Source organism: Pongo abelii, chromosome 3 (assembly GCF_028885655.2).
Source record: "Pongo abelii isolate AG06213 chromosome 3, NHGRI_mPonAbe1-v2.0_pri, whole genome shotgun sequence".
NCBI lineage: Eukaryota > Metazoa > Chordata > Mammalia > Primates > Hominidae > Pongo > Pongo abelii.
Window position 1 is genome coordinate 8767566 of NC_071988.2, and position 281080 is coordinate 9048645.

The following is a 281080-nucleotide window of genomic DNA, read 5'->3' on the forward strand; positions in this document are numbered from 1 at the left end:
GACTGAGTGTCCTCTTTAGTCCAGGCAAGGTGTAGATGCTGCCTACTTTCTCTCATTTGTTCTTCCCAACAAATGGCTGATGTAGGGATTGTCATTTCCCTATGAGGAAACAGAGGTTCAGTAGGGCTATGGAGGCGGGAGAAAGAGCACCCATGCTTCCCCGGGGGGCAGCCAAGGCCAGATGACCCTTGAAATGAGACTTGGAGGATATCTTGAAGTCTTCCAGGGTAAAAGAGATGGAAAGACATTCAAGACAAAGGGAACAGCATATGAAAAATCTTGGAGGTAAAGGAAGGAGGCATAGCCAGAAATGGCAAGTATGGCTGGAGCGAAGACTCAAGAAAGGCAGTACGGGGGAGTGGGTGGAGTGGGTACAGGCCACAGTGTGGACCACCATCACAGCAGCTTGAGCAAGACCAGCTGCGGAGCTATGGCAGCGATGCAGCTATGCAGACAGGCAACATCGATGCCCAGACAGGGGGAGCAGTGCTGGAGGGTGAGAGGAAAGGGAAGCATGCTCTCAGGGAGTGGCATCAGGACTTGGACGCTGACTGCAAGTGCTGGGGAAGAGGACAGCTGGGTCCATGCGGCCCTCTGGTTTCTAGCCTGGACAGGTGGATGGCAGCAGCTGTTCTCTGAGGCAGGGTGCACAGAAGAAGAAATAGATTTCAGCACAGGTGAGTTCTGGTTTGGATGTACTGACGAGCAGTGCCTGCGGGTGTTCAGGTGGAGATGTCTAGTGGGTATTTGAACACAGGTCTGCTGCTCGAAAGGGACATCTGGCCTGGAGATACCATCGGGTAGCCTTCAGCATGTTGGGTTGTTGAAATCATGGAGATGGGAGACATTGTCCAGGGATGGCATTTGGATGTGAGAGGGATGAAGGCTGATGATGGAGCCTCTGTAAGTGTAGGAAGAGCAGCAAAGGAAGCCAAGCAGGAATGCTTAGAGGGGAAGGAGTGTCTAAGGCCCGTGGTGTCACCATTCACTGGGCTACAAGTCACCCTGGGCACTGAGTATGGGCCATCCTACCTCTCTGGTGGGTCAGGGAGGGCTTCTGGAGGAGGCAATATCTGAACTGAGCCTTGAAAAATGGCTCTGAAGCTGGTGAGGAAGGAGGGATGCCAGGAGGATGGAGAAGCTGGGCGCACTAAGGAGTAACCTGTTACAATAATCGTAATTGGTGATATTTCTGGAGAAACGTGGAAGCAGACTAATAAAGGGGCAGTTGCTTCACTCTGAACAGCTCTCCAGTACACCAAGCTGACCAGGTTATTCTTGGGCTTAAAAAAAGCATTTGAAGTCTCCCCAGAGGCTCTGGCAGATTTCCCAGAGTGTTGTGTGGGGTGGTAATAGATATTCCATTTTTCCTGGTTCAGTAGGCTTAGGAAGGGAGGGGTGACATGGTTTGGCTGTGTCCCCACCCAAATCTCATCTTGAATTGTAGCTCCCATAATCCCACGTGTCATAGGAGGAACCCGGTGGGAGGTAATTGAATCATGGGGGAGGGTTTTCCCGTGCTGTTCTCCTGAGAGTGAATAAGTCTCACGAGATCTGATGCTTTTATAAAGAGGAGTTCCCCTGCACATGCCCTCTTGCCTGCCGCCATGTAAGATGTGACTTTGCTTCTCTTTTGCCTTCCACCATGATTGTGAGGCCTCTCCAGCCATGTGGAACTGTGAGTCCGTTAAATCTCTTTTTCTTTATAAATTACCCAGTCTCGGGTATTTCTTCATAGCAGTATGAAAATGGATAATGGGGTTAGACAAAATTAAACAGGTTTTTGCTGTAGGGCCTCTCAGGACTTTTATTATGTGAATGCACTCTGTGACTCTCCAAGGGAGCTGGATAGTGTGAGGGTTTCCCAAACTCATTTGACCTTGGAACTTGTCTTTCCCAGGGGTCCGAGGGCTCTACAATTTCAGGAAGAACACTTTGGGAACAGCTTGCCTTCAGCACAAAGGCCTTATTCCTTAAAATAGATGCAAGATCCTGTCTGCTTCTTGAGTCTAGAAACTTATTACATCTTTCCACTTCCTAAAACACCCTGAAGGCCAGTTGTACCAGCCCTATGCATGTTCCCTATGTGCCGCATTGTCATGTGTCTAGGGCCTCTGAGCAGTGGCTCTTTCTCTTTTGCTGGACAGGCCCTTTTCCTTATCTATGGCTCCCTCCAGTGAGAGCCTACCTCCTCCAGGAAGCCTTCTCTGACTCTCTCAGTCAGGTTGGGTGCCCTGCTTTAATCCCACAGTGCCCCATGTTCCCTACATGCCAGCATTCCTCTCATCACCCTGAGACTGTGCACCTGACTGTCTTTCCCTATCAGGGGATATGATGGATTCACCTCCATATCGTCAGTTCTGGGCACACACTGGGTGTTCCTCATCATAGTTTTTGAGTTAATGGAAAGATGGAAAGAAGCAGATACTGAGCTTGCCAGTAACATTTCTTACAGAACAATGTTCTTTGATGTAGCTGCTATCAACCCACTGGCAATTCCTTATATCCCAGAGCCCTGTCTGGCTTACAAGTCACGTTCTATACACTTCCTCAGTCCCTGGAATTATCAGTAATAATAATTATTATATTTATAGTAATAATAGTAGTAATAACTATCACTGGGACCTGCCTTCTTCCAGCCTCTCGGGATAAATTATTTAACCTGTTATTAGTATGGTTCCACATTTAAAAGAGAGACTTTGGAATTCTTCCACCAGCATCTTGCACCCACAGATAAAGATTGCCCACATGCAGGATGAAGCCTCATAGATCCAGTCTTTGAGAAATGTTGTCTCTCCCTTTTGCAACATGCTTCCAAAGTGAGCAGCAGTGTGAACCAGAGAGAACACTGTCTTTTGGCTTAGAAATCTCTCTCCTCTGTTCTATGTGGACTTGGGGTCACAGCTGCCCTGCACAACTCCAGGGGCACCATTCACACAAAAGAAGGTACAAAAGAAGGTGCAACACAATGGCTCTGCCTTGGACTGTACCTGGGAGGCATCATTTCTTTCTTGAATCAGACATCAGGATTTTCGCTGCAGCCCTGGAAATGGGCAACATTTGTGTTTGAGTCAACTGGCCTTTCTTGGGAGCCCCCTAATGCAATGGAAAAGAATGATTCTAATTTACCCTAGTTGGGAAAATCTGTTCATTTTCTCGACATGATGTGACTTGGTAGAATGTACATTAAACTAAGGTTTAGAGTAGGTGGGCTCTAGGAAATCTTGAGCAGGTCACAGATGTCAGACTCAATTTTTAATTATACAAATGGACAAAAGTGGACAGATAATCCCAGCCTGGAAGTTTCCTGGTGGGAGCAGAGTGTGTGGATCAGATGTCCTTGGGTATCATATCCTGCTCTCTCCAGCCCAGCTGTCTTGGTTGCTGGGGGTCATGGGAATGTTAGTGTTGCTCTGAAGCCCCGAAAGCACCTAGTTAGTGAGGACTGGAACGAACAGGGTTGGGCGTGGGTAGCCCACTGTCTTTTCCATTCAAACAGAAATACTCTGTGGACCACAGGGCGCCTGACTCTAGTCTCTTGTGTGTACTAGGGTGGAGAGAAGGGAGCAGAATGGCCCGGGCACAAGAGGAAGAATCGTGGAAAGGCTGGAGAGAGGAAGCAAACAGCTGAGCACATTCCAGACGACCCTTCAGCCTGGCCTGCAGGGCCCACCATGACATACCTTCTCCCAGCCTCTCTTGGGATAAGTTATTTAACCTCAGCGAATCCAGTTTCCTCACTGGTTAAATAGTGAGACCAATACCTGCACTGGCAGGGATGTTGTGAGAATTAAGAGATAATTCATTTTAGGCACTTAGCAGAGTCCTGAATAAATTCTGGATATTGCTATTACTATCAATGGTTTTAACTTATTCCAACCCATACAACCCTAATCTAGCTGCCATCAACAAGTTTTCTTTTTCTTTTTCTTTTTTTTAAATTCATGTGATATATTGTTAAGTTAGGTCTCCGGTCTAGACATATGCATGCAAAGATCATTTTGTCCAGGCAGCCTATTTTATAGGTGGGCACCTGAAGCCCACGAGTAACATTTTGATGCTATTCTTATATTATTCTTCTCTGGCCATCCAATCTAAAGTCACAATCCAGACACTTTCTAGCACATCACCATGTTCTAATTGTTGGCATTGCACTGATCACCATTTGACCTATCTGGTGGTCTATTTATTTATTTGATTATTTCCCATGTTTCTCCACTTGAATGTCAGCCTCATAGAAGGCTGGGCATTTTCTGGCTTCTTTACCACCATATGTCCAACACCGAGAACATTACCAAGTGCACAGTAGAGCCGCAGTTAAGTGTTTTGTGATGAATGGATTGTATTGAATGAGTGGTGAAGAGCCTGTTTCTGCTTTATGGTTGCCAGCTGTGACTGTGGGCAAGTCATTTTTCTCATCCTTAGTTTCTTCTGATGAAGTGGGGACAATACCTAGAGGCAGGTGCAGCATGAGCTCAGGCATCTCCAGCCAGGCCTCAGGGAGACCCTTTAAGGGATGAGATTTTGGTAAATTCACCATGGTGTGTCTTTTAGCCTTCAAGATGAAATCCTCCTTAGTATCTGAGAATTTGTTGGACTGGGAAATGAATCACACCTACTAGTCTCATGAGAGACTGATATATGAGCCAGGCATGAGCATTTACTAATTTTTGCTGCAAAAATAGTATTATTAAGAAAAGTCAGTGTTCAAATTGGCCTAACCAGTTTGCTGGAAGCCAAGTTATAATCAGAAAGCTGCTGAGGGATTATGGAATGAGAAAAAGGCACATGGGTTAACTGACGTAAGTATTTGCCATTTCTGGCGGTTGGCTTGGAGAGTTACGCATTCATTTCCAAAGGAAGGAGAGATTGGACAGGTCGAGTCTGTAAGCTGGGGCATTTTCATCCTGGAAGGGCCAGTGGGCAATGCCCTTTGACACCCTGAACTTTATCTTTAGGCTGTCACCGCTGATCATCATCCCCTTATGATGAACAGAGCCTGCTCTGAACCGCACTAGCAATAATTTTGTCTTCCAAACACACTTTTCCAACCTTTTCTGGTTTGTGGGAGATTCCCTCCCTGATTCTAGGTGGCTCTGAAAGAGTTGTCCACGAGATTATTCTACTTCTTGCCGTCTCCCCTGTCCACCACTTCTGGGCTGAGCACATGACCAAGCTGGCCAGAGTAACTAACCCTCCTGGGCCACTGGGATGGACTCAGGGATACACAAATGTCCAGAATAGGGCCAATACAAATCTTCATGAGATTGAAGTCTGGACATTGGGGGTGGTAGATAGTTTGCAAAGCTGGCCGTAGTAACTCCTCATCCTGCATGCCCCTTTGGGATGTGACTTTGGGGGCCTCTCATCAGGAGCTGAAGTCTACTTTCCCTCTCCTTGAATTCGGGCTGGTCCCATGACTTGGTTTGATCAGTTGAAGAGATGTTGTATGAGTTCTGAGTTCTCAGCCTTGAGAGGCCTTGCAGGTTCTATTCCTGCTCTCCTTTCTAACACTGCTGCTTTGTCAGAAAGTCAGGCTGGGGCCTTTTGGAGATGGTAACACTTGGTCTAGGGACCATATTGAGAGAACAGAAAGAGGGAGAGACATCCCAGCCATTCTAGCCATCCCAGTTGAGTCCCCTGACATGTGAATAAAGCCATTTCAGACCAATCACCTCCCGTTGACACCACCTGGCCACAAATGCCTGATTAAATTCAGGAGACACCACAGGGATCCACAGGACTGCCCGGCTGAGCCCGAATTGCTGATGCACAGAATTGTAAGGAAAGAAAAGGTTGTTTTTTCAAGCCACTAAGTTTTGGGGATATTTTTTTCCTCAGAAATAGATAACTGATACACTGGGAGGCAGAAGTTTTTTCCTCACTGAGGTGGCCAAGCTGAGAAGACACAAGGCTGAGGCTATGGAGGCTGCCATCTTGAGAAACTGAAGAATAAAACCAAGCAGAGAAAAGCAGAAGCAAAAAATAAAGGAGGCAGAGTTGAAATTTTGAAAGATGTTATTTGAGTCCCTGAATCCAGACAAGACACGAACCTGCTGTACATCAGCCTTACAAGGCTTCCTAGTTAAGCAAATAAGAAACTTCCTTCTTTTATGTTAAAGCCACTGTGAGTCCGGATTATGTCACTGGTAACTGAAAGAGTCCTAAGTAATAAACATTCATTTGCTGAGTGTGTTATTACATGCAACTCGGTTTCAGCCAAATTTTATTGGCCTGGTGATTTTCAGCACTTTTAAAGTTGGTTCCTATATCTCTCAACAATCCCGATTTCTAAAAATTATCTTATTCTTGAATTAGTTTATTCATTCAGCTGCACTTTATTTAGCACTTACTATGTGTAGAAACTGAGGCAACTCCTGGAGATTTAGCCGGAAATGACATATCCAGTGTTCCCAACTTCCACTTAAAGTTATTTAATTAGAATTGTGTTAAATTCCAAGAAGAAAAAGAAATGGGCATTACGAGAGTGTGAATATCCTATCCTGCAGTCCTGTTGTGAAAACCAAAGAGGATTATATGTGTGAAAATACTTAACATAGTTCCAGCATAAACATGTTTTTTTTTTTTTTTCTCATGGTTTGAAACTATAAGCCCTTTCTAACATACCTGCTCTCATCACTAAAAATATCTGTCTTTAGATGTCCTTTCTGCATCTAGGTCTTGCATTTAGATGCAACATTCTCAATTTGCCAAATGCGTAGGTAGCTGAGAAGTGCCACATTTTAAAGACTGCTCTAAATTCAAGAGACACATAGTCATGGAACTGCTGGAGGTTTGGGCTTCCAACACACTCTGAAATACTGCCTCTCTCACCACCCACACTTCCTGCTGAGAACCCAAGTTTTTTTTCTTTGCCTTTATTACTTCCAAGCTCTAGCTCTTGGCTGAGACAAACTGCAGTCCCCAAATGCTGTGATTTAATGAGAGGAAATTTACTCGACTTAATGTACAAATTTGCCAGGGGAAGTGATTTTGATAAGGATAATTACATTCACATCTTAGTGTAAATTATAGCAAATATCTTAGACTGGGAGCAGCTGCTGACTCCCTGTCACTCGGTGTGATCTCTGTCCTTTGGGATTCATAACCAGCTAATGAATGTTTAGTGAAAGCAAAATGAGAAGGCTGATTATAATGATCTGAACTCCCAGAGCCTCAGCACTTATTCAAGTAAGAGGCAGTATCAGAATTGAGTGTTTTCTGCATAGACCTATGTTCAGCCATATATGGAAAATGTGGGGCAGGCGGGTTGCAGAAATATTTAGGAAGTGGTGTTGGTGTGATACGCATGGCTTTTCAGAGTCTAGACCAAAACCATCAACCAGTTTCATCTCTCATTCTTACTCTCATAGCCACCACACTTGTCCGTACCAACAGTTTGCTGTTCTCTGAATATTCCATTTACTTGTTCACTCCCATGTCTTCAGCCCTTGGTCTTGTATTTCTTTTTTCCCTCTTCGCAGTTTGATGAAATCCTAGTCCTCACTGGAGATGCAGCTCACATCTGCATCTGCACCTGCCCTGGTCACCTGGAGCCACATTCATTCCCTTCACAAGACACCCATCACATTCTCTTTATATATTTATGATGGTATTCATTTGTTCAGTAAACATGTAAGGGGCACTTACTAGGTGCCAGAAAAGTGGAGCCCTAAGAAAAACCCAACGTAGTTAAGGATCCCAGAGTCTATCATGGGAGATGTGCAAGTGAAAAATAATCACAACAATCCTAAAGCAGTGATAAATCCATCAATAAAAGTGAACACAGGCTTCTATGGAAGTCAAAAGGAAAGAATCTAGCACAGACTGGGAAGTCAGAGAAAGAGTTCTAGAGGCAAGGGTGCCTCAGCATAGTCATTAAGAATGAATGGGTCAGGTGATGTGGCTCACACCTGTAATCCCAGCACTTTGGAAGGCTGAGGCAGGCGGATCACTTGAAGCCAGGAATTCAAGACCAGCCTGGCCAACAAGGTGAAACCCCGTCTCTACTAAAAATACAAAAAAAGTAAAAATAAAAATAAAAAAGTAAAAAACAAAAATATAAAAAAGAGCCAGGCGTGGTGGCGCATGCCTGTAATCTCAACTACTTGGGAGGCTGAGGCAGGAGAATCGCTTGAACCTGAGAGGCAAAGGTTGCAGTGAGCCAAGATTGTGCCACTGCACTGCAGCCTGGGTGACAGAGTGAGACTCCATCGCAAAAAAGAAAAAGAAATGAATAGAAGTTATCCAAGTAAAGAGGAGAAGGACATTCTACACAGAGGAAACACTAGACTCATTCTGGCTATCAGTGGTTTGTCTTCCCTACCATTTTCTCAACTTCTTGAAGGTAGGTATTTGTTTCAGCTATTTTTATATTCCAATTACCTAGCACAAGCATAAAGTAAATGCTCAGAAAATGTCTGGTAGATGACTGAATTAACCATTAATCCAGAGAATATTAATTCTGGTCTTGTTTGGGAATCCAAGAAGTGCTAGAGAACTCACTGAATGGTGAGAAAAACGTGGCCAGAAACAGTGGGTCTGTAGTAGCCATCTATTGCTGTTTAACAAACCATGCCAAAAGTTGGTGGCTTAAAGCAACAATAATTTATTATTTGTCATGATTCTGTGAATCAATCGTGTTCTTCTCTTCTTCTGTTACTTCCTCCTGGGCTCACTTGTATTTAACTGGAGGGTCACTTGGATCTGAGCTTAGCTGGGACAGTGGAGACAGCTGGGCTGTCCCTTTATGTGGTCTTTCATGCTCAAGAAGGCTAGATTGGGCTTCGTCATGTGATGACATCAGCATTCTGAGAGAAAGTGCTAGAGCAAAGGTGTTTATCAACTTCGGCTTGTATCACATTTTCTGATGTCTCAGTGGTAAAAGAAAGCTGCATGGCTAAGTCAAGAGACAATGCAGTAGAGGATTACACATAGGCATGTACTGGGGGGCATGGTCCACCAAAACCACAAGGTTACTAGATGTCAAAGTGCCATGGTGAAAGGGATTAACAAATGGATGTGGTACATGCAGGTAGGGAAACAGATCAGAGACATCACTCTGGAGACAGAGAGGTCCTGCAGTGTAGTGATAGGAACACTAAACTTGACTGGATTGGAAGCTGGAAGAAGAGGGTTTGAATCATAGAAAATAACCCAATGATATTTACTTCACAGGTTGTCTCCAGCATCATACACAATAGTGTGAAAGTATTTATGCAAACTTGAAGAGAAATTAGCACTGCTGGGTGGAAAGCCCATGCCAGCACCACGGATAGCAGCAGAACTCCATCAAAGCTGCTGTAACTAGAGAATCCAGGACTAGGAATCCATGCTCCTTTAACCTGAAGGCACCTGTGCCCCACAGAAACAACTTGTCAAGTGTCTAAAGAATTGGGCTGGCTTCACATATTCTCATTTGCCTTGTGCCCTTTCCTGTCATAACCTGTATGGATTGAGTTTAGGTTTTATTCATGAGTAAGAGAAACCCAAGTAAGAGTAGCTTAAACTAGGCAGAAGTTTTGACTGTCACAAGCACAAGGCAAAGGTAGGCAGATCACAGCTGTTACAGAAGCTCTGCTCCATGAAGTCCAGACCCAAGATCCTTAAAGCTCCCCGGCCTGTGCCCTTAGGGTGTGGCCCTCAGTTTCATGGATTAAGGAGGGTGGCTGGTGAGCCTGTCACTATATCTGCATGCTTCATTTGTTCCTCCCTCCAACAAAGGCAACTTTTCTGGTTCCTACTACGGACTAGAAAGAAAGTAAAAGGTGTTACTTGTGTGGGATTAAAAGTCAGCCCTCTTGGGATTCTGAAGGAAGGTGGAAAAGAGAAGTCCTTCAAAATGTCTGCAAAAAGCAGCAGCCAAGGTGTCTAAGTAAGGTAATGGCTAGTCTGGGTTAGGACAGTGTTTGAATCATGTAAAATAAAATCCAAAAATATTTACTTTAAAATAAAAAATGAGGCTGGGCATGGTAGTTCACGCCTGTAATCCCAGCACTTTGGGAGGCCGAGGCAGGTGGATCACTTGAGGTCAGGAGTTTGAGACCAGCCTGGCCAATATGGTGAAACCCCATCTAAACTAAAAATACAAAAATTAGCCGGGCATGGTGGCACATGCCTGTAATCCCAGCTACTCAGGAGGCTGAGGCAGGAGGATCACTTGAGCCTGGAAGACAGAGGCTGCAGTGAGCTGAAATTGCACCACTGCACTCCAAGGCAGAGGCTGCAGTGAGCTGAAATTGCACCACTGCACTCCAGCCTGGGTGACAGAGCGAGACCCTGTCTCAAAAAATAAATAAATAAATAAATAGAATAGAATTTCTAACATTTTCTTCTCACATCACAATAAAGCATCTTGTGCTCTGCTCACTCATTACCTGCTCTGGAGACAACTGCTCCAGGCTGTCTGTAATAGTTTTCTGCTGCTGCTGTAACTAATTTCTAAAAACTTATGGCTGGACAGAGAGGAGATTGGTGGTTTCCAGGAGATGAGGGAAGGGGAGAAATGGAAAGATGATAGTCAAAGGGTACAAAGTTTTAGTTACGCAGCATGAATAAGTTCTGGAGATCTCATGAACAGCATGGTGACTACAGTTTCAGGTACTGTATACCTGAAATTTGCCAAGAGGGTAGATTTTAAGTGTTCTCACCACGCATAAAAAGAAAGGAAAATGGTAAATATATGAGGTGATGATATGTTAATTAGTTTGATTGTGGTGATGGTTTCATAATGTATACTTATATCAAAACATTGAGTTCTACATCTTAGATGTATGCAATTTCAGATATACGAGTTCTACATCTTAAATGTCTAGCCCTTGTGAGTCAGTTGATTATACTTCAATGTAGCTGAAAAAATGGAAATCTGGGTGATTTTCTCTTTTCATAAGTTTTCTGTAAGTGTGAAAGTATTTCAACACAAAAAGTTAAAAATTAAAAAAAAGATGACACGCACATACACCTTCTTAGTGGCTTAAAACAACACAAATTTATTATCTTACAGTTTTGGAGATCAAAAATCCTAAAATCAAAGTGTTCATAGAGACGCAACACCTTGGAATCTTTAGGGGAGAATACATTTCTTTTCCTTTTCCAGCTTCTACAAGCTGCCTGCCATCCTTGGCTCATGACCCCTTCCTCCATCTTCAAGGCCAGCAGTGCAGCATCTTCAAATCTTTTTCTCTCTCATCTCTTCTTCTAGTATCACTTCCTTTCTGACTCTGACTCTACCACCTCCCTTTTATAAGGACCTTTGTGTCCTTATGAGGACATTGGGTTTACCCAGTCATCCATGTTAATGACTCAAACTCAAGATCCTTACTTTAATCACATCAGCCAAGCCCCATTTCCCTGTAAGTTAACATACTCGAAGGTTCTTAGGATTAGGCCCTGGACATCTTTGAAGGGGCCATGATGCTGCCTGACATACTACCCATTCATTAATGCATTCATTCAATCAATGTTTGTCAGGCACCTTCTATGTATGTGCCAGGTACTATGTTGGCTGAATACAGTGGAGAATCAAACAGACAAGACTCCTGCCCTCCTGAAGCAGTTCTTCATTTTTCTAGATAAGCACCACTGATCCATCCCACAGTGGGTCAACATATGTAATAATAGAAGAGGAATGTTTCATATGCTTAACATACATGCACAAACACATCCACTCACATAGTCACATTTGTATGAGTGTCCTGGTTACTGTAAATGTTTAAAACATGTTTTAGAAACTTTTTTTGTTTCTGTAATGTCCACTCTGAGTCCTTTTGCTAAATGAATGGGACTTCATTATGAGGGAACACTCCCAACTCTCAGTGCAACTCTCCTAATTCTCAGTATTATTAAATAAAAAGCAGGGAGATTTTTTGCCCCACCAAACCTGAGTCTTCATAATCTCAGCCCCCTAATCTCTCTGGAAGCCATGGGTGACTCCATCCTGTTCTGCAAGAGAAGCAGACAATCCCTGCTGCCAGAGGCCAAGCTCGACCAATCACTGGCTTTGTCTCTCTCTCCTGTTTGCTGGTGTTTAGCAGGGCAATTGTGTCACATTCTTGGATTGACCAGTGAGTATGTGGCTAGGCACTATTTTGAGTGACTGCCTTCCAGTGATACATTACTTATAGTTTCCCAAACTGTAAGACAAATTGGGGTTGAGGATTATAGGTTCACTAGTCACCTCCTTGTCAGAGGCCCAGCATCTTCAGTTCCCTTTATTGTCTGCACTCCAGAGATGGATGCTGGATCGTGGATGACCCTAGCCATGCTGAGCGGGTGTCCTTTGCAAGACTTTCATCTCCATCTGACACTGTGTATGGGGCCAACCATTATGTCCTTCTCTTATTTCTTCCTGGATCTGTTAAACAGGAACTTCTGCCCTTTTTACTCACTCCTGCCCCAAGCAAGGAGGACTGATCTTCTGGCTCAAGTTTTTGTCTGGATAAAGTATAGAGCTGTGAGTATTGTCGAAGAAAAATTTCACTGGACAGACTGAAACAGGTAAGGGGAACTTTTTTTTTTTTTCTTTTATTATTATTATTATTATTATTATTATTATTATACTTTAGGTTTTATGGTACATGTGCGCAATGTGCAGGTAAGTTACATATGTATACATGTGCCATGCTGGTGCGCTGCACCCACCAACTCGTCATCTAGCATTAGGTATATCTCCCAATGCTATCCCTCCCCCCTCCCCCCACCCCACAACAGTCCCCAGAGTGTGATGTTCCCCTTCCTGTGTCCATGTGTTCTCATTGTTCAATTTCCACCTATGAGTGAGAATATGCGGTGTTTGGTTTTTTGTTCTTGCGATAGTTTACTGAGAATGATGATTTCCAATTTCATCCATGTCCCTACAAAGGACGTGAACTCATCATTTTTTATGGCTGCATAGTATTCCATGGTGTATATGTGCCACATTTTCTTAATCCAGTCTATCATTGTTGGACATTTGGGTTGGTTCCAAGTCTTTGCTATTGTGAATAATGCCGCAATAAACATACGTGTGCATGTGTCTTTATAGCAGCATGATTTATAGTCCTTTGGGTATATACCCAGTAATGGGATGGCTGGGTCAAATGGAATTTCTAGTTCTAGATCCCTGAGGAATCGCCACACTGACTTCCACAAGGGTTGAACTAGTTTACAGTCCCACCAACAGTGTAAAAGTGTTCCTATTTCTCCACATCCTCTCCAGCACCTGTTGTTTCCTGACTTTTTAATGATTGCCATTCTAACTGGTGTGAGATGGTATCTCATTGTGGTTTTGATTTGCATTTCTCTGATGGCCAGTGATGGTGAGCATTTTTTCATGTGTTTTTTGGCTGCATAAATGTCTTCTTTTGAGAAGGGAACTTTATTCAAAACTATTGCAGTAGGTGTCAAGACTATTGCAACAGGGGAGACAGCTTGAATTCAACTACTCAACTCTGATTACAACATGGCCAGCTGGGGATTTATAGTAAGGAGCAGGGTGAGGGAGTCAGTGAATGGAAAATTACTGAGAGAGCCTTGGTTAGGATTCAGGGGCAGGGGGTTTTCACTAAACTGGCTTAGCAGGATTCTTGCTAACACTGGGGCTGCAGGCCAAGGCTAAGGCCTAGTGGAGAAGAGTGCTCAGAGGAGCTGGACTAGAGTTTGGTCAAGGAGGAAGTCCCTGTCACGATTATTATTTTCTCTGTTCTGGGAATTGCTTGCCACAGGATTGACACAGTCTCTGTTCCTCCATCCAGGGATGGGCTAGCCCTTGTGAGTGTGTGTGGGATGGGGGCAGGTGAAAAGTATACAGGTCTTGGGCTGGGCAAGGTGGCTCATGCCTGTAATCCCAGCACTTTGGGAAGCTGAGGTGGGCGGATCATAAGGTCAGGAGATCGAGACCATCCTGGCTAACATGGTGAAACCCCTTCTCTACTAAAAATACAAAAAGTTAGCCAGGCGTGATGGTGGGGGCCTGTAGTCCCAGCTACTCTGGAGGCTGAGGCAGGAGAATGGCATGAACCCAGGAGGCGGAGCTGGCAGTGAGCCGAGATCGCACCACTGCACTCCAGCCTGGGTGACAGAGTGAGACTTCATCTCCAAAAAAAAAAAAAAAAAAAAAAAAAAGGTATACAGGTCTTGGTGGGTACAGTCAGCTCAGGGGTTCAATATTAGGAAATATGCCTAAGATGTTTTCTCCAGTACAGCTTCAGTCAGTAATAGAGACAATATTTTGATCACCACTCCACTAGCTGTTTCTGTTTTTCATTCCCACCAGCCATCTATGGGAGTTAGTTCCCACTGCTCCACATTCTTGCCGACACTTGGTACTATGAGGATTTTTTATTTTAGCCATTGTAATAGGTTTGGGGTATCTCATTGTGATTTTAATTTTGGTTTCCCAAATAACTAACCATGAACCACTTTCTTCATGCTTATTTGCCATTTGTATATCTTGTGCCTGTTCATAGCTTTTGCCCAGCTTTTGAGTTGTTTTCTCATTGTTGAGTTTTGAATGCTCTTCATGTATTTTTGATACAAGTTCTTTGGTGGATATGTGTGTGAGAAAAATATGTGAACACATTTTTATTCCAGCCTGTAGCTTGTCTTTTCGTTCTTTTAACAGTATCTTTTGGCCCAGCGTGGTGGCTCATGCTTGTAATCCCAGCACTTTGGGAGGCTGAGGCGTGTGGACCACCTGAGGTCAGGCATTCAAGACCAGCCTGGCCAACATGGTGAAACCCCATTTCCACTAAAAATACAAAAATTAGCTGGGTGCAGTGATGCGCGCCTGTAATCCTAGCTACTCGGGAGGCTGTGGCAGGAGAATCACTTGAACCCGGGAGGTGGAGGTTGTGGTGAGCCGAGATCATGCCACTGCACTCCAGCCTGGGTGACAGAGCCAGACTCCGTCTCAAAACAAACAACAACAACAACAAACAACGACAACAAAAATCCCCAGTATCTTTCAAAGAACAAGGTTTTAAATTTCAATGAAGTGTAATTTACCAAATTTTCTTTTATGGATTGTGTTTTGGTGTTACATCCTAAAGCCTTTGCTTAAATTTAACAAGAATTTCTCCTAAGTTTTTTTTCTAAACTTTTTCTAATTTTATGTATTATATTTAGGTTTATGATTCATTTTGAATTCATTTTTAAGGAGTGAGATATAGCTTGGAGTTTATTTTCTTGCACTATTTCAGAACCATTTTAAAAAAGATAATGCTTTTGCACTTTTGTCAAAATTCTATTGATCATTTTTGTGTGGGTCCATTTCTGGATGCTCCATTTTATTCCACTGATCTTTGTGTCTATACTTTCACCAATATTGTAGTGTCTTGACTGCTGTAGAATTATAATAAATCTTAAAATCAGGTAGTATGAGTCCTCTAACTTCATTCTTTGTTTAAGAAACTGTTTTGCCATTCGTATACATTTTAGAATAAGCTTGTTAATTTCTACAAAATTTCTTTTCGGATTTTGATTGAGATTGTGGTAAATCTATAGATAAATTTAAGAAGATTGATCTTTTAACTTTAGTAAAGTCATTCATTCAATGAACACAGTATACCTTCCCATTTATTGGTTCTTTGACTTATTTCATCAGTGTTTTGTAGTTTTCGGCAGAAAACTAAAGAACATAAATATGTTTTGTTAGATATTTAACCAAGTATTTCTTGTTTTTGGAACTATTATGAATAGCAACATTTTTTATGTTTTAGTTTTTAGTTGTTCATTGGTAGTACAGAGAAATACAATGAATATTTGTGTGTTGAACTTCTATTCTGTAACCTTGTTAACTTTTTAGTTCAGGTAGATTCTTTGAGATTTAATATGTAGACAATAATGTAGGTGAATAGAAGGAGTTTTATTTTTAATGTTTTGCTTTTCAATCTGTACACCTTTTATTTATTTTTCTCACCTTGTTACATTGACTTGAACTTCCAGTATGATGGTGAATAGAGGTAGTGATGGAAAATATCTTTACTTTGTTCCTGATCTTAGGGGAAAAGCATTTAGTTTTGCACCACTAAATATGATGCTAGCTGTATGTTTTTTGTAGATACTCTTTTTCAGGCTAAGGCAGCTTTTTTCAATTCCTGGTTTGGGAAGTGTTTTGAACACAGAGGGATGTTGAATTTCGTCAAATGTTTCCCCTGTATCTATTGATATAATCATATGTTCTTTTCCCCTCAGTCAGTTAATATGGGGGATTAAATTGACTGATTTTGGAATATTGAAACAGTTTTGCATTTCTCCACTTTGTTGTGGTGTATTATCCTTCTTATATTGTTGATTTAACTTGTTAATATTTGATAAGAAATTGTGTGCCTTTGGATGGATTGATGGAAACCATCAATCTCAGCAAACTAACACAGGAACAGAAAACCAAACACTGCATGTTCTTACTCATAAGGGGGAGTTGAACAATGAGAACACGTGGACACAGGGAGGGGAACATCACACACTGGGGCCTGTCAGGGGTTGGGGGGCAAGAGAAGGGAGAGCATTGGGAGAAATATCTAATGTAGATGACAGGTTGATGGGTGCAGCAAGACACCATGGCACATGTATACCTATGTAACAAACCTGCACGCTCTGCACATGTACCCCAGAACTTAAAGTGTATCTAAAAAAAGATATTTTGTGCCTTTGTTTATGACAAATGTTGGTCTGCAGTTTTATTTTCTTGTACTGTTTCTTGTATTATTTTGGTATCAGGCTTGTGTTAGTTTCATAAAATGAGTTAGGAAGCATTTCTCCCTTTTGAATTTTCTGGGATAAATTGTGCCGATATTTTCCCTCAGTATTTGGTAGAATTTTCCACTGAAACCATCTGGACCTGGAATTTCCTTTGTTGGAAAGTTTTAGCTAAGAATTCTGTTTATTTAAGTGAATATGGGACTATTCAGGTTATCTATTTTTTCTTGAGTGACTTTTGATAGCATCTTTTGAAAATTTATCTATTTCATTTAAAGTTGTTGGATTTACAGGCAGGGTTAGTAATAGTATTTCCTTATTACCCTTCTAATATCTGTAGGGTCTGTAGGGATATTGTCTCTTTCATTACTGCTCTTGGCAAGTTGTGTCCTATCTTACTTATCCTCTCTGTTTCTCCCTCCATCTCCCTCCCTCTCTCCAACATCACTTCTTCCATACTCCCTCTTTTGGTTAGCCTGGATAGAGATTTATCAATTGTATTGATCTTTCCAAAGAACCAATTTTTGGTTTCATTGATTTTCTTATCTTGTCCTGTTTTTGATATATTTCCATTTTTGATTTTATATATTTTATTATTATCTTTATTATTTTCTTCCCTGTGTTTGCTTTTTGAATAGTTTGCTTTTATTTTTCTAGTTTCTTAAGGTGAAATTTTAGATTAATTACTTGAGAGCTTTCTAGCTCAACTGACCCATTTATAACTACATAATTTCCTCTTTATCGTGGGTAATTCCTCTTGTTTCAAAGTCTACTTTTTCTACTACTAATACGCCAGCTTTCTTTTGATTTGCATTTGCATACTATATCTTTTCTCACTCTTTTACTTTTAACCTATCTACATTATTATGTTTAATGTGGGCTTCTTGTAAATAGCATATAGATCGGCCTTCAAAAAATTCAAACTGGATTGACAGTTCTTTCAGTATTTAAAAAAATACTGAGATATTGTTCTAGTCTCTTCTGGCTTATTTGGTTTCTGATGAGAAATCTAAAGTCATGCAAATAATTTTCCACTCTATGTAATGTTTTGATTTTTCTAAGGTGCCTTTCAAGATTTTTTCCTTTATATTTGATTTTCATCAGTTTGATCACATTTTTTCCCCCAAGGCCATCCCTTTCCTGTCACTCTGGGAAGGGATCGAGGCAGGAGATGTCTCCTGCAGCATTTTCAGTCCATGTCCATTGCACAGTTTCCAAAACTGCCCTATCTTGGAGTATAAGCCAGGAGATACTCACTGCCATATTAACCATCCTTTGGGTTTTGATTTCTCTCTTCAATTTGCCTGATATAATTTATTTTTCTGAGTCCTTACATGTTTGCATTATGATTCTGTCCAGGGTTGCTAGTTATGATCAGTGGGAGAAATAGGGTGGAGTGCGCTTACTTAGCCAGAACTAGCAGCTGGAAGAGTTACTTTTAGTGAACCTGAAAAGAAGAAATATAAACCTCCATGGCTTGGAGGTGAGAGAATATGTAAAATAGTAAGACAAGGGCCTAATCCCCAACTACTGGTCAGGAATTAGGAAAGGAGACTTGTTAATTTGACTAGAGATTCTTTTAGGGTCTGTGAATGGATACAGGGTGCTGTAAGCGGCTAGTACCTTTCAGCCAAGAACCAGAGCCTGTGAAGCAAAGCTTACGAAAATGTCTGTCTCTCTGACTCGGCACTCCCCATTACATTTGGGTATCTGGAAAACAACTTTTTTTTATGTCACATGTATTTTATTTCATTGAATATCATATGAAAATCGGGAAAAATGTGAGACAACAAATCCTAGATTATCAACATAGGTAACAGAGAGGAGAAAGGCCCAAGCAAACATAAGAAAAAAGTTCTGTACTGAAACACAGCTATTCCAGTCTACTCATTTGTAAAGTTAAAGTGTGAATATTAGAAAGTAATACAATATTAAGGACACTAAAAGAAAGAATACCCCCTAGATTTGTGGTACAAGTGTGTGGCTGTGAAAAACAACTTTATACATGAAGAATTCACTGGAGTGAATATCAGAGTATAAACAAAAGGGTTTGGAATTGAGATGATGCATTTGATTTAATATAAAGTGGAAAAAATAGAAGATAAGAGACAAGATGATTGTAATTGTGTTTCATGTATTCTGTGATTCCAACTGGATGAATAATAAGCAAGAAATGGACAGAACTGTCTAAAAATTAAATTGCTTATGTTGGGGGAGTAAAGGATATGAGATTGTGGGTGTCTTATTCTTTCATTTTTCAAAAATTTCCTTAATGTGGCTGCTATGGTTTGAATGTCCCCTCTAAAAGTCATGTTGAAACTTAATCCCCAATGTGGCAGTATTGAGATGCAGAGTCTTTAAAAGGTAGTCAGGTCATGAGAGCCCTCATGAACTAATGGATTAATGAGTGAATGAATGAACGGGTCATCATGGGAGTGGGACTGGTGGTTTTATAAAGAGAAGAGAGACCCCAGTGAATACACTTAGCCACCTCACCATGTGATTCCCTGTGCTGCCTCAGGACTGCAAGAGTCCCCACCAGTAAGAAGGCACTCGTCAGATGTCCCTCTGACATTGAACTCTACAGCCTCGAGAACTGTAAAAAAAATAAGTTTATTTGTCTATAAATTACCCAGTTTCAGGTATTCTGTTATAAGCAGTAGAAAATGGAGTAAGAAATGGCTCTATGAGCTTTTCAAATAAAATAACATGTAAGAATAATTCCTGGCCTATTGCCTGACGGTCATAGTGTTCCCCATTCTATTTCTGTCACTTATTTGGGAAGGTTTTCCTGATTCTCACCTCTCACCCCAGTCATCCCTGTGGCATGTTTCTATATCACTGTATTGATGATAATTTACTGTACTGTAAAGTACAGTACTGATGACAACTTTACAGTTAATGCTTTGATTTTCTACCTTCTCTGGTAGACATGGGCTTTTGCAGGTGAGGGCAGTATATTTTCTTGCTTGCTGACACATCTTTAGCATGTAGCTAGTGCCTTGTCTATGATAGGTACCTAGTAAATATTTATTGCCTAAATTCTCAAGTCTCCAAATAAAATAGAATACCAAAAAGCTAAGACTTTTATTTTACACTGTCTTTGGCTCTTTTGGTCTCAGGCACTTTTGGAACCCACACCTCACTTTCTCTTCATCTTGACAAACACTGTCCAAATTTTTCAGCAAACCCAAAGCTGGATGGCATGGTGCATTGAGTTGGCAATTAACCAAAGGAGTGGCCCAGTGATGAAAGAATAGTCCACAGAAAAGGAAAACAGAACTCAAGTTTTGGCTAAGGCTGCCATCGTCAAGAATGATCTGAGGAAACCCAAGGGATTATGGCCGAAAGGATTCTAGTGGTATTGTTAAGTCAAGTCCTCTCTGGCCCCACTCCTATGAGATACCAAATTCAAACACACTGGTGCTAATTCAAGTGCACTTTACTTTACTTTAGGACACGTTGTTTCATTTTAGAAGCAAGTATAGGAAATCGCCCAAACCACAAGCCACACATTACGATGGCAGGCTGTAAGTAGATCTTACTCAAACAACCCTAGCATGTAAGAGTTAGAAGTGCCCTTCAACATATCTATTCCAAACACCTTCCTCCAAAGTTGACACAGATTTTCTTGGCAACAGTCAAGATGAGTAATCACCCAGTCTTCCCTTGAGCACTTTGAGTGATGGTGAACTCCCCATCTTTCAAGACAGCTCATTACCTTTTCAGAGAAATCTCTTGTAGACTTGGTAAACATGAGGTACATGTGCTGACACTCTGAGCCCCACACTTGTGGCAGAGATCACCAATTAATCACAATGTTTTTTTTTCCCCCACTAAGCCTAGGTTTAGCTTTAGAATCATCCTCAACATTGTTTTTCATTTGGATAGAGGTCAATTTTCAGTCCCTGCTGCAGTTACGAGAAAGTTAAGTCTTCCACACATTGCTCTTCTTCATGTTCTCTGTGAGCACACAGGACTCTAATAGTCTGGGGTGAGGACAGCGTCAGCCCTGAAGTTTTGAGCCCATTCCTGGAACACGGTTTGGGAAAGACAAAATCTGCAGGCTGGTGGGTTGGCATTAGGATCTCCAAAACCTGAGATCCACAAGGTCAAATATTGGAAACAGGCATTTCTTAGGCACTATGAATAATCTTTCCACTGACTTCTGAAAGCCTATATCAGGGATGGAAGCCTAGGGTCATTGAGGCACTGGGACCCAGGTTGAGGGCAGGTCAAGGCTGCTTGTGGTAAAGCTGGGACTAGAACCTCAGTCTGTGATCTCTAATCCATTGAGTCCCCTATCAGACCAAATTTATTTTTCTTTGATAAAGCATTAACATACTATTTCCCCAATTTCATTTTGAAATCATGGGTTGAGTCATGAAGAAGGCAGGTCATCAACCTATATGGAAGAACGGTGGGTCTACTGAAACACAGAGTGATTCCTTGCAGCTTCCAGAAGAGTTTGGGAGATTCAGTTGTGAATAATGCTAACATAGTTGCAATGTTAGATTAGTACAGGTTTACTTTTAAATATTTAATAATATAAAAGACTTGCATAGCTTCAATTTATTTAAGCCTCCCAATAATGGGTAAATTTTAAGTTTCCTGAAAAGTGAGATCATCCATGTAGACAATCCTGTTTTTGACATAATTGTCCAACGTGGAGGAGGAAACTTGTTCAGGCCTTCCTTTTGTCTTACCATCAGTGACAGCTGAGTCAATTTTCTCTTCTGGTGGGTATGCTTTGTTCCTTTTGGAAAATGCCTGGCTGATTTCTGCATAGGTTCTGTTTTTGGTCTCAGGCAGCACAAAATATAGGTAGATAGCACCTGTGATACAAATTGTAGCAAAGACTAGGAAACAGTAGGTGTCCAGACTTTTCTGTGGAAAGGCAGAGACAAAAACCATCAAATAGATAATCAGTAAACTTGCTGTTAAACCATCTCTACACAGATTTTTAAAATAGCTCCACATTCATATACCAATACTCCTAGACAAAACACCATGTGTGATGTTGGCTCTATAAGGCAAGTGTGCCCTACATGAAGTGTTATCACATAAGGCTTGAATAAATCAGCTTCAAACTCTCGGAAAGATGAGAAAATGGCACTTTTTTGTTGTTGTTGTTGCAAATTTGGCATTTAAAAATTAATCATCATAAAAGCAAAATGGAATGCTTGCTGAATATTAGCTTAAGCTTATATTTACAATTAACCACATTGTCTCCATGCTTCTACTATACACATGAGACAAGAATGACATCAAAAGGGAAGAGAAATGCCTTAGTTCATAGGAAGAATGTGGAGCATAGAATAGGCCAAGGTAATGCCAGTTTTTCTAATATGCAAATGATCTAACTCACTAATTGATACTCTGAGACGGCCTTGCACAAATAAGAGAGATGAGAAAAAATAGAAATGTTCAATGCAATCACTCTGTTTTATGTATCCTGATTAGTGCTTGGACTAGAATAACCCTGCCAACTGCACTAGACCTTGAGCTTCTCAGTGACTCAGTCACCTCTGTAGCTCCTGTGCCTTATAGGAGGTACTCAGGACATGTTTGTGGAATAAAAGGCTTGAAATTCTAGCCTGAATCGATCTGCTTGCTTTGGTCTCCCAGGTACTGGGATTATAGGCATGAGCCACCATTCCAGAAATAAAAGACTTTCTGGGTCCCAGCTGTCAGGATTGTGACTATTATATGCAACAAACATCTACTGATCCAAAGATAAGGTGACACTGTCTTTGAATAATATTTCCCAAGAAGCAATATCCAGATTTTAGTCAATTCCATTCTATTCTTTGATTTGACAAACATTTATTTTTGGAGAATGGCAGAGTGCTTAAGCTTGATCCCTGGATCACATCCTAGATCTACCATTTACTAAATCTGAGACTCTTTGTCCCTCAGTTTCCATGATTGAAAAAGAGGATAATCATGGTACATGTAGGGTTGTTGTATGAATTAAATGAGACATTCCCTTTAAAGTGCCACATGCAGTAAATGTTCCACACCTGGGGGTGCTTAGCTCTTGAGACTGTGCCTTCTGCTCGTACAAAGACTTCAAGAGTAGTGTGGAGAAGGGGGAGAGTATGGGCTCTGAAGCCAGTTGAGTGGGATTCAAATCCTGATCCCATTACTCACATGTTGTTCTAACACTTATGATGTGCCATTTAAGATAGAATTTCAATCCACTGAGCATCTGTTTCCTCATTTGCAACATGGTGATATATACCCACATATTGTTTTGAAGATGAAATGAGACATATCAATTTTTGCATTCAACATCCTCCACACCCCCATCTGCAGGCGGAATGGACATCTGACTTATCAAGTCCAAAGTGGAGCCTCTAAAACTGCCTGCTCTAGCCGTCCTCATCTCTGATGATGGCACCTCCATCCTTCTGATTGATTATGCCAACAAAAACACTTGGAGGCAGGCTGAGCTTCTCTCTCTCTCTCCCACCCACATCTGCTCCATCAGGAAATCATGTTGCTCCACCTTGAAATGTATTCCAAATCTGAGGGTTTGTCATCACTTCTATTGTAACCTAATTTTGGTGCAAGCCACCATCATGTTTTGCTTGGATTTTTGCAATAGCTTGTCAACTGATTTCCCTGCTTTTCACTTTAAGCATAATCTTAAGATTATTCTTAACAGACAAGCCAGAGTGATCCTGTTAAACAAAGGACAAAACTTGTCACTCCTCTGCTCAAAACCCACCATGACTTCCTAAGTCACCTGCAGGAAAGCCAAAGTCCTCACCATGGCCTCCAAGGCCACCGACCATGTGTCCCTCTTATTTCTCTGATCTTACTCTCCTCACTTTCTTTGCCCCAACTCCACTGCCTTTATGATTTCCCTCCAGTATTAGGCCTCAGAATCTTTGCACATGCTGTTCTCTCTTGCTGGAATAATCTTTGTTTAGGCCTCTGTGTATCCTGCTTTCTTTCTCCTCTTCATCCGACTTAAAGGTCATTTTCTCAGAGAGGTTTTCTTTGACTCTCATTTCGAAATAGCCCCTCCCAGCCCTGCTTCATTGCCTTCAAAAACACTCATCACTATGCAGCATTATAGTGTGCAACTGCCTGTTTATTAACCTTCTCCCTACCAAGAGGTAACTATCTGAAGGCAGGAGTCATCATTTTTCTTGTATTCCCAGAGCCCGGAGAATGTCTGATATACAGTAGATGCTCTGAGTATCTTAGTGAGTGGATGGATGGACTGAGGCTCAGAGAGGCTTCCTGCCCTATCCCAGGCCACACACAGGGCTTCCTAGGACCTCTCTGACACCCACACAGCTGCCTCTTGCTTGGCTTTCTTTTCCCAAGGGACCTGATGGGTGTCGTGAGGATTATTCTCACAGCTTCACAAAATTCAGTCAAGAACACGTGGCTCAGCCAAGCACAGTAGCTCACGCCTGTAATCTCAGCACTTTGGGAGGCTGAGGTGGGTGGATCACTTGAGGTCAGAAGTTCAGGACCAGCCTGGCCAACATTGTGAAAACCCATCTCTACTAAAATTACAAAAATTAGCTCGGCATGGCGGCAGCCGCCTGTTATCCCAGCTACTTGAGAGGCTGAGGCAAAGATTAAAACTGGATCCCCTCCTTACACCTTATACAAAAATTAACTCAAGATGGCTTAAAGACTTAAATGTAAAACCCAAAACTATAAAAACCCTAGAAGAAAATCTAGGCAATACCATTCAGGACATAGTCACGGGCAAAGATTTCATGACAAAAATGTCAAAAAAAAAAAAAAAAAGAGCAACAGAAGCAAAAATTGACGAATGGGATCTAATTAAACTAAAGAGCTTCTCCACTGCAAAAAAAAACTATCATCATAGTGAACATACAACCTACACAACGAGAGAAAGTTTTTGCAATCTACCCATCTGACAGAGTTCTAATATCGAGTCCACAAGGAACTTAAACAAATTTACAAGAAAAAACAACCTCATTAAAAAGTGGGCAAAGGACACAAACAGATGCTTCTCAAAAGAAGACATTCATATGGCCAAAAAACATATGAAAAAAAGCTCAACATCACTGATCATTAGAGAAAGGCAAATCAAAACCACAATGAGATACCATCTCATGCCAGTCAAAATGGCAATTATTAAAAAGTCAAGAAACAACAGATGCTGGCGAGCTTGTGGAGAAAAAGGAATGCTTCTACATTGTTGATGAGAGTTTAAATTAGTTCAATCATTGTGAAAGACAGCATGGTGATTCCTCAAAGACCTAGAGGCAGAAATGCCATTTGTCCCAGCAATCCCATTACTGGGTATCTACCCAAAGGAATGTAAATCATGGTATTATAAAGATACATGCATGCGTATATTCATTGCAGCACTATTCACAATAGCAAAGATATGGAATCAACCCAAATGCCCATCAATGATAGACTGGATAAAGAAAATGTGACATATATACACCATGGAATACTATGTAGCCATAAAAAGGAATGAGATCATGTCCTTTGCAGTGACATGGATGGAGCTGGAAGCTGTTACCCTCAGAAAACTAACACAGGAACAGAAAACCAAACACTGCATGTTCTCACTTATAAGTGGGAGCTGAACAATGGAACACATGGCCACATTGAGGGGAACAATACTGGGGCCTATCGGGGGGTTGCAGTGGAGGGAGAGTGTTAGGAAGAATAGCTAATGGACTCTGGGCTTAATATTAACACCTAGGTGATTGGTTGATCTGTGTAGCAAACCACCACGGCATGTGTTTACCTGTGTAACAAACCTGCACATCCTGCACATGTACCCCCAACTTAGAATAAAAGTTGAAGAAAAACAAAAAGCTCAGAAAAAGTTTGACTAGCCCTGCCCGTCTCACTCTGCTGAGGCACTCAGGATATGACCCAATATTCTTCAGGTTGAAAAGAATAATTTGCTCTTTTCCAGAATTTATTGAACTCAAACTGCATTTTACAACTCGAGTAGAATCAAAGAGGCACACATTTGCATGCAATTTTCTCTGAATCGGAAAATATTGGCACTCCACACTGGAGACCGTTTTTCGCAGGCTTTATAACAAATGGCCCAAGCAACACTGATGCTGACCACAGCAAATGCTGCCAACAGGATCCCAGCGCCAGAGTGTGGAGGTGAGCATGAAGGGATGTGGGCTCCTCCCCACAACCACAGTGGCCTCCTTTCTCTATTGGTGATGAGAGGGCTAAGGATTTTCCCTGTTTTACAGGTGAGGAAACTCAGGCTTGGAGAGGAAACCCATGCTTGAGGAGCATGCCCAGGGCCCTCCGCTAATACATGGGCTTCAATACAGGCGTGATTCGTGCCGTTGTCTGTGGCTCTACTGGTTCAGACATTTTATTCTGAGGAAGAAGTCCAGGCTTCTTAGGGGTCTGTTTGGGGGCTGGAATACATTTGCCACTGACACTTATTGGAATAAGTGAAACAATCAAGATGTGTGAGTAGTTTCTCTTGGTGGCTGCTGTGGGCTGAACTGCGTCCCTCCTGAAATTCATCCATTGTGTCCTAAGCCCTAGCACCTCAGGATGTGATTAAGTTGAAATGAGGTCATTAGGGTGGGCCCTAATCCAATATCCTGCTGTTCTTATAAGAGACGAGATGAGGACACAGATCGACACAGAAAGGAGACCATGTGAGGACACAGGGAGAAGACAGCTGTAAGGAACATGTTTGTGCTTTGGTCAAGGGTAGGCTGAGTTAAACATCCAGAGTGACTTAGTGAGTTTAGAGGGCAGGCGTATAACTCCACCTGTTATCACAGCCATGTAGCCATAACATGGGAAGGGCATCCCTTGGCCCTACACCACTGTTGTCTGTAAAAGGTATAACTGCCCTGCTGACACTGTACCAGCACTCTCGCGCTGGCGCCCAGAGAAAGAGAGAGAAAACAAGAGCTGTCCATCTGCAAAATGGAAACAGGGGAGCTAGGACATAGCTCGAGTTCCGGTGCCCAGAGAAAGAGTTAAGCTGATGACCTTGAAGGGCAAGCTGGCAGTGCAGCCACATGTGGGAGCTGCTGGACTAAGCAGCCAAGACAAGGTGGACAGTGTGAGAGAACTAGTGTGAGTGAGCTGCTGAGAGACTACATTGCAGCTGCCTGCAGCCCCCTGAGTGTTCTTCCAGCTGTCTGCTCATCCACCCACTGCCTTCAGACCTCAGCATGAGCTGGAACCTGACCCTGGGAATAGCAATTGGTGTAGTTGTGAACTTGACAACAGCCATTTACAAGCCAAGGAGAGGGGCCTCAGAAGAAATTAACCCTGCTAAGCCCTTGAGCTCAGACTTCTACTTTCTAGAATTGTGCAAAAATAAATTTCTGTTGTTGAAGCTCCCTAGTCTGTGCTATTTGGTCATGGCGGCCCAAGGCCCAAGTAGATGAACATAGTAGCTCTTGATTGTGGCTCAGCTGGTTTTCAGAAGGGAGGTAGGTCAGAAATGGTTCATGTATGGCATCTACAACACATACATGTTGCTCCCGTGGGCGGGTATGGGTGGGGCTGTGGTGGGCTGGGGTTGGGGGATGTGACTTAGAACTTGTTAGCCCTGTATTTCTCTAATGCATTGATCATTGCTCATAGCAGCCCCCTAAGCCCAGCTCTCTAACTTGCTAAGCTCCTCTCTAGAAAGGAAATTAAGCGTGGCTGCCTTCTTAGGCTTGGGTCAGGAAGCTGACATTTCACAAAATACTAAACGTAGCTACCTGCCCAGCGTCTCCATCTGTATGTCCAGCCTGGCTCTTCCTGCTCCGATGAAGGTTCATCAACAGTCACACCTGCAATGTTTCCCGAATGACCCCTGAAAACCCAGACACCCTGGACATACCCAGCTGCTCAGGAACTGTTTCCAGAGGGGATTTGTTTCGAAAATGCCCACAGGCATAAGAAAAGGCTCATAAATGACAGGCAAGAGAAGCAAGAATAAAGCAAAGAATTGATTCTAGTTTTTAGAAATACAAAAAAATCTAGGTTTGGAAGTGCAGTGACCTTGGAAGTTACTACATCTCTCTGAGCTCATCCCCTTGCCTGTCAAAGGGCGTGATACAGGCACTACCTCCTAGCACAGGCAGTGGTAGAGTGCTCTGGGCACACAGCAAGCGTTCAGTGAACACTATGCTAAAGTGGCACGTTGGTGCTGTTAACGCTCAAACTGTGGCAGGCAAGCAAGGTCTTTCACACCCCACACCCCCGAGTGGCTCAGAAGATAGTGGCCTGCTTCTCGGACATACAAATCTCAATACTGGGCCATGTGAAGGTGCTGGAGCTTCTCTACTTAATTTATAAATGTGATGGGGGAACCGTGTTGACAGAAGCAGCTTGAAGTTAACTTTTGCCACAATGACGACTTTACTGACACCTGGCTCTGCTGGCTTTGAGCCAAACTGTAAAAAGCCACTTGAGGTTTAAAGTCAATTGAAAAGATAACTTGTTATGTTCTGACTGCAGCCACGTGAAGGTGTCCCAGGATGGGAGTAAATGGGTGTGGGATCTTGAGTAACTCCATGGCTCATGGAGCCCCCAACAGCACTTATGTTTCAGAAATAGAGTGGTTGTTGCTAAAACACAAAGATGCCTTGAAAGTTCTGGGTGTGGCAACCTTCTAACCCTCCTCCGAGACGAGGAGGCTGTAGCAAGTGATGGATGGAGAGGGAAGTTGAGCACGAGGTGGTGAAGTGGAGAAACTGGGTTTGATGCTGATTGTGGGAACTGGGCCGACCATGTCTGCTTCCTGGACCTCCTTGCCTGTACAGTGGCAAGGATCAGAAACTCCACCTCAGGACTGTGTGAGGGTGATGTGGGCACAGAAAGACATGCATGGGGGAGGGGGGTGGCACAGAGCAACTGCTCCGTAACTGTGAATGTGGGAACAGCCACCATGCAGGCTTGGAGCTGGGGTGGCTGGTGCCTGGAGTGCCCCATACTGGGAGTTGGGTATTGGAGTGCAAATACTGACCTTCGGCTCACCTAAGCTGGCAGCAGAATCTCTGGGATGTGTCGGGCTTGGCACTAGTAAATTAGCAGGCAGACTTAGAACTGAGTGTCCAGAACAGTTGGTGAGGGGAGGAAGACAGGTTTGAAATAGCTCCTGAGAATGGATGGTGATGTATCTGACGGATTCTCACCTCCTCCAGGTGGTACCACCCAGCACTGAGGGCAGCAGGGAGCCCTGGTGGGCATTTGAGCAGGGACGCTTCATCCTCCTTCTGCAAATGCTTCCGGGCCCCTTGCTCTGTGCAGAAGGCTTGCAAAGCCTTTTGTGTTCCTGCTCCCAGATAACCCTCTGATCTGATCCTCTATCTTGCCCATCTTTCTTGCTCACTCTGTTTCAGTCATATAGGCCTCTGGGTGGTTTCTTACACAGGCCAAATATAGCCCTGCCTAAGGGCCCTTGCACTTGCTGTTTTTCTAGCCAGGACTTCACCATTCCCAGACAGCTCTGCTCCCTCACTTCACTCAGGCCTCTGCGCAACTGTCACCTCCTTCCAGAGCCCTTCACGACTGCCCCATTTAAAATAGCACTTCTGCCTCTTTTGTTTCCCCGTTCAGCTCCAGGACCAGGAAACACAGGCTTTGTTACCACTGTATCCTCATTGCCTAGAATAGTGCCTGGCACACAGCTGGGACTCAACATATATATGTGTTGAATTAGTGAATCCAATGAATAGATTCTTTCCCTACCCAAAAAGACTTGTATCTGATTCTTGAGTATGTGGGCATTTTCCTACTGATCACTGTCACCCTTGGGACAATGATCCCATTAGCTGTGGTTATGATGATGACAATGAGCATGCTAAATGGGTGGTGGTTTGCAGTGTGCACTGGAACTATTAGATGGAATTTGTTTTACACAGTGATGAGCACATTGCAAAAATGATAAGTAGGCTGTAGGTTTGAGTTGCTAACCTAGGAGTCCTTGCATACCGTCAGCAATGGGTAGTCCATGCGCTCTGAAGCAGCCCACAGCATTTAGGGAAGCTCTAGGAAGGCATAGGAAACAGAAAGGGATGAAAGGTTTTGCCCGAAACATAGTTTCTTCCTTCCTTAGGAAAATAGCATGAGTTTCCAGTTGAGAGGACAGAGATCAACCTCTGCTCTATGAATCACCCCTCAAGGGCTGCAGAATCAAAGGGAACCCCATGGGCAAAAGACTCCTTGTCAGTCATACCTGAATGAATGGGAAGAGGAGCCCAACAGCAAAGTTGGAGAGCCAGTTGACGGTGCCTGCGATGATGAAGGCAGCCGGCCGCTGAGATTGCTGGAAGAACTCACCAGTCAAGATGAACGGAATGCCACCTGCAATGTGTGAGCCAGGACACGGAATTAATCACTCTGAGGAGGTCATGCCTCCAGCATCCATCTCCATCTGCCACACTTTAGAGCCCCCCGCTGCCCCTTTACTGGATGTGTAGTGGGCCCCAGTTCCTGAGTCGCCCTTGTGGCTTAGTGTTACTCAGTGGAGATATCATTGATATTGGGGTGGGACAAGTCTTTGCTTTGAGAGACTGTCCTGTGCAATTGCAGGGCATTTATTACCCTTTACTTTCTGATGCCAGGAGAGCCTCCAGTCACCACCACAACCCAAGCTACCTCCTCACATTTCCAAACTCACATGTGGTCTGAGGTCTATACCCTTCCATTCCTCCATATCCTGTACAGTGAGACCGGTGATCGCGCCCTGTGCCCAGACTGGGACCTAGGACTCAGCATGATTGCTGGGATCCCACTTGAACCTCCTCATCTCCAGCTGGAGTCACCACTCTGCCAATAAGATCTACACCTGGGTGTTTCTCAGACAAGACAGAGTGTGTACTGGATGGGAAATCCCTCAGGGACTTTTACTAAACTCTAGAGAGACACTGAACACAATTTGGAAATTACTAGGCTGGAGCCATTCATTGTGTCAACATCCAACAATTATTTATGTGCTGGGGCTGTTCCTACAGTGAGGTCAAAAGCAACATGTCTTTGCTTTCATGGGGAACCCTTGTCTGCTGGGATGACTTGTTCATTAAAATGGGAGTGAGTCCAGGAATGGAAAACCAAACATCGTATGTTCTCACTCATAAGTGAGAGCTAAGCTACAAGGATGCAAAGGCATAAGAATGATACAACTGGGGCCAGGAGCAGTGGCTCATGTCTGTAATCCCAGCACTTTGGGAGGCAGAGGCCGGTGGATTACCTGAGGTCAGGAGTTTGAGACCAGCCTGACTAACATGGTGAAACCCCATCTCTACTAAAAATACAAAAATTGGCTGGGTGTGGTGGTGCATGCTTGTTATCCCGGCTACTCGGGAGGCTGAGGCAGGAGAATCGTTTGAACCTGGAAGGTGGAGGTTGCAGTGAGCCGAGATCAAGCATATTGCACACCAGTCTGGGCAACAAGAGTGAAACTCCCTCTCAAAAAAAAAAAAAAAAAAAAAAAAGATAAAGAATGATACAACAGACTTTGGGAACTCGGGGGAAAGGGTGAGAGGGGGGTGAGGTATAAAACACTACAAATTGGGTGAATGTATACTGCTTGGGTGATGGGTGCATCAAAATCTTGGAAATCACCACTAAAAAACTTATTCATGTAACCAAACACCACCTGTTCCCAAAAAAACCTACGGAAATGAAAAAATTTAAAAAGGGGAGTGAGCAAATGAATAAATAAATATAAATACAAAATGTGATAAGCATTCTGGAGGAGATGCACTGTCTATTTTGGCAGTGGGTGGAGAACGATGCTCTGGGGAGGAGATGGTGGAGATGTGGATTGAAGAAGGAAAGGTGGCTCCTGAAGATCTGGGGAAGATCATGCCGGGTGGAGGGAGGGGCCAGCACAGGTCCTACAGGTGAAAAGATTGGGCCAAGGTCTACAACAGGGGCCAATCTGTCCAGACACCTGAAGGAGGCAGAGATGCATGGGGTGAGGTAGCAAATGAGAGCAGGGCCAGTGAAGCAGCCTCTTGTAGATCAGAGGGGTTTGCAGTTGAAGAAAATCACTTTGGGCTGCTATGCAGCAGTTGAGGTGATCAATTTGCATTTCACAGAGGTCACTCTGTTTGGAGAAAAGCCTGGAGGGTGTAGCAGTGGATGCAGTGGGCTGTTGGAGCAGTCCAGGGAGGAGGCAATAGTTGTTTAGGGGGGCTCAGATCACGGCAGGTGAGATGAAAGGAAGGGGCTGAATTTGGAGACAATTGTTTCATTGAGGTAAAGCTTTCAAGGTAAAGCATTGCACATACACAATCACTTAGCAAGCTGACCCAACCAAGCAGCCCAGGGTGACAAAGCCACAAAGCCAGGGCCAACTCAAGTCTGAATCTCTCCAGACCTTTCACTGTTATCACCCCACTATGTTGCCAGCAAGGCTTGCACTCCAACAAATCAAAAACGACTTGGAATGGACCGTCCCCTCACCTCCCACTACGCTGTGAGCCCCACTGAGCAGGCACTATTTCCATTTGCCTGGCATTTCCCACAGAGTAGATACTCCATCAATATTTACCTACATAAATTAAATGCTCAGAAGTTGATTTTGATAAGATTTGATATGCTGTTCACTACAAAAATACTAGACTCTGTATCTTAAAGTTATCTATTGAACTGTGTGAAACAATGGTTACATGCTGAAAAGTAATGAAACCAGCCTTTGGGTCTGCAGAATATTTCATTGTCAGAAAGTGTTTGTGTCACACACTCAGTTGGTCCTGCAGCTAACACCACTGGGAATCAGTTCACAGCAATTCCGAAGCCTGAACAGGGTTAGGTGATGATGTTTCACTTTCTGTGTCTTTCCTGGGTGTGTTTTTGGAAGCACCTGTGGATAACTCAGTACTTCTGATGCTGGTACAATGGAATGCGGTACAACAACGTACAATGCAGTAGAACACTGACAAATTGCCTCCTGGTACATCTCTTTGTTTCTTCAGAGCTTGAGGCCATGACTTGTTTATTGGTTAAGGCTCCTGATCCTAGCACAGTGATGAACACATACCAGGTGCTCTGTAAGTGTTTGCAGGATTGATGAAAGAATAAATGATTAGGATGCCAGGGAATTCGTGGTACATTGATATCAGATCCTCTCTTTCACTAGGCCTTCAGACCAAGCCCTAAGCAACCATGAGGAGCCTGCACAACGCCATTGTACACAGGTGTTTTCATTCCTGTTATCTCCTTTGATCTTCACAATCAGAGAAGGTGGTAAAGCACAGTGGACTGGAGCTTGGGCTTTGGTGTTAGTAAGATCAGGTTTAAGTCCTATCTCAGCTAAATCTTTCCAGAAAGGAATTCTCTCACCTGTAAAGTGATGATAGTAGGAGCTTACTACTGGGGGTATTTGTGAGCATGAAATGAACTACTACTAAATGCAAACACTTAGTATAAGTCTTGCACACGAAGGGCACTCAATAGGTGTTAGATACTATAATAATAATCATCAAGACTCCTCTGTATTATATCCCCCATTTTATGATTAGTTAGCTGAAGCTTAGAGAAGGGGAGTGATATATGCAAGGTTTCTTAGCAAGAAGTGATGGTGATGAAGAAGATGATGATGGTAATGATGATGATGATGGTGCTTCTGTAGCTGCTGGTGAAGATGATGATGGTAACTGTGACAGGCATTATGAAAAGCACTTTACCAGGTCTCTAGAAGGAGAACTACAAACCACTGCTTAAAGAAATCATAGATGGCACAAACAAATGGAAAAACATTCTATGCTCATTGATAAAAAGAATTAATATTGTTAAAATTACCCACAGCAATTTATGAATTCAATGTTATTCCCATTACACTACAATTGACATTCTTCACAGAGCCATAAAAAACCATTTTAAATTCATATGGGAACCAAAAAAGAGCCTGAATAGCCAAGGCCATGCTAAGCAAAAAGAACAAAGCTGGGGGCATCATACTACCTGACTTAAAACTATACTACAGAATTATAGTAACCAAAACAGCATGGTACTGGTACAAGAACAGATACATAGATCAATGGAACAAAATAGAGAACCCAGAAATAAGACTGTGCAACTACAACTATCTGATCTTTGACACACCTGACAAAAACAAGCAATGGGGAAAGGACTGTATTCAATAAATGTTGTTGGGATAAATGGCTAGCCATTTGCAGAAGATTGAAACTGGACTCCTTCCTTACACCATATAGAAAAATACACTCAAGATGGATTAAATACTTAAATGTAAAACCCAAAACTATAAAAACCCCGGAAGACAACTTAGGCAATACCATTCGGCAAATAGGCAGAGGCAAAGATTTCATGACAAGAACACCAAAAGCAATTGCAACAAAAGCAAAAATTGACAAATGGGATCTACTTAAACTAAAGGGCTTTTGCACAACAAAAGAAACTATCAACAGAGTAAACAGACAACCTATAGAATGGGAGAAATTTTTGCAAACTATGCATCTGACAAAAATCCAGCATCTATATGAAACTTAAACAAATTTACAAGAATAAAATCCATTAAAAAGCAGGCAAAGGACATGAACACTTTTCAAAAGAAGACGTACATGTGGTCAAAAATCATATGAAGAAAAGCTCAATATCACTGATCATTAGAGAAATGTAAATCAAAACCACAATGAGATACCATCTCACAACAGTCATAATGCCTATTATTAAAAACTCAAAAAATAACAGATACTGGCTAGGTTGTGGAGAAAAACGAACATTTATACACTGTTGGTGGGAGTGTAAATTAGTTCAACCATTATGGAAGACAGTGTGGCCATTCCTCAAAGATCTAAAGACAGAACTACTATTTGACCCAGCAATCTCATTACTGGATATATACCCAAAAGAATACAAATACAAAGATACATGCATGTGTATGTTCATTGCGGCATTATTCACAATAGGAAAGACATGGAATCATCCTAGATGCCCATCAACGATAGACTGGATAAAGAAAATGTGGTATATATACACCATGGAATACTATGCAGCCATAAAAAAGAATGAGATCATGTCCTTTGCAGGGACATGGATGGAGCTGGAGGCCATTATCCTTAGCAAACTAAACGCAGGAACAGAAAACCAAATATTACATTTTCTCACTTATAAATGGGAGCTAAATGACGAGAACAAATGGACACACGGAGTGGAACAACACACATTGGGGCCTACTGGAGGGTGGGAGAACAGAGAGGATCAGGAAAAATATTAATAACAAATAGGTACTAGGCTTGGTACCTGGATGATGAAATAATCTGCATGGCAAACCCTTATGAAACACATTTACCTATGTAACAAACCTGCACATGTACCCCTGAACTTAAAAATAAAAGTTAAAAAACGCACTTTATATATATATTATTTTATTTAATTATCACTATGATATGATAGTTACTGCTATTATTTTTCCATTTAATATATAAAGAAACTGAGGCTTGTGGAAGGTAAGTAATTTTTTCAAGAGCACATCACCAGTAGGCTGCAAACTCAGTGACTCTGGGTAACTCCACAGCATGAGTTTTAACTACTCCCGTGGGCCCCAAGCAAGTCTAAGATACTAACAAAACTTAAAATACTTGAAAAGAACTTAGCTATCTTCATAGTTTTATCTGAATGCTCTCCCAAACCCTGCAATTCATTTGTCTCTTTTACTGAAGGCATTGGCGGCCTGATTTCCTAAGAATCTCTCAAGGTCTCTTTCTTCCAATCCAAGGTAAAATGAGAAAGAATGGGGTTTGATAAAGAAACAGAATGAATTTCAGTCAGGCCTTCTTTTATTTTTATTTTATTTTTCAGAATGGAAATAGTTTTATTGTTTTTTTCTGACTTTCATAAATAATATTTGCTCATGTAAAAAAATTTTTAAAAGCATGCAACTTGACAAAGTATAAAAAGGAAACAAAAATTACCTCTAAGCCTTCCACCTAGAGATGATCTCCATTTGTATTTTGGTATTTAGCTTTGAGGTTAAATGTTCTGTGAAGAAGATTGGGGCTACATGGGATATTTGTCTTTTAGGTGTTTGCCTTTTTCTACCCAGAGCCCTGAGGAAATTGTTCTTTATCTTTGAAATTCATTAACTTAACTATGATGTTTTTGATTGTATTAGTCCATTTTCACACTGCTATAAAGATATGCCTGACACTGAGTAATTTACAAAGAATAAAGATTTAATTGACTCAGAGTTCCAAATGGCTGTAGAGGCCTCAGGAAACTTACAATCGTGGAGGAAGGCAAAGGGGAAGCAAGACACATCTTACCACATCAAAGGAGGACAAAGAGAGAGAGCAGGGGAAACTTCCACTTTGAAACCATCAGATCTTGTGAGAACTCCCTCTCTATCACAAGAACAGCATGGGGGAACCACTCCCATGATTCAATCACCTCCTACCAAATCCCTCCCCTGACATGTGGGGATTACAATTCAAGATGAGATTTGGATAGGGACAGAGAACCAAATCATATTCTGGTGTTGATTTTCCTATAACGACTTTTTGTAGAACATAGCATATCCCTTTGAGCTGCAGATCCACTCTTTATTTACTTCTTATGTTATACCTTTGAAAATGTCTTATATTCTACATGTTGGATTCTTTGCTTTAGCGACACCAATTATCCTTGTGTTGGATCAGCTTTGTTTCCCTTTCCTATTGGTCATCTCGTGAGTGACTTTGTTCTCTTGTTTTCTGCATAGATATTGTATGCTCTGGGAAATCTCTCTCTTCCTTCTTCTCTCCCTTTCTTTCCTTTCTTCTTTGTTCTAGTTTCCCAGGTTGGCTCTTTCCCTGTGCATTTTCCCCCATTTCTCTTATCCTTATTGGAGTGAGCTACTTTGTCCAGATTTCCACCTGCTGTGATATGGTGGAAGACCCATCTTTGACACCTTTTCTTTTTATTATCTTCTAGTTTATCTTGGCTTTCACATCACAGTTTGAGATCTGACTACTATCTTTCAGTAAGTTTTCAATGAATTGAGGGAAAATGTGGCAGGGGTGGGTTGGGTAGAAAAATTGGTTAGGGCTGTCAGCAGCCCTTTATGGAGGATCTGGGTTCTTCTCTCTCTCTCTTCTTAGATTTTGTAAAGTGACATGCACCAGAACCCATTCCATGTGGTCAGGGGCATATTCTACTCCAGTGGCCTTTAACTGGTTTCCTCAAATTAGGACATAGTCTTAGGAAGTGGCAATCCCCAGGACCCTTTGAGAGGGCTGCTTGGGGGGAAGGTATCTTCTTGATCTTTCTCTGCAATGGCTGACGCACCTGCTCATTCTGTCTCCCCCATAAAATCAAGGTGGTAGCGAGAGTTTTTAGGGTTCATAAAATCTCCTTCTCTGGTCAGTGATGTTTTCTTTTTTTTATTATTATACTTTAAGTTCTAGGTTACATGTGCACAACATGCAGGTTTGTTACATATATATACATGTGCCATGTTGGTGTGCTGCACCCATTCACTCATCATTTAACATTAGGTATATCTCCTAATGCTATCCCTCCCCCCTCCCCCCACCCCACAACAGGCCCCGGTGTGTGATGTTCCCTTTCCTGTGTCCATGTGTTCTCATTGTTCAATTCCCACCTATGAGTGAGAATATGCGGTGTTTGGTTTTTTGTCCTTGCGATAGTTTGCTGAGAATGATGGTTTCCAGCTTCATCCATCTCCCTACAAAGGACATGAACTCATCATTTTTTATGGCTGCATAGTATTCCATGGTGTATATGTGCCACATTTTCTTAATCCAGTCTATCACTGTTGGACATTTGGCTTGGTTCCAAGTCTTTGCTATTGTGAATAGTGCCGCAATAAATATACATGTGTATGTGTCTTTATAGCAGCATGATTTATAATACTTTGGGTATATACCCAGTAATGGGATGGCTGGGTCAAATGGTATTTCTAGTTCTAGATCCCTGAGGAATCGCCACACTGACTTCCACAATGGTTGAACTAGTTTACAGTCTCACCAACAGTGTAAAAGTGTTCCTATTTCTCCACATCCTCTCCAGCACCTGTTGTTTCCTGACTTTTTAATGATAGCCATTCTAACTGGTATGAGATGGTATCTCACTGTGGTTTTGATTTGCATTTCTCCAACGGCCAGTGATGATGAGCATTTTTTCATGTGTCTTTTGGCTGCATAAATGTCTTCTTTTGAGAAGTGTCTGTTCATATTCTTCACCCAATTTTTGATGGGGTTGTTTGTTTTTTTCTTGTAAATTTGTTTGAGTTCATTGTAGATTCTGGATGTTAGCCCTTTGTCAGATGACTAGATTGCAAAAATTTTCTCCCATTTTGTAGGTTGCCTGTTCACTCTGATGGTAGTTTCTTCTGCTGTGCAGAAGCTCTTTAGTTTAATTAGATCCCATTTGTCAATTTTGGCTTTTGTTGCCATTGCTTTTGGTGTTTTAGACGTGAAGTCCTTGCCCATGCCTATGTCCTGAATGGTATTGCCTAGGTTTTCTTCTAGGGTTTTTATGGTTTTAGGTCTAACATTTAAATCTTTAATCCATCTTGAATTAATTTTAGTACAAGGTGTAAGGAAGGGATCCAGTTTCAGCTTTCTACATATGGCTAGCCAGTTTTCCCAGCACCATTTATTAAATAGAGAATCCTTTTCCCATTTCTTGTTTTTGTCAGGTTTGTCAAAGATCAGATAGTTGTAGATATGTGGCATTATTTCTGAGGGATCAGTGCTGTTTTCTAAAGATTGGAGACAGAATCTCCTATGCTAGAATTATCCTTTATTAGCTGCTAGTTTTCTAGGTATGTGATATATTTCCTTGTTTAATTACTGCTGGCCATTTTTTTTTTTCAATCTGTGTAAAGGTTTGCTTTGTTGGTATTGTTACTGTTTTTTAATGACTCTTTTCCTGCTCATTTTCTTAGGTATTTGCAGGAGGAAGGTTCTGTAACAAGTCTATGCATGACCACATTTACCTAAAATCACTTGATTATTAGCTTTTCAAAGGTAAGTTATTGGTATTTCTTGTGGTAGGTGTGTAGGTGCTGCTCATCTGAAAATTATATCCTTCAAAATTGAAGAGCAGGAGAAAACAATCCCTTCTTATAAAGGATTTTGCCAAGAGAGTGCCTTCTTTAAAATTCTGTGGTTTGAGACCTTTACTTTTGTGGACTTTTTTATTCATAAAAATACTTGGCACACCTTATCTCATCAAATCTTTCTTCATGATCAAACTATGAATTATGAATTGTAATTACAGATTAGGAAACTGAAATTTCAGGAAATAGAGGGCCTTGCGCAATTACTAGTCCTTCTTGTGACTGGAAGAGATAGGACATGAAGTTGGGTCTTCTGACCATGTCCTTTTGACGGCACCTCTCATTTCAAAAGAACAGAAAGATAGGGAAGGTGTCATGTCTGTATCCAATGTATCTTGCACAGGGTCCTCTCCATATCACAGTTCTCAATATATGTTGCCCAACAGTCCAATATAGCTTAAACTTTGAAAATTAGCCCCAAATAATTATGTATGTGGGTCCACTCATCTTGTTATCTTATTAGAGTCTTCTTTGCTATCTTGTTTGAGTATCCTATTCTGGATTGCCTCAGAAGCAGACCCTGAGAAGCAGTTTATGTGCCAGTTGATCCCAGGAAATGCAGGAAAGAGTGCAGGAAAGTGAAGGAGGTGGACAAGGGGTATGTTATTAGCAACACCACCATGGGCAGCCACATCTTAATCCAACTGGGATCCTCGGGAAACTGTGGAAAACACATCTCAGACTTAGCCAATCTGAGGGGCAGGAGGGCTGGGTTATTTATCCACCATGTCTCATCAGTCACTCACTGAGTGTTACACTTTGAGCAGTGCTTTTGGCCTGCCACGGTGTAGGCTGAGAAGGCTGGGGAAGTCCTCAGGCAAAAAGCCACATACAGGAGCAGTTGCAGGTCTGTCCAGGAATCACAAAAGGGTGTGGACAAGGGGATTTGGGGAAGGTAACAAGAATCTTTGCTACTGCCATCTATTCCTTAAGTGTTTAACTTCTCAGTGACTATTGCAATAATCAGGTAGCCATTGCTAATAACAACAGTGAAGAAAATCTTTATATCATATACACCTAAGTACTAGTTTCAGGAGTTGGGGTATAACACTAGGGTTAAGAACATGGGGTGGAGGTCCCACACCCTAATTAGGAGGGTGGAGTGGGGGTCTTACCCTAAAGTTAGGGGCCTGGGGTGAGGGTGTAACACTATAGTTAGGGGCCTGGGTGGGGGTCTGATACTATAGTTTGGAGCATGCTGCTTGAATCAGACCATCTGGGTTAGAGTCTTGGCTCTGCCACTTGCAGGCTCTGTGTGACCTTGGGCACATTAGTTCACCTTTCTGGCTCGACTTTCGTCCTCTGTAAAGCAAGGACACTGGAATTGATTTTATGGGGTTATTGCAAAGCTTAAAGGACCTAATGCAGATAATACACATTGAACTGTGTCAGAGGTGTGACGAACACTCAATAGCTTTTAATGATGATGATGATTATTCAGAAGAAGCATGTTCCAGGAGAATATTAATCCTGTGATCTGAGTAAGCTTCCTGGCTCCTGGATCCCATGGACACTGAGCCACACTGGTTGACTAACTGTTTTTCCTGAGTGGGTGGTTTGCCCGCCAATTGGCTTTGGCAGAAAAGGGCTTCCCCAATAACATATAGTTGCTCTTGCCTTAGTAGCACATGCACTGTAGAGAAGGAAACCAGATTTGAATCCATGCATTTGAGGCACAGAATCCTAGGATACTGCCTAGGACTCTAGGTGAAATAAAAACTCTTATTTTACAGGTTAGGAAAATGAAGCTCAGAGGGGGAAATGTATTTGCTCAAGATCATGAAACTTGGTGGAAGAGCCAGATTTAGTTAAAAAAAAAAAAAAGTCCCTCTGACTCCTTTCTTTACAGAAGATCAAGAGGTGATATGGATTGAGGTATATGTCCCTCACCTTGAAATTATTTTATTCCCCTCTTTCTTTCTCCCCATCTCTCCTTCCCCCATTCATTTTTCTCCCTTCTTGCCAGGAAAATAGAAAATATGTGCTGATTAATTGAGTATTCTATGTAAAAACTTGCCAAGTAATTTAAAAAATTCTGTAGATATCCTAAAAATATTCCTAATAATTTTGAGACATTTATCTACTTCATTAATAATGCCATTATTTTTCCTTCAGAAATGTTCATAAGCAAAGAAATATTCTTCCACCTCATTGGTAAATTCCTAATAGTTATATTTAGTTATGTTCAAGTGAAAAGGAATTGAATTATGCACATTCTTCATATAAAAATTACTTTTTGAAAATTGCCTTTTCCTCCAAATCTCTGTTTTCTGTGAATCTGTGCTCAAGCTCCGCTTCTTCATATAAGAACTACTTTTCGAAAATTGTCTTTTCCTCCAGATCTCTGTTCTCTGTGAATCTGTGCTCCAGCTCAGCTGGTCTAACAACCAAGCCGTCTTGTGGCAACAGCTCCTTGGTGTCTATAGTGAGGAACAATCTGCTACCTTTCTTTCTCCAGAGATGAACCTGATATAAATTCCCATCACTTTACCTACTAGCTATGTGACCACATGTATCTATGGTTCTCAGTTTTCTCATCTATGAAATGAAGATAACAATAGTTCCTACTTAGTTTTGTTTTGTGCATTAAATGAGACTGTGCTTAGCAACGCGCACCTGTGGTATTTCTCTAAAGCCAGCTTTGTTATTTCTGCTTCCAGCAATGTTTCCTACATATTATCTTTAGGCCCTTTCTCCCTCCTCTCTATTTCCTAACTCTTTCCCACATACCCTAGAAAAGTTCAATTTTAATTTTATTTTTGAATAAAAGAAATAAAGGGCAGCTGCCCAAACTTTTCATTAATTCACATTTATTAAAGTGCTTCCAATGGAACCACGATCATCAATTTCTGAAGCCCTTCAAAATATCTATAAACCCCCTTAGAAATTTCCTTAAGTGTGTCCATATGTCACTTAATCCTTTAAATAAATTTTCTGTTAAGCACCAGGTTTAAAAATAGCTCTCTTCTTTTATTGAAATATAATCATTTTGAAAACTCTTCATGGCCATTCTACTTTGTTTATGTCAATAGACTTAATCTTGTTCATCCATTCATTCATCCATTTCCATCCGACATTTACATGTCAAGTCCTGTGCTAGGCATTTGCAGACTCTACTAGTTGATGTAAGAACTATCTTGGGAGGCAGTTATTCTAACTGCATTTAACTGGTGAGGAATTTGCGACCCAGGGTAGAGAGTGACTTGCTCAAGGTGGCACAAACAGTAAATGATAGACTTGGCTCCGAAACCAAGAGATCCAGAGTCAGGTAAGAGACTGTCTCCTCTGCCCTTTCTCTAGGAGAGACATTTGAGAATTTGAAAATGCACAGGATCCCAAACAGATGTGTTCCATGACAACAGCCAAGATATATCAGCAATTAGAACTCATGCCCTGCAGTCTGTTGGAAGGGGTGGCACTGGAGTGCACACAGGAAGCTCTTCCCCTCACAGGATGTATGCAAGGTCTGTCCTGTCATTTCTGAGAGGGGCTTAGACACCCACCTCCTCAGGCATGTGCTTCCTAGGTAGGGAGGCAGGGGAGGCTGCTAAGCAACCAGGGATGAGGAGGTATGGCAGATGCTTTCTGGGGGCTCCTTGCAGAGCCTTGACTCACCCTGACTCTCAGTGGGCTCCTGTGGCTCTGCTGACCACCAGGTGGGAGGCTTTGGTCCTTCTCTAGACCTCAGTTTCCTTGCCTATAATCTCACTTAATGAGCTATTTAAAATCTCTGTAAAGTCGAAACCTTGATAGTGCTTACTTGGCACATGGCAAATTATTACCATGTGGAGGTGACCAGGCTAGTAGCTAAGACCACTGGCACTAACTCTTGCCCAAGTAACCAAGAGAAAGCTCAATTGTAATTTCATTTTTACATAAAAGAAATAAAGGGCACAGCCCAAACTTTTCCTTAATTCTTATTTATTAAAATTATTCTAATGGAACCACTATCATCAATTTCTAAAGCCCCCCCAATCTCCTTAAAAATCTCCACAAGTGTGTCCATATGTCACTTAATCCTAGAGATCTCCTTAAAAATCTCCACAAGTGTGTCCATATGTCACTTAATCCTTTAGATATATTTTCTCTTAGTCACAAGGTTTAACCCAGTTTAAATTCCCACCTCTCCACTTCCAAGTTGTGTGACCACAGGTAAGTCGTATCTCTGGCTCTTCATTTTCTTGTATATAAAATGAGGATAGAACAGGAGTTCCTGCCTCTTAGGTCTGTACTGGGGATTAAATGAGATAATGTTTAGCAATGTATTTAATGTGTGGCTGTATTAGTCCATTTTCACACTGCTGTAAAGAACTACCTGAGACTGGGTAATTTATGAAGAAAAGAGGCTTAACTGACTTACAGTTCTGCATGGCTGGAAAAGCCTGAGGAAACTTATGCTCATGGTGGAAAGGGAAGGGGAAGCAAGTATATCTTATTGTGGCGGAGCAGGGGAGAGAAAGTGAAGGCAGAGATGTCATACACTTTTAAACCATCAGATCTCATGAGAACTCACTCACTATCATGAGAACAGCATAAAAGAAACCACCTCCATATCCAATCACCTCCAACCAGGTCCCTCCCCTGACACATGGGGATTACAATTTGACATGAGGTTTGGGTGGGCACACAGAGCCAAACCATATTGGCAAAGGCCCAATCAATATCAATGATTACAGCGATTCCTCTTCTGCTTGTCATTAATCCCCTCAGTGTTTGCTGGGAACGGACTACGTGCCAGGAACCTATGCTGGGGCATCAATGGTGGCAGAAAGCTGATTCAACTTCTGTCTTCAAGGAGCCATCAGCATCTGAGGTCCACTGAGTCAAGAAAACCAGCCCTGAGCACAAGATTAACGTTCTCCTTCATTGGGCAGTAATAATAAAAATAGTTAAAATTTATTGTGCACTTTCTATGTGTTCTTGAAAGGTTTTCCCTTTGTAGGGTTTCTGATTATTTTAGAAAAGGAGTGATAAAATGTCATCAGATATGGCATCGGACATTGTTGATCTTGGGCAAGGAAGATCAAATTATCAGGAATCATTGGTCTGAACTGAAAGAGCAAAGGAATTTTCCTCCTGTTGTATCCAGAGACACTGCAAAAGTTAGAGGCAGAAAATATCTTAGGGACCCCCTAGGCCAGCCCCAACCCAATATTTCAGGTGGGGAAACAGAGGCCAGAGAGGTGGAGTGAGACTCCCAATGTTTCAGCGGAGCAGGATCCAGGACTTCCAAACTAGCCTGACTGACTGCTCTACTGTGTCCTCCCTGGGAATTCCTGGTGCCCACCCATGCTTAGACTGTTCCCACTGCTGGAAATGCCCCTGAGCTTTGGAAAGATTTCAAGGCACACAAGGATATGGGTAATTTGCTTCACATGAGCTTGGCTCCCAGTATAGGATAAAGAAGCAATGGTGCCTTTCTCCCCTTCTACACAGCCCAACCAGGTAGGCAGCATAAGTATCTATGTAAGCCTGTAGTCTCACCACATGGGATGTGTTTTCTAAAAAAAAAAAAATTGAAAAGAGACTTCTCCAGGAATGGGCATGAGACATGAGCATGTATTTAATTAGGCAAAAGGGCGGGGGGGTCCCTCCACCACTATCTTATTCTCGATCACAGCCTCATGTTTATTTATTTCCATGGATTGCATCGTCATCTTTGCATTTATCTTTTGCTTGTTCATTGTGCTCCTTGAGGGCAGGCATTTTGTCTCTTTTTCTCACTGTTGCTTCCGCCATAGCAAATCATGTCTGTCTCTTGGGTGTTTGACAGATGTTTGCCGAATGTGTAGATGAAGGGAAAATGATGATAGTTAAACAGATCTTTTAAGGATGAGTGGAAATTCTTTTTTTTTTTTTGGAGACCGAGTCTCGCTCTGTCGCCCAGGCTGGAGTGGAGTGCAGTGGCGCGATCTCGGCTCACTGCAAGCTCCGCCTCCCGGGTTCACGCCATTCTCCTGCCTCAGCCTCCCGAGTAGCTGGGACTACAGGTGCCCGCCACCACGCCCGACTAATTTTGTATTTTTAGTAAAGCCGGGGTTTCTGCATGTTGGTCAGGCTGGTCTCAATCTCCTGACCTCGTGATCCGCCCGCCTCGGCCTCCCGAAGGGCTGGTATTATAGGCGTGAGCCATCGCGTCTGGCCGGAAATTCTTTATGCAGTTGAGGAGATGGAGGGCTAACCAGGGTGCAGGTTCGGTGAGAGCCCCGGCTGCGATGGGAAGGTGGGACAGCAGAGGCGTCTTGTGAGGGGCCAGCAGGGGTGGATTCTAGGGTGTCTAGGAGGCCATGCTTGGGGCAGGAGTTTGCAGGCAGAAGCTGTAGGCCCGTTGAAGGGTTTTAGGAGGAGAGAGACAGGATCAGATTTGTGATTTGAAAAGTGTCCCTGATGCAGAGTGGGATATGGGTCAGCAGAGGGACGATGTGGAGGCAGAGGGGGACACTGGTTAGGAAACAGTAGTCCAGAACTCCAGAAACAAAAGGGAGGATGTTTGTGAAAAGAAGTTCCTGCCTCTCAGCATCGTTAACAACCGTACACGGTGATTCTAACTTGAATTGTGTAGGATCAGTCATAAGACTTAGATTGTTTGCTGAACTCTGCTCTAGGGAAATGTAAAGTGGTTCTTCCTCTTGACTATCAATTAGCATGTTTTGACATAGACTTTCTTCCAGTGGGATTTAAAATCTGTGTTCTTTAGTTGAATCAATAGGCTTGAACATTACCATCCTGGACTGTCTGAGGGAGAGGATGTTTTTGAAGAGTCTCAGGAGCAAACAGGCCATGTAAGGCCAAACTGACTGTTAATTCTAATTAAAAAGAGGAAGCTGCTACAGCATAATAATGAGTGCGGACAGTTAATTAGCAGGTAGGAAAACACAATTAAAGTCTATCAGAACAAACCCACAGTGATTCTAACTGGTGGTGAGTTAAGCACACTCAGATGACCTGTTTCTAAGCTTGGTGAGGAGTTTCTGTTTCAATAAAGACGGAGGTCAGCAGTCTTGCTGGTAGGTTCTCGTGGGCACATTTTAACATTCTTCCTTTTTGGATGAGCACGGGCTGGTGGGGTTGTTGAATAGAAAAGCAAGGGTGACTAGATAAAAGAGGGTCGAGCTAGAAGGAACATCTCCCACCGAGAGACCGGGACATCAGGAAGACTGGCACACTCAAGCCACATCCTCAGAGAGAAGGCATTGAGAGTGGATAGAGGGAGGATGTAGATGCTGGGCTGAAGCGGAGAAGTCTGGGAACCCTGCACAGGGCTGCTGAGCAATGGGACTTGTTTCCTGGCCCCCAGTGACTCCTGGGGAAGGGATGAGTTGAACAGGTGAGGAATGACCTGCTCTCACCATGGACCTCCAGAATCCTAGCAACAGGAGACTCCACAACCCCCACAGACACTTGAGATGACAGGGAGAACTGCTTAGACAGGTGGCAGGGGCAGGACTCCAGCCTGTATGTTGCCCAGAGTGTTTGGTGTGGGAACATCTGCAGTGAAGCATGGCCAGTAATGTCCATTCCCCAAGGCTTGCCATGCTCCTCTAGGAGCATGACTGTCAGACCTGGACAGAGCAGGGTGGCCTTGCCTGTGGGATGAGGCCAGTACATTCTGAGTGCCCCCCATCTGCTGGACTCTCTTGGGGCCCCAGCCTGGCTGTGCCCATGTGTAGTGCAGTGTCAGATGCCCAACCAGGGTGCTTCCCCGGGGCCCTAATCATGGCTCCTTTGCCAGCAGACCATGTCAGACCATTGGAGAACTCTAGCAGACTGGCTCCCACTGGTGTGCACCAGTCCACCCACAGCCTCCCCCTCACCACAGCCTCCCTTCACTGGCACACACTCGTTCATGCCCCACTCCCCCACCACCCCACCATCGCTTTGCCGGTGCACTGTGAGTGGACCTTGCCTCCCCCTCTTCCAGCACATGTGTGTGCATGCACCACATAATGCCACCACTGCTGGCATGTGCGTACCCTACTGTGCCCCCTACTGATACATGGGTACCCTGCCATGCTGCCACTGCCAGCATGAATGCACAAATGGACACTGGCAACCCTGCCCCTGCCAGTGCCCCACCCCCACTGGTGCAAGGGCTAGCACAGGCGCTGGCAACCCCACCCCCACCAGTGTCCCACCCCTGCTGTGCTGCTGCCATCACTGGCACAGCTACGTGCAGGAACACCACCACCCAACTCCTGCTGGTGCCCCACCCCAGGCAACGCACGTGCACCCCACTGCACTGTTGCAGCTGCTGGCACACGTGAGCGAGCATAGATCCCACTGCCGAAGTGCTTTGGCTGGCACACCCATCGGAGTGTTGTGGCCAATGGGCTGGGAACACCTCGGCCCGTTCAGCGTAGCAGGTTCCTAACCTTGAGGGGTCAGAGAACAAATCTAGGGGCCCAATGTCAGTCCCCCAGAGCCAGAGCATGCAACCCAGGAGTGCTGAGCTGAGCGTTGGCTCCCTAAAATCTTCCTGAAATGAAGACAGTCAACTGAACCCACCTCAAGCTGCAATCAAACCCCCAAAGGCATCAAAGAAAATAAAAGCAAAAAACCCTATCTAAAGGTCAGCAGCCTCAAAGATTGCAGGACCATCAGTCAACACAGATGAGAAAGAACCAGTGCAAGAACTCTGGCAATTCAAAAAGCCAGAGCATCTTTTTATCTCCAAATGACCACACTAATTCCCTAGCAATGATTCTTAACCATAGTGAAATGGCTGAAATGACAGACATAGAATTCAGAATATGGATAGGAATGAAGATAACCGAGATTTGGGAGAGTCAAAACCCCCAAGGAATCTAAGGAATTCAATAAAACAATACAGGAGGTGAAAGACGAAATAGCCATTTTAAGAAAAAACCAAACTTATCTGATAGAGCTGAAAAACTCACTTCAAGAATGCATAATATAATCACAAGTACTAGCAGCAGAATAGCCTAGGGTGAAGAAAGAATCTCAGAGCTTGAAGACTGGTTCTCAGAAATAATTCAGTCAACAAAAATAAAGAAAAAAGAATAAAAAGAATGAACAAAATCTCTGCGCAATATGGGATTATGTAAAGAGACCAAATCTATGACTCACTGGTGTCTCTGAAAGTGAGGGAGAGAAAGCAAGCAACTTGGAAAACATATTCGAGGATATTGTCCATGAAAATTTCCTTCAGGAAATGCAGGGAACCCCTGCGAGACACTATATAAGATGAACATCCCCTAGATACATAGTCCATCAGATTCTCCAAGGTCAAAATGAAAGAAAAAATGTTAAAGGCAGCTAGAGAGAAGAGGCAGGTCACCAACAAAGTGAACCCCATCAGGCTAACAGTGGATGTTTCAGCAGAAACCCTATAAGCCAGAAGATACTGGGGGCCTATATCCAGTATTCTTAAAGAAAAGAAATTCCAGTCAAGAATTTTGTAGCCAGTCAAACTAAGCTTCACAAACAAAGGAGAAATAAGATGCTTTTCAGATAAGCAAGTGCTAAGGGAATTCATTACCACCAGATCAGCCATATAAAAGTTCCTGAAGGGAGTGCTAAATTTGGAAAGGAAAGACCATTACTGGCCACTACAAAAACACACTTAAGTACACAGACCAGTGACACTATAAAACAACTACACAATCAAGTCTGCATAATAACCAGTTAACAATATGATGACAGAATCAAATCTGCACATACCAGTATTGACCTTGAATGTAAATGGACAAAATGCCCCAATTAAAAGGCACAGAGGCCAGGTGTGGTGGCTCATGCTTGTAATCCCAGCACTTTGGGAGGCCAAGGTGTGCGGATCACTTAAGGTCAGCCTGGCCAACATGGTGATACCCCATCTCTACTAAAATACAAAAATTAGCTGGATGTGGTGGTGTGCACCTGTAATCCCAGCTACTCAGGAGGCTGAGGCAGGACAATCACTTGAACCTGGGAGGCAGAGATTGCAGTGAGCCGAGATTGTGCCACTGCACTCCAGCCTGGGTGACAGAGTGAAACTCCCTCTCAAAAAAAAAAAAAAAAAAAAAAAGGCACAGAGTGACTAGCTTGATAAGCCAGACCCAACTATATCCTGTCTTCAAGACACCCATCTCACCTTCAGTGACACCCGTAGACTCAAAGTAAAAGGATAGAGAAAAATTTACCAAGCAAATGGAAAACAAAAAATCAGGGGGTTGCTATTCTAATTTCAGACAAAACAGATTTTAAACCAACAAAAATAAATAACACAAAGAAGTGCATTACATAATGATAAATGACTCAATTCAACAAGAATGCCTAACTATGCTAGATATATATGTACCCAACATGGAGTACCCAGATTCATAAAACAAGTTCTTAGAGACCTACAAGGAGACATATGTAACCACACAATAATAGCAGGAGATGTCAACACCCCACTGACAGTATCAGACAGATGATCAGGGCAGAAAACCAGCAAAGATATTTGGGACCTGAACTTAACACTGACCAAATGAACCTGACAGACATCTACTAAATTCTCTATCCAAAAACAACAGAATAGACATTCTTCTCATTTGCACATACTCCAAAATTGACCACACAATTGGCCATAAAACAATATTCAGCAAATTGAAAAAATAATAAAATTATACCAACCACACCCTTGGAACACAGTGCAATAAAAATAGAAATCTTTACTAAGAAGATCACTAAAAACCATACAATTACATGAAAATTAAACAACATGCTCCTGAATGACTTTCGGGTGAATGATGAAATTAAGGCAAAAATAAAGAAATTGTTTGAAATTAACGAGAACAAATATATAACATACCAGAATCTCTGGGACACAGCTAAAACAGTTTTAAAAAAAAAGTTCACAGTGCTAAATGCCCACATCAAAAAGTTAGAAAGATCTCAAATTAACAACCTAACATCACACCTGGAGGAATTAGCAAACCAATCCCAAAGCTAGCAGAAGATAAGAAATAACCAAAATCAGAGCTGAACTGAAAGAAATTGAGACACACACACAAAAAATACAAAATATCAATGAATTCAAGAGTTGATTTTTTTTAAAGAATAAATAAGACTGATAGGCCACTATCTAAACTAATTAAAAAAGAGAGAAAATTCAAATACACAATCAAAAGTGACAAAGAGACATTATCACTGACCCCACAGAAATACAAAAAGCCCTCAGAGACGATTATGAACACTGAGAAGAAACTGATAAATTCCTGGAAATATACAACCTCCCAAGATTGAACAAGGAAGAAACTAAAACTCTGAACAGACCAATAACAAGTTCTGAAATTGAATTGGTAGTTAAAAGCCTACCAACCAGAAAAAGCTCAGGAACAGATGGATTCACAACTGAATTCTACCAGATGCATAAAGAAGAGCTGGTACTATTCCTACCAAAACTATTCCAAAAAATTGAGGAGGATGGAATCCTCTTCAACTCATGCTATGAGGCCAGCATGATCCTGATACCAAAACCTGGCAGAGACACATACATACACAAAATAAAACTTCAGGCCAATACCCTTGATGAATATAGATGCAAAAATCCTCAACAAAATCCTAGCAAACCAAATCCAGCAGCACATCCAATAGCTTATCCACTATGATGAAGTAGGCTTTATCCCTGGGATGTAAGATTCCTTTGACATATACAAATCAATAAATGTGACTCATCACATAAACAAAAGTAAAAACAGAAACTACATGATCATCTCAATAGATGCAGAAATGGCTTCTGATAAAAGTAATATCCCTTCATGTTAAAAACCCTCCACAACTTGGCATTGAAGGAACATATCCCAAAATAATAACAGCCATCTATGACAGACCCAGAGCCAACATCAATCATACTGAGTGGGCAAAAGCTGGAAACATCCCCCTCGAGAACTAGAACCAGATAAGGCTGCCCACTCTTACCACTCCTATTCAACATAGTACTGGAAGTCCCAACTGGAACAATCAGGCAAGAGAAAGAAATAAAAGGCATCCAAATAGGAAGAGAAAAAGTCAAACTATCTCTGTTTGCAGACAATATAATTTTATACTTAGAAAACCCCATAGTCTCTGCCAAAAAGCTTCTTGATCTGATAAACAACTTTAACAAAGTTTCAAGATACAAAATCTTGAAATGCACTAAATGCACTAAATGCACTAAAACCAGTAGTATTTCTGTACACCAACAACATCCAAGCTGAGCACAAGATCAAGAATTCAGTCCCATTCACAATAACCACACAAGCACACAAAATAAAATTCCTAGGAATACAGCTAACCAGGGAGGTGAAAGATTCCTACAGTGAAAATTACAAAACGCTGCTGAAAGAAAAGATGACACAAACAAATAGAAAAACATTCCATGCTCATGATATGAAAAATCAGTATTGTTAAAATGGTCATAGTGCCCAAAGCAATTTACAGATTCAATGCAATTCATGTCAAACTATCAATGACATCCTTCACAGAATTAGAAAAAACTATTATAAAATTAATATGAAACCAAAAAAAAGCCCAAATAGCCCAGATCCTAAGCAAAAAGAACAAAGCGGGAGACAACATGGTACCTGACTTCAAACTATACTACAAGGCTATAGTAACCAAAACAACATGGTAGTGGTACAAAAACAGACACATAGACCAATGGAACAGAAAAGAGAGTCCAGAAAAAAGGCCACCTACCTACAACCATCTGATCTTCAACAAGCTGACAAAAACAAGCAATGGGGAAAGGACTTCCTGTGCAATAAATGGTGCTGGGATAATTGGTGAACTATACGCAGAAGACTGAAACTGGACCCCTTCCTTACACCACATACAAAAATCAACTCAATATGGATCAAAGACTTAAATGTAAAAACCTAAATCTATAAAAACCCCGGATGAAAACTTAGGAAATATCCATTCTGGACAGAGGCCCTGGCACAGATTTTATGACAAAGAGGCCAAAAGCCATTGCAACAAAAACAAAAATTGACAAATGGAACCTAATTAAACTAAAGCGCTTCTGCACAGCAAAAGAAACTATAAACAGAGCAAACATACAACCCAGAGTATGGGAGAAAATACTTGCAAACTATGCATCTCACAAAGGTCTAATATCCAGAACCTGTAAGGAACTTAAGCAAATCAACAAGCAAAAAGCAAATAACCCCATTTAAAAATGGGCAAAGGACATGAACAGACACTTTTTAAAAGAAGACATACACGCAACCAACAATAGTAATAAAAAATGCTCAATATCAGTAATCATTAGAGAAATGCAAATCAAAACCACAATGAGATATCATCTCACATCAGTCAGAATGGCTATTCTTAAAAAGTAAAAAAATAACAGATGCTGGCAAGGTTGCAGAGAAAAGAGAAAGCTTATATACTGTTGGTGGGAATGTGTTAGTTCAGCCACTGTGGAAGCAGTTTGCCAATTTCTCGAAGAACTTAAAACAGAACTACCATTTGATCCAGCAGTCCCATTATTGGGTACACACTCAAAGGAATATAAATTGTTCTGCCATAAAGACAGATGCATGTGTATGTTCATTGCAGCAACTATTCACAATAGCAAAGACATGGAATCAACATAAATGCCCATTAACACTAGACTGGATAAAGAAAATGTGGTACATATACACCATTGAATACTATGCAGCCATAAAAAAGAAAAAGATCATGTCTTTTGCAGCAACATGGATGGAGCTGGAGGCCATTATCCTAAGTCAACTAACATAGGAACAGAAAACCAAATACCACATGTTCTCAATTATAAGTGGGAGCTAAACATGGAGCACACATGGACACAAGGGAACAATAGACACTGTGGCCTACTTGAGGGTGCGGGATGGGAGGAGGGTGAGGACGGAAAAAGCAGGTACTATACTATGCTTATTACCTGGGTGATGAAATAATCTGTATATCAAACTCCTGTAACATGCAATTTACCTATATATCAAACCTGCACATGTACCCCTGAAACGAAAATAAAAGTTAAAAAAAGAAAAAAGTGTTCTCTGTATGGGTGCTGGAGTTATAAGGCTGCCTGAAATAGGGTCAAAGGATCCAGGGGACATAGCTCAGAACCTGGGTTCCCACTCATTCCTGTGATTTGAGGCCATCGCACCCTCAGCCTAGGTCTTGGTTTCCCCAGCTGCAGAGCATTTGTTTGTTCATTCAGTGAACAAAAAGTACTGAGTTCCTGCTTGGAGGTGGCGCAGGGTTGGAGACTGAAGATAGAGCCCGGAAGGAGCCACAGTCCCTGGGCCAGACAGTGTCTTAAATCCTGTGCAGTTCTGTTGTTCTCCAGCTCAGATCCTGGAATGCTGGGGCAAATGTGGATGACTGGTTCTTTACTCCATCTTCCCTCACCATCTCAGGCTGTCCCACATCCACCTGCCTGCTGGCATCCCTGGCAGAGGCTTTTGTTGGCTTTTCACGAGCCAGAAGGGCTGTGGAGCTGACAGAGCTTCTCTCCAGGATGGACTGAAGAGAGCTGGTGCCCTAATGCTTCCTGTGAGATGATGCAGTTGTCTTCCCCCACAGTCTCCCAGAACTCCCCAGAGGATCGCACTGCAGGTGCCCACAGCAGGAACTTGCCCTGAAATGCACTCCATGGCTGCCTGCCTGGCCCTGCCCTGACTCAGTGCCCACTCCCTCCTGATGTCTCCTGGGATCACCCCCCAAACAGACTGCCTTCACTGGAATCTGTGTCTTAGGGTCTCTTGGAGAAACACTTCCCAGCTTTTCAAAGTCCTGCTATCCCCTCCACTGAAGCCTACTCTGACATGCCCTTTACTGAACTCCTATTGGTTTCTAATCTACACTGCCACAGTACCTAGGGGAACAAACTTATTGTCCCAGCTTTAAAAATAGAATGTCCCATGTCTCAGAAACCCCTTCAGAGTCAGCAAATCAGAGCAGTTGGTCACTCTAATAGTATCACATTTAATTATTTCTTGATTACCTAAAAGGGTTTATTGTATTACGATATGGGGAGAAAGAACATACTGAGTTGTAAATGGTTCTGAGACACTAAATTGATCTGCATAGGGAAGCACTGAGTAGAAAGAGGGGAGGTGAGAGATGGAAAGGTACAGAGGTTCGAATATGAAGTAGACCTGGGGGCATGGAGTGGGCAGGAGCTGGACTTTGGCGGTAGCTTGATACTTTAGCAATGCTGAGGTTAATTGATGCTGTGAATGCATTTCCACATTAGTGTCTTTGTAACTGTCTCGGGTAGAATATAAATTTCTGCTTCTCTTTGTTAATGGACTGATGTTTCCATGCATGCACTTTATCAAGGCTGCTATGGTGGAAAGCAGTGGTATTTCCATGTTTATCAGGGTTTTTCCTTTGCATTCCCTTCATTCTCCCTCATAAAAGTCCTTGAGTGTGGCACTGTCCATTTTATTGATGAGTAGAGACACTATGCTGTTTACTTTCCAAAATCAGACATTTTGAGAGTGTAAGGGGGGGTGGTATTAATAATCACGTCAGGATGTCAGGCATAATCTGAGAGTGTCCCTGGCAAACTACTGATGAGGGCACAAGGTAAAAACTCTTAGCTAAGGTCCCACAGCTAGTAAGGCAGAGGCAGAGGTGGAATGATGGTTAATATTGAGTGTCAACTTGATTGGATTGAAGGATGCAAAGTATCGTTCCTGGGTGTGTCTGTGAGGGTGTTGCCAAAGGAGATTAACATTTGAGTCAGTGGACTGCGAGAGGCAGACCCACCCTCCATCTGGGTGGGTGCCATCTAATCAGCTGCCAGTGCTGCTAGAATAAAGCAGGCAGGAGAAGATGGAAGCACTGACTTGCTGAGTCTTCCAGTCTTCATCTTTCTCCTGGGCTGGATGCTTCCTGCCCTTGAACATCAGACTTCAAGCTCTTCAGCTTTTGGACTCTTGGACTTATACCAGTGGTTTGCCAGGGGCTCTCGGGTCTTTGGCCACTGACTGAAGGCTGCACTGTCGGCTTCCCTACTTTTGAGGTTTTGGACTTGAACTGATCCACCACTGGCTTCCTTGTGCCTCAACTTGCAAATGGTCTATCATGGGACTTTACTTTGTGATCATGTGAGTCAATTCTCCTTAATAAACTTGCTTTCATCTATACATCTATCCTATTAGCTCTGTCCCTCTAAAGAACCCTGACTATTACAGGTGGGATTTGAAGCCAGGTCTATTGGGCTGTCCACGGGGTCCTCTCCGTCAAGGTGAACACCTTAAACAAACATATCTACCATGTGCTGACCACCTACAGTGTGGCCTTCCATGCAGAGCTATATTGATTGGTAAGACTCTTTCCAGGTAGGTGGTATTATCTCCAATTTACAGATGAGGAAACTAAGGCACAGAAAGATGGATTGCCTAAAGTCATTCACCTAATTTGTGGTAGAGATAGAAATTGATGAATGGTTTTTCTCCTATACCAGCCATGAGGCCAAGTGAGGGAGCATAGAGACTGAAGCCGTTGTTCAGATTAAAACAGGAGATCCTGAGGGTGATGGAATAGGTGAAGCGAGGCCTGCTTTAAGCACTCTGCGCACATGTGACCTCATCAGACTTTGCTACTGTTTCTGACTTCTCTTGGAAGTTTCTTCCAGCGAAAAGTGAGCTTATTTTTCTTTTCCAGGTGTCTTCCTCCAACTTGCACAGCCTGCAGCTCCTATTGCTGCCACATATATTAATGCTGATATCAAAGCCCCTGCTGGAAGTCAGGGAGCACCTGCTCTCTTTGCAGAACCGGCAGTCCCAGGTGTGCTATCTTTCCCCAGTTGGCTGTGACAAGCAGCCTCTGCAAGGCCAAACCATTTCCAGATCCAAAAGCTGAATGCCCCTTGGCTGCACTCAGCCCCCAGCTCCTGAGGGTGTGGAGAGCAAAAACCTTCCTGCTGAGCCCTGACCGCTGCTCAGTCTGGGCCCCTTTCCACAGCCTGGCTTCTTCCTGCCAGGAGAAATTCATTTTTCACAGCAGAGGGAGTGAGGACAGCCTGCAGTTCCTGTTGGATGGCACCTGCTATCTCTCTGCCCCCTAGGTAGTACCAGGTGTTCTCCTCTGTGGGAAATGCCCTTCCTCCTCCTTCTCCTCCCTCCCTGTCTGCCTGAAAAATGACTCAACTTTTACAATTCACGCACATCACTACCTCTTCCCCGCCTTCGAGGCTGTTGGGGTCTTCCTCTGTTCCCACAGCCCCTGCCCAGCCATCTGGCACAGCCTCCTGCACACAGAAGGACACTACCTGTCATCCTTATAGATTCATGAGTGATGAAGCAACAGACCTGGCACAGATGAGGTACTTGGTGAGGGTGTTGAATGAAGATGGGGAGATGAATGGATGGGTGTGTGAACAGATGAACAGGAGTATTTAGAAATGAATTAACGACTGACACAGTAAACAAACAAACAGGTGAAGGAACAAGAACTGATGAGCTGAAACCCTGCCTTCCCCAGGACAGGACTGAATTTGAACTTGGCTTCAAGACTCATTCATTTCGTCCCTTTAGGAGTGACGCTGTCCCCTTCAGGGCCCCACCTTTCCCATCTAGGGCTGGACTCCAGGCCAGCCTGGCTCCCTTGTACACCTCAATTGATGGGCAACTCACTCCTTTTTGACAGAAAGAGTCCAGTTTTCCGATGGAGCCCAAATCTGAGTCTCGATTGTCTCCCAGGCCCCTGATCAGATATCACAACCCTGGGAAGTCCTCCCTGAAGCCTGAGGCTGATGCATGCACCTTCGGAGCTGCGATCATGAATGCTGAATGACACACGGGGCCTTTGCACCAGCTGCTCCTCTGCCTGGATTGCTCATGTGCAGATGTGTGCGTGGCTGCCTCCTTCTTGTCTCCCGATCTCTGCTCCATGATCAACTCTGTGGAGAGGCCTTCCCTGGCTACCCTAAGATAGCATCTTCTCCAACATTCTCCTCCTCATTTTGCATGACTTCTCTTCAGAGCACTTATTGCTACATGTATTACTCTGTTCTCCCATTGCTATAAAGAAATACTGGAGACTGGTAATTTATATAAAAAAAGAGGTTTAATTGGCTCATGGTTCCAACAGGCTGTACAGGAAGCATGATGCTGGCATCTACTCAGCTTCTGCGGAGGCCTCAGGAATCTTCCAATCATGGTGGAAGGCAAAGGAGAAGTGAGGTGTCTCACGTAATGGGAGCAGGAACAAAAGAGAAGGTGGGGAGGTGCCACACACTTTTAAATGATGGGATCTCATAAGAACTCACTATCACAAGGACAGTACAGGGGGGATGGTGCTAAACCATTCATGAGAAATCCATCCCCATGATCCAATCACCTCCCACCATGCCCTACCTCCAACACTGTGGATTACAATTCAACATGAGATCTGGTGGGGGCACAACTCCAAACCATATAATTACAGTATATTTTCATGTGTTTACAATAAGCCTCCCTCAACAGAATGTCCATTACTTGAGGGCAGGGATTTTTGTTTGTTTTGTTCCATGCACTGCTCCAATTTCTACAACATTATCTGCCATATAGGGGCTCCTCTTGGCATATTGGGCCTCTGTACCAACAGTTTCTGGTATAGGGGCTCAATAAATATGGATAAGTGAATGAATGAATGAATGAATGAATGAATCTGGCTGTGTCCTCATCAGGAGAGTCTTATTCATCTTTGCATCCCCTGGGTCTAGTATGGAACCAAGCATGTCATAGGTGCTTAAAAACTACTTGCTGAATTAATGATTAAAGTATAGACACATCTTTCACATTTTGATCAAATCCTTCCTCTGCTTCAAATCTCCAATGGCTTCCCGTGGTATTGAAAGTAAAATTCCTGATTCCTTACCACGGAGTTATGAGATCTTCTATCCTCCGGCCCCTACTATCCTTCCAACTTCATCTCTTTCCTTTGCTAATATGGAACATCATAATATTCCACCCCAAAACACGAAGGACTGTTGAGCTGAAGGCATTTAAAAAGAAGTAGATGCAGGAAGGCTCTCTGCCTTCCCTCTATTTGCCTAAAAGCAGGACATAGATTTACAAAGACAAGAGATATTCTGCCCCCACCCTCTTCTGCCAGGGAGAACAAAGGGTAACCACTGAAGACAACTTTGGATGCTTATAGGTCTGGAGCTTACACCAGAGGAACCTACATGAACCAGTTTCCCTAACCCACCTTGATCTGCTATTTATTTGTTTTCCCCCAAGTTACTGTCACTAGAGACTCAATGTTCTTTTCCTTTGTCTTGTTGCTTCTTTCAACATTTACTGTTCTTTCTCAAAGCTGGAATTTAAAGCCACTTCTTTGAGCACTACTCATTCCCTGGGTGTCTCCCATGTATATGTGAAACATACATGTTAATAAGCTTCTGTATTTTTTTCTCGTGTTAGTCTGTCTTTTGTTACGGGGTCTGTTTCAACTAAGGACCTGCGAGGGTTGAAGAAAATATGTTTTTTATCCCCTATGCTAACAACACTGCAGCCTTTCCTGAGCCTTCCAAGCGAGTTCTGCCTCAGGACCTCTGCACATTCTTCCCCTACATCCTCACAGGGCGGTTTCCTTCTTAGACCCAAGTCCTGCCTGCAGTGCTAGCTTCTCATGGAGGCCCTTCCTGTCCACATCACAAAAGCAGTCCTCTCCTCCCATCACCCTAGTCCCTTACCCTGTTTATTCCTTCCTAGTACTGGTCAGTAATCCTCAATATTTATTAGCTTACCAGTAACGGTTCTATAAATATACATTCGCAGTGGCCTGTGTCATGTAGTGGGGTATCTCCTGTGCCTGGATCAACATAAGAAGTGCTTGATTAATACTTTTAATTAACAAATGTTCTTGCCTATCAACCTTGCTTTTCCAGCTCCTCTCTATTGCACTGGACAATAAAGCACAATGAATGTGCCCCGCCCAGGAAGGCCTACTGTTATCAGTGGATATGTCTTCTTAATTGGATTATGAGCTTGACAGGGACTGGGAAATGTCTCTGACTCTATTTCTGTGTCAGAGTATAGTACCTGGTCCATAGTATGTGTTCAAAAAATTTTTTTGTTGTGAGACAGGGCCTTACTCTGTCACCCAGGCTGGAGTGCAGTGGCATGAACATGGCTCACTATAGCCTCGACCTCCTGGGCTCAAGCCATCCTCCCACCTCAGCCTCCCAAGTAGCTGGGACTACAGGCATGTGCCATCATGCCTGGCTAATTTTTAAATTTTTTGTAGAGATGAGGTCTTGCTATGTTGCCTAGGCTGGTCTTGAACTCATGAGCTCAAGAAATCCTTCTGCTTCAGCCTCCCAAAGTATCGGCGCCACTGTGCCCAGCTAAAATCTTTTGTTGAATGAATTAATTTGCGGCATGACTGAGAATATATAAAAGAGGAAAAATGACTGTGAATGATCAGCATATATTTCAGAAAATCCTGCACTAAAGCACATGCATTAGTTTCCTCATTAAGACAGCCTCCCCATAGGCCCTCTTAAGGCATAATTCTGACAAGCTTGATTTTATATTTTAATCTATATTTTGTTTCAAGAGAGAAGTTGGGCATGTAAAGGGAAGCACCTAAGGGGTGAGAGAATGTATGTCCGCTGATCACTCTTTTGCTCACTAGACCTGACGAATGAGACTTCACAGTGGGGTGAGAATTTCCATCAGAGGCTACGTGGGAACAAGAGTGACTTTATTTTAAATGCTAATCCACCACATAACTTCTGACTAACCCCAGGTCCAGGAATGCCTCCAAGAAGTCGAGTTGATGTATTGCTCTTTATGTAGAAACATCTATTCACCGCAAGTTTCCTCCAAAACAACTCTTGATGCTGTTGCAGAAATCGAAGACTGTGATGCCTGCAGCCGCCTACACATTCCTCCCAGAGTGCATACACCTTTTCCCCAGATCTAGGCCCTGGGACTGGGGGGTTGCCATACAGAGATCTACCTGTCTTGTGGCTGCCCAAGAGCATGCTTCAGTCTGCAAATCCCCCTAACAAAGCACCCTATACCATCAAACTGGACTTGTCTGCCCCTTTCTTTGGTTTCTTGGCTTCTTCTTTGCCATTTGGGGATTGCTTTGTGTACACAGCCGTTTCAAGAAACAGGCTGCCACTGTCTTAGAAAAACAACCCCTGGCACATCCGGTGTGATGCCCTCTCAGAACCAGTTTTCTTCTGGAAGGCTGGTTTGGTTTAGCCAAGACACTCATGTCCCCAAAGCTTGTTGACAGCAGAAGTGACCTCCTGCAAGTGCCCAGAGCTGTAGAGCTGGAGGGTAGCTGCCCCAAACAGCCTTCTGCTCTCCAAGGGTGACTCCATCAGGGTTAGTTTCCCTAAGACAGAAGGCAGAACCACAGCTTAGGGAAATTCTTATCATTGTCGCCATTTCTTGAGTGCTTTCTATGAGTTGGAAGTTTATTGTCCACCTTACAGAGATTTGTTTTAAACTCAGACCCTGCAAACTGTGCATCATCTTCATACTATAGATGGGACCTGCTTTAAGGTCACACAGCTGTTAAGCAGGGTCCCAGCTCTCCAAACCCAAGCCTGGAAGAGTACAAATTCTGCAGCTTCTCTACAAGCTATCCATCTGGGAAGCATAAAAGAGAGAAAATGCCATTTCATATTTCCATTTTCTTCCTCTCCTTGTATACTTAGAGCATAAAGGATGCTGTGCTAGACAGAATAATGTAACCCCAAATCCTGTGCGTGTGTTGTCTCTCATGGCAAAAGGGGTTTTGCAGATGTGGTTAAGTCAAGGATCTTCAGATAGGAAGCTTATCCTTGATTATTCTGGTGCCTTGGACATGGTGCCTTGGCCAGGTCTTGGCTGGAAGCCAGGAGAAAGGTTGGAGTATCAACTGCTTCCACCTCTTCTTAGCTGTGAGCATAGACACTTGAGTACCCCCCTTTTTGAGTCACAACCCACAAGGTTTGAGACCAACTTGCCCAAAATCACAGTAAGTAGGAGGTGGAGCCAGATTGGTCTGAGTCCCAAGCCTATGCTTCTTCCAAAACACCAGGTTAGAACAGCAGTTCACAGCCAGGAGCGATTTTGCCCCCAGGGAACATTTGGCAATTCTGGAGACATTTTTGGCTATTACAGCTAAAGGTGGGTGCACCTATCAGCTAATGTGTAGAAGCCAAGAATGCTGCTCAGCATCAGACCATGCTCAGGACAGCCCCCAACAACAAAATACTTTTCAGTTCCAAATGCCAGAAGTGCTGAGGTCGAGAGACCCTGTCATAGAATTTTCTCTAGTAAGTCACGTAATGGCATCATTAAATTATCACATGCTCATCCTTTTGGTGGGTTTGTGAACAAAACAAATTTGTATGAGACCATTTATCATTTATTTCTAGAACTCTGAATTTATAATTTATATTGTTACAGAGTATATTTAAATCTGCCTTAATAAAGGCAAGGAGGCAAAGAAGGAAATTCAAACTCACTAAGCACCTTCTGTGTACCAGGCACCATACATATCGCTTAGCAGTCTTTAAATAGTTCTTCTTGCATAATAGCTCTCAAGGTGGAGGCTTAGGGAGGCTGGTGACTTTCCAAAGACATCACACATGGCTGGAGGTGTAGCCTGTGTCTGACCCAAGCTCATGCCTTTCTCTCGATGCCACATGGCAGGGCTGGGTTTCCTACTCTTTCCAGGACATAAAGGAAGGGAGTGGGCAGGAGCTGGTTTTGTTTGACGGTCTTTGAAGATTTGCCACAATTGGATTGATGAGACAGCCCAAGGTCCCTGCAGTAACACTGGTTTGCAGGAATCTGGCCCTGGGGCCCATGATTTGCCATTTTGGCAAACAGAGCATTTCAAAGCACATGGCTCCCAGACGCAAGGATGTGTTACAGAGAAGTGAGGCACAGCCGAGCACTTCACCCAGGACCCCTCCACCTCCAGGTAGTGGTTTCATCCCTCAAGCGATTCAGGAGGGCAAGGAGGGACTTGTGGTATGGGGGAAAGGGCCCCAGTCCTTGCTTTGATACTAACTGCAATATGCAGGGCCTGTTACTTATTACCCAGCTTTCTCATCTGTAAAATGGGTGATCCAACAGAATGATGGATATGAACATGGATGCTAATTACTATTGTATTATCATTATTATACTATCATTATTATTATTATTATTATTATTATTGAAAGATCTGCCCCAGGGCAGCTCCCCTCTGTTGAGAACACTCTGGGCACACCTCCTCCAATATGTTAATCCACACAACAGCCCATGTGATCATTTGAAATAGAATTGAGATGAGGTCTGTCCTCTGATGCAAACACGCCAAACGTTTCCCATTGCACTTGGAATCCAGCTGCTGAACTGACCAAGCTCTGTGGCCATGGAGTTTGCTTCCTTCCTGCTCTCTGACTTGGTTTTCCTTCACTTTGACCCTGTTGATTCCATTCCAGTCACACGTGCCTCCTCGTTCTTTCTAGAACTGCCCAGTCTTCATGCTCAGGTCAGCGACAACCTGAGAACTGGGGAAGGAAGATGGGGCTGAGACCTGGGATCCCAGGCAAAATGGCACATCCATGGATACAGGGACGATGCTGCCATTACTCCTCCTCAGGCAGGAGCTGTGAGGAAGGCAGTGGCAGCCAGCACCTTGGACATACTCCGCATCCACGCGCGTCGGCTGCATCTAACTCGCTTCATGTATGTTGTCTCCTCACAGCACCTAGCGCCCATTTTACATGTGGGTAAACTGATGCACGAGGGTGGGAACAGGCCAGCACCACTCTACTGGTTGCATGGGGAATTCCAACCACGGTGGGTGGACTCTGAGCTCACAGTCCTCCCCACTTCATGTTGGCTCTCCGGGAAAATCATCTTTTGTTCTTTACACATCCACTTTTGGAGCCTAGAATCTCCTGAATGCTAGTCACACTGCTCCCAATATGGGGAGACGAACAGTAGTCCTTCAAGAACTTTTTGTCAGCGTGAATCTTGCCTTTCCTCAGTTTAACAGAAAAACAATAGGCAGCGTGTGAATGCAATGGGCACGTTTCCATCCTAGCAGTTTATTTTTGACACCTCACAGAAGTGAATCATTGTCATGTAACCACATCCCATTTGCAAAAGTACAAATTAAAACAGAGTTAATGCCAATTCCCTCAGCTTCCACAAGAGCTTGGTAATTAAAGCTGCTAAAGAAGAAAGAAAGTGGAAGCAGTGTTTCCTTCAAGGCCTGGTTCCACCCCCCAACCCAGCCTGCACTCTCTGCAGCCACGTGGGTTTCTCATGTCAGCTGAGGTGGCTGGAGTGGAATGCCTCCCTTTCTTTCTCAACCAACTCTTGAGTTTCTTGTGAAAGGAGATAATGCAGGTAAAGTACTTAATTCCATGCTTGGCCTATAATAAGTACTCAATAAATAGTATTGGTGATAATGATGATAATGATGAAGAAGATGATAATGATGATTATTTTGACATTAGGAATGGAAGAGAAAGTGGGGAAGCAGAGAAGATTTCTGTAGAGATAGAGGGGCGGCTATTGCTAAGCCATAAGCCCCTTTCCCTCGCCCCATCATGGAGAGTGCAGGGGAGCCTCACTCAACCCAAGCCTGGGAAAAGGGACTCACACTACCCCCTGAGAGCTGGGGACACCGAGGATGGAGGTCTGACTGCCTGACTGCCTGGGAGAGAGATGGGCTAATGATCAACTGCTTAAAAGGATGTAGGGGTTGAAATAATATTCCTGATATCTCATGGACTGTCCCCCTACGCAGGGGACTAAACATTAAGCCTCTGCATGCTGATTGATCCCATTCTGTGAACCGGTGGAGTGAATTCACACATGCAACTCACATGCGTGGCCCCCCTACCCGAGGCCCTGGAATGCACTGCCCAGACACACTCAATTACAGGCCTCTGAGAATGTGCCTTGCACAGTCACACCTCGGCAATTCCGCCCATGCTGACTTCTCCACCAGGCATGTCTTTCTCTTCTGTCAGCCTTGGAGCTGAAAGATCCCCAAGTGGTGGATTTGCGCCTGACCCGGGATAGTCCCATGCCCTCCTCTGTTGTCCTCCAAGCCCTCTGCTATGTTCCTGCTGGGGAAAGTGGTCTGTTCTGGTGGGCATTAGTCAAGTTCTGTCTGTCTCCCTAACCAGAGCGCCACTCCTCTATGATGGGGCCATGCCCAGAGCAGGGGCTCAGGAGTGTTCTGACCTCAGAGCTGCCCGGCAGTGCAACCTGGTGCCTTCACTAGTCCACTGTGGCAGGGCAGGCAGCTGTTCCCGTAAACTCCCTTGGGCAGGTGGCCCATCATGTAATTAGAAGCCAGGTGACCTGATAATAATCAACTCCTGCCTGGCTGGAAAGCCCTTGACTTTAAAGCATCCAGCTAACCAGGGCTTCTTCCCCAGAATTGTTTACTACCCTGAAGGGGAAATGCTATCCACCCATTTATTTCAACTGGGTACCTGCACTTTCATAAAATGGTATAAACTAAACAAGAAAATCCCTAGAGTCCTCTGCACCCCAGTTGTCACCTGTTGAGGAGCTCGTATATAGGGGATATGAGAAGTCAATTGTTTGTGGAGCTGACAGCCAGCTTGAAGCTCTCCCCCTGTCACCCAGGAACCCCCATACCTATGGGATTAACTGAGCGCTTCATAAGCCCAGAGCAGAACTTCTCCCCTCAGCAATTTTGTGACTAATGCTGAAGATTTTGGAACAGAATGTTTATATTTTTTCAAGTTTGAACATTGAGATAACTAAGTCAGCTCATGCTTGCATCACATTTTGAGCAGTGATGAGGTTCCCAGGGGGAGAACAGCTCTGTGTCTGCAGGAACACCCCCCAAAGGCATGGGTTCTGATTCCCTCTAGGGTCAAAGTTGCTGACATATAAAGGGGAATGTTTTCCTTCCTCCAAGAGGTTATTCCCTGCTCAGCCAGGCTCCCTGATGGTTTTTATTTTAGTGTTTATTTAACCCACAAGTGAAGACAATGAAAATGGTCAACTAAATTCTATGTATTGACAGAGCCTATTGGCAATAATGATCTCATTTGACTCTCACACTAATCCATAAGAGAGAGACAGTGTAAGTTGGGATCTGGACTTTTCCACAGAGAAAATGGAGGCTGAGAAGTGGATGGAATGGGGGAGTGGTCTCCAGCCTCAGGTCTCAGCATCAACCTCCGTCTCCACCCAGCTTCTAGAACCAATTCTCACATGCAAACCTGGTCAGTCCATGCCTCTTGCTTAAAACCCAACAGTAGCTTCCCACTGGCTTCAGGGCAGTTCTACACATTAAGGCCTTCTGTGTTGTAACTTCTGCCTACCTTTGCACTTTCACCAGCTGCTGGTTCCCATTTCCAGGCACAGTGTCAGTCTCCTGCCTCTGGCTCTGGGCTCCTATGCTCCTCCTTCCTCTTACAATGCCCCCTCCTCACATTTGCCCAGTGAACTCCTCCCTGCTCACCTTGCTAGACCATGGCCAACCATTTCCTGCTCTGGGACTCTTATCTGACACACCAGGCAGATGGGATGGCTTGGCAATACGTCAACTATCACTCTTATTTGATTTTACGCCAATCTTTCTCCCAAGGGTCTGGTGGCTGTCCTCTGCTCATCTCTGTAGCTTAGACCTAGCACAGTGACTGGCAGACAGTAAGTAGGTGTCCAATAGACTAGGATCTAACTTGAATGAACTGTTTTTGGTAGAGGAGGCCAAAGTGTTTACCAAAGCATATGAGAAAACAGATGCTTATCTCTAGTCCACTGCAGTGGGCTGAGTGGCGGTCCCACAAATGTAAGTCCATGTCCTCATCCTGGAGTGTGCAAATATTACTCAAATGGCAAAAATATGATTAGGTTAGGGATGTTGAGAGGAGGAGCCTGGGTCCTAAATGCAATCACACATGTCCTTGTAAGAGTGTGGAAGAGGGAGTTTTGGGATGCACACATAGGGGAAGGCCTGTGAAGGTGGAGGCAGAGACTGGAGTGATGCGGCCACAAGCCAAGGAGCACTGGTAGCTGCCAGAGGTAGCTCCTTAACTAAGTACATCTGCAAAGACCTTATTTCTAACCAAGGTCACATTCTGAGTTTCTGAGAGAACAAGAATCTTTGGGGGATACTACTCAACCCATTACAGTAGCTAAGAGCACAAACACTGCCAACCCACTGACTTCAGGGGCACCTGCCCCATAAAATCTATGAGTTATGACCTCTCAGAAACTCAGCCCTTCATGTGCAAAGTGGGAATAAGATGGTCTGTCTCCTGGGCTGCCATGAGGATTGAATGAGGTGGATTGCACAGCCACAGGGTTGGTAGATCTGGCCACCAATTCTGGAGGCTTCCATGCTCAGGAAAGTGGCTTGGGCTGGGATGGCTGCTGAGGAATCATTCAGGAAATATGTGGAAATGCTGTCCCTAGGCCTCCTCAGCAGAACCTGGATGAGGTCCCTCCCCATCCAGGGACCTGAGTGGGGGGTGTTTCCCCAGGGAAGGGGGTTCTGAAGTGCAGCCATGTAGTTAGAAAGCCCTTAATCTGCTTCATCCCCTCATTTCACTGATGGGGAAACTGAGGCGAGAGAGGGACAGGGACTTGCCGAACTTACTGTAGATTTTGGGAAAGTCACAGCAAGATTCCAAGAGCATCCCAGACCATCTCTCCTGTGAGGTGGGGCAGGTGCAGTGGGATGTGGTACCTCTGTGTCCTGGCCAGGAATGAGGGCTCAGAAATGCCACGAATGAAAGTCACATTGTCACCTCAAGGTCAATTCATCAAAAAGTAAAGACTGGTAAATGCATTTTTGAATAAAAATATGTTAACAAAAGAAACCCAATCTGTGAATGTGCAGGAATCCCTCTCATTATCTGAACCTTTGCTATCCAGACTCTTGTTTTCCAAATGCAGGAATGAATACATTAGATAAATGTGTTGCTATATCACTTGCTATCCAAATCCTATTTCCTGTTGTATGTATAAATTTCTGGAATAAAATGGATTTGGAAAGGGAAAGATATATATATTCTTATTGTGGATAAAAGTATATTTTATGCCACTTGGCTGAGGCTTCTCTCTGTTTACTAACCTCCAGCTATAACAACAGGGAACTGAAGCACAAAGAACAACAACAAAAAAAACATTCTACAGAATTCACTACGCAGACACGATGAAGAACTTAGAAACTGATCAAAGCTGTTAGAACCATTCCATTCTATGCACAAAAATGTACAAAATTGTGTTTCTCTATGATTTGACTTTCAGCAATGTGACCTCTCAGTGCATTGACTTTTGATGAATTAACTTTCATTAAGTTGCTTTGTTTTCTTCACAGCTAATAGCTGGAGGGGTGGACCCTTGGAAATGACCATAATATATTGAGACTGCTGGAATGGTCAAGGTCTTCAACATCCCCCTATAGCCTTCTTGCACCATAGCAATTTGTGTCCTTATTGAACATGCCTCAGAATACTCCAGTTTGAGTGTACCATATGTTCCCAGTGGGGACCCTGACCCATGACTGTTATTGAAGATAAGATCCGTAAGGACAGAGACTCTATGTGTGTGCACATGCATGTGAGTGTGTGTGTTTGTGTGTTTGCTCCTCCATTGCATCTCCAGGCCTAGAAAGAGGCCCACTTTCTAGTAGGCTCTCAGTGATTATTTGTGGAATGGGGGTAAGTGAAGGAAAGCCCATAATTCTCATCTCTTGCCTATTCTACAGTTACTGCCTCCGGGCAATTGTGGAATAGCCACAGTTCTTTGCAGCCCCTCCACTGGGAGGGAAAGTCTTTCCCCATCCCTTGAATCTGGGCTGGCTTTGTGACTTCCTTTGGCTGATAGAATGCAGCAGAAATAGTGTGGAGTTACAAGCCCAGGCCTCAGGCAGTTTTGCACACTTCCCCTTCTTCTCTTGCAACTTTGCTACCATCATATAAACAAACCTGGTCTAGTCTGTGGGATAGTGATGGACATGTGGTCAAGTTACCCTTCGCAGTGCCAGACCAATGAGTGAGGCTACTTTGGACTAGCTGGTGCCCAGATGACCTGCCAGCTGGATGTAGATAGGAGGAAATCATCTAGCAGAGATCAAAGAAGCCTGGGCCAGAAGAGCAAAACTGCCACACTGACTAAGTCTTGTGAGCAATAATAACTGGTTGTTGTTTAATCCATGAGACTTGGGTGTTATTTGTTACACAGTGATAGCTAACCGATACAAATTCCTTAGTGATCTTTCTGAATTCACTCTTCCCAAGCCTCTCCCATATTCCACATTTTACCTCTGGTTTATTCCCTCCTCTGCAGACTTTTTAAACACCAGTGTGATAATGCTATGTCCCAGCTCAAAATTTTTTGGTGGCTACCCACTTCCACAAGGACAAAGTTTAATTATTTCAGCCTGTGAGGCCCACAATGATCTGGCAACCACTTTCCCTGCACCCTGATGTCCCCTGAGGCCCCTTTACTCCAGAGCGCCTCTCCAGTTTTACACGTGTCCTAGGCTTCCATTAGCATCCTCTCTGATGTCTGTCCTCTACTCAGACGTTCCTCCTTTTCCCTTTAGCTGGCTACCTCCAGGACCACTTCTAGCTCAAATGGCACTTTTGCTGTTAAAAAAAATGTGCCCCTTTCTCAAATAAAATATTTTACAAGTTAGTGCATTACTGAATAAACAGAATGATCACACCCTGTGGCCTGGCCAAGCCTTGCCAGGGAAGTTCTCCAGACGCCCTCTCTGATGGCAGCAGCCATGCAGATGTACATGTGTACCCCCACAGCTGTCTGCTTACCCCACCCGTGAGCCAGTGTACACCTAGGCTCTGTCCCCTTCCCACAAAGTGGAGCACCAAGCCAGTTTTGGAACCGCGCAGAGGATGAGAATCAGGCCTCTAAGAGTGGGCTAGAAAGGAAGCTCAGAGGCCATCTGGAGAATGGAGTGCACATGTGTGTATGCGCATGTGTGTGAATCAGTATATGTGGACGTTGTGTAATCCCAGCTGTGTGTATGACTGTTCTGCTTGTGGGCTGATGTAGGAGATGGTGCAGTCCTGTTGTGTCAGAACCTGGCTGGGAGACCTCATATCCCCACATCGACACCCATGTTCTCATAGGTTAGTGTCTGTCTAAGATGGGATGCTGTGTCTTTAGAAATGGCCATAGGTTAGTGTCTGTCTAAGGTGGGATGCTGTGTCTTTAGAAATGGCCATAGGTTAGTGTCTGTCTAAGGTGGGATGCTGTGTCTTTAGAAATGGCCATAGGTTAGTGTCTGTCTAAGATGGGATGCTGTGTCTTTAGAAATGGCCATAGGTTAGTGTCTGTCCAAGATGGGATGCTGTGCCTTTAGAAATGGCTTCTTGCGCAGTGCACACCCTGAGAACCCAAGATGCAGTATGAGCTGACTTTTTGAAGATGAGAAGCCACACCTCAAATGGATGAATAAGGGTGGTTGTTGCAAGTGGGGAAATAGCACATGCAAAGGCTGAGACCATGAAGTGTGTGTGGGGGGGGGGGCGGGGGGGGGCAAGGGGGCAGCTGCCTGTGGCTCCAGATGGCTGCAGCGCAGGGAGAATGTGGGATAGAGAGGGAGGGCAGGCAGGGCAGGCAGAGCCGACCACGTAGGTCCCGTCAAATGCTGATACGCCCCTGCAGTCTTTCCAGGTGAAAACGATGTGATAAACAGAGGGGTCCTTTTTCCAAGCAAGGTATGTGCTGAGTAAGGCATCTTCCATCAGGACCGCTCCATCCTCTGGGGTGCTCAGACCTTAATTCGCACCTTGATAATGGCAGTGGCCTTACCGCTCCATCTTGTTTGCATCTGTCCACTCCACTTAAACACAAACTCCCCATAGAGGACTTAACTTGGTGCCAGGCACAGAGTCAGGGCATCATGTGATTTTTAAAACTAGAATTGACACATTTTGGCAATGATCTTCTTTTTTTAAAAGGTGAAGCTCTTTTATTTTGCCTCATTTATTAGACTTCCCTGCCACTGCCTTGCGGTTATGCACACAAATAAAATATGCGGCAGGAAACTGCCTCTCTTGTTTTCTTTCTTTTCTTTCACCTAATTTCAACTCCTTGTCAAGTCTTCTTACATCAACCTGTTCCTCACAGAGGCTGCCTCAGGCGGCCTCCTGGCCCTCTCCTGGGAGATCCATCCCTCTTCTTTAATCATGGAGAGCAGGCCAGTGAGTCTCTCCGCCATTCAGCTCTGAGCATCTTCCTGCCACACTTTCCCGGGTGGCTCCCCTGGGGACTCGCTCTTCCCTGTCCACTTAGGAAGATGCAAGATGGTCTCATAGTCTAAGTGGCAGCTTTCCTTAGACAGGTAAGTTCCCTGAGGCTTTAAACCGTACACTGTCAATGTGAGTTTAAATGAAGCTTCTAAACCCTGGCCAATCTTGTGGCTAAAGTCATTGCTAGCCAGCGAGGCCCAGGTGCTGGGTCAACACAGGAGGTTGAAGATGAATTGGGGAAGCGGAGGGCAGGAGCTGACAGGTGATCTGGGATTGGGAGGTGCAGGTGGCCTTCCCTCCAGGGAGTTCCATAGACACTGAGGGGGAACCCAGCATTTAAAGCCCTGGAAATGCAGCATTTCTATAGTCAAAAGAAAGCCACAGTTGCAAACACTTGGAACAGAATCAGGATCATTGCAAAAAGGCTTGGGAGGGCTTAGGGAAAAAAAAAACAAAACAGAGAAGGCTAAGCTTGGTGATTTTGGTTAGCAAAGAACTTCAGGCAGATTTGCGGATGAGTCCAATCTGGCTTATTTGTGTGCATGGGTGGGGAAGAAGGTCAACTTTTCACTCAGATACAATGCTGACATTTACTGTTTCTTCCGGGAAAACAGCTGTTATGGAAAAAGATAACTCGAGAAGCACTGAATCACACCATGAAACGTACAGCTTTCTTGCCCTCATGACCTGCACTTATCATAGTGGCAACGCCCACGAGACCCTTTGCAGGGGCGGCACTGTCCCAGATAACTGCCCTGGGCTGTCTACTCCAGGCCCCTGGCTGGTGTCTCTGCCTCCAGTTTCTTCTCACTGCAGATCTGCCCTGTGAAATTCATGTACACAGATTCCCCAACAGACCTCTAGGGAGTTCCATAAAACTGCAAATCCTTAGTGCAACCTCCAAGACACTCTGAGATTTGCTTCTAGCTTATCTCCTGACTCTTCCTCTGTGTCTCACCCTGCACTCTGGGGAGTGGTTCCTGACGAGCACTTAGCTGTCATCGGATGAGGCCTGAATATCAGTGTTTGCTTTGGTTTTCTTGAACTTGGCTGCACCTTGGAATCATGCGATGTTAGAAAATGCCAAGCCTGGGTCCTACCCCTCCAAGATTATGGCTTGGTTGGCCTTCAGTGCAGCCTGAGCACCAGGGCTTTAAAAGCTTCCCAGGTGACTGAGCAATGTTTGAGCACCACTGCTCTGGCTCTGGCGGTTTATTTAAGGTTTGTTTAACACGAACTTCTTCCTATATTCTGGCAGTGGCTGCTCTCACTGCCTGGAAATTCCTCCTTCCCTACCTCACAAGCTAGCCCACTCTCCCAAGTTCCAAATTTCAGAGCTGATGAACTATAGCAGGGGTTGACAAATGTTTAAAATAAAAAGTTAGAAAGAAAATACATTAGGCTTTTCAGGCCACATGTAGTCCCTGGCATGCATTCTTTCTTTCCCCCTTTTAAAATGCAAAAGCCATTCTTTGCTTGTGAGTCATAAAATGGGCCAGGGACCAAATCTGACCTGTGGATGATTGAATTGCCTGTTTTGTGAGGCAGTGAGTTCCCTGTCAATAGATGCAATCAAGCCATGGCTGAAGGAATTCCTGGTAGGGAAACCATGACTAGGACTTAAGCTTCTGATAAATGACTGAACTAGAAAATCTTCACGGTTTTTTCCAAACTTGGGATGCCTTAATTCTAATGCATCTTAGCCCCTGGAAGATTTCCTTATCTGCCAGATGACCTCCCTCCAGCTCTGAAGTCATTCCCATGTCGTGTTCCGCCTCAGTTAATTGTGAAGGTCTGCATGTGTCAGCACAGACTTCATTTCAACACCAAGTGCCATGATTTAGGTGTCTTTGAATTTAAGAGACAAAGGCCAAAGATTGTTCTTGACCTCTGCATTGAGATAATACCTGAAGCAGGAATGGCTGGAACCATGAAAATCAACATGGTTTTAATTCACCCTCAGCCAAGCTGATCTGACAACTAGAAACAAATGACAAAATTATTTCTTTCCATGTAGACACAAACAGGACTGATTTATGAGGATCAAGAGTAACCCCATCCTGGGAAGATAAAAACAGAAGCCTCCTCCCCTTATCCTCAATTCTCTGTGTAGGCCATTTCTCCTTGGAATAGTTTTTAATCTTGCAAGTAAATTTCAAAATGGGCATAATTCCACTCAATCTTTAGCAAAGAGCTGAGGTTCTAGGACAAGATGGTGAAGATTTAAATCTAGCATTTGCCTCTTAGCTATGTGATTTGGGAAAAATTATTGGATCATTCTGAATATTGTTTTTTTCATCTATAAGAGGCCAAGGCAGGCGGATCAGGAGGTCAGGAGATCGTGACCATCCTGGCTAACACAGTGAAACCCCATCTCTACTAAAAATACAAAAAAATTAGCCAGGCATGGTGGTGGAAACCTGCAGTCCCAGCTTCTCGGGAGGCTGAGGCAGGAGAATGGTGTGAACCCAGGAGGCGGAGCTTGCAGTGAGCCGAGATTGCACCACTGCACTCCAGCATGGGCAACAGAGCAAGACTCTGTCTCAAAAACAAAAATAAAATAAAAAAAAAAGGATTAGTTTGGGAAGGAAGGATTTAGCAGCTGATCTATAAACCATCTTCTATCCTCTAAGACAGACAGACAGAAACCAGGGAAATAAATGGCATTGTCCACATAAACTTCCTACCCCAACCTCAAGATGGTATTTATTAGCAGAACGATAAGGGAGAGTCCTTATATACCCAATGCTTTTAGTGGGCCATACCTGGTCTACTTAGATTGTAAGGTTTAGCTATGGGGCTAGCTTGCTGGGAAATATCAGTGTTAGCTGAAAAATTATCTGAGTATAAAATGCAGAAAATAGCTTCTTTCATGGAAGTGATGCATGCATGTCCTTTTTAGAGCTCTCATATGTTAAATCTGGACAACTATGCATCCAAATGTGGCAAAGAAGAACTATCTTTGCAAAGGGAAGCTATCTACACACACACACACACACACACACACACACACAGAGAGATTTGAAAATCTGACTCTATTATCTTATATTCACCTAGTATTTTTGTGAAAACTAAAGCACTTAGAACAGGGCCTGGAATAGAGTAAGTGCTCAGTAAAAGTTATTACCAGAGACTGGATTTGGGGACAGATGTGAATGTGCTATGGAAAGTCCAGGGTAGTGTGTAGAGGTGAATTTCTTATGTTTGTCGTGGAATGAAAAGAGCATAGATTTTTAACACTTGGGTTCACATCCTAGCTCCAACACTCACTAGCTGTTTCTTATCAGGGGAGCCCGTAATCCCTCTGGACTTCAGTTTCTTCATTTGTAGATGGGAGTGGTAATCCTAATTTGCAAGCCCATCTTGCACACTAGGGGTGATGTATGTAAGGCAGCTGGCGCAGTGTCTAAGTTAAAGTTGATGCTAAAGAAAGGCTAGTGGCTGAATGCCATTATGAGTGGAAACTGAGCAAGTGTGACAAGGACTGGGCAAAGAACAGGACAGAGGCTGGGAAGCCCTAAGCCACTGCTTCTGGGTTTAACCAATCACTTTAAGGGTGCCCTGTGGGTTCAGCACCTCCCAGTCCACATCTTAAAGCTTAGTGCCTACTCGGCCCCTTCTATCTGAGTTCCCTGGTCATGATTAAACCACCTGCAAATATGTCCTGAGAACCCTCTAGATCTCAGGCCAGGACTGGGCACTTTAGGGGAGGCTGGTGTGAAAGTGCCAACTCTGCATCCAGGGCTGGCCATGGGACTTGTCATCACCACTGGAATACGAGTGGAGAAGAGGGTGTTACCCCAGGTCAGGGCTCTTAAGAAGCTTTCTGCACAGTCTTTCTCCTTTTCGCCTACTGGATGCAGTAGACCAGAGACACTCGGGGTTGGCAGAGCCACAGCGCAGGAGGAAACTGGGTGCATGTGCTCATCTACCTGGGACAGTAGCCATGGCTGGTTCTATGAGTGAGACATGAATTTCTATTGTGTGAGGCTTCTGTCATTCAGAGACATATTTGTTAGGCAGCTAGCATTACACTGACCGATACATGCTGTTAGTGACTAAGAATTCAGACTGCACATGTAAAACATTCGAGGTGCTTGCTCAGGAGCATGTTACCTTTTTAAACAATTTTTTAAAAAAGAGATGGGCTTTTTTCTCTAGCACCCTGGCTAGAGTGCAGTGCTGCCATCACAGCTCATTGTAACCTAAAAATTCTGAGCTCGAGTGAGCCTTCTGCCTCAGTCTCCTAAATAGCTGGGATTACAGGTACATTCCACTACTACACCTGGCTAGAAATTTTTTTTTTTAATTAGTACAGTTGGGCTTGAAGATACAAGACCATTTTTTGGGGGGTTAGCAATTAAGAAGCCGTTGGCCATCTGTGCAACAGTGTATTTGTTTGATGGAGGAAAGTGTGGGAGAATGTACGTGATAATAGACAAACCCTTCAGTTTTGACTTTAAGGTATTAAAAACCTGGTTCTGAGAAATACCATTTGACCCAGAAATCCCATTACTCAGTATATACCCAAAGGAATATAAATCATTCTATTATAAAGACACATGCATGCATATAGTCATTGCAGCGCTATTCACAATAGCAAAGACATGGAATCAACCCAAATGCTCATCAATGATAGACTGGATAAAGAAAATGTGGTACATACATATCACGGAATACTATGCAGCCATGAGAAGGAACAAGATCATGTCCTTTGCAGGGACGTGGATGGAGCTGGAAGCCATTATCCTCAGCAAACTAACACAGGAACAGAAAACCAAACACCACATGTTCTCACTCATAAGTGGGAGCTGAATAATGAGAACACATGGACACAGGAAGGGGAACAACACACACTGGGGCCTGTCTGGGGTGGGAGTGGAGGGAGGGAAAGCATCAAGAAAAATAGCTAATGCAGGCTGGGCTTAATACCTTAATTGTTGTTGACAAGTACAGCAAATCACCATGGCACACGTTTACCTATGTAACAAACCTGTGAGTCCTGCACATGTATCCCGGAACTTAAAATAAAAAAGCAACATGTATCCCATGAAAAAAAATCTGGTTCTATTTTATCTTCCTCCTGCCTCCGCCTGCTCTCCTCTCCCTCCAGCTTGGGACACAACAGGTGCTCAATAAAGGCTTGAGAAATTGAGCTGAATGGAATTCAACCTTATACTTGTTCTTTCTCTGAAAAGAATCTTGGTATTAGCTTGACTAATCCTTTTGCTCCATGCAATTGGCTAGTGCCACCTTCATATTTTTCTGATATCATTAAGCCCCAGCTGCCTCTTCCCTGGAGCTCAGGGATGCCGCAGGACAAGGGGTCTGCTCTCTCCACTTCTCTCCTCCAAGGTTTGTTTTGAAAAACCCTGCTGCCAGGGCAGGCTCCCCTGTTATGCTGCTCACAAAAGCACACATCTTCCCTGCCAGCCTCTGCTCAGTTATTTTATTCCCTCTCTAAAAAGTACTTGTGGAGCCTTACTATGTCTTCAGCATAGTTCTAGGTTATCAGGATAAGATTGTGAACCACACACCAGGCCCTTTCATGGAGCTTATTTTCTAGCCTGGAGGAGATATGCATTAAAGACAGACTGCAGCACACAGGTCGCATGCAGCCCACTGCCTGCTTTTGTAAATAAAGTTTTATTGGAACACAACCATGCAGTCCATTAATTTACTCGTTATCTATGGCTGTGTCCACACTACCATGGCAGAGGTGGGTAGTTGTGATAGAGAATGCATGGTCTGTGAAACAAAAGTATTTACACCTGGCCCTTTGCAGAAAAAATCTTCCCATGTCTGCGTTAAACAAATAAGTATGCAGGAAACCAACATGCCCGTGAACAATGCTATGATGGGTGATGAGATAGAGGGTAGGTGTGCGTGTGTGTGAGTGTATATAGTAAATGTGTGTGTGCTGGTTTTAGAATAAGTGGCCAGGAGAGGCCTCACTGAGCAGCTGACATCTCAGAGGGGACTTCCACACCAGAGGCAAGCCCCTCTGGGAGCAGAGACTGCTCCTGTCTGGTTTGCTCACCCATGTCCCCAGACTAGCATAGGGCCGCAGGCTGGACACCTCCAGAGCACTGATGTGAAGATGTGGATGTGAGGTTGTGATGCAGATGCCCTGGAGGACTAACACATTTACTCCTCGCGTCCACTGTAAACTACATGTGCTGTGTGTTCATCCTCTAATTCGCTGCCCTGCCTGGAGGTGCTTTCTTTTTCCTGCAGCTGTTCTGACCACCCTCATAGCATTGTGTGTGTGTGTGTGTGTGTGTGTGCTGTGTGCATGTATGTGCACCTGATGCCCTCCCCGACCATTCCATGGCCCACCTTGCCATCTTATTATAACATCCCTATGTCCTGAATGGACACTTTCCATCCACCATGAATGCGATAGAACCTAGAATGTAATGGCTCATGAGAATCAGCAACACAAAGGGAGAAACAGAAGTTAGTTCCCTTTGTTCCGATAGAAACTTACTGTTTGCATCAACCAAGAAACACAACCAAAGAACAGCCATGAACATCATCCCATGAGAGAGCACATGGCTGTGTCAGACCCTGCCCTGAGCCCCCCTCTCAGTCTGACCTTGGCCTCTGCTGGAGGTCCCTGCTGGAGGTCCCTGCTGGAGGTCCCTGCTGGACGTGGACACAGGGCCAGGGAATGGTAGGGTCCTCAGTTGCACTGCATCCTTGTCATTGTACAGATGGGGAAACTGAGGCTAACAAAGAGAAGAATTCTCTCCTACTGACCCATGGCTAGGAAACAGCAGGGCTAGAAGTGAGTCCCAGGTAAACTGAGGCTGGGATACTCCAGCTACACACTCACGCAGGTACCATGTAAGCTGGTGGTTGGGGCCTGGGCCTGGCAGTCAGGCCACTCCACCTACTCACTCATGCAAGTCACCTTCCATCTCTGTCTTCTTTGGAACTGTCCTGAGCCTTAAATGAGCTCACACAGGTCAAGTTCTTAGCCAAGTATAACACAAAATCAATGATCAATATGTCTTAGACATGATTATTGCCACATCTTTCACCATAGACCGTAACTGCTTAGGCACAGACTGTGACTCGGTTGTCTTTGATTCATCACAAACCAGTGTCACCTCTGGCTCAGAGCCCTCCCGTGTGTGAACTGCTCTCGCTGTGTGGTGGGAAATTATCTCCCACTCATCTTCAGGTGAGTCCATTTTCACCTTCTGTGGGGTAGACTGCAGACAGTCGGCTACATTTAAATTGGGCCAAAAGAAAGGCAGCAGACACACATCCCCAGTCAGGCTTTGCTTATTCTGGGCTCTGGGCTCCCCATCTGTATGAGGAGAGCCCCCCAGCTTGGTGATGCCAAGAGCCCCTGGGCGGGGCAGTGAGGAGGGAGGAGTGCCTTACCTGGCCCACTGCAGAAAGAGGCGATGATGGCCAGAATGCCCACGATACTCAGGTAGGGGACCCAGGGGGCGCGGTCCTGGGAGAGAACAGGGAGTGTTCAGGTGAGGAGGTGATGGTGTGTCCAGAGGACCTGAGTTCCCACCCCAGCTCCTCCTGCATCCATCTGTGTGACCTTGGACAGGTCACTTGATGTCCCCAAGCCCCAGCTTCAGCATCTATAACATGGGAACAATGATAACCCTTCAGTCATTCCATCTGCTTATTTTATAGCCATGATGAAATCAGATGAAGCCTGTGATGAGTTTGACATAGTCCTGGCATACAGGAAGTGGTAAATAAATCAATAACTCACATTGATTGAGGGCTTAGTTGGCAGCAGGCAATATGAGCAATTTTCACAGCTTTATCACATTTTAAAAAGTTCATCATTCTCAGCAAACTGACACAAGAACAGAAAATCAAACACCGCATGTCTCACTCATAAGTGGGAGTTGAACAATGAGAACACATGGACACAGGGAGGGGAACATCACACACCGGGGCCTGTTGGTGGGGTGGGGGACTGGAGGAGGGATAGCATTAGGAGAAACACCTAATGTAGATGATGGGTTGATAGGTGCAGCAAACCACCATGGCACATGTATACCTATGTAACAAACCTGCACGTTCGGCACATGTATCCCAGAACTTTATATATATATATATATATATATATATATATATATATATATATATATATATGAATGTTTCCTCATATACATTTTAAAGGCTTCTATATTTTGTTTAAAAGAAGTTATCTTAGTTCTGGTATTGTTATATAAAGGACCTTATTTGTACCCCTGCCATCTTGCAAGGTGTGAGATGCGTTAATTCATTTCATGGAATGTGTCTGGAGAAGCTGTCATTCATCTGGGGGTTGGGTGGCTTGGTGCTGGTTGCAAAAGGATATTTTGGGATTGCTCCTGCTCTAGCAGACTGGACGGCTGAGCATTAGAGCACAGTGTCACCGGTTCTGAGTGTGTGGGGGTGCCAGGGCTGCCCCAGGAGAGGTCACCTGACTTGAAGGGAAGGTAAGAGCCTGCGCTCACCTCTGTAGGCTGAGCCAGAGTCAGCCCAGTGGGAAAGGAAAGGAAAGAGGTTCCAGGAGGGGGTTCAGCATACACAAGGGCACAGAATCCTGAGAGGGCACCATGCGGGGGTGAGCTGCAAACAGTCTGGAGTGGAGGGCAAGGGGTACAGAGGGCAGACAGAGGAATGGGGAACTCCTTCCTTCCCCTTGTTCTGTGTCCAAATCCACTAGCTCTAGGGGTTGAGAGGGGCTTTGTGGACTCTTGCACACTGTATGGCTTGTTTCTGTACCAAGTCACTCACTCACTAATTCAGCTGATTGATCTGAGCTGCCCCTGGGTGCCAGGCACTGGGATGGGAGGTGGAAATGCAGATATGGTTCACTCATGGCCCTGGCCCTACACAACTCACTCTATTGGGAGAGAGACATGCGTCAACAGTGAAAGTCAATGGTCTATGGTAAGTGATCTCACAGGGTTCCCCCTTGGGGCTTATGGGAACACAGGAGAGGGCACCTCACCCAGACTTGGAAGCAAGGGGAGGCTTCCTGCAGGAAGAGGTGTCCAGGAATGTCCAAGGCCTCCTGAGTCCAGAAAGCAAGGAGAAGCTAGCCCAGCACAGAAGAGCCCTAGGAGAGGAAACTGCCAGGCCCCTTGAGGAGCTGCTGGGGGCAGGGGGTGGGGCACTGAGGGAGACAAGGGTGGCCAAGCCAGGAACAGCTCTGAAACCTTGTGAAGTGAGGCTTAGATAGGGTTCGTGGGCTTCAGGCTTTCCTTTTAAACTTCTGACACAAGTTTCAGAAAGATGATGGCCCGGAACATCGCCCAACTGGCTTCCTGAGAACTTCGAAGGACAAAGATGCTGGAGCTTGGGACAGCTTGGGCCTGGCTGTCAGGAAGAAACTGCATCTGCCAGCACATTGTCCCTGAAGGCAATGCGTCCACCTCCTGCCGGTCAGCATGCTTGCCAGCCGCACCTCTTCAAAGGGCACCCATCAGCCACCACCATGCTAATAGTGCCTTTTTCTAGAAACATTTGGGCCACTAAGACATTTGACAGGTGATCAAAATGTGCACCTATCAATTTCCAGATGCATTTTTGAAAAATGCAAAGATTAATCAATTGCTGCAACCTTGCTTCATGCTTCCCATGGCACCAAGACAAGTTGGAGATACTGAGGCAGTGTTCAGTTAATGCAAGCTGCCCTGAGCCATGCAGGGGGCAGAAACCCAGGATCCGGGGATCCAATCACAGCTTGCCACCTTTTGGTGGTGTAACCTTGGGAAGCTTATTTATTTATATTTATCCCTCAGTTTCCTTATCTCCATAAAAGAAAAAAATACCGATGTTGTAAGGATGAAGTACATCATCACCCCTCCTCCTACATGGACATCCACTGAGTGCTTGTTCCAAGTGCTTTCAGTGCATTTTCTCATTTCATCCCATAACACCCCTGGATGAAGGGACGACTGTTCCATTTTAGAGATGAGGCCCAGAGAGGAGCTGACTTGCTAAAGTTTCATTACAAGTAAGGAAAAGCCGAGATCCACACAGGCTGTCTGCCTCCAGAGCCACTGTTCCTAAAATTGTGACAACTGCGGAAGTGGCTGATATGCAGCACCTGGCACTCATGCTGGGAGATGACAGCTGGAAGGGGCATCTTAGGGTTGTCTAGTGCAAGCTCTTCAAGCTCTTCTATTCCATAGATGGGTGAACTGAGGCTCAGAGAGGGAAAGTGTCTTGCCCAAGATCACCGGCTCATCAGCGGGAGTGACAGGACCAGAAGTCAGGTCTCTCATCTCTCATCTCCCAGTCCAAGGACCCCTCACCAAACCCTCTTCACTGAGACCCTAAGCAGCTCCAGAGATGAGATGCCCCCGGGGAGAGCTTTATCAAAAGTGTTCTTGGTAGAAGTATGAACCCACAAATCAAAGGCCCCAAAATGATGAAGCCAGAAGCCAGCCCCATGCTTATCTCCCTCAAATGTGACAAGCACATCGTCTCACCTGCAGGGTCAGTGTGATGGTGAGGGTCCCAAAGAAGAGGGCCATCAGCCCAAAGCCACCAATGAGGAGGGGTCTCCGTCCCAGGTGCTCAATGACCAAACCCTAGTCCAGGGTAAAAGAGAGAGAGAGAGAGCTATTATTTCATTTCTAACCACAACAGGGGAATGTGGCACTGGGAACTGGCAATGGCATCATGATTAAAAACCGGCTTTGACCCTGAGACAGTTGGGCCACCTTCTTTATGGCCACAGCCCTGAAGCAATGCTCTTTATGAGAAAGGAAAAAGTGAGGGAGAGAAAGTCACAATTCTTGAGCACCTACAGCATTAATAATGAGCACTTTCCTTCTAATATTCCTTGCTAGGGTGGACTCCTCCAACAGGGAGTTTGGGAGAAGGAACTGGATGGATATGGTCACCACAGCCCTTCTCCTCTTTCAGAGGCAGCCTGCATGGAAGGCGACTCCTCTGTGTCTCCATGTTGTGGGTTTCATAGGGGTAGGCACCCACAGCGGGGCACAGGGGTGTGAGCAGGCAGAGAAGCCCATGTCGTTTTCCAGTCTGCCTGTGTCTGGGGGAGTCAAGTTCATTGTGGGATGTGATGTGGGGAGTCCCTGGGGAAGTCCCTAAAGCTGTGTCCTCCAAGCCAGCTTCCCTCAGCCTAGGACTGTCACTGACCTCCATCTGGCTGGCCCCTGTGCCCCTTGTCCACTTGGTCAGGAAACAGCTGCCAATGACTGAAAGAGTAATTGTAGCCGAATGTCAGAGACAGGAAAACCTGGGTTTATATTCTGGCTTTACTACTTTCCAGATGTATGAACTTTGGCATGTGACTTCACTTCCCAAAGCCCCAGGGCCTTTATCTGTGACAAGAGAATCAAAATATCCTTCAACAAGAGTGTCTGGAGTAGAAGGGTGTGTTAAATAAGAGACTGCACTCAACACACAGGTTAGGTACTCGGATTATGTGAGGTATCCTCCTCTCATGCTCCATATCACAAAAAGAGAACACTGAGGGTCAGAGAGGTGAGATAACAGCAGACACCACAGAGCAAGCAGGTGAGAGAGGGCCAGAAATCGAGCCCAGAGTGACTCAGAATCCATGGCTTTTCTCAATGAGGCAATCAGGTGAGGCTTCCTGGAGGAGGCAGTAGCAGGCAGAGATGTGGAGAGCTTGTTAGGCAGAGGGATTAGTAGCGGAAAAGGTTTTGAGGCTGGATGGTCCCCATCACGACAGTCATTTGGCTTGGACAAGGGGAAGCAGTGATGCTGCTGAGGGCCATGAAGCCAGAGCACACATGGCTCCTGCCTGCCAGCTTCAGGTGATGGTGCGAAGGTCACAGCACTGAGACAAACAGTTGCAACCCTGCCCCAAAGCCTCAGGGTTTCTCCACAATGGAGCCCAGCTGCAGGGACCCCAGTGCCCTCTGTTCCTCTTTCCTCATACCCTGCTCCTTAGAGGGAGGCAGGTGAGAAGCCATCTAGGCAATGGGTATTCTCCTCCAAGCTTAGCATGGGCTGTTGTTCTGCTTGGCAGAGCCGTCACTGAGGGGTGAGTGACAGCTGCCTGTCCGAAGGGCACAGCCCTGTGGGTCAGCTGAGCACCCCGGCCATGTAGTGCTGCCTGGGGCCATGGACCTCTCAGTCACCTAGGCATGAATGTTGAGGGGAACGGAGGGTGCTGGCCCAGAAAGTCAGAGGCCTGGGAGGAAAACGTGCCTGGCTGATGACCACGTGTCTCTAAAAGCATCCAAGACTTCTGGTCAGAAATGCCTTTCTCCTGGTTGCTTAGGGAAGAAGGGCAGACTCACGCCTCTAAACTTGGCCTCCTAGAAACCTGGCCTAATGGAACAGAGCACAGATGACATCCAGGGGCACATAAGTCTGAAGATGGGCAATCTGAGCTCAATTCCTGGCTTTGCCACTTAGCCTTCTTTGCACCCAGGACAGGTTATTCAGCTTTTCCAAGTCTCAGTTTCCCCACCTGGAAAATGAGAATGATGATACCATTTTTGCAGGGTAGCTGTGAGATAAAGGGAAAGAACTCACGGTGCGTGAAACAGACTCATGAACAAAAGAGGTTGCCAACAAATGGCAGAAAATATATTATTCATTTTAACTAAGGAGTGCCCTGGAGGTCTGGTCCCAGCTCTTACCTGTAGCTGGCTGTGTGGCCTTGAACAAGTTAATTAACCCTTCCATGTCTTAATTTCTCATCTTTTCTGATGATAATGGAGTTAGTCTAGATACCAATAGCTAATGATCATTTACTGAGCGCCTACTATGTGCCAAGCACTGTATTAAGCACTTTTCTTGCAGCAACTCATTTAATCCTGACAATAATTTTGAGCAGGTTCTATTATTTGCTCCATTTTACAGGTAAAAAACAGAGGCACAGAGTCTTTGGAAACTTGTCCAGGGTTACATGGCTGGTAAGTGGCAAAGCTGGGATCACCTACAAAATCTTTTCTGTTGTTGAGACATTACATTTTCTTGACATTAAACTAGAAACAGACAATGCCACCACTTGGTAACAGCCCAGTGTCCCACCTGGTCCAGCTCCTGGACCTGAACAAGGGCACTGATCACTTTTCTGCCCCCCCCCCCCCCGCATCCCCCCTGCATTCCTGGCTCTCTGATTCTCTTTCTTCACTTGAAGGCCAGGAGCCTTCATTTTTGCTTTCCCAGAGCCTGGAAGAATACCTGACAGGTGTGGAGTAAGTGTTTGCCGAGGGAGGGAAGGTCTGTCTTTACAAGGCAGGCAGAATGATTCCCATTTGCAGGGGGAGGGCGGGGAGGGCAGTGAGGTTTGAGAACGCTGAGGGACAGTAACTTCACTTGGTGGGAAGTGGGGAGGGAAGTCAGGCCCAGTGAGAGTCATGAGGGAAGCAATGACCAACAGCTTCTGAGAAAGAGAGAGAGGGGGAGGCAGAGAGGGACGGAGGGAGGGAATGAGGGACAGAGGGAGGGAGGGAGGGAGATGGAGAGAAACTTGCATTTAAAGCATCCCTTCCTCCTAGGCCCTCATGAGGTGGGTTTCATCAAAGGGGAGACACTATGGGGCTGCTGTGCCAGGACCAGTGCAACATGGGCAAGGGAGCTGGGTCCTAGTGCCAGGAGGGACCCCCGCAAAGGTGATGGGAGAAAAGGCCCAGAGATATCAGAGGCTTAGAGAGATTATGAAATTATGGGCCCAGAGAGATTATGCTTATCTCTGTTTAACTCATACTAATTTCAGTGTAACAATGCAGCACATGTTAATCTCAGCGCAACACATGTTAATCTTGGCGTAGCACTCTCAGTGATCTAGGCCCAGGATCAGAGGCCAAGAGTGATTATGGGATTTATCAAAAGTCACCCAGGGCTAACTATTCAGAGAGAAGGAAGTGGGATAGATGCTGTTTTACACCAAGGGGCAGCTGCAAAAGTCCACACCCTTGGACTCACTCACCTTCTGGGCATTGATCCTAAGGAAATAGATGTTTGGTCAAAGATGCATGGACAAGGATCTTTGTTGGTGTGTTATTTATACTACTGGGGAAATAGAAGTAATCTAGAAATCCACCAACAATTAGTTAAATAAATACCAGAATATTTAGATAATAAATATGTAGAAATTAACATAATTTAAAGAATTGTAAAATGGTATAGAAAAATTCTCAGGGTACAATCTTAGGTGGAAAGAGTAGGACATAAATCTGTATATACTAAAACATGTAGTTATATAATATAAAATACAATTATGTTAAGCTTATACACCCTGGAAAAATATATGCAGAAATAGTTTATAATGGCTAACTCTGGTTGGGGGAATATGTGATTATTATTTTATTTGTCTGTCAGTTTTCCTGATTTTCTATGGAGAGTTTTGACTTAAAAACACCAAAAAGTAGATTTAGTTGAAGTGTTGGATGCAAATCTCTGTCCCCTGTATTATGTCTTTATTCTTTCCTAATCACCAAATATTTCCAATACCCTTACTGGCAACTTTTCATAACTGTGTAAAACATGGTTTTGGTACAATCTAAAAATGTCACAGCTTTTCTTGTGGCTAACAGGACAGAGCCCAAAGTTAAGCTGTTGCTGAAAATGAAGGTTGTTCATAACTGGAATATGCAGGAACTTTGTCTCCTAAGCTTCTTAGGGGAGTTGGATTAGAGTATCCAGTGACCTGGTGCTGAAATGACAACAGAATGTGCCATGGAAGAGCATCACAGTTGCTGGGAGATATTATTACACTGCCATCAGCATGTGTTACATTGTCATACTGAGATCAGCACATGTTACATGGTTATAATGAGATTAATATGTGTTATATTGTTACACTAAGATCATCATGTGTTACATTGTTATATGGAAATTAACATATATGGTTACTGATTTCAGTATTTTGAAGTTTTTAAAAAAGAGTTTCAAGTGCACCACCCACAATTTCAGAGTCAGAAAGTGTGCTTACAAAAGTCAGTTGAGAACCATTATCTTACACCATGATGCTGACGTTCAAATGCTCTGGAAAGGGTGGGGTGAGGGACATGTGGCTTTTTGTTTCGTTTCCCTAAAGTCTCTTGATGAACCAGTAACTTAAGCCAATGAAAAGCTGAACACATTCTCCCTGATTTGGAAATGATCTTTAAAGATGGTCTAGGAAGACACCAGGGAAACAGCTTTGAAAGAGAAAGAAGGGATAAAAACAACTCTCCCAACTGACAATCAGTCTCCCGGCTCTGTTCTTCCTCCCTCCCTCCTTTAAGTCCAGTTAAAGCGCAGCCTGTTGGAAGGGATTAGAGCGAACATGGTATTTCCACTTGACATTAAAATCATGAGTGAAGACATTAACTCAGACGAACAGCAGACTGAAGGCTACTGATGTCAGCTGGGGATGACTGTCAAAATCCTAATGCTCCCAGGAAACCACCTCTGGGGACTCTGGAGCCATGGGGTCACCCATCCACTCAGCAGCCATTCACTCAGCACCCAGTGCCCTTCCCCATAGGGCTGGGACCTCTGGTGAAATAATAATGGGAACCTTTTGCTCTGGTTAGGATTTTAAGAAGCAGCTTTATAAAGGTGTAGTTTTCATTCAGTCTAATGTACCCATTTGAATTGCACAGTCTTGCATGTTTTGACAAATGTATATACCTTATATCCACAACTACAATTAAGACATTGAACATTTCCATCGCTTCCCAGACTTTTCTTGTGTCCCTTCCCCCAACCCAGGCAACCTCCAACCTGCTTTCCAGCACAAGGATTCGATTTATATTTCAAGCATTTCATATTGCTTATTGCAGTGTTTTTGAGATTCATCCTTCTTGTAGTACATATCAACAGTTCCTTTGTATTGCTGACCAGCATTCCATTGCATGGATATGCCAAAATTTGTTTCTCCATTCACCTGTTGACCCAATAGCTGTTTCCAGTTTTCGGCTCTGAGAAATAAAACCATTATGAGTATTGAGTCTTCATATAGACTTGTGCATTGATTTCTCTTGGGTGAATACGTATGAGTGGAATGACTGAGTTGGATGGGTAAAACCTTTATAAGAAACTGCTAAAATGTTCTCTGAAGGGGTTGTGCCATTTTACGTTCCCACCAGCAGTGGCTGAGCCTTCCTGTTACTCCACATCCTTGGCAACACGTGGTATTATATCAACCATTTAAATTTTTGTCACCATTTTGGTGAACAATGGTATCTCACTGTTGGTTTTAGTTTTAATTTCCCCGGTGACTAACAATGTTGAACATCTTTTCATGTGCTTTTTGATGTTTTGGATCTCTTCTTTGGTAAAGCATGTGTTCAGATATTTTGCTCATTTTCAAGTGGGCAGTTGGTCTTATTTTTGAGTTTTAAGAGTTCTTTATATATTCTGAATTCACGTCCCCTCTCAAATGTGTTTTATAGGTATGTTCTCCATGTCTGTGACTTACCTTTTTATCTCCTTAACAATACCTTTTAAATAGTCACAGTTTTTAATTTTGATGAAATCCAATGTATCATTTGAAAAATGGTTTGTGATTCTGTATCTTTCCTATCCTAATGTTGCAAAACTTTCTCCTTTGCTTCTAGAAGTTTTAGAGTTTAGCTTTTATGTTTATATACATGGTCCATTTTGAGTTAATTTTTTGTATGGTATAATAAGGGTTGCCATTCACATTTTTCCATGTGGATATCTACTTTTTATGACACTACTTGTTGAAAAGACTATCCTTTCCTCATTGAATTACTTCAGCAACTTTTTGTTTTCTGGACTCCATTCTGTTCCATTGATCTGTGGGGCTGCCCTTATGCCAATCTCATGCTGTCTTTATTCCCATGTTTGAACATTGTTACAATCCTTGCTATGTACCAGAAATGGTTCTGGCTGCTTTATATATATTAGTAACTTAACTCTGACAACATTTTCTTGGGGTAGGTGCTATTATCATCCACTATTATATCCAGAACTTGAGGCTCAGAGAGGTTTAGCAACCTGGCTAAGGTTGCGCAGTGAGTCAGAATTCAAGTCTAGGCACTCCGGCTCCAGAATCTTGCTCTTAACCTTTGTGCTCTACTTCCTCTCTCCAGTGTTTCTGAGGCAAATACACATTCACATTTATCAAAAGAATATGCACATGCTCCCAAAGTTTTTCTCCCTTCATTTGTGTGAGCTGCCTGAGGTCACTGAAAGCCTCCAACGGCACTGGCACTGGGGCACAGAGAAGACACAGCCAGGAGTCTCTGCCCTTGGGGAGCTTTATGGACTGAATTGCATCCTCTCAAAAAAGGAAATATTGGAATCCTAATTTCCTATTCCTAACAATGTGACCTTGTTTGGGAATAGGGTCTTTATTTTTAGGTGATTCAGTTAAAATGACATCATTTGGATGGGCCTCAATCCATGATGACTGGTGTCCTTGAGCCAATGGAAAAGGGAACGTGTGGACACAGAGACAGACAGGCACACAGGCCTGTAATCCCAGCACTTTGGGAGGCCAAAATGGGTGGATTACTTGAGGTCAGGAGTTCGAGACCAGCTTGGCCAACATGATGAAACCCCGTCTCTACTAAAAAGAATACAAAAATTAGCCGGGTGTGGTGGTGTATGCCTGTAATTCCAGCTACACAGGAGGCTGAGGCAGGAGGGAGGTTGAATCGCTGGAAGTGGGACGCAAAGGTTGCAGTGAGCTGAGATTGTGCCACTGCATTCCAGCCTGGGTGACAGAGTGAGACATTCCACCTCAAAAAAACAAAAAACAAAAAAGATATACACAGACAGAATGCCATGTGAAGATGAGGCAGGGGTTGGGATGATGCTTCTGCCAATCAAGAAGCACCCAAGATCACCTGCAAGTTCCCAGAAGCTGGGAGAGAGGCACAGGACATTCCCCCTCACAGTCCTCAGGAGAAATGAGCACTACAGATGCTTTGCTCTCAGACTTCTGGCCTTGAGAACTGTGATACAATAAATTCCTGTTGTTTAAGCTACATAGTTTGTGGCACATTGTTTTGGCAGCCTGGGCAAACCAACACAAGGAGCTAACACCTGATGGAGGGCAGGGCTTGTAATGTTGCCTGCTAAATGATTGAATGTATGTAAAAAAAAGATGGAAGGTACTCCCCAAATATGTATAACTATTATATGTCAATAAACAACATTTTAAAAAGGAAGAGCTGGAGGGCAGGAAAATATCGCCTAAAATTTCATTTATTTCAAATTTATCTCAATTAAAGCTTCCAAATCTGATGTAATGTGCTTTCATATTATTTCACATACATTACTTTATATACACTTTATTTATTGCTCATTGTCTATATTGTATTCAATGTGTATATCTCTCTATATAAACTGCATGTGGTACTCCATGCATGGCAGGAGTTCCTGACTTTCTTAGAGACTACAGCGTCCTGCATGAGTTCATTGCTGTGCGAGGGTGAGCCTTTTGGTCATAGAAGATGCCCCATTCTCTGTGTCCAACTCCAGGCCGGGACCTTTTTAAATTCTGCTGATTTACATAATCCCTGTCCTTGCCTGGCTTGATGCTTCTGGGTCTGTGGGCCATGTGGACTGACTGTGCGCAGGGGCCCTAGAAGCTACCAGGAGGAAGCCCTGTTGGTGGGGCTCTGCTTCCCTCAGGACGTCCTGTCTGACTGCTCCCTGCAGGCATCCCAGCCAAAGGCAAGAGCTCCCTCTTTAGTCAGCTGGTGTGATTTCCTCAATAGGCTTTACTAGAGCCGTTCTCCATTGAGCAACCATTAATGGTATTGAATGCATGACAACTACTATGGCCATTTCTTTAAACCTGATGCATGACACACACACGCTCTCTCCCGCCCTCCCTCTCTCTCTCTGTCTTTCTCTCTTTCAAATTTACATTTTAAAGCAACTCTATGAGGTTTCCCCTAATAACTCAGCCAAAGCGGTGGAGACAACTGAGACTCTTTCAGAGAGAAATGTAAATGCTGGGGCAAGATGTGGCCCAGATGAGGGCCACCCCGCAGGCACCCCAAATAGGTGTTTCCTAATCCTGACATGTTGGGATGGAGGAGTTCCTGAGGAACCCTTGGCACATGAGCAATTGGTGACTTTCTAGTCAGAAGTTGGATTATTGTCAAAGTTTTAGCTGCAAAAGGATGGGAGAAAGGAGCGGAGAATGGTGTGATTATCACTGATGCATCTCCCTCCGCAGAGGAAAGAAGGCCAAGGTACGTTACATGAAAAGAAATTTCACATTCCAGTATTACTTTTAGCTGCTAGTAATCCTGTTTTAAACATGCAAAGGCTAATCTTTACTTTCACAAATCTCTCTAAAAAGAAGCCAAGACCTTTGAAAGCTGTGGTTATTGCAAGTTAGGGAAATTTTAAAATTTATGTTCAGAGGACTGAGTGCCAGAAATAATTTTCTGCTTGGGACAGGCTCTCTCTAAATTAAAAACGGAATATAATTCAATGAAACAAATTTTTTTTGAGAGTTTCTGCTTAAAAGATGAATGTGCACAAAAGATATCTGTATATCTGTTTGGGCCAAAGGTGTGAGAAGTGAGAGTTGCGTTTTAAATAATGATCATCCCAGGGTGGCCCATGATCCCTAAGTATAACAAATTAAAATGTCTTGAGATATTTCAACCAAAGTGCAAAAGAGACATGGGTTTTCCTTTCGTCCCATGCCAACTGGGATGGAAGGAAAGGCCGGCAGCAGACAGGCTTTTCCAAGTTCTCCAGTCCTGTGGACGTCTCCTCCTCTTGGGTGACTTTACAACCTTGGCTTGAGGCCGTAGCTTCCGCAGTTTCTAAGTGAAGCACTCCCCCTCATGCTCTCACCCTTCTCAAAAAAGGCAAAATGTGGTTCTAAACAGGTTTGTGAGGATACATTCAAATTGTTCTTGGAAATTTGGGCAAGTGGAAAAAAATTAGCTCTTCAAGGAGCAGAGAAAGAGACACTGGATGTCCAGATGACTTAGGAGTCAGAGATTCCATAGCAGGAGCATCAAGTTGGCAGAGGGCAGTGGGCAGTGGGAACAGCCACCACTTAGAACTGACACAAGGGGATGGTGAATGCTGTCTCCACCCCACACCCCATGAGCCACATCCGCGCTTTCCTTTGGTGAGTGAAGCTGGTGGGGCCAGTCCAGATACAGGGGAGCCAAAGGATGTTATCAGAGGGTTGGGGAATAAATCAGGAAAATTTGGTGGGAAGTAAAGACTCAGGAGCACATCCCAAGAATCAGAGGGTGAGCTGCAGGAACGGACTTGTGGGTATGCCCTTGGCCAAACTCAAAAATAGAGCTACTTACTTAAAAGATATTATTCAGAGCTTGGGGTGGGTGGGAGTGGAAACTGCAGGGGAATGTGCTTCCAGGGCAAAACCCCACCTTTTCTGCTTGGGGATGCTGGGGCACTGACTCTGTTTCTTCCCTTCCTCATCCCCACCCAGTCCTCACCCCATGAGGATGACCTGTCATAACCAGAAGTATTAGTTCATTCTCATGCTGCTATAAAGAACTGCCGAAGACTGGGTAGTTTACAAAGGAAAGAGGTTTAATTGACAAAGTTCCACAGGGCTGGGGAGGCCTCAGGAAACTTACAATCATGGTGGAAGGGGAAGCAAACTCATCCTTCATGTGGTGGCAGGAAGGATAAGAATGAGTGCCCAGTGAAGGGGGAAGTCCCTTATAAAACCATCAGATCTCATGAGAACTCACTCACTATCATGAGAACAGCATGAGGGTAACTGCTCCCATGATTCAATTACCTCCCACCGGTCCCTCCCATGACACATGGGGATTGTCGGAACTATAATTCAAGGTGAGATTTGGGTGGGGACACAGAGCCAAACCCTATCAAGGAGAGTCCGCACTTCTCTGCCTGCTTCTTGCTCAGGCAATGGTAACACTAATGCTTTTGATCTAAGCTCTGAACATGAAAAGCCATTTAGCCTGAGTTTTAACTTCTCAGATCTGGGGATGCCACCCAGCTCAGACTGAGCTCAGGCCCCCAGGGGGTTTGGGTTGGGAGCCAAGGGGAAAATCTAGCTTTGCTTCTGCTTGCTACAACCCTCATTTCTCCTAAGGTCCTGTAACATTTGTAAAATAAACTGGGGACTTGATCTAGTATTTTATTGGAGGAAGGGTGTAGTTTCTTCTAGTCCGTGACCTATAGAAATGCCATAGAATCATTATTTATCAAGGAAAAAGGAATGTCTGTCAAGGGAAATTAATTGAACTCAGTCCTTTCGAGGCCAGTTCTAGAGCACATGTCAGTCGGATGATTCACAGGGAAAACTGGCCTCTCTCCAAGCCTCGTGATGACGCTCTCTGTTTCTACCCTTGTCACCCTCTGCCATTATCTATTTTGTCTACAGCAGCCAGAGGGATTTAAAGCATGACCTGGCACTCTCCTTTTAACACCCCTGTCCAATAAAAGCCTTATAGACAGCAAAGAAAACAATCAACAGAGTGAAGAGAAAACCTACAAAATGGAAGAAAAGATTTGCAAACCACATTTGAATCCCCTCAAGCCCCCTGCCCTCCCACCAGCCCCTTGGCCCCTCAAGTGGCAGACACATCCTTGCCCCTGCCTTGGGCTGCTGCAGACATCCCTGTCACCTCTCAGATTCTTGCTCTCTGTCCTAGAGGGAGACCCATGGGCTCAAATCAACAAGCTCCCTGCCCTCTCACCTCTGGGTGGCTTCAGCAGAAATCAGAAATCAGCGGTCAGATATCAGAAGGCAGAAGAAAGAGAATGAGGCCAGGGGCTGGTTTGGTGATTCACTTTCTACAGGGACATTGTGCCTGGCTTTGTCCCTCTATCAAAGGTTGCAGCTCCTGATAGGTGGTGTACCCACCCTACATGCCCTCCGCTGCCCTGAATTAATCTGCCTTAAGCTGCTCAGGTTCACTGTGTCCCTCTTTCCCAAAGGTTTTTCTTTCAGCCGCTTCTTTTGCCTGACATGCTTTTCCCAGACAGCTGGGCTCACCTGGAGCCTGACCACAATATTTAAGATGGCAACTGCCCCCGTCTCTCCAGTCCCCTTTCTCTGCTCTACTGTTTTCTCATAACATCCTTTACCTTCTAAAACACTGTGTGGGGTACTCCCTTGTTACACTGTCTGTGCCCCCTTGAGGAGCTCTCCTTCTCCACAGCAGAGACCTTTGTCTGTTTTGTCCACTGGCACACAGCAGGGGCCCAAGTGAGCACTTGCTGAGTGCTGGAGGAAGAAGCACCCTGGCCTTGGGCTCATCTTCTAGTCTTTGAGAGGCAACAGGGCAGCTTCGGCATTTTCCATATCTGCTTCTCTTCAGGGATATTAATAACAAGAGTAACTGCGTGAGTTTGCCAGGGCTGCCGTGATAAGGTCCCACAGACAGAGCGGCTTCAGCAATAGAAACGTGTTGTCTCACAGTTCTGAAGGCTGGAAGTCCAAGATCAAGGTGTCTGCAGGGTCCTGCCTCTGGAGGTGCCAGGGAAGGGTCTGTTGCAGGGCCCTCTCCTGGCTTCTAGTGTGTTTTGGCTTTGAGCAGCGCAATTCTAATTTTTAGAGGGCGTTCTGCCTGTGTGTATGCCTGCATCTAAATTTCCCCTTTTCATAAGGACAGTCGTATTGGATTAGGGGCCCACCCTATTCCAGTATAACCGTATCTTAGCTTAACTAATTACAACTGCAATGACCTTATTTCCAATTCAAGTCACATTCTGAGGTACTAGGGACTTCAACATATGCATTTTGAGGAGGTGCAATTCAACCCATAACAATAGTTAACATTTATTGAATATCTTCTCTATGCCAAGCACTGTGAATTACAGTATGATTCCAATGACAATACCTGCTGAGGCTTAGGTCTGTTATTATTGCCACTTTCACTAAGAGAAAAATAGGTATCAGAGAGGTTAAGTGACTAGCTCAAGGTCACCCAGCTAGCAGGTGCGGGGCCAGTACGACACAGAGCCCAGATGCTCTGTCGCCCTGCTTTCTCTCTTTACCACGTTCTGCTCTCACATGGGCTGGATCCAGTGTCCTGAGTTCCAGCAGTAAACTCTGAGGCCTTTGATTCTGAAATTGTTGAATTTATTGGGAAGCAATGGAGACTACAGGCAACAGAAACCATATGAATTTTTTATTTATTTTTTTACTACAACTCAAGAGCATACTCCATTCTTGCTAATTATGAAAATGTATTGCAATGAATCAGAATGACTTCCTGTGAATTCTGACCCCTGATTTATAAAAGCACAGAGTCTGTGCTTCTCAAGAGTGAGCCCTCACCCCACAAAGCCCCTGCCTCACATGGCCTGAATGACGCTCACTGGAAGTTCACTCATCAGAGAGTTAACACTGTGCCAGGCAAATCAATTTGGAAAACCAGCTGTTTCTGAAAGATAGCAATTATTTACAGTTGCCCAAGCTGATGACTGATGCCCTGAGCCAAAATTAATTGCAGATCAAATGAGCAAAGATGTCTTTCCCCTCTCAACTTTATTAGCCTCCTGAGCCATTTTAACAGACTGTCAAAATCTCATAAGAGGAATGAAAAAAATTGGAAAGTCTTTTTGGATAGGCAATCACTTCAAAGGGCTGGATGAAATATATGTATATATATTTGTGTGACTATTACATATGTAATTGTATATATAAATATATATTTATTGCCTTGTTTTCAAATATACTTCAAGTTATATGTATTTTTATATATTATATAAATATATAAAAATATATTTATATAATATATAAAAATATATCTACATATTTTATTTCCTTGTTTTCAAATACATAATATATAAACATTATAATATATTATGCATATTATTATATATATAACCTATATAAATATGATATTTTATATATACATAACTTTGGAAAGTGCAAGGAATTTACCTTATATTGATGCTCTGTGAGGAACATGGGAGTGGCTTTCACACACTTTGGATTTTGTTTCCATAATTCTGTCGGAGGCTGTATTAGTTTCCTATTGCTGCTGTAGTGAGTTACCACAGACTCAGTGGCTTAAAACAACCCAGGTGGATTATCTTATAGTTTTGGAAATCAGAAGTCTAGAATAGATCTTGCAGTGCAAACACGATGGTGTCTGCAGGGCTGGTTCCTTCTGGAGGCTCCAGGGCAGAATCTTGCCTGTTGCAGCTTCTAGAGAACATCTGCATTCCTGGGCGTGTGACCCCTTCCTCACCTTCAAAGCTGGCAATTGCATCACTCCTGCCTCTGCTTCCACCATCACATCTCCTTCTTTGACTCTGACACTCCTGCCTCCCCCTTTCACTTACAAGGACCCTGTGATAATACTGGGCTCACCTGGGTAATCCAGGGTTAGCTCCCTATCTCAAGATTAGTCCCACCTGCAACATTCCTTTGTGCCATGTAAAGTAATATATTCCCAGCTTCTGGGAATCATGGTATGGACATCTTGGGGAGCCGTTATTTTTCCTACCACAGGTGGGAATGGTTATGTCCATTTTACAGTTGAGCAAATAAATTCAGAGGTGTTGGGCAACGTTCCCAAGACCATGCAGCTGGTAAACAGGTGGTCAGGATTTGAATTCAGAGTAGCCTCATCCTAAAGCCAAAGCTGTTTCTCCCCAGAACATTTTTCTATTCCACACTCTCAGCCTCATGCTGAATTTAGTCTCATGCCTTTCCAGGAATTGAGATCAATGCTACCACTTTGAGGACTGTTTCCAATGGACTAGTCTCCATCTGCCCTTGCATCTCCAGCTCTTTGAGAAGATGAAAGGGGGACAGACTACCCAATGCACTTTACCTAACTTCTGCTAGCCCTTCAGCTCTCAGGTTCCTGGTCTCCATCTCCAGGAATCCCTCCCAGAACCCCTTATTTGGGAGGGAAGCTTGTCTCAGTGCTGCATGTGGTAATTGTTTCCAGGTTTGCTTTTCTCTCTAGATCATGGCAACTTCACCTGTGACAGCTGGCACAGTATGAGTGCACCTTAGGTGTCTGTGGAATGGATGAATGCATGCCTGCATGAAAGAATCCACCACCCAAGCTCTGAAGCATCACTTCCTGCTCAGAGGAACCTCCTACACAGAGGTTCCTGCACCTCTAGAACAGCAAAACATCTTTTATCCTTGGGTCATAGTCAACCTCCTCCATTGGACTGTGAGCTCCTGCAGGCAGGCACCATGGCAAAGGCCCTCTGTAAGCCCAGCACAGGGTCAACAGCCTGACCATAGGAGGAGCTGGCAAGAGCTTGCTAAATGGCAGGGTACCAACTGGCCATGGTCCAGATGACTGAGATCCACCGGGTCCACACTTAAAGGAAGCGGCAGGAGCGCTCTCCAGAGGCTGTGACTCCAGAGAGTCACAGAGAACCAGAATCCAGAGGTTCTGATTTTAGAAAGGACTCCTCCTTCCCTTCCAGGACTGTGAAGTCATTTACCCTCCTTTCTGGGGTTTCCAAGGAATACTTTGCCCAATATTGTCAACTTTTAAGGAAGAGGATCTGCCTGCCAGAGCATGGGGACAAGAAGGAGTGGCTTCTGGAGTCTGGAATGAATAAGAATGGCTTCCCGCGAAGTTTTCTTGGACCAAGGAAAGAAGTGTAGCCACTTCCTCAGTGTGCTCCTCTTTCAAACAAGGGCAACCATTGGACTTTCAGGCATGAAGTGAGCATTCATGAGGTCCCATGTAGAACACTTTGGGGTGTCAGTGGGGGGGGACAGTAGGAGTCCCATGATGTTCTCTTTCCCCACTCTCTTGGGTTCTGAGCCAGCTGACTGTGTGACCCAGAGTAAGTCACTCCTTTTGGCCTTAGTTTCCTCAACTGTCAAAAGACAGCAAGAGTCCCTGTAAAATCCTGCTCTCTACAACGATGTCCATCGTAGCCTTATGTAAAGTCACACATTATGGAAATCTACCTAAATAGGACAAGAATAGTTACCACTTACTGAGTGCATACCATTTGCCAGCCACTGCTGGAATCACTTAATGTATATTCTTTGGTACAATCCTCAGCCCATCCCTATGAAGCAGGGATGATGGCCTTTAGAAGTGGGGAAACTGAGTCACAGAGATGCTGAATAACTTACTTGGGGGTCACGCAGCTAATAAAAAGACACAGAGCTGGGACTGGAATCCTGAAAGCATGGCACTGCCATCAGGTTCTGAGTAGAGACATTCAACAACCTCACCCACAGACAATGGTTAAGGAAATTATCATATAGAAAATTACTGGAGAAGGATAAATCGTTCAACACTAGTGTTAATTCAGGGAAGGTGATGATCTGCACGATTTTCTGCATATATGATACACTTCAACAAAAAATAATAAATAAGAAAATGGAGAATCATTCTGACATAAGATTATGCGAACAAAAGCAGATTAGAGCTAGTATTTAGAATAGGATTACTGTGCTACTATGTAAGAAATATACATCTATGCATAGAAAGACAAGGGAAGAATTTGCCAAAGTTCCTTGGGTAGTATGATTGTAGGTAATTTCTTCTTTGTTCCTCTCTACTTTTCTGAATTTTACAAATTTGCCCTGATGAGCTGGTATTGATTTCTTCACAATACCAATAAAATACTTTACAAAAAACAAAAACAAAAATCTCCCGTACTTTCCCCATAATTTTCATCTCAGACTGTGTTTTTCCGTTGCTCAAAGTAAAAATTAATAAAGAAAACTGGGTGCAGTCTATAATTTGAGAATAACAAGAATGAATCTTGTGAAACTTCCAGAATGTGAAACGTTGAAATGTTTTCCTCTAATAAAAAGACCATGAAGTGGAAAAGGAAAGAGACAAAACATCATTCCTCTACATTTTTTATGGTATCTATTTTTTAAAGCATCTTGTTAGAATGACCCATTAAGCGCAAGGTGCAAAATGAAGTGTTCTGTCAACAAGAAGTCAGAAAGACAATTGCAAGCCTCTGCCTGTTTGCATGGGCATCAATCTTGTCAGTGCAAATCAGTGAGCAAGAGTGAAAATAAATGAACTACTCCATCAAGGTCAGAGAACGTAACTCTCTAATTTTAGCCCTCTCTTTCCATTTGGAAGGGAGCCTAACTGTGTGCTGTGTGCCTAAAATGTGAAGCACAGACATAGCTACAAAAAAGAAGAGACACAAGCATCTCATAAAGAGGGCAACTGAAGCTCAGAGATGTTGAGTGCACTGCTCAGTGCTACACAGCCAAGAAGTGCTGGAGCCAGGATTCAAATCCAGTTTGATCTGATTCCAAGATCTGGAAATTTCTGCTAGGTTCTGAAGCCACCCAACTTTCCCCTCCACCAGATGTTTGTTTTGCATATTGGAGGTTGAGAAACAGTGACGAGCTCTACGCCTTCTTTTGAACATATTGGCTTATTATTAAGGTCTTCCTCTCTGTTATACTGGTCAAATGAATGTCCTTTCTCCTTTGCCTTGCAAACTCCCACATGTCTGGGGTAGTGAGATGACTGCTAATGGTTTTGAAACATTTTAAATGTCATGGCAAGAGATTGGAGACTCACGCCAATTCTCTGATCCAAACTCCTAGGGACAATATGGCCCTCTTTCACAGGGCATTCATATTTCATCATTTGTGACTAGGTGAGAATTCAAAGGATGGAGTTATTTATTAAAAGGAAGATGACAGGGAAGCAAAATATAGGAAAGAAATATTCTCTAGATGGGTAAAATGTCAGTGAAGAATATTCGCTACATGGGTAAAATGTCAGTGAAGAGCTGCATGATGAACTCCTAAAATCCAGCCCCCTTTGGCATGACAAAGGACATGCTCCTCAAACAGGACATGCCTGTTTGTTGCCTGAGGTTCCCACAGAGCAGTGCTGCCTGTCCCATGAGGTGTCAGGAACTGGGTGAGAATTGTCACTCTTCAGTATTCACTTTGAGGTTTTGGATCAATAGCCCGGACACAAATGATGTCTGGGTTCTCCCCATCCCAGCTATTTCTTTAAAACCAAGAGTTTGCTGAATGATAGAAAACCACATTGTTCTAATTGATGAATTCTGATGGGGAAACCCCCTGCCTTAAAGGACCTTATGAACATTCCCACTGTGCTGTGTAACCCCCTGTGGCATTCTCAGGAGTAACCCTCAGTTGACTTACAGAGAAGATGGCAGCCAAAGTCTCAATGCCCCCTGTACTCAAGGTGACGTACGGGATCTTTGCCGGAGGGATCCCAGCTTTTCCAAAGATGCTGTTGGTGTAGAACCAAATCTATAATGCAGGAAAGAACAAGAAGAGAGAACGGTCAGTGGAAGGACTTAATCTATTTTCTAAATCAAATTTGGGTATCAGGTGGTCTTTGGATTAAACTCAGAGTCCCAAGGTGGAGAGGCGTGCATGCTCATTTTTCACTTTCATCCCACCTTCTCCCTTTCTTCATTACTTTTTTTTCCTTATTTTATTATTTTATTTTTATTTTTTTTTATTATACTTTAAGTTCTAGGGTACATGTGCACAACGTGCAGGTTTGTTACATATGTATACATGTGCCATGTTGGTGTGCTGCACCCATTAACTCGTCATTTACATCGGGTATATCTCCTAATGCTATCCCTCCCCCCTCCCCACATCCCACAACAGGCCCCAGTGTGTGATGTTCTCCTGCACTACTGGGAGTGCCCAGCTAAAAGACTACACTTCCCAGTTTTCTTGCAGCCAAGTGTGACAGTGAGATAGAAACAGTAATGTTGGTGGGGCTTCCAGGAAGTTTCCTTTTTTTAAAAGGAAATTTTCATCAAGGAGGTGTGCTTCCATTTTTGTTTTTTATTTTTGTTTGCCCTTCCTTCTTTCTGTGTCAGGATGGTGGAGGTGATGGCTGGAGTCTCAGCAGCCTTTTTTGGATTACTAGGTGACTTCAGAACAGCACTGCCATTAACCTCCATTGAAACTTTATGAGAACCAGAAAAGGCCCCCACTACACAAAACGCTTTACTGTCATCCACTGAAAAATTGCCATAGTAAATCCACAATGCATACAAGGTGAAAGATGTTCCCCAGAGTTGGGTAATGCACAACCTGTTTAACTATACATAGAGCCCCTGCCTTGGGATAAAAGCCACTTGTTTAGATGCTGGACCAGGAAGTTAGAAAGAGTTAGCCTGTGCCCTTACTGACTACCCTGGTTCTGTAATTTATTATCCAAACATGAGCACTTTTGAGAGTGCTGATAATTGTGCTGGGACAACACACTTATATTGAGTGTGTCCTGGGAAAACCACGATGTGTGGTCTTGGAGTTGCTATACCAGCCCTCACAACTTACTTCATGTGAGACTGAAAACCTTCCATCTTGTTGAGGTCTCTGTTGGGGTATCTGCCACATAAGGTTAGACCTAAATCCTAATTGACGCCCATGGCATCAGACAAGCACTGATTAGGAGTTTGGAGACCTGGCTCCATCTTGAACTAGCTGTGTGACCTCAGGCAATTCACCCTGCCCTGCGGAGATTCCTACTCCTCCCCAGTCAAATGAACATGACCATGCTTATTTTGCCTGTCCCATGAGGTGTCAGGAACTGGGTGAGAATTGTCACTCTTCAGTATTCACTTTGAGGATTTTAGCCTGGACACAAATGATGTCTGGGTTCTCCTCATCCCAGCCATTTCCTTAAAACTGAGTTTGCTGAATAATAGAAAACTACATTGTCCTAACTGATGAATTCTGATGGGGAAACCCCCTGCCTTAAAGGACCCTCTGAACATTTATGAACAGTTTAATCCCTATTCAGCGGCAATGTTAGAGCACATTGTTCATAACCTGTCAGGTCCAACGTTAGCTGGCCACACTCTTGCATTTTGCTCTTTGTTTCTGGATGAAGCTCTTGTTTCTATAGATCTGTCTTATTACAGATGTCTTTAGCAAAAATTATTCATGCATTGGGGGGAAGATATAGGACCTACTTATATCTACAGATGGCTAAATTTTGTGAAGAAAGCAAACCTCCATAAAGTTATGGGCATACTGAGAGATGCCAGTGAAAATTACAACACCCATTTCTTCGAGCTTGCAGGCATGGATACATCTATTGGCAAAAACAGGTTTTAATATTCGTGTAAAACAAGAACCTTCGTGTTCTGCACCTGTTTCTCATTTGAGCGAACGTTAGACTCCATCGTTAGCCTGAACCTTTGCTGTCACATCCATGGTGTACAGAGGTAGTGCCTAATAAATCCACTAATTCCTATTATTCTTAGGGCTGTGACAGAAGCTAACATTATCCTGAAAACTCTGTGTCCATTGAATATGTTTATACAATTGCTTCCGCTTTAGAAGGTAACTATGATCCCCAGTGCACCGTCAGGGTTGGATTCCAGAAGTGTAACAGCCTTTCTTAGTCATCAGCCAAATTCAGTGATTTTCAATGGCCAACGTTCTCTAGAGACCCTCTTAATGCCCTCAGGCTGCCAGGCTGTCACCCATGTGAAGGTGTCTGACATTTGTGTTATTCACAGCCGTGGTTCTGATCCCCATGGCCTGACCAGCTCATGGTCCTGAGGCTCCCAGCCCTAGATCCCACTTAATGTGAATCCTCTTATGTTGTGGCCAGCACCTCCTTCTGGCTCCTCTCACCCCCCACAACCCCGTCTTCCCTGGTTTCAATTCTCCCCATAGAGACCCTGCTATAGATATCCCTTAGTAGGTTAGTGAAGAGAGTCATTGTACATAAAGTTCTAAGTTCAGTGAGGGACAGTTATAACTTTTGCAGGGAAATGGATGAAGCTGGAAACCATCATTCTCAGCAAACTAACATAAGAACAGAAAACCAAACACCACATGTTCTCACTCATAAGTGGAAGTTGAACAATGAGAATACATGGACACAGAGAGGGGAACATCATACACCGGGGCCTGTCGGGGGGTGGGGGGCTAGGGGAGGGATGGCATTAGGAGAAATACCCAATGCAGATGACAGGTTGATGGGTGCAGCAAACCATCATGGCACGTGTACACCTATGTAACAAACCTGCACATTCTGCACATGTATCCCAGAACTTAAAGTGTAATAATAATAATAATAATAATAAAGCAATAAATGCCATATTTATTCTTATATTCATTCATGAATCAAAAGGCAGAAATCAGCCCACAGATCCTCTCCCTCAGTCCAGGGCCTGCAGGGGTCCTGCCGGGCTGGCCCTGTCCACCCTGGGGCAGGCCTGGACATCACACTCGCTGCCAGTCTTATTCCGTTTGTGCCACAAAGCCACTTCCCTCCCCCTGCATCAGCTGATAGAGTGGGAAGGTGACTGCCTTCAGCTTTACCTCTGCTCACACTGACGCTTATTTGATCGGACAGTTTGAGGTTGCTGTAAAATAAGAAAGCACTCAGGAAACTTAAGAGTGCATCCTGCCCCGGAGCCCCCCAGCCCCCATGGAGTGTGCTTTGTGTTGACCTAGTTCACCACACAACTCTGTTCTTTCAGCTTGCCCCCTAGCCTCCCCATGCAGCGTGGCAGGAGCAGCAGTTCTGGAGGCATGGAGTGGGGATTCCAGCCCCAGCACTGCCTCTCACGACCTGCGTGACCACAGGAAAGCGACTTCGCATCTTGGAATCTCTGTTCTCCAAAGAAAGGTAATAATACTTTGTCTTTCAGGGTTCTTGTAAAAATTTTAATGATGATAAAAGAAATGATCCAGGACAGCACCTGTTATAATTGGCATATAACAAGTGGTAGGTATCATTCTAGAAGGTTCTGTCTCTCCATGAAGATGTGATTGCTTCTTGGTTAAGAAGAGCATCTGGAACCAACCCAAATGTCCAACAATGATAGACTGGATTAAGAAAATGTGGCACATATACACCATAGAATACTATGCAGCCATAAAAAATGATGAGTTCATGTCCTTTGTAGGGACGTGGATGAAGCTGGAAACCATCATTCTCAGCAAACTATTGCAAGGACAAAAAACCAAACACTGCATGTTCTCACTCATAGGTGGGAATTGAACAATGAGAACACATGGACACAGGAAGGGGAACATCACACACTGGGGACTGTTGTGGGGTGGGGGGAGTGGGGAGGGATAGCATTAGGAGATATACCTAATGCTAAATGATGAGTTAATGGGTGCAGCACACCAACATGGCACATGTATACATATGTAACAAACCTGCACGTTGTGCACATGTACCCTAAAACTTAAAGTATAATAATAATAAAGTTTTAAAAAAAAAGAAGAGCATCTGACAGTGGCACATATGCTATGGTAGGAATGCACCTCTGGGTCTCTTTTCAGCCTCCTCCTTGTGGGATGGGGCTTTGAAGAACTGTGCAGATGGTGGGTGTGGGGTAAGGGCAGCAGGAAAGAATTTGGGTCTTCTCAAGTCCCTGCCTCTAATGCCCTGAAGCTCTCATTCTTAACTCACGTCATAGTGTTTTAGAGACAAAGTGTAACATACATAATCATTTTTACCCCCTCCACAGTTGGGCATGCCTAAGGATGCCCAACATGTCTAAGAAAGCAGCATGTCTAAGGATCAGTCAAGGGTCCATAAGAGTAAACACCCCATTTACTTTTGCCTAGAACAAGGTGATGCTGACAAAGAGTATGCGTTTAATCTATGCTTTCTGGATGTGGTGGGCAGAACAATAGCCCCCCCGCCCTCAAAATGTTCACATGCTAATCCTGGGAACCCCAGAATATCTTAATTTACATGGCCAAAGGGACTTTGCAGATATGTTAAGTTCAGAGTCTTGACATGGGGAGGTTATCCTGGATTATCTGGGTGAGCTGTAAATGCAATCACCAGGGTCCTTAAAGAGGGAGTCAGGAGGATCAGAGTCAGAGAGAGAAGACGTAAGGATGGAAGCAGAGGTCAGAGAGGGAGAAATATTTGAAAATGCCATGCTGCTGACTTGCAGATGCAGGAAGGGGCCACAAGCCGAGAGATGTAGGTGCCATCTAGAAGCTGGGAATGTCAAGGAAGTGGATGATCCCTCTGGAGTCTCCAGAAGGAATGTGGCCCTGCCAACACCTTGGTTTTAGGACTTCTGACCTCCAGAACTGTAAGATAATAAATTGGTGTGGTTTTAAGCCACCACATGGGTGGGGCTCCTTCAACAAAATAATAGCTAAGCTATTGTGGTAATTTGCTACAGAAGCAATAGAAAACTAATATATACTGGATATAAATATAATTAATATATATTATACATTTATGCATTTCCTGTGTGTGTGTTTGTGTGTGTGTGTGTGTGTGAGAGAGAGAGAGAGAGATAGAAACAGATAGAGAGAGATAGAGAGAGAGACAGAGAGAGTTGTAAACACAGAGGCGGCCGCCACAGACAAATGGTGATGTATAGGATCTATTTTGAAGTACAGAAGACAGGGAAGACCTTGCTCATTTATTAAACACTGTGTTCCAGGAACTGTGCTGATGCCTTACCTACTGTTTCCAGGGACCTCCTTTCCCTTCTATTTCCTGTTTCCATTTGGGGAGCATCCACTACGGAACACACCTTCCTCTCAACTCAAAGGACAGGGAGGTAGGGAGTGCCCTCTTGCATCCCCTGGGCTCTTTTTGTACCTGCCTCCTGCAGGAAGCTGGAGACCTGTCTGCTGCCTCCACCCAAGGAGGGGCTTGCCCTGTAGAGGGGTCTGGGGTTGCTCCTTCTGCCTGTGGCTGGGTCTAGCATCTTAAAGCTAGAGGTGCTGAACTAACTGCCACTTATGAAGCCATGCTGTCTAATCCAGCTCCACTCAAAACAGAGAGCTAACATTTTCATCCCCATCTGGTTCTTGTGCCTCTCTCTGTCTCCCCCTCTCCAATCTGTTCTGAATTTCAGAGAAGAAGGGGGCTTATCTATTGTAAATCCCCAAACCTATCCCCTACATGACTTAACTGCATTCCCAGCACAGCCCAGTGAAGGAGCTATCACTGCTCCATTTAACAGATGTGAAGCTGAGGCTCAGCCAGGTAAGGGTGACCCAGCTGTGAGTGGCAGAGCTGAGATTGAGCCCTAGTCATCCCAAACATTTCTACTGTCCTCTGCTACCTCTGGGTGGGAAGGAATCTGCTTTCCTTCCAGAGATGCTAGGGGGAGGGTGCTAAGTCCTATGTAGCAGGGCAAGTGGAATCGCCCGAGAGGTGAGAGGAAACGGGGGCACCATGGACGAATCACTACCGGCAGCTGCCAAGCAAAGCAAGACCCTCTCCACCAAGGGCGGGCTGTGTGCTTCACGGCAATGCGTGGAAGCCCACTCTCTCTCAGCAGAGCTGCTTCATCCACAGCCCCAAGCAAATGTCAGCTCCCATTCTCATCAGACCTCGCTTCAGCTTGGCAATGGAGGCAGAGGAATGAGCTGACTCTCCCACATCTCTCACTGGGACCAGTTGCACCCCGACTACAGCTGCACACCTTACGCTTCACAAGACAGGACCTGTGGGTTGCTCACTGGCCTTGAAGGGCTAGCTGGGCTTGAAGCTCTGGCCCCTGGTGGTTGAATCCCCAAGGCAGGGCAATTGACCATCTAACGTCCCCTCTCTGTGAGCTCCTATTCTTTGGAGGGATGGGAGTCTGTGGGCTGGACAGAAGGGATTTGACCCCAGCAATTGCTATGGTGGTGAGAACGTGAATGCAGATCTCAACCACCCTGGCCTTGCTTTATATCCTTAGAGCACATGTGAGCATGAAACTGGACAGCGTATCTAGATGCCCAACAGCTGGTCCATGCTCAGTAAGAGGCTGCTTCCTTCTCTGACCTCCACTGTCTTTCTTTATAAAAATCCAGAAGGATACAAAGTAAGGACTCAAACTTTAAGAGTGGCCAGAAAATGCTTGCTTTTAAAAGCTTTTCTAAGAGTGTTGGATCACCCAGTCTTGCTTCTCATCTTACAGATAAAAATCTAACCTCACACTGACCTAGCCATTAGCCCAATGATACCACCTTTCTGGTCTGGTCTCCTTTGAACTCCGACATGAGTGATTGAGGCTCAGAGGGGTGAAGTGTCTCACCCAGGGCTACACAGCTGGGAAGTCAGAGGATGTGGGCTGGAACCATAGCCTCCCTGGTGGTCTCAGTGTGGGGGTCCTTCAATAAAATAATAGCTAAGATTATGGAGCACCACCTATGTGACTGATCCCATGCTGAACTTATTTATTTATTTGAGACAGAGTTTCGCTCTTGTTGCCCGGGCTGGAGTGCAATGGTGCGATCTCAGCTCACTGCAACCTCCGCCTCCCGGGTTCAAGCGATTCTCCTGCCTCAGCCTCCTGAGTATCTGGGATTACAGGCATGTGCCACCATGTCCAGCTAATTTTCTATTTTTAGTAGAGACTTGTTTCTCCATGTTGGTCAGGCTGATCTTGAACTCCCAACCTGCCCACCCCAGCCTCCCAAAGTGCTGGGATTACAGGTGTGAGCCACTGTGCCTGGCTGCTGAACTTTAAATGCATCCTTTCATCTATCTTCACCACCACTTTACAGCTGGGGAAACTGAGGCACGGGGCAGTCATGGCAACTTGTCCAAGGTCCCATAACTCAACAGTTCAATGTTGCAAGTTGCATGCAGGCAGATGACTCCAAGCCTGGCACTCTTGACCACAGTTCAGGGTGGCCACATGGAGGGTCTCTTCTCAGCTTTCTCCCTATTCATCAGGACGTAGTGAATTGCTGCAGTGAGATGGTCTCCACTTTTATGATTACAGAACATTTTGGATTCTTCCAATTTGATCTAGGAAGTGACTTCAGGAGAATCTTCTCAAAACCAAAGTTACTAATAACTGCTTCTGAAATTGTAATTTGAGATTTTGTACAAAACTTGATTTGGGCTCCAGAACTCCTGATGATGGTTCAACAAATCAGATGGACATTCATGTGGTTCCAGGCCAAAACAGGGGGAAAGTACCACAGTTTTCTATAAACATATCTAAGGTTTTCATGTCTCCTTCCCCGCATTCCTCCCAGCCATCTCCCTTCCCTCCCTTCTACTCAACTGTTTCGAGAAAGCATAAGAAATCTGGGACTCTCTTAGGCACTAAGGTGACAGCAGACAACACAGGTCCTCGTCTGCCCTAGAAGACCTCTTAGTCTAGCAAGGAAGGGAGGAGTACACAACGATTTCCCAAGTAAGTGGTTAGAGGAACACACCAGGAACCCTGTAATGCGTGGGCATCCCACCAGGTGCAAAGACCCAGGCAGCAGTCCACCGCCAGTGAGCACCCAGAACCAATGTCGCCAGGCCCATATGGCTCATTCACAGCTGGCACTCTGATCCTCTTTGCTCTTATTTTATATCTATTTCTAACACACTTGGGTGTCCTGTTTCCCAACCAAGACTGCATATCAGGAAGCAGCAGATTTTGAAACTGCATGGCATTGAGAGAGGAGAAAACAATGCTAGAAACAGTCGTGCTGATGACAGCAAGGTTGGGAGGAGATTCATGCAAGCTGAGCAGCTGCCACCTGTGAGATATTTTACATAATTCCACAGATTCCTCACAGCAGTTGTGCAAACTGAGTATTATCATCCCCATTTTTCAGGATGGGAGACAGAGGCCCAGGGAAGTGACTATGATTGGCTTCTGCGTTTAAGAAAGAAGGAACCCCGAGGAAGGAAGGGTCATCGCAAGTAGATACGAGAACCACCATGACCCTGGGCATTCTGGAAGATAAGGGAAGGTTCAAGGAAATGAAGGCTTCCCTACACTGGGCTTGACAATTGATATTGATCCAATTTTCAGCCCAAGAACTCCCTCTCTCCTGCCCTCGCCTCCTTTTCTCCCCGAGACACTCAGGTGCCCACCACGTGGCATGGGCTGCTCTGGTGCGGGAGACACAGGATTGATAAGATGCAGCCTCCATCTTCCAGGATGGAGACCCACTAATAGCTCTCTCTAGGTGAGGGGAGCACAGTGGAGGGGCAGGAACTGCTGTGGCCACCCCAGCAATGGGGACGGGGATGGGCCTAAGCCAGGAGCCTCTTTCACACTGGCAACAGACTGACACTCACACTGAAGCCTGGTTTTCATGCCGAGGACCAACTGCTCGAAAGGAAGGCAGCTGCCTAAAATAAGTCACTTTAAGCGACAGGTCTAATTTTAGAGAATGGAATTTGAAAGCTTATTGTGTGAAGCAGGGGGAAAAAAATCCAACACCAAAAAGGAATTTAGAAATAAATAATGTTGTTTATCCCAACTTTTGAATAATTTCTTTTTTCCTTTTTTTTTTTTTTTTTTGTGATGGAGTCTTGCTCTGTTGCCCAGGCTAGGGTGTAGTGGTGCGATCTTGGCTCACTGTAGCCTCCGCCTCCCAGGTTCCAGTGATTCTCCTGCCTCAGCCTCCAGAGTAGCTGGGACTACAGGTGCCTGCCACCACGCCTGGCTAATTTTTATATTTAGTAGAGATGGGATTTCACCATGTTGGCCAGGATGGTCTCGAACTCCTGACCTCAGGTGATCCGCCTGCCTCAGCCTCCCAAAGTGCTGGGATTACAGGCACAAGCCACTGCACCCAGCAAAATTTTGAGTGACTTCTAAAGTACATGAAAAACATTCATCAGCTCCTTAGCATAAATATACTGAGCCATCTGTGATGTTTGCTTGATACGGAGGTTCTCAGCCAGGGGCAATTTTGCTCCCATCGGATGTTTGGCAGTGTCTGGAGCCATTTTTGGTCGTCACAGCTGGTGGGTTAGATAGTGCTACTAGTACCTAATGGGAAGAGACCAGGGAGGCTGCTGAATACCCTAGGCACACAGCACAGCCCCTATGACAATGAATTTTCCAGCTCAAAATGTACATAGTTATGAGGCTGAGAAATGCAAGTTTGGTACAAAGTTCCTGGATGGGCTGTCCAGGGAGTGCACCCAACACCAGCAGGTGTGACTCTGTCTGTGCAGGCACCACCCCTGGGACCTTGGGCAAGCTCTGACCCTCTGTGAGCCACAAGTTCTTCATCTAGAAAATGAGGACAATACCACTTACCCTGTGGGGCTGTTTGGGGCTGGAATAAGATGACAAACACAGAGATGCCTGGCAGTATTTACGGATGTCTCCAGTGACAGGTCATGTCCCCCAGATAATGTCTGGGGAAATGAAGAAGACAAAGCAAGTCTTCCAAGGCAGCTGAAGTTTTGGATTCCAGGGGTGGTGCCTGCACAGACAAAGTCACACCTGCTGGTGCTGGTAGCTCTCTTTGTCCGGTGAATTTGGATGACAAGGCAGCAGGTACAGGGGAGAGCCGGACCACAGCGTGGCTGTGATGCTGGCATTTGCCACTAAACAGCATGGGTCTCTCTGTATGTAACACGGAAGAAGACTTGTCCCTGTGGCTGCCTAGGGATGGCCTGGGGACACAGCCTGAGTGACATGCATGGGGGTGCTCTGAGGGGGACCTTGGGCCAGATAGCTAGGGCTCAAATCCTTTTACTATTCCTCGCTGTTTGACCTTGGAAAAGTTTCTTTATGTCTTTGGGCCTAACAGTGCGGCCTAACTCACAGCGCAGCCATGGGGACAGCTCCTGGCCCACTCTGAGTGCTACATGCATGCGCACTTGATGAGGTTTGCAGCCCAGTGGGTGGAGGCCAAGCAAGGGGGAGCAGCTGGCCCGGGTTTCTCACTGCAGGTTTGTGTCCCACTGAGATGGGAAGCCAGGCCTCTGACTCTTGGTCCAGAGCTCTGCTCCAGGTCAGGTAAAGCACGCTCAGCTGGAAGTATTATTCCCAACTTAAAGATTGAAGATCATCAACATGGGAGGGCAGAACACTCTGAGGCTGGGGCCTCATGACTGCTGGCTTTGGGAGCAGCTGAGATTTTTTTTCATCACATGCTTAGGCAGCGCGGCTTGCAGGTACACCATAGAGGAATTTATGAAGTTATATGGGGGATGCAAATGGGAAAATGATGTCCCTGTGGAGAAGTGAATTCTGTTTAGAACTGATGGTTCTCAATGTAAATGCCTCATTCACTACAGGTTCCATATTCGGTCTTTTTTTTTTTTTTTTCTTTTATTATTATTATTATTATTATACTTTAGGTTTTATGGTACATGTGCGCAATGTGCAGGTGAGTTACATATGTATACATGTGCCATGCTGGTGCGCTGCACCCACCAACTCGTCATCTAGCATTAGGTATATCTCCCAATGCTATCCCTCCCCCCTCCCATATTCGGTCTTTAAGGCTTCAGGTGTTAGCTTTAAGAAACAATTCACTCCCCCTCTCTACTCTCCAAGAACAAGGAGCGCCTCCTTGAGACTGTCTGGCACAACCTCAGTCTCGTCAACAGGAAGAGACAGCAGGACTCTCCCAGGATCACTCGGTTAATGTAGGTACAGCCACTGACCCAGGCACCTGCTCAATCTCCTGACTTTAACCAGACCAAGGAGAAAGGTAAAAGCAAGAAGCAAGGTGATCTCATTTCATCCCAGTGTTTCCGAAAATAGAACCAACAGTTGTTTAAAGGAGGTGGAACAACACTGTGGTTGTAGATTTCTATGCTGCTGTTTTTCCTTCTCTGGACAGGAGTGACTCCCCTTCACTTCACCTTCCCTAGACACCCCCAAACGCCCTCCCGGCCCACCTTTGGAGGTGCTGGGCTCATGCTTATTTAGTATAAATGCAAGCTCTCTTACCTGGGGCCCTTCGGAAGGGTGCTGGCGGCTGCCCCTTCTCCCTCCCTCTGGGTTCAGCCAGTCTCCTCCCAAGTGACATGAGTGACCTCAGAGGCAGTTTGGATGCTTTATGCAAGAATCTCCTCTACACTCCCCTGCCAAGTGGTCGGCCAGCCTGTTTGCACACCTCCATAGATGGGGAGCTCACCACCCCTAGAGGCAACTCATTCTATTTGTCAGAAGCAACAATAACAATAAAGATCCAGACTCTGCCCTCCCTAAGTCTCCAACCAGGAATTCCACCTTCGAGTGCCCTCAAGGGAGAGGAGACTGCTGTGAACATCCATGCATCTGGGGAACCTCATGGAGAGACCTCCTCAGACTTCCCTGCCCGCAGCAGCTCAAGCCCCAGAACATTTCTTACTTAAAGCCTTGAGGTTTTTTTCAAGCCAAAGTTGTGAGTTGAAGACAGCCCAGCCAAGAGTACTTTTATTAAAATCATCTCAATGTCTCTCACCTCTGACTTCCTAATATCCATTTTTTAAAGAAATATGACTTTTAGACATGTCTAGGAATAATTAGTGATAGCATTTATTATAGGATATCTCTGTGGCTAGCGGCTGAACTGAACACTTTGCATGGATTGTGTCTTTCCATATTACGCGATCCCATTTTACAGAAGAGGAAACTGAGGATCAGTCAAGTTACATGGTTGCCTAACAGCATAGAGTTTGTGGCAATGACAGAACTGAGATTTGAACCTGGGCGTCCGGGGCCCAAGCCCTGAACCTCCCCACCCTCTGATCCCTCCGGTCATGCGAGGATGCCCACCGGGCCCCAGGACTCACTGCGTTGAGGCCACAGAGCTGGTAGCAGGCCATGGTGACAATCACGGTGACCACCTGCCAGCGGACGTAGGGAGCTCTCAGCAGCTCCAGCACGGACACCAGGCGGATGCTCCTCTGCACACGGCTCTCAGCCACCTCCTCTACCTCTCGGGAAACGTCTGCTTTACCCAAGAACGTCTGGAAGGCTGCAAACAGAGGCACACATGGACTTTCAGCAGGGATTAGAGTGTCCAGCATGTCTAATGCTGGGCCCTGCAGGGACGGGTCCCACCTCCTAGCCACATACCTTAGCTGGGGGCAGAACTTGGCAGGGGCCTTTGAAACTATAGAGTCCAAAGCCCTTGTTTAAAAATGGGAAAACAGAGGCCCAGAGAGATGCCATGATTTGCCCAACATCACCCAGCTGGCTGGGAGAAAAGCTGAGAACGTGGGTCTCTTGACTGTCCCCAATGCAAGGCAGAGCACACCCAGAGTTCAAACCCATCTATACCATTGGGCAGTTGTGCCCCTGTTTATCTTTGTTATCATTCCTGCCTCCAACAGCTGTTGTAATAATTGCATGATACCATATACATTCAACCATGGCTCGGAGCTTCCCACACTGGAGCTCGTTTGCTGAATATTCACTAAGCGCCTCCTGTTTGCCTGTCTCATGAGTTCATCCTCATTGCAGGTGTCCTGAGAGCAGTAGGATGTCACTTGGCCAGGATGCCCTGCAGTGCATGCTATCGTGAAAAGAAGGATTGAGCTTAACGACTTAATGCAAGGCCCTTTCCATGTGACCCTCTAAAATACAAGAAAACTTGGGTGGAAATAGTCCCAAAGAGTGAATCTTCCCAGGATTCAAACCCACCCTCGTGATTTATGCCTTTTCCATGTTGAACACTGCAAACTTCCAGCCTCAGAGAACCCATCAGTTTTTTTTAAATGAAGACCTTAATTGTGCAAACCTCTATGAATGTATGCTTGAAGGCGGGCTGACTGATTAGACCCCTGAAAGCACAATAATCAGATCATGGGGTGCACTTTTGGACACAGATTTCAATACTCAGTGCTCTGATCCTTCTTCCTCCCGCAGGGAAAGGTGGCTATTGTGATGGCTCCTGTGGACAGTCCATTCTAGACACAGCAGGCAGCATCCCTAAAACATGGCTATGCCCCTCAGGGTGTGTGAAAATGCTCTTCTTAAGCAAATGCCATTAAACCTGCTCCAGATTCTCCAAGAAGCAAGAACCCTTCTGAAGGCTTTGGAGTGTTATTTCCAGCAGGGTACTGAAAACTGCTTCAGAACATCTTTTTTTATGAACTATAATTTAATGCTCTCCCCAGCGTTTATTAAGGGTAAATGAGAAAAGCAGCTGAATGAGCAATGTTTCTGTTTCATGCATTAAGTGTAATATTTCTACTATTTCCTCAAAGTTCAAAATGCAACATCTATGTGATAAAATAACTCTAGACTTTTGGGGTAGAAAACTATTTCTTTCCTTCATGACATACATATTTTCTATTATAAAATAAGGATAACTTCACAACCTATGTTTTTTTTTCTCTTTTCACCATGGCTGCCAGGAAGCTCTCAGACAAATGCAATGTTTAGCCCTTAACAGAATTTCCTGAAACAAAAAATCTCTCTTCTTTCTCTTAAAATTTCCTATCTTCCAGCTCCATCCATGTCCCTGCAAAGGACATGATGTCATTCCTTTTTATGGATTCATAGTATTCCATGGTGTATATGTGCCACATTTTCTTTATCCAGTTTCTTTATCCAGTCTACCATTGATGGGCATTTGGGTTGATTCCATGTCTTTGCTATTGTGAATAGTGCTCAGCAAACTAACGCAGGAACAGAAAACCGAACACCACATGTTCTCACTTATAAGTGGCAGCTGAACAATGAGACCACATGGTCACAGGGAGAGGAACACACACCAGAGCCTGTTGGGGGGTGAGGTGGGGGGAGGGAGAGCATTAGAAAAAATAGCTAATGTATGCAGGGCTTAATACCTAGGTGATGGGTTGATAGGTGCAGCAAACCACCATGGCGCATGTTGACCTGTGTAACAAACCTGCCCATCCTGCACATGTATCCTGGAACTTAAAAATTAAAATTAAAAACAAAATTCTGATCTTTTCTTAAAGCTTCAATTTAATCTTCCTATTGTATATATGTTCATAAAGTGGGTGATACTGTTTCAGAGTGACCCCCAGCCTATGAATGAGCAAGGAGGCAGTCCAAGGGCCCAGCCATTTCTGCCCAGTGGGGGACCTCCTGCAATGCACGAGTTTCTCCAGAGCTCTCCCCTGGACTTGCTGAGACTTTGCCAGGGGCACTGTGGCCTGATAGCTCCTCCTGCCCAGTTCTTCTCCCACCCTTGTCACTTCCCATGTGTTATTCTCCATTGAAACTTCTGCACTCCTAACTCGTTCTCAGACCTGCTTCCAGGAGAACCCAAACCTGCACCAAGGACTTACCTGCTGGGGCCTCCCACACCCTTCAGCTCCTGCCTTTTCAGTGCCCTGCAGGACCCTTGCCCAAGCGGGCCAGCCTTCTATCTCCCTAACTGCCAGGTAAGCCCGCCCCCCATCCCTCCATGACTCCCCCACTATTTTCAATCACTCCTAACAACGGCCTGTTGGGATTTGGGCTTGGAGTCCTCCTTATTCCACATGCACCCTTTCTGGCTGAGGGCTCACAGATATTCTTTTGAAAATAGCAAACGTAGAAGACTGAGCTGGAGTCCTGAGCGGGCACCAAGGAGGGGGCATTTCAGGCTGCCAGAGAAGGCATGGGTACTCCGGGCAGGAAACAGAAGGCTGGAAAGTTGCCTCCTATTCCCGGCACTAGGGAAAAGCAAGAGACATTCTGTAAGGTACATGGATGTGCTTTGGTCAAGGAATAGGTCACATCCAGGCCAGAATGACTCAGTGAGTTTAGGTGCGCAGGTGCATACTCCACTTGTTATATAATCTGTTTGTGTAAGTTCATACTTGGCTTGGAGCCACTATTGTTTGGGAAGGTATAACTGCCCTGCTGACACTGTACAAGGGCTCTTCGGCGTGGCTCCACATGACTCTTGTGCAGCTGCTGGCACCCAGAGAAAGAGACAGAGAGATAACCAGAGCCATCCATCTTGCAGATGGACAGAGGGGAGCCAGGGCAGGGTTCGGCACAGCACGGCATGGCACGGCTCACGCTCGTGCTCAGAGAGAGAAAGAGTTAAGCTGCCCACCCTGAAGGCAAGGGAGAGCTCGCTGTGCAGCTGAGCGTGGGAGCAGCCGGCTCAAGCAGCTGAGACAGAATGGACAGTGTATGAGAGCCGCTGATGAGAGAGCTGCTGAGTAAAACCATACTCACCTGCTTACGCCCCCCCGAGTGTTTTCTCAGCTACCTGTCCATCCATCCACCCTCCTTGGGCCTCAGTTGGGGCTGGAACCTGACATATTCATCTGCACATCTGGCTCTTTCCTCAATCTGGAATGTTCTTTTGACCTTTCTGCACCTGGCTACTTGCCTCGTTCTTTGAGCCTTATCTCAGACACCTCCAGGAAGCCTTCTCTGATGCTTTCCTGGCTGGACGACAAGGGAGGAGCAAGCCGAGGAGGGCCTTGAGTGTTTGCACAGGGATGAAGTTCCTGCCCACAGGTCACAGGGGGTGGCAAGACCAATAGTTCTGAGAGCCCCAAAGGTGCCAGGCATGGGGCTTGGGAGCTGGGCATATGGTGATTAAAAAAAAAAACAACCCAGATTGTCCCACCCTTTGGTCCAGCCTCATTATCTTATGACCAACAAGGAACAAAGACAGAACCTGGTGCTTCAATTTGTGTCCCTGTAGCTGGCACTGCATGCCACCCATGTCTCTCCTGCACATGGACAGCTTCCTACGACCAGCACCTGTGCCTCTCTGCCTGCGGCTTTCCCTGGGCACAGGTGTGTGCTCAGCCTCAGCAGTTAACACCCCCAGGAGCAGCCCTTGGTTAAGACAAAGCTGATGTTAACAGAGGTATACCTAGCTTCCTCGCAGACACCTGAGTGAGTTCTACGCTGTCCCCCAGAGGTGACTGGGTGGGTGGGGTCCCAGTTGCCCACAGCTGACACCTGCTTATTATTGAACCTCAATGCCTCCTCCACTTCCCTGTCCCATTTCCCAGCTGGGGAAGTGATGCTTCCTCAATTGCACCTTCTGCTTCCCTGTCCCATTTCCCAGCTGGGGAAGTGGTGCTTCCTCAATTGCATCCTCTGTTTCCCTGTCCCATTTCCCAGCTGGGCAAGTGGTGCTTCCTCGAGTCACCTCTCAAATAAACTTCCCATCTTCAAAACCTTGACTCAGGCTTTGGGGGCACCTGACAACAATCACAAAGTCACCTAAAGTAGATGCCTGTGGTCACATAACCCAGACACTGCCTTCCGTGTCTGATTTGTCTGATCTAGTGACTAAGCCCCTTCAGTGTCTAGAGTCCATGTGCTCCTCTCTGCCTGAGCCCAGGCCTGCCTTAGTTCAGGCCTCAGCCTCTCTCCACTGGGCTCATTATCCCCATGCTAATCCCCAGGATAATGACTCCCACGGTCCCTGTGGCATCTGGAGGCTCCCCCCATCTCTCTTGGCTGCTGCTCTGGAAAAGGCACTCGTCCTCCATCCCACATACCGCCATGGCCTTGCCTCTGTGCCCTGCTCGTGCTGTTCCTTGTGTCCAGAACACCCTGCCACTTTGTTGCCTGCCTAGGACATCCTTTTCCAAGGATCCCCTCAGCAGTTACATCTTTTGGAGACCTTCCCTGCCCCCATGATGGCTAATCACTGTTACTCTCTCATCTGGGTCGCTCTTGCACCTGTGTCTGTCCCTCTTGGGCACTTTCACTCTTGTCTGGGGCATTCTGTCTGCACACCTGCTGTGCCCACCTCTGGGAGTGCCCCCTGACCAGGGGCCATTTAAGGGATGCTGTGTCACCGTGGAAAGGGGTGGGCCTTGGAGTCGGAGCAACCCGGGCTTCACACCCAGCCCTGTCTCTGCTAGAAGACCCCAGACTAGTTACCTATTCTGCCTGCCCCATGCTTGTTCTTCCACGAAACAGAAATGATAAAACCTACCTATGAGGTTGTTTTGGGGAATAAAATCAATGTGTGTTAAGTGTTGGCACATAATTTGTGTTCACTAAACAATTATTATTATTTTATTTCCTCTCTGTTGAGCCTTGCATAGAATGGACATCCAACCCATGTGTTTTGAATGAAATAGTAAAAATCAAGACTCAGGTGACAGGGAAGGAGAAGGAGCATGTTATAAACATGGAAGCGGGGGTGGGCTGAGCAAACAGGAACAGAGGAAAATTATGCTAGATGTCAACCAAACTGAATCACCAGGAGGGCCAGTATCTGTTCAGTGTTCTCCCTACTGTTCTGGGCATGGTGTGATTTTCCAATGGCAGGCTCCCCATGGTCCTTAGACACCTTCAGAGTACAGCAGAGTGACAGACACTGATTGCTCACTGCAACCTCCACCTCCCAGATTCAAGTGATTCTTCTGCCTCAGCTTCCCAAGTAGCTGAGATTACAGGCATCCGCCACCACACCTGACTAATTTTTTGTATTTAGTAGAGACGGGGTTTCACCATGTTGGCCAGGCTGGTCTTGAACTCCTGCCCACACACGACTGCAAGGAGATGAGACGGAGTCAGCTAGTCTCCCTCGGGGTCCTCAGAGAGCCACGCTGTTAGCACAGGTGCCATCCTGGCCTGGAGACCCCTCCAGGTGTCTGTACACCTGCTGAGCCCACACCTGGGAGTGCCCCCTGAACAAGAGCCACTTAAGGGACGTTGTGGTACAGTGGGAGAGGGCAGGTCTTGGAGCTGGAGAAACCTGGGCTTCACATTGTCTCAGGGCCAATGGGTGCTCACTAATGCAAACACACATTGTCTCAGGACCAGTGGGTGTTCACCAGTGCAAACACACATAGTCTTGGGCCAATCGGTGCTCACCAATGCAAACACACATTGTCTTGGGCCAATCGGTGCTCACCAATGCAAACACACATTGTCTTGGGCCAATCGGTGCTCACCAATGCAAACACACATTGCTTCGGGGCCAATGGGTGCTCACCAATGCAAACAAATCCTGGCTGCACCAGTTTCCATCTAGTATGACACCAGGTGAATTACTTACTGTTTCCATGCCTGAGTTTCCTTGTCTGTAAAATAAACATAATAGCATTGGTGGTGTAACCAGTGTTCAATGGTGGCACACACAAAGTCCTCAGAACGGTACCTGGCTCTTGATGAGCAAGGAGCATTATGAATATATGTGCTATCACTGTGGGGTACTTGCTATATTCTCCCTCTCCCTTTCACCTTTAGCCTGGCAGTGGGTACAAAATGCTGGAAACTTCTGCTGTGGGTTAAATTGTGTCTTCATAAACATATGCTGAAGTCCTAACCCCTGGTAGCTGTGAATGTGAACTTACTTGGAAATAAGACCTTTGCCAATATAATTAAGATATAAGTTAAGAGGAAGTCATACTGTAGGAGGATGGACTCTGGATCCAATATGACCCTTGTCCTTACAAGAGGAGAAGACACACAGAGAGATACACACAGGGAAGGCAAGCGTGTGATCACGGAGGAGAGGCTGGAGTGATGCAGCTGCAAGCCAGGGAGCACCAAGGACTGCTGGTCACCATCGGAAGCCAGGAGAGGGAGCATGGCCCCGCTGGCATGTTGACCTTGGACTTCTGGCCTCCAGAACTGTGAGGGAATCCATTTCTGTTGTTCGATTTTTTTTATTTTTTTATTTTATTTTTTTTTACAGAGTTCCGTTCTTGTTGCCCAGACTGCAGTGCAGTGGTGCAATCTCCGCTCACTGCAACCTCCACCTCCCAGATTCAAGTGATTCTTCTGTCTCAGCTTCCCAAGTAGCTGAGATTACAGGCATCCGCCACCACGCCTGACTAATTTTTTGTATTTAGTAGACACGGAGTTTCACCATGTTGGCCAGGCTGGTCTCGAACTCCTGACCTCAGGTGATCCACTCGCCTTGGCCTCCCAAAATGCTGGGATTACAGGCGTGAGCCACTGCGTCCGGCCCCATTTCTATTGTTCTAAGCCACTAACTCATGGCACTTTGTTATGGCAGCAGCCACACTTTATCACCTCTTTTATCACCTCCTGCTAGAGCAAAGTGCAGAACAACCCAGAGGCCTCTTCCCTCTTGTGATTAGGGGCCCGGGATGAGACAGGCAAAGGGACTTTGTGTGGAGCACAGGGCAATAGCCTCGTATAAGTTGCATGCCCAGAGTGGCACTGAGCTTGTTCTCTCTTACACAGTGCAGGCCTCATGCTTCTAAAAATAGGAGATTTCATCAAAGCATTTATTTTTCAACGACTAATGGAATTTAAGAGGAGGAAGTCATTGGGTTTTTTACTTAGGTTCAGTGTCTTTTTATTACCAACAGCAGTCAGATCCAAAGTAGGGTATGTAAGAAGGGTTGTAGGAGGAGATATTGGAGCTCCTATTTATAGCTTTATAACGTTTTATTGTGGACTGAACCTGGAGCCTTCACACGGCCTATGTGACTGGGGATCAGGGCTCCACTGTGTGGAGAAGCTGACGGGGTGCCTCTGATCTGTCTTTTGATATATTGCTGTTTACTTGTGCAATTTACCAGTTAGCAGATTTGGGAATGGTAGTATTTGGTTTCAATTGAATTAACCCCAATGAATGTACAGCTGGCTTGTAAAGAATCCCCAAAAGCTGAGCATAGCAGTACATGCCTGTATGTAGTTCCAGCTAATCTTTTTGGGAGGCTGAGGTGGAAGACCTTTGAGCCCAGGAGTTCGAGGCCAGCCTCAGCAACATAGCGATACCTCATCTCAAGAAAAAAAAAAACCCAAAAGAAACCACAAATTAAAGGTAAAACTAACAAGTCCCACACAAAGAAAGACAGGACAAATCAATAGTGGAAACTGCTATCTCCATTCCAGGTGCAAGCCTGCTGCTAGCCTCAATGACCATTCACAGTACGCTGCCTCCCAGAGATTTTCAAATTCAAGATGTAGTCAGTCTGTTGCTTCAGGATAAAGATGACATTTTAACAGGAGTCAGAAAGTAGCAATCTTTTATAAGAAATTGTTCCATAAAAAGAGATGTGTCTGCCATGTGGTTTGGTAGACAAAGTTATATACACAGATCACCAATAAAAACTCTTGGATCTCAGCTGGGAGTGGTGACTTTCGCCTGTAATCCCAGCACTTTGGGAGGCCGAGGCAGGCAGATCACCCGAGGTCAGGAGTTCGAGACCAGCCTGGCCAACATGGTGAAACCCCATCTCTACTAAAAATACAAAAAAATTAGCTGGGCATGGTGGCAGGTGCCTGTAGTCCCAGCTACTCGGGAGGCTGAGGCAGGAGAATAGCTTGAACCCGGGAGGTGGAGGTTGCAGTGAGCCGAAAGTGCATCACTGCACTCCAGCCTGGGTGACAGAGCAAGACTCCATCTCAAAAACAAACAAACAAACAAACAAAAAACTCTCGTATCTGCACATTCAAAAAGAAAAACTTGCAAGCAGTTTAAAAAAATTTCTGTTTAAAAATATTCCAAATGAAAAGTTTCAGTAGGTTTTGCTAAATGATTATTGTTAAAATATAAAAAGGCAACATCTTCTTACTACTCAGCAAGGACAGTGATTGATACTAAGGAAGATGGAAATTCACTGGCCTGCATTTTCAACTCCCAAACCATTTCATTCCTGATGGACGGGATTACAGGTTGAAGCCGCTTCATCAAGTTCAGCCAGCCTTGTCACCTGCTTCTGTTTGGAGCTACATTGTTTCATAAGGTTCATTTTGGAGCTATCCACATTGCAATTAACATTGGCCACCACTTGCTAAGGGTTCCCTTGTGTTTTATGTGCCCTTATTCATTTAATTCTCATATAACTATCTCCTGAAGTAGACACAGTCAGTATTCCCACTTTGCAGGTGAGAAGATGGGAGAAGCTTGCACGTGGGCGGGGACACTGGATGCCCTCGCAGCAGAGCCTGAGACACATCCTGGGTATGGGAAGTTTACAGGCTGGAGAGCAAGGCAGCCCAAGGTGCATCTCGGGGAGACTTCTATGGGCAAAGGGCATCAGTTCTGCGGGGCTTCCGAGCAGCACATGGAATACCTCCAGAACTGTCTCACAGGGGAGGCTGGGGCATTTATCTGCCAGCTCCTGCCCCCAGGGGTATTAACTCCCCGAATGTCTACACTGCGCTGCAGATGGCTGAGCAGCTTCCTGGCCATGGAGAGGGCCTGAGCATTTGGAGAGGCATGTGCTGTGCTTAAGGTGGGCAAACACTGGCCCATACCTGAGCCCACATGGACTGCCTGCTGCAGCAAGGCTGATATTAGAGTGGGCAGAGGGAGGGTGTGAGGGGGATACTAGAAGGGGCTAGTGCTGTCATTCAGCAGGGGAGTGGAGGAGCTAGAATTAGAACCCACACTGGGGCTCCAGAAGTATCATTTTCCCAATGTCCAGCAATGCTTCCTGGAAGCTCGGCCAGCTGGGGCTGCTATAACATCATACTACAGATGGGTGGTTTAGAAAACAGGCTTCACAGTCCTGGAGGCCAGAAGTTCGAGACCAGGGTGTCCACAGAGTCAACTCCCTGGTGAAAGCTTCTTCCTGGCTGCAGACACTGCCTTCTCACTTCTCAGGAGGCACCACACTTACCATCTCATCCAGCCCTCCTCACTTCCAAAGACTCCCCTCCAAAGACCATCATTCTGGGGAGCTGGGGCTTCCAGATAGAAATTAGGGGTGGTGAAGGAGCACAAACATTCAGACCATGACAGCAACTTAGAATCAGACCCTTCAGAGCTTTGGGATGCTGTCCTCCCCCGCCCCCAATCCTGCCTGTCTCTCTCCCCTCCCCTCTCCTTCCTCCCTTCCACCTTTCCTCCTCTCTCTCTCAATCTCATCTGAAATTGAAAAACACTCATCATGCGCTCTGGCTTTCACCCAACCTTCCCTTCACCATCACTTTCATCAGAGCAAGATGGATGTCTGTGTCGCAAGTTTAGCAAATGCCAGGTCTTCCCCTAAAGACTGGTGGAAGGAAATGTAGCTCCTCACAGGCCCAGGGTCAAAAAGAGGGTAGGAGGGAGAGCCAGAAAGTCCTCTCTGTGCTTCCAACATGTCACAGAATTGGTGCTAAACTTGCAATTGCCTGTAGTGCAGTGTTGGAGGTGTGCTGTGATTGGTAAGTGGCCACACCTGTGCAGGCTCCTGTCCTCACAGTCCTGCCAGCTCCGGGCAGCGCTTGCACTAGGGTAAGGCTTGTGGCAGATGCTTCATGGGAGAGGCTGGTTTTCCTCTGGGTCTAGAATGCAGAGGTGCTCACAGCATGCTGGATGAAGGTAATGAACCCTACTCATATTTGCAGATGTCTAGTCTGGAGAAGGGAGTCTCCCAAGCGGACACGCCTGGATTGGATTTGCTTTCCTTGGCTCTGAGGTCAGAACAAGGGCCCCAGGCAAGAGCTCTGATGTGTGGGACCACAAGGAAGAACTTTCTGATGGATGTGTCCAAGGATGAACGTGTTTTTTGAGCAGTGAGTTCCCCATCCCTGAAGGTGTGCAAGAGGAGCCTGGTGACCACCTGTCAATCATATTGTGGAAGGGACCCAGGCATTGGAGAGGAAGATGAACAACAGGGTCGCTAAAGCAAGCCCAGAACCCCAGATGTGTGCAGGCTGTGTAGATGACTAGGAGGAGATGGGGCAATGTCACCCATGGGGTGGGAGGGGACAGAGCTGATACCTGCAGTTTAAACTGGCTGCCCTTGGAGAGAAAGGAAATGGCCTGGGAAATTGCTATCTATCAGCCCATTTAAAAATTACATGAGCTTATGGAAGGTAACTGTCTCAGAGGAGTTCATTCTCTTCACTCTCCAAGTCATTTAACAATAGTTCATCCAAGCCCTACCCCCTGAGTACATGTTCCCCACATTCTCCCTTCAATTTGAAAGTAAGAGGCCTTCCTATGGCTCACACCTCATGCATATTCCTAGCCATGTTCTAATCACTAACTCCAAAGAACTTGAAAGAGGAATGAGAAATTGCATTTCCCAACTGGGAAAAAAACCTCTGTGTAGCATGGCAAACTCCTGGGCTGGGAGAGGGAGCTGTTACATAATCAGATCTTGCCCCAGTTACAGATTCAACTTTATTCAAGAGGAGTCAAGAGACACTGAGCAGGGAAGAAGAGGCTAAGGTTTATTGTGTACCTACTGTATGCCAGGCTTTGTGTGAGGTGTCTTACAGAAACAGCCCTTCAAGGCGAGTGTGTTTCAGTCCACAGCTTCAGGGAGGTGAGGGAACGTGCCAACGTTCGCCCAGGTGAACAGTGAGGAGTTCATGCTCCAACCTAGATCTGTCTGATCTTTCTTTCCACACACCTCAAAAGAAATCTCAGGGCTGAGAGGCTAAGGAGCCAAATTCAGCTCATTTCCATTATCCAGCAGCTTGCGAGAGCTTGCTGTGCATCTGGCATGGGGTGCAAAGATCCACTGTGTTAAGGGAAGAATAAGGAACAGGTTCTGCTCCCAGGAGGTCTCTAGTGAGAGACAGACACGACTCACTACCACTTGAGTCGGTGGGGCTTGATGCCACATGGAGAGTGACTGCAGGGAGACCTGAAATGAGAATGACTATATATATATATGCCTTGCCTGACTTGGAAAATGTCATGGGGGCTAGCAGCCTACAAACTGCCTGTCCTTACTCCCTATAAATGACATCTCCTTACTCCCATGCTAGCAGAGTCCTGTTAGATTCCAGCAGTGAGAGGCACTGATGCATGGCTGAGTGTTAGAGGAAGAAAGGACCTCTTCTGCTAGTCAAAGTTCCAGCACCATCAGCTGTGGCTCCTGGTTAGCCTCAGAGGCTGTGGTTCCCACGTCATCTGTGCCAAGAACATCAGCCACGTTAGCGAGAGCAGCTCCAGCATCTGCCCTGCTGCCACGGTCATGCTTCCAGCAGTGTCAGTAAGAGATGGGATCAGTTCTTGAACCCAAACTCACCTGGCATCAAAACTGGCTCTGTAAGACCGCAGAATCTGGGATATGCATGGTGTGGCCCAAAAAGGAGGACAAAGTTTGACACAAATGGAATGTGACTGGAGGAAAGTAGCTGAACTCAGCCTCGGCGAAGAGGAGCTTCTTTTAGGCTTCAGAAGTTAGAAGTGAGCCAATGCCAATGCAACTCTTTCATTTTGCAGAGAGGTGAGCACTTTGAGGCCACTGGGCAGGCCAGTGGCTGAGCTGGGACTGAGCCCTTTCTCCTGGAAAGGGGAAGGAGTGAACACACGGGCTCCAGGGTAACTCTGCCCAACTCCTTTTGCTCTCCCAGCCCTACTGGCACCTCTGTAACCATTTCCGGGCATCCAGTGCCTCTCTGAAATATTATTTCCACTTTCCTGGGTGGAACATTGACCAATGCACTAGCTCTGTGACCTTGACAGTTCCTCACTGAGTCTTAGTCTCCTCATCTATAAAGCAAAAGGTAGAAAATTTGTAGACTTTTTAGTGGGGTGAGGACTAAGGTAATGGTTGCCATGTATCTAGCTCTATTCACTTCCTCTTGCTGCTACAGCAAATTACAATGGAGATTTATCATCTTCCAGTTCTGGCGGCAAGAATCCGAAGCAAGTGTCACTGGATTAAAATTGGGTGTTGCAGGGCTGTGTTCCTTCTGGAGGCTCTAGGGAGAATCCACCTGCTTGTCTTTTCCAGCTCCTATGATCCACCTGCATTCCTTGGCCCCTGGTCCCACTCCTCCATCTTCAACACCAGCAGCATTGGGCCAGCTCCTTCTCAGATTGCCACTTGTCTGGTTCTCTCTCTCTTTGCCTCCTTTTTCCACTTATAAGAACCCTTGTGATTGCAATGGGCTTACCCTGGTAATCCAGGACTACTCATTCCAAAGTCAGCTGATAAGCAGCCTTAATTCCATCTGTGACCTTAATTCCATCTGTGGCCCTAATTCCTTCATCATGTAACCTAACATATTCACAGGTTCTGGGAAGAAGGAAGTGGACATGTTTCAGGGCGGGGTGGAGGTCATTATTCTGCCTCCCACACTAGCATATAAGAGGATCAAAAAAAGGAAGCCATGAGATCTCCCAATCAAATCCCCTCTTTGTACAAAGCAAAATTCACAGCTTTGTCTGCCCACTGTACCACTCCACCTGGGTAAGCACAGAAATGATGCCAAGTAGACGAAGACACTATGTGTCTATTGGGGCCACTGGAGCAGATGCTTTCCTGGGTAGCTGGACACTTTTTTGGCCACAGATGGCTTTTTATTTTTTCTCAAACTACTTTGCCCTGCCTCTTGTGCCCTGAAACAGCTGTATCCCTAATCCCTCACTGTTCCTGGAGGAAGTTGCCATTCTGACAGAGGCCTGGGATTGATGCTGGAAGACCCCTTTGGTACCATCCAGCACTATCCTGGCCATGAGCAGATAAGGAAACAGTCATCTGGAGAGACGCAAGATGGCCAGTTAGTAGCAGAGCTGGATTTACCATGGGGAATTTTTTAATTTTTATTTTACTTTAAGTTCCAGGATACATGTGCAGAATGTACAGGTTTGTTACACAAATAAACGTGTGCCATGGTGGTTTGCTGCACCTATCAACCTGTCATCTAGGTTTTAAGTCCTGCATGCATTAGCTGTTTGTCCTAATGCTCTCCCCTCGCCCCCTGCCTACAGGCCCTAGTGTGTGTTGTTCCCCTCCCCGTGTCCATGTGTTCTCATTGTTTGGCTCCCACTTATGAGTGACAGCATGCGGTGTTTGGTTTTCTGTTCCTGTGTTAGTTTGCTGAGGACAATAGCTTTCAGCTTCATCCATGTGCCTGCAAAGGATATGATCTAATTCCTTTTCATGGTTACATAGTATTCCATGGTATATACGTACCACATTTTCTTCATCCAGTCTATCATTGATGGTCATTTGGATTGGTTCCATGTCTTTGCTATTGTAAACAGTGCTGCAGTAAACATTTGTATGCATGTGTCTTTACAGCACAATGATTTATATTCCTTTGGGTATATGCCCAGTAATGGGATTGCTGGGTCAAATGGTATTTCTGGTTCTAGATCCCTGAGGAATCGCCACACTGCCTTCCACAATGGTTGAACTAATTTACATTCCCACCAACAGTGTAAAAGTGTTCCTATTTCTTACTGGGGGGGTTCTGAGCCCACTTAGCGCTCATTCTGTGCCATCTCACTGCCCCTCGGAGATGGAGCAATGACACTTATAACCACCTGCTGTGGGAGCCTGTGGGTGGTGGCAGAGCCCAAACACCTGCTTCCAGGAGCCTTGGGACTGACACTAGTCCCTGCCCCTATGTGCCTTGGTTCTGACCTCAGAACCTGGAGCTGAGCTGGTTCTTAGAGAGCATCTTGTTCTACCTCTGATGGCACAGGTGGAGAAACACAGCCCAGAGAGGCATTGTGACCAAACCAGAACTCCTGACCCCTGCCCAGTGTGCAACACTCAGATCTCAGTCTCTGCACCTGCCATGTGGAAGAACTCAACAAGACTGATGTCCAAGAAGTCACTGGTGAGGAAGCCCAGGAGATGCCGCATGTTGTTTTAGGACGTGTGACCCTAAACATATGCTCCCAGCACCGTCTCGCCTGCAGACGCGCCCAGTCAAACCTGATGGGTCCCAGGACCTCATGCTGGGGGCTTAACAGTTTCCATTCCACTCTTTCCTGCAGGAAGCTCTGTGGCTCATAAAACATTAAAATGAGCACTGCTGCCATTTCACGAAATGCCCAGCCTGTGAAGAATGGGTTAAGGGATTTTTGGGAGCTGTTGTGTCTGAACACACCAGGCTCATCTGGGAGGCACATCCATGAATCTCCTTCCTCATTAGCATGGCAGCTTTTCACCCTAGGCCCCCAGATGGGGCAGTTGTCTTACGCTGCCTCCTGTGAGAAATTGGAGCCCTTCTGCCAGAATACCATTGCTATGGGTGGAATGTTTGTGTCCCCCCAGAAGTAAAAAGTTGAAAATGAATCCCCAAACTGATGGTATCAGGAGGTGGGGCCCTTGGGGAGGTGATCAGGTCAGGGGGGCAGAATCCTTACGAACAGGACTCGTGCCTTTATAAAAGAGAATTACAAAGCACTCTGATATCCATGATCTGATATGATCATTTCCCTGGGCCCTAGAGATAAGCATTCACAGGCAAGAAAACTGAGCCTTTGAGATAATGGGCAGCTTTCCTGAGTCACACAGCTGTGGTATGGGGAAGACGGGGCTGGACCCCAGCTCTGCTAACTCTCAGCTAACCCTGGGCCACATGCTGTGACACACAGTAGGCCTTCCAGAGAGCCAGGTAGCATGATGATACTAGCAGCAACATTACCAGGTACAAAGAGGGGAAGAAAAGTGTGTCAACTTCATGGCTGACACCAGAATGTTTCTCAAGCACTGTCATGGCTAAGAAAAATATTTAGATGAATGTCTGGGGCAGAAGGTGTCTGCTGGATGTTTGCATGTGTGCTGGTTCCAGCTTCAGAAGGGGCGGGAAGGTGCTCAACATGCTAGAGGGAGGAGAAATCAGGGCTCCAGGGGCATCTAAGAAAGCAGAGGGGATGATGAGCAGAGATGACAGGGAGAGGAAAGAGGAGGCTGTGAGTGGCAGGATGGAGCGACTCCCCCCACCACCCTGAAATCTTTGATACGGTCTCTAAACTCTCAGGTGATTTGTTGTACATGGGTGCTGTTGTTTTTGAGAAAACCAAAGAAGGTACTGAATTTCAAGTTGGGACTATCATGGTCATCCCAAGAGCAACAGAACTGGTCCCCAAGAAGCAGAGGAGACTCAAAGCACAGGGATGCTCTGATAGGTAAAGAAATGTTGAACTTCCTTCCCTGTGCTGTGGAATTAAAGGTACAGTTGAGAGCTTCCTCCCAGCTCTCAGGGGCGCAGAGACCCCCAGCAATCTCAAAGGTTGCATGGGAATGGCACCCACCACAGGCACAACATAGAAAACATCCTCTGCTTCAGCGAAACCCTCAGCAATTCTCTAAATCTAAAGTGAGGCTAGTCCTTACAGCAAGAGTTGCTTGCTCTTTAGAACGAAGAAGTGTGTGAGCAATTTCTAGGCACGCCTTTGTGCTCTGAGGGCTGAAGGCTTTGGTAGGGTGGTCTCCGAGCTATGTTTTCCCACCCCTTTTTGGCCCTTGGGTTTTCTGTAGTAGACACTTATCTCTGTGGGCCGCTGTTTCTTCACTCAGCACCCTGTCCCAACAAGTTGTCTCTCTAGCCAGGGAAAAGGGAGTCCTGGGGCTTAGCTAGTCCATGGGCCAAAATGAGGAGACTGTCAGAGGCCACCCGTCTTGGCTCACATCTTAGAAATGAAACAGAGCAACAGTGAGGGAGGAGGGCGCTGGTCTTCCGGGAGCAGGTGACTGCCAGCAGAGACCGAGAGAAGACCTCTGAGGCAGTGCATTCCCACCTCCCTCTGCCCAGCTCCCTCTGCCCGGTTTAGGAGATGGGGACATCTTTATCATTGACAAGGGCAAGCATGGAACATTACACAGCCCCTCTTCTCTCCTCAGCCATCTCCCAGTGGGTATAGGTGAGCTGAGGGCCTCCAGATAAGGCCACCACAGACGGCAGGGCCTGAAGAGCTAGCTGATCACCCCGTGGCCTCCCTCCTGGGTTCTGCGTTGGTTGTTGGTGGGTGAGTTTGGTGCACAGAGGAGGGAGTAAACGAGGAGTTTACCTCTGTTGCCCCTCCCTCACCAAGAGCCTACAAAGCACAAAGCCCAGCTCCCTCACGCATCAGTGGCCTCCATTTGTGCCTGCATTTACCTGGGCCTGCCCGTATCTATGATGTCTACACTTCTGTGATCACACAGATTCTTTTATATTCTCTTTGTTCCCCCCGTGAACATTATGTCCTAAGCATGCCTTCATAATGCTACAGTCATCTATAATTGCTTGTTAAATAAGTGAATTAAATTGGCATCGGGATACCATTTTCAGTTTTAAGTAGATACACGGTTACTTACCTAACTGCTCTTAGATGAAAGGGATGCAAATCTGGAATTTAACCCTGGCTTAATATATAAAGTCATAATATTTCAGGGGAAATTTTCTGTGTCTCCAGCCCAAGGATTAATGATCTTTTGCTATTTTTTTTTTTTTTTTTTTGAGACGGAGTCTCGCTCTGTTGCCCAGGCTGGAGTGTAGTGGTGTAAGCTCCGCCTCCCAGGTTCATGCCATTCTCTTGCCTCAGCCTCCCGAGTAGCTGGGACTACAGGCACCTGCCAACACGCCCGGCTAATTTTTTATATTTTTAGTAGAGACAAGATTTCACCGTGTTAGCCAGGATGGTCTCGATCTCCTGACCTCGTGATCCGCCCACCTCAGCCTCCCAAAGTGCTGGGATTACAGGTGTGAGCCACCGCGCCCGGCCGATCTTTTGCTATTATGGTTGTCTTTATGTGCACGTTATATCTTATAAATAAGAGTCACACACATGCTCAAGGCAGCACCCTGCACTTCAGTGAATTCAGGTTTGAATGAGACAAACTGAGTTAGAATCTCGCTTCTGTGATGAACTATCTGTGGTATCTTAGGCAAGCTACTCAGCCTCTGAGTGGTCATTTCTGTGTCTGCAAAGTTTTGGAGATGTATTGGAGATCACAGAAGCAAAGCACCATGTGTATTGCAGACACTGGAGGCTGGGATTCTCCTAAACTGACAAGGGTGGCATAAATAAATAAGACCCAGGGCCTGGGACTCATTCCCTGCCACTATGAACTAGGGGTGGGGATGGAGTGGGGATAGGAACATCCCGAAAGGGGCCTCTTGTCTAAAGTGATTGTGTTGATGGCCCAAGTTCGTGGCCTCCCTACGTTTATGTCCCCTACCCTAAAACTTTGTAGCCCCCTTCCACTCTGACTTTGGGTTAGCTATGTGACTTACTTTGGGCAATAGGATTTTAGGAGATTTCAGGCTTAGAGAAACCGCTTGTGTTTTCCATTTCCTCTCTGATTACCATGAGAATGTGCCCTGCTGGCCAGCTGGGGATGAGGTACGTTGAACAGAGCTAAGGCCAACCTAGGTCAGCCAGTTGACCACCAGACATGTGAGTGAACTTCACCTGGCCCCAAGAAGGATTTTAAGGTCAAGCCCTACTAAGATTAACAGAACAACACTGTTGACTTATAGGTTTGTGAACTAAGGAACGCTATTATCTAAAGCCAATGTGTTTTGGGTGTTTTGTTATGCAGCATTATTACAGTAATAGTTGACTAACACAGGGCCTCTTTTCCCCAAATTATCAACAGACTGGATAAGGGGTATCTCCCACAGTGCCGAGCATGGTGCTAAGTAATAAAGTGCATTTTGTTTACATTCATAAGTTCCAGAGCCAGACTGTCAGAATTCCAGTGCTGTCATTGGCTAGCTAGCTTTATGTCCTTGGCCAAGTTATCCCATCCTCGTTTTTTTTTTTTTTTTTCAGGTCTTAAAATGGGAATAAAAATATGACCTACTTTCTATGGTTGTTGTGATGATTTAATGAGCTAATATATGTGAAGTGCTTAGAATGAAATAGTTTTCAATACAGATGAGCCATTAGTGGGTGTTTCTGTCCATCTCCCTTAACTAGACCTTCACCCTCCCTCACTCGTGGGAGGCAGGAATGTCATCTCATACCGCTGTCTTACCCTGTCACCTGGCAGAATGCCCAACATGCTAAATATCCATTGCTTGCTGAATGTCTGGAGTAAAATTAGCACTTTTATAGGTACAGATGAGAATTTCAATAAGCTATTTCAACTTAAGGCCAATATGTTTGTTTTTTTTATAGAGTGCACATGTATATTTATCATGTTTTGTAACTATACTTCTCCCTCACTCCCTACTGTGCTATGAAATAAAATTTTTGAAATCTTCTTCACTGTCTAGGATTGACATACACTATTCATTCCAACTGTACTTAATTGAAACATTTCTCAAGAGTTTTTCCTGAGCAGAGCCAGATGGGGTACAGGTTACCCTCCCAGGCCAGTAGAGACAGAGCTGGAGGCCTCACCCTCTTCCAATAATGTGCAGCCCAGGTGCATCTAGAATCAGATCCTCTTGGTTCTCTCTCTTAGTCACCTTCTTTTTACTCCAGAGACTCTGCCATCTGACAACCATCTGAACCAAACTTTTAGTTGGTTTTTCTCCTCACTGGCCACATGGGAAGCACCTGGTACAATAGCCACTACTTCTGTTTCTTGGTATCTCTCTGTGCACAAGGGGTGTTGAAGGAAAATCTTCCTTGGGTTCCAATCCTTTGGTTACTAACGGGTTTAAGATTGGGGGTGGGAGTTACTAACCAGGGTCCTCTGGAGAAAAGAGGGCTCAAGTCCTAGGTCTATCACCAAGCCATAGGCAGAATTTTGTGTATATGGCCACTGTATTGAAGAAAACACTATCATTTCCATCATATTTTCAAAAGCCTCTATAAATCTCATAAACCAAAACCCACAGCTTTGGGAAATGGACCTCATCCCTGTAAGCCTCAGTGTCTTCATCTGCAAAATGAAGGTAATAACAATTACCTTCTCTGACTTCACTTTAGAGAAATGTTATAAATGAGAAAATGAATCTGATCCATAAACTGCTAGACAAATAGAGGTAATTGTTAATATTTCATTATGCCATTTGTTAACTCAGAAAATACTTAGGTAGTGTGAATTTCAAAAGATGTTACACAAATTGTATACATAATTCTCAAGTTTTTTCCTGGATTTGGACATAGGTGAAATTTAGAACTAAAATGCACAGAGTTCTCAGTAATAATGATAGCAGATAATACTATGAACCTTATATGCACCATCTAATTCAATCCTCACAATGGCCCCACGAGGGAAGTTTATGTCATTTCCTTTTTACAGATGAGGGTTCTGAGGCTCAGAAAGGTTTAAAAAATTGCTCAAGGTCAGACAGCAGAGCTGGATGTGAAGGTAGTGCTGGTTACCTTCACATGCCTAACTAACCATGGTGCTGTCAACTGCGTCTCATTTTATAAAACTAAAAGAATGAGAATGTGATTGTTCATTCTGCATTGTTTATCTCTAGGTAAACATAATTCTCTCAAAAAACATAATTTTGCCTTTTCAGGGCTCTTTAGAGAGATGTCTCTCATTCCGAAAGCCAGGCTTTGAATCTGACTCAGCATCCCTCCATTTAGGGCATTTAAAGAAAGCTACGTGAGACAACTCCCAAGTCCCTTTGCGAGCCTTATTTTCCTCTCCTGTAAAATGAGTGTATACTCCTTCCTCCCTCGAAGGACTGCTGGCAAGGTCCCATGGGTCATTGTGCAGAAGCACTCAGACCAGTGCCTGGTGGGATCTGGTGTTCATTCTGTGCTTGCATCTTTTCCTTTCCTGGCATGTAAATATTAAGACAGAGGAAGTCAGCGAAGGGAGAAGGAGCAGAAGGAGGGCCGCCATGCACCTAAGCCACTCAGAAGTTTCAGATGGCTTCATCTCTGTGGCTGGGAACAACCAGAGAGGTGGTAGTGAGACACTATACAGAAGTGAGGGGATCTGCATCTTCTCTTGTCTGTTCTGGCTTTTCCAGACTCCCTGGGAGACTCTCTGGGTGACTCTGTGTCCCCTCTCTGTCCCCCAGCAAGGCTGTTGGGAAGATGAAATGAGAAGGTACCCTGTGACACCAAGCCCAGTGCCTGCAAAAAGGAACAATGACAACACCCCTTCCTGTGCCCATTGGCCCAGGTCCCAGCATGCCTTGCAGTGCTGACCTATGCAGGGGCTGGAGCTGTGCAGGAAAGGGAAGGGCCCTCACCTTTCACAGCTCTCGCCTCATTGTGCTTCTCCAAGAGCAGGTAGCGTGGGCTGTCCGGGAGAAAGGGAAGGCTCAGCAGCTGGACAACGGCAGGGACCACAATCACTCCAAACAGGTATGGCCAGGTACTCTCCTGCGGGAGAAGGAGATGCTGCTGAGTGCAGTGGCCTTTGGTCATTGTTGAGGGGACTGGGCCACTGGACCAGGTTGTTTCGACCGTGCAGAAGGTCTTCCTGCCCAGCATGATCCCAACGAACAAAGGCTGAGAGAAGGAACTGGGCCAGGTTGGGCACCAGTCCCATGTATATAGCGTTTTCCATGCATGAGTCCAGAGACTCCTCAGAGTCCCCTGTGAGATAGTGACCTGCGTGGTAGCTCTGAAAAGCAGGTGGCTCAGGTTGGCCAAGGCCACTCAGGGGCCGCTTGACCCCACCTCCCTGGGGAACCATGGTGAGCCTGGGGGATCTTAGGGTCTCCTTCTCTTCAACACCAGGGCTGCCTCCTGGGCTGCCCCAAGAATGGAGCCTGCATGTGGAGGTGACATGGGCACCACCACTAGATATCTAGATGCCCACGACATTCAACCATCTCTGTCTTGTCAGTGAGGACACAAGAAGGGCAGCTGGAGCTCTTGCAGACCCCATGGGAGTGAGGAAGAGGGGGCCTGTGGGGCACAGCTTACCCCTTAGGGAGAGGAGGCCTTTCACTTTCCAGCCAGCTATGAAAGGCAAACAGATCCCTATGACACACACTATTTAAGAGGCACTTGATGCACTCCAGACAGTGACATCCCCTGCAGTGCAGCTTAAATACAGCCCAGAGCACATGTTACGATGCCCGTCAAGGTAGTGTTCTTCCTGATCTGCTTTCTTCCTACCCAGGTTTACAAATAAGCTCTCACTGTGCCACTGAAAGAAGAGAATCCCATTCACAATGCAGTTCTGATCATGAGATGGAGGAAAAACCAGGACCTCAATGCCGCATCCTTGATATGTTTATTTCCCAAGAAGGTACAAGGAGATGGCCAAGGGCAAAATAAGACACACTCAGACCTGAAAAGACTTCACATGATGGGCAGAGGCTCTGTTGGCTTCAGGTGGGGCCCATGGGAAGGTACCCTCAGGATCCTGGGGCATCAGAACCGGCAAAGCCTGGGGACAGCCTCCCCACCTCTCCCACAGCTGCCCGCTGGGAGGCAGGGCTTCCCTCTGCTGCTCTCCCAAGACTCGCTCCCTACTGAGGTCCATGGTAACAGAGACTTTTGCAAGTTCTAGGATCCCATGAGGGGACAGCAGCAGGGCCCCAGGGCCCAGAGTGAGTGGGGACGTGGCCTGCCGGGGGCACACGGCCAGCAGCTGGTCCAATCTTCATCTCCATCTAAGGGGTGCCTTAGATTTGATTCCCTTTTCTGTATCTAATAACAATTTTTATTCACAAAACTCTGGTTCCGTCAGCCGGCATAGCCCTTCCATCGCCCTTTGAGGAACTGGCAAGGCCAATATCAGCTTTCTAGTTTCAGGAGGAGCTCTCGCTAGAAGGCTGGGAGGGGTAGGCTAGGGCTGCTGGGGGGCTGGGAGGGCCAGGGACAGGGGAGTAGGGAGTGACTGCGCATGGGTGTGGGGTTTCATCTAGGGTGATGCAAATACCCTGGAATTAGGGAAGGCCGATGGTGGCCCAACTCCGTGAAGATACCAAAACCCACTGAGTTGTATACTTTAAAAGGATGAATTTTATGATATGTGTGTCATAGCTTGATTAAAAAGAAAGACCAGGAAGAAAAAACCCCAACATACATAGGAGTGGAATTTCCACTAGGCCTGTGTGTGTGGTGGTGTTGATTTTATTTTCTCTCGGGGTTTGGCTGCCGTCTCAGTAAGGGTAAAAACAGAATCTGAGAAAACACGAGGGAACCAACCCCATGAAGCTCATACCACATGCCAGGTGTGGTGTGAGCCCTTCCCACGGCTGTCTCCTTTCACTGCACAGCTGCCAGCCCCACATACAGGCAGCACTCCTGCTGCAAGTTAAAGGTGTGGGGGGCGATTCCTGTGCTGAGGCCTCCCAGCCAGGAGCCACACAGGTGGAAATCGAGCCCAATATTTTCCCACAGTATCATCACATAGGGGGCACTTCCCAGGGGTAGTGTTTTTGGAGCTGCCACTGGGTGGAAGGGCACCCCCAGCGTAGGAACAGCATGTACAACCACACAGAGGCATGATCCGCCCAGGCTCATTGGGGAAAAACAACTGCAGTGGAAACGCAAGGTCAGGGGATGCTAGAGATGTGGGAGCTGAGGCTGGAGGCTTGAGCAGAGGCCAGGTCATGGGTGGCTTTGCTGCTTTCCATGGCTCTTGGACTTGGCTTGAGGACAACGGGAGCCTTTGAGGGGTCTATGCACTAGCTGAGATGGACACTCTCTATTTCCTTGAATCTACAATTCAGTGTTTTTGGAATCTTATAGTCAGCGGGTATGTTTAACATTGCATGACTTATTCCTGAAAGGATGTTATCAAGTTTATGGCATAGCCTTTGATCCCTGGTGTCTTAAATACAAGGACATGTGGACTCTTTCTCAAGGTGGGTTGCATGGGTGACTATGGTCTTATTTCTACCTCTGGAGAAAAGGTGGATTCTTTAAATCTCAGGGTGGGCAGCCCCCGGATTGGGATGCCAACATTTCTGAACTGGGAAAGGACAATGGCAGTGGCCACTCTGCACACATCCCCGGGATGAACAGCGGAAAAGGTGAGGGTCAGGAGTGTCCAGAGTGGAGCTCAGATAAGAGTTTACTCCAGAGGGACTGAACTTGGCCAGCAGCAGAGTCTGTGAACTTGGCTTTTTCCAGCAAGTGTTCAGAGATTTCCTGGAGATATTAGCTGGCTGCAGGGAGAGGTGTTGTAGTTAGGAGAGATTATTCCCCTCAACTTCTACCAAGAAAAGTGCGACTGGGTGTGTGGGTAGGGTGTGTGTTGAATGAAGTGTTTCCGTCCATATTATACATGTGGCCCACCCAAATAATAAAAATAGCTAGGATGACCGGTACACACGTCATCTCAATGAGTAAGTCTGCCTCCCCTGCTCACTCATTCCTGCCGTGGGGCCACAATAAAGGCTCTGCTATGCCCTGTGCTTTATGGAAGAATTTCTGATAATGAACATGCACATCTTCTCTCCCAATGACAGTGGGAAAGATGTAATCGCCATCAGCAACCCTTACTGAGTAGGGGCTTGTAGCCAGGGTCAGGGCAATCTAGTGAGTGGCTATGGGCACAGCTCTCTTGCAGGCCGTCTGGATCTGAATTCTGCCTCTACCCCCACTCACCGTGCTGTGGGCAAGTTATCGAAATGCCTATGCCTCAGTGTTCTCATCTGTAAAATGGGGACAGTGACAACACGTATTCCTAGGGAGGATTGCTGTTGGGAGGATTTAGTCCATGAATGGCTGTCGGGAGTGCTGAGCACAAGCCTGCACACACTGTAGGTGTTCAACAGGAAAGAGTGGCTTTTATTACCAAGCACGTTGGATAGTTCATCTCTTCTCATCCTCACAACAGCTCACAGACAGAGAGCCTGTGATTATCTCCACTATACGGAAATATTAACTGCAGCACAGAGGGGTTCAATAGCTCATTGAGGCCACAACTCGGTCATAGAGGCATGACTGGCCACCAAGTCTGAGATCCCAGAGTCTGAATTCAAATCCAGGAGGCCTGATAAGATATACCTAGTGATCAGGGAGGAGCCACAAGGCCACCAGACTCAGGGGAAGAGCCAGGAGAGCTTGGTCTGAACTTCTTCCATCTGACCCAGGCCTAAGACCCTCAGTGGCCCTCGATGGAGCTCCTGGGCACTTGGTCCCAACACAGAGCTGAGGCCTGAGCGTTTTACATTAGATGTGCATGGCCTGAAGGCAGAGACCTGCTAGCACACAGTAGCGGTTCAATACATGTCTATTGAAGGAGCAAATCAGCGTGGGAAAGGGCTTTCCTACACACTGGTCCCTTTCACAAACAGCCCTTGCCATTTTCAGACAGTGGCCTCTGAGTGTCTTTTTCAGGGGCTGTTCAAAAAGGAAGGCATATTACTCGCCTGACACAAGACCATGAGGTGCCACCAAACAACAACCTCAAAGATGAGTCTTTGTGGTGTCGGTCCAGCCTGCTGGGTTTGGTAAAGCCCTAGACTGTCCATCTAGGAGAACATGGGCAGAGTCTTTGCACCTGCTATTTCACTCAGGAGGAAAGAAAAGGATAGTCTTGTTGGCCAAGGTGATTTTTAACTCCCAGTCAGGTCAGGTGAATGGGCTTTGCAATAACTCTATTATCTTGTTCTTTAATCTGCAAGGTTTCCATGTTTTAAATAGACTTCTGGGTCATATTTTCCCCAAGCTATAGACTACTTTAGTCCATAAATAATATCATCCTGGACTATGATGAATCAGCAAAAAATGTTTAAGTAGAGTTGAAATCATTACTCTTACCCCAAGTCAAGTTCTTATAAAGGATGTTCCAATATGCTCATGGGCCCCCAGACAAGGGAGCATGGTGAGGGGGTTGATGCTGGCTGGGCCGCTTATGCCACTGACAGCAAAAGGGCTCCAGAGGTGGCCATTGCTCCATGCTGCTGGATTGGAAAGGGGAAGAGCAAGCCCTACCTTACACAGCTATTTGGGGGATTAAATGAAATGCTCTTCTTTATATTTCTTCATATTTAGGCTCTTATTCTAATAATGGCTGACATTGATCAAGTGGGCTCCACAGGCCCAGCTCCCTGCTAAGTGTGTTACAAATGTAACCTTGTGTTACATAAGAACAGTCCAGAATGTCACCTAAATACAACCTTGATCTTTGTCTCCTTGTTTCTCGAAAATTTAATCAAATTTAATCCCTGGGGCTTTATTTCCCTGCCCCATTCTATTCCCATTCATGAGAAAAGGCTCATGTCTTTTCTGCTGAAACTGAGCAGAGTCCTATCCTAGAATCACAATTTCAATTTAGACATCAGAATGGCCAGTACAAAATAATAATCAAAATCAACCGAATTGAATGGATTGACTGACACATCTTCCATCTCCCATACCCCTTCCTCCAAGCCTGCTTTAGGCTAGAAGCCTGCAGTGGAAAGAGCTGGGGTGGGAGGTAGATGGTTGACTTCTCTATTTCTCTTCTCCTTCCTACCCCTCTTCCCCAGCCTTGCTAGCCAGTATCTGACCCCTGTAGGGACCAAGTGTGTGAGGCTGTACGTTGGGACTCTGGGGCCAATGGACATGTAAAACTGATATTGTTTCCTCATGAGCACTTTCTGAGGGTTCTGGAGTGTCCCAACCTTGGGACCACCCACTTGCCCCTGCAGTTGTCCTAGCCTGCAGGTTTGCAGGTGCTCTTTCTCTGTCTCTGCTGCAAGGTGTACATCTCTTTCTGTCTCTGCGCTGCAGCTCAAGGGATCCAGGATCAAGGCTGCTCTGTGTATTTGTGAAAGGTGCACTCAGTACTCAGCTCCCTGATAAGGGGGTAAGATGAGGCTAAATCCAGCCCACTCTGACTCCCAACCTAGGTGGCCATGAGGTTAGTGTATTAATATTAATAATGTTTTATGTGTTCTGTATTTTATTTCGCTTTCATATTGTATGACCTTTCTGATTTCAGAGAGACCGACCTTTCTTGAGCAGTTATTAATAGCAGCTCCCTAGCTATTAACAACTCTTGGAGCTAGTAAACAACCTGGGAGCACGCCTTTCCTATGCAAACCCACCATTCCAAAGTCTATACTCCAATCACTTCCTTATCAAACTCTCACATTCTGAGCCAACATTTCCCCTCCACAGGCCACTCCAGAGCCAGGTATCAGACAACTAGGGAACAGCCCTGTAGCCCAGAGCCTGGCAACATGATCTCAAGCCTGCCTCCCCTGCTCACTCTTTCCTGCCATGGGGCCACAATAAAGGCTCTGGTGCAGGCTGTCCCCTCCCTCTTTCTGCCTCCTGACTGACCCAGTGCTTCCCTGCGTGGCCCTGCATGGTGTGGTATGTCCCCTCCTCTAGGGAACTGTGAGTAATAAATTCTTCTTTCAAATACGGTTGCCTCCATGTCCATCACCTCGCCATACAGGATTAATACAAATTCTGGGTAAATTTTAGAACAGCTCGTTGCCCCTCCCACTCAGGCCTGTATGTTCTTGCTGTAGGTGGCCACTTACTTCTTTCTAAACACCACCCCTCCAACCCCTTACCTTCCATGACACACTCTCCCTGGTTCTCTTCCAGCTTCTCGGGATACTTATCCAAGGTTTTGAGGCAAGCCCCCCTCTCATTCGTCTCACACACATCCCCCAGGCAGTGATTCTTGAACTTGGCTGCCCATTGGAATCACTTGGAGAGTTTTTACAAACTACTGACACTCATTTCCTACTCTCAGAGATTTGGGGTTAATTGGTCTGGGGGTGCGGCTTAGGTGTTGGGGTTGTTCAAGCTCTCCAGGTAACTCTAATGTAGAGCTATTTGACGGCCACTGTCCTAGGGCTTCCCCCACACCTGCGTCACCTGCAGTGGATGGTGGCGCATGGCCCAGAACTGACAGGCTTGTCTTATAGCTGCTGGGAGCATTGCTGGCTGTGGACCACTGCTGGGCCTGTCCTCTTGAATTGCCCTTGAAGGATGTTTTCTCCACCAAGGCTACCCAGCCCTCCCCAAGAACAAACTGCATCCAATGGCTGACTGATGTGGAGGCATAAAGATCTGTTCCCCCACCTCCAAATTATCCCACTCTGATGGGCCATCCCAGCTCCAGAGCTCCCTGTGGGCTCAACTGAGACCTCTGTTGTGCCGAGGGTTGCTCACCTTTTCTCTCTGCTGAATCCAGGTCCCATCTCTTCCCCTGCAGGCATTGATCTGAGCTCATTCTCCAATCAGCTTCCTGTCCACATCTCCATCTCAGGGTCTCTTTTCTGGGGAACTCATCCTAAGACACATCTATGGGCCCATGATTTCAAATCTTCATGTCCATCCATACATCTGACAAAAATTATTTACTTGGCCAAACATTAGTCAGGCCATTGAAACTTCCCCTAGGCCCATCTGTGTACTTCCCTGTAAAATACAGCTTTAGCAAAGGATGCTCCTAGGCCATTTTAGCAAGAACCCCTTTCTGCAGCACATCTATCCACTCATCCTTTACATTATAGCATTCCCTCCTGTGGATGACTTCTCTATCTGGTACCAATTTCCATTAAAGCACTTGTTACTCTGCATAGCAACGTGCTTTTTATGGGTGTGTTTCCCTATAGACGGAGCTCCTGAAGGGCCACCTGTTGCCTTCTTCCTTTATTTATCTGCCCAGTGCCAGGTACAAGGCAGGTGTTTAGTAAATGCCTGTTTACTGAATGCATGTTGGGGAGGATAAATGACAGCACAGATAAGAGATGCTCCAGCTAGATACAGAAATCCCTGAAACAATAGACACTCCTGCTCTTAAAATACTTTTTATGAAAATGCTAAAACTGTACTATATGTTGCTCTATTAGAGGGCTAATGTTTTATAGTATTATAAATAATATTTTCCCACAAAGTATTATTATAATTTCCAGTCCAGAGAAGAGAAAATGGAGACCTGTAAAGGTCAGGTAACTCACGCCAAGGCACATGAGAAATTAGGGGGTCTGGCAGAACAAGAGCCTGGCTCTTCTGATCCCTGCATGGGGCTCTTTCCTTGACATTATTCCTCAGATCTGCAGTTCTTGGAGCAAAGCACTGCTGCCTTGCCACCTTCCCTTCCCTCGTGGTGGCAGCTGCTAGCTGAATAGGGAATTTATATGCAGATTCTACCAGGCTGAACCTGTCACACTCCTCTATGGCAGGTCCTGTACAGAACTCATCAGTGATCACTCAAGCTTGCCTCCAATAGCTCATGCTATTACGAAAACATCAAGACTGTGAAGCCTGCACTCACATTCCGTAGGGTTGCCTTGTTACATCTTTGAACGCTTCCTGCTTGTTTAGCAGTGGGACCTCACAGGGAAATAGCGACAGTCAGCAAATGTTCATGGAGCTTCTTTGACCTTACCATCCCTCCCAACAACCGCCCCCTGGGAAGGACCCTGCTGGCCACAGCTTTACTGAATCCTGGGGTGGGCAGCATGTGGCTGGTTGTGTTTGCCTTACCAACCTTATGTATTGGGCATGAGGGTCAATGTCACCCTCTCCATACCTGATCCCACAGAGCACAAGCCAGCTAGTAAGATGGCTCAATTCATTGCAGCAAATATGTTGCTCTAGAATTGCTATTTTTGGTGCGCATTGATGCTCTGATTCTATTTCAACACTAACAATAACAGGTATCTCAAGAACATGGGCTTTTGTGATTACCCTCTCATTTTTCTCTGTTGGAAATAATAATGAGATGAACTTCCAAGGCTACAACACTCACCACACAAAAGGTGGTTTTGAGAATTGGATGTGAGAGAAGCACCCACATAGAGCCCCACCATGGGTCATCTTTCAAGAAATGCTCCTCCCCCTATTCCTAAAACATTTTCTATTTTTCAAAGGGTTTGGATGTCCTCTGCCTTGCTTGGTTCTCAAGCAATCTTATGGGAAAAAATGCTCAATATCACTAATCATCAGAGAAATGGAAATCAAAACCGCAATGAGATATCATCTCACCCCAGTCAAAATGGCTATTATTAAATGACAAAAAATAACAGATGCTGGCAAGGATGCAGAGAAAAAGGAAAACTTACACACTGTTCATGGGAACGTAAACTAGTATAGTGTGAAAGAAAACAGTATGGAGATTTCTCAAAAAACTAAAAATACAATTACCATTCAATCCAGCAATCTCACCTCCAGGTACTACTCAAAGGAAAAGAAATCCACATGTCAAAGGGATACCTGTACTCACATTTTTATTGCAGTACTATTCACAATAGTAAAGATATGGAATCAACCTAAGTGTCCATCAATGGATGAATAAAGAAAATTTGGTATATATACATAATGGAATACTATTCAGCCATTAAAAAGAATGAAATCATGTCATTTACAGCAACGTGGATGGCAGTGGTGGGCATTAACTAAAGTGAGATAAACCAGGCACAAAAAGACAAATATTGCATTTTCTCTTTCACTTATATGTGGAAGCTAAAAAATTTGATCATATGGATGTGGAGAGTGTAAAGACAGATAGCAGAGACAGAGAAGGGTGGTGGGGTGAGATAAAGAGAAGTGGGCTAAAGAGTATAAACATAGAAGGAATAAATCCAATGTTTGATAGCAGGGTAGGGTGACTAAAGTTAACAAAAATATATTATATTCAGGTGATGGATACCTTAAATATTCTGACTTAATCACCACACATAATACATGTAACAAAATTTCACACACACCTCATAAATTTATACAGATAATAAAGAATTATAATTGCCATATTCCACTTATGAAGGCTTGAGGAGTAAATGTCGAAATGTCAATATGGAATCAGAAAAGTTTATTTTTTAAAAAACAGTAATCATCTTTAGGAATTTGGCTTTTTGAGAACTGTCCTTTCTGTCTAAAGGCGATGTACTTCTTTTTAGAAGAATAAGCTAATAAAGATGTGAGAAATCAAATATTTTAAATGTTCCTCATTATTCCCAATGGAAAAAGGTGGTATGAAAGTTTTTGACTGGAATCTTTAAAAAGCTTGAAAAGTAAAATTGTCAGAAAAGGACAGGAAATTTACAAAAGATTCATTTAATGTTTGGATGAATGGTTGCAGAATTAGAGTAGCTATCAAAGCAGTGGGGTTAAGCTGACTGCCTGGAAGGCAGAGGCTAAAGCACCGTGGCTTCCACGTGCCACGGCTCAGCTCATAAGACTCCCAATGCCACAGAAGCCAAGAAAGAGAGTGCCCTCTGGAGTTGGCCCACCTCTGAGGTTGGGTCTTGAACCCTGGTCCTGCCACTTACTGATTGTGAGATAATAGATAAACCACTTCACCCCTCTACTCCTCAGTTTGCTCATCTGTAAAGTTTAGTCCACAGAGGAGTACCTCACATGCAGTAGGGGCTTTATAAGTGCTTGACATAATTAGAATATATGTCCCTGCCAACTCTCATGTTGAATTACAATCCCCGATGTTGGAGGTGGGGCTTGGTGGGAGGTGTTTTGGTTATGGGGTTGGATCCCTCATGGCTTAGTGCTGTCCTCATGATGGTGAATGAGTTCTCCCAAGATTTGGTTGTTTAAAAGTTTGTGGCACCTTCCCCTGCCTTACTTCTGCTCTTGCCAGGTGACGTGCCTGCTCCTGGAGGCCTCCCCAGAAGCTGAGCAGGTGCCAGTGCCATGCATGTACAATCTGCAGAACCATGAGCCAATTAAACCTGTTTTCTTTATAAATTACCCTGTCTCAGGTCTGTCTGTCTGTCTTTTTTTTTTTTTTTTTTTTTTTTTTTAAAGACAGGATCTCATTCAGTCTCCCAGGCTGTAGTGCAGTGATGCAATCTCAGCTCACTGCAGCCCCAACCTCCTAGGCTCCTCCCACCTTAGCCTCCCAGGTAGCTAGGACTACAGGCACGCACCACCAAGTCCAGCTAATTTCTGTATTTTTTGTAGAGATGGGATTTCACCATGTTGTCCAGGCTGGTCTCAAACCCCTGGGTTCAAGTGATCTGCCTGCCACAGCTTCCCAGAATGCTGGGATTACAGGCATGAGTCCGGTATTTACAGCCATGCAAGAATGGCCAAATACAGTGTTATAAATAATAGAAATAACAATGTCAGAGCTGTTTTGGAAGAGATTTCTGCATTCCAGAAGCGGTCAGGTCAATTTCTGCTACGGTGAATTTCTATTCACAGATTCTGTGATCTGAATGTCCTATAACTCTAACAAGCTGTAATTCTTGTGTTGTAAGATGCTTTGCAAAAGTCCTAGAATCACACACTTGTGATTTTAATGTTCTATATCCAAGTTTCTCTGATTCACAAGTTCTGTGACTTTAATTCTTCAGTCCTAAAAGTCTAAGTTTTTAGGAGGTTCGGTTCGCATCTTGGTCATTCCTGACTGGAAACTGGGCAAAGTGGGGCAAGCTTAGTTTGTGCTGTTTTCCAAATACCCACTGAACCCGCTATGCCTCTTGGCCGTGGGTAGGAGGTAGAGAACCAAAGCCCAGAGAGCCAGTGCTTCTCCTGAGGTAACATCGTTGGGCAGTGACCAGAGGTCCCATGCTGTATCATCTGCGTGTCTCAAATCTCAGCCACATGCTGTTGCTTAAAGGGCCGGAGCCACCGAGGGCCAGGTGGGCCCAGATGCGGGCATTGGTGCCTTGCCCATCTGAGTTTGAGTCCTCTCCTCACTGCACTGCCTGTTCCCTTTGTCATTTTGGACCTCAAATTTAAATTTAACCTCTATGAGCCTCACTTTCCTTATCAATAAAATAGAGATAATAAAACCTGCATTACTGGTTGTGCTGGGGATTCAATAGATTACATGTAAAGTGCTCAGCCTAATGCCCAGTTTTGGGGTTTTTTGTTTGTTGTTTGTTTTTTGAGACAGGGTCTCACTCTGTTTCCCAGGCTGGAGTACAGTGGTGCAATCACGGCTCACTGCAGCCTTGCCTTCCCAGACTCAGGTGGTTCTCCCACCTCAGCCTCCTGAGCAGCTAAGACTGCAGGCATGCACTACCGTGCCCAGCTAAATTTTGTTTGTTTGTTTGCTTGTATGTTTGAGACGGAGTTTTGCTTTTGTTGCCCGGCTGGAGTGCAACAGCAACATCTTGGCTCACCACAACCTCTGCCTCCTGGGTTCAAGCAATTCTCCTGCCTTAGCCTCTCGAGTAGCTGGGATTACAGGCATGAGCCACCATGACCAGCTAATTTTGTATTTTTGGTAGAGACAGGGTTTCTCCTTGTTGGTCAGGCTGGTCTCTTACTCCCGACCTCAGGTGATCCACTGGCCTCGGCCTCCCAAAGTGCTGGAATTACAGGCATGAGCCACCGCGCCCAGCCCTAATTTTTTGTAGAGATGAGGTTTTGCCATGTTGCCCAGGCCGGTCTCGAGCTCCAGAGCTCAAGAGATCCACTTGCCTTGGCTTCCCAAAGTGCTGGGATTACAGGCATGAGCCAATGTGCCCAGCCAATGCCCAGTTCTTAGTAACACTCACTCAAGTCACTGTTACAATTTCACACAGCCCAAAGGGCCTGGCTGTAGACATCGGGCTCCCAACCGGAAGACTTGTCTGAAACTATATTTGTTTGGACCCAGATTGGGCAGGAAGGGGCAACCCTTGCTCCCCACTGCTCTGGGCTACATAAGGAGGTCTTTGCCTACACACTACTGACCTCCTGCCCTGCCCTAACTTCATGATGGAGTTACTTATGGGGTTACTGGGTGACAGCCATTGGTCTATATTGGCTGGTGGCTGGCAGGTGGAGCCATACATGCAGGGGGTGAGACCTTTTTCTCTCTCTTCTTCTGGATCTGGGTGTGGTAGCGGCCCTAGGTGAGTGGGTGTCTACAGACTCTACAGACCCAAATGTTCCCTCGGGTAGAGGGTGCAAGGCCCAAACAAGACCTGCTTCCTGCTCACCTAACCAGGACCTACCATGACCCCTGATGAGTAAAAGAGGTAGTGTCTGACCCCTGCCTCTGTTACAGTGGGTAGTCAGGCATTCCCCACCAGGAATGTCAGGTGGCCATCAGGTGATGGTCAGGCAGTTGTTAAACTGTCTTGCTAAAAATAATAATTGGTCACAGCTGGCAATTATTGGGAAAGGCAGTCTCCTAGTAGAAAAAAACCTAAAACTGGTGATCGGAAGCTTCCCGACACGATCTCAGGAGTTGGGTGAGTGGGCTCAAGCATACACACAAAGAGGCAAAATGTCAGAGTTTACCTGGTATATGGCCTTCCTCTGGAAACTTTTGACTGGTAAGGGAAAAACGCCTCAAGTCAGCATGTGCACAACGTCAGTAAACACACCGAATGTGCGGCCCCTCCTAAGTGCCAGCAGGCCACTGTGCTTGCAAACAGCCCAATCCAAGGGGAAGAATCAGGGAGAGGAGACGCAACCCCCTGGAAGCATAACTTATAAAACTCCAAGTCAAAGTTCAAACCGTGCACTTGATCTCTCAAGTTGCTCCCTTGGTGCTCTCCAACTGTACTTTACTTCCTTTCATTCCTGCTCTAACGCTTTTTAATAAGCTTTCACTCCTGCTCTAACTCTTGCCTCAGTCTCTCCCTCTGCCTTATGCCCCTCAGTCAATTTTTTTTCTTCTGAGGAGGCAAGAATTGAGGTTGCTGCAGATCTGTATGGATTTGCTGTGGCGGACAGCTCTATCTCTCAAAGATTCCAGATTTGGGTCAGTATTAACCTTTTGAGCTCCACTGGACATTCTCTAGGGATTCTTATTCAGAAGGTCTGAGGTAGGGCTCAAGCATCTGGATTTTTTGTTGTTGTTGTTGAAGATGGAGTTTTGCTCTTGTTGCCCAGGCTGGAGTGTAGTGGTGCAATCTTGGTTCACTGCAACCTCTGCCTCCCAGGTTCAAGCGATTCTCCTGCCCCAGCCTCCCGAGTAGCTGGGATTACAGGCACCCACCACCACGTCTAGCTAATTTTTTTATTTTTAGTAGAGACAGGGTTTCATCATGTTGGCAAGGCTTGTCTCCAACTCCTGACCTCAGGTGATCGACCTGCCTCGGCCTCCCAAAATGCTGTGATTACAGGCGTGATCCACCCCACGAGCATCTGGATTTTTAAAAAGTATCATTGGCCGGGTGCAGTGGCTCACACCTGTAATCCCAGCACTTTGAGAGGCTGAGGCAGGCAGATCACAAGGTCAGGAGATAGAGACCATCCTGGCTAACATGGTGAAACCCCATCTCTACTAAAAATACAAAAAAAAAATTAGCTGGGCATGGTGGTGGGTGCCTGTAGCCCCAGCTACTTGGGAGGCTGAGGCAGGAGAATGGCATGAATCTGGGAGGTGGAGCTTGCAGTGAGCCAAGATCATGCCACTACACTCCAGCCTGGGCGACAGAGCAAGACTCCATCTCAAAAAACAAAAAAACAAAAAAACAAAAAAAAAGTATCATCGGCCATTCTGATACACAGCCACCTCCGCCTATGAGCCGCTTCTCTGGAGGTATTGAGAGCTTTGTTACCAGAGGCATTCACGTAGAGGCTGGGGGCTATTTGAGTCTCAGTCTCCCATTTATAATATGAATGCTTCAGGCTTTCCTTAAAGGGTTTTCTGGGGCTAGCATTTCAAATTGTGATCATTCTAAAATTTATTCATTTGAAGTTTCCTTGGTGCCTTTTGTGTATTGGGTACTGAAAAAAAATTTTAAGACTTCTTGATAAACAAGGCAGATTGTCCATACTGATTTATCTGATCCATTCCTTAAACGTGGTGGTACAGAAATTTCAAAGGTATTAAACACAAGGACATGGGAATGCAAGAAATGGCAATGGTGAACAAGAGGTTTTTGGCCCAGTTTTAGAAGATGGAATAGCAAAGTGGAGGAAGTGGCAATTGGAGCCTCTGTGGGGCACCGAAGGGAAGTGAAGACATTTGCCCCAAAGACCCCTGGTGGCTCAGCATGGAGGACCCACCAAAGACAGGGTGAGGGTGGGAATGAAAACAGAGTTTGGGTGGCAGGCCTTCAGGCCCATGCCCTTCATCCACTTCTTGATGGGAACCAGAAGATGGGGTTCATTCTCACAATCAATGGAACCACAGTCATCCCAGGCTTGGATATACCAGATACAGCAGCAAAACAGGAGGCCAAAAACATGAAAATAAATCTCAGAGCCCTCAGTCACCAGCAGTGAATCTTTTCCCAGAATAGGCATCTCCCATTCTTTGGAGGAGAATCCAAACCTCCAAAGATAAAAGGCATTCACACACTGACTTGTGGGGCCTTCCAATACAAATCCTGCTCATGCTCTCATCACTCTTGAGTGAAGCCTTGTCCCTCACCCACAGCTTTTGCTCACCTTCTTTTTAAATATGAATGGGAGAACCACACTTTTGAAAAAGTGTCTAACACAAAGGAGAAAAGCAAAAAGAAACCAACAGAAAGATAAAGCAATCTGGAGCAAAGAGACAAAAATGTAGCAGCAGAACAAATGCAGGAGACAATATACCCTATCAGTAATACCCTCTAAAATATAGTTGTAAATACTATATCTAAAAAACAAGAACAGGACTCCATGAAAAATGAACGGGGGCAGGGGGAAAGCCCTCAGAAATTAAAAATATGATAAAATAATAAAAATACAGTCGACAAGTTGGAAGATGGATTTGAGAAAATGTTCCATAAAGAACAAAATGATAAAGAGATGAAGGAAAGGACAGAAAATACTAAAATCAAACTTAGAAGAGCAGCCTATTATCTGACTGCAAGGAGTTTCAGAGAAAGGAGCAAGAATAGAAAAATGGGAGGTTAGGAGAAAATTATCAAAGAAGTAACATAATGATCTAGAATGAAAGGAAATGAGTATTGAGAATTCTGCACAATTAAAGAGAAAGATTCTCACCTATGGAAGTAATTATACAATTTCAAAACAAAGGATAAATAAGAAGATTCTAAAAGTTAACATAGAAACAACAGTTCACATATAAGTGATCAAAAATAAGAAAGGCATCAGATTTCTCATCAGCAATGTCAGATGCTACAGAACACCAAGCAATGCCTTCAAAATTCTGAGGAAAATTATATTCATACAAGAGTTCTATATCTAGCCTAACTATCTATTGGGTATAAGTATAGAATAAAGACATTTTTAGACATGGAAGGTCTCAAAAGCTTTGTCTTCATTGCGTGTTTTCTTCTTAGGAAAGTACTGCAGGAAATGATTTAGCAAAACAAGAAAATAAACCAAGAAAAAAAGGATGAGTTCATGTCCTTTGCAGACATGGATGAATCTGGAAACCATTATTCTCAGCAAACTAACACAGGAACAGAAAACCAAACACTGCATGTCCTCACTCATAAGTGGGAGTTGAACAATGAGAACACATGGACACAGGGAGGGGAACATCACACAATGGGGCCTGTTGGAGGTGAGGCCTAGGGGAGAAATAGCATTAGGAGAAATACCTAATGTAGGTCACGGGTTGATGGGCGCAACAAACCACTATGGCACATGTATACCTATGTAACAAACCTGCATGTTCTGCACATGTATCCCAGAACTTAAAGTATAATAATAGCTTAAAAACAAAACAAAACAAAAAACAAGAAGTGGAGGACACAGGATCCAGGAACCAGTGGTTTCTACCCAGGAGAGAGGCAAGAATCCCAGGACTGTTCTGCACCAGGACCTGTCCAGAAAAGACCCATTTAGATGAAAGCAACAGGCTAGAGGGCTGAGGTACAAAAATAAAGTGATAGAACATTTGTGATATACTTAAGAATTTTGTAAATTTATTACCAGGTGTTTAATGTTGGAGAATTGGAAAAAATTAATTGTAGGTACTTAGAAAACTAAGCAAATAAGAAAATAAAAACAATGATGGAATTAATAACTCCAGGAAAAACAAAAGGTTATATGAGAAAGGAAAGTAATTGGTACATAGTCATACCAATATAAATGTTAACCAGTGAACTAATAAAAAATTGTACTATATGTGTATTGGTAGGTTAGAGAAGGGAAAGGGAGGGATGGTGCTGGAAGAATGCTAAGGCAGGTGGATCACTTGAGGTTAGGAGTTGGAGATCAGCCTGGCCAATGTGGTTCGAGATCAGCTTGGCCAATCTTTTTAGTAGAGATTTAGGCCAATCTCTACTGAAAAACACACACACACACACACACACACAAAAATTAGCCAGGCGTGGTGGCGGGGGCATGTAATCCCAGCTACTCTGATGGCTAAGGCAGGAGAATCACCTGAACCTGGGAGGCAGAGGTTGCAGTGAGCTGAGATTGTGCCACTGCACTGCATTCTAGCCTTGGAGATACGCGAAACTCTGTCTCAAAAAAAAAAAAAAAAAAAAAAGAATACTAAGGCCTCAGTCATCAGGTTGATGTCTCAATCTTAGACATCAATGGATAATGTCTAAAGAAAATGAATTTAAAAGTTCTATCATCAATTATTTTAAAATATGGTGGAATTATCAAATAACAGGTAAAAGCATTGTAAGAGGTTGCCTCTGGAGAGCAGACAGGGAGCTTGAGGGGGTGGGACAATGGACCTCTGTTTGTCACTATAAGCCTTTTAGTAGTATTGAATTTTTTAAATCATTTGCTTGCATTGTTTTGACTAAAATAATTTAAAATTTAAGACAAATATTAGTTGAAATATGAATACTTTTCCTTTGGGGTTCCCTTACTGGAGTTTCAAGTGCCCCCTTGAGATTTGTTTTTGGTAGTGAATCCCTGGTCTACACTCTCAGGCTCCATTTGCTGTGACTGAGCCGCACAACCGGACTGTATCCTGGGCCTAAGAAATGTGGATGTTCTGGCTTTCGGGGAGGGGCTGAGTCACATTCAGGGTCTGACTTGATAGCTAGATGAATTTGGTGGTAGGCAGGGAGATAATTTATTTCCAAGCATTGTCCCACTTCAACACCACGCCCTTCTGGGCAGGAACCAGGGCTAAATGGGTTATATTCTCCCCCAGTGTTTAAAGCATGGAAAGGAATCATTATCAGTGGGCATTGCTTGGAAAAGCCGCAAGTCAAGGAAGTTATACAGGAGGGAAGCCTTATTGTTCCAAATATTAGAATTTGAAATCTGCCAGAAGCAACATCTGTCTCATCCAGTTATTGAAATGCAGCATTTGAATTTACATCTCTCCAGGGCTTTGCGCCTACCCAAGTCACTCAGGCTCTGCTAAAACTGCACACACTGGCACTAAAGATGTAAAATAGGCTTTTCTGCCCGGAAAATAAGCTCCCCCTTCACCAGCCCTAGGTATCACTCTCTATACAAATAAGTTAATACAAAATGCTGCCTGACTGTCCCCATCAAATACCTAAGTTGGTGGACAATATTAATGACGCCTACTCTATGCTGGGCAGTGCCAGGGGAGAAAGGGGAATCTGAACAGGAGCGGCCCAGCCCCTTAACGGTTTACAGTCAAGGTGAAGTCAGAGGGAAGCAAGACACGGCTCCTCCCCATGTACCCCTATCTGATCAAAGGCACCCACAGCATGTGAAAATTCAACAGAGGAAGAGAAAGCTTTTGTCAGGAGCCAAAGCTCACGTGGCATTCAGCATCTCTTCTCGTTTCCATTTTCAGAAGGGTTGTGAAAATGCTATTTCTTTTTTGTTGTTGTTGTTTGAATTAGGCTTTTCTTGAAGGCTGAGTGACATGGATTGAGAGGGGTGATGAGAGAGGTGATTCCAGGCCCAGGGAGTGGCATGAGGATTATGGGATGATAGTCAGCAGAAGGGAAATGGGGGCAGTTGAATGGCACTAGAGGATAGAATGGGTTAAAATTGGAGACTGAACCCAAATTCAGGAGCCTTCAAGGCTAGACTGAGGAATTAGGGCTTCATTTGGTGGACACAGGATCTGTTGTTTGACTGAATGGCTCCCATTTGTAGAAACAATATAAAGTCCTTTACATATAGTGTCTCTTTTAATCATTGCATTAACTCCATGGAGTATGTATTAGTATTATTGTCCTCATTTTACAGAATCAGAAACTAAACCTCAGAGAAGTGAAGTAACTTGTTCAAGTCATACAGCTAGAAAGCAGCAGAGGTAGAATTCAAACCTTCAACTTCCTAACTTCCAAGTCAGAGCAATTTCCGTCATGCTATGCCCCTTCCCACAGAGAGGATTGGAGTGACCCAGCCAAAGCACAGTGCTAGAAAGATGTCTGAGCAGCATATAGCCAAGACAATCCTAAGCAAAAATAACAAAGCTGGAGGCTGGCTTCAAACTATACTACAAGGCTACAGTAACCAAAACAGCATGCTACTGGTACAAAAACAAACATATAGACCAATGAACAGAATAGAGAACTCAGAAATAAGACTGAACACCTACAACCATCTGATCTTCAACAAACCTGACAAAAGCAATGGGGAAAGGATTCTCTATTTAATAAATGGTGCTGGGAGAACTGGTTAGCCATAGGCAGAAAATGGAAACTGGACCCCTTCCTTACACCTTATACAAAAATTAACTCAAGATGGATTAAATGTAAAACCCAAACCTAAATGTAAAACCCAAAACTATAAAAACCCTAGAAGAAAATCTAGGAAATACCACTCAGGACACAGGCATGGGCAAAGATTTCATGACAAAAACATCAAAAGCAAAAATTGACAAATGGAATCTAATTAAACTAAAGAGCTTCTGCACAGAAACAAAACCAAACAAAAAACTATCATCAGAGAAAACAGACAGCCTACAGAATGGAAGAAAATCTTTACAATCTATCCATCTGACAGAGGTCTAATATCCAGAGTCTACAAGGAACTTAAACAAATTTATAAAAATCAAACAAACATCATTAAAAAGCAGGCAAAGGACATGAACAGACACTTCTCAAAAGAAGACATTCATGTGGTCAAGAAACATATGAAAAAAAGCTCAACATCACTGATCATTAGAGAAATGCAAATCAAAACCACAGTGAGATACCAATCTCATGCCAGTCAGAATGGAGATTATTAAAAAGTCAAGAAACAATAGATGCTGGTGGGGCTATGGAGAGATACGAATGCTTTTACACTGTTAGTGGGAGTGTAAATTAGTTGAACCATTGTGGAAGACAGTGTGGCAATTCCTCAGAGACCTAGAACCAGAAATACCATTCGACCCAGCAATCCCATTACTGGGTATATACCCAAATGAATATAAATCATTCTATTATAAAGATGCATGCATGTGTATGTTCATTACAACACTATTCACAATAGCAAAGACATGGAATTAACCGAAATGCCTGTCAGTGATAAACTGGATAAAGAAAATGTGGTACATATACACTATGGAATACTATGCAGCCATAAAAAAGAACAAAATCATATCCTTTGCAGGGACATGGATGGAGCTGGAAGCCATTATCCTCAGCAAACTAACACAGGAACAGAAAACCAAACACTGCATGTTCTCACTTATAAGTGGGAGCTGAAGAATGAGAACACATGGACACAGTGAGGGGAACAACACACACTGGGGCCTGTCAGGGGACCTAGGCAGGGGGAGGGAGAGTAAACAACCTAATGCATGCTGGGCTTACTACTTAAGTAATGGGTCACTAGGTGCATCAAACCACCATGACACCGTTTACCCATGTAACAAACCTGCACACCCTGCACATACACCCCAGAACTTAAAATAAAACTTAAAAAAGGAAGATGTTTGGGCAGGTGTGACTGAAACTGCAGATGCGTGCAGAGGCAGGGAGTGGGTGGGTGTGGCCCCAGCTGACCATCCACCTCATCACTTGTTGTCACCTCTGGCACTCTTATTAAATCACTCTCAGTTTCTAAATGTGCTGAGCTCCCTCTTGTTTTTTTTTTGTTTTGTTTTTGCACTGGCTATTCCCTGTGCCTGGAATGGTGTTTTTCTTCCCTTCATTTGGCTAATTGTCCTCCAGACCCCAAGGTGGATGCCACCTTCTCCAGAAAGCTTTCCATGGCCCTCTCTGACTGCATTAGGGCTATTAGGAAAGAGGTTTAACAGACTTCCACAGTTTAACATGGCTGGGGAGATCTCACAATCATGGCCGAAGGCAAAGAAGGAGCAAAGTCACATGTTGCAAAGTCACATGTTGCAAGAGAGAGCATGTACAGGGGAGCTCCCATTTCTAAAACCATCAGATCTCATGAGGCTTATTCACTATCATGAGAACAGTATAGGGGAAACGGCTGCCATGATTCAATTATCTCCACCTGGCCCTGCCCTTGACACGTGGGGATTATTACAATGCAAGGTGAGATTTGGGTAGGGATAAAGCCAAACCATTTCAGGACCATTAAAAAATTCACTAATCAGGGTCTTCTTCATAATTCCAAGGTCAAGGGCAATGTGTACCTTCCCTCCACATTGAAGGGGTATCTCAATGCTACAGACCCCACGGTCAGCTCTATGTTGATACAAAGATGAGAACTTGGACTTTGGTCCCGGGGAAAGGCAGACACGCGAATGACCACCTGACCACTATGTAGAACAAAGCAAGTCTGTGAGACAGGAGTACTGTTTTGGGAGGCTGAGATGGGGACAGCTGATTCTAGTGGCTGGCAGGAGAGAGGGTCTCTCAAGAGGCCCCTGCTCGCTGGGTTTTGCAGAATGACAACAGTCAGGGAATGTAGAAAAAGGAGGTCGGGAGGAAGAAACAGCAAAGGCAGAGGCTGGGAGGTGGGACCCGCATTGTGGGGTCCTGGAATGGGATGTGGAGCCACAGTGGGATCCTCTACCTTTTGTGTGTGCAAGAATCACACCCAGGGAGTCTGATAAACAATGAAGATTCTTGGGGAACCACCTGCTTCAAGATTCAGATCTTGAGGTCTGGAATGGGGCTGAGAAGTCTCATTTAACAAACACCCAACATGCTTGTTAATTCCAGTGTGCTGTCCACTGGGCTTAGCTGCTCTGTGAGGTGGAGGGGTGGTTGGGTGGAGAGAAAGAGCCTGGAGCCAGGTCATGCGGACCTGGCATGTCACCATCCTGGGAGGTCTAAATCCTGCAGAGGGAAATCAGGGAGTCAACAATGACTATCGAGGGGGAGACATTCGAGAATTCTTACAGAAGAGTTGCTGAATGTTTATTAAAGCCAATTTTGGATGCACCTGGGTATACAAAAGAGTTTGAAATTATATATGTTGTGTAGGTTTCAGAATCTTGGTTCAACAGGGATTGGCCAGGGCAGGGATGAGAATTTGCATTTCTAACAAGTGCCTTCCCAGCTGGTGCCAATTCCGCTGGTCCTGGGAACATGTTTTGAGTACTCTGGGTGTTATTTAAAGGAGTTCGGGCATTAACCTGTGAGGGACTCTGAAGTGGCAGGAAGAATGCAAACGTGACAACCTCTAATCTTCTTTTCTCCTATTTTCCTTCAAAGGAAATTCATCATGCAATGGCCCTCAACCCATCTGAACATTTTCTCTGGCTACAGAAAATGCCTGGGTTGTGCCCCAAAATGAATCTCCTTTTCAAAGAGAAACGGTAGGATTTACAGGTCAGTGGAGGATAAGGATGATGTTGCTGGGTGGCTGGGGCTTAAAATCACTTTAAAATAGATGAGTACATTTCTTCTAATATTTTTGATAAAAATCAAAAGTTCTTCTCTTCCTGGACTTGAATGAAGTCCAGAGAGTTCTAAGTCAAAAAGTTCACAGAAAACAAGTGCTTTCACACACTTAGGGTCTGGATGAGAAAAATATGAGGCTGCAAAGGACTGTTTTGCTCAAATTCCTATACCAGACTCTAAGCTTTGGGGACAGCCCTCTTGCCTCCCTATCAACAAGTCAGGACGTTGGTCCTACCACAGAGAGATTATGGGCTGCAAAACCAGGAAGCTCAAGTCCCACTGCCTCCCTGCTGCAGACATTCGGAGTAATTATCACCCCCCTCTGAGACTGAGCTTTTCATCTGTAAAATAGAAATTTCATAACATCTTTTCTAAGTACTGCCACATGACATAAATGACGTGATGACTGACATCAATTTGGCACCAGTTCCAGGCACTGTTCCAAGTGCTGAACATGTATTCTCTTTCTTAAGCCTTACAAAATCCCCACGAAAGAGGTCCCATTATTAATGCTATTGTATAGGTTAACAAATTAGGCTCAGAGAGGTTAGCAACTTGCCCAAAGTCCCACAGCAAGTGTGTGTGTGAGAGGTGTGGGGAGCTGGGATGCAGATCCAGGCAGTCGGGCATGAGGGCCCAGGTGCCCACTATGCAGCCCTGCAGAAGCTGTTTTGGGCCTTTCCCTTTGAAGCTCATTTCTCTCTGATAGAATCACACATTATCACCCTTTTTTAATCTCATGGGAAAACTTTCTGTATTTTACGGATTAACCATAATTATTGGGATATAATAAAAATCATTTTGTAATTTTGGATCTGTTTTTTACCATTATAAAATGGTAAGTGCTAAGAAAGAGCTGCCATCCTTAAGCAAACATGGAATATTAACAAAAGGTGATCACAAACTGACCACGGAATAAATTATCATATGTTCCCCAAAGAAGAAACTTATGGATGACCTTTCTTTATGCAATAAAACAAAACTGGCAATGAATGACGATAACAAAATCCCATCTACAAAATCCCAAAATCCCAATTGAAAACATTGTTCTAAATAATTAATCTGTATTCATTTGTGTGTTTTTTATGGTATCTGTTTTTACATTTGATTCTTAAAATCATTTCAGTTATTTTTTAAATGGTGTAAATTTATATAGTTGTATGCTAACAAATTTGAAAGTTTTGATGACATAGGGTGACTTTATTGAAAAGACAAATTAATAAAATCGACTCAAAAGAAAACAAAAATAGACTTTTAAGAAAGTAGTTAAAAGATATTCAAAGGATTTTTTTTCCCCAAAAGACTCCAGGGTGGGATGGTTTTACTAGTGAGGTCTTTTAATACTTTGATTATCCACTAACGAAATGTGAGAAATTACATTTCTGTCTCTGCTGTGGTTACTTGTTACAGCATCAACAGGAAACAAATATACTTATAAGAAATTTTCATCTATTATTTTTGCCTATCAAATACCAAAGACTCATTTAAATGCTTGTGGATGACATGGGCAGAGTGAGACCAATGCCCTTGTGCCCTGCCAGTGGGAATGGAAATTGAAGCAGACTATCCAAAAAAAAATTGCTCATATGTACAAAAGCTTTAAAAAAATTTACACTCTTTAACCTGTTATTTCTATTTCTGAAACACTAAACTACATGAATAATTACAGATTTGAATAATGATTAATGTAGAAGATTATTCATCTCAAGTTTACAAATCACACTTTTTCAGTAATAAACACACCGGAGGCAGGGCACAGTGGCTCACATCTGTAATCCCAGCACTTTGAGAGGCCGAGGTGGGTGGATCACCTGAGGTCAGGAGTTCAAGACCAGCCTGGCCAACATGGTGAAACTCCATCTCTACTAAAAATACAAAAATTAGCCAGGTGTGGTGGTGGATGCCTGTAGTCCCAGCTACTCGAGAGGCTGAGGCAGGAGAATTGCTAGAACCTGGGAGGCGGGGATTGCGAGCCAAGGTCTCGCCACTGCATTCCAGCCTTGGCGATGGAGTAAGACTGTGTCGCTAAATAAACAAACAAACACTGGAAACAATCTAAATGTCCAGCAAATAAAAGAAAAATGAAGCAAATTATAACTCATAAATAGAAACTAGTACAATTATTAAAATATGGTGTAATGTAAGCATTGCTTTGGTCTTTTTTCCTACCCTTTTCTCATTTTTTCCTAAGCTATTCATTAAACCAAACAACATTTCCTCTGTTGATTTTTGAGGTTTCCTTTTGCACACATTAAAATCATACATAGAAATGAATTTTCTGCTTCTGACCATCCCTTAGTGCCTTTGATCTTTCCATTCTTGTGCCCATGCTGCATTGTTTTAATTGTTGTCACTTTATTACATGTTTAATGTACTCACTAGTGTCCATTTTCAAAACTATGTCAGAAACATACACTTGCTTATTCTCTTGTGGGAACTTTAGAACTCTTTCCTCATTTTCCGTCACAGACAAAAATGTCATTGAACTTTTGATTGAAATTGTATTAAATGAATACATTAGTTTGAATACAACTGAGATTGTTTTTTAAAATTCATTATTATCATTATAAAATTAGTAAAATTATCACAGCAAATAATTTTAATGACTTGTTCACAACATCAGGTTGCAAAATAATCAGAATACAAAAAGTTATAAATGGAATGAACCAAATTATGTGCTTCTTAAATTTTATAAAAGACTAAATATCATTGGGCCTATTAATACACATTAAAATTATGTTATGTTGAAACATGTTTATAAAATTAAAAAAGATTTCATCTATAAAATATTTGTATGTGATAGTTTAAAACTTCTTTCTAGATTTTCACTAAAAATTAACATTAATAAGAGTTAAACATTCTGATTTCTACATATAATTCTTTATGTAAAATGTACCAAAAAAGTAAGAACTGTTTTTAATTAAAAAATTATAAGACCAAATATGTACTTCATTTAAAAATAATTTTGTTTAAATTAAAAGGTTATTAAAAGTTGTGTCAAAATATGGATTTACAAAGAAAATATAAACAAAAAGAATCCAGTAAATAGAAAGAGATATAAAGAAAGTTATGGGAATAAAGATATATTTCTGGTAAGAAAGATTTAAGAAAAGAAAATAACTTTACATTAAAAAATCTTGCCTGGTAAATGTTTTTTCCTAAAATAAAGTGACTGGTTATTTAAAAATAAGAAAGTATAGAACAAAACAAAAGTTATAAGCATGTCATGAAAGTTATGAAAGTCTGTGTAAGTTGTAAAAGGTCTGAAAAGGATAAATTTACAAAAGAAATTTTGTATGTGATCAAGTTGACTATATTTAAAAGGGAATTATTTATAAGCCTTTCTAAGGTTTGAGTTTTGATATTAAAAATACACCAACACAAAACTAAAAATTTGGTCCCTTATGTTAAAGCAACAAAGTTTTCTTGAAGTAATGATCTGCTTTTAGTAAAATTTACAAGAAGTTTTGATTTTTTTTTTTTTTTTTGTACTTTTTTTTTTTTAATTTTTATTTTATTATTATTATTATACTTTAGATTTTATGGTACATGTGCGCAATGTGCAGGTAAGTTACATATGTATACATGTGTCATGCTGGTGCGCTGCACCCACCAACTCGTCATCTAGCATTAGGTATATCTCCCAATGCTATCCCTCCCCCCTCCCCCCACCCCACAACAGTCCCCAGAGTGTGATGTTCCCCTTCCTGTGTCCATGTGTTCTCATTGTTCAATTCCCACCTATGAGTGAGAATATGCGGTGTTTGGTTTTTTGTTCTTGCGATAGTTTACTGAGAATGATGATTTCCAATTTCATCCATGTCCCTACAAAGGACGTGAACTCATCATTTTTTATGGCTGCATAGTATTCCATGGTGTATATGTGCCACATTTTCTTAATCCAGTCTATCATTGTTGGACATTTGGGTTGGTTCCAAGTCTTTGCTATTGTGAATAATGCCGCAATAAACATACGTGTGCATGTGTCTTTATAGCAGCATGATTTATAGTCCTTTGGGTATATACCCAGTAATGGGATGGCTGGGTCGAATGGAATTTCTAGTTCTAGATCCCTGAGGAATCGCCACACTGACTTCCACAAGGGTTGAACTAGTTTACAGTCCCACCAACAGTGTAAAAGTGTTCCTATTTCTCCACATCCTCTCCAGCACCTGTTGTTTCCTGACTTTTTAATGATTGCCATTCTAACTGGTGTGAGATGGTATCTCATTGTGGTTTTGATTTGCATTTCTCTGATGGCCAGTGATGATGAACTACAAACCACTGCTCAAGGAAATAAAAGAGGATACAAACAAATGGAAGAACATTCCATGCTCATGGGTAGGAAGAATCAATATCATGAAAATGGCCATCCTTCCCAAGGTAATTTACAGATTGATTTTTAACTCTAAAAATTTTCAGCCACTTTCTAAACTGTAGCTTATTTTTTTTGTTTGTTTTATAGTCTCCATTTAATTTAACTAGTTTTTAGTTTAAAATGTTATCTTCTTCTTAAAAATGGTATCTTCATTTCTCAAGGTGGAGTTTTCCTCTTGAAGCTTCTCAGAGTCCTATCTCAGAAGTTCAATTTTAATGTGTCTCACAGCATAGCATGTGCAGTTCATACTACATTGCCTTCTGTTCTTTCACTTTCTTCCCTTGAGAAGGCACATCTTTTTGCTTGGCTGGAATGTTAACTTTCTCCTTCAACTTCTTTTTTAGCTCCTATAACTTTTTCCTCTCATTCTAACAGCTATTGAGGCCTGACACTAAAAATGTTTGTCTCAAAGACCTAGAAAAGCAATGTTTCTTTTTTTCCAATATAACTTGATTCTGTACTTAGCTTTTCTTCATGTGTCTACATTGTTCCATGTAACCAGGGAATTTCTCATGCTTTTACTAAGAGCCATATATCCCCCTGCTTAAGGTAATACTTTTCTTGTTTATGTTCCACAGTGTACAGTCATAGCCTTGGATACACATTCTGAATAAATACAAGTACTTTTTCATCAGGCTATCTAAACAGGCTTCCCATGAGGTGAACCAATCACACAGAATGAGGTTTTTCTTTGCCTTTTTAGTAACTGGCCTAAGAAACAAATATTTTATATTTTATCAAGATAATTTCCTGTGTTGCCTTTACTAAATTTTTTTATTACTTTAAAAAAATGGAGACTTTAAGGGTTAAAGTTTTTTTAATATCTATATAACTTTCTGTATTGCTTTTAAGATCTATAATTATCACTCTAATTAAACAAATGACTATCACACAGTGCCCTGTGATACTGTTTTGATCAGGTATTTTAAAACTTTTGGCATCTTTGATGGACTTCCCCAGCATCAAAATGCTAAATTAAATCTTTTTGACATAAAATTAACTTTGAGATTTTCCAGTCAGGCCCCTAGAAAGCCTCAAAGGACTTCTCTCTCATCTCGTAGAGATATTAAATAATTAGGCTTATTTGGTAAATTATATGGGAAATATCAAATGCTAAGTGATACTAGATCTTTCAGTTACATTTATGGATATGTTATTGGTATAAATGTTCTAAAATGGTAATAAAACTCTTAAAATCTTCTATGTTATCAGTCATAATTTTGGTTATTGTATTGTAGGCCACAAAATAACTAAATTTCCTTGTAAATTTCTGGTTATGGGGAACTTTCATCCTATTTTCAACTATGGTTGTTTTAAATTTTTGTCATTTACAGTTATTTTAAATTTTTCTCTAAAGGTATCTGCAATTAGATTCATTACAAAGACTTTGACAAGTATTCTTAAATAAAAGTTTCAAAAAACTTTAAGATCAATGTGGTTTTTTTCCCCCCAGGATGGCAGATTAGAGGCATTGTTAGCATGCCTCTTGTATTAGTCCCTTTTCATGCTGCTGATAAAGACATACCTGAGACTGGGTAATTTATAAAGAAAAAGAGGTTTAATAGACTCACAGTTCCCCATGGCTGGGGAGGCTTCACAATCATGGCAGAAGATGAAGGCATGTCTTACATGGCGGCAGGCAAGAGAGAGCATGTGCAGGGAAACTCTCCTTTGTAAAACCATCAGATCTCATAAGACTTATTCACTATCATGAGAACAGTATGGGAAAAATCCGCCCCCATGATTCAATTATTTGCCACTGGGTCCTTCCCACAACACATGGGAATTATGGGAGCTACAATTCAAGATGAGATGTGGGCGGAGATGAAGCCAAACCATATCACCTCTCATACTTGAAAAGACAAAATAGTGTATAGAGACTCATGCTATAATTTTTTTCCCAAGAAACACCACAGGCATTTAACCAGAAAACTGAAAGAAACCACAGACTCTTTGAAAGAAGTAGTGGCAGCAGCCAGGTGGAAAACTGTGAGTCATCAGAGTGTGACAGCAGGAGAGACTGCCTCTGTGACACACACTCCCACTAGGGAACCTGATAATATAGGCCATGGGGGATGGCCTTGGCCCCACCCAGCACTGGAGCTGAGCAGTGGGGAATGTTGAGAAGGAGCAGCATTGGACATGCTTTGTGTGCACTCCAAGATTCCAGTGGGGATGGAGAGAAGACATTCCTGACTCTACTTCACAGGGAGCCTTGCAGAAGTCAGCCAGCCAACTCAGGCGGTAGTCACAGGTTGAGAGAAGGTCTCAACTGTGATTCACGACATAATCTTGAGCGGGGATGAACTCCCTTGGCCAGAACTAAGGGGCAAGTGGGGGTACTGTAGTCACAGGTACAGAAGCTGGGCACCCCTGCTTTGGGGTGGACCATGAGGGGCATAGCCTGAAAACCACAGTTTCTGTCTGGGTGGGGAAAGCTTACAGCCTGTGGCAATTTTGAGTTCCCAGTGCAAGGTTCCTGGAACCCAACTAGCTGGGTTAAACAAACAAAAAGAGTTTGTGCTGTTGCTAATACTACATGCTATACTTGGATAAATTCCCCTAGAAGAGTTAAGACTCAAAGACACAAAATTAAAAAAACAAAACAAAACAAAAAAATGCAGGTTACAATGAGGGAAGAAAGAGACCCTCTCATATTGTTTTATACTCAGTACCTGTTTTAAGAAAAAAACAAGGAAGTGAAACCAAAGGCAGGCAGCCCAGCGCCAGGCACCAGACCCAAAACCAGACCCGAAACCAGGCCTGGGCCTGCTTGGCCTAAACCTAGTAGTTAAAATTCCACCCCTGACCTAGCAACTGATGTTGTCTATAGATTCCAGACATTATATAGAAGGACATTGTGAAACCTCCCATTCTGTTCTGTTTCACTCTGACTACCAGTAGGTACATGCAGCCCCTGTCATGTACCCACTGCTTGCTCAAATCAATCACGATCCTTTCATGTAAAATCTTTAGGGTTGTGAGCCCCTAAAAAGGACAGAAATTGTGCACTCAGGGAGCTCGGATTTTAAGACAGTAGCTTGCCGATGCTCCCAGCTGAATAAAGCCCTTCCTTCTACAAGTCAGCGTCTGAGAGGTTTTGTCTGTGGCTCATCCTGCTACAACAACAAGTTTCGCCTAATTTCTCATGGTCATTTAATTAATTAAACTAATTAAATTTGTTTAACTGGCTGCTTTTAAACCTAAGTTCATGGATCACAACTATTACACAAGCTGAGATTGTCATATTACTATTAATTTTACTTTGTATTTTTCTTTTAAACCTTGTACCTATTGCTTGTTAAATTTCTACAGAACAGCTCTTCACAGAATAATGCTGGCCCAACACTTTCAGATAAGAGTAAATGTCTACAGAATAGACAAAAACTTAAACTTAACTCTTGATTTTAGGTAGATGTAGCCTGAGAACCACTCTCTCCAAACCCCTCTTGTTGCTCAAATGTAGCTAAAAGAGTTTAGACACTAACTCCAATTACACCCTCCAATGTAGGACCAACCAACAACATGAGACAGGTCGATCCCAGCTGCCTCACCTAGGGATAATCAAAACCTAACTACAAAATGGTTAACCAGTGATTTTTTAAAAAATCTTGATCAAAAAAGGAAATGTGAAAGTTGTCAGAATAAAAATAAAGTCACCTGTGTTAAAAAGCAAAAATAAAAGCAAACCCCTGGAAAATGAAGCTAGGGAAGGTCATGAAAGGAAGAGTCTCATATACAAATGCCTGCTGACAAAAACTATTGCAAAAGACTGCAAAAACCTTGCACAAAGGCCACTACAACCTTACACGAGAAAATACTGCTGCGAGAACACCTGCCTAGCAACTGCCTGTCCAACCTTGGACTGATGCCACCCTTGTTATTGATCCTTCTATTCAAAGATAACTATTTCAAAAACAATTACATAATTCTTCTCATTTTTTCTTTAAAATCCTTTGTCTTCTTTTACCTCCCTGAATATGCACATGGTTTACTATGGCACACCTATGCCAATTGCAATGCCCATTCCTGAATAAACATTGTTTTCTTTCAGAAAGTCTCCCTGTTTGTTTGTTATTTAGATTGAAAAAATTTGCAACAATTAGAATATTTCTTTCCTTGAGAGGAAAGAAAAGTGGGAGCTCAAAGTTAATCATTCTTATCTGAAATAAATGTTCTTCTGAGCATATAAAATCATTCCTTTATGGCCTCACATCATTCCTAATCTCTCTTCTCATACTTTTGCCTGTAATTTTCATCTAAGTCTATTTCTTCTTTATCTTTGCAAGAGAAATAGCTAATTGATTTGTTTTAAAAAAATATATCATTTGGAGTCACATAAATGTTCAGCCACGACAATTGTTTTATGATGTATCTTTGATTAAATTCATGGAACCATCATTAATTCCTACATTTATTTCCCTTTCTTGCCTTCTGGCAGCCTACTCTAAAAGCCACCTTCATCTACCACAGGTTCAGCCATAAAGCAAGTTTCAATAGATTCAAAAGAATTAAACTCATACCAACCACACTCTCAGACCACAGTGGACTAAAATTAGAAATCAACACCAAGAAGATCTCTCAAAACCACCCAATTACATGGAAATTAAATGACCTGCTCCTGAATGATTTTTGGGTAAACAATGAAATTAAGGCAGAGATCACAAATTATATGAAATAAGTGAAAACAGAGATATAACACACCAAAATCTCTGAGATGCAGCAAAAGCAGTAGTAAGAAGAATGTTTAGAGTGCTAAATGCCTACCTCAAAAAGTTAGAAAGATGTCATATTAATAATCTTATCACCACTCCTAGAGGAAGTAGAAAAACAAGATCAAACCAACTCCAAAGTTAGCAAAAGAAAAGAAACAGCTATAAAATCAGAACAGAACTGAACAAAATTGAGATCCAAAATCCATACAAAGAATCAATGAAACCAAAAGTTCGTTATTTGAAAGGAAAAATGAGATTAATAGACCACTAGCTAGATTAAAAAAGAAAAAAAGAGAGAAGATCCAAATAAGCACAATCAGAAATGATGAAGGTGACATTTTAACTGATTCCACAGAAAAATAAAAGATCTTCAGAGACTATTATGAACACTTCTAGGCACACAAACTAGAAAATCTAGAGGAAATGAATAAGTTCCTGGAAACACACAATTTCCCAAGATTCAATTAGGAAGAAACTGAAACCCTGAACAGAACAATATCAAGATCTGAAATTGAAAGAGTAATAAAAAACCTACCAACCAATAAAAGCCCTGACAAGATGGATTCACAGCCAAATTCTATTAGATGTACAAAGAAGAGCTGGTACCAATCCTGCTGAAACTATCCCAAAAAATTGAGGAGGGACTCCTCTCTAACTTGTTCTATGAAATCAGCATAACACCAATACCAAAACCTGGCAAAGATACAATAAAAAGAAAATGTGGCACACATATGCCATGGAATACTATGCAGCCATAAAAAATGAAGACTTCATGTCCTTTGTAGGGATGTGGATGAAGCTGGAAACCATCATTCTCAGCAAACTAGCGCAAGGACAAAAAACCAAACACCGCATGTTCTCACTCATAGGTGGGAATTGAACAATGAGAACACATGGACACAGGAAGGGGAACATCACACACCGGGGCCTGCTGTGGGGTTGGGGGAGGTGGGAGGGATAGCATTAGGAGATATATCTAATGTTAAATGATGAGTTAATGGGTGCAACACACCAACATGGCACATGTACACATATGTAACTAACCTGCATGTTGTGCACATGTACCCTAAAACTTAAAGTATAATAAAAAAAAAAACAGAAAACTACAGACCAATATCCCTGATGAACATAGATGAAAAAATCCTTAACAAATTACCAGCAAACCAAATCCAGTAGTACATCAAAAGTTAATTCACTATGATCAAATAGGCTTCCTTCCTGGGATGCAAGGTTAGTTTAACATATGCAAGTCAATATAGGTGATTCACCACAATAGATGCAGAAAAATGTTTTGATAAAATCCAACAAGCCTTAATGATAAAACCTCTCAAGAAACTAAGCATTAAACAATCATACCTCAAAATAATGAGAGCCAACTATGACAAACCCACAGCCAACATCATACTGAACAGGCAAAAGCTGAAAGCATTCTTCTTGAGAACTGAAACAAGACAAGGTGCCCACTCTCACCACTCCTATTCAGCATAGCAATAAAGTTCTAGCCAGAGCAATCAGGCAAGAGAAAGAAATAAAAGGCATTCAAATAGGAAAAGAAGTCAAACTATCTCTCTTCACTGATGATCTAGAAAAGACTCCACCAAAAGTCTCCTGGAACTGACAGGGGATTTCAGGAAAGTTTCAGGATACAAAATCAATGTACAAGAATCAGTAGTATTTCTATACACCAATAATGTTCAAGCTGAGAGCCAAATCAAGAATGCAATCCCATTTATAATAGCTGCAAAAAAAAAAACTAGGAAATAATCTAACAGAGGAGGTGAAAGATTTATATAAAGAGAATTACAAAACATTACTGAAAGAAATCACAGATGACACAAATGGAAAAACATTCCATGTTCATGGATTAGAAGAATCAATATCATTAAAATAGCGATACTGCCCAAAGCAATCTACAGATTCAACACTATTTCTATCAAGCTACCAATGTCATTTTCCACCAAACTAGAAAAAAAATTCTAAAATTCATATAAAACCAAAAAAGAGCCCAAATAGCCCAAGCCATCCTAAGCAAAAAGAACAAAAGCCAGAGGCATCATATTACCTGACCTCAAGCCATACTATAAACCTACAGTAACCAAAACAGTATGGTACTGGTACAAAAACAGACACATAGACAAATGAAACAGAATGGAGAACACAGAAGTAAAGCTGTACACCTACGGCCATCTGATCTTCGACAAAGTTGACAGAAATAAGCAATGGGGAAAGGACTTCCTATTCAATAAATGGTGCTGGGATAGTTGGTTTGCCATATGCAGAAGAATGTAACTGGACCCCTACATTTTACCATATACAAAAATTAACTCAAGATGGATTAAAGATTTAAATGAAAGACCTCAAACTATTAGAATCCTATGAGAAAACCTAGGAAATATCATTCTGGACATTGGCCTTGGGAAAGAAAATCGCAAAAGAAATTGCAACGAAAACAAAAATTGACAAGTGGAATCTAATTAAACTGAAGAGCTTCTGTAGAGCTCTTCAATTCAAGAAACTATCAACGGAGTAAACAGACAACCTATGGAATGGGACAAAATAATTGTAAACTATCATCTGACAAAGGGCTAAAATCCATAATCTATAAGGAACTTAAACAATTGAACAAGCAAAAAACAAATAACCCCATTAAAAAATGGGAAAAGGACATGAACAGACACTTCTCAAAAGAAGACATACAAGTGGCCAACAAACATATTAAAAAATGCTCAACATCACTAATCATCAGAGAGATGCCAATCCAAACCACAATGAGATACCATCTCACACCAGTCAGAAGGGCTGTGATTAAAAAGTCAGAAAACAACAGATGCTAATGAGGCTGCAGAGAAAAGGGAACACTTATGCACTGTTGGTGGGAATGTAAATTAGTTCAGCCACTATGGAAAGGAGTATGGAAATCTCTCAAAGAACTTAAAACAGAACTACCATTTGACCCAGCAATCCCATTATTGGGTATATATCCAAAAGAAAATAAATTATTCTACCAAAAAGAGTGATGCATTCATATGTTCATGGCACCACTATTCACAATAGCAAAGACATGAAATCAGCTTAAGTGCCCATCAATGGTGGACTGGATAAAGAAAATGTGATACACATACACCATAGAATACTATGCAGCCATGAGAAGAAGCAAAATCAAGTTGTTCGCAGCAACACGGATGGAGCTGGAGGCCATTATCCTAAGTGAAATAACACAGGAACAGAAAACCAAACACTGCATGTTCTCACTTATAAGTGGGAATTAAACAATGGGTACTCATGGACATAAAGATGGCAACACTAGACACTGGAGACAGTGGGATAGATGGAGGGGAGGGATAGAGGGGAGAAAAGTTGAAAAACTATCGGGTAGTATGTTCAGTACTTGTGTGATGGGATAAATTATACCCCAAACTTGAGTATCTCTCAATATACCCAGGAAACAAGTGTGCACATGTACTCTCTTAATTTAAAATAAAAGTTGAAGTCATAAAATAAATAAATAGCTACCTTCTTGGTAACCTCCTTCACCCTCTGTGTTTCAAAGCAATTGCCTGCATTGAAGCCCAGTTTTTCTCTCTCTTTTTTCGAAGCTTGGTTGTCTCAGTCTTTGAAGGTAAATGGGAAATATGATTAAAATAGTGAAAATGAAATTCTGACGCTTAGTGAAATAACTGTGAATTTCACTTGGCTGGAACACTGCAAATCCCCAGAGACATGAATAAAAATTTCCCATTTGATGTTCTTTCCTGGACCAGAAGACCTAGATCCACATTCCCAGAGCATAAATTTGAAAACAAAAGGATATTTACAGGGTTCCTCACCCATCTTCCTGGCCAGGGCCAGGACTGTCTGGAAACTCCCATCTGATGGGAAGAGACAGCCTATAGGGACCAATGGTACACCTTTTGGCTAGCTCAAGGCCAGAAGGTGGTCACGGGCAGCTGTGCCCCTCAGCTGGCATCATGTTCATGAGCCCTGTTGTCCCTGGGAGAGAGTGTCCCAGCCTCAGAATCTAGGTACCCAGGTCCTTGAATCAGCTCTTCCTTCCAGTTGCTCTGTAACATGCACAGTTCACGTCAGTGAACTTGTCACCTTTTCCCCCGCAGAGCTATTCCTCCTCTTTCACAGCTCCCTGTCTTAGCATCTGGTACCACCACTCTATCTGGCTGATGTGCCAGACGCCTGGGAGTTATTTTTGACTCCTCCTCTCTGGGACACCACATTCCATCACCACTAACCTCACTCAACCTCATCCACCTCTCTCCATCCACACTGCCATTACTCTGACTCAACTCATAACTGGACCAGTCAACCCCTTCAGTCCTGGCTGGGATCCAATCCTTTCTCCATGCTGCAGCCCAAAAGCCTTCTTGAAGCACTCATCACAACCTCAATGATGTCCCATTGCTTTGGGGTACAAATAAGCCTTCACAGGTACACACTCCCCATCAAGGTGTGTGAAAGGTGGCCCTAAGGCTGGACCCAGCCCACAGGTGGGAGGTTTTTTGTTTTTTAAAGGTCAGTTTCCAATATTTACAAATTATGAAATATGACAAATCCGGATTTGTAATGTCTCTTGAAAATCAGAAAACCTGTCATCTCTAGGCCAGTGTCTGTGATGGAAACAGTAGGGGATGCCCTTGTCCCTCAAGCAGCCACAGGTCCTGGGAACCCCTCACCTTTCCCATCCTTCCCTGTGCTCATTTACAGCATAGGTGTGGCCCTCTCTGCTGTCTGCCTTGCCAGTGGTCTCTCCCTCTCCGTCTTCCCCTCCCCCTCCCCCTCCCCCTGCTCCTGACACCTGAGTTTTTCTGCCTCTGAACAAATGACAGGGCCTTCCCCCATACTGTTACCTTTGCTGGAACTCCCCGCCCCCATTGCCTCTCTCTTTCTACAGACCCGCCCAGATAAATCCTACTCATCCTCAAGCCATGAGTTTAGATGTCACTGCTGCAGGAAAACCACCCCCGATGCCCTACCGGAGGTCAGTGCCTATTTTCCTATCACCTGTGGCCATTGGTCAATTGCCCTCCTGTGAGTTCCCAAGGGCAGGGCTAGCCTGATGACCTCACCACTCTACCACCAGCAGCCAACCCAATACCTGGCACACAATAGAAGCTTTCTACACATTTGTTGAATGACTGGATAAACTTGACGCCTCTGGGTTAGTGTGCACACAAGTAAGATGCCATCGACTGGCGGGACAAGATGCGGAAGCAAACGGAAATCAGTGTGGGAGAGGCACAGGTGCACAGTGTCCTAGGATATGCTGAACAGTCACTATTTGCCAGTGATGTTTTCCCAGAGGAAGTCAAGCTTGAGTGGGGTTTGGGAATTTGGGACTTGGAACTATGCCTGCTACTGAAGAGGACACTGGGTCAGAGAGGTGAGTTGACCTGCCCAAGGTCACAAAGTCCTTGCAGTCTGAGTAACAAAGATGTGGGCTGTACCAGCCGTGCTCAAAGCTGTAGCTCCAGCATCAATTTAATGTTTAACAAATGTGGTGAATGAATAAATAAAGGGTGAAGACAGAGGTTGAAGAAAGATCTTATGGACTCAAGCAAGAGAAATAACTTGATATTGATTTATAAACAAAGAGGAATTTGGAAATGATCCCCAAAGAGAAAAGTTTAGCTCTACTGAGGCAAATATTTATTTACTTTTTTACTCCTAAAGGACTATAGCACTCTTCATTGACTTTTAAATGTATTTTTGTTTAGGGAGCTGAGGCTGTTTTCTTGTTTTTATTGTCAACACGTGGTGGTTATTTTGAGAAATTTTAAAATATCTTTAAAAACAAAACGCAAAAGAGTCTCTTTAGTTTGGAACCTCACTTAGGTTGAGAAACTGTTTCTAACACACTCGCAATTAATTATAGAAATCGTCATGCATACGACAACCACAAATGTAAAATGTGAGCTGTTTCTGTTTTTGCAAAAGAAGAAACTAAAGTCATAGCCATAATAACCCAGAATGGTCATAATAAAAGATCAGAAGCAGATGCCTCTGAGGTGACCTCGACTGGCTGAAATATAAAAAGTTACTTATAATACCACAGAAAAGTACACTTAAGAATGGTCAAAATGGTAAATTTTATATGGATTTTACCACAATAAAAAATGTTCAAAACATTTAAAATTTGTTTTAAAAATGTAATGCAATGATTCCTCCACTTATAAAACCTTCCACTGAATGAGAAAGTAGCTGGCCCTAGAGTCAGTGAGGCTCAGCAGCTGGGACAGAAAGGACCCTGTGGGCAGAATTAACCCCTTCTCTCCAGAGCGCCCACATTCCCAGAAACACCAGTGTGATCCATCTTTGTATGTATAAGACACACTCCATACGTGGCTTTGAAAGCACACAGACCCGGGTTCTGGTTTCAGCACCAATATGCCCTTGTTTGTGAGAGCTCTGTCCCTTACCTCTCTCTGCTTGCGTCCAAGTCTGCATATCTGAGCTACTCACAAAGTAGCTGTTAGGATTTGAGCAGCATAACAAATGAGTTTTTTACATAACTGCTCTAGGACTTGCAAATTTGTTATGTTTGCCCCCTGCTGCTAGAATTCAGCTCCACAGGGAGCTGTTTGTCTGTTGCGCACTGTTCATGCCTAGAACAGTCTGGCATTGCAGTGGGCATTTGACCATCATTAGTGGTTTACTCTCTGCCCGCCCTCCTGCCCTGCCTGTGTGAGTGGGAAGGGAGCGCCCCTGCATCCCTGGGAGGCATCCCTTGGGAGGAATCCCAGCAAGTCCAGTGGCCTCTTTATCCCCATGTCTGCCACCTCAGTCACAGCTGCATCCTTCCCTTACCATGTGTACCAATAGCAGCAGCCCTCTGCCTCTCTCCTCCCCACCCTTCCCACTCTAGTCTACACCCACCACCTCCACCCCAGAGCCACCTTCTAACTGATCTGGCCATGTCACCCTCCAGTGCCAGTGCCACCCAGGGCTTCCTATTCCCCCAGGGTGAAGTCTGTGGTGGCTCAGTGAACAGACGCTTCATCTCTCACCACCCCCACCGTGCCTGCTTTCTCCTCAGCCCCAAAGCCATCTGAGTTCTTTCCCAGCGCTGTGCCCTATCTCGAGCCTTTTCTTTACTGATTTCCTTTCTCTGGTATATCCTCTCTCCCAATCCCCATCATCACCTGCCTAACTCCTGCTTACCCTTCAGGAGTCCATTTAGAGGCCACCTCTTCTAAAAAGCCTTCCTTGATTTTACCCCACCCCATTCAACCTGAGAGAAGTGTTTCTTTTCTCCCTGCCAAGGCCACACAGCAAGTAAATTATTGAACTGGGATTCAAATTCAGGCCCACCTGCTCCCAAAACAGCAAGCCAAAACTGGAAGACTCTACTTAACTTATTTATTCAGGAAAAAAGAGACTAAAGAATGAGGTAGAGCTAAGCTAACATCTTGAAAAGATGCCCAAAATATATTAAATGAAAACACCAGGTTGTAGAACAATGTGTACGGCATAATTCTATGAAAACCACAATAAACTATATATGTTTATATAGGTTTTTAAAGCACAGAAGATGCCTAAACAAACACAAATTGAGCTATTAATGATAATTACTGGGTGGGTGAACTTAAACACTCTATAAGGTTTCAATTTGTTATGTATTCTTTATGTCCTTAAAAAAAAATAAACTCAAAGGAACTCCACAACTTTTCTCCAATAATAAGTAAGAGGCTTGAATACCAGAAATTGCAAAATACAGGGACCAGCTTTTGGAGAAAAGCCTCCTTCCTGCAGTGGTAACATGAGATGAGAGCAGATGCGGTTGACAAGGGAGCCAGACTCACCTTTCCCAACAGCTCGGGCAGGCCCAGAAGCTGCCCAGTGAACACACCAATGCAGATAAAGATGGCGGTCACCTGCCCCAGAGAGCCACGGATCTCCTTGGGTGAGATCTCACTGAGGTACATGGGGAGCACACTGAGGGCGATGCCTATAGAGAGAAAGCACAGCAGCAGTTAGAGAGGTGTCTTCCTGAGGGAGCTGCACTCTGGTTACAATGCCTCTCTTGGCTCTGCTTTGCCCTGGACATTACATAGCACTATAGCCACAGCATCTTTCCCAGCACTTTGCACAAATTGCCAAAGCTTTCCCATGAACTTTATAATTTAATCCCTAAAGTATGACTGGAGGTGCATTTCAGAGGACAGGACACAGATGATGGTGTTGGTGGAGGTGATGGTATTGATGGTGATGATGATGGTGATGGTGATAATGGTGGTCGTGATGGTAGTGATGGTGGTGGTGATAGTGATGGTCATGATGGTGATGATGATGGTAGTGGTGATGGTAGTAATGGTGATGGTGGTGGTGGTAGTGAGGGTAATGATGGTGATGGTGACGGTAATGATGGTGATGGTGACAGTGATGATGGTGGTGGTAATGGTAGTGATGGTGGTGGTGGTAGTGACGGTAATGACGGTGATGGTGACGGTGATGATGGTGATGGTAGTAATGGTGATGGTGGTGGTGGTAGTGATGGTAATGATGGTGGTGGTGGTGATGATGGTGGTGGTAATGGTAGTGATGGTGGTGGTGGTGATGGTGGTGGTGGTAATGGTAGTGATGGTGGTGGTGGTGATGGTGGTGGTGGTAGTGATGGTAATGATGGTGGTGGTGGTGATGGTGGTGGTGGTAATGGTAGTGATGGTGGTGGTGGTGATGGTGGTGGTGGTAATGGTAGTGATGGTGGTGGTGGTGATGGTGGTGGTGGTAGTGATGGTAATGGTGGTGGTGGTGATGGTGGTGGTGGTAATGGTAGTGATGGTGGTGGTGGTGATGGTGGTGGTGGTAATGGTAGTGATGGTGGTGGTGGTAGTGACGGTAATGATGGTGATGGTGACGGTGATGATGGTGGTGGTAATGGTAGTGATGGTGGTGGTGGTGATGGTGGTGGTGGTAATGGTAGTGATGGTGGTGGTGGTAGTGATGGTAATGATGGTGATGGTGACGGTGATGATGGTGGTGGTAATGGTAGTGATGGTGGTGGTGGTAGTGACGGTAATGATGGTGATGGTGATGGTGATGATGGTGGTGGTAATGGTAGTGATGGTGGTGGTGGTAGTGACGGTAATGATGGTGATGGTGACGGTGATGATGGTGGTGGTAATGGTAGTGATGGTGGTGGTGGTGATGGTGATGGTAATGATGGTGATGGTGGTGGTGCTGATGGTGATGATGGTTGTAGCAATGATGATGGTGATTGTGACGGTCGTAGTAATGGTGATGATAGTGATGGTGGTGATGGTGGTGATAGTGATGGTGTGGTGGTGGTGGTGATGGTGATGGCAATGATGGTGATGGTGGTGATAGTGGTCACAATGATAACAGCCAATACACATAGTGGCTACCAAGTAACAGGAATCCTTCTCATCTCTTTATATGTATTAATGTATTTACTTTTAACAATAGTCTTCTGAATTAAATAAACTGTTACTATTTCTCTTCTAAAGATGAGTAAACTGAGACACAGAAAACTTGAGTAACTTGCCTAAATCACCAAGTAATGTCCAGAGATTCTTAAAAAAATTATTTTGCCCAATAGAGCCCCAGTGGGTCTCTGATCTTAGAACTTGCGCTTTTCCCACCAGCTAACATTGCTTCTTGTCATAAATTATGGGACTCAGTTATGGCAGATGCTATTATACTCATTTTATAAAAATATAATTTTTTTTTCTCTAAACCTTCTAGATGAAGAACACTCCAGGAAGATGCCCTGTTGTCCTATTATGGTTTCAAATACTCCGGGAGAACCTGGCTGGATTAGCAAGTCTTAGAGCCTTCTATCATCTCAAAATCCTTCAGGTTTATCATTTGGCTTTAAATTCTTTTTTTTTTTTCTTTTCTTTTTTTTTTTTTTTGAGATGGGGTTTCGCTCTTGTTGCCCAGGCTGGAGCACAATGGCATGATCTCGGCTCACCACAACTTCCACCTCCTGGGTTCAAGTGATTCTCCTGCCTCAGCCTCCTGAGTAGCTGGGATTACAGGCATGCACCACCATGTCCAGCTAATTTTTGTATTTTTAGTAGTGACGAGGTTTCTCCATGTTGGTCAGCTGGTCTCAAACTCCTGACCTCAGGTGATCTGCCTGCCTCAGCCTCCCAAAGTGCTGGGATTACAGGCATGAGCTACCGCGCCCGGCCCGGCTTTAAATTCTTTATTACAAACAGATCAGCCAGTTCAGGTAGTGGCAGCAATATTCCTTTCTTTCTGACCAATTGTCTCACCTTAAGTGCCCTTGAGTTCCTCTCTCTGCTTTGAGAGGGTTGTTGAGAATACATGACATGAAGTCTCCAAGTCCTGGCATACTCCAACAGGCCACGTGCCGCAAGTCGGAAAGATCGAAGTTTTTTCTTTCCTTCTTGTTCTTCTTTCTTTCCTGCTTCTTTTTGAAAAGCTCATAGGAAAAAGCGTCTAAAAGACATTTGTTCTATCTCTGTGGTTTTGTAAAAGGTCCATCTTGGAATGCAGCTTATTTTTAGTTAAGGAAATTCAGAGATCAATTAGTTATATGTTCGAAGGGTCAACTCCCCAGATTAGTCAAAGCAACAAGAAAGGGGATAATGGATAAAATATAAAACTGCCAAACTGAGAGAATCTCAGTCGCCTCCACTAGGAAAGGACTTCCCAGATGATCCACTGCAACCTCATCTAGCCTTTCTCCAAAGCAGGCAGGGCCTCTGAAACCCAAATCCTAGATCTGTACTTTATTAATTAAGAACACAAATAACAACAATGACAATAATACCATCAGCATTCCTGGAGTGAGGCACTAAGTGCCTGGAACTACACTAAGTACTTCACATACGTAGAACATCGTTCGTTTATTTATTTATTTATTTATTTATTTATTTACTTACTTTTGAGATGGAGTTTTGCTCTTGTTGCCCAGACTGGAGTGCAATGGGTGATCTCGGCTCACCGCAACCTCCATCTCCTGGGTTCAAGCGGTTCCCCCACCTCAGCCTCCCGAGTAGCTGGGATTACAGGTATGTGCCACCATGCCCGGCTAATTTTGTATTTTCAGTAGAGACAGGGTTTCTCTACGTTGGTCAGGCTGCTCTCGAACTCCTGACCTCAGGTGATCTGCCCGCCTTGGCCTCCCAAAGTGCTGGGATTACAGGTGTGAGCCACCGTGCCCGGCCCATTTAATTTTCACATCACCCAATGAGGGAGGCCTTACTACTAAGTTGCCATGCCAGGTGGGAAAGAGGCCAAGACTGTGAGGTCAATGGTTGCTGCGGGTGGTCCCTGATTTGTACCCCCTCCCTGGATCGACATGCTTGGGGAGTTAGTCCTCTCTGACATTTATTCTGCACCTGGCCATGGGACTTGCTTGGGCCAAAGGGACATCAGCAAATGTGCATGCAAAGTGCTTGCACATTGTGTGCATTGGGACTTTCTCCTTTGGCCGCTGCTGGAAGCCCAAGAACTTTATGTGAGGCAGCCCAGGCCCCCCTGGCCCAGGGTGGGAAGCCAAGAAGTGAGGTGGCCCACTGACAGCCCCTGAGACCAGGCCACCTGCTGACACCCAAACACCGGCGTGAGACCATCCCAGGTCATCCAGCCACTGACCAACCTGAAGCCACTGCAGACCCATGAGAAGGCCCAGCAGAGATTGGCAGAGCTGGCCCAGAGCGGAACTGCCCAGCTGACCCACAGAAGTGAAAGCACAGGAAAATGGTTATTATTTGAAGCCATTAAGTTTTGTTTTGTTTTTTAAGAGACAGGGTTTCACTCTGTAGCCAAGGCTAAAATGCAGTGGTGCCATCATGGCTTAAGTTTCGGGGTTTTTAAATGCAGCAAACCTAACCTATACAGATAAATTAATGAAATTAATGGGAGCAAGTGACAGCATTCAGGCAGTCTGACTCCATAGTCTTCACCCTTAACCACTTTCCTGCTCCAGCTTTCTGAGCATTAGTGCCCCCATTTGTAAAATGAGCATGAAAAAACAGTCTTTCATTATAGGAGGAGATCAAAAAAGATGAAAAGCATGAACACAGTTGGTCAATTATAAAACATTACATAGACACCAGCCATTATTCTTATGGATAAACTCTCAATAGCCATCAATAGAAGGAGTCTATTCAAGTAGTATAGACTAATGAATAGACAAATGATTGAGGAGTCATTTCATCTTGAGTTTGGACTATTAGAGAGGCCTAGATTGTTCACCTCCAGCAGGGCAACAAAGGTAACTGAAGCCTCTTCTCAACCTTACTTCCAGGCCCCCACTCTCCTGCTCACCTCTCCCTGAGACATTTTTGTTGTTCATCTCACTCAGCTGAACAACTTGGTACCCTCAGCTTTTAGGACATCGACAAGGAAGGGAATTAGCCTTTAAAAAGCTCATGCTAGGTTCCAGGCAGTACGTGTGTGTATGTGTGTGTGTGTGAGAGAGAGAGAGAGTGTGTGTTTCCGTTCAGCCTTATTATAGCCTTTCGAAGTAGGTATCATTACCTCCATTTTACAAATGGGAAAACCAAGGCTCAGAGCCATTAAGTAACTTGCAGCAGAACTGAGATCCAAACTCAGGGATTTCTAATCCTAAGGCTTGCAATCTTTCCACAAATGCCTAAAAGTGATACTTTATGGATTTGCCTATTTAGAAAGAGAGCAGAGTTTGCCTGACAATATATCTTAAGTCTCCTACTCTCACTCCCACAGCCAGGATCTGTCCCTTTCTCCGCAGCTCCCCGCCCAGCCCAGTCCCTTCCCCTGAACAGCTGGCTCCTCTGATTCCACTCCTGGCTTCCCCTCGTACTCCCTTATTGGAACAAACCAGTCCATGTCACATTCATCTCAACCCTCCCTGCATACTTGGCACAGGCCCACAGTCCTCACCATGGCCTACAAGGTCTTATGTGATCTGGCCCCAGCTCCTCTTTGGCCTCATCCGCACCCACACATCTCCTTGCTCTTTCCCAGACGGGCCATGCCTCCTTCCACCTCTGAGACATCATACTCTTCTCTCTGCTGGGAACAGTTCTCACCCTTGGCTCCTCTGGTCTCTGCTCAGGTTTCCTTCTCTGAGCAGTCTTCCCTGATTGGCCTTTCTAAAACAGCCCTCACCACCCTCCTGTCTTGCTTTGTTTTCTTCCTAGGACATGCTACTATCTATCTCATGTATTTGTCTGCCCACTAGAATGTAAGCTCCAGGGACAGGGTCTTGTTAATCATCGTGTCTCCATTGTGTCATCCTATAGTGTGCCAGCCCTCACAGGTGCTCTACAAATGCTTGGTGAGTAAATGAAACAACGAATGAGTCAGAGGCCAAGAGAAGAAACACCATCCTCATAAAAGCCCCCTGAAAACGACAAATAACCTTGGAATATTAACGTTATGATGAAGGTGACCAAACAGAAGGCATGACATGCTGAAGACCATCCAGGTCTTTGGGGTAGACTGCGGACCCTGCCCAGCATTCCTCAATTAGGGGCTAGAGCATCATGAATGGGATGGTTCATCCCATAGGACTGTCCCACTTTATGCAGAGTTCCAGTATCCTTGGTCCCTGCCAACTCAATGCCAGCAGAGAGCCCCAGTCATGTGACAGCCCCAAACACCTCTCACATTTTGGGATACCCCCAAGGAGTATGTTACTGTTCCCTCCCCGTCATGGTGAACTCTCACCTCCATCTATGCCCATGATGAAGCGTCCGACGATGAGCATTTCAAAGGCTCCTGCCTGGAGTGAGCAGGCCATCAGCAATGCAGCAGAAATTGCAAACCCATTATTGGCCAGCAAAGTGTGCTTCCTGGAAAGAAAGGAGAGATTTGATGAAGTCTCACCATGAGGCATGTCACTGAACTGTCCATCCCAGGAGCAGGAGCCAGGCCCTTCTGAAGGGTGAGTAGAGCAAGACTCAGGCACAGTGTAGGGAGCACTGGCCTTGCCACCTCTGGCTGTGTGACTGGGTTCAGCCCTGGGGTCTACTAGGTCACTTCCAAAGGCACCATCAGTCTTGACACCTATGAATTTCCTGTGGTAGTATTTTACTGCATTAATTCTAAGACTATCATTTAACATTTCTGAAGTCAATGGTCATCTTACAATTCATGGGTCAGGGTCTAGGCAGGAAAATGGAAACCACTCTAGGTATTTTAATGGAGAGGATTTAACATAGGGAATTGGTTAAGCGGATATTGGAGAACCAAGATGTCAAAAAGGAAGACCTCTGAAGAAGGGGTGTTTCCCATGTGGTGCTGACACCTCAGGGGCCTGGAGGAGGGCCCCGAAGACCTCTGAGAGTGGGCACTGTCCACTGGACTGTTTCCTCTGAGGAGCAATATGATTCTGGTTCTGGAAATGGACAAAAGTTGGAAGCTGGAATCAACTGCCAATGTCATCACTGGGACTGGCAGGAAATTCAGACAAACATGAAAAAGCAAGTCTCTTCTCTCTCCTCTAGTGCCCCTATTGGCAAAGGACAAATGGGGGTGCAGGTCCCAGCCCCAGCATCAGAGAGACAGATCCCAGAAGGGTAAGTGTGGAGCTGGGAGACAACAGCTTGACAACCAGCACAGCGTTCTACAACTTTAGTTGGCTCCTTCCCTCCTTCCCTCCCTTCCTCTCTTCCTTATTTCCTTTCCTTTCCAGTGGCTCATAAAATAACAATACTCCTTGGACCTAATGGCATCTTAGATTTGATGAACTACAGTACTAAGTGAATGGCTGGACTAATCCTCTCAAACAAGATCAGGGAAATTTCCATGGCAATAATTATTATTAACAGCTCTGTGTCAGGACTGCCATCACTGTTCTATAAACACATGCCTAAGACCTCATGGTTCAAATACCTGATTTGTTTGGAGGCCTGGGGACCTGGATTCCTGCACCAGCTGTATCCTTCAGGAGCTAGGAGACTTTGAACTTCATTTCTCTGTGTTTTCTTTTCCTCACTTTTGCAAAGTGATCCTAAAAGCCCACATTTATTGAACTCTTGCTATAGGACAGACCCTGTTTTAAGTACTTTGTATTAGTAGCTCATTTAATCCTCAGAATGACCCAAAGAGATAGGTACTCTTATAATCTTTATTTTATAAACAAGTTAACTAGGTTGCTGGCAAGCTAGAAACTTGTTGTATTTTTAATTTTTATTTTTGAGACAGAGTCTTGCTCTATCGCCCAGGCTGGAGTGGATTGGCATAATCTCTGCTCACTGCAGCTTCCACTTCCCGGGTTCAAGTGATTCTCCTCCCTCAGCTTCCTGAGTAGCTGGGATTACAGGCATGCACCACCACACCCAGCTAATTTTTGTATTTTTAGTAGAGATGGGGTTTCACCATGTTGGCCAGGTTGGTCTCGAACTTCTGACCTCAGGTGATCTGCCTGCCTCAGCCTCCCAAAGTGCTGGGATTACAGGTGTGAGCCACTGCATCTGGCCTAGAAACTTATTTTAGGTCATACAGTCAGTGAGTCAAGGAGTTGGGGAAACATCTTAGCCCTTTACAGCTTATTTTTTTCCTATAGACTCAATGAGTTAACAGATATTAAATTGTTTTGTAAATTGTGGGAAGCTAGGAACTTGATAGGGGGCCTTTTTAAAATTACTTTTAGGAGTTAAATCTCTTGACTTCTAGTCCAGAGCCATATACACTCTTTCTGATTTGTTTCAAACTTTCCACTAATTTTTCTTCTTTTTCTAGATCTTCCTGGAGAATTCCATGGTCAATAACTTTTGTAGCTCAATGATGACAGTACAAAGGTTGTTCACTGCAGTAGCGGGTGGTTGAGACAACCCAAGTGTCCATGAATAAGGGACTATTTAAATAAATTATGATATATCCACATGGTGGGACATGATGCAGACATTAAAACAGAGGCAGCTTTCTATGTTCTGACATGGAAAGATCTCCAAGATATACCAAGTACAAAGAGCAAGGTACAGAAGTTTTGTAAAATATGCAACAACATATGTAAAAAAGTGTCTGTGTGTGTGCACCTCTGTGTGTCTCTGTGTGTGTAGATTAGACATAAACCTTGGAAAAGACATACAAAAAACTGGTAACACCAGTTGCCTCCAGGGAGGGGAGCAGAATGTCCGGAGGACAGAAACGGAAAGGAAACCCTTCACTTTATATTCATTTGATCCCTTTGAAAGTTCAGCCACAGCAATGTATTAATTATTCAAAAAGAAATATAATGTCGTTTTTAAAAAATTAATTTAAATGGACCTGTCATAGTAGAAGAAACTCATTAACTTGGCAGACACTTAAAACCTCCATTCAAGACTCACGTCTCTGATTGTGTGAGGAAAGTCACAAGCTCTGGTGCAATCAAGATGAGCCTGAAGGTATTCATTTCTGTTGGTGGAAACTCCACACACAGCGGCCACACACGACACTGCTCAGAGTTCCTGGCCCTCCCTGAGGGCCTCTAAGGAACCTCCAGTTTCCTTATGGAGAAAGCAGGGCAGTGGGTGAGAGGAGGGGTGGGAGATAAGGCTTTGGAGTGGGGAACCTGGGCTGAAAGCATGTTCTCCAGCTCAGTCAGTAAACAGTGTCAGACACTGGTATTCCACTGGGAAAAGGGAGTCATTCCTGTTCTCACCTTATGGACTTTACAGTCTAATTAGGAACACAGGCATCAAATAAATTGTCACACAAAAGCTTATTAAAAAGCAATCCTGACTTGTAGAAGTAAAGGCATCGAGGCTATGGGCGTGTACACCTGGGACCCGTGCGTCTCCTGCCTGCTTGTTCTCCAGTATCTGCTCTGTTTCAAAGGGAGCTGCTCTCCCTGAATCCCCTGCCTTCTGGCTTCATAAGAGGAATTCCTGGTAGGATTGGCCACTCTTGATAGGGTTCTGGCTTTCTGGGGGCTGGGGTGTTGACCAAGGAGAGGCCTTCATGGAGGGCTGGGATGGGGAGAAGCAAGCTGCCCCACTCCCACCCTCTGGGACCATCACAGGTGCAGCTCCTCTGTGGCTCCAGCCTTCTCTCTGTGGTCCCCGCCCCCTGCCCCCTCCGCCACATGGCCCTAGCTTTGGGCCCCAGAAATGCTGCCTCTCTCTTTGACCTCCCATCCAAGGGGCAGAAGCATCCTGACTGCAAAAAACTTTTTTTTTTTTTTTAATTTCTCAGGACAAGCCAAAATATTCTCCCTGGGGTCTGTGGGTCTCCGTTCTACCCGTTGAGGCCTCACAGGGCAAATCTTCATTGCTGTAGATTCTGGGTTAAGAAAAGTTTGTGATAAGACTGTCGAGATAGGTCAGGCAGGAGAAGAATGCAGCAGCCGGATTCTGAGGGTTCTTGGAGGTTGGGCAAAATGATGTGTTCTTTAATCTGTAGACAGTGAGAATAAAGGGCTGGCGAGAAATCAGAACTCCACCCCCTAATCCCGTACACCATCTCCACTGCCCTGCGACAGGCAAACTGGACGTTGGATACTCAGATAATATTACTGATGATCTTAAGAGTAATGTGAGCCCCTCTGAGGCACTCTCAAGCCCGACTGCTTACTGGATTCACTAAACACTTACAAATATCTAGATTCTTGGACCCACCCCTTGAGGCTTGCGCTCCCTAGGACAGACTCAGTGTGAGACCTCTGGGATAGTGCAAGAAAGCTGACAGCTGTTATAGAGACTGTCTCCTTTAATCTTTGACACTTGTACCTGTCAGTGTTAATGATCAATTCACAGAGGGGGTGGCAAAGGCTGTTATCAGCTGAGGACGATCTCCTCCAGCCACCCCAAACTTGCCTGCCTACCTGCACCTGGATAAGCTCTCCCTGCTCTGATCCAGGGTGTGCCAGTCTCCTCCTGCATTGGATCTCACCTCGTCCTTCCCAGGCAGCCTCCAATCCAGTAAAGAATTCCTTCCAGTCAGGTGAAGTGGCTCACACCTGCAATCCCAGTGCTTTGAGAGGACAAGGCGGGAGGGTCGCTTGAGCCCAGGAGTTTGAGAGCAGCCTGGGCAACATAGTGAGACCTTGTCTCTACCAAAAAAAAAAAAAAAAAAAGAAAGAAAGAAAAATAAAAATTATCCAGATGTGGTGATGCACACCTGTAATCCCAGCTACTCGGGAGGCTGAGGTGGGAGGATTGCTTGAGCCCGGGAGGTCAAGACTGCAGTGAGCCGTGATTGCACCACTGCACTCCAGCCTAGGTGACAGAGTGAGACCCTGTCTCAAAAGAAAAAAAAAATTCTTCCCTCTCAACTCATTCACCCCTGCACAAACACATCTCAGTACACATCTCAGTACTGTCTCTACTGGCCCTTGCCTCTGCTCCTCTCCAAGTGAGACTCCTCGACAAACGTGGCCCCAGCTGTGTCCTGTCCTCACCCCCACGTGAATTAGGTGTTCCCACCACTCCATGGAGACTGCCCTTCTGAAGGTCATCAACATCCACCTTGACAAATCCAGTAGCCAATTCTCTCTTTCCCTTGTACAGCCTCTCAGCAGCATGTGATGTGTGGACCACTCCCTCTCTGTTGAAACCTGGTCTTCTCTGGACATCTGGGGTCCCACTCTCCCCTGTTTTCTCCCTCCCAGCCTCTCCTCATGTATTTAGGCTGGTTTGCCCTCACCCCTCAACCTTGGGGTGTCCCAGAGCTCCAGTCCATCTCTCTAGTCACATTTCTCCCTATATGCCCTCCCTAGGTGGTTTCATCCAGTCACATTGTCTCAGATGATGACAATTCCCACCTATGTCCCTGACCCGGACTCTCCTCTCAGCTCCAGACTCACATATTTAACCACCTCCTGGAATTTCCACTTGGAGGCCTAGGAGGTTTCTCAAAACAAGCATGTCCAAAACAGCACTCTTGGATCCCCACTACTAACCAGCCCCTGCCACGTGTACCCGAACTCTTCTTTCCACAACCCTCCCATCTGAGTAAATGAAGCCTCTGTCTTCTAAGTGGCTTAGGCCAAAAACCTGGGAATGATATTTAAATCTTTTATTTTCTCAACAACCATATCCAATCCATCACTGAGTGCTAGTTGTACTACTTCCAAAATATATCCTAAACCAAACCACTTCTCCCATCTCCAGTCCCCCAGTGTGGCTGTGATCCAGCCACCATCAGCTCATTCATTTCCAGTCACATCACTTGCCAAGTCCAAACTCATCAGCCTTTTCACAGTCCCCTGGGTGCACCACGCTGGCTCCTGACTCATGGCCCTTGTCCCTGCCGTCCCCTCTTCTTGTGACATCACTGTCTTATCTCACCAGGGTTTTAGCTTACATGTCACCTCCTGACACTCTGTCTGATGGCTTCTCCCAACTGCAGAGCCCCTTCCCCTCAATCCTGTCACCCAGTTCTATTTTCTTCACATCCCCAACAGCATATGAAGTTATTCTATAATTTATTTTCATATTCATTGTCCATCTTTACCCTCTAGAACGTAAGCTCCATTAAGGAGGACAGGACACAGCTGGGGCCACGTTTGTCTTGTCACTGTAGTTCCAGCCACTAAACCAGTTCCTGGCACATGCAGGCGCCCCACACAGATTTGTTGCATAAACAAAGTAATAGGCCAGGCACGGTGGCTCATGCTTCTAAATCCAGCACTTTGGGAGGCCTAGGTGGGTGGATCACTTGAGCCTAGGAGTTTGAGACCAGCTTAGACAACATGGCAATAGCCCATCTCTAAAAAAAAAAAAAAAAAAACAAAAAACAAAAATTAGCCAGGCGTGGTGGCACGTGCCTGTAGTCCCACGTAGTCCTAGCTACGCAGGAGGCTGAGATGGGAGTATCGCCTAACCCTGGGGAGGTGGATGCTGCAGTGAGCCACGATTGCACTACTGCACTGCAGCATGGGTGACAGAGGGAGACTCTGACTCAAAAACAAAAACAAAACAAAACCCACAAAAGAATAAATTCTAGGAGGTAAGGCATGGTGGCCTGGGCTTCCTTCATGTGGCCAAGCTCTGGTCTGTCCTTAGTCTCAATTCAACTTCTAAGTCTCTGGGCAGGACAAATGTTTCCCCGAATCCACCTCCCATAGTGTCCCTGCTTGGACAGCCCAGCCATATTCTAATTGAATGACTTTGGCCAGGTTCCTTATACTCTCTGAGCCTTGCTTTCCTTACCTGTAAAATGGATATAATAATGTCTACCTTGTAAGGTCCCCGTGAGAATCAGAATTAGATAATCTATGTAAAGTGAATAGGGTGGCACCTGAAACATATTTGCAGCCTCAATAAATTAGAGAAGGAATTTTAAATAACCAATGGTAACAGCTAATATTTACTGAGTGCTTAAGCCAGGCTAGGCATGGTTTTGAGTACTTTCTACACGTTGTCCAAAGTTACCCTATGAGTTCAGTGATCTTGTTAACCCACACATGGGGAAATATATCTGAAAGTTAAGTTCCTCGGTCAAGGTCACCTGCTATTAAATGGAAGATCTAGCATTCTATTAACCATGCTACTAAGCTACTTGCAATGGTAACTGTCATATTTATTCATAGCCACATTCTTTCAACAATCATTGATTTGTTCAACTCACACTGATTCATTCAACACACATGTGAGTATGCCCTGGCCGCTGAACACCATTCCAGGTCCTGGCATATAACAATGAACACAATACAGTCCCTGCTCTTATGTTCTTCCCAATAAACAAGAAAAAAAAATGCAGCATGTCAGATGGTGATAGGTGCTGCTGAGGCAGAGAAGGGGGTGTGATTTCACACAGCATGGACAGGGAGGGCCTCCCTGAAAAGTGACATCTGAATACAGACATGAAGGAGGAGATGAAAGGGGCCGCATGAGTATCTGGGAACAGCACCCCAGGCAGAGCACTACTGGAGCCAGGCTTGTCCTGTTACAGAAACATCAGTGATGGGGCGTGCAGATCACCAGAGGTCAGGAGTTCGTGACCAGCCTGACCAACTTGGCGACACCCCGTCTCTACTAAAAATACAAAAAAAAAAAAAAAAAAAAAAAAAAATGGTGGCGTATGCCTATAATCCCAGCCACTCGGAAGACTGGGGCAGGAGAACTGCTTCAACCCAGGAGGCAGAGATTGCAGTGAGCCAAGATCATGCCACTGCACTCCAACCTGGGTGACAGAGTGAGACTCCATCTAGAAAAAAAAGAAAAGAAAAAGAAAGAAAGAAACATCAGTGAGGCCAGCCTGGCTGGAGGCAGCGGGGAGCCAAGGAGCAAGCAGTAGAAGGTGAAAGTGTAGAAGAGAAAAGAAGAGCTCAGAGGATCTTCTATGCCACCATAAGAACTAGGGTTTCCCCTCTGGGGGAGATGGCAGCCACTGGGAGATTCCAAGGAGAGGAATGACACCGGCTAATACTTGAACAAGATCACCCCGTCTTGTCTTCTCTGTTGCTCCTGGACTGCAGGGGGCAAGTGTGAAAGCAGGGAGACCAGCTGGGGAGCTACCACAACAGCTGAGTCAACCACTGGTAATGATTTGGACCAGGCTGGGAGCAGCGCACTTAGTGAGAAGTGCTCAGATCCTAGCATATTTTGAAGAGTGAGTTGGTGGGATTTGCTGATGGACTGGACAGAGGTGGAGAGGCATAGAGGAGCCAAGGATGCCTCCAAAGGCTTTGGTCTGAACCCTTGCTTTGGACATGATTGTGTATTTTGTGCTAATGTTAAAATTGCATGAAAGGTTTGTGAGAATGTTAAAATTACATGAAAGTCTGACTTGAAACATGTGCAAATGGGACTGCACACTCTCTGGGCAAGTTTATCATGTTAATATATTCCTTCCCAAAATAACCCTCAGCATGACAGCATTGAATTGAGGATGGAAATATGTGCAAATCCTTTGCAAAGCTGACTCACTGGGCTTCAGAGCAGGACTTTAATCATTGTTTCCATTTGTTTCCTGTGGATGAATAGCAACATAAACAAGGGAGATCAATTCTGAAAGCAGAACTCCAGTGTCCCCAGAACTCCACCTGGGATACCTGATTCATTGTTTTCAGCTTCTCCAATAGTATAGAATCTTCCCCGTGAAACCCAGAAAGTCATCGGCTCTCAAGGGGAAAAAAAGACCAAATACAAGGAAGCATAGTAGGGTGATGAGGAGATTGGAGGGCATGTCCCTTGAGAAGTGTCAAAGGGGCTGGAGACATTTCGCCTGGACAAGAGATCAGGTGAGAGCCACCTTCCTTCATGCCATGCTTTAACTTGGTGCAGAGCACCAGGATGGATTGGGGGAAGACATAGCGAATTCTATTTCAGTTTGAATTTGGAAAGCACTTCTCATTAAGCCCTAGTAGACCAGAGAATCTATGGAAATAATGTATTTCTCCACAGACCCTTCCAATAAATCTTCAGCCTGACTGGGCCTATAAGCCAAGATCATGCCTTGTTTCCACATCCCTCACCCTCCTCGTGTCCATCCATTCCTGCATACCCAGCTTGAATTCCTTGGCTCATCCCTTTAAACATTTATATGCCCATCCACTCCCTTTCATTACATATGCCTGGCAAAACCCCAGCTGGTTAAATTTCTGTCTACTGGGCATCTACAAAGCTCAGCTTGGCTGGAGAAAAACATATGGCCGTGTTGTCCTTTCTCACCTGAAATTCATGACCACCGACCTCAAGAAGGTTTAAGGCTCCCCTGCACTGAGTCTATAGATTCCTGGTCCATCCAACACCCTTCTCTCCTAGAGGACTATTTCATATGTTTTCTCTCTCTCTTCAAATCCCCTTTTTATCATTCTCAGCTGATGACCATGCTTTCTTTGTCTCTGAGAACACAGAGGCAATCCCAAGAGACCCTTCCCACATGCCCTCTGCTTGTATTTCTGCACCTGCATCTGTGCCCAGACACCTGCCTTCCCTTGTTTTCCAACCCTGGTGCAAACCATGTCCTCTCTCACCTGGGCTATTGCAAGGTTCTCCCAACCAGGCTCTGAGACCCCCCTGATAACAGCACACCTTTCCAAATGCAAGTCAGATCAGTTCTTAATACGTTCCAGTGACTTCTCATTTTGCTCACAGGAAGAGTCTCAACCCTGGCCTGCAAAGTCCTCAAGATCTGACTCCAAATATCCCATCTAGCTTCCTATGATTATCTCCACACTGACCTCCACTCTCATCTTCAAAGAAGTGGAGCCTCTTCTTGCTCCTGGGCCTTTGCACCTGCTGCCTCCTCTGCTTGGAGAGCTATTTCCCAGGGATGAGCATGGCTCACTCCCTTGCTTCCTTCAGTGCTCCCTGCACAGGTCACCATTTTAGAGAATCCTCTAAACAAAGTGGTGAGCTCTTCACCCTCCCCAGCATCTTCTGACCTCCTTGAGCTGCTCTGTTTTCTGCATTGGTCCTTGTCACAGGCCGAATGGCACAGTCTGCATGCTTGTCACTTGGCTGTGCTCCCTGCTTGGCTGCATGCTTCAGGAGGACAGGGACTTTGGCAGCTTTGCTCGTGCCTGAGTGCTTGGCACATAGAAAGTACTCAACAGATACGTGGTGAGTAAATAAACGGATGAGGGAATGGAAAGTGTGCAAGCATACAAGGATGCTCAGATGCAAGCAAGGATGGCCACACTGGGGAGATGTGATAGAAAAATTCAAGCATCAAGCATTCTCCACCCATCCTTCCATTTATCCAACAAACGTCTACTGCTTGCCTGCTGTGTACAAGCTGCTGTGTTGGGTGCTAGGGGCCATAAATACATATGGTTCTTATGTCAAAGGGCTCCCTTATCAGGGAAGAGACAGGAACATAATGAAATGAATACAACCCAAAATGCCAAGTGACGTAACACAGGGAACCAAAAGTCCTGTGTGAGCTCAGAGAAGGCCAATATTTAGTTCTGGTAGATGTGTCCTAGGCAGTGGGGGATGGGGGTGAAGATTTCTTATGATTTCTAACCCTGCTTTCCCGGCTCATGCGTCTGTAATACCAAAGGGGTTGTGTCCATAATAAAACAAATCGGTGATGCAGGGACAGCTTGTACCATTGAAGCCTCTTGTTTTGGATGTGGTGACTCTGTTTTACACTTTGGAATCCTGCCATCCCGAAGTCTTCTGGTCTTATCTATCATGCCCAGGCTTTCTCCTTATTCCCATTATGAACCCAAGTTTCCTTCTTCCAGAGTTCTTGCCATTCTCACTATGCTTAGAAGACTAGTCAAGTCTTCTAAGGCTGGGAGAAGCAGGGTTGAGGATCAGGCTTCCTGGCTGGCTGGTATCTCCCTATCCCCTCAGGGATTCCCCCAGCTCAATGAATGCTGGCTTCTAAAGGCTCAGGGTTGACTCTTCTCCAGAAGATTGACATTGGCTCCGAAGGTGGATCTCCCTCTCCCAGGGCTGCCTGCAGCAAGTGACAGATGAGTGGTAGGGGTGGGTGCAGCCCCCTTACTTCAAGTTGGGTGACTCTTTGGTGTGATTATGCCCCAGAGCTCCCCCAAGTGAGGCTAAACTTGACCAGGGAGTGCAGCCTTGCCTGGCTCCTTCCCCTGCTGCTTTCTGCTTTCCCCACCTTAAAGATTACTCCTGAAGAGCCCTTCCTCCACAAGCCATGTGTGCATCCCAATCCCTGTCTCAGGCTCTGCTTCTGGGCAATTGACTTTCTGAGACAATTCCAGCCTGAAAGAAGAGGTTGTCGGCAGCACGGTGCGTTGCTCAGTCATGGACTAAACTATGTTCCTGCCCCCTGGCTGAGAACCCTTGAACGCAGGTAACCTTGCTCGGGCCAAGGAGATTCATGCCTGGGACTTTAATTACAATGATTGGAAGGAGAATTTCCACGAAGCTGGGGCCATCTTGCACCTCCACGGAAGAAACTGCCTGACAATGAAGCCAACACAAAACAAGCTGAGCTGAGAGGTGGAGAAAGAGACAGATTTGGATTTTTTTAAGGCTCACCTGTTAAAGCCCTAACCCCTAATGTGACTGCATTTGGGGACAGGGCCTTTAAAGAGATAATTAAACTAAAATGAGGTCATAAGGAAGCGGCCCTAAGGTGGGATGATTGGTGTCCTCGTAAGAAGAGGAAGGGACACCAGGGATGCACACACACAGGGAGCACACAGCGAGAAAGCAGCCATCTGCAAGCCATGGAGAGAAGCCTCGGGAGGAAAAGACCTGCCGACACTTTGATCTTGGCCTTCCAGCCTCCAGAACTGTGAGAAAATGAATGTCTGTTTGTTGAAGCCACTCCATCTGTGGTATTCTGATATGGCAGCCTGGGCTAACCAGTGCATGCTTGCCACATACACTGCAGGCTCCTCCAGCAGGCACCTAGAGAGACACAGCTATTTTCCACTACTATAAAATACAGATGCCTTTTAAAGGGTTGAAGTAGAAAAAGATGACGGGAACAACAGTCCTTTTGAGAACCTGCTATTTCCCTAGAGTGATGTATGGGATGCCTGTTGTTTGTGCTTGCCCAATCTCCATCCTTCTTCTGGGAGGAGTTCCTCAAATTTCCACCAAGAAACCTTCCTGCCTGTCTCCACCTAGCCATGGCTTCAGGAGTGGATGCGTGGTACAGGCCTGGCCAGTCAACATACAATCACTCGTCATTTTCAAGGCATTTAAGATGTGCTTTTTGAAAAGCACTTAATCCAGAGTGTTAGAATGTTATTTGCCAGGATTTTCTAACCTTGGCACTATTCACATTTGGAACTGGAAAATTCTTTGCTTTGGGGGCTGTCCCGTGCATTGTAGGATATTTAGAGGCATACCTGGCTTCTCCAAGATGCTAATAGCACCCTTGAGTTATGAAAACCAGAAACATCTCCTGGCATTGTCAAATGTCCCCTGATGAGGCAACATTGCCCTCTGGTTGAGAACCCTTGAACGCATGCAACCTTGCTCAAGTCAAAGAGATTCATGCCTGGGACTTTAATTACAACTATTGGAAGGAGAATTTCCACCAAGCTGGGCCCATCTTATACCTCTGTGGGAGAGACTGCCCGACAATGGAGCCAACACAAAGCAAGGTGAGCTGAGAGGTGGAGATAGATTTGGATTTTTTAAAAGCTATCATCTGAGCCACTGGATTCAACCAAGTTATATTTTAGTTATTGTGAGCCAAGTAATTCCCTTTTGGGCTTCAGCCAGTTTGCTTTGGGTTCCTGTCACAGGCATTCAAAAAGCCTCCTTAGTGACATGAGACACTGTAAATTTGATCTCGTTCCACCCTCATAGCTGCTCCCTCAGGTGGGTTTGTTTATCTGCACTTTACAGATTTAAAAAGTAAAGGGCATAGCAGCTGCCTCTTTTATCTCTACCATCCATTCACAGCACTGCTCAGAATCATAAAGACTTGCATAATGAATTACTCAGGGGCTGCCTCCCTTGCCCAAGCAAGGGAGCCCCAGTGCCAAAAACAGTACCTTACTCCTTGTAGGTGCTCAAAAATGTTTGTTTGGATAGATGAATATGGTTACATGGCTTGTCCAAGAGTCTGGCCCAGGATCAGATTTCAAAGCCCATGTGTGTTTTCCTATAGTTTCTTATATGTTTTTTCTGTTTTGCTCCAGACGGAAGAATTAGATCCAATGATATATGTAAGGAGAATCATTTCAGTGCAATTGAAAGAACAGATGCACAATTGACTCTGTCAAGTGATGGAATGACCCATCTCAAATAAAGCCAATGAGGTTGGTGATGGTGAAGATGATGATGATGATGATGATGATGATGATGATGATGATGACACTAGTGAACAAAGGCTGGGCGAAGAGTCTGGGTCAATTGCAGGGATGAACACTTCACATCCACCATTTCATTTAATCTTCACAACAACCCTCTGACATGGCCATTCTTTATCTTCATGTCATAGTGAACTAAGTAAAGGTCAAAGAGTTTAAGAAACACATGTACAGCCCCATGAGCTGTGTGTATCAGAGCCCAGACTTGAAGCTCGGCCCGTAGCTAGTGTTTGTGCACCAAACATAGTCACTGTCCTGTCTCATGAGGGAAGGAGGGTCCTGTCACTGTGGCCACGCAAGCAGAGGACAGAGGATGCTAAATGGGTCACTGAGATTCAACCAGAATTCTTGATCGCTGAGAATTCCCTCAGCCAGAGACTCCAAGAGGTGAGGAACCTGCATCTGTGTGAGGCCCAGGTCATGTGGTATGGCCCATCTCCAGAGATTCTTCCTGGCCCCCTTTGCTTCCCTGCCCTCCTTTGTCACCCAAGTCACAAACGAGCTCGACATTCCCTAGCTAGGAACAGCCCCACTGCTGGAGCAGTCAGTGACCAGCCCCACCGGAACTCTTCCCCACTTCCCTGGAATGTCTCCCCCAGCTATACCTTTGAGCACCTTCCACTGGGCCTCCCAGGCTGCCATTGCAGTTTCCTCTCCCTCCCTGACAATCCCCATGGGAGAGGAATAACAGAGCATCAGGAAGGCGTTTCAAATAGCATCATGTCACAGGAAGAGTGCTGGCCTGTGGTCAAACACACACAGATCTGAACTTCAGTTCAACTCCGTTTTGTAACCTTGGTCCAATTGCCCACTGGGTCTTGGGCTCATCATTTGAAAAGTGCAGGCAATGATGCAAACATGGAGTTTTAAGAAGTAAATGATATATGGGATGTCAAGGACAAAGCAGGAGGTCAATAGATGGTAGCTTTCTTTTTCAGTTATTGCTCCTTTTCTCCTCAGCAGAGTTGCTCTTCAAGCTGAAACTTCAGCCCAATTCAACTTTTACTCTCATAATGATGAAAAGGAAACTGGCAGTTGCTTGGGGCATAACAACCAACACCCTTTGATCTGATCTTTTTCTGCATCCTCACTTCTTGACCACCTCTCCATTATTTAGAGATCGAAGGTATTTTCAAAGATGTTTTCTCTTTTGCTTTCCTTTTCCTTTTTTTTTTTTTGCTGCCATGCCAGTGAGGGTAGTAAAGCTACTTTCATTGCCCTCATTTTATAGGTGAGAATAATGCTGGCTGAGAAGTGAGGTGGCAAAGTCCCTTGGAACACACCTGATACACAGCAGAGTCAGGACTTGCTGAGCCACAGCATTCCGACCTGATTCCAGTGTTCCTTTTCCTATTCCATCTGCTTGGATTCAGAGCCTCCTTGAGGAGCAGCCTTGGGGTATAAGTGCCATGGTCAGGTATAAAGCAAGGAGACATCACAGGCCAGATCCTGGGGCATGGGGAGTGACTCCATCCAACTAGGACAAGCAAGAGGACAATGGGCAGGGTCTGGCTTGGGCAGGAGGCTTAGTGACCACGCCTCAGGGACCCTGGCCAGTGATGCCAATCTGGGTGCCAGCCTGTTGTCAAACAGTCACGGTTTTACAGTACATTCCCAGCATTGGGAATTGGCCCCTAACTAAGATCTGCTTGGCATAGTGGAAAGATCACGATTCCAGCCTATGCTCAGCCACAGTGCGAGCTAGCTAAGCTTGTGCAGATGCCCTCACCTCTCTGACCTCCCGTTCCACATCTACAGACCCCACAGAGGACAGAAAATTAAACAAGAGAATGTGTGAGTGCCTGGAACCTTGAAGGACCTCAGACAAGGGCATCTCTCACTACATCATGCAGTAGTTTTACTTCCCGGCCCTGAATTCCCATTAGTTACTGCTCTGAAAGTGGGCTTGGGGACAAGGAAAATGTCAGCACCTCCCCTACCTCACGGGTATCACAGACCCTCATAAGCACCACTTGGATGTTTTCAGGGTGGCTTCCTGTCCCAACTTTTGGAAATCTTGCTTTGAAACATCGTCAACTCTAGTTTTCTCCTTGTTGGGCTGTGAGGAAGAATGTAAAGGGTTAGTTCATTTCAGATTGTGAAATGGGCTCCTTCTTAATAGGGTTTCTGTAGTCCCATGGTCTGAGGAGATTTTCTGGAGTCTGATAAATCTCCTCTACAACTCACATCAATGCAATATGGAGTTTTGTCAAGTACTTACTAGGTAGTGATGTCAAGGTGATGATGAGGGAAATGCCAAATAATGTGGTCAATAACAAGAATTTTTATTTATTCAGCTACAACTCATGGCCATTCTCCTTCCAATCATTTGGTCTAACTCTTGTAACATTCCCTGCAGGTAGAAACTATCATCCCTGTTTTACGGATAAGAAAATTGAGGCTCAAATAAATTAAATGATTTGGCCAAGGCCACACAGCTAGTAAGTGGAAGACACATGATTCAAGTTAAGACACGAATGTTCTGGCCCCATCAGATTGATGTGACGACTCCTCCATCACTTGGAGAAGCTCTACTCTTTCCACACACAGCTCACTGGCTCCCAGGATGCTGTTGTTATGAACAAGAATACAGAGAAAGCATTGTTTGTGGGGATTCATTGATAAGTCAATCTGCTCTGAGAGAAGGATTCCTGTCTAAAATAAGTGAGGAATGAGGCTCACAAGGTCAGGTGAGCTGATTGGAGAGGGCCTGTGTAGGAAAGGCTGATATGAAGTTTTTGATTCTCACTGCTTCCTTATTTGTAATGTAAACGATCTGAAATGACCTAAATGTCTATCAGTCAGGGAGTGTGGCTAAATAAATGATGAGACAGCCATATAGTGGAAGACTGTCTAAGCAGCCAATTTTCTGGAAAAGCAGATCTGTATGTACTTACATGTAACAATTTCCAAGGCACTGCACTGTGTTTTCTATTTGCCCCAACACCCAGATCAATTCCCCTCCCCTCCCTGCTCTGCCCTGTGCCCCAGGAGCATCTCCTGGATGGCAACATGGCTTCCTGGTTTACTGGCTTTCACATGGGTGTGACCAGTGTGCACCTCTGCAGCAAGATGGAGGGTGGGAGGAGGGAGAGGTCAGGGCATTTCTTCCCTGCTCCTCCCCCATGTGGGTGCTGTGGCTCTGACACAGCCCAGTCCCTACACGCTTCTGCTGCTGCTCATCAGCCTGCAGTCCATGGCTTCAGTTATCTTTGGGCCTTGGTCTCTGATTTCTTCCCCTCTCCCCTTTGGGCATTTGAATCTCTCCAGTTGAACTGTCTGAGTGGAGTTCTGTCGCCTGTCAGGACCCTGACAATGACACAGATATATTATGAACATGGAAGGCACCCCCAGATAGAGACAGCCTCCTACTGACCTCCCAAGAACCTTTCCAATCATCTTCACCATTAACGTCCCCACAAGTCCACCGATGGCGAATATGGACACAGTCACAGACCAGAGCAGAGTCAGAGTGTCTGGGTCTATTGGACGTCCATGCCTTCTTTCCCATGACTCATTGTAAAAGGCCTTGATGTACTGAAAATAAACAACAAACCATGTTATTTCCTTCTGTTCTGTCCTGCTGCTTGAAGCAAGCCAGTGTATAAAACAAAACAGCTTTTATAGAGCATTTTCATGCATAGCACTTTGCTAATTTCTGTTTGAGCTTTATCTGATTGGCCTCTTCTAACAGATTTTGGGAAGAGCAGAAGATGTTAATCTTTATTATATTCAAATGAGCATTTTTTTTCTTTTATGGCTAGTTTTTTTTGTGTTTCTTGCATCTTTGCCTATCCCAAGGTACTTTTTTTGTAACAAAATGTTTCCTCTTTTTACCTCATTTTGGAGATAGGGAAACTGAGGCTCAGGGAGACAAAGTGACTTGCTAGGTAAGTGCTAAACCTGGGAGCTGGACTCAGATCTGACCCCAAGCTTATGATGAGCTTCATAGCTGGGCTTCTCCAATTCTAGTGCACCATAGCATTGCCGTGGAGGTGTGTTAAAGGGCACATACCGGGTGGGCGCAGAGGCCCACGCCTGTAATCCCAGCACTCTGGGAGGCTGAGACGGGTGGATCACTTGAGGCCAGGAGTTCGAGACCAGTCTGGCCAAGACGGTGAAACCCTGTCTCTAATAAAAATACAAAAATTCGCCGGGCGTGGTAGCATGCACCTGTAATCCCAGCTACTCAGGAGGCTGAGGCATGAGAATCTCTTGGACCCAGGAGGCGGAGGTTGCAGTGAGCCAAGATTGCGCCATTGCCCTCCAGCCTGGGTGAAGAGTGACACCCTGTCTGAAAAGAAAAGGAGGGGGGGGCACATACCTAACAAAAAAAATAGGCAAAAATGCAACACACACAAAAAAACTAGCCATAAAAGAAAAAAAAAAACGCTCATTTGAATATAATCAAGATTAACATCTTCTGCTCTTCCAAAGATGTCATTCAGAAATGAAAAGACAACCCATAGACTGAGAAAACATATTTGCAACACATAGAACTACAAATAAATCCTATCCATGATATACAAAGAACTCTAACATGTCAATAAGGAGGCAAATGATACAATTAAAAATGAGCAAAAATTTGAACAGACTCCAGAGAAAATACAAATGACTGGTATGCTAATGACAGAATGCCTGACATCATTAGTCAACAGAGAAATGAGACCACAAGGAAATACAACTTCACATTCGCTAGAGTCTCATCACTGCCAATTTTGATTCAGTGTGTTTGCGACAGGGACTAGGTGATTCTGATGTACACCAAAGACTGAGGTCCATGGCACTCAGCTCCAAACAGAGTTCAGTCCCCAAGGTACTTAGAGTTCCCTGTTGCTACCCAATGTGAGCCCGCAAACCTCAGCTGAGCCAGTACATGACACTGCAGAAAAAGCTTAGGTTCAGGTTGCTCAGACCTGGGCTCAAATCCCAGCACAACAACTTGGTAATGATTTAAATCAGCTGAACCTTGGTTTTCTTATCTGCAAAATGGGAATGATGACATTGACCTCTCAGGGCTGTTGTGAGGGTCAAATGAGAGCTTGAAGCAGTGGCCAGTACTTGAGTGGAGCTTACAAAATCCCACACAGGCTAATAATTAAAAGATCTGGAAAGACTGAGGAGTGACAAGCAGTGTGTAGTCTGCTGGTAGGAGTTTGACTTGTACAGCCATCTTGGAAAACAGCTTTGGCATCATCTAGTCAAAGGGAAGATGCCTGTAGCCTACAACTCAGCAAATCCACTTCTAGAAAACTCCCCTGAAAAACTGTTTCCGGGGAGCCCTAGGATATATGTACTCAGATGTCCATGGCAGCATTGCACATAATAACTCCAGATGAGAAACAGCCCAGGTGCCCATGGTCGGTAGCAGGGATAAACAAATTGCAGAATCATCATCATATGAAACATCACAGCCACAAACATGAATGAATATAGCTCTGTCCAAACACACATGGTAAAACCTGGCAAAAAGAACACCGACCAAAAGCGGCCGAAAACAAGACATACACAGTCTGATTCCATGTGTAAAACCCCAAAGTATGCCAAATTAAAATTTTTTGGAGAATTATATATAGACGGTAAAACTACAAAGAAAGAATTATTTCAAATGTCAGGTCAGGGGTCATCTCGGGGGATGACAGAAGAAATAACTGGGGAGGGGCACTTGGTAGGTTCTTCTTTTTTTTTTTTTTCCAGGCTGGAGTGCAGTGGCGTGATCACAGCTCACTGCAGACTTGATCTCCTGGGGTCAGGAGGTCGTCGTACTTCAGCCTCCCGAGTAGCTGAGACAGACGACTACAGGTATGTGCCACTATGCCTGGATAAATTTTTTTTGTTTGTTTCTTGTACAAAGGAGGTCTCGCCATGTTTCCCAAGGCTGGTCTCAAACTCCTGGGCTCAAGTCATCCTCCCGCTGCAGCCTCCCCGGACCTTTTATTCTTAACCTGGATTGTGACATGAGTGTTAGATTTATACTGTCTTTAAAGTGTGTGTGTGTGTGTACGTGCACACAGGCATAATGCTTATGTGTGTATTTTATATACTCTTCTGTATGCATAATACATGCTGCCATTTAACATGGAAAAGAAAAATGGTAGGAAAGTGTTCCAGGCAGAGGGAGAATTATGCCAAGACAGCAGGACAGAAGAAAGCTTGGGTGGCCATGGAATTGCAAGGAGGCCAATAGGGGAGGAACAGGACCAGAAAGGGAAGGAGTGAGCTGGATGAAGTTGGAGGGGCAAGAAAGGGCAGGTCATGTGGGCCTGATAGGTCATGGAAGTTAGCTTGGTTTTTACTTGGATTCTACTCTAGATGAAGTGGGAAAGTATTGGAGGGTTTTTGGCAGGGGGAGGACATGGTGTGGCTTGCATTTTCAGAGGATCCCTCTGGCAAGTGGATGAAAGAGGAGCTAGACAGGAAGCCAGGCACACTTGGGGGGCACTGCAGTGGTCCAAAGATCATGGTGGCCTTCACTAAGCAATGGAAATGAACAGAAGTGGATGGATTTAAGATATATTTTGAGAGTAGAATAGGCAGGACTTCCTGGGTGATTGGCTCCAGGTTTGAGAACAGATGGTGTTGCAGAAAGTGAAAGAAGAACACAGAAGACTCCCAGATTTCAGACGTAAGCAAATGGTCTGATGGAAGGAAATGAGGTGAGGAGGGGAGACACCCTCTGCTTGCAAGGTATTTATCTTCTTTCTGTTTTCTCTTTCTTTCTGGTTTCACAACTATCTTACTCATAGCATGGAGTGAGGATAGAATATATTATCAATAGCTACAGCTATTTCTATTGATGATGAAGTTTCCAGATCTCAATGCGCAAGATACCGATCTGCATCATCCACTGACTCATTCAACAAACATGTGCTGAGTACTGGGCCCTGAGACAGACACAGAGATAAATGGAACATAACCCTGGATCTCAAAGATCTTCCATCCACTGGAGCTGATAATGCATTGTATCATTTAAGGATGCTCTTGGCAAGTAACAGGAAACCTCAACTCAAAATAGCTGAACAATGAGGACACTTACAGAAATGCAAATTTACAGGAGTGGTGAGCTTCAAGGATGGCCCATTTGGTGACTCAGTAATGGCCAAGAATCCAGGTGCCATCTGGTTGCTTCACTCTGCTTTCCATAGTTTTGACCTCATCCTAAGACAGCATGCGCTCACAATTGCAGGATGGCTCCTAGTAGCAGTTTTGGCTACATGCTTTTCTATTCATGCATGGCTGGAGAGAGTAACCTTGGCCTCTCATAGGTCTCTTGGTGCTAAGAGGAACCTTCCCAGAAGCTTCTAACAAACTTCTCTTTATGTCCTACTGGACATAGTTGGGGCACAGATCCCTTACTAAACCAGCGTGGAATGGGACCCATTAGCCTGTACCTCTGCGCCTGAATTCCTTTCCTTTATTTGTTCCTCCCTACCTGAGTGAATGGGACCACCATTCTCCAGTTGCTCAGCCAAAAACCATGAAGTCATTCTTAACTCCTGCCCTTAATTCTATCTCCTCAACTAATCCACCCTCACTCATCCCTGACTGTTAGGGTTGAATTGTATCTAACGTCACACCTCCAGATTTATATACTAAAGTCCTAACTCCCCATACCTCAGAATGGGTCCTTATTTGAAATGAGGTCATTGAAGATATAATTAATTAAGAAGAGGTCATATTGGAGTAAGGCCCACCCTACTCCAATATGACTGGTGTCCTTTATAGGAAGAGGACACAAAGACAGACACTGGTACAGAGTGAATTTTGTTCCCCTCCAAACTTCATATGTTGAAGTCCTAACCCCTAGTACTTCAGAATGTGACCTTATTTGGAGACAATCTTTACAAAGCAAATAACATTAAAATAAGGTCATTAGAGTGGGCCCTAATCCAACGTGACTAGTACCCTGATAAAAAGGGGAAATGTGGAGATAGACAGGCACAGGAGGAAGATGATGTAAACAGGCATGGGGAGAAGATGGCCATCTGTGAGCCAGAGAGAGAAGGCTGGAACTGAGCCTTCCTTCAAAGCCCTCAGAAGGAATCCACTCTGCCAACACCTTGATCTTGGACTTCTGGCCTCTAGAACTGTGGAATAACACATTTCTGTTCTTTCAGCCACTCAACCCATGGCACTTTGTTACAGCAGCTCTAGAAAAGTAATATATTGCCTAGCTTCCAAAAGCTTCTCACCACTTCCACCATTCTACCACCCAACCAGTCCAAACTGCCATCCCCTCACTGGGGCTACCAGGACACTGATTCCTGAGCCTTCATCAGGGTGCTACCAGCAGCCTTCAGAATGGCCACTGTGTTCTTTCTTAGTGGCTGGACATTTACCTGACATTGACCATTTAGTCAATGTCAAGGCTTTATGTCCTCTATTGGACATTTATCTGCCTTTTAGGCTCCCCAGCATCAGAAGCCCTCTTCCCGCCTGGGAGACTTTCCTGCCTTAGAATCCTGAGTGGGAAACAGAGGACACATAACTACAGAAGCCAAACATGCCAAACACCCGCTCTCCCAGCATCCTCTGCAGCTGGAAGTGGACATGTGACCAAGGCTCAGCCAATCAGACGCTGGAACTTTGACCAAGGTGCTACTGGGGCTAAGACATGGGGCTGAGGAGGATTCTCCAGCAGCAGAGGGAGCTCTGGTGGGATTGGCTTTGGGGGCAGCAGCAGGGGAGCTGCAATGTCCTGTACCAGCGGGGCAGTCAATGGCAGTGGTGGCTGCAGTGGAGACCATAGGACCAGCTCTGGGAGTGATTTAGGGTAGTATCTCCAGCTACAGAGCTTCCAGGCCTGGCTCTCCAGCCCTCCCACTGATCCTGTGAGCAACCCACTCTTCTCAACAACTTTTTTGGCTTTAGTTGTTCCTTACAACTATGGAAATACAGAAACTCTAGCAAAGCACATAAATAATCTCACTTCACCCTCACGACAACGCTAGTGGTAAAAGCCCTCATTTACAAACAAGGGGCCTGAGAGTTATACAACCGACCCACAGTCACGGCTTATATGCACTGGAGAGGCTTTTGTGCTGGAGCTACCAAACTTCAGGGCACAAATACAACTGCTCCACAAACTGAACTCTTGAACTCACGATTAAGATGTGAAAGTTAAGCAGATAAAACTAATGGTGCATTTATTGATTAAAGAGTAAATATTGGCTGGGTGCAGTGGCTCATGCCTGTAATTCCAACACTTTGGGAGGCCAAGGCGGGCAGATCACCTGAGGTTAGGAGTTTGAGACTAGCCTGGCCAACATGGTGAAACCCCATCTCTACTAAAAATAGAAAAATTAGCTGGGTGTGGTGGCGCACGCCTCTAGTCCCAGCTACTCTGGAGGCTGAGGCTGGGGAATATCTTGAACCCTGGAGGCAGAGGTTGCAGGGAGCCAAGATTGCGCCACTGCACTCCAGCCTGGGTGACTGAGCGAGACTCCATCTAAAAAAAAAAAGAGTAAATATCAACTATATCAACTAAGCCTTTGCTTGGGCTGGATACTCCGTCAGACCCTGGTGAATACAGCAGCAACCACCCCCAAGGAGAACAGAGTCTAGTGTGAGAAACAGTGATGATTGCTAAGCGCAAGGATTAGAGGGGCCACAGCAAGACAAGGGGTAGAGGCTGCCCCAAGAACTACTGCAAGTATGTACAGAGTAAAGACCCTTCAGAGAAGCTGGCATAAGTAATGAGTATCCAGGACTTCACAGACACCCCTCCTGCCACCTGATAAACAGGAGACCTCCACATGTGCAAGGTCATTCTTCCACGTGAACTTGCTCCCTATGGCACTCTTATAGTAATTCAAGCAATTGCAGCTGTCTTGCAAGGAGTCAGGCTGATACCCACCCTGGAAGGCCTCAGTAATGACTGGCTTCCCGGAATTAATGTAAGGAAATGAAAAGGATGCTGATTGGGAGGAAATTTTGTCTTTTCCTTTGTGTTGCACTGCACTTAGGAGCCTGGTGGGAAAAGAGAGGGTTTTCAGCTCACCCACTGCCAAGCATTGCTTTGGGAGTCTGTGGAAGTTTCTTACTGTGATGTTGGGAAATGGCCGACAGAAGCCTCTATAGACCCTGGAGGGGCCGGAAGACTTGCTGCATAGCCTGGGTCCCCTGCAGGAACACTTTTCTCAAAAGTTCCCCGAAAGCTGTTTGTAAGCCAATGCTTTTGGCAACTGAACGTTTGTCTTCCAGGTCTGAATTCAGCAATAGCCCAGGTGAAAGGCCTTGTTACCACAAGGCTGAAGCCAGTGATGAAGTTTGCTCAGAAAATTCACTGCACTAACATTCCCCAAGCTTGAGATTTGTGAACCTCGCGTATGGGAACACATGACTGGTCATGCATGATACAGAATGGGTGCTTAAATAATAATTCGTTTTGAGTTTCTGCTGTGTGACAGTAACCACATAATAATAAAACAGGTAACCCACACATCATAGTTACAATATGCCATGTACTATTCTAAGAACTGGAGCATACTGACTCACTTCTTACCCTCCACAAGGGTACTATTTGTTACCTCTGTTTCGGGCAGATGTGGTATCTGAGCCACAGAGCCACAAGGGGCCCTCCCAAGCTCACACCATTGGCATGCAATGTCACCAGGACTCAGCCTCAGGGAGCCGAGATCCAGAGTCCATCTCTTAACCATTACTTTTTTCCAACTCTAAGTGTAGAAAATACAAAGATGATGATATCAATACCTCTGTTTTAGGGGAGAAGAGGAGACATGGAATGAAGATTGGTTGACTGCTAAGTATGTATCAGACATTTGGATATCTCATCTCATTCAACCCTTGTAGCCATCCTGAGAAGTTTCATTCACAACAGAGAACTCTGGAGTGGAGAAACACATCCCATAGCCATGCCGAAGATGGTAGAACTGCAGGGCCTGCTATACCTCACAGTGCTCTCCTCTTCCTGGACATACTGCCAGGCCACCTTACCTAGTTCCTTGCATCTAGGTGGGGCCGTATGACTACTTCTCAAGCAAGCAGTGTAAGTACAAGGGACAGGTGTGACCTCCACCAAGACACTGAGAGTGTGTTTGCCTGCTCCATGCTTGCTCCTGTCAGCTGGCCAGCCACAGAGGAACCAGCAGAGGACTCCAGAGTCCTAGAGAATGGTGGAACCACTTCACTTAAGGAACCTGGGTCCCTGAATGGCTTCATGGAGCACAGTGTTCCTGCTCATCTCCTTCAAATGAGGTGATATAAATGGGAATTTTCATTGTGTTAAGCCACTGAGATACAGGGCTTGTTTATTATAGCAGCAAGTTTGCCCTGCTGACACAATCAACCCAACTACAGAGCCTATGCCATCACAATTGCACTGTGACCTGAGGCTTCAAGAAGGAGGAGAGATTTAGGCCAAGTCATGAAGGCTTGGAGATATAAACCCTTACCTAGAGCTTTCCTTTCTTGTGTTGGGAGAACTTTATCCTGTTTGAAGAAAACAGTCTGCAATAAAAATTTGCTTTAAGACCACTGTGGTAGGTAACCTCTAGGCCTGCTTTGGGACATCTCACTCATTCCTATCTTACTTGGGATTCCTTGTTTTACTTTTTCATTCAGCCAATGACCACGAGGCACATTCTTGTATCTTTCCGTCTGACTTTACAGGTCTGCTTCCTCACTACCAGGGGCCCAGCTTCCCAACCTGTCTTCTAGATACAAATTCTGCTGTTTCTTGCCTTCAAGGAGTTCAAGATCTAGTGGAGACAGTAGTCAAGTAAACATACAATTATAACATGGAATAAAAATGCCGTGACAGTAGGAAGCCAAGAAAGGCTGTGGAATCCAAGTCAAGCAAGCAAGAAGGGCAGATGGAGTGGGCTCAGTTAGAGGATGACAGGCAGAGTGAACAGAATTCTTGAAGGTGCAGAAACCAGAGACCACAAGTTGCCACACAGGAGCTGTAAAAGACGCAGTGGGTTGAAAGGTGGCCCAGTAGAAGGTTGGAGGCTGCCTGTACCTGGTTTTCCCTGCCAGCCTCAGGAGTCTACAGAAAATTCTATGGGCACTGGGGAGCCATTGGAGAGTTTTAGCATGGAATTGATAGCTCTGACTTGTGGTTAAGAATGTTCTTCATAGGTGCAGTGTGAAGGACATTGCAGGGATTAGACTAGAGGCGGCTAGGCCTGTTAGGAAGCTCCTACAATTGGTATGAGATGATGAGTCTGATCAAAATTGTTATGAGTTGCTCCAGAAGCATTGATGTTATGGCTAGTACTAACTATAGCCTAAACTGCAAACTGAATAAAAGGCTACATGGTTAAAGCAAAGGAAGCTTAAGAAAGAGCCAAGAGTTCTGGGTTTAACACTTGCTTGTATCACTGAGTCTTTCTGTGGCCTTGGGTGATCTTAAGCAATCTGTGTGCCTCTCTGGCAGTGCTGTCAATGTTAAAGGTACTTGGAATTGGCTTTTTTCCACTCTCAGCTCTGCCACATCTTTGCTGGGTGACCTTGAGTAAGTTGCTTAACCTCTCTGTGCCTCAGGTTCCTCATCTGTTAAATCACTGCCCTCCTTGAAGAGTTATTGTGAAGATTTAATGAGAGAATGAAGATACAGCACAGTGTTGGGTCGATATGAAGTACACAATAAAAACCGGAAGTTGGGGTGGTTGGTGGTAGTGTTGTTGATATTTTTATTTCTATATTTGCAAAATAAGGGGCCTAGACTCATTTATTTGTCAGATTCAAGAACCCATGAATCACTTACCATTATCTCCCAGGCCAGGAACCTGGGGACCAAGCTTCTGGACATAAAATTGAACTCTGCAATTCCCAGCCAAGAAGACTGGCTTAGGGCATCTCCAAATAATAAAAGAAATTGCCAGACAATGGGAGGCAAATTACCTTGTAGCGTGTTTAACAATATTAATGTGCCTTACTGATTCACACAAAGCCTGCCATGAACTCACTTGGAACAATTCTCAGGAGTGCTATAAAAATACACGGAAGTAGAACACTTGGTGGCTGGGTCAGAGTACACACACCATTGCATAAGAGAGGAAGTCATGCCACAATGCCTTAGGGCTTTATAAAGACAGTCTGCACCACTGAACACACTGGCACAGGGAAGAACGCAGTCCAGAAGTCCTTAAAAAAGTACCCATGCTGAACCACGCCCTCTGAAGTTAGGGCCACACAAGAACAAAATTCCACAACCCCAGCAGTGCTACCTAATGTCGCCTGGCTCCCCGAGGTAAGGCCTCCTGTGTAGAAAAGAGCTCGCACAGCAGGCCTGAGACTGCTCTTCCTAGAAAAACCTGCTGCAGGGTAAGCCCCAGGCTTGCATCTGGGAACTTGGATGTTGGAAGTGTTGCCACCATTCCCAGATCTAGTAAGAGTGACTCACTGTACCTAAACTGTGCAAACAGTGTGGTTTATGCTGTCTCAGTGTGGTTTATATCTGCTTTCTTTCTGGGAATCTGGAATTTTCTGCTTGCCAAGTAGAGAGTGCCTATGTGACCACCCCCCGATAAAAACCCTGGACTCCGAGTCTCTAATGAGTTTCCTTGTTAGACAAATTTCAGAAGAGTTGTCACAACTTGTTGCTGTGGGGATGAAGCGCACATCCCCTCACGGGACGTGAGGCTCTGCTGGAAGAGTTCTTTGGAGCTTGCCCGTGGTTTCCTCTGGACTTCACCCCTGAACCTTTTTCCTTTGCTGACTTAGCATTGTGTTCCACCACTGTGATCAGTCATAGCTGTGAGTACTACCTCATTCCTGTGCCAACGCCTGTGACTCATGCCAGTGAATTCTCCTACCTGAAGGTGGTGTTGGGAGACCCCAGTACACCTCCCTTGTCCTAAGGAAAACACTTAGCTCCCATTTTGGCTTGACTTGAACATTAGGTTTGCAGGTTTGTGGTGTTTTTTCCTCCTCCCCAAGTGATTCTCCCAGAGGAGCCTGGCTGACTCACTGGGAAAGAGGCTCTTGTGCCTCCAGACACCTGAGACTATTTTGTTCCCACAGCTAGCTTTCAGAATGAAATGAAACATGATGAAAGAGGAAACATCAATTACAAGCAACAGCCAGGCAAGTAAGGCTTTCAGAGCCTCCTGGGTTTCCCCTCAACCACCTTTGCAGTGAGGGGGCAGCCAAATGCTTGGGTTTAATTAGATGAAACATAAAGAAGTTAAATTTCTTTGTCTATTTGACCCCAGGCAGAAGCAGAGAAGTGAATGCACTCCCAATATCGTTCTTATTCAATCACAGTCCTGAGCCTTCCTCCTGCTGGAACATTCTTCTGAGAGGTTGCATAGCTGTGTTTATAGGGGACAGTGCATTTACGCAGACTTGAAATGATATTTTGCTCTCCTTTTTGCATATCCTCCGGTTGGCCGGAATGAAAAGGGCAAATTGTTTTCATTATCAGTCAAATCACTTCTGGCTGCTTGAGGTAGCAGGGGCCCCATCTGCAACATCAATTCTGGAATAACTCATTTATAGAATGGGAATAAGAACCCCTAGCTTGTAGATGAGACTGCCAGAAGGATGAAATGAGGTGTGTGAAGTCCCGAGCATGATGTCAGCATAGAGCAGGTGCTCAATAAATTTCAGGGTCTTCCCCTGTGAGTCAGAAATAGGGTGCTTCTAGTTTCACTTGTCTGGTTTGTTCACATCAGCTGTGCCACTCCAACATGCCCCTCCAAGTTTCCCCACCTCCCGTCTTGCTGGATCAGCTATCCCCAGCTCTCTGGCTGCAGCAACCACTGCCCCCACTGCACTAAGCTAAGCTTCCTTGAGATTTGATGGGACCGGGTTCCTTTCCCCATTTGGCTCAGCAAAGGCATTTTTCTTGGAGAAACTTTGTGAAATGAGAAAATTCTATATCAAAGAGGCAGGTTGTCCAGCTCTAATCGCTGGGACCTCCAGGGCATGGTGCAGGGGGAGTTGGCACCCACAGCCTGGGACACCTGGATACCAACGCCCCAGGCTGGAAAAGGTCCTTGGGCCCTCATCAGTCAGCAGCTGTGCTGGCTCTGATCAAACCAAACCAAACCAAACCAAACCAAACAATGACTCACAGCTCCCAATTTAAACAATGCAGCAGCATCTCATATTAGAGAAAAATTGGAAACAACCTCAGAGGCCCACATTAGGAAGATAGGACATCACAGGAGGCAGCTCCACACTGCTGTTAAACATCCTGGTGATGGAGAACTTCCAATAGCATAGAAAGGTACTTACAAATAAATAGTAAGCCAAAAAAGAGAGTATTAAACAGTATATATGGATGATCTTCAGAAAAAAGAGTGGATTTAGATGAAACATTAAAAGCGGCCTCTGGATGGAGTCTGGGTTTTGACTGTGTTCAGGCCGAAGTGTACCATCTATTAGCTAGGTAGCCTTAGGCCAGTCATTCAATCTCTCCCTTATTTGTAACATGGGGTTATCAGCATAATATCTGCCATGTGGGGCTGGTATATAAATGAGACAGATCATCTCTCACTCACAGAAGAATGTTTGTATGTGTAGCTTCATTATCAAATTTCTGTGCTGTGTTTTTTGTTTTTTTTTTCTAATGGAAGTCTGTTGCATTTATAGTTACTGAGATAAAGTGAGACAACAGCAAGAGTAAAAATGAAAAGAGCCGGGGGTGAGGGGACAAAACTCTAGGATTCAGAGATACCCATTTCATAGACATAATTGCCCGTTGTTTCTGCAGTGACAAAATGCACAGGGTCTTCCTGTAATCTCAGCCCTCTTCCACCAAAGTCTTGAGCCCTGCTATGCCTCCCCTTCTCCCCAACCAGAACTTATGTCATTTGACACAGTCTCTGCTCATCATTCCCTCCTGGTTTCCTTGAGAACGGGTCTCAGGCCACACCAGAGGCACCTGCCATGGGACATGCTTCTTTCTCTAAGAGCGCCTGGGTTCCCAGAGCAGCCTGCTAAGATGGCATTGGGGGGATTAACTGAAAGCACCAGAACTTGCTTTTGGGTTCTCTCTCTGTTGGTTCACTTGAATCTTCTTTGATCAGGTTCTAACATCTGTGGCTAATTGGGTAGCTCTACCCTTATAGAGAAAAACGTTGATTTTGCTTTTTATTACCATTTGTTTATCTGCCTTTAGGGAAGGAGCAGACAGGAGAAAATAATAGAATATATCATTTATGCTGGGAAATGTATGAGGAGTCAACTTAATTGCTCTACAGAAACCCTGGGCTTAAATACTAACACCACGGAGGACAAGAGTCTGTGTCTCCCCTCCCAAGAAGACAAAACATTGCTAACTCAAAAACCACTGGAAAGGTGAGTAATTTCTTATCAAAGCCAAGCCATTCAGTATTATTTGTGTGGCTGCCAGTGTTGTTTCAAATAAGTCCTAATTTATATTGGATGGTGTGGGGCCAATAAGTTAGACTCCTAAAGTTAAGTTCTCATTCATTCTTTCTCACTCCTTCCTTCTCTCACTCACTAATTCATTTAACAAACATTTTTTGAGTATTTTCCGTTTATAATATGCATTTGTGTAATGTAAATCTTATATATACAGTAGACAATTGTATAATAAAATTTGGCTGGCCTTTGTCCCTGGTTCTTGGGATGTAGCCTATGAATTCTTGGGATTTCTCGAGTTATTCATGGCAGACCTCTCAGAACCCCTTGATAGTGTATGTTAACAAGATAACTCAGGATGGGGGTTGGCCATGCCAGAAAGACCAGCCGTGTGATAGAGGGTCGGGGCTTTGAGCCGAGTGACATCAGCCCTACCTCCAGGGAAGAGAGGAGGACCAAAGATTGAGTTCAACCTTATGGCCAATGATTTGATCAATCACATCTACATGATGAAACCCCAATAAAAACTTGGAACACTGAAGCTTGGGTGAGCTTCCCTGGTAGACAACACTCTGTGGGAGGAGAGAGAACACCAGAGCTGGAATCCTTCCAGACCTTACCCTGTGATCTCTTCTTGTGGCTTATTCTGATTTGTATCCTTTTTGCTATAATAAAGCTGTAATTCTAAGCATAGCACTTCCTGAGTTCTGTGAGTCATTTGAGCAAATTATCAAACTGGAAAGGGTAGTGAGAACCCGCAAATGTGTTACCATATGCTCAGGGAACCCCTGAGCCTGTCACTGGCATCTGAAGTGAGGCCAGTCTTGTGAACGGCTGTGCTCTTAACCTGTGAAGTTTGGCCTAAATGGCTAGTTAGCATCAGGAGTCATGGCGAAGCTGTGTGCAAGGTACTTTAATAGACACCACAGAAACAAATGAACAGTGTTGTTTTGAGTAACACTTTGATCTGTACAATCCTGACTGCTATACTTTTGCTAAACCTCCAAGCATTTCCCCCAAGCTACAGGCCAGGAACTGAACAAGCAGGCACCAAGTTCACTGTCTATCCTTGTGATTAGCCCTGAACTGTCCCTCCCACCTCACCTTCTGTTCCCCCAACCACTGCATTCCATGTTTGCTTTTTAATTTTTATTTTCACTCATACCTCCTATTCAACACATTCATTATCTCAACTTTGGTCCTTTTTTCTTGGCGACTTTTCTTAATGTCCATCTGCCAGTGGTCATTCTGCCTAGGCTGACTGTTCTCTTGGGCTCACTGCAATGTGGGATCCTCCTACAATCATGGGAAATGCGTGAGTCCTGGGTCAGGAATCCATCCAGGTCCATCACCTCAATAGTTGCTTCTCATGGATCAGCTACTCTTGAACCCCACACCCTTTGGCTTGTTTTTTGTCTTGGTTGGGCCCTTTTGGATTGAAGTCTAGGCTCCATATTGTCTGCCCTGCCACAGACCTTGCATTTCTTTAGAACACTGCTTCCAGAATCTTCCTGTAGGCTCTGTGGACAACACCCATGAGCAACAGGAGCTTTGACTCATGCTTTGCCCAGGCACCATCATCCCACCCAGGCCTGTATCAGCCCTGTCTGCCCATTTCAGTCCCCAGAGAATGGCCCTTGGGGCTCAGAACCCCCCACTCCAGTCTGTGGGTCTCCATCCAGCCCTCAACAACTTCTCAGTTGAATTCTAGACACTGGGTGCTCACAGGTACCAAGAGGACATCTTTAAGCACAACTCTGGCAATCATCCCAGATGATTCTAGCAGTATAATGAAGCAGGTTCCAGGCACTGCAACATTTTCCTACTAAAGGTCAACTATTACAGTGGCATAAATCTGAAGCCATTTGGAAGGATTCAGATTAGCACATTTGCATGCATGACTGTCTGAAAATTCAGGCTACATTTCATTGGTATGCAAATTAGCCCTAAATTTGGCAGTCTTTTACAATAACTTCAGGATGATTTAGACAGACAGGTAGGTAGGTAGACGGATAGACAGAAAGATACAACTATGCCAGTTAGAGCTAGTCACTGGAAACAGAAAGGACAAAGCCTAGACAATCAGCAATACATGAACAAAAGAAAGGAGATTAGAAAGCAAACATCTTCAGGAAGATTTAGGTGCTCCTATTTAGATGCTATGCACCATAGGCTGTGGATTAATTATTCAGCCAGCCAGCCCTCTGCCCAGAGGTACTAATGACACAAGGAATCTACAAGAGCCTCCTCCCTTTCCTGAAACCTCTAGCACAGGGGTTAGTCAACAATTGGCCAGCAAGGGAAATCCTAGACCACCATCTGTTTCGTAAATAAAATGTTATTGGCACATACCCTTGCCCATTCATTTACATATCATCTATAACTGCTTTATCTCTACATAGCAGAGTTCAGTAGTTGCAACAGAGACCATATGGCCAACAAAGAAAAACCACGCAGTATCTGGACCTCCACAGAACATTTGCTGGACCTTTACAGAATGTTTGCTGATTCACAGAATGCAGCAGATCAGCCTAGTGGAACAGAAAGAAGGGATACTCGGGAATTAGACAGACCAGGGTCCAAGTCCCCATCTGTGAACATGGTGGAGGTGGTCCTAGAAGTTTTCCATAGGACAGACTCACAGCTGGCAATTTGTTTGAGAGTGAAGATACCTAAGGACTTGCCCTGGACTCACTTTAAATTTAAATTTATCCATTTGCTCATTTAGCAAATATTTTTTATAAATGCTTACAATGTGACAGACATTGTTCTAGGTGCTGGCACTGCAAAAGCAAAGAACTTTCTAAAGTGAAGGGAAGGAGGACAAGAAGTAAAGGAATACATCATATCTCAGGTAGTGTTAAATACCATGAGGAGAAATAAATTCGGTGAGGGCTAAAGCGTGATGGAGGGGCGCCATTTTGGATAGGCTGGTCAGGGAAGACATTTCTGAGGAGGGGACGTCTGAGCAGAGGCCAGAAGTAATCAAAGGAGGGTGCGCAGGAAAATCAGGGGAAGAGCATTGCAGCCAGCAGGAGCGGCACGCACAAAGGCCCCGAGGTTCCAGTGTGCAGTGTGTTTGCGGGGTAGCAAGTGGGGAGAAGGTTGCGTAAATGGAGAAGAGGGAGTGAGGGGCGAAATGATGATGACAGAGTGGTCACAAGGCCCCAGGTGCCGTGTAAGTCACCACGGTCTGGCTTGCTTTCTAGATATAGTGGGTTTTGAGTGGAGGGACAATATGATCTTCCTTCATTTGTCAAGGATCCCTTTGGCCTTTGGGTGGAGAATGAACTGTAGGAACCAGAGTGGAAACAGAGAAACCAGTTAGGGTTTGGTCTAGAGAATGAATAGAGCCTAGCTACTGTGGTGTTCATCTTGGTGATCAACGTGCCAGCACAGCACAGATAACCCTGATTTTCAACAGCTGAGGACAATAAGAACCTCTTGGCAGTTCATGCAAAGTCCAGTGTGTGTTTAATAGTTCTCTGCCACCTGGAGGAAGAAAGAACTGAAGATCTTTCTTCAGTGCTGCCATAACCAGGGATGCTGCCATAAACCAGGCCTCACGTGGCCTATCAGAACCTCTGTTCACATCCCATCCACCAAGCTGACCAAGGACCCTTGTGGATGCACGAGGTGCAGGTGTTCTCTTCCAAATGGGGCATGAAAAGTAGTCAGATCCTGGGGATTCTTGGAAAGTTGGGTGGCCAGGAGGCACATCCAGGTGATCGTGTTGAGGAGAGGCCAGTGGGAATTTTTAGGAAGTGTCCCACCCCTGAAACTTGGATGTATTGGCTTCCCTCAGCCTCAGTTTCCTCGCCTTTAAAAGGGGGTTAGTGATCGCTGCCTTGCAATATTGTAACAAGGATCCAGTGTGCACACAATTCTGAACCTGGGCCAAGTGCAGAGCTGGTGCCCAGAGGTGAGTTATTTTCATTTTCGGCATTACAGAAAGTTTCCAAATATCTGAGGAGAGAGGAGCACCGAGTGTTTTTAAGATTGAGGCTGGGTGGCAGCAGGGCCAACGGCAGCTACTGCATGGATTGTTCTAACGGTGCAAGCTGCCTGCCCTGAAGGTAAATGCCCACTGCCTGGAGTCTGTGCCCTGATCACCTGGGCCCCCAGTTATCCAACAGCTGGAGAGGTGAAGCTGGCTGGGTGGAGGACTTACAAGCCTGGGCTAGTGCCTTCCCATGGGGCAGCATCCACACACCACCCCCTGGTGGCAGCCTTTGTTCATCACCTCTGTGAGCAGATACCCTCCCCGCACTCCAAAGCAGCACTAATATCTGCACCTCTTCCGTTCCAAGGGTTTCTTTCTCCTTCTTGAGAGCCCAGAACCCCAGATGAAGCCTAGCTCTCACACCACAAACCCCTGCCAGGCTTGGGTCCTTCCAGCCTGTGTTAGATCCCATTCCTTAGAGTCTCTGCTCTGTTCCTGGTCTCCCTGGTTCTGGGGCTGCCTCACTCACCCGTTCCTAAGCCCACTGCAAGGGGAAGAGAGAATTCGAGGTGATCGCTGGACACTGGGCTGAGCTCCTGGACCCATGGCTGAGCATCACGTCTCCTTTCATTTCGCAGCGACCTCACAAGGGGCTGAACACCAGCCCTTTACAGAGGCACCTACGTGGGGAGCTGGGATTCTGTGCAGGCCTGCTCAGCTCACACTCAGGGCAGTTTCCACCTCGGGAGGGCCTCCCAGGGCGAGCCTTGGCCCTCAGGCTGCTCATAGCCTGGGTGGTGCTGGATCGTGCTCCTGTTCTCACCTCTGCAATCTTTCTGGTCTGGCTTCAGCTCCCCTTTCCAGCCTCTACTTCTCCACCCCCCTGGACCCCACATCCAGCTACCATTAGGTCTCCACCATTCCCAGAAAGCCTTGAGCTCTCTCTTTCAAGCCCCAGTGAGGCCCCACTGACCTCCCCAGGTAGAATAAAGTCCTTCAGCTGTCCTGTGGCTCCATGCAGCCTGCCTCACTGTCTGGTGATTATTTATTGAGCCTCTGTCACTGCTGCTGGTCTTGGAGCACCTCGAGGACATGGATGTGTGTCGTTTTCATCTTTCTACCCCAGATACAGCAAGGTCAACACCCAGGGAAGGGCGCTGAAGGATTGCCTGAACAGCTACCCCTCTCTTCTCACAAAGCAGCACAAGTAAACATAAAACATCAGGACCTTTAGGCAGAGCAGGAAGAGGTTACATGACCCCACACCCCATAGGGAGGGGAACAGTTTGGGGAGTGATTCTAGCTAATGATAAAGCCATCTTTGGTTTCTCGGTGAGATCAGGTCCTTTGTGAGGACTGCTCTACAAGAACCCCGAGGCAGGGAGGGGTCGGGACAGGATTCAGACAATCACAGGTGCCTACTTGTAACACGATGGCAGCATCATCCACCTTGTGCTTGAGCCCCTAGGGTTGTTGCAGTGAATCCTTGCCCTGTCTTTTGGTTGGTAGATGGACAGGTAAGCAGCCCTGGGCTTGCTGTGGCTCCTCCCATCTCCCCTTGTTCCTCTTTGCCTTCACTGATCATGCCAAACTCCCCCCATGGCTGGACTGTTGGCACCTGCCATTAGTGGTCAGGGGTAGGAAGGAGAGGCAGAGAGCATGGCATGGATCTTGGATTCAGACAGACCTGGGTTTGAATTCCAACACTGCCACCTCCCAGCTGTGTGATCCTGGGCAAGTTGCTTAAACTCTGAGCCTCTGTTTTTTGGTTCATGAAATGAAGGTAACATCAGTAATTAACTACCTTGAGCTGAATTGTGTCCCCTCCAAAAATGTTGCATGACATTTTTGTTGCAAGAATAGGGCATGTTGAAGCCCTAACCCCGATGTGATGGTATTTGGAGATGAGGCGTTTGGGAGGTTACTGGGGTTAGCGGAGGTCATGGGGGCGGCCTCATGGTGGGATGAGTGTCTTGCTCCCTTGCACTCTTCCTCCCTCTGCCATGTACAGATAGTGAGAAAGAGGCCATCTGCAAGCCAGAAGGAAGGTCCTCGCCAGACAACGAATCCACCGGCACTTTGATTTTGGATTTCCAGGTTGGAGAAGTATGGGAAAATAAATGTCTGTTGCTGAAGACCCCAGGCTGTGCTGTTTTGTTACAGCCAAAGACTCTGATGTCTCTGTATTTCTGAGAATGGAATGCGCCTGGCATGCAGTACGTTTTGGCAGAGTTGATGAGCTGGCCATCACAGTCTCTGCTCCTCTTCAAAGGCAGACAGCACATGCTGGGAAGTAGCTACCCAATTGGGGATGACACTTCCCAAGCCCCGGATCTGGGCAGATGGCTCAGTCCTGGACTCAAGGCCTCCTCGGGGTGCTTGCCCTGGGCTCCGCTAAAGTATGCATGACGAGCCATGGTCTCAAGGTTCAAAGGACACCAGGCTAAAAAGCACCTTGTGATGTCTCAAGACTGAACACCTTGCTGCGCATGCTGGCCACAGAGGTAGAGCTCCGATATCCCAAACAAGAAGTCTCATGGCCTAACACTGCCTGGCACAGAAAGGATCTGTTTTAAAAATGACTGAAAATGTGTCTGATGCCCGGGAAACCATAAGCCCGCCCAGGGCCAAACTCTGGCTCCACTTATTATGTGACTGTGGGCAAGTCAGTGAACAGCGTGCCTCAATTCCCTCATCTGTAAAATGGGGATAATGATGATCCATACCTCACAGGGCTGTCATGAGGGTGCAGTGAGCTGATTAATGCATGAAAAGTACATGGAGGAGGGCCGGCACCTCGTGCGGGCTTTTTCCATCTGTGCTGTTACTGATGCTGCCATAATATGTGTTACTCATCTTAAGAAAGGTAAAGGCCACCCTAGCTGTGTAGGTCTTCAGAAGTCCCCTCCTTTCCTGAAATGGAGAGAGGGCACGTTAAACTCTCTCTGTTTGGCTTACCATGGTCTTTCCCATTAAATACCTCTAAGCTCTAGCCCCTCCTGTCCTTCTCACTGACACCAAAGTTGCTTTTCTAAAAAACAGTAAGCATATTAAATAAGTAAATAAATAAGGAGGCACGTGTTCTCAGGACCTCCTGAGGTTGTGTCACGGTTAAAGAAAAATAAATTTTAATTAAAAAAATGTGAGTTGCAAAACCCCATCCCCATGAATCTGCCATGGCTCCCTAGTGCCCAAGACTAAAATCCTCCTCCTCAGCCTAAGATCTTAGGCCCTCTTCTTTTGACTCCATCCTGCTTTACCACCTCTTCTTTCATCCCAGCTCCCCATTCCCCCTAGGTACTGGCACACCACACGCTACTAACTTCCCAATATGCCACCATGCGGGCACAGCCAGGCCTTCGTGTGTGCTTCAGCTCCCCACCTCCCTTTGACACCTGTGGAAATTCTACACATCCCTCGTGGCTCAGCTCAAATACCACCTCTTCCAGGTTGTCTTCCCTGATCCCCAGAGGTGGACACATCATAAACTCTCAACAATGCTTGCTGAATGAATAAGTGAGTAATGGGATTGCTCCTTCCTCATGTTCCCACAGTCAGTGCTTGAACTCATATCATTCTATCCCAGGTGTAAGTTTCACATATCTCTGCTCCACAAGCCATGAGTGCAAAGGTTCTCCCCGCCCTCTCACCTGGATGTTTTGATGAACTTTCAAGATGAAACAAGAGGAGTCCAAATTCCTAGCCCTCTTTCAAAGACAAATATGGACAAGTCAGATCCCCATCTTGGGATGACATCACAATGACAAAATCAAAGATCACTGACTGTTGACAGTGCTTACTGAAGCCATCTAGGCCCCCTGGTTTTCAAACTGTTTTTAGCAACAGAACTGAACAATGTCAAATAATTAACAGACTTTTTAAACATAGAACTGACCTGCCCAAATAGTGCTTAGATCCCTGAGGCACCTCTGCAAAATTCCAGGGCTCCTGGGAACCTCTGAAACTCACTGACCCAGTCTTCCCCTATGTTTTCCACACAAGGATGTTGGACTCCCAAGCAAGGAAAAGCCTGGAAGGCACCCAGGGCTGTCCTTGGCCTGCTTCTTGTCTGCCCCCAAAACAGCTTGTGCTCCAAGAACCTGGAGCTCCCCGCATTTCCCCAGATGTGTCCTACATCCGTGTCCCCAAAACAGCCTGTGCTCCATGAACCTGGAGCTCCCCGCATTTCCCTAGATGTGTCCTACATCCCGGCCCCCATCCATCACTCCACCTTCCAAACTTGGTCAGGCATCACTTCCTGCAGGAAAGCTTCCCTCAAGCCTCCAACCTGCCCTTGCCTGTGGGTGGTGGTAGGTCAAAGCCAAAGCTAGCACCCACAGGATAGCATCTAAACCTTACAGCCTAGGTAGGCGGTACCCAACCTTTAACTGCAAACCAGAGGCACAATGTGAAGAGGGCCTGGGAGAATTGCACCTGGATCTGATTTCAGAGTAAAACACAAGCCAAAGATGGGTCTTATCCAGCAGATGCCTGAGTGGCCTCTGGTTGTAATTTAAAGTCAACAACACCAGGCCGGGCACAGTGGCTCAAGCCTATAATCCCAGCACTTTGGGAGGCCAAGGTGGGTGGATCGCTTGAGGCTGGGAGTTCCAGACCAGCCTGGCCTACATGGCGAAGCACCATCGTTACAAATACAAAAATTAGCCGGGTGTGGTGGTGCATGCCTGTAGCCCCAGTTACTCGGGAGGCTGAGGCAGGAGAATCACTTGAACCTGGGAGGCGGAGGTTGCAGTGAGCCGAGATTGCACCACTGCACTCCAGCCTGGTGACAGGGTGAGACTCCATCTCAAAGATAGATAGATAGATAGATAGATAGATAGATAGATAGATAGATAGATAGATAACAACAACAAAACAAATCAAGAAAATGTCCAAGTTTCCATGCATAAGGCCCCTCCTGCTTCTTTCCCCGGCATTAGGGGCCAGAGGATCGCCCCTGACCCCACCCCGGGACTTCCGAAGCCCCCTCTCATCTAGTCTCCCAACGTTCTCCCAGGACACCCACCCTGCAGCCGCAAGAACTGTCATCCCCCCGCCCCTGTCCCCGTGTCATCATTGTCTGTTTCTGTGCCTACCCTCTCCCCCCAGCGGGCGCTGGTCTCTGTCCCCGCTGTGTCCCGCGCCGCGAGCGCAACGGGAGGGGGCGCTGGAGCCCAGGGCCCTTGCGCACCCGAAGGTTTCCGAGGGGCCGCAGCGCCCTCTGCCGGGCCTTGGCGCGCACTCACCGGGGTGGGGGCGTTCACCACAGACAGATTGTAACCGTAGAGGAAGGAGGAGCCGAAGGCGCCCGCGAGGGAGGCCACGAGGAGCGAGCAGGACCAGTCCTGGGGGGAGAGGAAACCACGTCAGAGCCGGCAACGGGCGCGCAGCCAGGGCCGAGGGAAGACCTGGAACGTTCCCTCAGCTGGGGGAGGCCTTCGTGGGGAGAAGTCTTTGTCCTTGGCTGGGCTAGAGACAGAGAGAAGAGACGCAAGTTGGGGACCTGCAGATAGGGTTCCAGTCCAGGTCCGCGTGCGCAGGCCGGGCGCCCTCAGGTTTAGCGGCCACGCCCTTGCGTTCCTTCCGGGTTGCGTGAGGATCCCTGAAACGCAGACCTGAAACGCAGTTTTCAGCAGATGCTGTGGGCAGCTCCACGCGATCCTTTTAGCGAAGTTGGCGAGTGTCTGAACCAGACAGAAAAAAGCAAAGCCAGACTCCAAGCGCTATCAGCCAGGTGTGATTCTAAGCACTTTCTGCGCATTGTCTCTGAGTCCTTAGATCAGTGCTGTTATATCCTGTATTACAGGTGAGGAAAGAGGGGCACAGAGCGTGGCTGGTGCTGTCTAGGATGGGGACTGAAGTCCAGGTGGCCTGGCTGCAGTGCCCCTCTAGTCACCACTGCACTGTCCCCTGCTGACCCGTCACCTGAGTGCGTTGTCCAAGGGCCTGAGACTGCCGACAGCCACACAGATGTGCACACACGCTTACATGCACATACTGTTCCAGGCTGAGGCGTCAAACTACAGGGGCTGGTCCAAGCCTCGGGACAAGGACCTGCAGACATAGAGATGCAAGGTTTGGCACAGAGAACAGGGCGCCTGCCTTGGTGTTGTCCTGCCCTGCAGCCCCATCTAAGGACAGCCACCACCAGTACAGGGCCATAGGGCAGAAATACCTGGATCCCTGGCAAAGGCTGACAAGCTGGCATGAGCCAGGGCAGGAGGGACGGCTGTCCTCAGCTGGTCAGGGAATATGGGCCAAGTGGGCAGGGACCAGGTGCTCCGGAAGGCACCTTCTTTGCCATCATTTGACATATTTGTGAGTGTGTGTGTGTGTGTGTGTGTGTGTGTGTGTTGTAGGCGCCAGGCCCTGACAAAACTGTGGGGATGCAACAGTGAAGAAGACATATGGATCCATGGTTCAGGGACCCAAATCAGTCAAATCCCGTCTGGAAAGGAATGTGGGTCTCTTGATGGCCACTTGCCTGCTCTGCTCATCTCGTTTGTCTCCTCTAGTGCCACCAGCCACGAGATAGAGCTTTGGGGCTTTGAGCCAAGTGATATCAGCTTTACCTCCAGGGCCAGTCCCTTCAGCTTTAGGAGTCTGAGCAAGTGACTTGACTTTTCTGGGGCTCAGCTTGCCCACCTGTGAAATGGGATCTTAATAGCAGCACTGGCTGCATATGTTGTTGAAGAGCCTGCTGCAGAGGAGGTGCTCCGTAGAGTCTGCTGACCACATGCGGGGGCAAGAGGGAACATTTATAAGCCTTGGGGATGGGTGCTGCCAAGTGAAATGTAGGACCAGAATATTTTTCTGCAGTGAGAGGAGCTTGAGCTGAATGGGGATCCCGGATGGAACAGAATCACATTTCAGATGAAACGCCTGTTCTCTATCACTCTCTCTTTAAACCTATCCTCTGAGTCTCGGCACAGATACCACTTCTTCTGAGCCCCTGGGCTGTGCTGGGCATCGTTTCTGTGCTCTGTGCCTTCTTTGCTCCCAGCCCCGATGACCTTAGAGGACACAAACTCCTTCCTCGTCTGCACCCCATCAGATTGGGAGCACCTGGTGTGAAGTGCCCCTGCCAGAGGCTGGCGAAGGGCAGGTGGGGGCTGTCTTCTCCTGCCTCAGCTGTGCTCCCTGGAGCCCCCTGCCTGTGTGGCCCGCCTGTGCCCTCCACCCGCTCCCCACTCACTGCAGGGGCAGAGGGTGCCCACTGACCGACGGTGCTGCTGCCCGTGCCATGCCCTGGGGAGGGTAAGAAGAGGGACACCACCATGCAAGTGCGGGGCAGGGCAGCCTGCCACCATAGCCTCGTTCCATGTACACACCCAGTCTACCAGTGACGCTGTTGGCCCAGTCAGCTGGGGCTTGGAGAAAGCATGCCAAAGTCACACAGATGGAGAAGTGCAACTCAAACTGGGGCCTCCCTGCCTCAAAGCCCCAGATCCCCCGATCCCCCAGCTACACGCTGCCAGGCTGGGGCTGAGCACTGTCACACGGCTGCTACCCAGGCCTGCCTTCCCCACAGCCCTCCAGCCATGCAGAAAAGCTGTCCGTAGTTACCTTTCTTCTCCTCCCATCTGGCAGCCCGCTCCTCAGGTGGTCACACTCCAGCAGTGCCCTCCCTGGCCCTGGAGGCCCGGCGTGGCTTGTGTCATCTGCGAGGGGAGCTAGGCCCAGTTCCTTGGAATTCCTATTTTGTTTCCTTGCCATGGGTCTCAGTGACTCAGCTGATGGCTCGGCCCAGGGACCCCGGACTCTGCCAAGGCATCTCCGTGAATGAGGAGGCAGAGTCCACCGGAAGGAGGGTGGGAGTTCCTGACAGGAAGTGTGGCAATTTGATCATGCCTGAACAGGCAACAGGGCAACATTTTTTTCTCTGCTCCTAAGTTATCACAGCAACGAAACAGTCCAAAAAGGGAAATCTGTCCTCTCCAGGATTACCACCCAGGGGGTGGATTTTTTTTTTTTCTTAGCATCTTTTTATTTTTCTCTCTTAACAAAGCCTGGAGCAGGGTGACTGCCATTAACCTAGGATACCTCCCTAATGGTTGGAACAGAATGGAGAGGTGGCTGACTTTGACTCAGAAGCCTGAATACAGCTCTGCCCCTGACTCCTCCACTTTTTTTTTTTTTTTTTTTTTTTTGACCGAGTCTCGCTCTGTTGCCCGGGCTGGAGTGCCTTGATGCAGTCTCTGCTCACTGCAACCTCCGCACCTGGGTTCAAGCAATTCTTCTGCCTCAGCCTCCCAAGTAGCTGGGACTACAGGCGTGCACCACCATGTCCGGCTGATTTTTGTATTTTTAGTAGAGACTGTGTTTCACCATGTTGGCCAGGCTGGTCTTGAACTCCTTACCTCAGGTGATCTGCCTGCCTCAGCCTCCCAAAGTGCTGGAATTAGAGGCGTGAGCCACCACGTCCGGCCAACTCCTCCACTTTTTAACTGTGTATCCTCAGGCAAGTCACTTTATTCTCTGAGGTGCCACTTCTACCACTGCAAAATGGAATATTGACCCCACTCTGACTGTCCTGCAGACTTATTCTGAAGCTCAAATAGAAAACTCCAGCCCTGAGTGGCGTGCTGGAAATGAGTATGGGCTGTCCTGCAGCCTCGAACAAAGGCAAGGGCTGTGGGTTTGGAAGAAAAAGCATTCGCCTTTTAGTCATTACTCTGTCCTGCTCATTCAGCACTGGCTGAGGGGACATGTCCTATGTGCCAGCCCCAGGCTGGCTCAAGGACAGTACTGAGAAGGCAAGGGCCTCATGCACACCAGGAGGTTGTTCATCACATGGCCATGTTGCCTCAGACGCCAGAGAAGCACCTTCAATTTTGGCTGGAACAGTTTGCTCCCAGAAGCAGAGAGCAGTGCAGAGGTGGGGCCAGAGCCAGGGACAGGCTTGGTGAATGCAGAATGTCCAGGAGGCAAGGTAGGGCTCAGTCCACAAAAGAGAGACTGAAAAGTTAGCAAAGTATGTTTAGTAAAAAGCACACACTAAAATAAAAGGTGTGGAGTACGGCAGACATGCCAGGAACCTGGAATGTGAAACGCACACGGAAACATCCAGCCCCGAACTGCACGGTGGTGAGAATGTGGCTGCTCAAAGCAAGTGGGGAACCAAGACTTCCAAAGAGGAAAACCACCCTCAGGAGTTAGGCTGAGGATGTGCTGAGCACACCAGTCATTCAGTGCAATCGTCCTTCTGCATGTTAATCAGTCAGGCACGCCCCTGGGAGAAGTGGTATTTCTTGAACTGGATTTCAGCTATGCAGCCTGGTTTCCTCACTGAGTGGTGGGCCTAGAGCAGCATTCTGATGTGCAAATCTTAATTATAACATGAGCTAAAAAGGCAGAGGATTCCCCAGGACAGCTTGGAGGAGGCACCACTCCAATCTCAGCTGGATCTTGGAGACCCCCTGGAAGAGGCGGCTTCTGAGCAGACAGAGAAGGATATAGGGTGAGAGGGCAAGGAGCAAAGGCCTGCAGGCACAGATGCCTGCAGTGTGTGGAAGTGAAATTGTCAGTGAAGCATGGTTGGGGCCTGAAGTATAGGAGATGGGCCGAGGAGGGGCAGGGACAGCTGCATCCCTGTGCATGGAGGGCCCCTCTGCCCCTATGCTGTCCTGATAGGGACTGCATTTTCATCATCTCATTTACCCCTCCTCATCCCATTGCTGTGACTCCCCTCTCTATACCCTCCCTGTTTCCTCATCTGTAACAGTGGGGACCTCACCAGATTTTGCTAAAGCTCAAATTGGATCAGGTGACCCCTCATCCTGTTAAAAATTGCTTCGTAGTTCTCTGTTGGGATTGAAAACTCAAAAGGCACCAGAAATTAGGCAGTGGACATGAATGTGCAACTACAGTAAAAGTAAAAGAGAGCGGGGATGGGTCCCTCCCGAATCCAGATGGCAGCTAACCAGGGCTCCTGGTAGCCAGAGCACCTGCCTCACTTTCAGCTCATATTACACGTGCACAGGGCTTTCCCAACTGTGTTCACGTTCATGATATTATTTAGTCCTCAGAGGAACTATCAGACCTACATTTCGGGGCAACTGAAGTTCAGGGGGAGCATGGAGGAGCCCGCCTCCAAAGCGAGGGCCGGTTCCCCATTCCACAGGGCCATCGGCCCTGCACTCCGGGCGACTGCTAAGGAAGCGACTCCTATCACAGATGAAGTCATAAGACAAACATCCCCAGATGTTCTGGGCTGGGGCACGTTCTGCCTGCTCTGACACTCACTGGTTCCTTCATTCAGTCATCACTTGCCTGTCTTTATGAAGCTCCTACTCATTCAGGTTCTCCTGACCTTGCTCAGGCCCTCCGTTCTGACTGCCCTGAACTGTGCTCACCCTTCAGCGCTTAACTCCCTTGCCAACCTCTTCCCAGCAGCCTCCCCAACCTCTCGCTGCCTCTGTGTTCCACGTGCTGCTGCTCACATGTGCCTTCCCCTTTGCACGGGAGCTCACCGTGGGCAGGGATGGTGTGCGTCTCAATGGGCTGATTGTGTCCCCCCAGATTCACATGTTGAAGTCCTCACCCCCAGCACCTTACAATGTGACTGTATTTGGAGATAGGGTTTTTGAAGAGGTAATTAAGGTTAAATGAGGTCATATGCATGGGGCTGTATTCCAGTATGCCTGGTGTCCTTATAGGAAGAGGAAATGAGGACACAGACACACACAGAGGGAGGACCACGTGAGGACGCAGGGAGAAGGCAGCCACTTCTGCCAAGAAGGGAGGCTTCAGAAGGAACTAACCTGCTGACACTCTGAGCTTGGACTTCTGGTTTCCAAGACAGTGAGACAATACATTTCTGTTGTTTAACCTGCCCAGTCTATGGGACTTTGTCTTGGCAGCCCCAGCAAACCCACAGTGTCCTAAGCCTCTTTGTATTCCTAGACTTCCTCCAGCCTGGCTCAGGGACAGGGTCCAGTAGATAGGCATCACTTCTGGAACTGACCTTAAACTGTCCTCCGGATGGTTTCCTAAGGCTAAAAAGTTGTCTTGGACAACGTGGAAATTTTCTAGCAGGGAAGAGTTGGAAAAGAAGGGGGGTTTTCTCTTGAGTGTCATTTAAGCAGAATGTTTGAAATGACTACATCCCTTGCTTCATTACACCAAATACTTAGACAGTAGATCCTTGACTCACCTAATGTAAGCACCAAGAAAAGATATAGCGTCCACTTAGAGGGAACTGCTGTCTATTCGACATTATTCTTGCGTGGGGTCTTGGGTAACCTCAAACAGGTGACTGCACCCTTATTCTCCATTTCACACCTCTATGGGGACAATGATGTTCAGCTTGCCAATTTCACACTTTCTTGACAACTTGGTAAATGGACTTGTGTTGATCTCTGTCCTACCGAATATAGGTTTATTATAAATACAAATACATTTTCCCTGGAGTCACAGTAGCTTCCACACCCATCACAGGAGACGAGGCACAGATAATCCAAGGTTTAAGAAGGGCTCAAACCTGTACTAGCCACATAGCCTTGGACAAGTGGCTTCATCCCTTTCTGAGCTTCAGTTTATCACCTGTAAAATAGGCCAGTGATGCCTTCACCATGGTTTGATCCAGAGAGAACCATGTGAAGAGTCTCTCTTTAAATGGGAGCCCTGTGTAAAGGTCCAGCACAGACTAGGCACTCTCTGGCTGTTCTTGAATCAGGCTTAAAAAGAGGGTCTGATGAGTCCCAAGAAGAAAGAAAGTCATTCTATTAATAGGTGCTGAGGACTTCCTGGAGGAAGGGGCAGGTGGACTAAGCCTTGTGATGGATTAAGGGGGTGGGTTTTAGTGTATCATCTTTAATGATGATGACATAATCATTGTCAACCTCAATGTCCCCTTGTTGAGAAATGACCTTTGTAATGGAGACTTTTGCCCCAAGCCCAGAAAGTCACCAGCAGATCAGGACTGTCCATTTCACTCTTCTGAGCCTCACCCCATACACTCTACAATCCCCATGGCTCCTTCCCACAGAACTTGGCTTTCAGCTGCTGCTCACTCTTTTCTCTGCCCAGCTTCACCTTAACAGCCTCCCACTGATCCAGGGGAAGGGAGAACTACCCCCTGGGTGACCAGAATAGTCATATAAGGGAGACAGAAAAAAAAAAGGACTGACCAATTTCTTTTTCGCTGAATCACTTTCTTCGTCTTCTCCTCGGTCCTTTTTACTGAGCTTCATGGTTCACTTTTCAGGTTTTGAACTTTTGTTGTTATTGTTTCTGAGAAAGAGAAAAAGAGAGAAGCCATTAGACAGCTGCTTTCTCAGATGTGCAAGTCAGGGGAGGTGGCCAGGAGCAGCCTTTGAAAGGTTTGCTGTGAGGAGCTCTGGCTGGGATGCCAGGATGGGACAGAGCAGCATCCTCGCTTGGGCACCTCCCTGCTCTCCTCTGTCCTCAGTTCTCTGTTTTTGAGTGCAGGGCTTCCCACACTTGCCTTGTTGCTTATTAAATACAGGCTGCTCTCTGGAATATTTTCATTCAGATGGTAATTCTTATGATGAGGCACATTTTGAAAACACTAGGCTAGCTGTCTCTAAGATGTGAAAATAAAATCAGTGCAAATTAAAACAAAGTGCCAATCTCACCTGTCAAATTGGAAACAGTTGCCAAAATCATACCCTGAATCACTGGCATGCAGAAGTAGAACATTCCATAGCTTTTCTGGAGTTTGGAAATATGTTTCTAGAACCATAAAAATATTTCTGCCCTTTGGCCCGACTACTACACTTATAAAAATGCATTCTAAAGCACGAATAAAAATGTGCACAAAAAGTTAAGGTCAAGATGTTCATTGCAGCATTTTCCATGTCAGAAAAATGGTATTTCTAATAGGATAAAAAATATCTAGCAGAAAAATATGGATAAATTGCAATCCATCGATATGATGAAATCTCACGGAGTCCTTAAAAATTGTTATAGGCTTGGCACGGTAGCTCACGCCTGTAATGCCAGCACTTTGGGAGGCCGAGGCGGGCAGATCACGAGGTCAGGAGTTCAAGACCAGCCTAGCCAAGATGGTGAAACCCTGTCTCTACTAAAGATATAAAAAATTATCTGGGCATGGTGGCGCACACCTGTAATCCCAGCTACTCAGGAGGCTGAGGCAGGAGAATCGCTTGAAGCCAGGAGGTGGAGGTTGCAGTGAGCCGAGTTGCACAGTTGCACTCCGGCCTGGGTGACAGGGTGAGACTCCATCTCAAAAAAAAAAAATTATGTTATAGGAGAATATTTGATGTGAGGGGGAAATGCTCATAATAAATTCTTACTTGACAAGAAAAAGGAAGATATATAAACAAACATTATTCAACATTAAAAATAGATGCAATTATTAATAGATTCACAAAATATATGTACTTAAACTATGTTCACGTGTCTTTTTGCTTAAACCTAAAACATCATATTTATACATTAAATTATTTATTCAACAAATATTAAATGCCTCATATTCTAGGCTATGGGGATACAATTCTGAAGAAGGTACACCTTGCCCTGCCCTCATGGAGCTCAAATTTTAGGAGAAGAGGTAGTTTCAGAAGAGCAAACAGACTATGCATAGATGAGTGGAAATGGAGAGCCCTGGCCCAGCACAGGACAGGAGAGCAGCAGAGACCGGTCACGGAGATGAGCAGAGGACAGGTGCATATTTATGAGCATGGAAAATAGACTGTCAGGAATCCGACCAAACCATTAACAGCAGTTACTGCTTGGACGGGATATTCTAGCCAATTTTTATCTTATTATTTGTTTTCCTATAGTTTTCTGATATTTTGCAGTGAAAAAAAATACTTCTATAACTAAACAAGTTTTTTTAATTGCTTTAAATTAAGAAAACAAATTGATGTAAGATTTAAGCCCTTAAAGTCTAAGGTAGCCAAGTAGAGTTAAAATAATGCTTGAATGTCCTGCTTCCTAGGGCAGAAAATACAATTCTGGAAGAATATCCGTTTCTTACAGTATGATGGGCTCTGAGCTAATGATTTAGGCTCAGCTGGTCTGACAAGAATGATGGTTGCTGAACCACTGGGGCCAAACTTCACTGTGATGTTTGAGGCCCTGCAATGAGGGGCCAGCCCTTCCCCTCATATCTCAGCATGCATGTGAGGGGTGCACCAGCCTCTGGACCTCCACGTTCCGGAAGCCATGTGCTTCTCAGGCCTGCCTTCCATTGCATAGGCTGCACCATTGGTCTGGGATGTCTTTGCTCCTTTCTCTGTCTCACCTTAAAGGCTCACCTCCTCTGTCCATTTGTCCCTTCTGGAAATCTGAATCCCTCCTCCTGTGCATCCCACAGCATATCCATTAGCCCAGCAGGAACCAGAAGTTACGGGCTGACTGTTCTGTCATTTGTGTCCTTGCCACTGACTGGGACCTACTTGTAATGGTTCATTTTATGTGTTGAGTTGGCTAGGCTGTGGTGCCCAGTTGTCTGATCATACATCTGGAGAATGGTCCAGATATTGCTGTGAAGGTATTTTTTTCAATATGATTAATGTTTGCAATCAGCTGATGTCAAGTAAAGCAGCTGGCTCTCCATAATGTGGGTGAGCCTCACCCAATCAGTTAAAGACCTTAAGAGAAAAAGCTCAAGTCCCCCGAAGAGGAAGGATTTGGCCTCAAGACTGCAACACAGAAATTCTGCCTGTGTTTCCCAGCTTCAGACCAAGACTGCAGGCAACATCAGCCTTGCCAGAAGTTCTAGCCTGCTGGCCTGCCTTGTGAATTTTCGACTTACCAGCCCCCACAATTGCATGAGCCAATTTCTTAAAATAAATTTAACTAGATAGACAGACAGATAGGATGTGTGTGTGTGTGTGTGTGTGTGTGTGGTGTGTGCGTGCATGTGTATTTATTTATTCATCTTATTGGTTCTGTTTCTCTGGAGAACCCTGACTGATACACTCCTATACTCCTTACGCTCAAGGGCCATAACAGATTCATCTCTGCATCACAGTCTGACAGAGTTCCTGGCCAGAGGTAGGCAGGGTAAGCAGAAGAGATGGGGTGGAAGAGAAGAGAAGAGATCAGACAGAATGGAGTCAGGTGGGATGGGAGGGGACAAAGAAAGCCAGAATGACAGTAGTCATGGCCACCACCCTGCCCGCCTTGAGAGACTAACTCTTGTTCTAGTTTATGTGAATGACTGTCACTACATAACTCCAGGAACTGCCATCCTCACAGATGACATGGTAAATGTCCCCTTAGAAGTATGCAACATGGTGGCCTTATAGGTGCCTAAGGATGAAAGTTGTCTCCAGATTATTGAACAAGAGTCAGGATTTGAAAAGATGTGAGTGGAGCAGAAAGAGCAAGGCCATTAGAATCAAAGACCTGAGTCTCCCTCCTGGCTTTGCCACTGTGATCCAGGGCAAGTGACTTAACCTATAAGTTTATTTCCTTATCAGTCAATTGAAGATAGATATCATTCTCTCATATCATGATTGTTAAATGAGGGATACAGTATCTAAAAGATCCTGGGAGATGCCTGACAAATCCTTGTTACATCATTAATGGCAACTATCATTCACTGAGATAGAGAAGACACAGAAAGTAACAGATTTGCATGTGGGGGAAAATGAAGAGTTCTGGTTAGGAAATGTTGACCTAGAAATGTTTGTGGGACATCAAATCATACATATTGCTGGGGCAGTTGGAAATAGGAGTGGTGCTCAAGAAGTGGTCTGGGCTGGAGATAAATCAACTGGTATTTAATGCCATGGGGTTAGGTGAGGTCACCCATGAAAAGAGGGCAGAAGGAGAAACTTTCTAAGGAACTCCAACCTGGAAAGAAGCTAGAGATGGTAAATGGCAAAGGAGACTGAGTCAGAGAAACAGGGAGAGCAAGGTGTCAGGAGTGGAAAGACAAGAACTATAAGGAGATGTGAGTGAATATTAATCAGGGGTCACGTAAGAGGCATGATGGGCATCCATGGCACGTGGCCACATGGAGGTCCTTGGTGACTGTAACAAGGGTGCTTTGAGTGGAGTGGTTGGGGTCAGGCTGGAGAGCCTGCAAGAGGAGTCTGTGTATAGAAAGTCATCAGAGAAAGTTAACGTGAATAGGAGCAGAAGAGGTGATGGGGATGTGAATCAATGTGTGGGACATGGGTCAAAGTACAGCAAGGATTGCAGATGTGGAAGGGGTGAACATGGGGGACTTCCATCCAATGGCATCTGTATTGAGTCCAATGGTACCCACATGAAGGATGAGGAAAAGCAATCAACTGCAGGGGAAAGAAGGAGGGCGATGGTGGCAGGAGTGAGAAGCTGGGAAACAGCCACTGGGGAGTGTGGAGAGCTGTCTTAACAAGCCTGGTCAGGATGTGGGAAGGTGTTGAGGGCCTATTCCTGGCTCAGTAGTGGAGAAGACAGTTGGGGGGAAGATGGTGGGTGTCTGGAGCTAACACTTTAGATCAAGCTTGTCCAACCCTTGGCCCGAGGGCCACATGCAGCCCAGGACAGCTTTGAATGTGGCCCAACACAAATTCGTAAACTTTCTTAAAACATTATGAGATTTTTTGAGGAGTGATTTTTGTCTTTTAGCTCATCAGTTATCATTAGTGTATTTTATGTGTGGCCCAAGACAATTCTTCTGCTTCCAATGTGGCCCAGGGAAGCCAAAACATTGGACACTCCTGCTTTAGATTTGAGAAGAACTGAGGGAAGCTGTGATGTCAGCTGTGGTCCGAGCATGGCTTTCGTTGGGATATGCCATGTCCATCCCAAATTGGGACACCTAGAAACTGAGGTCAGAGCAGATGAGCAACCACAAATGTAGAGGAAGAAGTGAGTACAGAAACGGGGGGAAGGAGAAGAGAAGGCAATGAGGGGCATTTGCAAAGGATATTCCTGTAGGATGTGACTAGGAAAAGGTAACATGGCCACAGGGCGGGTGAAGAGTGCTCAGCAGACCCCAAATGATGAAGCCTCTGTGCTGGGAGAGAGGAGGCCGAGGACAAAGAGACACTTATGCATTCTTCCCGGAAATCATGTTGCAGATAGAGAGCATTGTCAGCTCCAGGAGGATGTGGGTGGTGGGTTGTCCTTCCTGGGTCACTGTCAACTTCCATCTTCTCCTACTCCTGATCGGAAAAAGCAGAGGGTTGTTCAATAAGAACCCACTGCCAGGGGAGCTGTATCCAGCAGAGGCTCAAAACTGTGTGCCTCACTCTTCAGAGATCACTACAGAGCTGAAGACACTTTCATTGTCCCTGGGATGTCGCAGTGGGAAACTGCCTGCCTGTGCAGTGCAAGGCCATGTACAGACAGTTTGCATCCCAGGCATGGACTCTGAAGCCATGGGTTCAAATCCCAGCTCTACAGCTTACTAGCTGTGTGATGGGGAAAATTACCTCACCTCTCTGTACCTCCATTTTTTAAGATTTCAAATGGAGGAAATAACAGGACCCACCTCAGTTGGCTGTTGTGAGGATCAAATGAGTTCATGTATGTGAAACACATAGCAAATGCTAAATGCACCCAAGCGATCCTCATCATCCCCAGAGACACAGAAACTAATAGCCTCTGTGGAACACAGAGAAGGTGCTCCTTGTTCATAAGCAGCTCGTGGAAGGGATGATGTCTTAAAACTGGTTTTAAGAAAAAAGGGGCTGGGTGCCATGGTTCACACCTATAATCCCAGTACTTTGGGAGGCCAAGGTGGGTGGATCACCTGAGGTCAGGAGTTCATGACCAGCCTGGCCAATATTGCAAAACCCCATCTCTACTAAAAATACAAAAATTAGCCAGGCATGGTGGCACACACCTGTAATCCCAGCTACTCGGGAGGCTGAGACAGGAGACACCTCTCTTGAACCCGAGAGGTGGATGTTGCAGTGAGCTGAGATCGCATCACTGCATTCCAGCCTGGGCAACAAAGCAAGATTCCATCTCAAAAAAAGAGAGAGAAAAAGGAGAGGGGCCCATTTGGTCTTTGACTAGAGAACCCTAAACTTCCTCAAAATAATTTTCTAAGGCTTAAATAAGATAATAAACAAATAAAATCCATAAGATGAAGCACAACCTCCGTGTATGGTGAGAGCTCTGAACATGCTAGCTCTCTGTCTTTCCCATCCACAGTAACAATACTAAAATCACTGCTATTCAAGACTAATGCTCTGCTGGTGCCCACAGGTGCAGTCATGCTGGTTCTTAAAAGATCAAAATGCTGTGCCTATTGGTGAATAGCCACCTCTCCAGGTCCCCTGAATGCCCATTTGCAGCCTAGGCAGCCCATGCCCCTTTCTGCAGGGCCTCCCCACAACCTAGCAGCTGCAAAGTTAATATCCAGTGCAGCAGAGGATGAGGACTCTGCTCCAGGCAATCTGACTGGCCCCTACCTAGGCTGCACCTGGGATTAAAGATTTAGAAAATGACTTTTGCTGCTGCTAATAAGACCTTGTGTCTGATGCTATGCTGGACCCATGTTAGAAAGAAAACAACCAAAGCTCGGAGAAGTAACTTCATCCACCCAACCTGTCACAGAGGTTGGATCTGAGCCCAGACAGCGGGAAGGCAGACCCTCACTCAGAAGCTGAAGTTGGGTAGAAGGACCAAGATGAAGAAAAGACACTGATGAGCGTCAGTGTACCCAAATGTCGGCAAACTGCGAACGTGGACTTGTTCTCCCAATCCTGGTTCATGCGAGCTGGAGATCACGCTTCCTTGAAGTGCGTGTAGTCGCTGCCTCGGACACTGTCCACTCTAAGATGTGGCACTTCAGGGCAAAGCCATGTGCGTCTGACAAGTCCCTGGCCAACAGCTCTGGACAGAGAACCCCACAACACACCCAGGGCCCCGAGTTCTCTGCTTCACACGTGGCTGTGATTTCATTCTTAATTTTCAGGGTTGTCTGCTGCCTTTGGCATGAAACTAAAGTAGATCCCAAAACAGGAAATTGAAAGTGAATGTAAAAAATAGAGCAGCTTTAAGGTAGGGGGAGAGAGAGAGAGAGGGAGTAAGGTGCAGGAGAGGAGGAAGAGGGGGAGGAAGGGAGGGAGAAAAGAAAGAAGGAAAGAAGGGAAGGAAGAGAAGAAAAAAGAGAAAGAAGAAGAGAGAGACAGGAAGAAAGAGGAAGAGAGGAGAGGGAGGAGGAGGAAGAAGGGAGAGAAGAAAGACAGAGAGAGAGGTAAAGGGAGAAAGGAAGGAATAACGGGAGTGGAGTGAGAAAGAAAAAAAATGATTACCAGATTATCAGACACTGGAATAATTACTGTAGCCATAATCACTCATAATCAACTTCGTTTTCTGGATTAACACTTGTCAGATACCACACTAAGCACTTTATGTGTGTATTCCCCCTTAATCTTCACCAGAATCCTGTAAAGTTGATTTCAAATCCCTCAGTTTTCAAATCTCTCATTCCTGCTGTTCTGTAACAATCTCGGTAATTCTTGAAATCCTCTTTGAAGCACACCCAGGTCTGTGAGAGTGACTGACCTGTCTCCCGGGGTTTCCCTTGCCTGTTCTAGTCTAAAGAGCAAGCGGAATACGTTTCATATATAGATGGGCTGTCAATGTAATCAGATGTAAATCCAGGAAATTGTCAAGGAAAGCAACATTGATTAAACTCCATCCAGCTGTTACTGTAAACATTTTCTAATGCCCATCTTGATAAGTGATTAATGGCTAACTATTGATGGCTAGTTCAGCTTATTACAAACATGCTCAGGTGTGCATCAGCATATTCTAGACTGGGAGTCTGAAGGCAGAAGCATGTCAGCAAAACCACTGCTGACTAATGGATTCACCTCAGCTTCACCTCCCTGGGGGTCAGATCCATTGTTTTTAACATGAGGATGTGCCCAGCTCAGGGCCCACCTGCCTGGTCTGAGGGGAGGATCAAGTAAGTGGCATGGAAGAGTGGTAAAGCAGGAACCAAGAAGTAGGTGGATTGAGTCCTACATCCAAATGAGCAGGACGAGAGGCTGGCGCTTGCTGCCTGGTCCATGCAGCAGGAAAGTCAGCTATGGGGAAATAGCTGATCACCATCACTCGCAAAATGCTATGCTCATGGTCACTGTCATTGTTAAATTCTATCAGTGCCTTGTTGCCCTCTTTCCCTAGCTCAAAGGGCTGCACACATCCGAGCTCTTCGCACTCTGCAGCAGCCTGAGAGAAAGGAGGGCTGAGTGTCAGGGAGATGGGATGGAAACAGGTGAAGGATCTGGGAGTGTTGCTGGGCAGCCCAGGGCAAGATCCAACCAGCCACGGGCTGAAAAGCCTCCTTTGGACCTGTGCAGTGAAAGAGGTGAGGGCATGGGAAGTGAAGGGCAGGGGGTTCTCTGGGAGGAGCACAGAAAGATGGGTACCATGGGAAAGGGAGGTTGTGCCAGCTCAGGCACAAGCTTAGGCCCTGGGTGACAGCACTCTCTCAGGAACCTGGAAAAGCTCACTCCAATTCCTTGGCACTGATTCAGAGCCGTCGGGAAGCCTTGTCATGGCTAATTCTGTTTCCCTGGTGTGCTGATGTTGACAAAGGGGTGGCCTGGAGCAGAAAGATCACCCAATCCCTGGGAGACATCTATGTGAAATGTTTTTATCAACCAACCTCCAACATCTGACACCACCTGAGCCCGGAAAGATGGCATTTCTGTGCCCAGGGTGATGTCAGCTGTGCTTAAGGAGATGCAAACACAGGGAGGTAGAGGCTGCCTGTGGGCGAAGGGATTGCTTTTCCAGGAAGTTCAAATCTTCCCTAAGTATCCAGCTAGTGCCCACACCCTTTATTCACATGGTCAACCAACCTCTTTCTTGACATCTTTTTTAGGTGCAATAAGTTATTTTCAAAACAATTATGTAATCCTCTTATTTTATTCCCTTTAAGAAACCTTTGTCTTCCTTTACCTCCCTGAATATGCACATAGTATACTGTGGCATGTGGATTCTCACTGCAAGGCTATAACCCCAAATAAACATATATTTTTTTCTCAGAGCCTCTGTTATTTAGGTTGACAATAGTATACTATAATGACTAACTGGAATTGATGTGAGACTTCCAGGTCCAAATCCCAGCCTGCCCCTCCCCAGCCTTGCCACAGCAGGCAAGTCACTCCCCTGCAAAGTGGGGACAAGGGGTATTCACCTCGAGGTCATGTTGTTCAGATCAAAGGAGACGCTGTCCTTTGATTGCCTGCCACACAGCAATTGCTCAGTAATATTTGCTGCTGCTGCGATTGTTGGGAAATCTCTTTATCATTATTTTAATTTTTGTTTATTGATTTATTTTCAAATGTTTATGGAGCACCATGTGCCTAACATTGTCCCTAGATACTAAAAAGGCCACAAAGAAGAGCAAAGCTAATATTTCTATCTGGTAATTCACAAGCTAGCCTAAAGGAGGAGTTGATGGAAGGGACCTACATTTAGGAAGCACCCACTAAATGCCAGACACATGTTGTGCACAGCCTCATTGAATCCTAGAGCAGCCCACCGACCTAGCGAGGCTTTGTTATCTCTATTCAATGGCCTAGGATACTGAGGTTCAAGAGGTTATACCACTTGCCCAAAAGCACCATGTCTGTGGGTGAGAGTCGAGGTTTAAAGAGAGTCTTCTGCTCATATCTTTCTCCTCCCCATACCCCATTTATGCTGCTCTATGGGAGGGCCCCTCACTAGGAGGGGACGAGCTCACCAGAGTGAGCCTCAGAGCCTTAGTGTCAGAGATCTTTCTCTTTTTCCTTCGGACGGTCCAGCATCCAAGTAGACACCTCATTCTGGAGCATCCCCCATTTTGAGGGTCTTGTGTCCCCCTCACCTTCCAAAAATTTCCCCCCAGCAATGATCCCATTCCTCTTCTGCATCATCAATTTCTTTCCCTGTATTGGATCTCCCCAGGCTATGTACAAAAATGTCCTAGTGTCACCCATATTTAAAAAATAAAAAATCAACTAAAAGTTGTTGGCATGGATGTGGAGAAATTGGAACCCTTGTATAGGATTCTCTTTGCTAGTGGAAATGTGAAATGGTTTAGCCACTGTGGGAAATAGTTTTTTTGTTTCTCTAAACATAAAATCACCACATGACCCAGCAATTCCACCACTACATTGATGCCCAAGAGGACTGAAAGCAGCTGCTCAAAGAAAAACTTGTGCACGAATGTTCACAGCAATGATATTCCAACGGCCGAGAGGTGGAAACAGCCCAAGTGTCCTCCATTGAATGAATGAATAAGCAAAATGTGGTCTATCCATATAGCGGAAAATTACTCAGCAATAAACAGAAGTGAAGCGCTGATACAGGCCACAACACGAATGCACCTTGAAAACATTCTGCCATCTGAAAGAACCCAGACACAGGCTGGGCACGGTGGCTCATGCCTGTAATCCCAGCACGTTGGGAGGCCGAGGCAGGTGGATCACCTGAGGTTGGGAGTTTGAGACCAGCCTGGCCAACATGGTGAAACCCTGTCTCTACTAAAAATACAAAAATTAGCTGGGTGTGCTAACAGCCACCTGTAATCCCAGCTACTCAGGAAGCTGAGGCAGGAGAATTGCTTGAACCCAGGAGGCAGAGGTTGCAGTGGGCTGAGATCTTGCCACTGCACTCCAGCCTGGTCAACAGAGTGAAACTCCTTCTCAGAAAAAAAAAAAAAAAGAACCCAGACACAAAAAGCCACATCTTTTATATGAAATGTCCAGAATTGGCAAATCCGTGGAGACAGAAGGCAGATCAGCGGTGGCCCAGGACTGGGGGAAGGGGCAGTGGCTGCAGCAGCCTCACAGATAAGCAGCAGTTGCCCTTGGGAGTGATGGAAATGTTTTGGAACTGGATGGAAATGGTGGTTGTACAACAATGTGAATGTAGTAAATGCTGCTGAATTGTTTACTTTAAAATGGTTAATTTTACCCTATGTGATTTTACCTCATTTTAGAAAAAAAAGTGTCTTTGATCCCGTTGCCTCCTGTTAACCACCCCATTTCCCTGCTCCCTGTTACAGCAAAACGATCCCAAAGAGAACTCACTTCGCCAGCTTCCATTCTCCCCTCAGCACCGCACCATTAAAATTGCTCTGAATGAGCTCATCAACAAGCCACATCTTGCCACAGCCAACATTCAATTTCCTACAACCTCCCGGCATCTTCAGTGAGGTTGACCTCTCCTCTTGGTGGTGCGGTGGTGCCATGGAGCTTCTAACACAGTGATGGCAGCTTCTGTTGCAGTGGTGGCAGCCTTCTGAGTCTGGGGCATTGGGGCCGAGTGTCCTTTGGTAATGGGGGTAGAACTGCCTACCCAGGCATTTTTTTTTTATTGATACATATTAGATGTACACATTTGGGAGGTACATGTGACAAGTTGATACATTCGTATAATCAAAATCAGGGTAATTAGGACAGTCATCACATTAAATCTTTATCTTTACACTAGAAGCATTCAAATTCTCCTCTATAGTTATATATAACTATAGTTACCCTGCTGATCTACGGAACACCACGCTTTATTTCTTCCATCTGTTGTATCCATGAATCCACCTCTCTTCCGGGCTGTTTTCTGCACACTTCCAGAGCCTGGATCTCCCCATTGATTTGCTCACGAGCCTCCCATTAAATTCCCTTTCTGCCTGGGCCCCTCCAGGAGGGTTTCTGCTGCTTTGACCAGGAACCCAGCTGCCCAAGCAGCCCCTTCGAGCTGCCGCACCAGGCCACTCTACCCTCAGCTCCCTCATCTGGTTGATCAGGGGTCCCACAGGACCAAGCAATTTCACAGTGGGTCAGTCCTGACATGGATTTGACAACTTGGGTAAAGAAATGATTGTGAGTAACGTGACTCCCTTTTCATGAGAAAAGCCCATAAATGCGAATGCAGCACTCGAAGTCCCCTCAGAATTTCAGTGGTTGAAAAGTGGAGCTGGATGTTCTAAGACTCAGACCCTCATCCTGGCTCCTCGTTTGGTTTAAGAAGGAAGAACAAGGCCTTGACACCCACATTGGCTGAGGTTCCAACCCTGGGTCTGCCCCCAGCCAGCTGTGTGAGCTCAGGCGACTGAGTTAACCTCTCTGAGCTCAGCTTCCCTACCTGCATCACGGGAAGGACAACATTATCCCTGCATAGAGACCAATAATAATGCATGGACATCATACACAGCACCTAGCAGAGACTTCTAAATTGTAGAGACTTTTAATATCCATAAGTCATGGTGCCTTCTAGGAAAGGGGGCGGTTACTTACCATTCTGCAATCTGTCTAAACTGAACCTTCCTGCAAGATGCAGCCCAGGGAACACTCTTGCCAAAGGCACCCTGGCATTAGGTCGGGGGGCTGCCTCTGCCTCCTTCCTGTCCTAGGGAACCTGCTGGATGGGCTCAGAGAAGCGTTGCCTCCCAAGCACTAATCACAGGGCTTCCCCCACAGCACACCCAGCACTCCCAGCATTGCAGCCTCTGTCCTCACCACCCTGGGGTGAAGCTTCAGCCCAATCCCTTCCAGTCTTCAAAGTCCAAAGCACTAATCACAGAGCTTCCCCCACAGCACACCCAGTGCTCCCAGCACTGCAGTCTCTGTGCTTCTCACTGACCTGGGGTGAAGCTTCAGCTCAATCCCTTCCAGTCATCCAAGTCCAAATGACTGATGACATCCTCAGAGGGCTGACATCTGCCCAGTCTCCTCTATTGGACAGATCCACATGGTGTCTCTGTTTTTCCTGGGGGTGGTGTTGACCTTTGTAACATGAGCGGCTCCTGAATGCCTTCCAGAGGACTAGGACGAGGTTGGCTGATGAGGACATAGATTTTCTAGGCTCAACTCTTGGAATTCTCATTTAATGGATCTGAGATGGGGCAGGACATCTGAATTTCACCAAGCACCAATCTGCCCTGTCCCCGATGCACAGTCTCCAACCAAACCATTGGCTTCTCAGTGCCTCCCAGACTCTAGCCTCGGCTTGCCACCTTGATGATGGGATGCCTTAGGTAGCTTTAGCTATCCTTTTACTTGGTTATGTCCTAAGCCAGGGGTTCTTACCCTGGCTGTTCATTAATGTATAAATGTACAATGTATAAAATCCCAAAGCCAGGCTCCTCTTTGGACGAGAGGATTTTTTTTTATATTTTATTATTTTATTTTATTTTATTTTATTTTATTTTATATTTTATTTTATTTTATTTTATTTTATTTTATTTTATTTTATTTTATTTTATTTTATTTTATTTTTGAGATAGAGTTTTGCTCTTGTTGCCCAGGCTGGAGTGCAATGGCACAATCTCATCTAACTGCAACCTCTGCCTTCCGGGTTCCAGTGATTCTCCTGCCTCAGCCTCCCGAGTAGCTGGGTTTATAGGCACCCGCCACCATGCCTGGCTAATTTTTGTTTTTGTTTTTGTTTTTTTAGTAGAGATGGGGTTTCGCGATGTTGGCCAGGATGGTCTCGAACTCCTGACCTCAGGTGATCTACCCGCCTCAGCCTCCCAAAGTGCTGGGATTACAAGTGTGAGCCACCGTGCCTGGCAGAGAGAATTTTTTTTTAAAGCTCCTTGGGCAGTTGCAAGGTGTGGTGCTGTTTAAAGTAACCACTATCTTAAGTAATGATATGCATGAAATCTAATGGTAAAATATATACATAAAAACCCATGCATATATATGAATACCCAAAACGTGTTCATGTCTATCAAAGGGAACAAAGTCTCCATTAGACAGGAGGATAAGTTTTCCTAATCTATTGTACAGTATGATGAGCACAGTTAATAATAATATATATTTCAAAATTGCTACAAGACTAGATTTTAAATGTTCTTACTACAGAAAACTGGTAAGTAGGTGAGGGGATGGGTTAGCTTGATGGAATCATTCTATGTTGTATCTAGATACCAAAAGATCACATTGTACCACATACATATATACAAGTATTTGTCAATCAAAAATAAATCAATCGATAAAATACTCTGTATGATACTGTAATGGTAAACAAAAGTAATTATGCCTTTGTCGAAACCCACAGAATGTACAATACCAAGAGTGAACCCTAATGTACAAAAGGACCTTTGGGTAATTTGGATGTGTCAATATAGGTCCCTTTTACTTGTAATAAATGCAGCATCCTAGGGGGATGTTGCTCAGGGTGGGGGTGATAGGCCATTCAAGTGTGTGGGTATGGGGGGCATGTGGGAAATCTCTGTACCTTCCTCATAATTTTTCTATGAACCTATCGTAAAGCTCCTCTAAATACAAAAACAAAAACGTGCTCATCCACAACCAACCAAAAGTCATCCTGGCTTTCGTGTTTTGAGAAACTCTAAACTAGATGCTAAAAGGCCTTTCCCATCTTTCTGGTCCAAATCTAGGAAATGACAGGATTCTTCTTATCGAGCCCCTCTTATGTATTAGACCCCACCAGGCCACTTTGCATGTGTGATGGCATGGCGCCTAACAGCAGCCCTCAGCAGAGGTCATGATCAGCCCTATTCCATAGACCTGGAAACTGGGGCTTAGGGGCTCCCAAAGCTGACTCTTCTAAAACTAAGAAGTTAGCTGCAGAGAACTCAACCCCAGCTGCACGCCTCTGCTTTCTATCATGTCAGGTGCAGAAAAGTGAGTGGCCCTGCCTTTCAGGGGGCTTAGATTGAGGAGCTGGGATTCCATTTGTGTTACTGGTTTGTAACATCAGCTAAGCAGAGGCCTTCCAAAGGACTGGCACCAGGGACCAAGAATGCTCAGATGAGCACGTCACTCTGCAGACAGTCCAGATTTAGCACTGTCACCCATGCCATTCCCTCCCTCTGATTTCTTCCAACATGAGACACAAAAGGATAGAGTTTCACTCATATAAGAGAGGCCCGGCTTTAATAATCAGCACTGTAATGATCAGAGTTTTCATTATTCAATTGTTTGCATGGCTAACAGGCTGGCCCATGACCTTTCATTCCCGGCAAAGCCTAATTACATGAAAGTGCCACACAGTTTGAAAACAGGCTGCATTATTTACTGATCCAATCTAATTAGCTTGCAATTCCCAGACCAGCTGTAGATCAATGAGATGCATTGTGTGTTCTCCCACGTGGGTAAGGAGGCCTGTCTGCTCCTGGGCAGCCCAAGACAGCTCTGTAGTCAGAAGATGAGTCTTTGATGGCTTCCAAAGCATCGTATTAATGGGCACAGTAAGATGCTAGAGGGGATCCCCCAAATCTATTTTATTTTTAAACAGAAAAGAGTGAAGGTTTCTGCTTATGAAATTCTGGAAAGTTAGTCCTAGCCAGGAAGGGGCCGGAGGACTCCTGTTGCAGAACTCCTGCCTTGTGGAAATCAGGAAACCGAGACTCAGAGTGAAGCAGCCGGTTAGCAGAGCTGGAGAAGGATGTCACATGTTCTGAGACTGACCCTATTCTCAATCCTGAGCACTGTAAATACTGTGCCGATTAAGATTTAGCCACTGTCCCCTGGGAATGCACTGGGAACGAGGGTCACCAAGAGGTCACAGGCATAAAAAGAACATTCCTGCATATTGTTATTTGTGCTCTGACAGAGGCAAAACAGTGCGCTGGAAAGGAGGCAGCATGTTTGTTTTAACTTCACTCATTCATGCGTTCACTTATTCATTCGATGGTGTATATTGAGCACCTACCTTGTGTCAGGCCCACCCTATTCTAGGCATTATGGACCCAGAGCCAACAAGGCGGGGAAAGTCCCACCTCCAGCTCCTCACACAAAGTGGGGCATCAGACTAATTAACCACACACTTAAATTGACGTTCAGGTACCATTATAGCAAACTCTAGAAAGTGGTGTAAGGTGATGAGAGAGGCAATATCAGGAAATTCTGATGTGATGGGAGGAGTGGGAATTAACTGAACACGTGTAGATGTGGGGTTGTGGGTTGGGTGGGGGTCCAGGCAGAAGGAGCAGCAAGAGTCAGGGCTGGAAAGAGCTTGTGTGTGAGGGTTTGAAGGACTGGTGTGGTGGGGTTTTCAAGGCCTGCCTTGTGATGAGGTTAGGAATGTGGGACTGCAGCCTAAGAGCCATGGGAAATCTAGATGGTTTCTGTGTTTGGGCAAGGGGGTTGGAGGATGATCGGGGGAGCTCTTTACAAAGATCTCTGTGGTAGCTGCGGGCTGCTGGGCTGTCAGGGTTAGGGAGAATGGGGGGATGGTGACAAGGTGGAAGCAGAAACCAAATTTGGCCCACATAAAAGATGATGCTTATACCAAGTCAAGGCTACTAATAGTAAACTAATCCAAGGATCATAGGAGACAAGCCCTGCCAAGTCCTTCATGCACACAGTCCCTGGCCATGGTCGACAGGAGACCTGTGTAGCTGCTGTCATTACCCAGCCCGTGCAGCTCTCACACCCTGCTGGACAGGTGACGTTTATCCTCTTTCAAAACTCTCCAGGAAGTATCTTGTGGGAAAGTAGTGAACTTTGGCTTCAATGGCATGGTGAGGTTACAGTTCTGATGACCTAACCATGACCATGGGCAAGTTATGTAACTAAGATGAGTCACCAATTCTTTGTTCATAAAGAAAAATTTGAGTCTCTCTTTGCAGGTCGAGTGCTGCAGTTAAAAAGATGCATGTAAAGCCGGGCACTGCCGAGCTGTTCACTAAACCTTAGTCCTCCCCAAAACCCCACCTATGCGCAGACTCCTCCCTCATCCCTTTCACTTGCTGAGGAGTCTCTGAGGGTCTAACTCAATTTCCTCCTTTTGTCCAGGGCTCCATGAAAATCAAATTTCTGCTCTTAATGGCTTATTATCACTCACTCGAGAGTGTTATGTGGGATTGTGTTACAGGAAAGAACTAAGGTTGTTTGTCTTGCAACAGATGAGATAAGTAAGTTAGAGCTTCGGTATGTCACCCCCACTGTCTATCAGCCTGGCTGCTTCCCACCTTCCTGTCTCCACTGGAGGCTCATCTATCTACTCCCAGGCGGCTTCCTTCTGACTCAGATGGCTTCCCGGCAGCCGAAGCATGAATCTAGAACACCCTCCTCCCCCCCTCTCTGCTTCTGTGAACACACTCACCCCTCAAAACTTAGCCTCGGTCTTGCCTTTTCCAAGAAATCTTCAAAATCTACCCAGAAATCTTCTGGATGAGGAACAGTGTTTGATAAACACTGGGCTAAGCTATCCCAGCCTGGCTTCCTCTGAGCATCTGGCCCGCTTAAAATATGTATGTGGGACAAGCAGCTGTGTGGCTGAAGTCTTGCTCCATGTCTCAGGGGCAGACTTCCGTGTTAGTTACCCCAATACAGCCACTCTCTGCTTCAGTGAGCAAGCTCTCTGCACTCGCCCGCTTACCCACTCACTCAGCAACACCTGCAGCTGCCTGGCCGACCTGGGTGGGGCTGGGGACGCCGAGGTGGGAAACGGGTCTGGCTGTGCTTGTGGACTACCATCCTGGTAGTGGTGTCTGAAATCCAGGGTGAGGGCCACCCAAACTGTTCCCTTAAAGAACCACATGGGCCCTGTGTCCTTAAGCCCCAGGGCTAATGTCATCCCAAGCCCTTCTGCCCCGCAGAGCTTTCCGCCCTCTTCAAGGGATTCCCCCGCCAGCCCCTTTTCTCCTACTCTGTCCCCGGGGATGTTTTTCTCTTACTGACTCTCTCCCCTCGGCAGCACCCCCAGCACGCACCAATCTACCCTGATCTGAGCCAGTCCTGACATATACACCACAGAACGTCCCCTGCTGGATCAGCTTCCTACATCCCCTTGGGGGAATCAAAAGAAGAAAAGTAACAAATCTGGAGAACTATTACTATTTCATGATTCAAAAGAAATAAGAAAAGTATGGAGTCAAACTGAAGCAGACATTCAATACACATTTTTCCAGGTTTTAATCATTTCATTAATTAAACCCCGTACATGAGCACACGCACACAAGGAGCTGATGGACACAGAGACACGCCCTGCAGCCCTCCTGTGACCCCGCACTTGTCAGCCAGGAATGTCCTGGCTCACCTGCAGTTTCGGGGTCCCCTGGAGGATCAGCATGGAATCAGTTTCTGGCAAAGCCAAGGCCACAGCCGTGGAGTTTGCCTTGGGAGATGGTGAGAGGGACTGTGGCCAGAACTCTCACTTGGCATTTTCTGCCAAGTGCATCCTTACAGCCAAGACAAGGGCATCCTTACAGCCCTTGTCTTCATACCAGGGCAGCTGGAGCCTGTTGTGAGCAGTGCAAGACTCGGGGCCAGGCTCCCTAAGTTCCGATCCTGCCTCCTCCCTTTGTTCACTGTGGTGTGAGGCAAATCCCTTCCCCTCATGGGGCTTCTGTGTCCTCATCCATAAGCAGGTCTGCAGACAATGATGCCAGCCTCATAGGAGTGTTATGAGGATTGAAACAGTAGGTACACAGCTCCTAGAACAGCACCTGGCACTAGAAATGTTTGATCATCAGTGGGGGAATCAAGGCTCAGAGAGGTGAAACTACTAGCCCAAAGCCACACAGCAAGAAAGAAGCAGGATGACATGTGAGCCAAGCCCCCTCTGCCACACTAGCTCTGGAGGCCATTGGCTCTCAGGTGATGGGTTTTCTTTGTACCTGGACATGGGGGTCAGGAAAGCTCCAGTGTAGCTTCTGACCTTTGACCTGAAGGAATCTGGGATCTCTCAGATGGGGAGTCTGCCATCAGTCTCAGCAAAAACACTACCAATCAACAATTCCATCGCTGATGTCTGAAACACTCTGGTGCAGGACGTTTCACCCTCTCTGGTTTTGTCGAGTTGGCCCCCTCCTGGTAGAACACTGCCAACCTGCAGGTTTCCGAGGGCCAAGTCCTGGTAGTACTGAGAGTTGACCTGCTACGCTGCATCCTAGGCACCCAGTCTGGGCTCGGGCTGCTGTGTCACCAAAAACCCTGGTCTTTGTACCATTGGGTACAAAGAACACTTCTCAACAGAAGCAGAGCGAAGTCCTCTTTCCCTCGATGACACCCTTGGCCTGGTGCCAGCCCTTCTGTTCACTCTCAGATCAGGGATACTCTGGCCTCTTGGGGGACGTAAGATGTTCAGGAGCTCATCCTGGGCCACCCGGAGGCGTCCCAGCTCCTCTCAATGCTGGTTGCTTGGCACTGAGCCATAACTGAACCATTCCAGACTTCGCCTTCTGCATCTCTAAGGTGGAATAAGGGCAATGAACCCCACCTCATGGGCTGGCTGGAGGGATACCTGCATGGATCCTGGGTGTGATGGTTAATTTCAGGTGCCTGAATTAAAGAATCCCTAGAGAGCTGGTCAAGCTTCACTTTGGGGTGTGTCTGTGAGGGTGTTTCTGGAGGAGACTGGTGTGGGAGTCTGTGGACTGAAAGCGGCAGATCTGCCCTCCAGTGGGGGCAGGCACCATCCAATTGACTGGTTGTCTAGAGCAAACAAAATGGGCAGAAAAAAAAAGGCAGGTTTTTTTGTTTGTTTTGTTTTATTTTGTTTCTCTCTCTGTCTCTCTCCTGGAGCTGGGATACTCTTCTTCTCCTGCTCTTGAACATCAGAACTCCAAGCTCCCTGACCTTTGGACTTCAGGACTCGCACCAGCGCCCCATCCACTGCTCTGGTACTCAGGCCTTTGGCGTCAGACTGAGAATTACCATTGGCTCTCCTGGTGCTGAAGCTTCTGGATTTGGACTGAGAAGTGCTGCCAGCATCCCAGGGTCTCCAGCTTGCAGATGGCCTGTCATGGGACTTCTCAGCCTCCATAATCACGTGAGCCAATTCCCATAATAAATCCCATCCATCCATCCATCCATCTAGCTAGTTAGCTGTCCATGTCCTGTGTATATAGACAGATTATAACACATATTCTGTCTCCCTGGAGAACCCTGACTAAACTACACTTGAGAAGGCCCAGTTCCACCCCTTTGGGCTTGGGTTCCATCACTTGCAAATTGTGTGACCCCATATGCATTTCCTTAAACCTGAGCCTCAGTTTCCTCATTTGTGAAATTGACCAAAAAAACAGGATAACTAAGTCCCAGACTTTGGGTCAAGATGAAAAGAGATAGTGTACGAAATGTCTGATCACAGTGCTGAAAGCGCTTATCACAGAGTAAAATCCAACCAATCCATAAGGCCGTCGCTCTTCCATAACACTGTGGCTGGGCTGCTATTGGGTGTTTATGCTACACACACAATTCCATGTGGTGGTTTCAATATTCTCTTTACCCTTTGTTGTCCTGATTTTTCCAGTTTCCATTCCAGTGTATTTTTCCTCAACATTAGCATCATTTTACGTGGCTGTTTAACATTCTATCTTTTACTCGGCCATATTCCATTTAACCAGTTGGTCATTTGGGTTGTCTCCCTTTTTCCAATACTACACACAGCTCTGTAGTGAGCACATATGGGTAAATCGTTCCTCCATCATCCGGATTCTATCCTTAGCATAGATTTCAAGAAATGGAATTATTGCATCAAAAGGCAATGCACAGAAACAACAGGCGGTGCATGCTTTTAAATCTCTTGATGCGTGTTGATCTTTCATGTTCCAAAAAGGATTCTAGTCTGGGATTTCCACCCTGGTAAGTACCAGGAGGCCCAAGGCTCCTCCTTGGGCTTGCTAAGGAGCAACCGGGGCCTCTAGACTTAATTCTTCCCATTCTCGAATCCTGCTGCACCATCTTGTTTAGAAATACTGCCTGTCTTTGAGTCATTCACTCATTTATTTAGTCATTCAGTGCTTAATTCTCAATCCTCACCTTACTCAGCTGTCTTTCTTTTTAACAGCCTTGTTGAAGTGTGATTTATGTACCATAGAATGCACTCATTTTAGAGTACAATTTAACGGTTTTTAGTACCCTCACAGCAGTATGCAACCATGATGACAATCTAATTTTGGAGCGTTGTCATCATCTCAAAATGAGACCTCAGCCCCTGGCCACCACTGAACTGTGTCCTGCCTCTCTAGATTACGGACTTGCCTTTTCTGAACATTTCATAAAAATGGGATCATACAATATATGACCTTTTGTATCTGGCTTCTCTCACTTAGTGTCACGTTTTTGATGTTCATCCTGTCACATTAGCCTTCTTCTGGGCAAACCTTTTTCTCCTGGCCTCCTCGACACAGTGCTCTTTCCATTTTCTCTACTTCCTCAGTTGCTCCTCCCAGAGCTGAGGCTGGGGTGAAGTGACCGAGGCAGTTTTCTGGGAATCAAAATTAAAGGGAATACTGAAAACTCAGTCATCAAGATAAATAATAATTAATGCAATAGTTTAAAAAAATAAAATGAATGAAAAAAACTAACTTTATCACAAACAAAATGTCAACATTTTAAATAAAGGCAGGGGCTGGGCACAGTGGCTCACACCTGTAATCCCAGAACTATGGAAGGCCAAGGTGGGCAGATCACTTGAGGTCAGGAGTTCAAGACCAGCCTGAGCAACATGGTGAAACCCTGTCTCTACTAAAAACACAAAAAAATTAGCCAGGCGGGTAGTGCATGCCTGTAATCTCAGCTACTCGGCAGGCTGAGGCACGAGAATTGCTTGAACCCGGGAGGCGAAGGTTGCAGTGAGCCGAGATGGCACCACTGCACTCCAGCCTGGGTGACAGAATGAGACTCTGTCTCAAAAATAAATAAATAAATAAATAAAGGCAGGACCCACGGTAGCTGTGATAAGGAGGAGGTGAGTGAGGTGAGTCTGGCAGGAAGCGCGTTGGCCTTGAGACAAGGTGTCCCCATCACACTATCTGGACAATGGTCCTCAGCACTCTGGGCCTCTTTCTTGCTTTAATTTTTCTCCCTAAGACTTTCCGCTTTTGTGAGTCCCTTACACAGTATGTGTATATTTGTGGAGTATGCCTTTAAAAAAATTAGTCCAGGCCAGGCGCAGTGGCTCACACCTGTAATCCCAGTGCTTTGAGAGACCGAGGCAGGCGGATCACCTGAGGTCAAGGAGTTCAAGACCAGCCTGGCCAACATGGTGAAACCCGGTCTCTACTAAAAATACAAAAATTAGCCGGGTATGGTGGCAGGCACCTGTAATCCAAGCTACTAGGGAGGCTGAGGCAAAAGAATCACTTAAACCCAGGAGGTGGAAGTTGCAGTGAGCCGAGATTGCGCCACTGCACTCCAGCCTGGGTGACAGAGTAAGACTCCATCTCAAAAAAAAAAAAAACAAATATATATATATATATATATATTAGTTCAGACAAGTGGGTACAGCCAGGCCAGGGAACAAAGTGTTCCTCTATCGCTTGGATTCTTCCCTTAAAATAGATTTCAATCAATGGAACTACTGCGTCAAATTCAAGGCACAAGAACTAAATGCAATGGACATTTTAAAGTCGCTTGATGGATCTTGATGTTTTACACCAAGGTTTTACGCAATGACGTGGAGCATGTCTGCTTCACATCCCGGGAGAGCCTCGGACAGCAAGCTAAGGATCCTGAACTTGATTCTTAGGCATGGAGGGCTTTTAGGCAAAGAACACCAAGTTCCCTCAATCACTGTCAAACACTCATTCACACCAAACAGAGATGGCAGCACACTAGAGCAGGGTCAACATTTTTCTTAAAGGGCTAGGTGGCTAAATAGTCTCAGCTAAGCTAGCCATGGAATATCTGTTGCTCTCACAACTCTGCCGTTCTAGTGCAGAAGCAGCCATAGACAATGTGTAAACAGATGTGCATGATTGTGTTCCAGTAAAGCTTTATTTTAAAAAGCAAGGAGCAGGCCCAGTTGGCATGTGAGTCAAAGTTTGCCACCCTGCTCTAGAGTGTTCATGTCAGCTCAATGAATCTCCGACTTCATGCTTGCTGCAGAAATGGGCCTGGAACATCCCTTAACAGTTTTCAGTAGAACTGCCTTACTCAGAACTTTTCTCTGACAGTGTAAGTGCCACACACACTTAACAGTGCCCAGTGGAGCACCCTCATGCACATGCAGTGTGAGCCTTTTGGAAGCTGGTGGAGGGCCAGTGCATGGAGGAGGGAATGAATGAATGTCCATCTGTGCTCAACAGCAGATGGTGCAAGGTGGGATGTGATGGGCCAGAGAAAACTGGAAGGTACGCAAAAGCCACTTCCTACAAAACCTGCAGTTTCTCATGAAGCGAACACTTGTTTTCCCCTGCCTCCTCGTCCTCCTCTATTCTCTATCTTCATGAACAATAACATCAAACACCTCCCTCCTGCTTATGCTAGGTGATGCCTAAATAACTTGCCTCATCCTCCTTACTGCCTTCCTTCTCCTGGATCCCCACATTCAGGGGGTTCTATCTCTGAAGATGGCTCTAACTTGGTCCCCTCCATCCCCACTGTCATCCTCCTGGTCCTTGTCTTCTCCAGCAGGCTGGACATCAGCCTGCTGACTGGTCTCACCATGGCCAATCTCCACCCTCCAGTCCAATTCTCTACATCATCCCTGGAGTCATCTTTCTCAAAAGCAGGCAGTATCATTGCTTCTCTGCTCCAAACCCTTAGATGGCTTTTAGTTGCTCAGCTCTAGATTAAACCTTGACTTAAAGAAAGAAAGAAGAAAGGAAGGGAGGAGGGAATTGCAAGCATTTGTGATGAGCGCCAGTTCCAGGGCAGCACTGGGCCAATGACATCTCCTCTGCACCCACCTGCTCCTGGCACATGACCTGCAGACACCACCAGCTCCCAGCATAGAGAGCTCCACTTTGCTCACACACCTCGCCCTGCTCCCGTCATTGCCTTGGCATTCAACATTCCCCCAACTAGGAGCACCCTTGCCTGTTTTCTTGGCCTGACCAATTCCTACTCACATTTTCAGGTTTTCCTCCAGTTCGAATCTTCCTCTGCATCCTTCAGGAAGAGTTTTCATGGCCCTCTGGAGTCCAGAATGTTTAATTCCAGTGCCTGGTGCCAGCCCTAGAGCCAACACTCAGCCAACAGGAACTGAGTGAATAAATGACAGTCAGCTTCTATTTGTGAGAACTGATGTTGACCAAGTTGAATTGTAATTGTTTGAGTAACTCTTCAAAATTAATCGTCGGGTAATGCCAAGCAAAGAAACAGAAAGGGAGATTCACACTGCACTATGCCATTAAGTAACCCTCTTTCCAGGTGGCTGCTCACATCCCCAGGGAGAAAACTGACTTTTGATTACCTGTTGGTGTAAGTGCTTTCTATGTGTTGTCTTGTGTACTCCTGAGATACAGAAGCTCTGCCATTCCCATTTTATATATTCAGAGAGGTCAAATAACTTGCCTGAGGTCACACAGCCAGGACCTGGAACTGAAGTTCGGCAACCCCCATACCCTTGATCTTTCCCCATGCTTAGCTATCCACAGACACAAGAGAAACTGCCGTGCAGTTGCTCTGTGTTCTCTGCAGCAACCCAGTAGTAACCGCAGAGACACACTCCTTTTCTGAAGCTTAGGGGATTTTATCTGTGAGAGCTGGGAAGTAGCTCTGGGGGACATTGGAGGGTCAGCTTCCTGATCATTCAGAGATTTGAATGTCCAAAGAATCCGGAGAAAAAGAACATAATCTCTAGTATCAGAAGCCTGGAGATTAGTTCCACTGTGTTGGTGAGGAGCCTTCTAGAGGCTTTTTAAGCAATAGGCTTCTTGCCTGACATACAGTATCTGATGGCTGTTGGCCTAGCCACAGACAAATCTCAGTTCAACATCTCCCTTCCCACAGTGAAGTAGGTTTCAGTCATTACCCCTTTGTGGCTTGAGTGGGAGGTAGCTGAAGTTCCCACTGCAAACAGCACTCAGGGAGCATCACCTTAACTTCATGGCATCTGGGACCCAGATTTCAAGCCAGGCTCTTTTCTCTGCGTGCTGAAGAATGAAGCACTGCCAATCACTTCTCCATTTGGGGGTGTCAGCCCCTGGAGCTACTGCTCCTTACCATAGCTATTGGTGGTTGGCTTTCCTATGCCAAGGCAAAAATCAACAAACCCCACGTTTCTGACCCCGGTTTTTGGTGAAACACCTGCTGGGTCTTCTCATTACAACCAAAAACCAGACCAATCGTTCCAAACACAGGAATTGACCTTTCCTTCACTTGATTCCCAAGAAGGCCAAAATTGAAAAAGAGGAAAATGCAATGAGACCTGGTTTTTCAGGCAGAATGGGGAATGGGGCAAGGCAGGCCAGAAGGCCATAGAATTTGCAGACAACTGAACAATTTGAGTAAAAGCTATTAGTGACATGCCATTTTCTTCTTGCCAAGAACAGTCTTCCCTTCATAAATATCTGCAGGGGCATGACTGAAGTAAACAGGTGGTTTGTAATAATTGTATCCCTTTTACTCCCTGGTACAGCCAAAGTGCTTGATAAATAAATGAGTGATTATAAGCCACACACTTGAGAAGTTAGAAAGAAAATAAGAAAAATGTTCACAGTATTTTCTAGGAATGTGTTTGGTTTTGATTTCATATAAATTTTCATGGTTTTTTTCTAATTGTTTTTCTAATCATGGAAACATTATTTTGAAGTGAAAATTAAACTATTTTAAAATAAGGTGCTTACAATGATTTGCAGCATTCACATTGCCTTTAATTCTGTTCAAAGCAGGTTACACTCTATTTCATTCAACAATCCTTTTGAAACCAGTATGATAATTATATTTGGCATAAAATGTTCATATATGCCTTGATAATACATGACTTTAAAGACTTAAAAATACCAAAAAATGGCTGGGCGTGGTGCCTCACACCCGTAATCCCAGCACTTTGGGAGGCCGAGGTGGGTGGGTCACGAGGTCAGGAGATCGAGACCATCCTGGCTAATATGGTGAAACCCCGTCTCTACTAAAAAATACAAAAAAATTAGCTGGGTGGTGGTGGGCGCCTGTAGTCCCAGCAACTCAGGAGGCTGAGGCAGGAGAATGGCGTGAACCTGGGAGGCGGAGCTTGCAGTGAGCTGAGATCGTACCACTGAACTCCAGCCTGGGTGACAGAGCGAGACTCCATCAAAAACAGAAACAAAACAAAACAAAAAAACCAAAAAATTGGATAACCTAGAAGAAATTAATAAATTCATAGAAACATATAGCCAACTAAGATTAAGTCATAATGAAATAGGAAATCTGAGCAGATCTATAACTAGTGAGGAGATTGAAGCTGTAATCAAACAGCTCCCAACAAAGAAAAGCCCAGGACTAGATGGATTCACTAGAGAATTCTACCAAACATCAGCTCTTCTCAAACTTTTCCAAAGAATTGAAGAGGAGAGAACACTCTCAAACTTATTCTATGAGGCCAGAATTACCTTGATACCAAAACCAGACAAAGACACAGCAAGAAAAAAACACTATAGATAATACCCCTGATTAATATTGATGCAAAAATCCTAAACAAAATACTACCAAACCAAATTCAACAGCATGTTAAAGGGATCATATACCACGACCAGGTGGGATTTATGCCTAGAATGCAAGGGATGGTTCAACATATGAAAATCAATCAATGTAACAAAATGGAGGACTAAAACTACCTGATCATCTCAATGGATGCAGAAAAAATATTTGACAACATTCAACCCCCTTTCATGATAAAAAAAAAAAAAAAAACACTGAACAAACTAAGAATAGAAAAAAACTACCACAACATAGTAAAAGTCATACATGGAAAACCCACAACAGACATCATACCCAATGGAGAAACACTGAAAGCTTTTCCTCTAAGATCAGGAACCAGGCAAGGATGCCCATTCTCACCATTATTATTTGACATAATACTGGAAGTTCTAGCCAGAACAATCAGAAAAGAAAAAGAAATTATTAAAGGCATACAAACTAGAAGACTTAAAATTATTTCTATTTGCAAATGACACAGTCTTATATGTGGAAAACCCTAAAGATCCTACCAAAAAACTGCTGGAATGAATAAACAAATTTAACAAAATTTCAGGATACAAAATCAACACACAAAAATCAATTGCGTTCCTATACACTATCCATGACCAATTGAAAAAGGAAATTTTTAAGAAAACAAGTTCATTTACTATAGTATCAAAAAGTATAAAATACTTGGGAATAAACTTAACCACCAAGGTAAAAGACTTGTACATGGAAAACTACCAAACATTGGTGAAAGAAATCAAAGAGGATACAAATAAATGGAAAAACATCCAATGCGCTTTAATTGGAAGGATTAATATTGTTAAAATGTCCATATTACCCAAAGCAATCTACACATTCAATGCAATCCCTGTCAAAATCCCAGCTGCATTTGTTGCAGAAATTGGAAAAAATACTAAAATACATATGGAATTACAAGGGACCCCAAATAGCCAAAATGATCTTTAAAAAGAACAAAGCTGGAGGCCTCACACTCCCTGATTTCAAGACATACTACAAAGCAACAGTAGTGGTTGGAACAGACAGCCAAGAGACGAACCCCTGCATTTGTGGCCAAATAATCTACAAGAGTTCCAAGACTACAGAGTGAAAAAGGGATAGTCTGTTTAAAAAATGCTGTTGGAAAACCTGGATATCCACCTGCAGAAGAACGAAGTTGGACTTTTCCCTTGCAGCAGATATGAAAATCAACTGAAAATGAATCAAAGACCCAAATCTAAGGCCTAAAACTATTACACCCCTAGAAGAAAACATAGGAGAAAAGCTTCAGGGCATTGGATTTGGCAATGATTTCTTATATATGACACCCAAAGCACAGGAAACAGAAACAAAAATTGGCAAATAAGACTACACCAAACTCAAAAACGTTTGTGCATCAAAAGAAACAATCAACAGAGTGGAAAGGCAACCTATGGGAGGAAATAATTGCAAATTATATATCTGATAAGGGATTGCAATGCAGAATATATAAGAAATTTCTACTACTCAACAACAACAACAACAAACAAATAAGACAATTTTTAAATGGGCAAAGGATTTAAATAGACATTTCTCCAAAGAAGATACGAGTGGCCAATAAACACATGAAAAGTGCTCAATATCACTAATCATTAGGGAAATGCAAATCAAAACCATAATGTGTTGTCACCTCATCCATCAGGATGGCCACTATCAAAAGAATGGAAAATAATAAGTGTCAACAAGGATGTGAAGAAGTTGGAATCTTTGTGCACTGTTAGTGGAAATACAAGACAGAAAAAAAAATACAGAAGTTTCTCATAAAATTGAAAATTGAGTTACCATATGATCCAGCAATCCCACTTCTGGGTTTATATCTAGATGAATTCAAAGCAGAATATCAGAAAGATATGTGTACATACGTGTTCAGTACAGCATTATTCACAATAGCCAACAGGTGAAAGCAACCTAGATTCCCATCAACAGATGAATGGATAAAGAAAATATAGTATATACATACCATAGACTATTACGCAGCCTTAAAAAGAAGAAAATCCTGTCACATGCTGCAACATGGAACAATTTCAAAGACATTATGCTAAACACAAGGAGCCAGCTGCAGAAGAACAGATACTGTAGGAATCTATTTTAATTCTGTAGTATCTAACATAGTCAAAATTATAGAAACAGAAAGCAGAAGGGTGGTTAACAATGGCCAGAGGGAAGGGAGAAGGGGAAGTAGCGTCTAGTGGATATAGTTTCATGGTTGCAAGATGAAAACTTTATAAAGATCTGTTGCACAATAATGTGAATATACTCAACACTACTGAACTGTACACATAAAAGTGGTTAAGAAAGTTTATTTTATTTATTTATTTTGTATTTATTTATTTATTTATTTTTTGAGACGGAGCCTCGCTCTGTTGCCCAGGCTGGAGTGCAGTGGCATGATCACGGCTCACTGCAGCCTCCGCCTCCTGGGTTCTAGCGATTCTCTCTCCTCAGCCTCCCGAGTAGCTGGGACTACTGGTACACGCTGCCATGCCTGTCTAATTTTTCATGTTTTTAGTAGAGATGGGGTTTCACCATGTTGACCAGGCTTGTCTTGAACTGCTGACCTCAGGTGATCTGCCCGCCTTGGCCTCCCAAAGTGCTGGGATTACAGATGTGGGCCACGGCACCCGGCCAGAAGGTTAATTTTAACTCTGTGTATTTTTACCATAAAAAAGAGCAAAAAAAGTAAACACACCTTTCTATGAGATAGTCATATAAAAAGACTAAATCTCTGGGTTGGAATATCACAAAGTCCAAGTGAGGAGGTTTGAATGAATAAAGCTCACTGTCAATGCTGTGACATGTTTCCACATCTCAGTAATAATTAACACATTCCATGTTGCTGACTCCAAGAATGGTATTTCATTTATGGCTCAGAAGACCCTTGAGTTTGTGGTTTCTGTAATCATTTGTCTTTGGAACTATTTCAAATGGAGAAATGCCAATAGGTCAGAATCTTCTAGTTCAAAGTGTCTCTACCTTGAGGCTGACTAATCATCTCCATCTGAATGACTATCCATTCCAAGACAAGCAAGAGACTGTTACTAGTGACCTAACTAGTATAGGAAACAATAATTTGCTGTGCTTTTTTCCTTTCAAAAATATCTTACCATTCATCATCTCATTTAATTTTCACAGCAATATGGTATATTAGTCTGTTTTCACACTGCTGTAAAGAACTGCCTGAGATTGGGTAATTTATAAAGAAAAGAAGTTTAACTGAGTCACAGTTCAGCATGGCTGAGGAGGCCTCAGGAAATTTACTTTTTTTTTTCGAGGTGGAGTCTCGCTCTGTCACCCAGGCTGGGGTGCAGTGGTGCAATCTCAGCTCACTGCAACCTCCACCTCCTGGGTTCAAGTGATTCTCCTCCCTCAGCCTCCTGAGTAGCTAGGACTACAGGTGAGCAGCACCACGGCCAGCTAATTTTTGTAATTTTAGTAGAGACGGGGTTTCACCATGTTAGCCAGGCTGGTTTCAAACTCTTGACCTCAGGTGATCCGCCCGCCTCGGCCGCCCAAAGTGCTGGGATAACAGGTGTGAGCCACTGCGCCTGGCCGAAATTTACTTTCGTAGAGGAAGGCAAAGGGGAAGCAAGGCACATCTTACGTGGTGGCAGGAGAGAGGGCAGAAGTGCCACACACTTTCAAACCATCAGATCTCATGAGAACTCACTCACTATCACAAGAACAGCATAGGAGAACTGCCCCCATGATCCAATCACCTGTCACCAGGCCCCTCCCGCAGCGTGTGGGGATTACAATTCAAGATGAGATTTAGGTGGGGACACAGAGCCAAATCATATCACATGGTAAGCCATGACGTCTAGAGTTTATGCCTGTTATGGGTTGAACTGTGTCTCTTCGAAAAGATATGTTAAAGTCCTAACCTCCAGGGCCTATGTATGTGCCCTTATTTGGAAATAGACTATTTACAGAGGTAATCAAGTTAAGATGAAGTCACTGGGGTGGGCCCTAATCCAGTATGACTGGTATCCTTATAGAAAGGAGACTGTGACACACAGGGAGCTCTCCTTGTGTTGTCCACATGATGACAGAGGAAGAGACTGGAGTGATGCAGCTGCCAGCCACAGGATGCCAAGGGCCCATGGGCACCACTAGAAGCTGCTAGAGGGACGGAAGGATTCCACCCAGAGGCTGCACGACCCTGCCAACACCTTGATTTTGGACTTCTGGCCTCCAGCACTGTGGGAGAATACATTTCTGCTATTTGAAGCCACCTGGTTTGTGAGACTTTATTACAGCAACCCTAGTGACCTCATCCAATACTGCTTTTGTTTGCTCCATCTGTGACTGTGATGAGCCACTGACACTTTAGCTTCTCCCAAGTTCAGCAGCCCTCTCTGTTCTCCTCTTTTAAGCCAGATCCCAGATTTTACCTTAATATCCACCCTCACTCTAAACTCTTCTGCCTCCCTTCCTTCTTCACAGTTTTACGGCCGCATTCCAAGCAGAGATGGCTCCAACTCTCCACTTTCTCTTCTGCCTTGTGGACAGGCCAGCCTGGAAGATGGATTCTGTGATGGTTTAATTGTATGCATCAATGTGCTTGGACTACAAGGTGCCCAGGCATTTGGTCGAACACTACTCTCAGCATTTCTGTGAAGGTCTTTTTGAATGAAATTAGCATTTGAAGTAGCTGACTGAGTAAAGCAGGCTGCCTTTCCCATGTGGGTGGGCCTTGTCCAATCAGCTGAAGGCCTGACTGGAAGAAAAGGGCTGACCCTCTCCCAGGTAAAGAGGGGATGCCTCCTGCCTGACTGCTTTTGAGCTGGATCATTGGTCTTTTTCTTGCCTTTGGATTTGAACAAAAATGTTAGCCCTTCCTGGGTCTTGCACCTACTGGTCTTCAGATGAGAACTACACCATTGGCTCTCTTAGGTCTCAGGCCTTCAGATGCAGACTAGAACTACACTGTCAGCTCTCCTGGGTCTTCAGCTTGCCAACTGCAGACCTTGGGATTTATCAGCCCACCATCATTTCATGAGCTAATTCCTTATAGTAAATTTATGTATCTCTCTCTATCTTTTTATTGGTTCTGTTTCTCTAGAGAACGCTGGCTAATGCAGATTCCATCACAACACATGTTGCCATGCTCAGATGGGTGCCATGCTATCCAAAATCTCATTCTCTAAAAAGTGTTTCTTGGGCCTCCTTTAGGTTTTCTGTAATTCTGTAACCTCCCTATCTATCCCTTGCCCTCAGCAGATGCCTGGCGAATGCTACTGATATTCCACCTGCAGCCCCTCTGTTAGTCCATACCCCAGTCCCTTCCTGCTAGAAATGGTGCTGATAGAATCTCACAGCTGCTCCCTTTTCCGCAGAACAGCCCCCAGCCAACAGGAAGCCTTACCAGGAAGGCCACCCACCTTAGGCTTGGCCAATGACTTCCTGGTACAAGGCCGTAAATGGCAGGTTCCCTTGCCTCAAGGTAGAACATGAAGTAGAGACAGTAGCGACTCCCTCATTTAATACCCCTAAAGACCCTGTGACCACTTACTCAAGTAACCACGCACTAGGGGAAAGTAACAGATGTTTCCAGTGCTGTTGGAATTGATGCTGGTATCCAGGAATCCAAAACATCACCCAGGCTCCCCTGTTATCATTGGCCATATGGGAGTCAGGTAGCAAATAGAGCTCTGGCCCAGTTGTGTCTCATGGTAGTGCACTGAGTCCACAAACCCACCCCATGCTCATTTCCCTGGGCCCTAAATGATTGTAGGAAGGACACTCTTAGCCATCGGAAGGACCTTCACTCTGCCCCTGACCCGCAGTGTAAAAGTTATTACAGTAGAAAAGACCAACTGGAGCCCTAGAATTTCAACTTCCTGCCAAGATAGGGAGTGATCTTCTCTTCTCTTACGTGGCTAAGAGAAGGAAGAACGATATTGCATCCCAGGAAAATGGCAAGGGCTAGTGCCATCCTCAGAGTCTGGAAGCATCCAGGAGCAGTGGTGCCTCTCATATGCTATTTGATTCACTAGCCTGATCCTATGAAAATTATATGGATCATAGCCGAAGACCCTGGAACTTTAGAAACATAGCCTAGTGGTAGCCCCAACTGCAGTTGCTGCCTGATGTGGTGTCTTTTCTAGTGCATATTAACACAGCCTGAGGCATATTGAATGCAGCCACTGATTGGCAAGTGGAATTTTAAATCCCACACCTCTCAGAAAGGCAGATCAGAAGTAGTTTACATTACAAGGGACAAAAACTATACCAGAATGTCTAGTCCAGACAGCTCCCCTAAGCTCCAGACCTGCATATTCAGTTGTGTACCTGACATTACCACGTGGTGACTCACAGACTCTTGAGTTTCTCCACCGAAGTCTTCTCTTATCACTGGCCCTGTGATTGCCCCAATATCTCAGTAGATGACCCCACCAGCTTCCTTGTTTAGCTCAGAATCACCTTTGATTCCTTCTGCTTCCTTTTTAACCTCATCCATCCATCAATCTGGTATTGAATCTGATCCAAGCTGTATCTCAGCTCTATCTCTCTTCCTGCGTGACTGCCACTCCCAGCCCAGCCTTCATCACTCTCCTGCCAGATAGTCCCTCAGTGCTTCTCATTGAACTTGGAGGACAATCTGCGTTTCCACCATGTCCTCCCTTCATGCCCCAGCCAGCGCATGGTGTATTTGTCATTCTTGACAATCATTTTGTCTATTGACAAAAGCTCAGCACGAGGCAGAACTGTGTCTGTCCTATTCACTGTTGTATCCCCGGTGGTGTCCAGCTCGTAGAAAGAACTCAATAAAATCTCGATGCCTTAGGACTTAACATATAATGAAAGGATGGCTGAATTACTACCAAAGTACGTTCTTGTGCAACACTCAGATCTGGACAGTACCAGCCACTGTCGTGTGATTGAAGCCCTTTTATTCCATGTTTTCAAAATAGTGGGTTGTGAAGTTTAATGCAACCAGAAGTGCAGTGCAAGAGGCCAGAGGGAGGAGAGGCAAACAGCCTAGTGAGGTGCCCCCCTTGAGAACACCTTTTCCCCATGGTCCACCAGGGTGCCATCCTGGACTTTCTGCAGAGGAACCGTGGCCCTTGGTCAGCCACAGCCCCCAGGGATCACCATTGGGGAAAAACATTCCAGCTGTGGTCTGAGGGCTATAGAGTGAGTTTGTGTGATTGAATCTAGAATCTAAAGGAAGAACTGTCTTGCCTTTTATCCACTTTATATGCCAACGTGTTAGCTTCCAGCCACAATTCCAGACTTTGAGAGCATGCTGAATTTTGATCCTGAAACTAAATAGCATTGTGTCATCACAAAACAGTTAATAATGGCACATGCCATGTTTTGACTGATGTGTTTGATAGGAGGAGGTGAAGGACAGGCAGTCTGTATCTTGTAGAGATGATTGTATGATGTATGATGACGGTGCCCTTAAGCAAATAACACAACTTCCTTGTGCCTTCTTTCTAAAATGGCAATGATAGGAGCACCTGTGTCCTCAGGCTGCTGTGAGGAATGAGTTTCCACACACACAGCTGTTAGAACTGTGTTTCACATGTTAAAAGCGCTATTGTGAGAGACAGGAAGAACCAGTCTCTCCTACTTTCCCACACACACCACTCACCTCTGGTCACCAAAAATGCATGAGGATTTATCCTCACTAGCAACTAATTCTCCAGCAGACACCAGCTGGGCATCCTCGAATTCAATTCAATTCTGACATTGTCTGCCTAGAGAGCCTCAGATCCCACAAGTTAAGGGCTCAGTCCCACAAGACCGCCCCTTTTTCAGATGCCAGTCACAGGCCCTAGGTTGTGACCTGTACTTTTAACCAACTGGCTATAAATTGGGGTTTCCTGTGACCTGTTCCTCAGGTTTGATTAATTTGCTAGAGCGGCTCACAGAACTCAGGGAGACACTTGTCTTACGATGACCCATTTATCATACAGGATGTTACAAAGGTTAGAGATGAGCAGCCAGATGGGAGAGATGCATGGGAAAAGGTGTGGGGAGGGGACAGGGAGCTTCCATGCCCTTACTGGTGGCGCCTCCCCACCTCCAGGCATCCCCACATGTTCAGCTGCCTGCAAGCTCGCCAAACCCTGTCCCTTTAGGTTTTTATGGAGGCTTCATTACTAGGCATGACTGATGACATCACTGGCCATTGGTATTCAACTCAACCTCCAGCCCATCTCCTCTCCTCAAAGGGTGGGGATGAAAGTTCCAACCCTCTACTCACATGTTTGGTTCCCCTGGCAACCAGCCCCCCACCCCGAGGCTATCGAGGAGCCCACCAAGAGTCACATCATTAGAACAGGAAATGCCCCTATCACCCTGGAAATGCCAAGGGATTCAGGAGCTGTGTGTCAGGAACCAAGAGGCAAAGACTAAATCGATTAGAACAAAATATTCTCCTAGCACCCCTATCTACTAGGGTTTTAGGACTCCTATTTCAGGAACTGAGAGCAGAGATCAAAATATACTTCTTATCATATCACAAATCACAGCTATGTAAGCGTTTGCTGTTGTTTTTAGTATTATAGTAACATTACCTCTATCATGTTTGAGATAGTGAAATGTCATGTCAGAGACTTCAGATAACCTGTCCCAATCCCAGCACTGGAACAGCAGAGTAGGGTTGCATGCTGTTTCCTCTGGCCCCACAGCTCATGCCACTTCCAATAGGAGATGTCTAGGTTAGCTGACATCTCCGTCTCTTTATCTGTCCTTCATTTGGGCTTTGTTTTCACATCTAATGGCGGAGAGAATCAAGAGAATCTGTTCCCCCATGACAGGCATTCAGGCATTTCAAGAGACTGTTCAAGAATCCCTAATCCAAATGGTCTCTGCTCCAGGCTAACCAGCCCCTCCCTTTAAGGAGACTTTGTTGGCTCAGGCAAAGTCTAATCCTCCCTGATCCCTCCATTTCTCTCACCTGACATGTACTCTGTCTGCAGCGCTATGGGTTCCTCTACAAAACAGATCCCGCGGCTGCCTGTTTTCATTACTCTACCCTCAGCCAGCCAAGATGCCTTCCCACCAGCTCTCACAGCCTCCACCCTTGTCCCCCGCAAACCGATCATACTCAGCAACAAAGATGATCATTTTCAGCATCAATCAGAGCATGCTGCCACCCTTCCTAAAGCCCTCCAGTGGCTTCCCATTTTCCTTAGAATTAAAACCCAGGGACTGGGAGTGTTGGCTCAAGCCTGTAATCCCAGCACTTTGGAAAGGTGAGGCGGGTGGATCACCTGAGGTCAGGAGTTCGAGACCAGCTTGGCCAACATGGCGAAACCCCGTCTCTACTAAAAATACAAAACTTAGCCAGGCGTGGTGGTGCGTGCCTGTAACCCGAGCTACTCGAGGCTGAGACAGGCGAATTGCTTGAGCCCGGGAGGTGGAGGCTGCAGTGAGCTGAGATCACACCACTGCACTCCAGCCTAGATGACACAGTGAGACTCTGTCTCCAAAAAAAAAAAAAAAAAAACAAAAAACAAAACAAAAAAACACAAAACAACAACAACAACAAACCCCAAACCACTTGGCCCATAACGTCCCAGTAATCTGATCCCTGCTTTGGTCACCATCATCTCCCTTCTCTGACCCCCTTTTCACCTTTCCCCGGCAACACGGCTGGCTTTCTGGCAATTCCTTGCGCATGCCTTAGGGCCTTTGCTCTTGCTTCCCCCTCTGCCTGGATTATTCTGCTCCAGATCAGAGGCTCCTTCTCAACACCCAGGTCTCTGCTCTGTTATCACCTTTACAGAAAGGCTTTCCATGACCATGCTCTCAAAAACGATCACACTACACCCCTTAACTCTCTATCCCTGGACCATATGATGTCTTCTTGTATCACTTGGTACTACTTGATATATATAACTACTCTTGGAGAGCTGTCTTCCTCTCTAGAATGCATACTCCCTGTGGGAAGACAGACCACCTCTGATCCGCCCCATGTATAATCAGCACAATATTGGCACAGCCTAGGAACTGGTGGGGCAGGCATGTTAATGCTTCTCACCTGCTCCCAAAAATGTCCACATCTGAATCCTAGGAGGCTATGAATATGTCACCTTACTGGGCAAAGAGAAATTAAGGTGGCAGAGAATGAGTGTTGTAAATTGGCTAACCTTAAAACAGGGAAATCATCATCACTTTGGGAGGCTGAGGCAGGTGGATCAAGAGGTCAAGAGATCGAGACCATCCTGGCTAACATGGTGAAACCCCGTCTCTACTAAAAAATACAAAAAAAATTAGCCGGGTATGGTGGCGGGCACCTGTAGTCCCAGCTATTTGGGAGGCTGAGGCAGGAGAATGGTGTGAACCCGGGAGGCAGAGCTTGCAGCGAGCCTAGATCGCACCACTGCACTCCAGCCTGGGCGACAAAGCAAGACTCTGTCTCAAAAAACAAACAAACAAACAAAAAACAGGGAGATCATCCTGGTTTATTTGGGTGGATCCACTGTCATCACAAGGGCCCTTAAAATCAGGAGAGGAGCTCAGCCTGGTGGTCATGCCTGTAACTCCAGCATTTAGGAGGTGGAGTATTGCTTGAGGCCAGGAGTTCGAGACCAGCCTGGGTAACATACAGAGATCCCGCCCCTAAAAAATTTTAAAAATTATCTGGGCATGGTGGTGCATGCCTGTAGTCCTAGATACTCCAGAGGCTGAGGTGAGAGGATCACTTGAGCCTGGGAGGTCAAGGCAGCAGTGAGCCGTGTTGGCCGAGCACTCCAGCCTGGGTGACAGAGTGAGACCGTGTCTCAAAAAAAAAAAAAAAAAAAAAGGTGGGAGAGGAGACAAAAGAGAGGCAGAGAGATGTGTCAGAAAGATATGACATGGAAAGGACCCAGCTCACCCTTGCTGGATTTGAAGATAGAAGAAGCCATAGGCCAAGAAACCTGGACAGCCCCTAGAAGCTCTAAAAAATCAAATAAACAGACCCCACCCAGAGCCTCCAGAAAGGAACAGCCCTGCTGACATCCTCAGTTTAGTCCAGTGAGACACAGTTCTAATTTCTCCAGGGCTGTAGGATAATGAACCTGTGCTGTCTAAGCCACCAAGTTTGTGGGAATCTGTTACAGCAGCCACAGGAAACTACTTCAGCACTTACAATGATTTGCTGAAGGAATGAATAAGTGAATGAATGGAGACAATAGCGAGGGACCCTGTCACATCACCCAGGGCCCCTGTAACCTCTGCATCTGTCCTAGCGTGTGGTGCCCAGGGGGCCCAAGCCCATCCATGCCGTTGAGTGGAGCCACATCTGCCCTCTCCTTTCTAGTGCCCCTACTAGGATAGCCAGAGGACTCACTAGTTTGATTCAAGGTAGCCACATTGCACTTGCCTGGTATTGAATCGGTCATACATTAAGATGCTCAACTGGAAATTCACGTGCCCCTGGAGCCACATGTTGCCCAACCCGCTTCTGTGCCTCTGGTTGAGTGTGTGTTTGTTGGGTTAAGGTACATTCATCTCAACACAGCTCTACTTTTCCATTTTTCTTTGTTTTTTAACATCATCCAAAGACAAGAGAGAAGAAAAGCAAGAGAGAAGAACATCAGAGGAAACTTAATCTTTTTCAATCACTTGAATATGTCATCCCCATGGATTCACACAACTTTGTTGTAATCTCTCCACTTACAAATGAAGAAACAAAAATATTATTTATTTGTTTAGTACCTAATTCATTTTTCCCACTTACTCATGAACTCTTTTAGTAAACCTTTACTGAGGAAACGAGGCATTGTGTTCTGAACATCACACATGACTGCTACTGCCTGGATGTGTCCCAATTTTCGAAAGGTTAAAATGTGAAGTCATGCACATCTTATACTCAGAACAATAGGATAATTCTTAGCAGAGAGACAGCCAGTCTGGCATCCTAGTTCTCTGTACTGGGCTCCTCCAGAAAGTTTATCAGATTGCTCCTGATATTTAAAACAACAACAATAACAGCTGCAGCAAGAAAACACAGATGGCCACTCACCACCTCGGGTCTTGCACTGACTTGGTGCTAGAACTCTTCATGGGCAGAGCGTCTGATTCATGCCCACACAGCTATGTAATTTAAGCCACACATTCATGTCCATGAAGCTCCCATTGGCTAGACTCCTGGTCCTACCTCCAAGGTAAAGCTGGTTTCTAAAGAATTTCTCCAATGTGTTCTGGCCTTGCCAGTAATAGTTTCCTCCAAGCTCTTTTTCCAGTTCATCAGAAAGGTTCCTGTTGGCCAGTCACAGTGTTTCATACCTGTAATCCCAGCACTTTGGGAGGCTGAGGTGGGAGGATCGCTTGAGCCCAGGAATTTGAGATCAGCCTCGGCAACATAATGGGGCCCCATCTCTACAAAAAACACAAAAACGTTCTTGTTGCCTCTTTAGGGCTCCCTCCAAATCACCTTTTGTGAGATCCCAATCACCTTTTGTGAGATGAGAAGTTAGTTTCCACAATGACGCAGTGTTTCCTCCGCCTAACACAGAGTTTCTCAGCCTTGGCACCATGACATTTTAGACTGGATACTTCTGTTGCGGGGGCTGTCCTATGCACCCTAGGATGCTGAGCAGTGTCCCTTACCTGTGCCCACCAGATACCAGCAGCACCCCCATTCAGTTGTGACAACCAAAAATGTCTCCAGACATTGCCAAATATCCCCTGGGGGGCATAATAGCCCCAGGGTTATTTCTAACTCTAGCGTTCTATTTTAGTTAGACCAGGTGCTCTGTATTGCCCCCGGCAAGGTTGAATATCCTGTGCTTCTATGACACTCATTGTCTACTCACGGTTTTCAAAAGAAGCCACAGTGGTGATATGGTTTGGCCCTGTCCGCACCCAAATCTCAACTTGCATTGTATCTCTCAGAATTCCCACGTGTTGTGGGAGGGACCCGGGGCGGCGGGGGGTAATTTAATCATGGGGGCCAGTCTTTCCTGTGCTGCTCTAGTGATAGTGAAAAAGTCTCACGAAATCTGATGGGTTTATCACGGGTTTCTGCTTTTGCTTCTTCCTCATTTTCTCTTGCTGCTGCCATGTAAGAAGTCCTTTTCACCTCCTGCCATGATTCTGAGGCCTCCCCAGCCATGTGGACCTGTAAGTCCAGTTAAACCTATTTTTCTTCCCAGTATCAGGTATGTCTTTATCAGCAGCGTGAAAACAGACTAATACAAGTGGGATGCTTTGTTTATGACTGTGCTGAGTAAGAGGCCAGGTTTTATCATGGCAGTGTTTTGTCAGGGTTCTCCAGAGAAATGGAACCAACAGGGTGTGTGTGTGTGTGTGTATGTATATACAGAGAGAGAGATTTTTTAAAAAATTGACGCACATGACCAGGTGCAGCAGCGCATACCTGTAATCCCAGCATTTTGGGAGGCCAAGGAGGGAGGATCACTTGAGCACAGGAGTTCTAGACCAGCCTGGGCAACATAGTGAGACCTCATCTCTACAAAAAATACAAGAAATTAGCCAGGTGTGATGGAGTGTACCTATAGTCCCAACTGCTGGGGACATGGAGGTGGGAGACTCATCTGAGCCCAGGAAGTGGAGGCTGCAGTGAGCCATGATTGCGCCACTGCACTCCAGCCTGGACAACAGGAGTGAGATGCTGTCTCAAAAAAGAAAAATTTGTGCACATGATTGTGGAAGCATGGTAAATCCAAAACCTGTAAGACAGGCTGGAGTTCCAAGGAAGACCCATAGCCCAAGTTCAAAGGTTATCTGCTGGCAGAATTCCTTCTTGCTTAGGATAGGGTCAGTCTTTGTTCTAGTAAGGCCTTCAAATGACTGGATGAGGCCAGCTCACGTTATGGAGGGCAATCTGCTTTATTCAAAATCCACAGATTTAAATGTGAGTTTCATTAAAAAAAAAAAAAAACCTTGATAGGGATGGCATTGAATCTGTAAATTACCTTGGGAAGGATGGCCATTTTCATGATATTGATTCTTCCTACCCATGAGCATGGAATGTTCTTCCATTTGTTTGTATCCTCTTTTATTTCCTTGAGCAGTGGTTTGTAGTTCTCCTTGAAGAGGTCTTTCACATCCCTTGTAAGTTGGATTCCTAGGTATTTTATTCTCTTTGAAGCAATTGTGAATGGGAGTTCACTCATGATTTGGCTCTCTGTTTGTCTGTTATTGATGTATAAGAATGCTTGTGATTTTTGCACATTGATTTTGTATCCTGAGACTTTGCTGAAGTTGCTTATCAGCTTAAGGAGATTTTGGGCTGAGACAATGGGGTTTTCTAGATATACTATCATGTCATCTGCAAACAGGGACAATTTGATTTCCTCTTTTCCTAATTGAATACCCTTTATTTCCTTCTCCTGCCTAATTGCCCTGGCCAGAACTTCCAACACTATGTTGAATAGAAGTGGTGAGAGAGGGCATCCCTGTCTTGTGCCAGTTTTCAAAGGGAATGCTTCCAGTTTTTGCCCATTCAGTATGATATTGGCTGTGGGTTTGTCATAGATAGCTCTTATTATTTTGAGATACGTCCCATCAATTCCTAATTTATTGAGAGTTTTTAGCATGAAGGGTTGTTGAATTTTGTCAAAGGCCTTTTCTGCATCTATTGAGATAATCATGTGGTTTTTGTCTTTGGTTCTGTTTATATGCTGGATTACATTTATTGATTTGCGTATATTGAACCAGCCTTGCATCCCAGGGATGAAGCCCACTTGATCATGGTGGATAAGCTTTTTGATGTGCTGCTGGATTCTGTTTGCCAGTATTTTATTGAGGATTTTTGCATCAATGTTCATCAAGGATATTGGTCTAAAATTCTCTTTTTTTGTTGTGTCTCTGCCAGGCTTTGGTATCAGGATGATGCTGGCCTCATAAAATGAGTTAGGGAGGATTCCCTCTTTTTCTATTGATTGGAATAGTTTCAGAAGGAATGGTACCAGCTCCTCCTTGTACCTCTGGTAGAATTCGGCTGTGAATCCATCTGGACCTGGACTTTTTTTGGTTGGTAAGCTATTGATTATTGCCACAATTTCAGCTCCTGTTATTGGCCCACTTTTTGATGGGGTTGTTTGTTTTTTTCTTGTAAATTTGTTGGAGTTCATTGTAGATTCTGGATATTAGCCCTTTGTCAGATGAGTAGGTTGCGAAAATTTTCTCCCATTTTGTAGGTTGCCTGTTCACTCTGATGGTAGTTTCTTTTGCTGTGCAGAATCTCTTGAGTTTAATTAGATCCCATTTGTCAATTTTGGCTTTTGTTGCCATTGCTTTTGGTGTTTTAGACATGAAGTCCTTGCCCATGCCTATGTCCTGAATGGTAATGCCTAGGTTTTCTTCTAGGGTTTTTATGGTTTTAGGTCTAACATTTAAGTCTTTAATCCATCTTGAATTGATTTTTGTGTAAGGTGTAAGGAAGGGATCCAGTTTCAGCTTTCTACATATGGCTAGCCAGTTTTCCCAGCACCATTTATTAAATAGGGAATCCTTTCCCCATTTCTTGTTTATGTCAGGTTTGTCAAAGATCAGATACTTGTAGATATGTGGCATTATTTCTGACGGCTCTGTTCTGTTCCATTGATCTATATCTCTGTTTTGGTACCAGTACCATGCTGTTTTGGTTACTGTAGCCTTGTAGTATAGTTTGAAGTCAGGTAGTGTGATGCCTCCAGCTTTGTTCTTTTGGCTTAGGATTGACTTGGCGATGCGGGCTCTTTTTTGGTTCCATATGAACTTTAAAGTAGTTTTTTCCAATTCTGTGAAGAAAGTCATTTACAAGAAAAAAACAAACAACCCCATCAAAAAGTGGGCGAAGGACATGAACAGACACTTCTCAAAAGAAGACATTTATGCAGCCAAAAAACACATGAAAAAATGCTCACCATCACTGGCCATCAGAGAAATGCAAATCAAAACCACAATGAGATACCATCTCACACCAGTTAGAATGGCAATCATTCAAAAGTCAGGAAACAACAGGTGCTGGAGAGGATGTGGAGAAATAGGAACACTTTTACACTGTTGGTGGGACTGTAAACTAGTTCAACCCTTGTGGAAGTCAGTGTGGCGATTCCTCAGGGATCTAGAACTAGAAATTCCATTCGACCCAGCCATCCCATTACTGGGTATATACCCAAAGGACTATAAATCATGCTGCTATAAAGACACATGCACACGTATGTTTATTGCGGCATTATTCACAATAGCAAAGACTTGGAACCAACCCAAATGTCCAACAATGATAGACTGGATTAAGAAAATGTGGCACATATACACCATGGAATACTATGCAGCCATAAAAAATGATGAGTTCACGTCCTTTGTAGGGACATGGATGAAATTGGAAATCATCATTCTCAGTAAACTATCGCAAGAACAAAAAACCAAACACCGCATATTCTCACTCATAGGTGGGAATTGAACAATGAGAACACATGGACACAGGAAGGGGAACATCACACTCTGGGGACTGTTGTGGGGTGGGGGGAGGGGGGAGGGATAGCATTGGGAGATATACCTAATGCTAGATGACGAGTTGGTGGGTGCAGCGCACCAGCATGGCACATGTATACATATGTAACTTACCTGCACATTGCGCACATGTACCATAAAACCTAAAGTATAATAATAATAATAATAATAATAATAAAAGAAAAAAAAAAAAAAAAAAAAGAAAAAAAAAAAAAAACCTTCACAGAAACATCCAGATTAATGTTTGACCACATGTCTGAACACTGTGGCCCAGCCAAGTTGATACATTAAAAATAACCATCATAGGCAGCAATGGACAAATTCATTTATTAACAAGAGAGAGGTGTGTGTGAGTTCATCTAGAATTTGGGCCAGGTTTCCATGGTTACCACCTGAAACGTCAGTGTTATAGATGCCGGAGTGAGGCCACCTGTGGTTCTCATCCCTGGTCATGACAACCACATGGAGAGCTGTGAAAAGATGCTGAGGTCAAGCTACCCTCAGAGCGTCAAAGTCATTTAGTCCAGGGTGGGGTCAGGCATCGATAGACATTGTTAGAGAACCTGCAACGTTCCTCCATGCAGCCAGGGTTGAGAACCTCTGGGCCGAGTAAATCCTCCCTCCAGGATGGTGACTTGGGGAGGTGAGCACGGGCTTTGCAGGGAGGTGGGCTGGATTTGAGTTTCACTTCAAGTTGGTAATGGGATGCTGGGACTGCCATTTCACCTCCCTGAAGCTCTTGATAAATAAGATGCTGCCTAGAATGCACGCAGCCCCGTCCCCCAAGGAGGAAGGAGGCCTGGTAGGTGTCATTGTCCCCTGCTGCCTGCTCCTGCCACCCCGCATGGTGTTAACAACTTGGGGTCTCCTCCCTTTCATTTTAAGTTCCTATTAAAATATAACAATGATGATGCTTTATCAATAAACATATTCAGCTTTGAGTTGGACACAGTGCTAAAGCATGTATTGTCTTATTTAATCCTCACAATAACCCAACGTGGATTCCATGATGGCTCCACGTTCCAAATGAGGAAACTGAGGCACAGAGAAGTTAAGTGACTGGCCTGCAGTAGATGCTGACAGTCTGAGATGTATGACTCTGATAGCTAAAGCTTTTTATGGAACTTGGGTCCCTGAGACATAAATCAAGGTTATGGCCACTGAAAAGGAGGAAACAAGAACTGGCATAGTTTCCAGATCTCGCCATTGTGTTTGTAGAAACCCTAAAAAAAAAAAAATACAAACTCTTGGAAAATTAATGGTAGTTTAGCACAGTGGCAAGAGACTTGGTGCATATCCAAAACTCAGTCATGTTCCTGGTTAATAGCCCCAGTCCATGGAAATCTAAAAATAAACAGTCCCATTCACAATAGGAACGAAAATAAAATATAGGAAAAATTTGGCATGAAAAGTGTAGTACGTGAATGAATAAAACTACTAAACTTTATTATGGGGTCAAAGAAGATTCAACCTCTGGAGATACGGTCTGTGTACATCATAAATATTATAAAAATTGTATTTCTTTTTAAATTGCCTATAGATTAAAAGAATTCCTCTTTTTTTCCAAATCAAAGTTGGGCATGGTAGTAATTTCTAAACAACTTGAAAATTTCCAAGTACAATATAAAGAGTGCCTTCTGAGTTCATGGCAACTGCCAATATCTCAGAAGTGAGGAGTCAGTCATCCTGGGCACCTGAGTCAGTTCTAGATTTTATTTCAGACTCAGCCATCGATGGCAGTGAGATCCTTTTTGCTTAGATGTATGTGGGTGCACTCAGATCTAAATTAATCAGTTAAAATAATTGTGTCACAGTTTCAAAATATTTAAATTGTGGAACCTTTCATAGGTTTAGAAATACCTATCGAATGTATACGTACAATTAACAAATAAATAAACACATGTAAATGAACACAGAGCCCCTGAAATCTGAAATTCTTGTGCTCTGGGATCCCCTGCCCGTGAGTGTGGGCAGAACATGTGACCTGCCTCTAGTCATACAGGGGATGGTAAAGGTGAGGGGATGTACGTGTTCCACATGTGATTATGTGTTATGTTACATAAGATTGTAACAGGTGTCTTGGCTGGGTGTGGTGGCTCACATCTGTAATCCCATCACCACGGGAGGCTGAGGTGGGTGGATCACTTGAGGTCAGGAGTTCAAGATCAGCCTGGCCAACATGGTGAAACCCCAACTCTACTAAAAATATACAAAAATTAGCTGAGTGTGGTGGTGCGCACCTGTAATCCCAGCTAATTGGGAGGCTGAGGCAGGAGATTTGCTTGAACCTGGGAGGTGGAGGCTGCAGTGAGCCAAGATCGCGCCACTGCACTCCAGCCTGGGAGACAGAGACTCAGTCAAAAAAAAAAAAAAAGATTGTAACATGAGTCTTGCTGGAGACTCTCTGTCCCTTGCTGGCTATAAAAAAGCAAGATGTCATGTTGTAAGCCACCTTATGTGGTAGCCACATAGCAGGAAACTGAGGGGCAGCCTCCAGTCCTCAGCAGGCAAGAGACCAAATGGTGCTGACCACCACATGAGCTTGGAGGCTGATCCTTCCCCAGTTAAGCCTCAGATAAAACTGCAGCCCAACCAACCAACATCTTGATTATAGCCTTGCAGAGACCCCAGCTAAGCTGTGCCCAGAGTCCTGACCCACAGAAAATGTGAGATTATAAACATCTATTCCTTCAGTTGCTAAATTATTTGTAATCTTATTATTCACCAAAGATAAATAATATAGCCACTACTCAAGTTAAGCAATAGATTTTTACCAACATTTTAGACTCCCTCATGTACCCTTCCTAATCACAGCTCCTTTTCTCCTCCCCAGAAGCAAGCACTAACCTGATTTTTGTTTTGATCATTCCTTTGCTTTTCTTTATAGATTTAATACCTATATAAGTATCACTAAATAGAATATGCTTTGCTTTGAAAATATGAATATCAAGCACAAACCTAACTGTAGCATTTTTTAAAAGGTCAATGGGATAATTTTTAACTTGAAAATGTAACTTTGAAATTGACCTTGAAAACAGTAATGACAAAATATCTTGAAAAAAATTACTATAAATTAATTGTGACATCATAGTTTTTTTAAAAAAGATTTTTTTAATGAAGTAGCAAGTTAAAAATATCTAGTTGAATCTTCACCTCACAGTGTGCTTGTGGCTGCACACACACACACACACACACACTTATGCACACAGTGTCACACATCCACACACTTCCACATTCATGGTTGATTGATGGATAAGGAGAAAGTAAAATCACAACACAAAAGAAAATAAACGTGAATATTCTTCTGACTTGGTAATTAATTTTCTAAAATTTCTAAATTTAAAAGAAATAAGTCATGGAGAAATTTACTGATAGATTTGACTACATAAAGACTGAAGTCATTTTACCAGTCAGCAACCTAAACATTATTAGAAAACAAAATTTAATCCATGAGGCATATTTATGACAAATATAAAATAGTACCAGCTCCTGAATACACGTATGAAGAATTCACACTTCAAAGTCTAAGATATTTATGTAAGGAAAAACATAGACGAATAATAAATACATTAAAAATGATCAAACTCGGCCTGGCGCAGTGGCTCACGCCTGTAATCCCAACACTTTGGGAGGCTGAGGCGGGTGGATCACCTGAGGTCAGGAGTTCAAGACCATCCTGGCCAACATGGTGAAACCCCGTCTCTACTAAAAATACAAAAATTAGCCAGGCATGGTGGCAGTTGCCTGTAATCCCACCTACTCGGAAGGCTGAGGCCGGAGAATTGCTTGAATCCGGGAGGTGGAAGTTGCAGTAAGCCGAGATTGTGCCATTGCACTCCAGCCTAGGGGACAAGAGCGAGACTCCGTCTCAAAAAAAATAAAATAAAAAAATTAAAAAAAAGACCAAACTCACCCATGTAAATTGAATTGCAGTGCCATACTAGCAAAGTTTGTTTCAAGTTATGATGCCTTAAGTTGATGAGGGTGGGATGAGACAGGCTCACCGTTGAAAGGAACACAAATTAATAGAATATTTTTGGAGAGCAGTTCGGTAAAATTATTCCTGTCTTTCAAATGTGCATAGTCTTTGTCCCAGCTATTCCATTTGTAATAATCTCTCCTAATGTATTAATCCTAAATACAAGGTTTATGTTAAAACACATTTATCAAGATATTTGATTGGCAAACATGGAGATAATGTCGAAATTAGGGGAATAATTAAATAATGGTTTACTTGTTGAGTAAGATGCAGATATTTTAAGATGAGGTTTACTCATAGTTTTTAATGACAGAGGTAACTCATGGCCATAAGTTAAAACAAAATAAAGTTGGAATCCTGTAGTAGACTCTAAGCACCAGAGAGTTTTTTGTGGTGTTAGATCAGGATCAAATCCCCACTATGCACCTACTTCCTGTGTACCTTTGCGGTAGTTGCTTAATCCTTATGAGCCTAGTTTTTTTGCTCACAGGTTTGTTTTAAAGCTCCAATGAGATGACTAAATATAGGAAGTCTTGCCTATTCCAGACACTTGACAAATGTGTCCTGCCTCCTCTTGTTAATAACGCTGAACATGGGATGATGTGACACAGAGAAGGGGACAGGATCAAACATTACATATAGACCGATTCTAAATTTAAAATACATGTTTGTCCACAACACGTTTGAAGGATAGAAGTAATTGTTTTAAATTTTTAATTGAAAGGAAGTGAAAGTGTTGGCTAACTGTACTTCCGTAACAGTGTGGCTTCTGTCTTGGTAGGGACTGTGACAATCTTGTTCACAGGGTCCTTGTCCATAATCTTAACAGGTGGGAAATCTCACACCAATCTTATTCCCTTAGGGACTGATGTATGACAATCTTGTGATGTTCTACCCCAGATGGGAAATGGGGTTTGGTGTGATTTGGGGGTTGACAAAATGACCCCCTCACAATCGCACCACCTGCAACCCTGGTAGTCAGTGTGCATTGGCACCATCAGGGATGCAAAATGCAGATTCGTAGAGAGATTTGGGTTTGGTAGGTCTGGAATAAGGCTGGGAAGTGCGTGCGTGCGTGTGTGTGTGTGTGTGTGTTACAGATAGTAAAGTTTATAGATCTTAAGTATAGAGCTCAGTGCATTTTTACATAAGTACGTGTGTAACCACCATTCAGATCAAGATATTGACCATTTCCAATAACCCAAAAGGCTTCTCGATGCCCCTTCCCAGTCAATAACTCCCAGCCCCGCTCCAGGTAACATTATTCTAATTTCTGGCCCTACAGAGTAGTCGAGCCTGTTCTTGAGCTTCCTATAAATGGAATCACACAGCCGATACTCTATGTCTGGATTCTTCTGCTCAATGTCATGTTTATGAGATGAATCGTGTTGTCTGTATTGGTGGTTCCTTCACTTTTATCGCCCAATATGGATAAACCACAATCTGTTTGCTCCTCCATTCTCCTGTTGATGGACGCCTAGGTTGATTCCAGTTTGGGACTATTGAACAATGCCACTCACATGTTCCTAACCGTATCTTCGGCTGGGCATAAACGCTCCGCTCTGCTGTATATTCTTAGCCACGGAATTGATGGGTGCAGAACAGGCATATGTCTAATTCTAGTAGACACTGCCAAACAGTGGAAATCCATATTTTTAAAATTGAAAATTATTTGTAATTGACACACAATAATTGTACATATTTATGGGGCACATATTATATTTTGATACATGTATACAAAGGTATAATGTTCAAATCAGGGTAATCAGCATATTCATCACCTCGAATATTTATTATGTCTTTATGCTGGAAACATTCAAAATTCTCTCATATTTGAAACCATTATTGAAAACAAATTATTAACTACAGGGCCATAGAATGCTATAGCTTATTCCTCCCATGTAGCTGTAATTTTGTATCAATTAACCAACCTCTCCCTATCCTCCTCTCCCCATCATCCTTCCCAGCTTCTAGTAGCTACAGTTCTACTCTCTACTTTTTTTTCTTTTTTTTGAGATGGAGTCTCATTCTGTCACCCAGGCTGGAGTTCAGTGGCATGATCTCGGCCACTGCAACCTCTGCCTCCCAGGTTCAAATGATTCTCCTGCCTCAGCATCCCAAGTAGCTGGGACTACATGTGTGTGCCACCACGCCTGGCTAATTTTTTGTATTTTTAGTAGAGACGGTGTTTCATTGTTAGCCAGGATGGTCTCGATCTCCTGACCTCGTGATCTGCCAGCCTCGGCCTCCCAAAGTGCTGGGATTACAGGCGTGAGCCACTGCACCCAGCCTATTCCTTACTTTTATAGGCTCAACGTTTTTAGCTTCCACATACAAGTGAGAACATGTGGTATTTACCTTTCTGTGCCTGGCTTATTTCACTTACCATATGATCCAGTAATCCCACTACTGGGTATATATCCAAAGGAAAGGCAGGGAAATCCGTTTCCCAGAGAGATGTCTGCACTCCCATGTGTATTGCAGCACTATTCACAATAGCCAAGATATGGAATCAACCTGTGTCCATCAACAGATGAGTGGATGAAGAAAGTATACATACACTATGGAATACAAATTTGGCCACGAGAAAGAATACAATCCTGTCATTTGTGGCAATGTAGATGAGCTGAAGGAAATCCGTATTTTTATAAGTCGTCACAGATAGGGGTGGTCTTGGACCACACTTTGAGAAATGCTTCTTGGATAAAAGCCCCATTATATGGACAAATATATTTCCTTTAGTCCTCAGTTCAAGTAGAGAAGGGCTTGCTTATATGGAGATACCAGCTAGGTGATTTGGGGAAGTGGGGAGAATGAGAAATCAACTGAGTGCCACCCATCAGCACCCCTTTGGAACAAATTATTGCAATTTACTTCTTCTGCCCAAGGGAAAGAAGCTGAGAACAGAGAAGCTTTGATAGGATTTGATAGGGAGAGTGAGGCGCCAGGCCACTCTGTCCAGTTGGCCATGAGCTAGAATAATGCTCACTGATTTGCTGGTAAAAGGAGATGGCTTGGGGACTTGGGTTATCCCTGCAGGGAGCAACTATCTCCTCTGCTCATCTTAAACAAGATAATTGCAAAGCGGTTCCCTGCCATCCCATCCTCTTAACAAAGAAGGTGAGATAAAAGAGATGGCATTCCTCCTGCTGGGCCCAGCAGGCTTGACAACCAGTGCCAGTTATGGGGAAAATGTCCCTTTCAGCTAACTCAAGATCTTTCAAAACAGACCCAGGCAGTTTCTTTGAGGGCTGAAAGCCAGGAAACAGGGGTTCCTGTTGGCCGAGGCTTGAAAGGAGGGCCTGCCTGGTCTGTTGGCCCATACCAGGCTTCCTTCGCGCCTCTGCTAGGAGCCAGTTATCCTGCAGGCTGACTCAGCCTCTGCCCAGCCATGATCTGAAGCTGCTCTCTGCTGTTTTAAGCTGAGCACTGCAACCAGGGACCTCAGACACCAAAGACAATGCAGGCCTCCAGAAAGCAGGAGAAGGACTTCTAAATCAAGGCTGACAGGAGGAATGGGAAATGGGCATTCAAGGACTTGGCAGTATGCCAGGCTCTGTACATCAGGACCTCATGGAAACCAGAAAGGTAGGTTGATAATTCCTACCCATCCCAGGCTGGGCCTCATGTCCCTCATTGGGCTCCCACAGCTGTGTGAGCATTCTTTACCAACACGGCACTTCTCTCCTGGAATCCCTTGTTTAACCTCTTCTCCACTGCTCTATAAACGTAGTGAAATTTCCAGGTGCGGTGGCTTATGCCTGTAGTCCCAGCACTTTGGGAGGCCGAGGTGGAAGGATCACTTGAGCCCAGGAATTTGAGGCTGCAGTGAGCTATGATGGCACCGCTGCATTTCAGCCCAGGTGACAGAGACCCTGTCTTTAAAAAATAAAATAAATGCAGTGACACAAGACAACCTATGTCTGTTTTATTCCCAAAGCTGCGTGTGTCCCCAAAGCCAAGTGAGGTGTCTGGGCCTAGTTAATGACCAATGAACATTGGCTGTGAAGGAGTGAAATTACACCACTCGGGCATATTGACACTAAGTTAAAGCCACTTGAAAAATAGCAGGTGCGCTCGGTGTGGTGGCTCATGCCTGTAATTCCAGCACTTTGGGAGGCCAAGGCGGGCGGATCACGAGGTCAGGAGATCGAGACCATCCTGGCTAATACAGTGAAACCCTGTCTCTACTAAAGATACAAAAAAAAAAAAAAAAATTAGCCTGGCGTGGTGGCGGGCGCCTATAGTCCTAGCTACTCGGGAGGCTGAGGCAGGAGAATGGCGTGAACCCGGGAGGCAGAGCTTGCAGTGAGCAGAGGTCACGCCACTGCACTCCAGCCTGGGCGACAGAGCAAGACTCTGTCTCGAAGAAAAAACAAGAAAAAGAAAAATAGCAGATGCAAGATCACTCTGACCTTCATGCCATTTGTTAAAAGCAAAAGACGAGATCCCTATGTGAAAGATGCAACAATCTTATTCTCAAAGATGAGAAGCTGAGATGGAAAGAATTCTGTACCAACCTTGTGAAAATAAGTCTTATCTTTTAAGCCTCCCCACATCATTTAGTTGCTTCTTCACAACTTACTATTATTTATCCAATTCAGTATATCTGTAACTGACTATTTCTTGAGGACTTTATTTCCTTATGAGGGTGTCTGTGCTACATAAAACTTGTATTTAAAAATGTGCATGCTTTCCTCCTGTTCATCTGTCTTATGTCAGTTAAATTCTCCAGCACAGGCAGGACCCTAAGAGTATGGAAGTGGAATTTTGCTGCCCCTACAGTTGATTACATGAGTGAATAAATGATTGAGTGAATTCTGAATTATAATGAAGAAGCTAAATATCTCAGTGATGGTTTTTCTTCCTAAGAAAATTAATCTGTTAAGATCACAGAGTTGTAACGCTCTTCTACCTAACAACAGCAACAAAAACCTAGCTCTTTAAAAATAAAAAGGAACTCTTTTCTGAATTAGCAACGTCCGGAGAGATTTTTGGTTGTCACGACCGGGGCAGGGGGTACTACTGGCATCTGATGGAGGCCAGGGATGCTGCTGACACCCTGCAATGTACAGGACAGCCCCCATACAAGGAACTGTCCCACTTGAAATGTGAGTAGTTGGTTGTGCTGAGGTTGAGGAAGCCAACTCAAGGAAGTCACCCACCAGATGGATGCTGTCAACACTGCTTGCTACAGCAAAAGCTACTGCTGAGAATGTGCTCCAGTTGAGAGTAAAGCCTGAAAAACTGAAGAGCCGGGCACGGTGGCTCACACCATAATCTCAGCACTTTGGGAGGCTGAGGCGGGCAGATCACTTGAGGCTAGAAGTTTGAGACCAGCCTGGCCAACATGGTGAAACCTGTCTCTACTAAAAATACAAAAATTAGCTGGGCATGGTGGCATGTGCCTGTAATCCCAGCCACTGGCGAGGCTGAGGCACAAGAATTGCTTGAACCTGGGAGGCAAAGTTGCAGTGAGCCGAGATTGTGCCACTGCACTCCAGCCTGGGCAACAGAGCGAGACTCCAGCTAAAAAAAAAAAAAAAAAAAAAAAAAAAAAAAAGAAAAAAAAAGAAAGAAAGAAAGAAAAGAAAGGAAAAACTGAAAAGAGCAAGAGCCACTTAGAAGCCAGGTATGGTGGTGCGTGCCTGTAGTCCCATCTACTCGAGAGGCTGAGATGTGATGATCCCTTGAGCCCAGGAGTTTGAAGCTGCAGAGAGCCATGATCACACCACTGCACTCCAGCCTAGGCAACACAGTGAGATCCATCAAGTTTTTTTAAGCCACTTAGAGAAGGTTTTACAAGTTACATGAGCAAAAGCTAAATAACTAGTACATCCATGTGCCATAAAGTGAAGAAACGGATGAGGTCTCTATGGGACATGTCAGCTATACCCAAGAATGTGTTTGTTTCTTGTGGCTGAGACAGTGATCAAGGCAGCTTTCCTCCCAGGGCAAAGACTGGTTTGTTTGTGGCCATTTAATTTGGCCAAACCTGAGTTTTGATGAATAATACTTTGCAATCTTCAAATAATACTCATTTTGTTCCCAAATCCAATGAACTAGAGGCTGTAATTGAAAGAAGGAAGAAAGGGAGGGAGGTAGGAGAGAGAAAGGAATAGAAAGAGGGAGGGCAGGAAGGCAGGCATGAAAGAAGGCGTAATTGTCAAAAATCCAAGTTATTTGAGGCGTACTGCTTGACCTGACTTTATGCAGTACAAACAAAATCAGGGTAAGCTAGAATTCAGAAGACAATGGTGCCACTGTGTTTCTCTATGGAGTGCTCTCAGAAGTGTGACCTTTTCTAATCCCAAACTGCTTAAAAAATGATGTCTCCTTGGGGTGCCATTTAGATTAATCTGTGACGGGACCAGAAGCGAGCTAAGCTGATGATTCTAATTCAATTGCCAGCGAGATGGTGTCTGTCTCCATCTGTAAACGTCCTCATCCTGCTCTCAGTGGGGCCACATTGATGGCTGCAGCCAGCATTATCCTTTACAACCCTTTTAATTTTTCGGCTGCATGATGTGATCTTCTGTGAAGGCAGCACTAGTTCAAATGAAAGTATTTCTTATACAAGAGCACAAACCCTCAGTTACATTCTTAAGAACTCATTCCTTGCCTGTGTGCCTAAACCACCCTAGCTAATAAACTCCCCCTAAATGTGGCTTTCCTGCATCTCACCAGCCTGGTGGCGTATGTTGGGGTGGGGGCATGTCATGCCATTTTATGCATGGGGGATCAGGGTCTATGATTACCTTGTCCAAGATTAATCAGTGGGTAAGAAGCAGGTGCAGGACCCCAGGCTATTCTTCTGTTCACAAGGTAGTGCTTTTTTCCTCAGACAGCACACATCTCTATGGCAGTGTGTTTGAGTCCAAACTGTATCTAATGTAGAAGGTGGGCCCCGAAAGTGCACTTCAGTTTATACCAGCCACTCAGCCCGCATCTGCTTGCATCAAGCTTAAATGTGTCTGACTGCGGCCATCTTGGCTCCCTCAAGGCCACCAAAGCAAGTCCTGCGGTTGCTTCCTTTTGCTATTGCGAAAACCCTTCAGAGTCTACTTCGTCCTACTGCAGTAGCAGTGAGGCCCATCCATCAGGGATGCTGGGCTATGAACCGGGCTTCTTGTCTTGCAGCCACTTTTATCATCCCAGGGATACAAGTTACTCCAAACCTAGCTTCCCTGCAATTCCATTTCCCACACCAAAACACGGAAAGGATAATGCTGACATCCCACCAGTGCCTGTGGGAACAACCGATTTTGTTGTATGACTGAACAGCTCTCTTTGCCCTCTTCAGGTCCCTATGAAGGCACAAACCCTGATAACCATTTATACGTAAGACACTAGTATGATGAGCAAGGAGGTTTTTATCCTTCTTAAAAAAAAATAGGGGAGTGGAAGAGTGGAATGGTCATTGTACCAGATCAGGTTATAATCGCAAAATGCTGCAAAACAGAATCTAAGCGAAAAGACCCAGTTTAGGGTCCCTGGGGCTAGCCTAGCTCGTGGGACAAGAAAACGTGCCTTCTTGGCATAGGGTATCTAATGTCTTGGGACGTCTCTGGAATGTTTCATCTTAGATTCTTTTTTCCTTTTAAAGTTAATTAGCTGATTAAGAATTAATCACATGAACTATTAATTTGTATTGCTATTTATTAAAATATTAATATTTACATAACTTATTGATATAATATTCAATTGCTTGATAGGTAATTAATAAATTCCAACTCACCCAGTAAGAACATTTTTGTGGCGACAAGGTAAAGAGTAGGATGATAATTGGATGACCCAGAACTTAGAACTCAATAAGTGAAAAACACGTGTTGTTATCAATGCTCCTAACTTCTATCATTATCTGACAAGATTTTCTAGGCAGTGGCACCCTTAGAATCCTATCTTCTCTGTTTCCTTTTCCTAGTAGCTGCCAATTAGGATGCCAATCATCCCTGATTTTATGTAGGATGATGATAGCCAGGGGCAAATGAGGAAACTGAAGACTCACAGAAATCTAGGACTAAATGTAAGAATTTTAAAAATGGTAGATTTTTATGGTAAAGAATGTGAGGTTTGTAGTTTTTTGATCTCCACAGGAGAAATGAACAAATGATTCCATGTAAGAACACTGGAAGATACTAAATTCCACCTTGATATTTTCCAGGAATGTCACATCCTGAGTCTTGGTTGACTTCCTGAAAGTGTCCTCTCCAGTTTTGAGGGACCTCCTGCTCCAGGAAGCCTGCCCTGATTTCCCAGCCAGAGATGGTCCTTTGAATTTCCCCCGACCTTCACCTGGCTTCTCTAGGAGCACAGTCACAATTCATTGTATATTATCACTAATTGGATACTTATTTCATGTCCTGTGTTCACAGTGGTAACTAGCATGTATACATTACTTACAGTTTGATAACAGCCTTTCTTTCACATCTACAAAAACAACAATTCCTAATATTAATTATATTTGCTGTGGGTCAAGTATTCATTTAGGACTTTACTTGGAGTATTTCATGTAATCCCCATGCAGCCCTATATCTCTACTAAAAACAGGAAAAATTAGCTGGGTATGGTGGCACCACCTGTAGTTCCAGCTACTCAGGAAGCTGAGGCAGGAGAATTGCTTGAACCCGGGAGACGGAGGTTGCAGTGAGCCGAGATTGTGCCACCACACTCCAGCCTGGCTGACAGAGAGATTCCGTCTAAACAAACAAACAAAAAAAGCTTTGCTACTCTAAGCACTAACCCCTTCCTCTTCCGCCTTCCCTTCTTAGCTTTCCTTCCCAGAATGCAGTTGCTACCCTGGAGGGCGAGCTGCCCAAATGGGATGTGGAGGCAGCAGCATGACGACAAAAGATGCAATCTGAAGCTGGTGGAGCCACAGACGGGAGCTGGACAGTGAGGGTTTCATGGAGACTGTGCACAGGACTGCCCCCATCTGCAGGGACACTGTGGTTATTCAGTCTTGCTGTGCACCTAAGGGCAGTTGCCAAGTGGTGGCAGCTACAGAGATGGGGAGGGGCTCTGTGAACCAGGGCCTCCTATGGCTCCTGTTGGGTTTGGGCCAATGGGAGGCTCCAAGATACACCCCAGCCTCGCACTCTTGGCTCCCATTCTTGGTGGGTACAGGTTCCCTCCCCTTGTGTCTGCAGGCCCAGCATTGGGAACGGCTTCCTTCTGAGCTACTTCCTGAGTGCTTTCACCCCTTCCTGGCTTCCTTAATCCTACCTGCGCCTCTCCAAAGGATCCCTTCATTCAGTTATCTTCGGTTTAATCCTTTGAGCTGCCATCCATTTGCTGCACACAAACAGGCACAGGTGGCACACTGCTTCACAGGCAGCAACCATACAACTGCAGCTTGTCTTCCTATGTCTTCTGCATCTGAAATAACAAAGAACTTCCATCAGGGCTCAGTGTCAGGCAGAATTAATTTCAAGTCTCTATTCTACTTCCTGCAGGAATTCAATCATTTGCCCAAAATTACCCAGCTGGTAATTGTCTGTTTCATTATCTGCTACATGGGGATATAACATCTACTCCTCATAGAACTATTGTGAGAATAAAGTGGAATAACAATGTATGTAACATGGACAGATTTTGTTAAAAAAAAATACAGGATGCCCAGTTATTTAAATTTCAGATCAACAATGCTTTTAGTATGCCTGTGCAATATTTGGGATATACTTGTATTAAAAAATTATTTATCTGATATTCATATGTAACTGGATGTCCTGTATTTTATTACTTTATTTACTTATTTATTTTTGAGATGGAGGATCTCACTCATGTTGCCCAGCCTGGTCTCAAACTCCTGGGCTCAAGCGATCCTCCCATGTAGTTGAGATTACAGGTGTGTGCCACTGCACCCAGCCTACCCTGTATTTTATCAGGTGAACCTAAACATCCGTGAAGTGCATAGCACATCGTCTGCACATTACTTAGCCTCTAGTGAATAGTAGCAGCTAATATTATTATAATTTGTAATTCCCATATTACCAACACCTAACCTAAAACAATACCTGACATAATGCTCAAAAAAACAGCAAAAATGAATAAATGAACAAATGGAGAAACTGAAAACCACGGGGGCATTTTGTCTGCAGCGAAAGATGCCCAGCTGACGATGGCAGAGGAGAGTCTGGAATTTAAGTGTCCTTGATTCGAGCCCAGTGTTCCTTCCTCCAAATCGCATCGGGAACAAAGTGAAAGGAACTGCCAGAAGAGGCAGGTGACCAAGACATGGCAGCGAGTGGACCCCCAAAGTTGCTGAAAAAACCTTTTATCTTTTACCCATCAAAATAATTATGTCCTTATTTTTAAATGTTTAGATTACAGATTGGGACTGAAGCTTCCTATCATGGACATTTGCAGTTTTCTATCAGTCTCAGCAATTTCATGTCCATCTCAATCTCAGTAATCAAACATTTCTCCACTTTGTTTTTGCTGCAGAGTAACTGCATTGAGAAAATCCTGGTTTGGGCAGATGAGCACTTGCAATTGATAAAATATTTTTAAAAATTCACCTTGCAATCCAAGGATACTGTTAATAGAGATGTCAGGAAAAATTATATTCCCAGATCTTCTCCAAAGCAACTCAAGCTTAGCAAGGCAAATTAATGTGTCAAGGATGTATTATATTAGAATTTGGCTCACGAAGGGTGGGCTGACTCTCTTCTCTCTCCCCTGGAGCAAGAGTCATGGCTGGGCCTGGGGCCACCTAACCAGGGGCTGCCAGCCTCCTACTCCAGCCACCTGCCCCTCCAAGGTACATATGCTCACCTGACTAAGAGTTCTTCATAAAATAGGAGTAGACATGGTGGGTGTGTGGCCCTCAAGACTGCACGTGTGCCTCTGCCACACTTTCTGCCTCTTCTCAAATCAAAATGTAGATGCAACTCAGCCTCAGCCTGGCAAACAAGACAGATGATGGGAAAGCACGAGGACACACACCCCAGGACCTGGAATATTCATTTGGAACTTCAAGTTCCGTGAGCCCAGTGGGTTCTTAACAGTTAAATGATGTTTCTCTCGAGATTGGTGGTAACCTGTAGAAATGTGATTTTAAAAAATACTTTCTGAAATTTGTCCACATTTGAAAGATTAGCGTAACTCAATGAATCACTTTTTTTCAAATAATCAAAGAATGGCACAAAATTGTGCACAGATAAAAGTTGTGTTCCAAGTGGATTTTGACAGAGGGGCTAAAGATTCACTGATAGAGTTTCAGATTTCACACTGCATGAACCTTTAAGAAATTTTCACTTGTTGGATTTTGGTATAGTGCCAAGGATGAAAATCCAGTTCTCTGAAAATGCTATTCAAGTTCTTATTCCTTTTCCAACTGTGAATCTGTGGGAGACCATTTTCTTCACGTATTTCAAAAAAAAAAAAAAAAAAAAAAAGTATTTCACACATTGAATGGAGAAGGCAGACGTGAAAGAGATTTTCCAAAATGTAAAACAATGTTACTCTTCTACTATTGTTTTGAAAAAGATTTTTCTTTCAAGTTTGCTATGATAACATGTAATGGGTTTGTAATTGGTAGAGACATTAATAAATGTTTAAAATTTTTTGTCTTTCCATTTTTGGAAAGACACATAACCAAAAGCTCTTTGGGGTATTCAATAATTTCCTAGTGTCAAGAGCATCACATTGTACTGGTTTACAGCACAAAGGGGCCCCCAGCTCTCAGAGGTCCAGATATGACACATGAGGTTCTAACAGGCTCAGGGTCAAACACTGGCCTAAGGTTGAACCCAAGAGATCCTTTTGCTAACACAGTAATCATCTGAAGAAAAATTGTTATGCTAAACAATGTCAGTTTGATGATCAACACATTTTTGTTAAAGCAGTGATCAGCTGTATATGTGAAAACTCTGCAGCAGGGATTCAATTCCACCATATCCTGTCAGTCTGCACAGGTGCACACACACACACACACATTCACTTTTCAAAAACTGATCCAATTGTTCAAATGCATGTTATCTACATGATCATTTCACAAGGGCGGTGCCCTAATGGAAGCAGACTTTGTTCTATATCCCCAAGAGGCTCTTAGGATCTAAGTCTTCTAGTTGAGCTTCTTCTTACCAAAAGGTCGGTATGTCAGAGCTGGAAACAGAAGCCAACATCCCTTAAGTCTGGCTTTCTTCTCACTGCACTGCTTCCTCTAGGGCGAGTGCCAGGTCTGCAAATCTCTAGCTGGCCGATGAGCATGACAGGAGATGCCTGCACCCTCCCCTCCCCTCTCCATCCACAGGTGTTGATCCTTGCTGGTCATTGCTAGTTAATCTCAGATCAATGTCTAGTTCCACTGCAGCCTGAGGTCTTGGAATCCTGAACAGTGTTCCAGGTAGCCAAAGCTGGTCTGCAGAATGAAGCTGATGTGCACAAAGATATTCTGCCTTGAACGGAGGTGTGAGGATCGGCTCTGTCTGGGTCACGCCTGGAGTCCAGCTTCTCTCCTCTCCCAAAATGACTCCAGTTTGGTGCTCAGCCTTGTGATTATGGATTGTCAACAAACGATTAGCTTGAAAATGCTGCCTGCATTCTTTTCTCTCCAGGGATAAAAAGTGGCTTTAGTTTTCTCCTTTAAAGCGTACTTGTGAGCATAAAGATCTTCCTCCTTGAAACTGATGCAGATCCTGGGTAGAGATTTTTTTAAGCCTTTAATTTCATTGCATGAAGGAACAAGAGGTACCTCCCTTCTGCCTTGGATCTTCTAAGCCTCAGGGCCTTGTTTGTATCTTGAGTCTGTGGCTTTTTTCACAAATGGAGCCACACTATCTGCATTATCCTGTAACTTAGTTTTTAATCATATGTTTTGAAAACTTTCCCATATACAGACATAATATCCATGAGAAAAATTTAACCTGTATTAAAGACAAATTATGTCAGGTGTTAAATGACCACATCCTTTGGTCTAGTACATGTTGAAAGTTTTTATGCCATTTGTCTTTTTTGATTTGGGACTGGTGGTTTTTCCCTCTTCAACAGATTTTAAAAATATAGTCAAATGTATCACTTCTATTCTTTACCATTTTTGTCATTCTTAGAAACACTCGCGTTTGTGTGACTAAATTCAGTATTTTCTTGCCCTCTTACGGTTTTTGATACAAAGACAAGGTAAGCAAGACTATTTTTGTCACCCAGTTTTATCATCACCATTTACTGAATGGTTCACCATTCCCATTGATGTGAAAAGTATCTTGTTCCTAACCCAAAGTACACATAGGAACAAAGTCATTTGTGGACTTAATATTAAGAGGCAGCACCAGCTTCAGA

The 281080-nt window shown here is 44.9% G+C and overlaps 1 protein-coding gene across 2 annotated transcripts; it reads right to left on the reverse strand.

Moving 5' to 3' along the window:
• Positions 1 to 18396: 18396 nt before the first annotated feature.
• Positions 18397 to 221428, reverse strand: SLC2A9 (solute carrier family 2 member 9). 2 transcript variants are annotated; one of them, XM_002814585.5, is made up of 12 exons: positions 221326 to 221428; positions 214441 to 214539; positions 192329 to 192489; positions 175992 to 176116; positions 170144 to 170289; positions 131055 to 131187; positions 110189 to 110373; positions 97885 to 97995; positions 80330 to 80431; positions 77256 to 77331; positions 29858 to 29985; positions 18397 to 21561 (listed from the first exon to the last, which is right to left on the reverse strand). In XM_002814585.5, exons 1-12 carry the CDS (start codon positions 221386 to 221388, stop codon positions 21277 to 21279), a joined length of 1614 nt encoding a protein of 537 aa, XP_002814631.3. In that variant the 5' UTR covers positions 221389 to 221428; the 3' UTR covers positions 18397 to 21276. The 2 variants fall into 2 exon arrangements, with proteins under 2 accessions (XP_002814631.3, XP_024102232.2); XM_024246464.3 differs by lacking the exon at positions 221326 to 221428 and adding an exon at positions 216761 to 216976.
• Positions 221429 to 281080: the final 59652 nt, after the last annotated feature.

Bases quoted from the DNA above. Each gene is read 5' to 3' on its own strand.
- SLC2A9 (XM_024246464.3), bottom strand. From the start codon at position 216,910: ATGGCAAGGAAACAAAATAGGAATTCCAAGGAACTGGGCCTAGCTCCC. The intron at 110,374-131,054 runs GTGAGGGCCCTT...CTCTGTTTGCAG, and splicing joins TGAGGCGAGAGCTGTGAAAG to CCTTCCAGACGTTCTTGGGT. The intron at 21,562-29,857 runs GTATGACTGACA...GCCTTTCCACAG, and splicing joins TCCTCTTCCCATTCATTCAG to AAAAGTCTGGACACCTACTG.